This window comes from Lissotriton helveticus, chromosome 9 (assembly GCF_964261635.1).
Source record: "Lissotriton helveticus chromosome 9, aLisHel1.1, whole genome shotgun sequence".
NCBI classification, from domain to species: domain Eukaryota; kingdom Metazoa; phylum Chordata; class Amphibia; order Caudata; family Salamandridae; genus Lissotriton; species Lissotriton helveticus.
The window spans coordinates 751,635,530-751,923,887 of NC_136070.1; the positions used below are offsets into that span (position 1 = coordinate 751,635,530).

General features: G+C 48.3%; 1 protein-coding gene and 1 long non-coding RNA gene across 2 annotated transcripts; one reads left to right on the top strand and one right to left on the bottom strand.

Annotated features, from left to right (window-relative positions):
* Nucleotides 1–26,181: 26,181 nt before the first annotated feature.
* On the bottom strand, nucleotides 26,182–33,411 carry LOC144782961 (uncharacterized). Its single transcript, XR_013601338.1, has 2 exons — nucleotides 33,227–33,411; nucleotides 26,182–26,561 (listed from the first exon to the last, which is right to left on the bottom strand). It is a non-coding gene; the product is annotated as an uncharacterized LOC144782961 (long non-coding RNA).
* A 3,385-nt stretch (nucleotides 33,412–36,796) lies between these two features.
* POLR1G (RNA polymerase I subunit G) lies at nucleotides 36,797–141,760 on the top strand. The gene is made up of 3 exons (XM_078660885.1): nucleotides 36,797–36,944; nucleotides 51,586–51,727; nucleotides 140,536–141,760. The coding sequence occupies exons 1-3, from the start codon at nucleotides 36,884–36,886 to the stop codon at nucleotides 141,320–141,322; spliced, it is 990 nt and encodes a 329-aa protein (XP_078517011.1). The 5' UTR covers nucleotides 36,797–36,883; the 3' UTR covers nucleotides 141,323–141,760.
* Nucleotides 141,761–288,358: the final 146,598 nt, after the last annotated feature.

The window sequence follows — 288,358 nt, forward strand, 5'->3', positions numbered from 1 at the left end:
TATCTTGTCTTAAAATCGAATAAAGCTTTCTATTACTACTTACTACTGCAAACTACAAAATCAATGGTCTCGAGGCGCTATAAAATTATATGGATTTCACCCCAATAGTGCCTAAGTGGGCGCTGTTGAATGACTATCAAATATTATCTATTGCATAGATTTTATTGATCAACTGCATCTTTAGATGGTCTGGTTCCTGCCTTGATGCTGTCATGTTGCACCGACAGCAAGAAAAAGCCCATACTTGATTACACTATCAGCCAGGAGTCAGAAGTGGAAGAGGGGGCCCGTGGCAACGCCACCGTGAAGCGCCCGCTTATCTCCTGTTTATGTGCACAAATCCTGACATGAGCTGTAAATACCTCTCACCCCGAACGTAGAGCGCCAAAGAAAGTCCTACAAGCTAAATGCAGTGGGAAATGATACATTTCCTATTGAAATCCACACAGACCACAAGATCATGGCAATGACTACAGTTGGGGTCTTCAGATTATGACACTGTTGAGCACACTCAGATTTCCTAGCACAGATTGCCAAAATATTCTCTAACCCTAAAATCTATGTTTGAGAAATCACTCAAGGCAGGTAAATAATAACAGGCGTGTTATGCTCTGTCATATCGACGTGCTACAAACTGATTTAAGTTTGTCTTTTACTTGAAAAGTCGGAATATAGAGTGGATGCCTTCTTTATCCTTTACTATTGACCGCAGATTATTTCAGCCTGTTGTTTGAATGACATGCAACTTCTTTCTTCTTGGCCCTTTTTTGGTGCCTCGGTGTGAAAGTTGTACATCAGTTTCCCAGGTTGTAAAGCTTCTAGCTCATTGTAGTGTACAGTAATTACATTTATATAGCGCTTGCTACTCACGACCAGGCGTAGAATCTCTTTATGGACGCAGCAGTAAAACGAGCATTTGCAATGCAATAAATCTCGTATTTACGCGAGTTTAAGCTATTAATATTCCAAATGACAATGCTTTTAAATTATGCTTATAAAACCAAAACATAAATAAAAGGCATTGTCATTTATAATGCCAATAGCTCAAACTCGCGTAAATGCGAGACCTATTGCATTGCAAATGCTTGTTTCATTAAGGTTTGTTTTTAGGTCTTGCTAATGCAATGCGTAAGCATTGTTCAGCAAGATTCTAGTAAGGCTTCCGAAAAGTCTCCTCAAGCTGCGGATTAGACACAGTTCATATGAGCCAGGCGCCTGCATATCAAACACCATCGGCCTTGGCATCAGACTTCAAAGGAATGTGCTCCCCCACCCGCCTGCTTCAGACTTCAAAGGAATGCGCTCCCCCGCCACAGCAATGCCAAGAGCTTGTTGCTTTATTGCTCTCACTTGAGGCCTTGTTCTGGCAAGTTTAAAACGTCATTAAGAAAATACAATATATTTACTCGATTTGCGTCCCGTCCATGTTAAACACACAATTTTATTTTTCTAATTAAACGTTCTCCGCAGCCATATGCAAATCTGTATTGGTCCTGCTTCAGTATGAACAGCATAACATGAATGGTCAGACCATGCCCACCCTGAGCTAGAAAAGACCCATGGAAGGCTGATTTCACCCTCACTGGGCCACCTTAGTGAGGTAATGTAACATCTTAGTCACTTCTTCCTCTCTTCATGCTCTCTCATTTGTTCTCACATCCTTTCTCTCTCTCCCTCCCCTCCTCTTCCTCCCTCTCCCTCTCACCCTCACCCTCACACAACATTTCACCCACCCTCACCCTCACACCCCCTGACCCCCACACCCCCTGACCCATACACACCCTCACACCCTCACCCTCACACACCCCCTCACCCTCACACCCCCTAACCCTCACCCCCTCACACCCCCTCACCCTCACCCCCTCACCCCCACACCTACTCACCCCCTCACCTTCACCCCCCTCACCCTTACACCCACTCACTCATATGCCTCACTATCACACCCCTCACCCTCACCCTCACACCCCCTCACCCTCACACACCCTCACCCTCACACACCCTCACCCTCACACACCCTCACCTTCACACACCCTCACCCTCACTAACCCTCTCACCCTCGCACACCCTCTCAACCTCACACACCCTCTCACCCTCACACACTCTCTCACCCTCACACACCCTCTCACCCTCACACCCCCTTACCCTCACACCTCTCACCCTCACATCCCCTCACCCTCACCCTCACATCCCCTCACCCTCACATCCCCTCACACCCTCCCTAACACCCTCACCCTCATACCACCTCACCCTCACACCCACCCTCACCCTCACCCCCCTCACCCTCACACACCCCTCACCCTCACTCACCCTCTCACCCACCCTCTCACCCTCACACCCTCACACACCCCTCACCCTCACACACCCGGTCACCCTCACACAGCCTCACACACACCCTCTCACCCTCACACACCCTCTCACCCTCACAGTCCCTCACCCTCACACCCCCTCACCCTTATCCTCACACACCCTCACCCTCACACACCCTCACCCTCACTCACCCTCTCACCCTCAAACACACTCTCACCCTCACACACACTATCACCCTCACACACCCTCTCACCCTCACACGCCCTCACCCACACCCTCACACACCCTCACCCACCCTCACCCTCACACCCCCTCACACCCCTTCACCCTCACGCACCTTCACCCTCACGCACCCTCACCCTCACACGCCCTCACCCAAACACCCCTTCACCCTCACTGTTGGACTTGGCCCTTCTGGCAGGTTCACCCCTGAACTTTTTGCCTAGTATTATTAAATAATTATGGTGATTCTTGGTTTCTGCGCACTTTTACTGTGTCTCAGTGGAAAGTGCGTGCGCACTCTGAGTGCATGTGGTGAGATAGGCCTGCCCTCCCATAGGAATGCATGGGGAATGTATGTGTCCCTGGTAGTTCTTGATGCGTGGGGTGTGCAGACTCGAGTCTGGGATGTGCGGACTCGTGTGATTGAATGCTGCGAAATGATGTATGCGGCGTGTATGTGTCTAATGTGGAAGTGCCACTTCTAGACATGGCTGTGCATGTGCTGTAAAGGTGCTGACGTGTGATTGGCTGGAGTTGGCTGCGGTGCCAGGCTCCATGAGTCCTGATGGGTCTGCCCGGTGGTGAGTGTTGAGATTAGCATGTGTGATGTGAGGGAGTGGTGCACCTGGGTCCTGAATAGGGCTGGAGGACTCTTTTGGGACCCCTCTGTCTTTCCTAGGATGATTGGAGACTTTGCTTTACCCTAGAAACTTTGTCCTGTGTGTCTGGACCCTTCTTCCTATAGGGGTCATCTCTGGGGGGGCCTGTTGGTGCTATCTATGCCCCCAGCGCCTTGAGAGCGCTTTATTTTCCTTGCTGGGCAGAGCGCTGTCGTTTTCCCTAGGAGGGAAGCGCTCCTGCCCCTTTTTATGCCCCTGAGTGCACAGGTGCCCACCCTGCGTCTTTAATTGCAACTTTTTATTATACGAGAGCCCACCTCGTTTATGTGCTCCTTAGCGAGTGCCCACCTCGCTTCTATGTTTACTTTGGACTTCGAGGGTGCCCACCCCTCATTTATGCCCCGAGTTTTCACCACCGCGGCCCTCGCGCCGCAAAAACAGGAAGCCAGGCACTACGGTGCCTGATGCGGGGCGGGACTTCCGGTTTTGGAAGGAAGTCCCGCCCGCCGCTGCACCGTGATTGGCTGCCCGCTCCGCCGCTGGCAGAGAAAAATGGCCGCATGCTACCCGGGCTACCGTGAGCTGTTGGGAGCACCGGTGGACCAGCAGAAAGCCGCCCGAAAGGTTGCGGGGCTCCCAGGACCAGGAGGGAGCCCCGGAAGAAGATTGCCAGCGAGCCACGAGGGCTCCTCAATCTGAGACCCGGTCCCAGAAGAGGGAACGAGGCGAAGCATAGACACACTGCGTCCAGAGCCCCGGTGAGTAAAGGGGGGCTGCTGTCCTGAGTTGTTTAGAGGACCCATGGGGGTCCTGAGGTCTCCGTGTTGGGGGGGCCCCATTGAGGCGCATTGTCGGCACCTGGGCGGCCCCGCTGGCGAGAGGGCCGCCCCAACGTTTGGAGACATGATTCTTTTAAGAGCCAGATGGCTCAGTGTGGCATATTATCCCGTAGAGCCCGTACATGGCTCCCAGGGAGGCCCAGTTATTTTAAAAGCACAGTATCTTTGGGGCATGATGGTTTCAGGAGCCAGTGCAGTCCCCAGGGGCAGAGTGATCCATAGAGACCGAGTGGCTCCCACCTGTTTTTGGCCCCATTCTTCCTAGAGCCAGAGGGCTCCATTGTTGGGGGACATTTCTTTCTTTGAGGAGCCAGAGTGCTCCAGGGGACTCATGAATGTGTTTAGAGCCTAGAGGGCTCCAACGATGGCCAAGTGATGTTCTAGAGCCTAGAGGGCTCCGACGTATTGTGCCTTCTCTATCCCAGAGCCAGATGGCGAATTGTTCTTTGCTGCACCTCTGAATGTGTTTTGATGCGTCATGTTCCTTGTTCTTACACCGCTGAATGTATGTTTATGCATCATGTGTTTTGTTCCCATGCCTATACCCCTAAATGTATGGAGAAACTTAGGTGGTTGTTTTCTCCTAGTACAGGTGTTTCTAGTGAGGTCCTGGTTCCCTGCGTGACATTCTCCTAAGGTGGTTAGGGTTGCGTAGGTGGTACTTACCTCTTACCAGTGATTACTGGTTGTGTGCTACATGATTATTTGGTGTTTAACTATCTCCAAGGGCTTGATACTGAGCTTGCCCCCTGACCAGGGTCCCAGGCCCAGTGGACTCTATTGTGCCTTCCCTGACAAATTGCTGGGACTTGTCTGATCTCCTTGGGCCGCTGGGGCCTCGCCTGAACTGTGCCTCGCTCACTCCCCTGCAGCTCGTGCCTAGCCGCCCCCGCCAAGAGCTGCACTGCTCCTTGTGAAGCCGTGCTCTGCTCCGCCTGGGCGGCCCACATCCTGCACCTCGGCAGCCTGTGCCTGGGCCGCCCTCATGCCTCGAGCCGCGCCGCTCTCCTCTGAGCCGCGTCCGCTTCGCTGGGCCGCCAGCACCCTGCCCCTCTCCTCTGAGCCCACACCTTGGTCACCCCAACCAAACGCTCGTAGCACGCGGGTCGCCACCGCCCTCTCAGGCCTACTGAGGAGATCACTCGATTATATGTTCTATGGTCTAAAAGTGTTCTTTCTAAAAGTGCTTATTCCTGACAGTGGTCCAGGTGGCCCTGTCTTATACATATCCCCTGTAAATTCTGCCCGTACCTGTTGGCACATTGTAAAGTGTGTGTTTTTATCTAATGTGTTTTGGTGTAATACTAAGGCTATTTTTATACATAACCTTGTGTGGAGTTTCCTTTGTGGTGGGCCTTGGGTGTTGTTGCTGGGGGTGCGTGCACAAACCCTTAACTCAAATTACTGCTCGTGTTACGTTACCAAGGGGGTGAGCAGGGGTTATCTTGGCGTGTAACTCCCTTGCCCTGACGTGGAAGTGGTGTTCTCTGACTGACTTTGGCGCAAGCCCTGGCCAGCCCGGGATCCCATTTCTAACATTCACACACCCTCACCCTCACACACCCTCACCCTCACTAACCCTCCCATCCTCACACACCCTCTCAACCTCACACACCCTCTCACCCTCACACACTCTCTCACTCTCACACACCCTCTCACACTCTCACCCTCACACCCCCTTACCCTCACACCCCTCACCCTCACATCCCCTCACCCTCACATCCCCTCACACCCTCACCCTCACCCTACCTCACCCTCACACCCCCCCACCCTCACCCTCCCCCTCACCCTCACACACCCCTCCCCCTCTCACCCACCCTCTCACCCTCACACACCCTTTCACCCTCACACACTCTCTCACCCTCACCCTCACACACCCTCTCACCCACCCTCACCCACCCTCACCCTCACACCCCCTCACCCTTACACACCCCTCACCCTCACACCCCCTCTCACCCTCACACAGCCTCTCACACACCCTCTCACCCTCACACACCCTCTCACCCTCACAGTCCCTCGCCCTCACACCCCCTCACCCTCACCCTCACATACCCCCACCCCCACACACCCTAACCCTCACTCACTCTCTCACCCTCAAACACACTCTCACCCTCACACACACACTATCACCCTCACACACCCTCTCGCCCTCACCCTCACCCTCACCCACCCATACACACCCTCACCCTCATCCTCATCCACCCTCACCCTCACACCCCTTCACCCTCACAAACCCTCACCCTCACCCTCACACACCCTCACCCTCACACCCCTTCACCCTCACACACCTCACCCTCACATACCCCACCCTCACCCCCTCACCCTCACACATCCTCACCCTCACACCCCCGCACCCTCACACCCCCTCACCCTCACACACCCTCACCCTCATACACCCTCACCTTCGCACACCCTCATCCTCACTCACCCTATCCCCTCACACACCCTCTCACCCTCACCCACCCTCTCACCCTTACACACCCTCTCACCCTCACACCCCCTCTCACCCTCCCTCACCCTCACACACCCTCACCCTCACACCTTCCCCCTCACACACCCTCCCCCTCACACACCCTCACCCTCACACACCCTCTCGCCCTCTCACACCCTCCCCCTCACACCTGCTCCCCCTCACACCCCTCCCCCTCACACCCCCTCACCCTCACATCCCCTCACCCTCACACCATCACACACCCTCACCCCATCACCCTCACCATCTCTCACCCTAACACTCCCTCACCCTCACACCCTCACCCTCACACCCCCTCACCCTCACAACCCCACACCCTCACCCTCAATACCCCACACCCTCTCCCTCACACCCCCTCACCCACCCTCACAACCCTTGACCCCCACACCCTCACTCACCCTCACCCTCACACCCCCTCACACTCAACCTCATATGCCCCCTCACCCTCACACCCCCTCACCCTCACTCACCCTCACACACCCTCACTCACCCTCACACCCCCACACAGCCCTCTCACCCTCACACACCCTCACACCCTCACACTCCCTCACCCTCACACACCCTCACCCTCATACACCCTCACCTTCGCACACCCTCATCCTCACTCACCCTATCCCCTCACACACCCTCTCACCCTCACCCACCCTCTCACCCTTACACACCCTCTCACCCTCACACCCCCTCTCACCCTCCCTCACCCTCACACACCCTCACCCTCACACCTTCCCCCTCACACACCCTCCCCCTCACACACCCTCACCCTCACACACCCTCTCGCCCTCTCACACCCTCCCCCTCACACCTGCTCCCCCTCACACCCCTCCCCCTCACACCCCCTCACCCTCACATCCCCTCACCCTCACATCCCCTCACCCTCACACCATCACACACCCTCACCCCATCACCCTCACCATCTCTCACCCTAACACTCCCTCACCCTCACACCCTCACCCTCACACCCCCTCACCCTCACAACCCCACACCCTCACCCTCAATACCCCACACCCTCTCCCTCACACCCCCTCACCCTCACCCACCCTCACAACCCTTGACTCCCACACCCTCACTCACCCTCACCCTCACACCCCCTCACACTCAACCTCATATGCCCCCTCACCCTCACACCCCCTCACCCTCACTCACCCTCACACACCCTCACTCACCCTCACACCCCCACACAGCCCTCTCACCCTCACACACCCTCACACCCTCACACTCCCTCACCCCCCTCACCCTCACACACCCTCACATCCCCTCACCCTCCCCCATACCCTCTCACCCCCTCACACCCCCTCACCCTCACACCCTCTCACCCTCACCCTCACACCCCCTCACCCTCACAACCCCACACCCTCACCCTCAATACCCCACACCCTCACCCTCACACCCCCTCACCCCCACCCACCCTCACAACCCCTGACCCCCACACCCTCACTCACCCTCACACCCCCTCACGCTCACCCTCACATGCCCCCTCACCCTCACACACCCTCACTCACCCTCACACCCCCTCACAACCCTCTCACCCTCACACACCCTCACTCACACTCACACCCTCTCACCCTCACACTCCCTCACACCCCTCACCCTCTCACATCCCCTCACCCTCACACCCCCTCATACCCTCACACCCCCTCACATCCCCTCACCCCCTCACCCTCTCACCCTCACACCCCCTCACCCTCACTGTTAGAAGGGCGATCCCAGGGGGGAGGCAAGAATGTGCACCTGACCACCCTGTGACCCACCTCTCCCAGGAACACTGCCGAGCACTGGCGGGAGACCCCTCAGGGGGAGGATCTCGAATCTAGGATTGCACGCGCTGAGCTAGCACCATTCGACAAAGAGACACTACACAGTAGGGTTCAAGAGAACGTATTCTTTATCTCTTCAAGCAAAATTGGATCTTTATGATCCGCAGGGTCGTATGTACAACAATCAATCAATCAATCAATCATAACATTTGTATAGCGCACTACTCACCCGGAAGGGTCTCAAGGCGCTTGGGGGAAGGGGTCTGCTATTGTTCGAACAGCCAGGTCTTGAGTTGTCTCCTGAAGGCGAGATGGTCCTGGGTCAGCCGAAGGTGGATGGGGAGGGAGTTCCATGTCTTGGCCGCCAGGTAGGAGAAGGATCTTCCTCCGGTGGTGGCTCTTCGGATGCGTGGTACGGCGGCGAGGGCGAAGCTTGTAGAACGTAGCTGGCGGGTGGGCGTGTAGAAGGTCAGGCGGTCGTTGAGGTACTTGGGGCCCAGGTCGTGGAGAGACTTGTGTGCGTGGGTGAGGAGCCTGAACGTGATCCTCTTGCTGACAGGGAGCCAGTGCAGGTCCCTCAGGTGGCCGGAGATGTGGCTGTGTCGGGGGATGTCCAGGATGAGTTGGGCGGAGGCGTTCTGGATGCGTTGGAGTCTTTTCTGTAGCTTGGCTGTGGTTCCGGCGAGGAGGGTGTTTCCGTAGTCCAGTCGGCTGGTGACGAGTGCCTGGGTGACCGTCTTCCTGGTTTCAGTCGAGATCCATCAGAAGATCTTGCGGAGCATGTGTAGGGTGTTGAAGCATGATGAGGAGACGGCGTTGACTTGTCTGGTCATCGAGAGGGAGGAGTCCAGGATGAAGCACAGGTTGCGTGCGTGGTCTGTTGGCTTGGGAGTGGTGCCCAGGGCGGGGGGCCACCAGGAGTCGTCCCAGGCGGAGGGCGATGGTCCCAGGATGAGGACTTCCGTTTTGTCTGAGTTCAGTTTCAAGCGGCTGTTCTTCATCCACTCGGCGACGTCTTTCATCCCTTCGTGTAGGCTAGTTCTGGCGGTGGCGGGGTCTCTGGTGAGGGAGAGGATCCGTTGGGTGTCGTCGGCGTAGGAGATGATGTTGAGGTTGTGTTGGCGTGCGATGGCTGCAAGAGGTCTCATGTAGACGTTGAAGAGGGTGGGGCTGAGTGATGATCCTTGCGGTACGCCGCAGATGACTTCGGTGGCCTCGGACCGAAACGGGGGGAGGCGGACTCTCTGTGTTCTTCCGGCGAGGAACGAGATGATCCACTCCAGTGCCTTCTCTTGGATACCGATGTTGCTGAGACGTTGAACTAGGGTGCGGTGGCAGACAGTGTCGAACGCTGCAGAGAGGTCCAGGAGGATGAGGGCCGCTGTTTCCCCATTGTCGAGCAGGGTTCTGATGTCGTCGGTGGCTGCGATGAGGGCGGTCTCGGTGCTGTGGTTGGCTCGGAAACCGGACTGCGAGGGGTCGAGGGATCCATTCATCTCGAGGAAGGCGGCAAGCTGTCTGTTGACGGTCTTCTCGATGACTTTGGCAGGAAAAGGGAGGAGCGAGATGGGGCGGAAGTTCTTGAGGTCGGTGGGGTCCGCTGTTGGTTTCTTCAGTAGGGCGCTGAGCTCGGCATGCTTCCAGCTCTCCGGGAAGGTGGCGGTGTTGAAGGAGGTGTTGATGATGTTCCGGAGTTGGGGTGCGATGGTGGAGTCGGCCTTGTTGAAGACGTGGTGGGGGCAGGGGTCGGTTGGAGATCCGGAGTGGATGGTGTTCATCGTGCGGGCTGTGTCTTCGGTGGTCACCGTGGTCCAGGTGCGGAGGGTGGCGGTGGGGGGTGTTGGTTCGACGGTTGGGTGCGTGGATTGTGCGCCGAAGCTGTTGTGGATGTCGGCGATCTTGCGGTGGAAGAACGAGGCGAGGGAGTCGCAGAGATCTTGTGAAGGAGTGATGTCGTTGTTGCCGGTGCTGGGGTTGGAGAACTCCTTGACGATGCTGAAGAGTTCCTTGCTGTCGTGGGAGTTGTTGTCCAGTCGTTCCTTCAGTGATTTCTTCTTGGTGGTGCGGATAAGCTGGTGGTGCTTGTGGGTGGCTTGTTTGAGGGTGGTCATGTTGTCTGTGGTCTGGTCGAGGAGCCAGGCTTTCTCGAGGGTGCGGCAGTTCTTCTTGGAGTCCTTGAGTTCGTCGGTGAACCAGGAGGCTTTCTTGCTTCTGGGTCTGCTGGGAGGGTTCTTCAGTGGCGCGAGGTCGTCGGCGCAGGCGGTCAGCCACTGCGTGAAGTTGCGGGCTGCTTCGTTGGGGTCCGTTGTGGTGGCGGGTGGGTTCTGGCTGAGGGAGGTGGTGAGCTGCTCGGCGGTGATCTTGCTCCAGCTCCTGTGAGGAACCTGTTGCGGGTGATGGTGGGTCGTGGTTCTTCTGAAGCTAAGGTGGACACAGCTGTGGTCGGTCCAGTGAAGTCCGCTGGAGTGGCTGAAGGTGATGTGCTTGCTGGATGAGAAGACGGGATCAAGCGTGTGGCCGGCGTAGTGGGTTGGGGTGTTGACCAGTTGCTTGAGTCCGAGGTTGGCGAGGTTGTCCAGCAGGGCGGCGGTGTTGCGGTCCTTGTTGTTCTCCAGGTGGAAGTTGAGGTCCCCTAGGAGGATGTAGTCAGCGGAGGGGAGGGCGTGCGGGCTGATGAAGTCCGTGATGTCTTTGCTGAATTGTGTGCGTGGTCCCGGGGGTCTGTATACAAGGGTGCCTCTGAGGGTCGTCTTTGGGTCGGTGTGTATCTGGAAGTGGAGGTGCTCGGCGGCGGGGAAGGTGTCGTTGGAGTCGGTCGTGATACTGATGGTGTTCTTGTGTACGATGGCGATGCCTCCTCCAGTCTGGTTGACGCGGTCCCTCCGGGTGATCTTGTATCCGTCTGGGAGGGCGATGGCGATGTCGGGTGCAGAGGAGGCGTTCATCCAAGTTTCTGTGAGGAAGGGCTCAGAAAGTCTCGGTAGGGATCAGGGTAGCGGGACAGTCTCAAGGTTCAAAGTCACTGTGGGTGCGTATCCGGCGCACAGCTCTCAATCCTCACACCCCCTCACCATCACACCCTCACACACCCTCACCCCATCACCCTCCCCCACGTCACCCTCACCCTCCCTCACCCTAACACACCCTCACTCTCAAACCCTCTAACCCTCACACCTCCTCACCCTCACAACTACACACCTTCACCATCACACTCACAGCTCCACACCCTCCCCCTCACCCTCACCCAGCCTCACCCTCACACCCCCTGACCCCCACACCCTCACTCACCCTCACCCACCCTCTCACCCTCACCCACCCTCTCCCCCTCACACACCCTCTCACCCTCACACACACTCTCACCCTCACACCCCCTCACCCCCCCTCGCCCTCACACCCCCTCACCCTCACACCCCCTCACTCACCCTCACACACCCTCACCCTCACAACCCTCTCACACTCACACACCCTCACACCCTCTCACCCTCACACACCCTCACCCCCGTCACCCTCACACACCCTCACATCCCCTCACACCCTCTCATGCCCTCTCACACCCTCACACACTCACCCTCACACACCCTCACCCTCACACACCCTCACCTTCACTCACCCTCTCACCCTCACACACACTCTAACCCTCACACACCCTCTCACCCTCACACACACCCTCACCCTCACGCCCCTCACCCTCACACGCCCTCACCCTCACACTCCCTCTCACCCTCACACCCCCTCACCCTCACACCCCTCACCCTCACACCCCCAAACCCTCACACCCCCTCACCCTCACACCCCCTCACTCACCCTCACACCCCCTCACCCTCACAACCCTCTCACACCCACACACCCTCACACCCTCACACCCTCTCACCCCACTCACCCTCACACACCCTCACATCCCCTAACATCCACACCCTCTCACACCCTCACACCCCCTCACCCTCACACCCCCTCACACTCCCTCACTCACCCTCACCCCCCTCACCCTCACAACCCTCTCACACCCACACACCCTCACACCCTCTCACCCTCACACACCCTCACCCCACTTACCCTCTCACCCTCACATCCCCTAACATCCACACCCCCTCACACCCTCTCATACCCTCACACCCCCTCACCCTCACACCCCCTCACCCACACTCACACCCCCTCACATCTTCACCCAGTCACCCTCACCCTCACACCCCCTCACCCTCACACTCTCACCCTCACCCTCACAGCCACACACCCCCTCACCCTCACAACCCCTCAACCTCACAACCCCACACTCTCCCCTCACACACCCTCCCCCTCACACCTCCTCACCCTCACACCCCTCACCCTCACACCCCTCACCCTCACACCCTTACACACCCTCACCCTCACACCCCCTCACCCTCACACCCACTCATCCTCACACCCCCTCACCCTCACACCCCACCCTTACACCCCTCACCCTCATACCGCCTCACCCTCACAACCCTCTCACCCTCACACACCCTCACTCACCCTCACACCCTCTCACCCTCACACCCTCACACCCCCTCTTACCCTCTCACCCTCACACACCCTAACACCCTCACACCCCCTCACCCTCACACCCTCACCCTCACACACCCTCACTCACTCCCACCCCCCCTCACCCGCACAACCCTCACCCACCCTCACCCTCACACACCCTCACCTTCACACCCCTCACCCTCACTCACCCTCCCTCACCCTCACACATCCTCACCAGCATAGCATAACAAAACATAGCATAGCATAACAAAACACATCATAGCATTGCATAACAAAACAAGCATTGGCATAGCCAATAGGTCTCGCTTTTGGGTCCTTATAAGTATTTAGTTATGCAGCACAATATCCTTAGTGCAACAACATTAACTGTTGCATGGTTAAACACTTATAAGGCCCCAAAGGCGAGACCTATTGGCTATGCCAATGCTTTTTCTTTTCTTTTAAAAAGGTCAAGCAGTGCTATCAGGCTCCGGCTGTCACTTAGAGATAGAGAGAGAGAGAGGTGTGTAGAGAGAGAGAGAGAGAGAGAGAGAGGTGGGTAGAGAGAGGTGTGTAGAAAGAGGTGGGTAGAGAGGGGTAGAGATAGAGGGGTAGAGATAGAGAGGGGTAGAGAGAGAGGTAGAGGGGGAGAAGTAGAGAGAGAGAGAGGTAGAGTGAGGTAGAGAGGTAGAGTGAGGTAGAGAGGTAGCGAGGTAGAGGGAGAGAGAAAGAGAGAGAGAGAGAGGGAGAGCGCTGCGTAGGCGAGACCTAAAAACAGGGTGAGAGGTAATGAAGACGGAAGTGTGAATCTTTATGCTTTTTTTCCAGGGACACCATGTTGTCTCAAAACTGGCCCATCTCTCTTTACAACAGACAGAGAGACTTTCTCTTTTCTACTAGAGCTGCTTTAATTAAGAACCTTTTTCCTCCCAGGGATGCTGACCATCCCACTTATGATTTTTGCTGCTTTTTGGGACTTTAAAAATCCAGACTTCTATGTACTCTGTGTAGGAAGGTGGATATCTGACTTTGGTTACCCCCAAACTTTTTGCCTGGTGTTTAGCTGGTTTTTTACTTTAGTTGGCCTGGGATCCTGCTATTCAGGGCCCCAGGCTAATTGCTCTCTCCTTAAAATTGACTCCATGTACCTTAGGTACATACACAATTGGAATTGGTTCACCTTATTGGCCCCTGTAACAGTGTACCCAGGTACCCAGGGCATAGGTGCTTCCAAGGCCTACCAGGGCCTGCAGCACGTATTGTGCCACCCCTGGCCTGGCCTCCATATTTGACACAACTGGCTGATCACTCAGCTGGGGTAAGTCGGTGTAACCCCCCTTACTTAGGTGTAGTATGCCTATACCTAACCTAAAATGGACACATATGTTCCTATCAGCCACTCCTATTGAAGGCCTCATCAATCCTGGAGGCAGAGTGCTTAGAAATATGTGAGATGGTGCTCTGGCATGAGCTGAGCCTGTCTGCAGCTTTCGGAACCATGTCCTTTAGCTGTTTCATGATACTGCCATACCATATACTCTTAAGTGCATTATAATCCTCGCGGTTAAATGCTATCTTTGGTTTGGCTTTATCAAAACATGTCGAGTAAGGTGTCATACGAATTGGAATACTACCCCCTCGCCAGTTCTGGCGACGGGGGTAGCATTCCACCCTTCTAGAGGGACACGACATGTACCTAACCTGAACCACGGTTAAAGTTAAACTGAGCCTTTGCATCACAAAATGGATGCTGCCACCACAGACACAAGTCTGACCTCCTGCTGCTGGGAGTCCTTCCAGCGAGGGCAGCTTGGACAAAGGGTTTCCTGCCTTGGGAGGTGCTAGCACCACCCCAGACAGGATTTTGTGTATTGGGTAGGACAGGGCTGAATAGAATCAGACATGCCTGGGGCACACAAGGTGTCCCCGTGCATTTGCCAGTTCAAACCGGTGCTGGGGCCTAGCAGGTGATCCGGCCCCTAGAATTGGAATAAGAGTAGGAGCTGTGTCCTGAGACTTCAGATCATCCTGAACTCGACTTGAAATAAGAAGAAAACTGGACTTCGACATTCTGCTGCACAGAAGACTGAAGAGAATCTCCCTTGTGGCCAAGGAGTGACCACCCTGTGAATACAGGCACCAACCAGCAACTCGACGTCTGCTTTGCCACCGCCTCCCGCCGGAGCCCGAGCCCAGAGCCTGACAAGACCCAGACTCCCAGACATCTCACAGCCCGATCCACAGTCCCTGAAAAGAAGGGACCCGTGGAGGCACCGAGAGACGTGGGACCGGACCCCTTGAAAGACCCCCGAGAAGCTGACTGCGCAGCACCCGAGGCACCCTCGACGCTGTGCTTTGGGGTTTGAGAAGCCCCAACATCGAGCAGCCCTTGCACCGAAGATCAGCCCCCCAGCATCTCCACGATCTGCGTGGGGCCCTTTTGCACTGTGCCACTCGACGCGCCATCCCGGCCACTTGCCACGTGGCTAGCGGCCATCTTGGCGACGAAAACTACGACTTACACCACTGGTCCGGTTGCTCCAGACTGGCCCGTGCTCCCCTGAAAAGGAGCACCCACTCTGACCTTGCTGGTCCGAGTGAGAAGCTTGAATCGATTCCTGCGTGGCTTGCTTTAGCCAAGGCCTGTTTGCTCCAATCAAGTTGCCGACACCGCCATCAGCGAGAGCCTTCGTGGTACAGCTCGTGACCAACGCCTGGACGTCCTTGACCTCTTCGTGTCCACGTGGCTGCAGAGACAATCTTCACCTCATCGCCTGTTTGCACCCGACATTGCCTGGTTCCTTCCTGGTCCAACGGTAGTCACTGGCTAGTGACTTTGAACATTATCCCCTCTGCTTTCAGGTCTTCACCTCTTCAGATCCACCCTTGGATCCACCGGAACTCTTCTCGACGACCCGCCTGCAGCATCTTCAGCTCCAAGCACAATCGACCTGCGTGACGAAACCCGACACTACTTCGCACCTGTGCACCCGCTTCCTGTGGGTGAGGTAACTCAGCAACGCCAGTGTTCCCACACTGGTATACACCTCTAGTGCCTGTGTCTAAAGTTTTATCCTTGTAGGTCCATCGGAAGGTTCCTAAAACACTAACTTTGTAAGTTTTACGCACCATTGACATTGCATTGGTGCATGCGTGCCCTTTAAGCGCTGCACCCGAGTCCCGCGGGCCTTTCCCGACTTCATCACTGCTAGTCTTGAACAGCTCCAGCGATTCCCCAGGCCCTAAGCCTCTTCACTTTCCCCATAGTGGTTCGTATACCACTATTTTAGTATATGGTTTAGGCGGCCCCTAGGGCTCATCCAAAATTGTGCATCTTTTGTATATTTAAACTGTTTTGTTTTAACGCATTTGCTTCTGTGCTCATAAAGAGTATAGGGGATATTTGTAGAAATAAATCTATATATATTTTCAATATATATCTATGTGGTGTCCTTTCATTTGGTATTCAAGGGGATTGTGTATGGTAAAACAGCTTGCTTCACATGCCTTTACAGAGTTTAGCCTAAGACTGCTTAGTCCATGTTACCCCTAGGATAGCTTGTCTATAAGGTTGACTTTACAACCTCCACCATAAGGGTTGCTTGGCATGGTACAAGGTGATCACTAGAACTAGTGAGCATCATATACCAGGCCAACTTCTCACACTCTGTACCTGATCCATCATGGGATACATTTTGCATTTCTCTGTAATGCCTCTTTTGAGATTTGCAATAAAACCCTTTCACTTTTTTTATCTAGAACTCAGTACTGGATTGGTCCTTGTCACTATTTTAATTACTTGAGATTATGGGCCTGATGTCAATGAGAGTGGTGACTTATCACAAGAACATGGGTGCCAGAGCTGAGCTGCCAAAGTTAAATATACGGATGACCCAAATATTGGGGAGCAGTACATTATTAGGGTTCGGCTCCCTAGAGTCACAAATACATTGCATAAAATTATAGCAGACTCTGCATTGCTGGGACTTGTTAACAATACATCTGCCACACAGCATTTTCGTTCTGCTGAATAATGCTAATAAGACGTCCTTTCTGACATTGTGCTCTTCTCATTCTTTCACACATGTATTTCATGAGCAGGCTCATCAGTAAGAGGCAGAACATCAAAAGGCAGACTACGAATAAAGTGATCACAATATAAAGCATGCAGTATTCACAGGGGTTGCAAAATAATTAATTAACTGCTTTCAAACACGTGTATAGGTTTTCAGTGACGTTAAGCAATAAAGTTATAAATGTTGATTGGAAAGCATGAAGAACAATGAAAATCATTGCTAAGCAGCAAGGAAATGTTTCTTATCACACTAAGAGTGGAGTGCATTTTTTCTCAAAACATTTAAAATAGGACTATGAAAGAAGAAATTGCTTATTTACCAACATCTTTGAATGTAAGTAAAATGTTATCAAATCGAGGAAGAAACAGATTAGTTGTGGTAATTGGAAGTGCACCCATAATATAATTAAATTGACAAGCATGATTTTCAGTGGAGTTCCAGGAATACAAGAAAATATATGCAAAACTGAGCTTAGATACAAATGAGAACCAATGTGTGAGCTACTAAATCTATTTTTTAGTTTGCAATTTGTTATGTGTTTTACTTGACCTCTGAGCACAAATATATTTGTAAATTTACATTTGTAATTGAAAAGTTTGACAACGCAAGGAAAAACATAACTTGATGAGCTACTCAGAAATGTAGCAAATGCAGGATCTTTGTATTGTATATGTTGTGAAAAATATAAAGATATGTTTTTTGCTCAAAACATTTTTCCTGTTCCAAAGAAATACATGTCTAAGCCACAAATAAAACAAAAATATTAGCGAGGGGTACGTCACAAGACAACGTCAATGGTTTTAATTTGTGCTTCAGGCCACAGTGCATTAACTGCTCACTAGTGGAATAAAATATGATAGGCAAGTACCAAGTTCGAAACCTAAGCCATCCTTTAGAAGTCGGTAAACTTAGTACTATTCAAATGGGCAATAACAGCTGCTATTAATAATGTTTAGAAATGGCTGCAATGTGGTATGAAAAGCTTTAAGTCGATGTTGCCTTACGTATACGTGTTTTCTTAATAAACATATAACAGCTTTAGCTAAAACAGTATTACACCACTGTCTGCAGACAACAGTGTTCACATGACGTACCAAGCTTCACACAGGAACCCAACAAACACAAATATTATGCATCTAGAAAAATCCAGACAATGCGGGGCAAGTGGGCCAGCAGTCCAAATATAGTGGTGGTTGTCTTTTGAAGGCGAGAGTAAAAAATATTGTACTTTCCGCTGCTACGGCAGGCAGCCCGGCACACAAGCGGCTTTTCAGACCAACCCAGCAAGGAAGAGGTGAATGCATAAACGTCAAGGGGGAAGCACACATGTTCTTACGGAAGTAAAAATGATACAGACCTGTTCAAATTTAAGTGAGCCCCCCCTTGGGGAAATCTACCCGCCAGCAGCTATCCATTTCACATGGGGCACCAGGATCTTGCAGCTACTGACATCAACGGAGCCTCTCTATGGCCTCAGAGCCAATAAAAACAAGCATCGGCTGCGCGACGCGGGAAGCTTGTAGTAAAAAAACACGCTAGTGATGCGCGTGCGCGCAGCAGCATAAAAAAAGTGAGAATGATCGCGCTGGAAGGGAGGCAGATGGCGGATGCGCGCGTGCACGCTCGCGTGCACGCAACCGCTAGGCCACCAAAAGCCTGTGGCAGCACTTTGAAAACCCCGATACTAAATGTCTCGCAGAGCAGTGCATGCGCTGGCTCAGCGAGACCTAAAAACCTTTATTAAAACACAGTCACTGGCAAGGTGGTCTGCTGACCTCAGGAGGCCACCGTCCCTGTGATGGCTGTGGTTCCTAATGGGTAGCAAACTACGACCTACCTCATTAATATTAATGAGGTATGTCGATTTGGACTCACTAGTAATCGCAAGTATGAAACAAAACATTTCATACATAAGGAATATCCATACTGATGGAATCGCTATTTAGAAATCGCTATTCGCAGTTTATCTACATCCTGCCCATACTTACTTACTGCCCAAAACGACCTCAATTTCTGTCTTTCTAGGGCAGGTTTCTGTACGGTGCCCCTGCTGTGGTTTGTGTTTCCAAGTTCGCCTCCAGGTGTTCTTTGGCCTGCCTTTCTTCTGATTGCCTTCTGGGATTGGGTATAGGGCTGTTCTTGTGGTAGAGCCTTGTTCTCCTCTGATGGTGTGTACTATCCATCTCTTTCGTTTTCACATAATGCTAGTGATCATGCTGTCATGCTTTCCATCTGGTGAGCGGTTCTTGATTGGAGATGGTTCTCAGCCAGAAAATGCCCAAGATCTTTCTCAGGTTACTAGTGTGGAAGGCTGACAGTTTGGTGATGTTGCTTTTTGTCATCAACCAGTTATCTGATCCATGAAAGAGTGTGGACAGAACGCAACTATGGTAAAGGCTCAGCTTGGAGTTGGTGCAATACTGAGACAACCTCTTGAAGGCATTCATTCCTGGCCATGTTCAGACTGCTCTTTATGTCACTGCCTGCCCCTCCATCATGTCTGAATGGATAAGACAAGACAAGTGGCAAGCTATTGAAGACAGGAGCTCAGGAAAAAAAGAAACTTGCGGAGGCTAATTCTGAGAGGCTGCAGAAGTGCAAGCAATAATAAATAGAAGCAAATGGAGTGGTCAAAAGAATGACACGAGCAGACAAGTGGGTGTACATGGATATCCTTGCCAGCCAAGCAGAGGAGGCAACCAGTAGGGGAGAACAGGGGAAGGTCTTCATGATCACAAAGATAGTCAGTGGTAAATCATGTGCAACATACAACACCCCTATCAAGGATGAGCAAGACAGACTACTCACAACAGAGAAGGAGCTGGAAACACGCTGGGCCGAGCACTTAAAAAAAGTCTAGAACAAACCAGTACCAACAGGCGAAGTGGGCATCCAAGAAGCAGAAACAGATTTGGACGTGAACAACGCTCCTCCACAAAAAGAAGAAATCTTCATTACCATCCAATCTCCCACGAATGTAAAAGCTCCTCACCAAGACAACCGGAATGGGGAAATGTTCAAGACTGAACCTGAAACATTAGCCAAGATCATGTTCCCACTGTGAATACATCGACTTTAGAGGTAAAGAAAGTCCCAGATGAGTGGAACCATGGCATTATTGTCAAGATTCGTAAGAAGGGAGCATTAATTAGCTGTAACAATTAGCGTGGAATCACCCTTCTGCCAATTCCTAGTAAAATCCTAGTGAAAATCATTATACAGCGTATTTCTGACACCGTGGACAAGCAGTTAAGAACAGGCTGGGATCTTCAAGAGCATAGGGTGTGTTGATCAGATCCTTACTCTAAGCAGCATAATAGAGCAGTGCACGGAATGGCAGCAACAACTATACATCAATTTAATTGTTTTTGAGAAAGCGTTTGACATTAACCACTGCAACAGCCTCTGGCATATACTAAGATCCTGTGGTATACCATAGCAGATAGTTCACATCATCAAGAGTTTCTTCATGATAATTTTGCCTTCAAGATGGGTGATAGTGAATTTAGCTTTGAAGTCAAGACCAGTGTGAGACAGGGATGAATTATGTCAGCGTTGTTCTTAAACCTAGTCATCGACTGGGTGATGCGATGTACCACTGAAGACCAAGCCAGAAGCAAAAAGCTGGAACTTTTTCTCTACACTGGAGGGCCTTGACTATGCGGATGACATAGCCTTGCTCTCGCACACACACCAGCATATGCAGGTAGAGGCTTCTCGCCTCAATATCTATGCACAGCAAGTGGGCCTGAAGATCAGTATGAAGAAATCAGAAGACATCCACTCACCATCCCAAACACTTCAGTATTCAGGATGGATGGAGAGGACAAAGCCATGACTGAAGAGTTCACCTATCTAGGTTGTACTATCTCACATGATGGTACAGTAACATTGCCCTTTAGCGATTTATACGAACCACTGACTAGCAGGAAACAAATGCACAATGCCACTTTCTGGTGGGTTTTACAACATTCTTGTTTCTCAAAAGGCAAAAAATAACAATTCATTCATTAACTTTTATAAAAGCAATCCGAATGTTATGGCTACGTCCTTGTATAAACGTTTGTAGTCAATTGGTGGGTTGTGTGACAATGTCCCTGAAATTTTATGAAGCATCTTCCAAGATAAATCAATAAACTAAACTAGCTATAAGTTACCTTTAAACATTAAAGGTTATTGATGATCTGTGACAGCCTTCTATTAAAGCGTTCACTTGTCCATAAACAACTGTGGTTTGTTGTGTCAACGACTTGTAGCATACTTTTGTTTGCTGGTTATGTATTGCCTATATGCTATATATTTGGTTGTGATAATCTGCTTCCCGTATAGCAGAAGTCAGTGGAATCCCACAATAATCATTAAATACACCTATGTCACTACTTAGTTTCATTAATGACCAATGAAATTTCTAATGGATGGTGTTGTCAATATCCTGCCCAAATATGGCATAGCCACAAAGCAAGCAAAGAACATTCCGGCCCGATTCACAGAACTAACTTACGACAAAATCCTAAATTGACCACTCATGGTATTTACAGAATGGACTTACGACTGTCCTAAGTTTACGTCTGCACTCGGACCGGAATTTCCACTCCCGGAATAGAAGCTTCACACCTGGAGTGGAAGCTCCACACCCAGAGCGGAATTTCCACCATCGTTCCAGAATCTCCGCTTCCAGGCCGGAATACCCACAATGCATCACATGTAGTCAATTAACACCAGATTGTGGGTATTCCTGCCCGGAAGCGAATATTCCTGCCCGATGGTGGGAATTCCGCTCCGAGTGTGGAGCTACACTCTGGGTGCCGAGCTTACACTCCGGGTGCGGAAATTCCGGCACGAGTGCGGACGTAAACTTAGGACAGTCGTAAGTGCATTCTGTGAATACCATGAGTAGTAAGTTTAGGATTTTGTCATAAGTTAATTCTGTGAATCGGGCCCTCATCCTCAAATAAGAGTGCAAGAAGAGAACTGGACAGGAGCAAGGACATTTCATCAAGAAGAAATAGTGCATTAAACAAAAGGCTTCCGGATTTATTGTATTTTTTTGTAGTTTCTTCTTTAGTTATCCATATTTATTTTTATCATCTTATTGGTGTTTATCCATATTTATTTTTCGTCGCTGAAAAAGAATTGCAACTGGTATATTTACACATTAAATTGATAAATGTGAACTCACACTTCTATGTTGAAATTTAGTACGCTACTTACCATATACAATAAAAACAATATACTCACCTGCGAAGATAAGCATTTGGTATTGTCACATGTGCACACCTGCACCTATTTGATCTTCATTAGAAAACTGTGTTCCTTTTTTTTTCTTTAACTGCATGTGCTTTCAATATGCAGCAATATTTGCCTGGCTGCTGTAATTCAAAGCTGGAGAGGTATTCAAGTGATCTGATTCCTGTATGTTTCTGGTTAGAAATTAATACAGACTGTGAAACATGTTGGATTCTGTCTGTATTAGGTATTAAAATCCATAAAACTGGAACACTGGAAACTATACAGCACAATTTTCCCAAAAATCCATAAGAAACCAGAAATTTTACACGCAGTATTGAATGTCCACTAATTTGGACAACATTCTTCATCTTCACTGCTTGCTGAATTTGTGCTAGACTGTCTGTGGGTTTCTTTCTATCATGCCCTATATTTTCTTAGGTCCAGGTTTTGGCAGTGCAGCAGGGCTGGGTTTAGCGCTGGAGGCGCCCAGTGCGAAAATCATATTTGCCCCACCACCCATTACCTCATTCTCTGATTCCCTCACTACCACCAGGCAAAAGTGCCCCCTCATCTTGCCACAGCCTCACTCTCACATACATTTAATTTGTTTTGAAGCACTGGTAAAGGCTGACTTTACTAATAAGAATGTATATCTACCCAAATGAACCCTTTTTAGCAACATTAGGAATATCTAATGAAATACTGGGGAAAAAAACATAACGTCCTAATCTATTTTATGCAGTTTGCATGCAGCTCTTTGATGACAGTTCATAACATTCACTATTCTATAGTAAGGTTGTATCTTATGAACTGCGGTAACAAAAGGATCTCAGTGAGGAAAGCAGCAATCTACTCAGATATCTATATAAAATACAGATCTGTGATCTGCACGGTTCGCATTCTTAGCAACAGGCATATTAATCCTCTGAGCTACTTTATGGCGAGTCAAAACTAGGGGTGGGCAGAACTCGCAGAGTTTCACTCCACAGAATTCCACAGAGTTACACACAAACTCTGCAAAATTCTGAAGATGCCTGCCAGAGGGCAGAAAATAGGCAGCTCGCGCTGCAATGTGGCCCGGTAGCAGAAGCAGCTCTGAAAATCAGTGCAAGCTGCACCAAGCGTTGTGCAAGTGCACACAGTCATTCAAGTTGATTTTACTGCAGTTCAAGTAGAAAATCTACTCAAGTAGCAGCAAATCTACTCACACGGCAGCCCTCTGACCGCAACCACTCGCGAAGGCTGACGACCCCCCGCTTTAGAAAATCATGCTAGGGGACACTACATCTCGTTTACCCTTGCCAGCTCGCATATTCTGCAGTATCCCAGGAGAAAAATTCCGCCGTGTGGCAGTTGACGGAATTTGGCCCAAACTCGGCGGTGTGGTTAAATTCCACCAATTCGCCAGGCGGAAAAGAACATTCCACCCAGTTCCGCCTTAACAGCATGATAGGCTCCTGGGCAACGCAGTGCACTGGGCCCTGCCTACACAACCACTCACAGGAATAACAAGCATTTGCAATGCAATAGGGCTCGCATTAGTAAAGTTTGAGGGATTATTATTGTAAATGACAAATATATATATAATTTTTTAATTTTAACTTGTGGAAAATTCTAACTTTGGCATTTACAATGCTAATTGTGTTAATTAGTGGAAATGTGACACCTTCTGTTTGGACTTGAGCACACATTGCTTCCTATTAAAGATGGCAGTAAATACACTGTTTTTTATTTAGCTATCTTTGAACAGTACACCGAAGGCTGCAAAACTTGCACTTATGGTTGAGCGCTACGTTCGCCCGTTTCCTGCCTTTTCATATTTTTGAAGTGGTTTCTGTTCACTGAAACCATATCCTGTTTGCGAGTATACAGGGCAGCTTCCTTTCCCTAGTTTTTCGAATACCTTAATTTATGTTGAAGTACAGTACTTGAACGTATTGTGATATTGTTTTGTACTTTTTATCTTTAGGCTGACCACTGTGCATGTCGTTAAACTTTGATAGATAACAGGTCATTGTAATACAGCATGTACATTGTATGACTTTGATGTACACTTGTGTGCATTGTCGTCCGGTGGTGTGTATGCCTGGTGAAAGTGTGCACTGAGGGCTGTTGATGTGTGTGTGTGTGTGTGCCTGTTGAAAGCATGCAGTGATGGCTGGTGGTGTGTGTGTGCCTGGCCGGCTGGTGGTGTGTGTCCGGTGGAAGTGTGCAGTGATGTCTGGTAGTGTGTGTGTTTGGTGAAACTGTGCCTTGACAGCTGGAGTTGTGTGCCTGTTGAAAGTGTGATTTGATGGCTGTTGGTATGTGTGAATTTTGAAATTGTGCACTGTCCTTTTTGTGTTGTATGTCTGGTGGCAGCGTGCTTTGACGGCTGGTAGTGTTTGTGGGTGTTAAAAGTGTTCACTGATGGTGTCTGTGGCTGGTGAGAGTGTGCACTGATGTCCTGTGGTGTGTCTGCGTGGTGAAAGCGTTCACTGTTGGCTGGTGGTGTGTGTGTGTCTGTTGAAACTGTGCACTGACGGCTGTTGTTGTGTATGACTGGTGAATGTATGTATTGGGTGGATGGCTGAATGTAATTGTGGTTTGGCTGTATGTATGTAGTAGTGTATGGATGGATGGATGGAGTTTATGGGATGGATGGATAGTATGGATGGCTGGATGTAGTGTTACATGTTTGGAATGTAATGTATGGATGGAGTGGCTAAAGGATGTATGCTTTGGGATGTATTGTTGGATGTAGTGGGATGGATGGATGGATGGTGTGGGGTTATGAATGAATGTAGTGTGGTGATGGATATATGGATGGATTAGGGGATGGCTGGCAGAATGGAGTGGATGTTTTGTATGGATGGAATGGAGGGAGGCTGTGGATGGATGGAGTGGTGGGTGTTAGTAGGGATTTAGTGGGATGGATTGTGATGGATGGAATGTGATGGTTGGATGCAGTGGGGGGATGTATGGATGGAGTGGTGGGATGGATGGATGGAGTGGGATGGATGGATGTATGTTGTGGGGGTATGAATGAATGTAGTGGTGTGTTGGATATATGGATGGATTAGGGGAAGGCTGGCTGAATGGAGTGGATCTTTTGTATGGATGTAATGGAGGGAGGGGATGGATGGATGGAGTGGTGTCTAAGGATGGATTTAGTGTGATGTATTGTGATGGATGGAGTGTGGTGGTTGGATGGAGTGGGGGGATGTATGGATGGAGTGGTGGGATGGATGTATGGAATGGGATGTATGTATGTAGTGTGTTTTTTTTGGATGGTGTATTTGAATGCATGGATGTGTAGATGTAGTTTGATGGATGGATGTAGTGTTGGGTGGATAGATGGAGTGATGCATGAATGTATGTATTTTTTGAATGGCTGGATGGATGTAGTGGTATAAATGGCTTGATGGATGTTTTTTTATGTATTGGTTGTGAAGGATGGATATAAGGGGATGTATGGATGGATTAGTTAGAATGTTGGATGTATGGATAGAGTGTTGTGATGGATGCATTTGAGGAAAGTATGGAGGGGATGGATGTAGTGGTGGATGGATAGATGGAGTGATGAATGAAGGACGTATTGTTGGAATGGCTGGATGTATGAAGTGTTACAGATGGGTGGATGGATGAAGTGGCATTGTTTGTGGGGGATGGATGTATATAAGGGGGTGGATGCATGTATGGAGTAGTTAGAAGGCTTGGATGTATGGATAGAGTGTTGTGATGGATGCATTATGGGCATGGATGGAGTGGATATATGGATGATTGGATGGACTTGGATGTATGCTTGTATGTTTTTGTTGTTGGATGTGTGTTGTGTCTTGGATGCATGTAGTGTGTGTATGTATGTGTTGTTTATAATGTATGGATAGATGTAGTGCTTTATTTTTAAATGCCACAGTATTACTCTGTATCAGAACTGCATTTTTTGTACACCAACAGCATAATTAGGCAGCATCACTGCACTACTCATAAATTGCACAGTACCAATCAGCATAACAATAGGATGTCTCTGCATCACTACTAATTTATACAGCTTTATTAATTTAAAAACCATCCTTATTTAGCAACACCACATCACTAATGTTCTCCATTTTTTAAAACATTTTTTATGGATGTATTGTTTGTTAAATTTTTTTAACAAATAATTAAATATCCCCAAAAGTAACTGACCCTACAACTGAATTATTTATATTATATTTACTATTTTTATTGTTACAACTTTTTTTTAATTTATTACCTTTGTACATAAAAATTGTGAAAGTTTAATTAAATGTGTCATCAGAACTGATGTCTTCCTCTGTTTTCTCTTTTACAATTTTAATAATCTTTCCATTACAAAAAATGACTTCACATGTTTGTGGTAAATAATGAATTAGTGCTTCTCCAATGTCATCCACGTCTTCATCCAGCATAAACCACTGTATAAGTGTTTCATTTTTAATGTCCATAGATTGGAATATGTCAGTGTTCGTAATTTGTGTTGTAATGGTACTCCAATCTCCATTTGTGTTCTCTACTCCATGTATTTCCAAGTCAAGTATTTCCTGTGGTGCTGCTGTTACCTGTTGTAAGAAAAAGTAGACATAATTAATATATTTTTTTTGTGTGAGAGAGAGTGTGTGTGTGAGAGAGAGAGTGTGTGAGAGAGAGAGAGTGTGTGTGAGAGAGAGAGTGTGTGAGAGAGAGAGAGTGTGTGAGAGAGAGAGTGTGTGAGAGAGAGAGTGTGTGAGAGAGAGAGTGTGTGAGAGAGAGAGTGTGTGACAGAGAGAAAGTTGAGAGAGAGGGAAAGTGTTGATAGAGAGGGAGAGTGTGTGAGAAAGTGAGAGTGTGAGAGAGAGGGAGAGGGAGAGTAAGAGAGAGGGAGAGTGTGAGAGAGAGCGCTGCGTGCGTGTGAGTTGCGCTGCATGGGTGAGATTTGCGCTGCGTGTGTGAGAGTAGAGCTGCGTGCCTCAAAGTGGCGGTGCGTGAGTGAGAGTGATGCTGAGTGGGTGAGTGGAGCTGCGTGTCTGAGTGGAGCTGCGTGGGTGATATTTGCGTTGCGTGGGTGAGTGGGGTTGCGCTGCATAGGTGATAGTTGGACTGCGTGGGTGAGTTGCCCTGCGTGTTTGAGATTTGCGCTGCGTGGGTGAGAGTTGCGCTGCATGGGTGAGATTTGCGCTGCATGTATGAGAGTAGCACTGCGTAGTTGTAAGTGGCGCTGCGTGGGTGAGAGTAGCGCTGCATGGGTGAAAGGGTCAGTTCGTGAGTGAGAGTGCGCTGCGTGTGTGTGAGTTGCGCTGCGTGTGTGTGAGTTGCGCTGCATGGGTGAGATTTGCGCTGCGTTTGTGAGAGTAGAGCTGCGTGCCTCAAAGTGGCGGTGCGTGAGTGAGAGTGATGCTGAGTGGGTGAGTGGAGCTGCGTGTCGGAGTGGAGCTGCGTGGGTGATATTTGCGTTGCGTGGGTGAGATTGAAGTTGCGTGGGTGAGTGGCGTTGCATGGGTGAGTGGCGTTGCGTGGGTGATTTGCGTTAACTGGCTGGGTGTTGCGTGGGTGAGTGGTGTTGCGTGGGTGTGAGTTGCACTGCGTGGGTGTGAGTTGAGAGGCATATGTTAGAGTGGCGCTGCGTGGGTGACTGTGGGGACTTGCTGGTGTGATAAGGGCACCTACGTGTGTATGTGAGTTGTGCACGAGAGTAACGTTAGAGGGAGCAGAGCGTGATGAGAGTTGGCGTCTGTATTGAGAGATGAAAAAAATTAGAGACCGAGTTAAGGGGGGACAGAAATAATTTTAAAAATATCATTGAATCGAAGGAAAATAACATTTAAGTTGAATAATGGTCAAGGAAAGACAACCTTTTGAAAAATTACGTAAAAATCTAATAAGAAATGGGATTAAGGAAGGAAATTTTCACGGCGTGTGAATGTGAAGGGGGGATGTGTTTTAAGGTGTGGTAAGTGTCTTTGCGCGCAGTACATCAAATGTACCAAAATAATGAAACTTTCCTCTTAGATTTTGATGCAAGTACGTAAACAGCAAAGACCAAGTCGGGAAACAACATTTACAACGTTTGATGTGACTGTGGAAGTTCCGTAGTTTCTTGTCCTTGAGTTCCTATTTGCAATTCACAGGGGATGTCCGGCAAGAGATAAGAATCTTTATAGCTCAACTTAAAGCACGCCAGTATCCTGGTGTGGTTTCGTGATCGACGGCCCCATCCCTCCCTTAAAAACATGATGTCTCACCCACACATTTGCAGCTGATGTTTGCATCTCACGGGGGATGCCCGCCAACAGATAAGAATCTTAATGGCTGAACTGAAAACACTCCAGTCTCCTGCTGTGGTTTTGTCAACACACTCCCCCAGGCCTCCCTTTGAAAAAAAAAACATGATGGACCACACAATTGTAGATTTATTTTGTGTTTGTTTGTTACAAATGTTCAGTGGTTAAGAGGACATAGTGAGTAGGTCTAATTTTTTTTTTTTTTTTTTAAAGAATATTAAGAACACACTGTGAAGGTTTTGTGCATCAGAGTAGGGATGTGGCTGTGGCTGTGGGTAGTGTGTGAAACAAGACAAAGTGTGACGTCAGAGAATTCTGGGGGGAGAAAGTCTGCGAGTCAGACAGATGGCCGTGAAGTGTGACATGATACGACTGCAGCAGGGCCTGTAAAAATAGAGGATGCTTGCCAACTCTGCTATTATATTTTTAAATCCCACAAGTGGGTGGTGTAAAGCTGTACTGCATTGACATTTATGCCATTTCTGCACGTCGTGTGCTCTACTACTGTGGGCTCACTAAAGCACAACTATGTGAATTAATTTGACAAAAGGAGGAGAACACATGCAGAGAGGGAGGGCTGGGTGGCATGCTCTCACATCTTAAGTGCCAAAATTACGAGCGATAATAAAAAGTGGCATTGCGTGGGTGAGAGTGAAGCTGCATGGGTGAGTAGCGCTTCATGGGTGAGTGTGGCGCTGCGTGGCTGAGTAGAGCTGCGTGGGTGAGATTGGCGTTGCGTGGCTGAGTGGACTTGCGTGGGTGAGTGGACTTGCGTGGGTGTGATTTGCGCTGCGTAGGTGAGAATTGGGCTGCATGGGTGAGAGTTGCGCTGCATGAGTTGCATTGCGTGAGTGAGTGGCGTTTTGTGAATGAGTGGCGTTGCGTGGCTGAGTGGCGTTGCATGGGTTAGTGGCGTTGCGTGGGTGAGAGTGAGGCTGCATGGGTGAGTAGCGCTTCATGGGTGAGTGTGGCGCTGCGTGGGTGAGTAGAGCTGCATGGGTGAGATTGGCGTTGCATGGATGAGTGGCGTTGCGTGGGTAACTGGACTTGCGTGGGTGTGATTTGCGCTGCGTAGGTGAGAATTGGGCTGCGTGGGTGAGAGTTGCGCTGTATGAGTTGCGTTGCGTGAGTGAGTGGCGTTTTGTGAATGAGTGGCGTTGCGTGGGTGAGTGGCGTTGCGTGTGTGAGTGGCGTTGCGTGGGTGAGTGGGGTTGCAAATTTGCATGTGTGTGTGATTGTTAAAGAGTACACGGATATGCTGGGGTGCAGCTGGAGGGAGTACACAGACATGCTTGTGTTTAGGAGTGGCACTGCGTGGCTGAGTGGCGTTGCGTGGGTGAGTGGCGTTGCGTGGGTGAGAGTGAAGTTGCATGGGTGAGTAGCGCTTCATGGGTGAGTGTGGCGCTGCGTGGGTGAGTAGAGCTGCGTGGGTGACATTGACGTTGCGTGGCGTTGCGTGGGGGATTGGACTTACGTGGGTGTGATTTGCGCTGCGTAGGTGAGAATTGTGCTGCGTGGGTGAGAGTTGCGCTGTATGAGTTGCATTGCGTGAGTGAGTGGCGTTTTGTGAATGAGTGGCGTTGCGTGGCTGTGTGGCGTTGCGTGGGTGAGTGGGGTTGCAAATTTGCATGTGTGTGTGATTGTTAAAGAGTACATATGCTGGGGTCCAGCTGGAGGGAGTACACAGACATGCTTGTGGTTAAGAGTGGCACTGCGTGGCTGAGTGGCGCTGCGTGGGTGAGTAGAGCTGCGTGGGTGAGATTGGCGTTGTGTGGCTGAGTGGCGTTGCGTGGCTGAGTGGCATTGCGTGGGTGAGTGGACTTGCGTGGGTGTGATTTGCGCTGCGTAGGTGAGAATTGTGCTGCGTGGGTGAGAGTTGCGCTGTATGAGTTGGGTTGTGTGAGTGAGTGGCGCTTTGTGAATGAGTGGCGTTGCGTGGCTGAGTGGGGTTGCGTGGCTGAGTGGGGTTGCGTGGGTGAGAGTGAAGCTGCATGGGTGAGTAGCGCTTCAGGGGTGAGTGTGGCGCTGCGTGGGTGAGTAGAGCTGCGTGGGTGAGATTGGCGTTGCATGGCTGAGTGGCGTTTGTTCATATTAGCCGTTTTTGAACAAGAAATACTTTATTTAGGTGCTTGAAGCAAATGGAGGACAAAGAACTAACTGTGACTCTCGAGGTGCATTTCATTAGTGCGCACTGTGGTTACAGCAGAGCCGGGAAGCGAGGCAGGGCCTGCGGCCCTGAATAAGTGACGGGAGTCCAGTAGCATGTGGTTACAGCAGAGCCGGGAAGCGAGGCAATAAAAGGGTGCACGGATTAAGCGAGGAAGGGCCTGCGGCCCTGAATAAGTGACGGGCGTCCAGTAGCATGTGGTTACAGCAGAGCCGGGAAGCGAGGCAGGGCCTGCGGCCCTGAATAAGTGACGGCGGGGGGCGGGGCAGCGGAAGCCTTTGATCGTAGCTTCAATTGTGGATGTGGCAGCGAAGCCTTTGATGTGCCAAATGCTGCTGGCAGGGGGAAGGATCGTGCAAGCTCGTCCACGAAGAGCTTGTCACGTGATTCTATTTCTCGTGAACTGTTGGGAATCCGGCTTGAAGAGAGCCAATCAGCTGCCTGAATAGAGCCTTAGGGGAAAGAAGCAGATCACCGACATAAGGGCTCACCCCTGATTTCTATTTCTGCGAAATAGAAAAGGGGCGAGCCCTAAAAAAGCATAGGATAGCAAAACATAGCATAGCATAACAAAACAAAGCATAGGATAGCAAAATGAAACATAGCATAATAAAACAAAACATAGCATAGCAAAACAAAACATAGTATAACAAAACAAAGCATAACACAACAAGGCATAGCATAACATAACAAAGGATAGCAAAACAAAACATAGCATAGCATAATGTTAGAAATGGGATTTCTGGTTGGCTAAGGCTTGCGCCAAAGCCAGGCAGAAACCACCATTCCTAAGTCAGGGTAAGGAAGTCACCCGCCAAGACAACCCCTGCTCACCCTCTTGGTAGCTTGGCACGAGCAGTCAGGCTTATCTCAGAGGCGATGTGTAAAGGATTTGCGCACGCACCCTCCAGCAACAACATCCAAGGCGCCCCACAAAAGGACCTCCACACAAGGTATTTGTAAAAATAGCCGTTGTATTACAAAACACATTAGATGGAAACACACACTTTACAATGTGCCAACAGGCACGGGCAGAATTTACAGGGGATATATGTACAGGACAGGGCCACTTGGACCACTGTCAGGAATAAGCACTTTTAGAAGTAACACTTTTAGAACATAGAACATATAATAACTGGCGGCGGATACGGACCGTACCTTCCATTCTGGTTGCGCGGGATAATGCGAGTGATCTCCTCAGTAGGCCTGAGAGGGCAGGGGCGACCCGCGCGCTACAAGCGTTTTGTTGGGGCGACCAAGGTGTGGGCTCAGAGGAGAAGGGGGGCAGGGTGCGGGCGGCCCAGCGACGAGGACGCGGCTCAGAGGAGAGCGGCGCGGCTCGAGGCATGGGGGCGGCTCAGGCACAAGCTGCTGAGGTGCAGGATGCGGGCGGCCCAGGGGGAGCAGACAGAGCACGGCTTCACAAGGAGCGGTGCGGCTCTTGGAGGGGGCGGCTAGGCACGAGCTGCAGGGGAGTGAGCGAGGCACACTTCAGGCGAGGCCCCAGCGGCCCAAGGAGATCAGACAAGTCCCAGCAAGTTGTCAGGGAAGGCACAATAGAGTCCACTGGTCCTGGGACTCTGGTCACGGGGGCAAGCTCAGTATCAAGCCCTTGGAGATAGTTAAGCACCAAATAATCATGTAGCACACAACCAGTAATCACTGGTAAGAGGTAAGTACCACTTACGCAACCCTAACCACCTTAGGAGAATGTCACGCAGGAAACCAGGACCTAACTAGAAACACCTGTAATAGGAGAAAACAACCACCTAAGTATCACCATACATTTAGGGGCTATAGGCATGGGAACAAAACACATAATGCATAAACATACATTCAGCGGTGTAAGAACAAGGCACATGATGCATCAAAACACATTCAGAGGTGCAGCACAGGAGAACACATGATGCATAAACAACACATTCAGAGGTGTAAGAACAAGGCACATGACGCATCAAACCACATTCAGAGGTGCAGCACAGGAGAACACATGATGCATAAACAACACATTCCTAGGTGTGAACAAGGCACATGATGCATCAAAAACACATTCAGAGGTGCAGCAAAGAACAATTCGCAGAAATTACATTAGCACAGAACTTACATCAAAGTCCAGGTAGCGCCACAGCGCCAAAACCTAAACGTAGCAGCTGCCCACTACTTGCTGGGCAGCTGAGGACAGGGACAGAACAGGGCCTAAACGCTGCAGCTGGCACTAAGTGCTGCCCAGCTGGGGAAGGCCAAGGTTGGGATGAAGGAGTGCGACTCACTCCTAAGCCCAAAGACATAGTCCCCTAGAAAGAAAAACCTAAACGGTACAGCTGCCCACTAATTGCTGGGCAGCTGTGGACAAGACTGCGACAGGGTTCTTACTAGCCCTCCGGGACAAAACTGCGCAAGGGTTGGAGCCCTCTAGACTCTAGAAATAACTGGGCGCATTTGAGCACTCTTGCAATAAACCTTTGCCCATCGTTGGAGCCCTCTGGCTCGTAAGAACAAATGTGCCCATTGCTGGAGCCATCCAGGGCTCAGTAAGTAAATATGGTACCTCTGGGGTAGAATATGGGCACCGAGGGGAGAGGCGGGCACCGACAAGGGGCCCCGTCACCACCCCCCCTAAGCAATAAAGTGTGGGCCTCTCTGGGCTCCCTGAAGCAATGGGGCTTCTGGCGGAGCCATTCTGGCTCAGAAAGACGTTGGGGTGGCCCACTGCCAGCTGGAGCCGCCTTGAAGGCTGAATGCGCCCTGGTGCCCTCTCACGCCCGGAGTTCCCCCCCCCCCCCAGCCCTTCTAAACTCACCGGGCTGGCTGCTGGGGATCGGGCTCCTGTCTGCGGGCGGTGGTAGCGCTTGGCGGGGCTCGCTCTCCTCATGGGAGCCCCGCCTTCCTCATGCGCCTGCTTCGCCAGGTCTTCACCCGGTCCCCCATCTCGGGACCGGGACTCAGGGTGTGGGGCCTTCGTGGCTCCGGGACAGCTTTCCTTTTCTTCGGTCGGGCGCCGGCCAATCCCTGCACGGTGGCGGGCGGGACTTCCTTTGGCAACCCGAAAGTCCCGCCCACAGCCAGGCGCGATGCCGCCTGACTTCCGGTTTTGCCCGCAGCTGCGGCGGTGAATCTCGGGGGCATTAACGAGGGGAGGGCACCCTCGAAGCAGAAAATAAAAGCAGAAATGGGGTGGGCACCCGTTAAAGAGCACATAAAAAGGGGTGGCACCCTGATATAAAATATATATAACTGCGGGCATAATGCAGGGTGGCACCTGCGAGATACACAAAAGGGCAGGAGCGCTTCCCTCAGGGAAAATGCCAGCGCTCTGCCCAGGGATAGGAATAAAGCGCTTTCCATCAGCTGGCATGGCTAAAGTAAAGTAAAGCGCTAAGCCAAAAAGGTCCTGGGGCAAAGAGGGGGAGCAAAACAGCTCCCAGCAAAGGAAAAGTCCTCCAGGTCCCCCAGGCAAGGCAGAAGGGTCCAGCAACATAGTCCATCAGGCATCCAGGGCCTGGGCAGGGCCCAGGGCGGCAAGCCTTCCCCTGGGCCCCAGCAGCAGCACGCCCCTGGTAGATTCTAGTCAGGAAAAACAAGAATAGTTTGTAAGGAGACACAGCCCCTTTTTATACAGTGAATTCCTTTGTCTAAAGGTGCAGGGTGGGGGAGAAACCAGTTGCAGCTGGTTTTGGAGTACTTTGTTTTCCCCAGCCACCCTTTCCATTCACCAGGCAGGCTAGGGTCATCAGTCGCACCACAGGGGGCGGAGCCAGCATTGTGTGGGGAAAGCCCAGCCCCATTCAGGTCCCAGGTGCACCACTCCCTCACATCACACATGCTAATCTCAACAATCACCACCGGGCAGACCCATCATGACTCATGGAGCCTGGCACCCCAGCCAGCTCCAGCCAATCAAACGCCAGCACATTCACTGCACAGACAGGCACACTTCTAGAAGTGGCACTTCCATATTAGACACAAACAGGCTGTACGCATCATTGCGCAGCATTCAATCACACAAGTCCGCACATACCAGACTCGAGCCTGCACACCCCACGCATCAGGAACTACCAGGGACACATACATTCCCCATGCATTCCTATGGGAGGGCAGGCCTATCTCACCACATGCACTCAGAGTGCGCACGCACTTTCCACTGGGACACAGTGAAAGTGCGCAGAAACCAAAAATCACCATCACCAGGGCACCATTAAAAGCAAAAGTGTAGGGGTGAACCTGCCAGAAGGGCCAAGTCCAACACATAACAAAACATAGCAGAACAAAACATAGCATAACATAGCATAACAACAAAACAAAGCATAGCATAACAAAACATAGCAAAACACAACAAACCATAGCATAGCATAACAAACACAAGAAAACAGCATACATAACAAAACATAGCATAGCAAAGCATAGCAAAACAGCATAGCAAAGCATAGCAAAACATAGCATAGCATAACAAAACACAACAAAACATAGCATAGCATAACAAAACATGACATAGCATAGCATAACAAAACAAAGCTTAGCATAGCATAACAAAACAAAGCTTAGCATAGCATAACAAAGCATAGCATAGCATAACAAAACATAGCATAACAAAACATAGCATAGCAAAAGAAAGCCTAGCATAATAAAACATGACAATACATAGCATAGCATAACAAAACATAGTATAGCATAACACAACAAAACATAGCAAAACACAACAAAACATAGCATAGCACAACAAAACATAGCATAGCATAGCAAAACAAAGCATAGGATAGCAAAACTAAACATAGCATAGCATAACAAAACAAAGCATAGGATAGCAAAACAAAACATAGCATAGCATAACAAAACATAGCAAAACATTAAAAAACATAGCATAACAAAACACAACACATAGCCTAACAAAACATAGCATATCTTAATAAAACACAACAAAAGAGAGCATAGCAAAACAAAACATAGCATAACATAACAAAACATAGCATAACAAAACACAACACATAGCCTAACAAAACATAGCAAAACACAACAAAACATAGCATATCTTAACAAAACACAACAAAACAGAGCATAGCAAAACAAAACATATAATAGCATAGCAAAACATAGCATACCAAACACAACAAAACATAGCATAACAAAACATAGCATAGCAAAACAAAGCATAGCATAATAAAACACAACAAAACATAGCATAGCATAACAAAGCATAGCATAGTAAAACATAGCATAGCATAACAAAACATAGCATAGCATAGCATAACAAAACACAGCATAGCATAGCATAACAAATCAAAGCACAGGATAGCAAAACATAGCATAGCATAACAGAAGAAAACATAGGATAGCAAAACAAAACATAGCATAGCATACTGCATCATTCAGCACCACCACAGCCTCCCTCAGGGGCACCACAACATCACTATGCGCTACCACAGCATCAATTAACGCCACCGCATCACTCGTTCGCCATCACAACATCACTCAGCGCCACCACTGCATCAATCTGTGCAACCATTCAACAACACCTGGTTCAAATATGTTCTCTCAATGTTTCAAGCTTTATTACAAATGTAACACAAAGATGTTAATATTTCACTTCTGTTCTTGGATTTTCGTCACAATTAAATACACTGAACATAATCTTCACAAGCGTCATTTACAAAAGTTTAAGCTATTGCCATTATAAATTACAATAACTTTTATTTAAGTATTAATTATTGAAAAAAATTAAAAGCCATTGTTATTTGTAATATCAATGCATGTACGTCATGTAAATACAACACATATTGCATTACAAATGCTATAGGTGTGACATTTGCGAAATTTATAACAATTGGCATTGTAAATGACAAAGCTATTAATTTCGCTATTTTCAAAAACAAAACATAAATAAAAAAATTGTCATTTACAATACCAATAGTCAAACTTTCCTAATGCGAGACCTATTGCATTGCAAATGCTTGTTTTATGCTGCACTGCATCAGAAAAAAAAACGTTCTTTTGCCGTTGCTGCACATCGTCAGCTAAAGGAATTGACAAAGCCAATAGTGGAAAAGTCGAGACCTGCTGGTTTTGCCATTGCTTGTTTTTGACAAGCATTGTTTCGAATATCCATGAATATAGCACTCACAATACACACTTTACCTTATTTCATGCAGCCTCAGACAAATAAAAGAAGCAACAACCAATGCTTTTATCCTAGCAGCATGGCGCCAGCGAAGTCACTTTCTAATGTTGTTATATGGCACTCTAGTTCATTCGTACAACTTTATGCTCTCATAACTAATTAATCAGCCTCTCGTGTTCCGATTTGTGTGCTTAGCGTTTACTGGACGATAGAGAGCTGCCGGATCATTCTGGTGCGGTGATTGGTTTAGCTAAAGACGATAACTTGTAAAGCGTGATAGTATTTCTTTTGTTGTTGTTGTAGTTCTGAACGGGGTTGGTGAAACGGAAACGGCTTGGGCGAACTATGCTGCAGGGTGAGATAGGGGCCGTGCTCCCTCTCAAAGGGTCAGTCGATTCGGAACAAGGTAAGTGACGAGGGTTACCTCAAATTATATAAATCCCTGCATAAGTACTGCGGTTAGTAGTTCAAGAGGGAGGAATACTTGCAGTTACGGCTGGGTGGGAATTCGTTTCAAAGCTCGATGGACGTCATCCCATGCCGTTTAAGCTTCATCTCATACTCCAGTTTGAGATCTTCATTGAGTCGCTCGAAATTGTAGGCGCTTCTGCTCCTCGGCAAGGACTACATGCTAACATGTAAGAGCATAAAAGTTGAAGATTTTGGGAAAAGTAATCGGAGGAGTGCTTTTTTTCCCATTCACTTTATTGAACCAGAGGCAATTTCTGGCGGGAGACAGCTAAAACTCTGGTCTTTTGGCATGGATGCATTTTGTGGTTTTGCAGAGGTGGCTGTTTAGTGGAGCTAGACTGTCGCGGTTACTTAGCATAGGTGAGCTGAGCCTGTACTTGGGACCAGTATTGACAGATTCTGAGAGCCATTCGAAACCCAGAGCTGTCCAAGTGTAAGCCCAAATTCAACCCAACCCAACACAGACCAGTATCAGCCCAAAAAACGAGCCCAAAGTTGCAACTCTCATATTATGCAAACATCGCCTACAGAAATCATTTTAAGGCTAATTCTAAAGTTTTTTCAATCCAGAGTAGGAGAAGATTATTTGGACACCTGTGCGCTTCTGCAATCGTCCCTAAATTTTATACACTACTCTTTTCAAAGAACAGTTCCCACTCTGACTCAACTTGCACTTCTGTCACCAAAGATCCAAATGTGAACCTGGCATTCATGAATTAACTCCACAAGATCAGATTAAAATAAACCTAAATGAAGTCTAAGAACAGGAACCTCAATGTTATTTCAGCAACGTGGCTCCCAAATAAATATTAAATGGATCTTACAGAGTTAACACCACACAATGATAAGCATATTTAGAAATAACAATTGCTTTAAAGTAATTCCAGCACAACTTGTTAGGCAAGGTTGGCATTTTATTTGCTTGAAGATATATTTTTATTTTTTATTTTTACAATTACCATATCGGACAATAGTACAAATAAACAGTGAAGCAATTCGAAAATCAATTTTTGTGCAAAAAAGTGTACGTTAATGTGAAGTGACAGTGTGAAAACTTACAAGACTAGAAGTGTTGTGTTTGAAAGCTGCGAGGGTTGTAGAAAACCCACACCTTTTCCGTTAAAATGTACTGAAAAGGCCAGAAGAGAGAGAGTCACTTACTGTGACCTATTCCCAGACTCGTCTCCAAAGCCCATCACCATGACCACTTAATCTGGTGCTAAAAGTTATAAAGAACCTTGGTCGTTGTCCTCTTGTTGCAGTGAAGACTTGACTAAAGCTCGGGCTTTGAAGGCAGCAGAAGGGTTTCTTTGGGATCCAAATTAAATGTTGAAGCAGAAAGGAAAAAGACTCAATTTCGCTGAACTTTTGGTGACATCCTGTTAAAAAATTTGAACACTAACACTCTCAATTCTGCTGATCCTGCCATCACTCTTCTCGCCCGATCCTACGCCATTCCTCTCTTAAATAACGCAGACCCGCTATCACACCACTGCTGACCTGAGCAATCTCATGAGGCTACTCAGCTTCTTTCCTCCTATCACCCGTGTCGGGCTTTAAGTATGCATCTTAATGCTCTTAACTTTAGCTCTTAACAGTGACTTTAAAATCCCTAAGGTAATCCAAGTAATTGAATAATTCCCTATTTACATTTCACATGTTTTCATTCTTTCTGCGTTTCCTAAGAGCATTTCCTTTTCGCAGATGATGTTTCTGTAGTGTTCATGCACAATATAACTAATATAGCACAAATTGTGAACTGACCTGGCCTTATGTCTGGGCGAGGTCAGATTGCGGGTGGGTGTTTATGATGGGCACGATTAAGAATCTTGAGGGTGAAGGCAGTTTCTCACAGCGCCCGCCAGTGGATCATTAAGGTGTTCAGTATAAATGAACATTAAATCCTTGACATTTTTGGAAAGTGTGCAGAGAATACAATGGTCACAAAAATGCCAATTGTAAATTGAAGCAATTTCATCAGTGTAGAAAATGAGGGTATCCAGCTGCTCCTGTTGATCCCAGTCTGGGCTCCAGGGCAGCATCAGTGACATGTTGAATTTGTCCTGGTGTAATTTGCTGACACTAGAAATCATTTTGTAAACGCCACATATTCTCTAATTTCCTTTCAGAGCAGCAGCGTGTAGGAAAATAGGGAGGGTTCTTATTTCACATCCAGATGGGTTCAAAACAAAGGACTCACTTAAAGGTCCATTGTAGGAAAGTGCCTCTTTTTGCATGTTTACCCCCTGACGTTTTGCCAGATACTTGATGCCAACATGATTGTGTGCTGTGATCCTGCAAACCAGGTCCCAACACCTGTGTTCTTTCCCAAAACGGTACCTTTGTTTCCACAATTGACACACCTCTGGGCTGCATGTACGTCCCTTGTAAAATGTACCCCTGGTACCAAGGGCCTTGTGATCAGAGAGGGCTCCTGAGGGCTGTAGCATGTATTATGCCACCCTCAGAGACCCCTTACCTTAACCCCCTAAACTACCATTGCAGGCTTGCAATTTTTGGTGCAGACTAAAATTAAGTCAATATGGAACCTACCAACACTGCCTGTGACATGTGTAAGTCACCCCTCTAGCAGGCCTTACAGTCCTAAAGGCAGGGTGCACCATACCACAGGTGGGGGCATAGCTGCATGAGCATTATGCACCTACAGGGTCTGTGCCATTTACAGGCACTGTAAATGCACTGAGGCCATTTTGAGTACAGGGGATGGGAGTTTATCATTACGAAATCCACAGCTCCATGGTGCCTTTACTGAACACTGGGAAGTTTGATACCAAACTTCTCTGCACATTAAACCCACACTGATGCCAGTTTTCGATTCATCTAAAATGCACCGAGAAGGCATCTTGGAGATGCCCCCTGAAAAACGACCAGCCCTGGTGTTGTTCCCGAGTGGCTGCCCGCCATCTACCACCATCAGACAAGTTTCTGGATCCCTGAGTAGAGCGACTTCCGCTGTCTGGGTCCTGAAAAAATACACATCCTTGGCAGAGGTGTCAGGTCTCCTCCCCAGGATGGGAAGGGTCCACGAAGGGGAAGCTTCAATGGCCTACAGTCTTTGTTAGCTACCCCTAGCCTCCCACCTAACCACTTTGGGTGGAGAATCAGCGGGAAAATCTAGAGAGAAATTGAGGTGTGCCCTACTTTGCCAACCCTAGCTCTCGGGTGGGGGAGGCGGAGTGAGGCACACATCTCAGTCCCCTCCGTCTTGAAGATGAGGGGACTCCTCCAATCAGGATGAGGCATATGCCCCCTCCCACTGGAGTTTAGACACCCCAGGAAAGGGACCCATTGGTTCCAACCTGCACACCCCTGTAACGTTCCTCAATCTAGTATTTATGGACACCCCTGAACCTTGCTCTCTAAATCCAACAAGACAAGAAGAATGACCGAAGAGCTATGCTGCAGTGAAGAGTACGACGACAACTGCTTTGGCCCCAGCCCTACTGGCCTGTCTTATGCTTAGGAATCCCTGAAACCTTCGCGTCCTGCAGCCTGCAGTCTCCAAGTACCCTAGGCACCTGCCCTGCTTGCAAGAAAAGACTGCTCTCTTGTGGATACCTGATTTGTCTCTCAACCAACTTCAGCTATGACACCAAAACCGCATGTCTTCACCCGACGCCTACAGTGCGAGTCAGTTGCCCATCACCACAGTGAGGTCCCCTCCGGCGATCCTGACCTTGGATCCACTGTTGGATGACCGCCTCCGATCTCCACTGAGATTCCTGCAGCCTCATCCTGAAGTGTCTCCACCCCCCCCCCCCGACCCCCCCCCCCTCCCGACGGGATCCAAAGAGAAAACGGACACATAAGGACAACCTGGCATCCGCGGCCTTCTGGTGGGGCCCGACCGATGGTGTCCCCATGTCCAGCAGCATTCACAACTCCGCCTTCGAGTCACTGGATCCCTTCTCCAAGCCTCCTGTGTCGAGCAAGCCTGCAGCATTTCTTTGCAACCGACGTCCCCCATTGGTTTGCATTGGAAGCTTGATGCCTAATTTGCACACCGCACCCTGCCGCCCTACTGTCGCTGGAGGTGCTCATTTGGTGCCTACTTGAGGCCATGTTTGTGTCTACCTTTGATCCCTGGGCCCTGACCCAGAAACCACAGGTACCTACCTGGATGCTGGTGCCCCTCAGAGTATCCCCTGTCTCCATAGCACTACATTGGGGCTGACCTCTCCTTTGACCTCTGCATCTTGCTGTCCCTGTGCCGCTGAGGGTGCACTCTCCTTACCTAATTGACCCTTGCCCTGTGTAGGTGCTCTCAACCCGAGACTGAACTACAGAACCAAGTACTTATCCATAAGTCACTATCCTTGATTTTTCTCCATAGGAATACATTGTACTGTATCACTGCATTACAAATCTGTTATCACAACGTTTAAACCTGTATTTAAGTGACATTTACAAAAAGCTTTCTTACGACTGTAACGATTTTACTGCAATTACAAACCCTTACTGCATTCTTGAAGTCATGCTACTTTTACAAACTATACAACTTACCTTACTTAGTGATTCTTGGTTCTAGTAATAAAATAACAATGTAACAACTCAATGTGTACAACAAATTCTTATACCTTCTGATAAGCTTGACTGCTCAACTACACTACCACAAAAGAGTAAGGTATTATCTACTTTAGCCTCTTGTGACACATTGGGCTCAGTGCACACTATACCTCTTTTTGAGTATAATGTATACAGAGCCATTTTCCTACATCCATCAGCCCTCTTTTTGTTGGAATTTCATACTGGCTTAATGCTTTGTGGAGCCAAACTCCTCGATTTCATTGCAATCGGGAAGAACAGTCCCTCATTTTAGTATCGCATCAAAAGTGATTTGGTGCAAGGTTTTTGTCTTTAAGTTTGTGTAAGTGATGTGCAAGTACTGTAAGAATCTGAGACATGTACAGGTAATTACATTAAGGATGAAAATAGCACTTATAATTCTTTTTTTCTGTAGCTCTAGTCCTCATACTAGAGGATATCCGAGCGCTTTACACCACAAACATATTATATAGAGACTGATTCACAGAACTTTATAAATCTGTGTACAGGAAATCTTACAGAAGATAATGAGGGCTACAGAGTGTAAGCGTTCCATATCCTCCAAACTGGTAAGTGTTCTATGTTAAAATGATTAGATCTGGGTAAACACAAAGTCAGGATTTAGAACATTCTGCAGTGGTTGCCAATGCTTAAAATAATACTTTATTACTGTCCAAAGGAACCCAAGACTGTACTATATTAGGATTGTTACTAAGGGCCTGATTTAGATCTTGGTGGATGGGTTACTCCCTCATAATGGTGATGGATAAACCGTCTGCCGAAATATAAATACCATAGGATATAATTAGATTTATATTCCGGCGGGCAGGTTATCCGCCACCATTGTGATGGAGTAACCCGTCTGCCAAGATCTAAATTGGGCCCTAAGTAACAGCAGGATCTCTGTGACAAAAAATATAGAATTAAAATAGAGGAGGAAGGGCCAAAAAAATAAGTATGAGCCAAGCCAGAGCCTAGCACAGGGCCATCTCTGCCATCAAAAGCCCATCCTGGTGCCAACCAGTGAAAATATTTGGAATGCACATCATGCTACAAACATCTTGTTAGAATAAATATATATATATATATATATATATATCAACACATGTACAGGTCACCCAATTGATGATCCGCCACACGAGGTTTGAAGTAAGCACTTGGTTTAATGGAGGTTTGCTGGCAGCTAAAACAAAACAGATGATAGCTTCATTCAGAGTCCCACGCCAGACACGTTTCAAGAGCATCGTACTCTCTTCCTCAGTGGCGTATGTTGAAATGAATAACAGCGCCAGCGCTAATGCACAGTCAATATAAATCACCTGCCTCAAAGGGCGTGGCCGACACCACGGCCTTCTGGATGATGTAGTCGTTTATCAATATATTCTTTGGTGTAGTTTTTATTTCAGGAGAACTCACTTTTAGCCCGAACGGCTGAATGGTTTTCCACCAAACTTTCGGGCTAAAAGTGAGTTCGACCGCCCTATGGAAATTAACATGGGGAAAACACGTTTGGGACCCCCCTTTTATCTCGGCCCCCGCTTGACGAATCCCCCCCAAACTTTCAGGGAAGGACCGGAGCGCCGCGAGGCAAAGTTAAGGAAAAATTCAGGAAGATTCCTCAACCGGCGCCAAAGTTATTCCCAATAGAATGTTGCGATTTCCCTATGGAAAACAATCCTAACTATATATACCTACTGGCTTTCGCCAGTAGGTTATTTATATATATATATATATATATATATATATATATATATATATATATATATATATCTATCCCACAAAAGTTGTCCCAAAGAGCAAGGCCACACCACAGGAGGTAAGTTTTCTGGGCATTTATTCAAAGTAAAAGCAGCAGCTTCTGCACGCAGGGCAGAGTCTTCCCATTTTGAAAACCCGACGCGTTTCGTGCTGTTCCTCGCACTTACTCATGGGCTGGCGTGTCTCTGCATCTTAAGGCATCTGCACCTGAAGTCCCGCGGTCTGTGCTGGCGCCAAACGACGCTGGCACATTTGAGCAGGAGGGGCTAGAAGAGCAGTGAGATGCAGCCTCTACACAACTGGACATTTGCCTTCAGCCCACTGGGGTAATACAAGTGTAAAATTGTGCATCTGGTTTGGCCGCTCACTGGAGCAATACCGTTATGCACTTCAAAGACCAGAAGCCCATTCCGGCGACCACGCCCACTGAGGCGAAGCGTCACGAGGACTTCAGGTGCAGATGCCTTAAGATGCAGAGACACGCCAGCCCATGAGTAAGTGCGAGGAACAGCACGAAACGCGTCGGGTTTTCAAAATGGGAAGACTCTGCCCTGCGTGCAGAAGCTGCTGCTTTTACTTTGAATAAATGCCCAGAAAACTTACCTCCTGTGGTGTGGCCTTGCTCTTTGGGACAACTTTTGTGGGATATATATATATATATATATATATATATATATATATATATATATATATATATATATATATATATACTGCAAGGCTCGTCCTTGAAGAGACGAGGAAGACCCAGGTTCGGTGCAATTTTAAATATTTATTTTCGTGCTTGCCATATCGTCACGACGCGTTTCGGCAGATCCCTGCCTTGATCACATGACGGTACAAAAGGGGTGGTGATGGACAGAGCATCTGAACCAATCAAACACTCACACCCAGTCAAAAGATCTGGGTTAAATCCATCACCGTTCTTTAGCCCACTCTGCCACCCCAGTTCAGACATGGCTATATGCAAATCAGTCTGACCCTGTGCCTCATGGGAACAGTCCAGCCCGAACTGCCAAGCCATGCCTTCCCTGGACCGGAAACAAGCTTCCGAGGACCGGTTTCTGGCATTGCAGCAGTCTTCAGCCCGGCTTGCTTGAATCCAGTGGCAAAGTGAGCAAGGGACTCACGTCTGAGCATACCCTGCCACACTTATGGCGGCCAAAAGCGGTACAAAAGGGGGTGGTGATGGACGGAGCATCTGAAGCAATCAAACACTCACACCCAGTCAAAAGATCTCGGCCCCCGCTTGACTAATCCCCCCCCAAACTTTCAGGGAAGGACCGGAGCGCCGCGAGGCAAAGTTAAGGAAAAATTCTGGAAGATTCCTCAACCGGCGCCAAAGTTATTCCCAATAGAATGTTGCGATTTCCCTATGGAAAACAATCCTAACTATATATACCTACTGGCTATTGCCAGTAGGTTTTATATATATATATATATATGCTGCAAGGCTCGTCCTTAAAGAGACGAAAAGACGAGGAAGACCCAGGTTCGGTGCAATTTTAAATATTTATTTTTGTGCTTGCCATATCGTCACGACGCGTTTCGGCAGATCCCTGCCTTGATCACATGACAACAGTGTCGTGAGATACACCTCATTTTAAAGTGACAGTGCTGTAATAGGCATAAAGAAAATACTGTAAGTATTTCTTCACCAAACATTATTGTAAAATACCTAATCCAAAATTTCTGTTCAACAATGATTAAAAAGACATCTGTGCTTAAATGCTTTGGCCCGTAACTCATAAATATCAATTGACATTTATTATATTGTTAATGTCATATTTCAGAGTTTCTTTATTCCCTGGATTGAATCCAACATTGACACCTACCCTCTTTCGGTGTCAATCAGTCGACCTTATTTTGCATCAAATGTTTCAACTATCATTATATGTATTTAATCCAATGCCTATAAAATCATAAAGTGTATCCCTAGAACCCACCCATACCAGAATTATTTCTTAAAAATATTTTTTATATTTTTTGTTAAACAATCAAACAGTGCTCCCTAACCATGTAAAATTAAATTTGTTGCATAAAAAGTCATCAAGGCACTAATGTACAACCATTTTGCTCCTGAGATCACCATAGCTTATACTAACTTAAGTCTTATGGAAACAGGTTTTCCTTATTCAAAATGTTCGGATTCCATATCTATAATGAATGATTCCCACAATTAATCATATATACCATCAGGTTATCCATTAATTCATTCATAAATAATTAAGAAATCCTAAAATCTAAATACAATAATATTCCATAGTACCAAAAATATAAATCTCTATTTACAATAAGAACAATCATAAAAAAATCCTATTATTTCATTTGTTTCACACACAATTTGACAATGATATTGCAAAACCTGATAGCATGCTCTTCAAAAAAGATGATGAGATTGGAACATTAACGGTCACAGTACATAATCTAATCGCATGTTTCTATATGTATTTAATCCAAATATGTGTACAGATCCTCACTCATATTCAAACCATTAGGTTGCTTGGTGTCTAATAAAAGAATATAGTGAGTCTCCAACCTGCGCAACATCCCCTCTCTGTCCCCTCCTCTCCTCTGTATCGGGACAGTGTCTAACAGGAAATATCTGAGATCTTTGGGTTTACCACCGTGCATGTCATGGAAATGTCTGGCCACAGGGTAACTTTGGTCATTGTTGTTAATTGCCCTTATATGCTGTAATATCCGTCTGTGGCCTGGCAACTTGGAACTCCCTACATATTTCAAGTTGCAACTGCATTCCAAGACATAAACCACATACTCACTCTTGCAGGTAAGGTGATGTTTAATGCTTTGCGGTTTCGTACTGAAGGCCGTGATATAAGAGGTCCTATTTACTCCATATTTACATGCCTTACAGTGAGGGCATTTATAAAATCCCTTACGTGCCAGTGATAAACCTGTGTAGTCCTTCTACTCAGGGCTGCTCTTTACCAATATATCAGCCATGGAGGTGGCTTTCCTATATGTTATTGCAGGAAACTCAGGAAGATGACTACCTATTATGGGGTCATCCTTTACAACATGCCAATTGCGCTGTATGATTTTACGCAAATCCTTGTGCTGTCTATTATAGGTCAAGATCAGCCTAGGGGAGTCCTGTGTTACTTGGGCATTTTCAATCTCTAGCTGTTTATGATTGCCCGTACTTCCTATAAGCTCTTCCCTTATTTGGATTTGTCAATTGCAGCATCAATCACTTTTGCACCATAGCCCCGTTCTAAGAACCTAGCCTTGTTTTCCTGCTGATGCTTTTTAAGTTCATCTTCCTGGCTACATATTCTCCGCAGCCTTAGCATTTCCCCGTACGGGATGCTGTGTATAAGGTGTCTGGGGTGTGCGCTTGTTGCATGTAACAACGTGTTCCCTGCTGTTTCCTTTCTGAACAACGTTGTACATATCTTACTGTCTACTATATTTACTGATACATCCAGGAAAGATACATGACAATTACTTATGTTGTGCGTAAATTGTAAATTGATATCTTTCACATTGATCTCTCCAATGAAATCTATGGCTTCTTCCCAGGAACCTTTCCACACAATTATCAGGTCATCAATGTATCTTAGCCAAGAAACAATCTTGTCTGTATATATGTTGGTATATTGCCTCCTGAGGACCAGCTCTTCCCACCAGCCCATAAAGAGGCAAGCGTAGCTGGGGGAAAACTGGCCCCCATAGCTACCCCCTGTACTTGGCGATACATTTGTTTGTTAAACAAAAAATAATTGTGTTCTAAACAAAAAGTCAATAGGTCCATAAGCATTCTATGGTGTTCCGCAAACTCCATGTTCCTTTTGCCTAGGAAATGTTTCACTGCTCTTAATCCATCTTGGTTCCTAATGCAAGTGTACAGGGATGAAACATCAAGGGTAATTAGATAGTATCCATCTTGCCACTTAATCTTATTAATTTTTGATAGGAAATCTCCTGTATCTTTGATAAAAGATTCCAGCTCCACCACATGCTCCTGTAAGAAATAGTCGATATATTTAGAGAGATTTTCTAATGGGCCATCACATGCTGCAATTATAGCACGGCCAGGAGGTTTCACCCGGTCCTTATGTATCTTCGGTATAAAGTATATTAGCGGTGTTTTGGGGAATTCTTTTTTTAGAAACCTGAACTCGTCGTCGTTTAATAACCCCAAGCTCTTTCATGCCAGTCATTTGGTACATGGGTCATCCTGCATGCGCTTGTAATTGAGTGGTGTGCTGTTGACATAACATTGAGTATCCCCTAGATGTTTGTTTGCTTCAATAAGATATTCAGAGAGGGGCCACAACACAATATTCCCTCCTTTGTCCGAATTCCTTATTTTCCTTTTTCAATTTGTCAACCAATAGACCATACTTGATTTCTTCATTAGAACGATGTCTTTTTGTTGCTTGGATTCTCCTGTTCAGTTTTTTCACTTGTGCCACTACAATTTCATAAAAAACATCTATCGAATCCTTTATCATGATTGGCACAAACTTAGATTTAATCTTAAAGGGTGTTTCCGGTTTGGTATTGCCCAGGCTTCTTACCTCCTGTGTGGTCAATACTGGAAATGGTGTTAAGGAAATCTCACTGTCCTGAGATGCGGTATTGTTGGGTACCATGCTGGATGTATTGATGATGCTTTGAGCCGCAGCTAGGGTTTCAAAGTCACTTGACACTAGATTGGTGTTCTTATTTCCTGTACCCACGTAGGTTGTGTTTTTCAATTTGCCCCTCGATTGCAACTTGTGAAATTTCTGGAGCTTTAATTTGCGAATAAACAGAAAGATGTCGGCTCTAGTTCTTGTGTATTGGAAGTTGGATTCCGGGCAGAAAGACAAACCCAGTGACAATAGTTGCTTCTCCGCCACTGTGAGGGCTATTTCAGACAAATTTATGATGGTGTTTGAATTTGTTCTGACTTCCGCCATATTGTCTCCTCCGCCCCTCATTGACTCTGATTTTTGTTTTTCTTTTTCCACAAACCCCGGTTCCAACCTCCTCGTACTGTCACGTTTCCTCTGGGCGGCCCTCCTCTCCCGCCTGCTCCTCGTGCGCCGTTTTTTGCCGGTTGCACTATTGTTGCTGAGCGTAGGGTCTCCCGCCTGCTTTGCCGTATATATTCCAGCTCTTCCCCCATTGTTGGTTTTATGGCGTTGCTACTTTCCTCGCTATCCTCTGAACCACTTTCCGTGTACACACTCGACCCTGAGACTGAAGAGGTCTCGGGTACAGAGCTCGCCGACTGTTGTGCTGCCACAGTGGGTTGATTGAACACCTTTCCTGCGTTCTTCCTCACCACATCATATTTCCTTGAAGGTAAAAATCCTTCCGTTTTCGTAATCCTCTTTGTCCCGTCTAAATTTGTACGTTTTTCGCACTTTGATGTTGTCTTCCTCTTTTTGCAAGCGTTGTTCCATTTCCTCTTCATACTTATCTTTGACTCCTTGTGGATCACTTAGCGCCTCTATCTCTCTGTGCAGCATATCAATATTGGGCAAAATTTCTTCGCGGTCACTCTCCGCATGCTTCACTAAAATCTCCACCAACCTCCTGGAGTTATCTAGATTATATTCTGCCCATTCGGCCATTAGGCGGGGATTGGGTGTGTCGTAATTAGGGGCTATCATTATCCTAAGCCCCCGAGGTATGCGGTTAACATCCAAATAGCCACGTAATGATTTGGCCTCCCACCATTTAGCCGTTTCCCTGCGCATTAGTTTTTCAAGCGCTTTGTATTTCTCTTTTATTCCTGTTCCTCCGGCGATGGTATCTGTGCCGGTAACTGTCTCTTTCGCTCTTGGCTGCACTGCCTCGTCAGAGAACATTCCTGCCGCTGCATGTTCGCGGTTCTTAACTGCTGCCGCCGACATGGTAAAATTGCACTAATTATTGTTTTGCCGCTTTTCGCCACTGCTTTGCTTTGCACGCAGATATCGGACTTTTCTTTGCCCGTAGCTACTTCGGCGCACACCTCCTCACCTGCTGGTTATCTCGGACTGCCTCGCTACAGGTTCCGTTGCCGCTTGCTCCAGCTTCCAAGCTCCTGCTCCTCCATGTAAATCACAAAGATTTTGATTGCATATATGACAACACCGTTATAACATTGATATATTTCAAGGAATCGGTCATCACTTAACTCGGCCATTAACCCTTGCATTATTTCCGTTATTCTTTCTCATTTCCATGTCTGTGGTAGGTGAGGTACACAGTTCCCCTTGGTACATGTTCCATTTGCCCCATTTCTTAGGACATCCTCTGGACCTGTACACTTCTTTTTCTGCTATCCTACATTTATCTAATTCCAGTGTTTCAACGATGACTCTTCTCCCACCCTCCACTTCATTGCAATTGCTCTTTTCACTAGCGTATAACCCAGTGTGGTCATTTGTTGTTCCACCTCCGTAAGGTCTGTAGCCCCCCATATATTAAGGAGCCCTAAGTGTGGTGTTATGGCAATCTCCTTCCCTAGTGCCCTCTATATGTGGCTTTCTCCCATTGGATTTGTATACATGGACATTCCCATATAATATGGTAGAAGGTTGCCTCTTGCTGGCATCGGCAGAGACGCACTGTATCTGTCTGTTCCCTATTTTTGCTAATGTGACCCTGGTGAGATAGGTTCTATGTAGGACTTTTAACTTAATCAAATGGAGCCTCAGAGGAATAGCCCCTTCTCTTGGGGACATTAGCGCTGGCTGCCAATCATCGTCTTCAATTTGCCCGATATCCGCTTGCCACCGTTCTCGAAGAGTCTGAAACGGATCAGACATGTTACATAGTTTCTTGTATGTCAGCGATACGGCTTTACTTGACAGTGGTCCAGAGAGCAATCGAGCCTCTAGGGGAGAGGACTCCGGTATATCCGTTAGATCTGGGAGTGCTGCTTTTAGGGCATGACGGATCTATAGGTTTCGGAAAATCTCACCCTGAGCTACGTGATCGTGTTCCCCTAATTCCGCAAATGGTAATATTTTCCCCTTTCTCACTAAGTGGCTTATATTTGAGATACTTATCAGTCCCATCTATCAAAACCGTGTTGGTGACATAGGATCCTAGTTGCTGAGTGGACCATAGCGGAGTGGCTTGGGTCAGTTTATTCAACCATCCCAAGCGTCGATTAGCTTGGCGCCAGATCTCCACGGTATGGGCTGTGGGTCCCAGATAATGATCTTTCTGAACTTTAGAGTAGAGGGCTCCAAGGTAGCCAAGGTAGCCCTCTCTGCCCATTTGATACTTATACAGCAAGTACGCCTGGTCCATCGGTGAACAATATATATCCAGTGATTCACCACTATTAGTTGTGAGGCCCAATAATATAATCGCATATCGGGGAGTGCGATACCTCCATCGTACCAACCCTTAGTTCATGTATGTAAAGCTATAAGGGGCGCTCTCCCATCCCATAGCAACGTTCTGACCTCACTCTCTGTACACCCAAAATAGGAATCAGGGACCTTATGTGGAAAATTTTGAAGGATATATAAAAACCGGGGAAGCGCCAACATCTTAAAAAGGGCAGCACATCCCAGTAAGGAGCGGGGAAGCGACCTCCAATGTGCAACGTCACAACGCAGTCTCACCAGGGGGACGGCCAGGTTGTGGTTGTAAAAAGTCTGGGGATCTGGAGTTATGTAAATTGCGAGGTATCGGAATTCCACGGTCGCTATTTCCACCTCACACCGTGTGGGGAGTTGTGGAATCGTACCCTGACTCGCGAGAATGCGAGACCTATTGCATTGCAAATGCTTGTAGTGACTAGGGCATACTCTGTGAATTTACTTTCTCTTTTCAAAGGTGGAAGCCTCTATTGTGGCCAGATCTGTCATTTAGGTATGCTACTATCATCCATGCTGTGGAGACTTCTCACTTGTGGTGCAGAGCGGAGGCATGCCAGAGATTTTCAAAAAGTTGAAACTCGCAAGTTTTCTCGATAATTCACTTTAAAATAAACCACACGGATTTAGTTCTTAGAAATGCTTAACACGATGTGCTCTTTAAATGTAATCTATTCAGTTGGCCACCTATACTCCTCTTAGTTAGTACTTCCTCAGAGGATGACTTCTCACCTATGCTTAATGTGCCATAAATCAATGTAAAGCGAAATAATTGATCAGCAACCTTATTGCTACATGACTCATCACGTTTAAGTCACTTTGACATAGGAAGAAGTTGCCATGCTGGGGTGAGTTGGACCTGTTGGATGGAATGGAAGTTTGTTCCAGTTGCATTCATACTTTTTTTTTTTCTTTAAGGAAATGCAAGAATGTTTGCTTGCCCGCCGGACTTTATCCTCTGCCCCTTCACATCAGCACCATCTTTCACAAAAGACAAAGTTAATAGCTCTAATACTGAACTTTGGCTGATCAAAGCACCATTGGATTTCAAACCTGCAAGGTAAGTGACCTCTGTGACTTTTGTAGCTGACGAGGTACAACACCTGCATCATGGCTGAAATGTTAAAACCAGTGTTGTGGGAGGAATAGCTCTATATCAGAGCTTCGACCTACTTTTTAGTATGACAAACGTTTGCGACTCATCTAGCTTTAATGGACATGAGGCGGGTTATGCAACAAAAGTATCCTGTACAGACATGCAGTTTTACAGAAAAACTAGCACACAAATGATTGTGTGGGAATCGGGTTTCAGTGATTTATCGTTTGGGTTTCAACAAATAAGGTGTATTGATTTGTTTTGAGCTTATTAAAATCTTTTTCTATCACTTTTCAGAATTTAAAAAAACATGTTTTTTCTTTATAAACTGCTGAATGTGTACTGTTCATTTATAAATAATTACATGTTGTTGTGCTACAAAAGGACATCCTGCATCCTTTCCTTTCAAACTCTCTGTATCCAAGAACGATTGTCACATGATTCACTTTACTTCTCTTTCTCTGACTGCAAAGTGAAAGGAGTTTGTAAACAGCCCCCCTTATTAAAAAGAAACCAGCAGCAGTTTGTCAGGAGGCATAGTCTGACATTTAAGTGCTGCAAATGTGAGAAGGTAAACACAGTCAGTCAGTCAGAATACTTTATTTCGATAAATCGATATCATAAAAAGACAACGGTACAGTACAAAATATGTTATTTACAAAAATAGAGTACAAAGTATATAGCCATTTAAAAGTTTTCAAAAGGATTTCATAAAATTTCATAAAATCTCATGATCACATAAAATCAGCTAAAATCCCAACAACCAGTTTCGTTACCCTCACTGTCAATTTTACAGGGTAAACTAGCATCAATTAAATTTACAAGATCCAAGTTCATATAAGTACAGTTAATCCTTTTCCTGATCCGAGCAGCACCCACTAAAAAACTAGCAACATGAAAAATGATACGATGGCTATTTAATAATTGTAGATACAACAGAGCAGGCTTAACTTGCAGGAATCCTGCCTCTTTAAGTATCGGAACCAGAAATGTCATCCTTAATTCCGTGTAATGTCCACAGAACATCAAAAAGTGCATTGTGTTCTGAGTGGAAAAGTTGTCGCAGCTACAAGGCATAGCGTTTTCCGGGGTACTCCAATTTGGGAAATAGCCTAAATTCAGATGGATCAGGTTAAAACGAAAACGGGTTAAAAGGAACCTGGGATATGGACGATTCACCATGTAAAGGTAAAGTTCAGGTCCTGGTGGGTTAGCTACAATGAGGTTAGCCCTTACAGTGGGTTTTTTAAGTTCTAGGTCCTCTCTCTCCAGTGCCAACATATGCGACATAACACCCTTAATTTGTGTAATATCCTTAGGTGTTATTGACTCTGGTGCGGAGAAGAGCTCCGGTCTCCCTAGTTTATAGAAACTGTTCTTAATGTATGTCAACCACCGGATCTTACTGACATTTTCTAGTAGAAGACAATATTTCATGATGATATGGTTCAAGGAGATTTCCTGGTTCAACCAGGTCTTCATCCAGCATATTAATGGAGCCATTTTTATCATGTCAGAAATAAATCCTGCCCCCAGCTCGGAATGGATGGTATATGAGGGAGTGGACTGTGGCACTGTTAGGACAGATCTCATAAATGTATTTTCAGTCACCTGTAGACAATCTGGGGAACTGTAGCCCCATATTGAGCTACCATATGTGGCAACTGCAATGCACTTAGCTTTATAAATCTTCATTATTGCTTCTATAGGCCTTGCCCCCAGTTTTTAGGTCTCGCCTGTCGATGCGCATGCGCATCGAGCAAGGCGAGAGTATTGCGAGTTATCCACTCTTTATCCACACTGCAAGGAATCGTGGCGATTCCTTGCAGTGCCCGTGACTTTTAAGGTCAATGCGCATGCGCATTAAGCTTATGCGCATGCGCATTGACCTTAAAAGTCACGGGCGCGTGCATGTCCGTCTTTGTTTACCCGCTCCGCCCCCTCCCGCCGTGTCGCCTTGCCTACTCTCTTCCACAGCCTCCCCCAGCTCCGCCCCCTCACTACTTGATTGCACGGCCGCTAGGCCGTGCCTCCCCTACTCTCCTCCCCCCTCCTCCCCTGCCTGCCTGCCGCTAGCTGAGTCCTAGCGTTGGCTGAACATCCCGTGATTTTGGACAAATCCCTTAATCTTGCTGTGACCTTGTTTCTACTTTCAGCGCGGAGGCTTATTTCTAAACATGTTCACACTCTCGACGTCTGAAACGGGTGAAACAGGACTATGAGATTGCAAGATTTCTGCGAAAATTGGTAGTCTTAAAGAGCTCTGCCGCCCACTTTAAAACACATTCAAGACCTCACTAAGTGAGAGGAGACCCCACTGTTCCTCTACCACGAGGCATCAGACCTTTAAGACCGCAGCGTTCTTTCTGTTCGAGTGAACGCAGACCCTGTACAATACCACTCGTACGAGTCACAACCCAGCCTACTATAATCGCGCATCTTTGTGTGACACGTTCCGTGAATTCCATTCCCCGAATCTGTTGCGAAATACTACAGCCCACACTTTACCCGTGTTGTGACTGACTAGTTTTAATTTATTGCGGTGCCCATTTCATTTACACTATTTTTGTTCTGAAGTGTCTGCCATTTATTGCAGTATTGTACCTCTACCTGCACTTTGTACGCTTCTGAAACCTGCACACATATCACTTTTCCTCCTATAATGTACCGATTGCTACTTCATGTATTTTTGCTGCTCACCATTGTCACTATTCATTCACGCAACTCAACGTTGCCTTCCTTCACCTATAATTTTCTCCTCACGCATCCTTAATGCTCCCATCGAGACGCGCCCCGCCAACCCACTGCAAAGTCCGCGCTACCAAAACCAACAAACAAACTATCACCCCCGCATCGCTCTCCGTACTCTGGCCTCAGCAACCCCCTTCTCCACCCCCACCAGTCCCCTCGGCTAACTTGGTAGAGATGCGGCCCCGCCCGGGCTCCCCCCTCCCAGGACTTCCTCCTCGCATCCCTGCCCCCTCGCGCTGCTTCAACCCCTCCCCTGGCCACGGCACTTTATTAGGGGCCTAACCCGACCATTTGACTGTCATTGTAAGTCTCTTGCTGGAGCTACAGTCCCAACAAAAAATAAGCCTTTCGGCAGTCCGATGTCCCAGCTGCGTCTAGCTTGCTTTCTGTGACCAGACACACGTTTTTTGGCTTTTATTGAGTTATCCCCTCTGCTCTTGAACATTGTAAATCGCACCCTCTCTTCTATGGGTGCTAAGTGCTATATCCTGTATTTTTCTTCTTCATATATGACTTTGTTTCTATCACTGTGCTGCTCTCTGCAAATTTATAAAGCGCTCTGATACCCGTCAAGTTTGCGCTATAAAAAACGATCAAATAAATAAATACTTGCATGAAGTCCGTGTTTTAAATCTAGCGACTGAGATGTATTTTCTATTTTGTTTAGTTCATTTCGTGACAAAAACGTTACGAGTCATTGCCTGTGCGACTTCTTTTAATCTTGCAGAAGCAAGGCTGCACCACGCCACATCTTGTTCCTCTTTTACCCACTCTGACACTGTCCCGGGACCGTCAAAACCAGTTTGCCCAGTTTGGAAAGCTTCACTTCAGTGCTTCTCTCCTCTACCTGCATATCAACACGGTGGTGTGAGGGGGTGTGGTGTCGGGAGAGGTAGGCTGGGGGGAGGAGAGGTGTGTTTGTGACAACTCCCAGGGCTGTGCACAAACGCCTTTCATTTGCTCGGTTACCAACAATCTCCTAGCCAGCTACTTAAGTGTCCAGGGAAGGCAACACGCAGGGCCGAAAGCTGCCGTTATTATCCGTAACGACCTCAGAGGGGACCTCTCAACATTACTCACAGAAAACAACTCAGAAGGTGGAGTCATTATACTAAAAGGAAACCGCACAGGCTTTCTGTATACTGTGACTGTGGGAGAATTAGTTAATGTTCCTGCGTTTGAGTTAGAGCTTTTAGATTTGTTTATGGCTTTTTTTCTTTGTAATTCTTTAGCATTGCCTACAGGAAACAAAAATGCTAAAGATTTAAAAAAAAAACCCATAAACAATTCTAAAAGCACTAACTCTAATGCTGCGAGACCTATTGCATTTCCAATGCTTGTTTTGTGAAGCCCTGAAGTGCAGAGGTTGTTCTTGCGAAGGCAATATTTCTATTTTTGAGTTGCGGGCCCCAACTCCCTCTCTCATCAAAGGTAATCCCCAGGTAAGGAAATATTGACACTCTAGAAAGTTCTTCCTCACGGCAAAAAAAGGTGTTAACTAGTTTCTTCCTGGAACTCCTCACCATGATCATCACTTGTGACTTTTTCGCATTAAGTTTAAGATCCAAAGACCTCAAGAAGTTCCCAAAGGCGTCTAGCAGCCGTTGTAATCCAACTCCCGTCCGTGAAAGAAGGACAGCGTCATCCGCGTAGCGGAGAACTGGAATACCAAGTTCCCCTATACGCTGTGTGTCAAGAGTTGCCTTCTTTAACGCCGGCTCCAAGGCGTTAATATATACCGTAAAAAGAAGAGGGGCCAGGATACATCCTTGCCTGACCCCCCTCTCTGAGTTAAAATGACTAGAGCAGCGCCCCTCAGCAGTGACCCAAACCGAGGCCAATAGGCCAGAGTGTAAGTCCGCCAGAAGGTTGACCAAGGCCTGATCAAATCCCATATTAAGGAGGATTTGCCATAACTTTGTCCGATTTACAAGATCAAAAGCCGAGGAGAGGTCCATGAATCCCAGGTACATCGACCCCTCCTTAGCCTTAGTGTATTTATCGATTAATAATTGTAAATTAAGGCATTGGTCTAATGTGCTCCTTTTGGATCTAAAGCCATATTGTACATTCGACAGTACCCCTCTATCGTCTAGCCAGTCCTTTATTTTATGCAGAATAACCCGACCCAGGATTTTAACCGATGAATCTATTAGGGAGATAGGCCTGTAACAGGTGGGGTCCTGCCTATCTCCCTTTTTAAAAACTGGGATGATGATGGATTTCTTCCATGACACCGGTATATTATTTTGGTTCAGAGCATTAAAAACACTACACAAGATCTTGGCCCAAAATGTTGGTGCGCATTTGAATATATCTGCAGGAACCCCGTCAGGGCCTGGTGCCTTATTTTTTAGGGTCTGTTCAATTGCTCTTTCCACTTCTATGGTCTCAAAGATCATGAGGGAACTCTCAGTTCTGGGAGCACAGTAATCGTGTGATTCTCAGAATTTGGGGTAGAGTATATTTTCCCAAAATGCGCTATCCAGCCCTCGTCTGGGATGTTGGACTCGAGGCGAGTTCTCGTCATCCGAGAACAGCGGTTGATTTATATTTTTCCAAAACTGCCCGCTGTTTTTTAAAACCTCAGGAGCAAGTAATTGTGTCCAAGCCTCTTCTTTTAACTCTATTTTCCTGTCCTGAATAGCTTTTTTGTAAGCAGTCCTTGAGCTCGCTGTTAGTGCTCTATCTTTCGGGGTGGCCTTCAAAGCTTTAAGTAGAACTGCATGCGCCCTTGAGCATTTTTTATTAAACCATCTCTTGTCGTAGTGACTAGTCTGGCTAGTTCCTGCGAGCAAAGTATGGTTGATTTGTCTGCAGATATTATCTAAAGCAGTGACCACATGTCTACTTTGAGCTTGCTTCTCTAGGCATATGGCCACATCATCCTCAACCCTGTGCAGTACTTCCTGCAGGAAGGTTTCGGGGACTATTTTTGACCATTTTAGCCTACGACCCTTATCTTTAACAATCACATTTGAGCCCCCCTTGTGTGTCACAGTTTTGAAGGTCAACAGATCCGCAGACACCATCTCTATTAAAACTGGATTGTGGTCACTAAAAACCGAGACCTCAGTCTTATACCATAAAACCTTGGACAAAATAAAAGAAGACATGAAAATATAATCAATGATTGTACCATCGTCTGTTCCTTTAAATGTGGGGGTTCTTAAACCACATTCCCCGCAACCTGACTCATAAAGATACCATGTCGCCAAAAAATTTTCAAGGGCCTCCCCCCGTTTTGAGTGTTCAAGATGTATGGGTAAAGAATATGGGGAGCCCTCTTCTTCTGTAATGGCACACGGTTGGTTGCAGGGATGGATGTTAAAGTCCCCCATAAATATTATTTCAAAGGCATTTACGGTAGTGCTGTATACTGACAAAAATTTCTCCAGTAAATCCAGTTTAAGTTTAGTGCTCTCACCTGCACAAAAATTATAAAAATGAATTAATAAAATTTTGGAAGTGTCAGGGGGGGATAATTCAACAATTAAGCAGTTTTGACATCCTGAATTACACTGGATTAACGTACCCTTTAGATCAAGTTTAAATAAGCTAAGTAGGCCTCCCTTGGCTCTACCCTCCACACTATTAATTGCTGGAATACAGAAATGTCTATAACCATCCAAGGAGAAGCTGTTTATCGGGTCCCAAGTCTCTTGGAAGGCTATGATATCAAAAGTTTTTAATGAGTTGACCCAGGTTTTATTTCCTGATTTGGCCTTGATGCCAGCAATGTTCCAAGTCATAATCCTACAAGTATTGTGCGAAAGCTGTGCTTCAGTCCTCGAATTTTGTATTAGTCAGTCATTTTCCTCCATTGTTGATAAAGGGGTATATCGATTGGACAATGGCAAGACATGATCGGGAATTCTATTAGGCCTGGGGATCCTACATTGTGGATCCACGCTATTTAAAGTTTGAGTTCTGTTTTGCAATTGGGTAGCAAAGCCAGGCCTAGATAGAGATGAAAAAGCCGTGGACTGATTAATACAAGTGTGTGGTATATTACTAAGGTGGCTGTAGAAGAAACCAAGAGGACGTGCGCTTACAGTATTATCGGCAATTGGTAAAGAAGCCGCTCTAAGCAGAACTGTGGCAACATGCTGCGGGTGCTCAAAATTAACAATAATACAGTCCCCCCTGCTATTCTTTCTAGAGTTACCTATCCAGCTAACTCTTTGGGTAGATAATATATCATTTGAAAAGGCAACTGGGAACCCAAAATTTTTGTTCAACCATGATACTGCTTTATTTTTCAGGGAGTCATGGGTTTCTTGCCGAGACTCAGTAAGATGGGAATCCACCACAGGTACATTGGTTAGCACAACCACGTAAGGAGCGCAATCTGGGGGGAGATTAACAGGACGTCTTCTCCTTACTTCATTCCACCCCTCCTTGTTCTCCACTACTGTGGTCAGATGATTGCTTACACTCACTGGAGGTGGTTGAATAGCTGGAGCTGTTTGGATTGCCCTGATTCCCCCATTGGAAGGTACAGTTTCCTCTTTATTTCCATTAGCGCCCACTTTTATAACCTTATTTGTTTTGGCCATGGCAATGTGCGAGTTCAGGAGGCCACCCAATCTAATTACTTCCTTAGAGACCTGATCTAATTTGGCCACTAGAGGTTTAATCATAAGATCCAGTTTAGTTTCGATAATACTGGCCAGTAAGTCAAATTGATCCGGGGTCAGATTTGTCAACTCAACCCTATTTGGGATCTCCGTAACTCCCTCGGAACTTTTGGATGGTGAACCAACTATTTTAGTTTTCCTGTTGCCCCCCCCGCTTAGTCGGTAGCTTTCTACAGGCTCTTACTACTCTGCGTACCGGGGAAGATGCAGGGGAAGGGGCTGGGGAAAGTGCCGGCGAGGGTGCCAGCGAAGGTTGTTGTAGCATATCCAGAGGGTCGTCCAGCACTGCAAGGCTTCGCACTGGAGAACCAGATATTTCATTATTAATTAATGTTTGACAACCTTCAATACAGCTATGATCTAAAACAGGAGCTACTGTGGAGGCAGACGGGCTTGTGGGTGAAGCCGGAGGACTTACCCGGGTTAATGAGAGGCGCCGGTCTTTGTTAATTTTATTTACGACTTTAACCAAGTAGTTATCCATCGTTGTAGGCACTAAGGAGGTTTTAGCAGATCTAAGTTTGGACAATGTTCTAGAATAACTCACACAAATAAAGACTGCGATAACTGGAGATATAGATGTGATAATACAAAATACGTTAATACATAATGCAAATAGTCTCACAGTATTGGGGAATGTCTAGTCCGCAGAAAACCAGGGTCTGGGGCCCAGCCCAGCCTCGTCCTGCCCCGGACTGCCACAGACTGTCCCGCCCTTGTCCCGGGCTTCTCCCGGTGCTGCCCGCGCGCGTCCCGCGACGCGGAGGAAGCTGCTGGTGTTTAAGTGCCTCCGGGCGCTCTGAGGCAGGAAGTGGGCGGTGCTGGTCGCTGTGCACGCTGGGAGCTGTAGTCTCCCCCCACAGCGGCCGTACGATGATGGAAGCAACGGCGGCGGGGGAGAACACACAGCGTCAGGGACCCAGGAGCAAGACTGGCAGGTGTGGCAAGGTAGGTCTGCTTGGCCCCAAGTAGCGTTTCTGCTTTCCCCCTTTAGTTGCTCGACACTAACAACTGTAACCTACGGTTCACTGGTCAGGCGAGCAAAGAAATAGTCAACTACTTAGATCTGAAAGTTGAGGTCAGTGGAGGTAAACTAAAAACTTCACTTTACCGGAATGTAACCGCAGGAAATAGTGTCTTGCATGCGTCCAGTAGTCACCAATGTAGGTTGATTAATAGCATTCTCTATGGGGAGTTTTAGAGACTGAGTCGCAATTGTTCGCTTGACAGTGACTTTGAAAAGGCTGACAATGAAAGTGTGGGGAGATTCCTTGAAAGAGGATATAAAGATAATCTCCTGCAAGAAGCATTGAAACGAGTACGAAAACAATCCAGATGGTCGCTCTTTGTCAAGAAAAATCGATCTATTGGGATGGGGGCAAATTCAGATTAATTACCCCTTACTCCACGAACAGACTGAGGGCCATTCTAAAGAAACACTGGAATGTCTTGAAGACAGATAACCTCATTGGTCCAGATATTCCCGTCGCTCCCCTTATAACCTTTAAAAAGGCAAGATCATTACGAGACCAACTAGTCAATAGCCATCTTGACCCATTGGTGAAGAAGACTAGGACTTTTAAAGATGCAAAAGGTTTCTTCCCGTGCGGGCGGTGCAAAGCTTGTGCCTCCAGCAAACGCCCCCTAACATATGAGGTTAAAGGTTGCAGAGGAGTTAGGAGGATTAATAAGTTTATGTCCTGCCACACTAGTCATGCCGTATATTGTCTACGTTGTCCATGCAATTTGAAATATATCGTAAGCACCATTAACCCAGTCAAGCTTAGAATCCTTGAACACATGAGAGCTATTGTAAATAAAGACTTCTCCTACCCTGTCGCACGACATTTTGCTATTAAGCATAATAGTGATAGGAGCCTTCTTCAATATTTCTGCTTAGATTATGTGCCAGACAATATGAGGGGAGGTAATAAACTACAAAAACTAAGGAGACTAGAGTCGCGCTACATAGTGGACCTAGAAACAATGGCGCCAGGGGGTTTGAATATCGGAGAAGAAATGTCAGCTCATTTGGGCTGAAGATATATCAAATTTGAATAGAAATTCATCATGTAAAGACCGTAGATTTATATGAATTTTTGTTATCTGATATGTGGCTGGCTAATTGCAAATACTGTTGATCGTTCCTTGAACTTGGTATCCTATCGCCATGTATGTGATTTTCTAGGTACTGTAAAGTTGGTAATTTTGATTATTGAAATGTCAAGTAGAGAGATGGGGAGAGAGGTGGTGTTTTGATCTAATTCACCTGTATAATAGAGCCGGAAGTTGACTATTGGGATCGCTGTTTGCCTTATATGTTCACTGAAATGGAGTGAGGGTGGGGGCAGCCATATTCAGGCTGCAATAGCCGATCCACGGCTTAGATTGAAAAATGTAGTATTTGATATGTTTTCAATTACGTAAGCAGACCGAAAAATGAATTTAGATCATAATTTTGTAAACTTAACCAATAGCAGGAAACGTTTAGCCCTCATTAATGTGGACATTTGGATATGGGTAGACGAAACCGATAGCAAAATAATTTTGCGTGATGACACATTGTAAATAAGAGGGGGTGCGATCCCCGTAGGGGATTGCAAATGCCGATCCACGGCAAGATTATAATATACACATGTAAATTAAGTGTAAAACTAATGCAGTTTCGAGAATAACATGCTGGCATTGTGCGCAAAGACAGCTTCAAAGATGGCTCTCATGTTAACATATGCAGCATAGTCCCTCATTTATGTCTATCGCGCAATACAGGTTCTTAAAAATGGTGCCGCGCAGCGCGTTCTTTTAGACACCGAGGAAGGGACGCTTCCCGAAACGCGTCTGTCTTGAGATTAAAATCCGTTTATGCTGAAGATCCAGTGAGTGCTGTATTTCTTCTCATCGAAAGAACTTTGGGGGAGAATTTTGGAGCGTTGATAGAGATATATATATATATATATATATATATATATATATATATATATATATCTTGATGACTGGGAGCACCGAAGCCTAATAAATCACTTTTTTTGCACTGAACCTGGGTTTGTGTCCGTACTTAGAGCCTGGAGAAAGCCTGCGCCGTGCAGGATTATCCTTGGTATATGTATGTGTGTGTGTGTGTGTATGTATGTATGTATGTATATGTGTATGTATATGTATATATATATATATATATATTACCTACTGGCGGTCGCCAGTAGGTATATATAGTTAGGATTTTTTCTCTATGGGATTTTTGAAAATTCTATGTCTAATAACTTTGGCGTTTGTGGACGGAATTGGCTGAAATTTTCAGGAAAATGGAACATTTTGTTTCTGAGTAGCCCCTGAAAATTTGGGGGGGTTTCGTCAAGGTGGGGCCGAGAAAAAAGGGGGGTCCCAAAACGTGTTTTTAACATTGAGTTTTCCATAGGGCGGTTGGCCTCACTTTTAGCCCGAACGGCTGAATGGATTTGCACGAAACTTGGCAAAATTGTAGGGACTGGTAGCCCGATGTGCCTTTGCTAGGTCTCAATATATGTGCTCCAGTGGATTTTGAGAAATTAACGTTAAAAAAAAGATATATATCTGTAACAGCGGACCGGGCAGCGCTCCAGTTCGCGTACTTTTCGTATTATGGAGCTTTGTGAAGCGAAGCTGATTGGTTCTCCGGCATCTGTAAACATTCCAAACAGTCCGTAGCGGCCGCCATCTTGTCTCTCGGTAGGATCGAGAGACAAGAGGAGGCCAAAGCGATGGGGCAAATGACCATAAGGGGGCATAGTAGATCCTCCCTGACCCCCTAGGTTTGATGTGGAGGTTTTAAAAGGGCCCCGCGGGGCAAAAAAAAAAAATAATAATAATAATCGAACGGCTGAATGGATTTGCACGAAACTTGGCAAAATTGTAGGGACTCATAGCCCGATGTGCCTTTGCTAGGTCTCAATATATGTGCTCCAGTGGATTTTGAGAAATTAACGTTCAAAAAAAGATATATATCTGTAACAGCGGAACGGGCAGCGCTCCAGTTCGCGTACTTTTCGCGTTACGGAGCTTTGTGAAGCGAAGCTGATTGGTTCTCCGGCGTCTGTAAACATTCCAAACAGTCCGTAGCGGCCGCCATCTTGTCTCTCGGTAGGATCGAGAGACAAGAGGAGGCCAAAGCGAAGGGGCAAATGACCATAAGGGGGCATAGTAGATCCTCCCTGACCCCCTAGGTTTGATGTGGAGGTTTTAAAAGGGCCCCGCGGGGCAAAAAAAAAAAATAATAATAATAATCGAACGGCTGAATGGATTTGCACGAAACTTGGCAAAATTGTAGGGACTCATAGCCCGATGTGCCTTTGCTAGGTCTCAATATATGTGCTCCAGTGGATTTTGAGAAATTAACGTTCAAAAAAAGATATATATCTGTAACAGCGGAACGGGCAGCGCTCCAGTTCGCGTACTTTTCGCGTTACGGAGCTTTGTGAAGCGAAGCTGATTGGTTCTCCGGCGTCTGTAAACATTCCAAACAGTCCGTAGCGGCCGCCATCTTGTCTCTCGGTAGGATCGAGAGACAAGAGGAGGCCAAAGCGAAGGGGCAAATGACCATAAGGGTGCATAGTAGATACTCCCTGACCCCATAGGTTTGATGTGGAGGCTTTAAAAGGGCTACGCGGGCAAAAAAAAATCGTTTTTTTGGTGGGGTGCGCCCGGTTAGCGTAACGGGAAGCGGACTGGGGAGCGTTCTACAAGGAATGAAGAATGATTGACTTTTAACTTATTGTATGTTTATAGACTTTTTTTTAACTTTTTTTTCTGCTGAGTGACGTCTCGGCCTATCTTCACGGGATGCAGTCCCTACCATCTCGGCGTTTAAGCCCAGGGGGACCGGTAGTGTGGGAGAGATAACGGGGCATATTATCAAGGGGGTTTATCTCCGCTTTTTTGGCTTTAAAAGCCAAGAAAGCGGAGATAAAATTTATCTCCGTATTACCTAGCTGTCGCTAACACCAGTTAGCGACCGCTAGTAGGAGATAGCGACTATCTTGGGCCCCACTTTGCATGTCAGTGATATTTATCACTAATGACATGCAAAGTGGGCATGCCAAGATGTTAGCGACTGGAAACAGTCGCTAACATCGCTATCTCCTATTACCAACTTTTGGAGATATTCGCGCTAAGCGCGAATATCTCCAAAAAGTAACACCTGCCCTGAGCAGTTCTTAGCCATGTTATCCAATGGGAGGTGGATAACATGGCTAAGAGCATTAGCTCGGTAATGCATGAATATCGCTGACTTTTCAGCGATATTAATGCATTGCGGCCGTTTTTTATCGCATTTGCGATAAACCTTGATAATAGCAAGGTTTATCTGCGATAATTTCTGACGATGCTTAGCGGTAAAAAATTCGTTGCTAAGCATCGTTAGGGTAAATATCGCTTAACTTTGGTAATATGCCCCAACGTCTGTTAACGTTCGATTCGAAGGAAATCAGGAAGTGTTGAAAAACATTGTCTGCGCCATCTTGCCTTTTTTCAAATGCCACACTTTTGTCGTGCACGGCAGCCATTTTAGATGACTTGACCAGACCCACTCTCTGCACGCTGTCGATCCTTAGAATGGCTCCCCACCCTCGCAAGCATCTCCCCCAGGCACTGGTCACCCCCGCTCTGTCTTATGCATGGGCAATAAACCTCCCCCCATCTGCGCTGCTCTTCCCTGAGAATCACACCCTGTGCCCGCCCGACACCTCCCTTTCGCCCTATTCACTACCGCACCCTCTGACACTCCTCTTCCTCTGTGTCCGATTGTCCAGGCCGGTCCCAGGCTATCAGCTAGCCCTGCAGATGTAGTTTATGGCCCCAGCTGTAAAGAATTACCCCTCTTCAAAGGAGTTATAGTAGATCAAGGCCCACACCCGATGAGATCCGTCGCACCACACGCGTTCCTACTATCTGAAAACCATCCTGTATTGTGATTGGGGAGGGGACCGAGCCTGAAGCGGAAGATTCCAGGGATGACTCTTTGTACATCAAAGTTTTTACAATTATGTGTCACATTAAAAATATATAGCACTCCAACAAAGTAGTAGGATTATAAAACTTTAATAACTTATAAATATATACAACAAAACAAAAACAGTAAAAACATTTTTAGGGAAAAAGAAGGAAGTAGCGGTCGGTTAGTCCCAAGGCAGCATAACGTCCAGATTTCTGGACGGCACCCAGGTGATGTTGCCTGGGTGCCGCACTGATTTCGGTATCCGGCGTGGGGCGTCGCGGGGGGTGGGTCATCAGTAGCGGTCTGTTGTGCGAATAGTTCCAAGGCAGCAGAACGATGGCACCAAGGTGATGTCCAGTAAGTTGCCGCCCTCCGAATAACGGCGTGGGGCGCCCCGGGGGGGGCGGGGGGGGGAGGCGGCGTGAACGGGCCTCCCCAGGTGGAGCCTCGTCTGCTGTAGTGGGGCGCCCCTTTACCGTTTCAGTTGCCATTCCGTCCGCTTTTGGTCCACTGTGTCAAAATCCGCAATTCAGCTGAGTTGCGCCCACTCTTGCGGTGCAGCGATAGGCGGCTGTCACAGGACTCTCAAAATGGCGGCAGGCTCTTTCCTTTTTGGGCCTGGTCCACTGAAATGGCCCTGGGACACCTTGGAAATCGGACGCTTGTCTGCTAGGTCTTGGACCCCATTCTCGAAAGCGTCCCCTCCGCCTTGAGGATTCTACAAAAGTCTTGGGGGCCTCCGACTCCTGTAGGCTTCCGGTGGGGAGCGGCTGCCATGATTGCTCGCGGAATGACCACGACGGAGCCACGAGATGGTGGTGCTTTCATGCTGACGCCAGCTTCAGTCTGAAACATCCAGAAACAAGGTGGGGCTTTCATCGTTTGGGAAAAAAAAATAGTTTTCATCCAATGAAAAGTGTTATTTTTAGGTCATATGATCAAGCCTTCCATCATTAGGAAACCAAAAGTAAAATTAACCAATGAAAAGTTTTATAAACAAGTCACATGACCTGTTATGCGACATAGGGTATAAAAAGCGTAGAAAATCCGTTGGCACGTGAGGCGGCGTCAGTAGCGGACCGATGTGCGAATAGGCCGAAGGCAGTACAACGCGCCAAGATCCGGATGGCACCGAGGTGGTGTCCAGCAAGTTGTCGCACTGGTGTGGCCATCCTACAATGCTGAAAGTCGGCGTGGGGCGCCCCGTTGGCCTGTGAGTTCGCGTCAGTAGCGGACCGATGTGCGAATAGGCCGAAGGCAGCACAACGCGCCAAGATCCGGATGGCACCGAGGTGGTGTCCAGCAAGTTGTCCCACTGGTGTGGCCATCCTACAATGCTGAAAGTCGGCGTGGGGCGCCCCGTTGGCCTGTGAGATGGCGGCAGTAGCGGACCGATGTGCGAATGGGGCCAAAGGCAGCGCAACAATATTTTCTGAATAGAAGACACCACAAGGCGCTGAGATGCCAAGATCCGGATGGCACCGAGGTGGTGTCTAGTAAGTTGTCGCACTGGTGTGGCCATCCTACAATGCTGAAAGTCAGCGTGGGGCGCCCCGTTGGCCTGTGAGATGGCGGCAGTAGCGGACCGATGTGCGAATGGGGCCAAAGGCAGCGCAACAATATTTTTGGAATAGAAGACACCACAAGGCGCTGAGATTCGGTTAGCACCGAGGTGGTGTCTAGCAAGCTATGCAGCTGAGTTGCGTGCGCACTTGCGGCGAATAGGTCGAAGGCAGCACAACAATGTTTTCTGAATAGAAGACACCACAAGGCGCTGAGATTCGGTAGGCACCGAGGTGGTGTCTAGCAAGTTGCCGTACTGGTGTGGCCATCCTGCAATCCTGCTCCGAATAACGGCGTGGGGTGCCCGAAGGGGGGGGGGGGAGGCGGCGTGAACGGGCCTTCCTAGGTGGAGGCTCGTCTGCTGTAGTGGGGCGCCCCTTTACCGTTTCAGTTGCCATTCAGCTGAGTTTCGGCCGCTCTTGATGCTACAGCGACAGGCGGCTGCAAGAGGACTCTCAAAATGGCGGCATGTTCTTTGGATTTGGGCCTGGTCCACTAAAATGGCCCTGGGACACCTTAGAACTCGGACGCTCGAATTTTTTTTCCTTTCCTCTACATGCAAAAAAAGGTAAATGCCCGGTACGTTACACGCTTCATCTGCCACGATATACTCTCCAGAGGAACCGAAAAAATATATAGTTATGGTAACTATACCATGCATCGTCATATGGAGAGGTGGCACCAATTAATTATAGTGCTGCATAAAAGAGAGATTTGGAGGAGAACCCCCGACCTGCCAGTACATTCATCAAAGAAGTGGCACTGACAGCATCAGAGGCAAGGGAAACGGTCCCAAATATTTAGAAGAACTTTGGAAAGATTAAAATGACATGTTTAGATTGTGGCAAATTAATTTCATGTGGACAGATGAGTGTTACTCTAATAAATACAGCATATGAACATCATCATAGTCGATGGTTGGTAGAGACATTTTGACTATATCCTGGACCTGCCCGTCCTCGCCCAAAATGGCGCCGGAATAAATGGGACTCGTAACTCCTTGTTGTGTACTGGTTGCACAACCTTGATATCACGAGATACGTATGCAGTTTTGAAGCACATGGCGGGCGGGGACGAGAATAGATTGAATATTTCGATATCCCTATTGATATTAAGTTCTGATGTGTTATTGATTACTGTACTGTTGAAAGTTCGAATTAACGTCACCCATGGTACTTGCCCGCAAATGTATATCTAGATAATTTTATTGTAACTGGCCCTGTCGTATTTTAATTATAAAATGTACGTCCACCGATTCCGCAACTGTTAGACACTTTAGTTCTTGCAACCTAATGGCCCGCCCGTTACGTTCCTCTACAGTGTAAATGTCTACTCATCATATACGATTACAGTTTGCTCCGTGGCCGGCCCACGTGGTTATAGGCCCGTATTTGTATAATGACATTTTCACAATAAAGGTTTTTAAAAGAAAACATGGTAGTAGTATATACATTGGTAAAGTTTTTAATAGTCACTGTTTTCGAATCAGTAAAAGGCAAGTGAAATAAAGCAGTCCAATTACATGAAGGGTAAAAGGTATAATACGCAGTAAAGATAAATGGTCAAGGGCTGTTGTGTTTTCTACTCCTGCAACATAAAGTGATCGATAAGAATCTGATATTCAGGCGTATCGGCGACTAAGACAGCAGGCCGACCCTCTTTTGCTCAACGGCTCCGTCATGGGACGAAGAAACGCCCTTTTTCTCGAAAAAGGAATATATTTTACTTGCAGGACAGTTGTAAATTTTCCGGGAAAGTACATTAGCCTGGAACATTATAACATATATTTAAGAAAAAATAATGTTCGAAAGCATCATTAGAATAAGAAAAGTAAAATGAACCAATGAAAAGTTTTATTAACAAGTCATATGACCTGTTATGCTTACGTTACGCGCTGCGCGTCGCGCCCCGGATCACTTCCGGATGCGCTAACGCGGCGCGTCATATGACGCATTACGCGACAACGCAGGTCTAGAATATAGTCAAAATGTCTCCACCAACCAGCGGTCGGAACACAACCCCTTTCAGCAGGCTAAATAGTTCTGTTAAATGACAACAGAAGGGACAGGCAACAAGAACCATCAGTCAAAGAGGGGAGGGCTAGTTCTTCTTTACCGGGTCACGTTGGGGCGCTACCGGAACTGATCGAATTGGTAGTCTACAGTGTTTCTGGATGTTTCAGACTGAAGCTGGCGTTAGCATGAGAGCACCACCATTTCGTAGCTCCGTCGTGGCCATTCGACGAGCAATAATGCTAGCCGCTCTCCACCAGAAGCCTGCGGGAGTCGGGGGCCCCCAAGACTTTTGTAAAATCTTCAAGGCTGAGGGGACGCTTTCGAGAATGGAGCCCAATCTCTAGCAGACAAGCGTCCGAGTTCCAAGGTGTCGCAGGGCAATTTTAGTGGACCACGCCCAAATCTGAAGAGCTGGCCGCCATTTTGAGAGTACTGTGGCAGCCGGCTATCGCTGCACCGCAAGAGCGGGAGGAACTCAACTACATGGTGAGCGAGACGCTGTAGTCGAAAGAGCGGGCGGTAAACAGCTGAATAGGGGAAGAGGCACAGTGTAGCAAAAGCGGGCGGAATGGCAACTGAAATGGTAAAGGGGCGCCCCACTACAGCGTGTCTTTAGGTGAAACGGATTGTGGGACAAGGTCAAGAATGGAAGAGTTACCAAAAGGCAAAAAGTTCCGCTTGATCCCGGGAGCCGGCCACCTATGTCGGGGGCGATCTCAGGCTACACCAGGAGAACACGACTTGGGGAGGGAGCCGGAGCCAAGCGCCCCCTCCGAGTCCGCGCCATCACACCGTCCCTCGGGGGCCTCCGTCAAGTGGTTCAGGGTGGCACCGCATTACATTGTTCACAAATGCAGTCACGTCCTCAAACAGTCCCCACTTTACTTTGAGAATAGTGAAGCTGAAGCAAGTGCAAATAGGCTTCAGACAGTGTTACAAGCACTCCTCAAAACTTTGAACCATCAGAGTGCATGAGTTTCATGCTCGATCGATTGAGCTAGCCGGATCGGGCAACAAAAAGTATAAAATAGTTATGTAAATAGTTGTTTAATAAAATGTTTTACCCTGTTACTTTGCTGGTGTGTTGTATATATTTGTAATATTTGCATAGAGTTTATCGTTATTTTGGGCGGGGTGGGTGGCGGAGCCGAGCTGTATTGCAGCCATCATGGTGTGGAGTTCAGTTCATCTCAATAGTTTCGTGTTTGTCATGAGGGGTTGTTCCTAATGTTTCTATTTTAGCGAGGTCAAAAAGAGATCCCATTAGTGGCCTACTGATTTTGCTCGATTCCTTTTGTTTTTTTACACGATTTTTCGCTATCTGCAAAGACTAAACAGAGTATTGCGACTCTGTGCTTGTTTGTAAATAGAGAATGAACCAAAGAGAACCAATTCTAAAACAGTAAATGCTTGGATAACAATCAATCAAATGGAGAGAGAAGCAGGCACGACGGATTACAACGGGGGCAAAGGCCTGCGTTAACTACCCTTCACTATCTGCAAAGAGAGAGTACTCCTAATAGAAATGAGGGGGAGGGGGGGCAGCATTCAAAGCAGATCAGTGTGCATAAACACGAAAATGTTTTTACTTACCACGTACTTGACATTCGACAGCTTATGATATTTGCTATTAAAAAACCATTGAAATTCACTGAAAAAACCATAGGTTAGAGACCATATATAGTTAGGAATTAGCATTTAAAAACACCTTGAAAATTCACTGAAAAAACCATAGGTTATAGACCATATATAGTTGGGGCTTAGCATTTAAAAAACCTTATTTTACTCGCACAAAACCATTGAAATTCCATATATAGTTAGTTGCACTAACTATATATCGCGCACCCGCAATCCACTGCTGCTGATGTCACATATTACATCATTCATGACATGGTCAGTGACATCACTGATGACATCACTGATGACATCACTGATGACATCATGACACACCAATACCAGTTACTACATACGCACTCACTGATTCCTACGTCTACACACACATTCACTCATTCACCCATACAATCACTCATACATACAGTCACTCATTATTACAACACTATCATATGCACTCATACACCTATGCAGACACTCACACACTGCCACTCATCCATGGAGTTACTCACACACCTAGTCAGTCCTGTAAAGAATCAATCACACTTCCATTTCCTCATCTATACAGTTAAACACAGAACACCATACTTTTTCACACATATACTAACACATACTTGCTCTCTTATACAATCACTGATACAAGTACACATTGATATGCACAGTCACACACCTCCCAGCCAGCCACACACACACACTCGGTCTTCCATACATCCACTCATTCTTCAATATGTAAAACATATTTAAACTTTACAAAAACACAGACACTATATGATGTCATCAGTGATGTCATCAGTGATGTCATCAGTGATGTCATTTGAGATGTCATCAGTGATGTCACTGACCATGTCATGAATGATGTAATATGTGACATCATCAGCAGTGGATTGCGGGTGCGCGATATATAGTTAGTGCAACTAACTATATATGGAATTTCAATGGTTTTGTGTGAGTAAAATAAGGTTTTTTAAATGCTAAGCCCTAACTATATATGGTCTATAACCTATGGTTTTTTCAGTGAAAATATATATATATATATATATATATATATATATATATATATATCCATATCCATATCCTACTGGCAATAGCCAGTAGGTATATATAGTTAGGATTGGCTACCATAGGAAATCCGCAACATTCTATTGGGAATAACTATGGGGCCGGTTGAGGAATCTGCATGTAATTTTCCAAAATTTTGGCCAACTCCGCTGCGCACCTTCCCTGAAAGTTTCGGGGGGATTTGTGAAGTGGGGGCTGAGAAAAAAGGGGGTCCCAAACGTGTTTTCCCCATTTTAATTTCCATAGGACGGTCTGACAAGTCTACAGCCCAAACCGCTGAACGGAATTACACCAAACTTGGCAAAATTGTAGGGACTGGTACGCAGATGTGCCTTTGCTATGTTTGGTGAAAATTGCTCCAGTGGTTTTTAAGGAAATTAACTTCAAAAACACATATATATCTATAGCAGCTCACCCTAAGCTTACTCGTAAGCTTACCCGTACGCATACGTATGCGTACCCCTACTTGCACGAGCTGCATGCTGATTGGCTGCCACTGTCTGTCAACACTCTAAAACAGAAAGTGTGGGCAGCCATCTTGTGCCTCGGTAGAGTGGGGTACAGGAAAGCAAAAAAACAAATGTGTAGAACTCAAAAAGGGGGCAGGGTAGAAGCACCCTGACCCCTAGGCCTGCTCAGGGGGGTCCCACAAGGACCCCCAAGGCAAAGAAAAAGAAAATTGAAAAAAGTTGCGGGCTCCGCGTAACGTGATTAGATGTGTGTATACATCTAGGAATCACTGAGTGGGTTTTTAGATACTTGTATTGCTGTGTCAATGGATTCAAATATGATACTCTGTATTTTACAGAGAGTGATGAAATATTTTACTAGTGTATGAAAAGGTGTATGTGTTTGTCACGTGGATGATGTCATCAGTGATGTCATTTGAGATGTCATCAGTGATGTCACTGACCATGTCATGAATGATATAATATGTGACATCATCAGCAGTGGATTGCGGATGCGCGAAATATAGTTAGTCCAGCTAACTATATAGGAGCAATTTCAATGGTTTTGTATGAGTGAAATGTCCAGCAAACTAGAACACCCCTAAAACTTAGTTTATTGGGTGAATTTCAAAGTTTTTTTTAATGCTAAATCCTAACTATATAAGGCCTTAAACCTATGGTTTTTTCATTGAATATATATATATATATTACCTACTGGCAGTCGCCAGTAGGTATATATAGTTAGGATTTTTTCTCTATGGGATTTTTGAAAATTCTATGTCTAATAACTTTGGCGTTTGTGGACGGAATTGGCTGAAATTTTCAGGAAAATGGCACATTTTGTTTCTGAGCAGCCCTTGAAAATTTGGGGGGGGGGGTTTGTCAAGGGGGGGCCGAGAAAAAAGGGGGGTCCCAAAACATGTTTTTAACATTGAGTTTTCCATAGGGCGGTTGGCCTCACTTTTAGCCCGAACGGCTGAATGGATTTGCACGAAACTTGGCAAAATTGTAGGGACTGGTAGCCCGATGTGCCTTTTGTAGGTCTCAATATATGTGCTCCAGTGGATTTTGAGAAATTAACGTTTAAAAAAAGATATATATCTGTAACCGCGGACCTGGCAGCGTCCCAGGACGCGTACTTTTCGCGCAACGGAGCTTTGTGAAGCGAAGCTGATTGGTTCTCCGGCGTCTGTCAACATTCCAAAAAGTCCGTAGCGGCCGCCATCTTGTCTCTCGGTAGGATCGAGAGACAAGAGGAGGTCAAAACAAAGGGGGAAATAACTATAAGGGGGCATAGTAGATCCTCGCTGACCCCTAGGTTTGATGTGGAGGTTTTAAAAGGGCCCCGCGGGGCAAAAAAAAATAATAATAATAATAATCGAACGGCTGAATGGATTTGCACGAAACTTGGCAAAATATTAGGGACTGGTAGCCCGATGTGCCTTTGCTAGGTCTCAATATATGTGCTCCAGTGGATTTTGAGAAATTAACGTTCAAAAAAAGATATATATCTGTAACAGCGCTCCGCTTCGCGTAACGGAGGTTTGCGAAGCTGATTGGTCATTCTGTCACTGGGCTATAGTTGGGCTACATCTGGCTGATATTTGGGCTACATTTGTTTTTTTGTGTGTCTGGCGGCCATCTTTGGGCTACATTGGGCTACATTGGGCTTCATTGGGCTACATTGGGCTACATTTGGGCTCCAACATATATATAGGCCAATGTAGCCCAATATATATTTTTCAAAGTTAATTTTCGTAAAAACCACTGGAGCATATATCTTGAGACATAGCAAAGGCACATCGGGCTACCAGTCCCTACAATTTTGCCAAGTTTCGTGGAAATCCATTCAGCCGTTCGAGCTAAAAGTGAGTCCAACCGCCCTATGGAAATGAAGGAAATGAATGGGTAATTTGTAATTAGCAAATAGCTAATCGCAAACTAGGAATGGTAAAGAATCGCTATTTATTCCTTAAAGTTCGCTATTTAGGAAATGCAAAAAACTTTGATGATACATATGGCGGTTCATCTCTAACAAGATAAGAAGCATAGGGATACATTTATGATGACTGGCGCATCACCAGGGATGTGTTAGTCATTCTGTGCCGCTGTTCCGTCACCTATGGTGTGCTGCATTTACAATGCGGCGCATCATGGGGCAAAAACAGCACAGATGCGTGATGTATCTGTGCCGTAAAGGTGGCGCATTGCTGGAGTTGTATCGCAAGTGTGATGAAGCTCCAGCAAGGGTCGGGGGTGCCCCTGTCGCAGGGTTTCTGTTCTCACACAGAACTGTGGACAGAGGATTGGAACCTCGGCGAATTAGGGTGTCCCAAAACTCACGTTAGTAATCAAAAACTCCTTAGTAAGCTAGGTACAGTGTCACATTGGATATAACAAACTCTCAATGTTTAGACAATCCAGAATATGAACTTATAGTACCTCAGGATACGTGGAACTCATGAACAGTCGGTCGTTATATATTTCTTAGAAACCAGAACATGGAGTTAAGAAGAACACATGTGTATTTGAAATGTTTATTTACTAATGCCGTCTTCTCAGGCGTAGTATCTTAGATAATACAAGTACACATATTATCAGTAGCAAAATTACCAGCATAGTTACTAGTACATAAAAAGCGAATGGTGATAGTATGTTAACATGCTGTAAATGAATAAGAGTTAGCAACACTTATAAGCAGCCGCGGGCCGTGGAGGGAGTTACGGTGGGGCAGGGAGGCGGGGAGGGGGAGGGGCAAGGTAGAGGGGGCTCCACCCTGCTTCTCCCCCTCCCCGCCTCACCGTAACTCCCTCCACGGCCCGCGGCTGCTTATATCTCACCCTCCCTAATACACATATTATATTATTTGCTAAGAAGGTCTCTTTGTGTTGGTTTAGGGCGTGCCCATACTTTAGTGTCTTAGATTTGAAGGAATCACATCAGCATACACCAGCTCTCTCTTCATGTGAACCGCATCAACTGTTGTGTATGTGTGTTCGGCAAAGCAATATAAAACCCGCCTCATGCCCAGAATTGGCAGAAGTTGCACTTATGTTGTGAGTATGAAGTCGTGGAGATCAGACCTCATAACAATTCTGTATCGTGTTGTTCTTGAAACTTTAGCACTCGCTGTACAGATAGTTTAACAAGCAAAGCAGATAGTAGAGCAATAACATATTATTCTCATGTAAACCACGATGAACTACTAGGTGGAAAGCTAAAGCAACAACTAAGTGTCGTGTGCAGAAGTTGCAAAAAAGGAAAAATGGCGTTTAAACCGGTAATGAGCCCATGCTAACTTAACACGGTGTAAAGATATCCAGGACCTAGATGACACCTCCCCATGATCCGGAAACGAACTGAATAAGATAATAGAAGTGCCATCTCATGAGAGCAGATTGCAAGTTTATATGTGGACGGTCCGCAAGGTAAAGCATTAAAAACTAGGAAAATTTAATGCTAAAGAAAAATAAAACAGCCAACTACTTTATCGAGGCTTAAGCCAATAGGCAAGCTAAATAATAAAAACTTGACAAATAAGTCAATGAATTGTCAATGAAATGCTAGTACTCAGCATATCAAACATGAAAAAGGTCTATGACATAACTGTGTATGCAAAATAAGCTGCAACAGCCTCCAATAGGAAGTCACCGTCTTCATCCGAAAACAGTTCAGCCATCCAATTTAAAAGCGGAAAAGAACATACGTGCTCTCCCAGCACCGGATCCTCTATCACCATCAGAGGACAGCTCGGTGGGTTTTCAAGAAAGCTCTGTTCCAAGAAAGACTGTGCTGCCGCCAGTAAATTCCAGGGACCAAGTAGTCCATGCATCAATGCCACAGCCATAATCCTTTCGCCAGGACAAACCAACTTGTGAGTAATGATAGGAGTCATCAGCTGATTAAAGTCGACGTCAGGAGAAACCGGTCCGCAGAGACACAAATCAATGGCCCAATCGAAATCACAGGTCAGGCAGTGAAATACAGGCTGGACTCAGGTGAAGTAGGAGAATCGAAAAGATAATCCATATGCTGTGCTTAATATCGCCAACGGCATTGTGCCATAATATTCTAGCATGCGATTGCGGAACAGTGTCAGCAGCTGCAGGGTGGGAGGTTGCATAGGAGGGACATCATATTTAAAAATGTAAAAAAGCACAAGAGCGTCCGCTGGTAATGCAAGTAAAAATGCCAATCCACGAACCAGAGTGGAGAAAATAGAATGAAAGGAAGCAGGGATGAATCCAAAGATTTTCTCAAATGAAGTCACGAGACCACTGGTAACAACTTTAAAAAAGTGCGCCAGGGCCTTTGTGGAGGATGCGTTAAAGATAGTCGGAACCATCTTGCTGAAATTGAAAGGCAAATCTGAATTGAAAAGGGTCTGCACCTCTGTACGGGTGTTCGCTATGTGAAGCACGAAAGTTTCACGGGCCGAACTCAAGGCCACCTCTCTCTGAGACAAAAGAGCTCTTATTCTTGCCATGCCGTTGAAATCTGTCCCAAGGTTGGTATTTGTGGCCAGATTGAAAATTCCCTATGTTCATGTGTGGGAGGAAATAGAACATTTCTGCAGCAAATAACCCGTTCACTTACTGTTACGATAAAAGGAATACTTTTAATTAACTCAGAACAATCTTCATTATTGAGCATCAAATAACTACCATTTTCCAACAACTTGAACGTGGGGATGATAGCAGGAACTGGCGTGCCTTGCAACACGCAAGCCATATTTGGTCGGTGTTTGTTGCATGAACCGTGTAACTGTATGTGCCTACACATTAGTGAATGATCTGGCGTCTCAGTGCATTCCTCTCCATTCAGATAAACTTCTTGATCATCTTTGAAACATCTGTATGTGTATGGAAGCGACCAGACCTCATGAAGAAAAGCACTACCTAAAGGTTCATAACGACCTATTGGTATATATTTCATACAATTTGAAAACTTATATAAAGCAAAAGGCAGCGTTATTAAACCGTGGATAAGGCACGTTGCCAAAAAACCCGCAATCCTCTGCTGATGATGTCACTGAGCATGTCATGAATGATGTAATATGTGACATCATCAGCAGTGGATTACGGGTAATAGTATCTCTAGTTTACTCCCCTATAGCTGTCTTTCTTTTAACATAACTGTCTGTTTCCTTCCCTTATACTTACTGTTTTTGGTTCGCTTCCGGTTCGCGTACCGGCGAGCGAACTGGGAAGCGAACTAAGAGAAATAGAGGTTGGCACAGTTCCAAATATTGTACCAATTTTTTAATAACGGGGAGGTAGTTCTGAAAAGAACTTTTTTTTTTTTATTGTTTTTGTTGTTTTATATTTTTTTTATTTTTCGGAACATTTTTTTACTTTTTTTGAATTTTTCTGAACAGTTTTATATTTTTTTGGGTTTTTCTTGGAGGGGGCAATGAAAACGATTCATTGTAAAGGGCTCAACAGGAGCAACAAAACAAAAAAAGAAGTATTTATTATTTTGGGCGTTTCGTACAAACTTGCATATGATAGTCAATAGCTCTGTTGATCAGAGTGATGCTTCTTTCTCCGTAGGAAATGAATCCATCGCAAAATACGCAGATGTGTTTTACTTCACCAAATTTCATTTGTATATTTGGCACCATCTCCCTGCCCTCTGGTCCCGTTACTTCCGGTACAACAGATCTTCTGGCCATAATAGGGAGATTATCTAGGTCGTTCCGAAACTGTGCAGCACTGTAGTTGTTAGGATGCCACCTAGTCATATGGCGATGCATTGTGTAGTTTCCGAAACTGTATTTTTTCTCGGTTCCTCTGGACAGTCTATCTTGACATATAAGGCAAGTTACGTATCTTGCATTTACTTTTTTCTGACCTTTGGGAATTTTAAAAAATTGCCAAATGAAGTTTTCTTTCCGGTGAGACGTCCTGGGCTGCTCAGGCAAAAACTGCCTCTCTTCGTGCTCGTCGTCCTGTTCCTCTTCTTGTTGAATTATAACTTGAGCAGGTGGTCCACTCTTCCTTGGATGTGGTGGAGGTGGTGGGGAAGCACCAGCTGAAGCTACTAAAGAAGCCATTGCTCAGTGATCACAAAGGGTCTTTCTCTCACAATGATGAAAGTCAGAGTGAGGAAAGTGTGGTAAATAAATAAATAATACCCTATTTTTGAATGCATAAATGAATAACAGATAGCTCAATAAATAAGAGTCAAGATTCGAGGTAGTAGGAGTTTGCAGGTTTATTACAGCATAAAGGAATAGGATGGCAAGGCCCAGCAGCGCTGCCGGGGTCAGGATCGGGACAAGGGGAACAACTTTTTAATAACAGTGCGTGAGCATATATACATAACGCAAACACATAGCATTACATTGCAATAGGCGTAGCAGTGGGTGGAGCAAAAGGCGTGACGCGTAGCAGTCGCGAAAGATAAGGGTGAAAAGAGGTGTAACAGGGCGTATACATAGACATGTGATGCAAACGTAACAGAATATGTCATGAATGGGGCGGAAACCATGGAGGGGGCTACCTGAGGAGCCGGGACCTCTAACCTGATGGTGCGCGCAAACTAGCAATGACGTGTTACTAGGAGAAGCTGGGGGCTATGAACTCTGTGCTAGGAGCAGAGACTGAAGTCTGGAGAGTCAGGGCGACATGTACCTAAACAGTATCTAGTATCTGATGTTTAGAGAACATGTTGATATAAACTAGAAGTCAGGAGGGGAAAGGCTAACTTGATTCTAAGACTGGACCATGCATTATTCTACATGTAGTGCGTGATGAAGAATATTAAATGACCATTAAATGCAGTATTTCTCTAACGTGGAGACGTGAAGGCTAGACAATGACGGAAACTATCGATGCGATTCAGTAGCTTTAGGAATGCAGAGAAGGAGGACTGAACTGATAACTGGAATCATAACATATTCTTGGCAGACTCAGAGGCAGAGCCAGGGTGAGCCTGGCACTGCGAGGCAGGAAGTAAGTGAAGGGTCGAGGATACAGGTGGGGGCTGTATCGCTCCTCAGCGAGGCTTCAGGAGACAGGAGCTGAATCTGGTGTCCAGGCCCTTTTGAGGCCTAGAAACGGGGACTTTTCAATAGAATAACGTGCACACTGAGAAACGTGGCAACGTAACTTTACATAGGCCTGATATTCGTAGTATTCACGAGAACTGGAAACTGGCATACTAGAGGTGGACACAACTGTAATTGCGTCATTAATCGAACATAGGGAATGCATATGCATATTTAATCATGCACACATAACATATGATGGATGACACGTAGGGACACAGAACATGGCAAAATTTACTTTTCCACATTCCCTCCTTGTCACTACGTTTCCATCAGGAAACATCAATATTCATGATACCATCTATCATTTCATACAGTATCATTTGCTCGTCTCGAATTATCCTGGAACGGGATTTAGAACGGGGCTTGGGACTAGGAATACAAGAGGTAGCACAAATGCCGCAAATCGCAGGGCCACATTGTATACAGAGGCAGCAGCTGAATATGATCGCTACTGCAATACCTAGAAAGGACAAGACTTTCCATCCCCAGGCGGAAATTATATTCCAGAACCAACCGGACCATGTCCAGGTGCCTGGATCTTGGTGTAACAGATGGGCAATTTTATGGAGTCTGGTTATAGCTGAATAAACAGACGGCGCGTTATTTGGAATGAAAATGCAGCAACTAGATCCGATGACTCTACAGGCCCCGCCCCTATCGGCCAGTATGACGTCAAGGACGAGACGATTCTGTAAAACGACAAATCTCATAGCAGATTGCTCTTCAGTTAAGTTACCTAGAGCAGAGGCAGTCTCATTTACTACAGCTTCGAGGGTTCTGGTTAACCTACGGATTAGCTTACTATTCTGGATAGGTCCTATAAAGAAAAAGAAACCTCTGTTGAAATCTGTATACTGTTCTAGAGCAGTTTCAGTATAATCGACAATTTGGGACTCCCTTCTATGTCTAATGTGTACTAGATGTGTGTTTCTATGATAATCAGGTGGGGCTAGGAAAACTGGTGGCAGTAGGAAGGCAATGTAACAGGTTCCCTCCCAATCGAGGGGCAGACGAACATATGCAGTTTGACCACAAATAAAATAAGAATGACGTGAAGCTTTGAAAATGGATTTCCCACTGTCACTATACTTGACAATAGTAATACAATCACTATGTCCTACATGTACGGAACCATTATTTCGGACACATAATTCGCCTTTAACTGGTAGTACTGAAATAGCAGGTAAGTCTGGAGTAGTATCAGACTGAACATTCAGGACCATGAAATTCGAAGAATAGTTACCTAAATTATACACTTCATTTTCTAGATCTAACCCGGTTCTGTGGGCGAGACCTTGCTTGTCTGGGAAACATGTACTGTTAAGAAAAGACATATCTGTTGAGGATGACGTTAACGTGGACCATGCTCCACACGAACCATTATGTGAAAAAGGATAAGGAAAAAGTGGCAGAACTCCCTTCGGTATCTGGAAAGGGGGGAGTCGACCACACACCCAGCAATTAGTGGCATTGCTGGTCTGATGTGAGTAATGTAACATGCGGATGAAAGAATTATTTTTCATAGCGAGGCGGTAAGAGAGTTCATGAGGAGGCAGATCACTAAACGTGTGTTCTACTGTAGCATTAGCAGACTTATTTACATGAAGAACTGGGAAATACAAGAAAAATGCATAACTGGTGCAGGAAATCATAATGCTGAGAAACAATATGAAACATAGAAAAACGATACATCGAATTGAGTTTTGACTAACTCTCTCACTATGGGGGTCTATTTTATACATGTCAGAAACAGTTTAACCGTTTCACCTAGGGGAGGACTTAGACAATCAAACTGGCTGACTTATTTTACTAGACCGGAGTTTCAACTTATACTCCTGTTGCGGAGTTTTCTCTAACAGGGGAGGGTTTGTAGCAATGTCTTTTGCGGGACAGTCCTTGAGAGCAATATTTTGGCAATCCTTCAAATCCTGGGAAATGTTCTTTGAGACGGGTTTCAGTCCATAAAACTTTTTTATATGTGAAAGGTGCACCCAGCCTTTGCGACCTTCCAACTTCACGGCCGTACGGGTGGCGAGGAGGACCTGTCGGGGCTCCTTCCAGCGTGGCTCCAGCGGACTTGAGCGGTCAATTGCGGACAAGAACCATGGATCCTGGAACGATTTCATGCGGTGCCACCTCGGTATTGTCTGGAAATGCGGCGGCAACCTGTGAACGACAAGAGTTGAGGGCAGACATCAAGGAAGCTAGGTAATCTGTCAGCATATTACTTGAAACATCGGTAATACTTCGGGGTCTAGGAGTACCCCACATGTTAGGGGGGCGGCCGAAAACGACCTCATACGGGGACAGACCTGATCTGGAATGTGCGACCATGCGCATATAAAATAAAGCGACTGGCAGAGCTACTAGCCAGTCCACACCTTTCTCTTTACACACTTTTGCAATACGGATTTTCAGAGTCTGGTTATGTCTCTCTACGAGACCGGCTGCTTCAGGATGGCGTACACAATGAAACTTCCACTGGTACCCCAACAAAAGGGAAACATGCTTCATCAACTCAGATGAGAATGGCTGGCCGTTGTCAGAATATACGACTCTAGGGAGTCCATAACGGGGGAAGAACTCACGAACCAACTGCTTGGCAGTGGTCGCGGCGGTGTAATCTGGAACTGGATATGCTTCTGTCCACCTGGACAAAGCGCATACAACTACAAGGACATACTTGAAACCTCGACATCGCTCCATCTGAATATAATCCATCTGGAGGACTTCAAAAGGGTGGTCAGGGGGCTGGAATCCACCTTGTTCCACCGGGACACTTTTACCTGGATTAAACTGACAACATATCATACAGGTACGTACTTTCTGTTTGGCTGCAGCTCGTAAATGCTTGTTGAACCAGATGTTCTGGATACTGTCTAACATAGCTTTTTCTCCTAAATGTGCTGGACTATGTGCGGTATTAATAATGACTTGAACCATAGAGTCGGGGAGAAACCATGTGGCTCTACCCTTCGTTAACCATCCTTGATCTGTCTGGACCCCTCCTTGTTCGGACCATTTCTTGATTTCTTCGGGAGTAGCATGTAACTGGATATCTATGACATCTTGTGTAGGGTCCTTAACTGTCATGCATGTAATCGGATCTGGAGTGTGTGTCATGTTAACTGGAATGTCTAGAGTCTGTGCTGTAAGCTTGGCTGTGCGATCTGCTAAATCGTTACCTTGAGAAATAATGTCAGTAACTTTCGTATGTGCTTTGCACTTCATGATAGCGATAGATGTCGGTAAATGTATGGCATCTAACAGAGCTTGAATAAGGAGACCATGCTGAATCTTGGTTCCATGAGAAGTCATGAAACCTCTCTCCTGCCAGAGCACTCCGAAGTCGTGTACAACTCCAAATGCGTAGCGTGAATCTGTGTAAACATTAACTTTCAAGTTCTTGGCGTGTATGCAGGCTTGTGTCAGAGCAACTAGCTCTGCTGCTTGAGCGGACAGGGTGTCAATACGGTGTGTTTCAATAACTTCAGTGTCAGTAGTCACTGCATACGCGGCGACTAGTTCTCCTGTACTTGTTCTCATACATGAACCATCCACATAAAGTGTCAGGTCGGGGTCTGGTAACGGAATATCTGTCAGATCTTGTCTTGGCTTTGTCGTAATGTTAACTACTTCCACGCAGTCATGTGTGGCAGAATTCGGAGTAACTGATGGTAATAGTGTAGCAGGGTTCAGGATGTTGCAGCGTCTGATTTCTATATGTGGCTGGAACAGTGTCAATTCATAACCTGTTAAACGTGCAATTGTCAAGTGCTGAGTTTGTGTTCGGTTTAAAAGAACTTCCACGGAATGTGGAACTTGTACTGTCAAGGTATGTCCTAAGACTATGGAATCACTTTGTCTGATAGCTAGGGCTGCGGCTGCAACTGACTTGAGGCACGCAGGCAGAGCCTGGGCTACAGCATCTAATGTGCTCGAAAAATAAGCACAGGGCTTGTATTGTCCTGCTTGATCTTGTGTGAGAACAGATAATGCTGTACCTTCTCGTTCAGTGACGAAAAGTGTAAAAGGCTTACTGTAGTTCGGTGTCGCTAGAACTGGAGCTTGGCATAGGGCTTTCTTTAACTCATTGAAGCTAAGTGTATGTTCAGATGTCCAAGGGAGGACAGTCGATACGGCTGCCTCCTGTGTCGTTAACTGTATCAGTGGCTTGGCTAGAAATGCATACTGAGGAATCCATTGTCTGCAGTAAGAAGTAAGGCCGATAAAAGCACGTACCTTCTTCTGGGTCTTGGGCTGAGGAAGACTCGCTATTAACTGGATACGGTCTGGTGTCAACTGCCTACCCCTCTTGGACAGTAAGTGTCCTAAGTAGACCACTTGCTGGACACAGAATTGAAGCTTAGAAGGGGACACCTTGTGCCCCATCTCGGCTAGGAAATACAAGACTGTTAGGGATGCTCGCTCGCAAGCACGTTCAGAACGGGCTGTGATCAGGAGATCATCGACATACTGGAGCAGGGCAGTGTCAGTTGGCATGTGAATGTTGTCTAGTTGTCTCTTAAGTGCTTAACTGTAAATGCTAGGGCTTTCTGTGAAACCTTGAGGAGCGCGTGTGAACATATAGCTCCTTCCATTTAAACAAAATCCGAAAAGGAACTGGCTGTCTGGATGAATAGGGACACTGAAAAACGCGTTCTTGAGGTCGATTACAGTAAAGAACGTGGCTTCGGAATCTATGGCTGTCAATAGGGAAGAGATATCTGGAACGACTGGGTACTGAGGAATAATACACTTATTAAGCTCTCGTAGGTCAATCACTAATCGATATACTGGGGGTGCATTTGGATCAGTACGTTTCATGACTGGAATGATCGGAGAATTGCATACATTGGAGTCAGTTTCTACAACCACTCCTTGAGCCATGAGCTCGTCAATAATTTTGGATAAGGCTGCTACAGCCTCAGGTGGCAATCTGTACTGTCTGATTCGTGGTAACACCACACCTGGCTTGAGAGTCACACGATAGGGTGTGATTTGCATATAACCAACATCAGTTGGACCTTGCGCCCATAGATGCTGCGGAACATTAGACAATCTGGGATCAAAATCTCGTAATACATAGTGACCCTTAAAGTCACGTAGGAACAATCGTATTCCCTCTGGGGAACAGCATATAACTGCACCTAACTCTTTCAGTGTTTTAATGCCTAATAGGTTTTCTGGACATGACTTAGTAAGTAACAGATCAGTAGTGCGGGACAATGGACCTACTTCTAGAGTAACTGGCTTTGATATTTCATTTACAATGGGTTTTCCTGAAAATCCAAGGGAAACATTTCTTGAGCCTGAGAGCGGAGCCCCTGGAACTTCGGCGTGACTAATTGTGGTCCTACTTGCCCCTGTATCAATCAAAAACTTTCTGTCTTTCCCTAATACTTGACTGTGAACATAGGGACCTTCTTGATCTACAGGTATCTCGATGAGAGGCAAGCCTACCTCCCTCTCTAGGCTGTTTCATGAATACTGTTGGTACTCTGGATACTCAGACTGTGCATACTGGTACATCTGCTGTGTAACGTGCTGTGTTGCAGCAATAGGCTGCGGTGCGGTAACTGTCTGTGGTACATTCTGTGGCTGAGGAGTCTGTGAAACTTGTTCTTGTCTAGGCGGACGTGGTCTTTCTTTAGTCTTACCAGTAGCTATGTTGTGTTTCAGAACTGCACACTCGTTTATAAAATGACCTGGCTGTTTACAATAATTGCAGTTCCCTTTAACGGGAGCTGCAGGATGACTGGCTTGATTCGGACCCCTCTTCTGACTGTCTTGAGGAACAGATTGTGCAACTAGTACTTTCATTTTCGTGTCTTTCATACGTTTTCTCTCGTGTTCTTGTTCTTCCCTGATCCTATTCTGGTGGTATTGGAGCATCTGCAACATCTGGGACGGGGTATTAGCTTGCCAGGTACTTTCGACTTTCAAAACTCGATTTTTAATTTGTGGACTTGAATTCTCGACTAATTTAGTAACAAAAAGGTGAGGGTATGACTCACTACTTGTCTTGAGGCCACTGTTGATGCTAAAACATTTCTCAAATCTGGAATAAAAATCACTAATATCTTCGTCTTGTTTCTGTTTACAGGCTGAGATTGCATCCCAGTCTTCTTTTCTAGTTGTCAATAATCTAGGTAAAACTTGTATTAATAATTCTGGTAATTCTTTACATTTCGCTCCAAGACCGGTACCTGGTACTCGTGCCTTGTCTTCAGCTTCTAGAACTGCCCAATTGATCTTTTTCTCTCCCACCTCCCATTCTTTTTCCTTGAGCTTTTCATACACCCCTGCGAGCAGCAGAACCTTTAACATTTTAATTATATCTGGATACGTGTATTCTCCCATACGGAGCATGTCTTTTAATTCTCTATGGAACCCTGCTGGATCTTTATCATGACAGGGAATTAATTTCTTCATCTCTAGGAGTTCCATCTTTGTAATCGGAGTGTAAACAAACACTCGTTCTAGTTCGCCACCCGTTCCTCTAACTGGGTGGACTTCTCGTAACGGATTCTGTCTCTCTATGTAAAAGGGTTTACTTTCTGGGGGTGAGACATGAACAAAACGCGGATTCAAAAACGTTCTATATTTGTGACGCTGTTCTAGAATGACACTAATTAAGTCGGTACCTAAACCTTTCCATCTATACTGGAGTAACTCGTTCAGGATATCGTGTAACGGGCCTGGATCAGAGTGCTGACCCTCATACAATGTAATGAGGTGCTGAATCATATACATACCCGCCATTCGTTGCTCGGCTGGGGGCATTTTCAGAAACATTTGTGCCACTATTTCGTCTGGAAAAGTGGTAGAATCAGTAATCCATCGGACTGCTGATCGGGCTAGTTCTTGTTCATGCATGGTACTTAACTCACTGTAACCGATTCGTGATTTCAGAATGTGATCGGTAGCTTGAAACACTTGTTCTAGAGAACCTTGTTCTGGTGCTGGATGATGGAAAATAGACTTGTGTTCTAGGCGTAAATGGCGATCTGGAAATCTAGATTTTCCTACATACGCTATTCTGTCAGGATTCTCGTCGTCTAACTCTTCAGGATCAGAGTTACTTTCTTTCTCGCTTACTTGTGCTGCTTTACGTTGTTCGTGTATTCTTATTATTTCTTTACGAATTTTCTTGTACATACTCTCCATAGCACCGACGGTCTTGTGCTTACCCTCGGCTATATTATCACTCCACCTTGTCAGGGTTTTCATTTCAGCCGGATCTTTAGACGGGTAATCTTGTTCTCTTATTAGACAATTGATCAGAAACTTTAATATCATGAGCTGGGTCTCAGCTTTCCTTTGAGACATGGCCTCGCCAATGCTTTCTGGATCATCCCCTGTACGGATGAAGCGATATATTCTGTCTAGATCTTCTTTCATATTCGGTAAGGTGACTAGATACTCGGCCACCTTTCTTACGCGGAATGAATATAAAACCAGATTATCCTCGCCTGGGACTGGATCATAGCCGCATTCGGCAAGGGATTTTCTTATTTCTGCTACAGTCTGATGTCTGGGCGTACGCTGTGATGCTTGTATATGTAATTCGGCTGTCGTTAAACGCTTGTGTGGCGGCGGGGTTTGAGGAGTACCTCCCCCTGCGGCCCCTAAACTAGAGTCGTCTACTGAGGCTCTTCGTCCTGGCAGAGTGGGAAATGGAAATGTAGGCTGGACTTGTATGGCGGGCTGGACCGGGGGTACCGTAACAGGTACTCCGGTGTCTGGAGGAGCGGGAAGTGCCTGATTTACAGGGACTGGTGGAGCGCGAACAGGATTTGCATATTCTGGGACTATGTCGTCCAAATAGGACGAAATAAAAATATCAGCTGCGGTCGGTTTGTGACGCAGCTTGGTCGGAACTAATGGTGGCGGGAAATTACTGGATGCCTCTGGGGTCACTTTTGGCAAGCCCTCGGCAAGGAGAGGATACATACCCCTAATAAGGGCATGCCTCTGTCTGTCTGACTGTTCGGCTTTGACTTGTTCACCTATCTCGATTAGTTCTTTTTCATGGGCTCGTTCCAAGGATTCTCTACTTAATTCTGACTTTCTGATTTCTTTTTCAGTTCTTTTATGAGCTTCTTTGCGCCATAACTCGATGGCATCTTTCTGTGACTGTCTGGCTTTCTTTTTCCATAATGCCTCTTCTACTCGCATGATGCATTCGGCATCCCATGTACCCGATACGGGCCATCGGTACTTCTCTTCTAACTGTTTGGTATACTCTACCCATAAATCTAGATACAGTATGGCGCTTATGCCATGCTTCTGATACATAAAATGACCTGGACTGTCCCTAGGCGGGACAGGAACTGCTGCTTCCAGCAGACCCTTTCTAGTTTTTAACTGGCGTAACTTAGAAAACAAGGGCATGACTGGACTGTAATCTAGACACAATACAATACACAATGAACACGATACTTATTCCCCATTCATACCACGACATTAAAATACATGAAGAACATTTAAAAATAACAGTTCGAACAGAATACTACCTGGAATACGGAACACAGAATACATGAATTTTCTCGAACAGAACTGACTAGAACAGGAACTAGATGCACTGCTAAAACAGTACGAAACTTACCGGTCTCATAAAGAGACACGTCAGGACCCGCATCCACCGAAGTGGACACTTCGTTTGTGGGTCTGTGTACCACCAACCCACGGACCAGAGTCAATTAAATTGACCCTGTCTAGATACTACCCCAGTAATGGTACTCACCGGGCAGCAAGAACGGAAGGCCTCAGACTGGACTGGACTGCTTCGACGCCGGACGGACGAACTTCGGACTTCTGTTACAGGTGGGCCTCCGGATACCTCGGACCTTGGACTCTCGGCTTGGGCTCTGGTCGGGACTCGCCGCGTTCCTCCACCGTCTCGTCTGGATGCTGGACCGCCTCCTCCGTCTCCTCCGTGGGCCTGAGGGATACTTGAAGCAGAAATATCTGCCGGTGCGCAGAAGAGTTCCGTCACGACTGTAGAGGGTCAGGGGGTCGGCGTGGCTTCACCGACGCGTGGGGAAAGGGCAAGTCCCTATTCGGGCGCCATTATGTGGTAAATAAATAAATAATACCCAATTTTTGAATGCATAAATGAATAACAGATAGCTCAATAAATAAGAGTCAAGATTCGAGGTAGTAGGAGTTTGCAGGTTTATTACAGCATAAAGGAATAGGATGGCAAGGCCCAGCAGCGCTGCCGGGGTCAGGATCGGGACAAGGGGAACAACTTTTTAATAACAGTGCGTGAGCATATATACATAACGCAAACACATAGCATTACATTGCAATAGGCGTAGCAGTGGGTGGAGCAAAAGGCGTGACGCGTAGCAGTCGCGAAAGATAAGGGTGAAAAGAGGTGTAACAGGGCGTATACATAGAAATGTGATGCAAACGTAACAGAATATGTCATGAATGGGGCGGAAACCATGGAGGGGGCTACCTGAGGAGCCGGGACCTCTAACCTGATGGTGCGCGCAAACTAGCAATGACGTGTTACTAGGAGAAGCTGGGGGCTATGAACTCTGTGCTAGGAGCAGAGACTGAAGTCTGGAGAGTCAGGGCGACATGTACCTAAACAGTATCTAGTATCTGATGTTTAGAGAACATGTTGATATAAACTAGAAGTCAGGAGGGGAAAGGCTAACTTGATTCTAAGACTGGACCATGCATTATTCTACATGTAGTGCGTGATGAAGAATATTAAATGACCATTAAATGCAGTATTTCTCTAACGTGGAGACGTGAAGGCTAGACAATGACGGAAACTATCGATGCGATTCAGTAGCTTTAGGAATGCAGAGAAGGAGGACTGAACTGATAACTGGAATCATAACATATTTTTGGCAGACTCAGAGGCAGAGCCAGGGTGAGCCGGGCACTGCGAGGCAGGAAGTAAGTGAAGGGTCGAGGATACAGGTGGGGGCTGTATCGCTCCTCAGCGAGGCTTCAGGAGACAGGAGCTGAATCTGGTGTCCAGGCCCTTTTGAGGCCTAGAAACGGGGACTTTTCAATAGAATAACGTGCACACTGAGAAACGTGGCAACGTAACTTTACATAGGCCTGATATTCGTAGTATTCACGAGAACTGGAAACTGGCATACTAGAGGTGGACACAACTGTAATTGCGTCATTAATCGAACATAGGGAATGCATATGCATATTTAATCATGCACACATAACATATGATGGATGACACGTAGGGACACAGAACATGGCAAAATTTACTTTTCCACAAAAGGAGGGATTTTCATCATTTGGGAAAAACAAGAGTTCTCAACCAATCAAAAGTGTTCATTTTAGATTATATGACCTAGTCTTACATCATTAGGAAACCAAAAGTGAAATGAACCAATGAAAAGTGTTATTACCAAGTCACATGACTTGCTGTGTTTACGTTAAGTGCTTTGCAGGGCCTCCCGGTTTGCTTCCAGAAACCTGCGCTTTGCGACTCGCTTCGCGTACCAGTTCGCTAACGTAGCACGTCATATGACGTATCACGCGACAACGTGAAACGTCATGCGGACGGGAGGCGTCACGATGTTGTTTTCTAACGCGGCACTTGCGGTAAAGAAACGTTTACCGGCTCGCGGTCTATTTCGCGGCATCAAGGTCAGCTAACGGGAAGCTTCCCGATTCGCGAAGCGGGAACGAAGAAAAAAAAATATTAAAAAAAAAAATTATTCATAAACCTATAAAATATATTTTTGGATTTAAAGAAGAATACATTTTACAGCTACAGATATTAGCTGTTAAAAAACCAATGAAATTCACAGAAAAAACCATAGGTTATAGACCATATATAGTTAGGAATTAGCATTTACAAAACCTTGAAAAAACCATAGGTTATAGACCATATATAGTTAGGAATTAGCATTTAGAAAACCTTATTTTACTCACACAAAACCATTGAAATTCCATATATAGTTAGTTGCACTAACTATATATCGCGCACCCGCAATCCACTGCTGATGATGTCACATATTACATCATTCATGACATGGTCAGTGACATCACTGATGACATCACTGATGACATCTCAAATGACATCACTGATGACATCATCTAGTGTCTGTGTGTTTTTGTAAAGTTTAAATACGTTTTACATATTGAAGAATGAGTGGATGTATGGAAGACTGAGTGTGTGTGTGGCTGGCTGGGAGGTGTGTGACTCTGTGCATATCAATGTGTACTTGTATCAGTGATTGTATAAGAGAGTAAGTATGTGTTAGTATATGTGTGAAAAGTATGGTGTTCTGTGTTTAACTATAGATGAGGAAATCGAAGTGTGATTGATTCTTCACAGGACTGACTAGGTGTATGAGTGCATATGATAGTGTTCTAATAATAACTGACTGTATGTATGAGTAATTGTATGGGTGAATGTGTGTGTAGACGTACGAATCAGTGAGTGCGTATGTAGTAACTGGTATTGGTGTGTCATGATGTCATCAGTGATGTCATTTGAGATGTCATCAGTGATGTCATTTCAGATGTCATTAGTGATGTCATCAGTGATGTCACTGAAGTATGGTGTTCTGTGTTTAACTGTATAGATGAAGAAATGGAAGTGTGATTGATTCTTTACAGGACTGACTTGGTGTGTGAGTAACTCCATGGATGAGTGGCAGTGTGTGACTGTCTGCATAGGTGTATGAGTGCATATGATAGTGTTGTAATAATGAGTGACTGTATGTATGAGTGATTGTATGGGTGAATGAGTGAATGTGTGTGTAGACGTAGGAATCAGTGAGTGCGTATGTAGTAACTGGTATTGGTGTGTCATCAGTGATGTCATCAGTGATGTCACTGACCATGTCATGAATGATGTAATATGTGACATCATCAGCAGTGGATTGCGGGTGCGCGATATATAGTTAGTGCAACTAACTATATATGGAATTTCAATGGTTTTGTGTGAGTAAAATAAGGTTTTCAAAATGCTAATTCCTAACTATATATGGTCTATAACCTATGTTTTTTTCAGTGAATATATATATATATACTTAAAACCCACAGTTTGGAACTCCCTGCTTTAAATAGAAAATAGCACCATAGACTTCACACACGTTTGTGTTTCTAAGAATAGTTTGCCTTAGGGTGGATTTTTATCCTTGTGTTTTTAGGCATCCGTCTTTGTGTACATGTTGCTCTTGGATCTCATGATAAACCAGCATTGAGAAAGCTATCCAGCCAACGAATGGGCAGTGGGTAGTCTGGGATGGGCCGCAGGGGGCACAGTGGCTGGGGAAACGAGTGGCACAGAAGGCAGAAGGGCACAAAAAACGAGGGGAAAACTAAGTGGGACAGAGGGCAGAAGGGCACAAAAGACGAGGGAAAAACGAGTGGAACAGAGGGCAGAAAGGCACAAAAGACGAGGGGAAAATGAGTGGAATAAAGTGCAGAAAGGCACAAAAAACAAGTGGAACAGAGGGCAGAAAGATGCAAAACCAGTGGAACAGAGGGCAGAAGGGCACAAAAAAAGAGTGCAACAGAAGGCAGAAGGGCACAAAAAGCGAGGGAACAACGAGTGGAACAGAAGGCAACAGGGGTACAAACGTGGGAAAAACGAGTGGCACAGAGGGCAGACGGGCACAAAAAACGAATGGCACAGAGGCAAAATACAGAATGCAGAAATATAGGGGCAGCTAAGAACAGAAGGCAGAACGGGCAGAGGCACGGGGGCAGCGAGGGGAATAGAGGGAAGAAAAAATGGGCACGGACCACGTACAGGCAGCGGGGGAAGACAGACAACGACAGTCACAGACAAAACAATGAAAATACAGGCAATACAATAAAAGCAATAAAACGTTGAAAGGCACATGTGTATAGGTTACCATTACTTGGCAGGCAGGTAAAAATAGATGCAGCCAGGATCAGCAGTAGGATTTCGTGCTGCTGTCTGATTGCTCACTTTCCACAAGCCCTTGGGTACCACTAAATAATACACTGCTGTATGCATACATGTCCATGCCAATAGACCCAATTCAGGCTGTCTCCCTCTCGAAATTGCCTCTGCTTCAAAAGGCGTTTTTAAAAAGAAATTGAAATTGTACAAATTGCTTGGAGGTCCCCAGCTTCCAGTAGTGATTCAGTGGGGGTCCTCAGGAGTCAAAAGTTTGGGAACCACTGGTCTACACTACTCCACTTCACACTGCACCCTTCTCTGCACCACTCCATGCCTCTTTCCATTAAGCCATGCCACTCCGCGCCATGCCACTCCACTCCACACCACTAAATGCCACTCCACGCCAATGCACTTAACCCCACACTACTCTACTAGGCACTACTGCAGTCTACACCACTCCGTGCCATTTCACTCTATGCCACTCTACTCTTCAACACTGCACTCTAAGCCAATGCACTCCACACTCCTTCAATCTGAAAAACAGTTAGTTATAGATTCCTTACCTTAGAATTGCCCCCAGGTGTCAGACTGGATCCGGCGAATTTTTTTGTCCGCAGTACCCCTGCGTGTCAAAAGGTGGGGTCGGTCGGCTACTCGTTAGCCGCTGGAGTCGTGGTCACTGGGATAACGTTGCAGTAGCTACTTAGAAGCCGACCTCGCGCACTGAGATCTGTACTTTCTTTTTCTGCACCAGCCAGCGCAGCTCTGGAGAGAGCGGTACCGTCCGTCACTTTTTGGCTGACTTTTTGGCAACTTTTGTCGACATTATTTTTGAGTCTTCGACTCCAGGTGCACGAAGAAAGCCCGGTTTAAAGGCCTGCGGTTCCTGTAACCGACTGATGTTGGTGATGGATCCGCACCGCGTGTGCCGGTTCTTCATGGAGCGCGACCACGACCCCAAGTCATGCTCCAACTGCCGGACCATGAATCCGAAGTCTTTGCGGGACCGGTCCCCCGATCTAGCCCAGTCACCAGGGAGTGTAACTTGGTAGGGGATCCTCCCACCCCATCGGCATCCCCACTCCTCCATCTATCCCGACCCAACTCCATCACATCATTCCAGTCCCCCCCCCCCCCCACAACAGAAAGTGTATCTGGCATACCCCCATAGAGTCAGAAGTCGTTCCACTAAGGACCACTGTAACGGCGGTGGAGCATACACGCTGCCCAGCGTCAATGTATTCTCCCCAATTCTACCCTGTACGAAGACATATCTTCTCTGCGTATCTGACCAAATTCTCTCATGTGCATAGGGGACCCTGTGATGGATTAATATCGCCACACCCCATGAGCCCCGTGTGAAGCCTGAATGAAATACATGGTGATATCCATACCGCTGTAGACGTAGGACTTTAGTACCCAGCAAGTGTGTTTCCTGTGGCAGGAGCACGTCGGCAGTAGCTCGTTTGGCATAGTGAAGAATGGCCCCTCGCTTTACCTTGTCCAGTGCCCCACCAACATTCCAGCTAACAATGCACAGGGAACCAAGGACTATCTGCCTACCCTTCTGCGTGCCAGACATTACAAATGACTTGTATCCTTGTGGCCTGCGTATGTGTTTTCCGGTGTGTGCGATGAGTCGCAAGCTACCAACATGGACGCGCAATCAAACAAATGGAACAACCCCCCCCCACCCCATACCTCACGAACATGGAAGTATCTGTCGCGGCCGGATAGGAACCAAGTCCCCAACCGGGGGATATGAGCCATACCTCCCAATGGATCCCCAACTGGCCACCCATAGCCCTCGGGCCTTACCCTGTCCCACCCATCACTGCGTGACCATGTGCCCAGCCCATAACATTGTGCCTGTTTGAACATCATGCCACAGTCTCCAGATTCTCAGCCCCTGCCAGTTCCACGGATCAGTCCGCCGGGGCCTGTCTCTCTGTGTCAAATCCACCTGCCGGAGGGCGGTGCTGGACAGCGAACGACGCCTGGACCTCGATCTCCTGTTACCCCTCCGTTGGCCTCGGAGGCCCCCCCGGGCCACCTCGCTCGACGATGAGTCCGATTCCTTGCCTGGTGGCGTGTGAACTTGCAATTTCACAGTCTCGTCAGTGCATTTAAAGACTTCCTTCGGAGAGTCAAAGAAATGCGTGCAAGATTGGTAAACTACTCAGGCGGGCCGGAAACAGCCATGCGTATTGGAGCTTAAGGTCCCGGAGGCGAGCTTTGGACGCCAGAAAGGATTGTCGCTGCTGCTGCACCATGATTCAGAAAAGGGGGTGGTGATGAACAGAGTGCCTGAATTAAGCAGACCACTCTTACCCAGTCCAAAGATCAGGGCTTGATCCATCACCGTTTTTTAGCTCACTGCACCATCCCAGCTCAGAACTTGGCTATATGCAAATTAGTCTGTTCCTGTCCCAGTGCATGATGGGAACAGGGCAAACCAAACTACCAAGCCAATTCTTGTACTCCATCAGGATTCAAGCAAGCCGGGCCGAAGAGGCTGAAATGCCAGAAACCGGTCCCCGGTAGCTTGTCTCCTTTCTGGTGAAGAATTGGCTTGGTAGTTTGGTCTGCCCTGTTCCCATGATGCACTGGGCCAGGGACAGACTAATTTGCATATAGCCAGGTTCTGAGCTGGGATGGGGCAGTGAGATAAATAACGGTGATGGATCAAGCCCTGATCTTTGGACTGGGTAAGAGTGGTCTGCTTAATTCAGACACTCTGTTCATCACCACCCCCTTTTCTGTATCGTTTTTGGCCACTATAGGTGTGGCAGGGTATACTCAGACATGAGTCCCTTTCTCACTGCTCCATCAGGATTCAAGCAAGCCGGGCCGAAGAGGCTGAAATGCCAGAAACCGGTCCCCGGTAGCTTGTCTCCTTTCTGGTGAAGAATTGGCTTGGTAGTTTGGTCTGCCCTGTTCCCATGATGCACTGGGCCAGGGACAGACTAATTTGCATATAGCCAGGTTCTGAGCTGGGATGGGGCAGTGAGATAAATAACGGTGATGGATCAAGCCCTGATCTTTGGACTGGGTAAGAGTGGTCTGCTTAATTCAGACACTCTGTTCATCACCACCCCCTTTTCTGTATCGTTTTTGGCCACTATAGGTGTGGCAGGGTATACTCAGACATGAGTCCCTTTCTCACTGCTCCATCAGGATTCAAGCAAGCCGGGCCGAAGAGGCTGAAATGCCAGAAACCGGTCCCCGGTAGCTTGTCTCCTTTCTGGTGAAGAATTGGCTTGGTAGTTTGGTCTGCCCTGTTCCCATGATGCACTGGGCCAGGGACAGACTAATTTGCATATAGCCAGGTTCTGAGCTGGGATGGGGCAGTGAGATAAATAACGGTGATGGATCAAGCCCTGATCTTTGGACTGGGTAAGAGTGGTCTGCTTAATTCAGACACTCTGTTCATCACCACCCCCTTTTCTGTATCGTTTTTGGCCACTATAGGTGTGGCAGGGTATACTCAGACATGAGTCCCTTTCTCACTGCTCCATCAGGATTCAAGCAAGCCGGGCCGAAGAGGCTGAAATGCCAGAAACCGGTCCCCGGTAGCTTGTCTCCTTTCTGGTGAAGAATTGGCTTGGTAGTTTGGTCTGCCCTGTTCCCATGATGCACTGGGCCAGGGACAGACTAATTTGCATATAGCCAGGTTCTGAGCTGGGATGGGGCAGTGAGATAAATAACGGTGATGGATCAAGCCCTGATCTTTGGACTGGGTAAGAGTGGTCTGCTTAATTCAGACACTCTGTTCATCACCACCCCCTTTTCTGTATCGTTTTTGGCCACTATAGGTGTGGCAGGGTATACTCAGACATGAGTCCCTTTCTCACTGCTCCATCAGGATTCAAGCAAGCCGGGCCGAAGAGGCTGAAATGCCAGAAACCGGTCCCCGGTAGCTTGTCTCCTTTCTGGTGAAGAATTGGCTTGGTAGTTTGGTCTGCCCTGTTCCCATGATGCACTGGGCCAGGGACAGACTAATTTGCATATAGCCAGGTTCTGAGCTGGGATGGGGCAGTGAGATAAATAACGGTGATGGATCAAGCCCTGATCTTTGGACTGGGTAAGAGTGGTCTGCTTAATTCAGACACTCTGTTCATCACCACCCCCTTTTCTGTATCGTTTTTGGCCACTATAGGTGTGGCAGGGTATACTCAGACATGAGTCCCTTTCTCACTGCTCCATCAGGATTCAAGCAAGCCGGGCCGAAGAGGCTGAAATGCCAGAAACCGGTCCCCGGTAGCTTGTCTCCTTTCTGGTGAAGAATTGGCTTGGTAGTTTGGTCTGCCCTGTTCCCATGATGCACTGGGCCAGGGACAGACTAATTTGCATATAGCCAGGTTCTGAGCTGGGATGGGGCAGTGAGATAAATAACGGTGATGGATCAAGCCCTGATCTTTGGACTGGGTAAGAGTGGTCTGCTTAATTCAGACACTCTGTTCATCACCACCCCCTTTTCTGTATCGTTTTTGGCCACTATAGGTGTGGCAGGGTATACTCAGACATGAGTCCCTTTCTCACTGCTCCATCAGGATTCAAGCAAGCCGGGCCGAAGAGGCTGAAATGCCAGAAACCGGTCCCCGGTAGCTTGTCTCCTTTCTGGTGAAGAATTGGCTTGGTAGTTTGGTCTGCCCTGTTCCCATGATGCACTGGGCCAGGGACAGACTAATTTGCATATAGCCAGGTTCTGAGCTGGGATGGGGCAGTGAGATAAATAACGGTGATGGATCAAGCCCTGATCTTTGGACTGGGTAAGAGTGGTCTGCTTAATTCAGACACTCTGTTCATCACCACCCCCTTTTCTGTATCGTTTTTGGCCACTATAGGTGTGGCAGGGTATACTCAGACATGAGTCCCTTTCTCACTGCTCCATCAGGATTCAAGCAAGCCGGGCCGAAGAGGCTGAAATGCCAGAAACCGGTCCCCGGTAGCTTGTCTCCTTTCTGGTGAAGAATTGGCTTGGTAGTTTGGTCTGCCCTGTTCCCATGATGCACTGGGCCAGGGACAGACTAATTTGCATATAGCCAGGTTCTGAGCTGGGATGGGGCAGTGAGATAAATAACGGTGATGGATCAAGCCCTGATCTTTGGACTGGGTAAGAGTGGTCTGCTTAATTCAGACACTCTGTTCATCACCACCCCCTTTTCTGTATCGTTTTTGGCCACTATAGGTGTGGCAGGGTATACTCAGACATGAGTCCCTTTCTCACTGCTCCATCAGGATTCAAGCAAGCCGGGCCGAAGAGGCTGAAATGCCAGAAACCGGTCCCCGGTAGCTTGTCTCCTTTCTGGTGAAGAATTGGCTTGGTAGTTTGGTCTGCCCTGTTCCCATGATGCACTGGGCCAGGGACAGACTAATTTGCATATAGCCAGGTTCTGAGCTGGGGTGGGGCAGTGAGATAAATAACGGTGATGGATCAAGCCCTGATCTTTGGACTGGGTAAGAGTGGTCTGCTTAATTCAGACACTCTGTTCATCACCACCCCCTTTTCTGTATCGTTTTTGGCCACTATAGGTGTGGCAGGGTATACTCAGACATGAGTCCCTTTCTCACTGCTCCATCAGGATTCAAGCAAGCCGGGCCGAAGAGGCTGAAATGCCAGAAACCGGTCCCCGGTAGCTTGTCTCCTTTCTGGTGAAGAATTGGCTTGGTAGTTTGGTCTGCCCTGTTCCCATGATGCACTGGGCCAGGGACAGACTAATTTGCATATAGCCAGGTTCTGAGCTGGGATGGGGCAGTGAGATAAATAACGGTGATGGATCAAGCCCTGATCTTTGGACTGGGTAAGAGTGGTCTGCTTAATTCAGACACTCTGTTCATCACCACCCCCTTTTCTGTATCGTTTTTGGCCACTATAGGTGTGGCAGGGTATACTCAGACATGAGTCCCTTTCTCACTGCTCCATCAGGATTCAAGCAAGCCGGGCCGAAGAGGCTGAAATGCCAGAAACCGGTCCCCGGTAGCTTGTCTCCTTTCTGGTGAAGAATTGGCTTGGTAGTTTGGTCTGCCCTGTTCCCATGATGCACTGGGCCAGGGACAGACTAATTTGCATATAGCCAGGTTCTGAGCTGGGATGGGGCAGTGAGATAAATAACGGTGATGGATCAAGCCCTGATCTTTGGACTGGGTAAGAGTGGTCTGCTTAATTCAGACACTCTGTTCATCACCACCCCCTTTTCTGTATCGTTTTTGGCCACTATAGGTGTGGCAGGGTATACTCAGACATGAGTCCCTTTCTCACTGCTCCATCAGGATTCAAGCAAGCCGGGCCGAAGAGGCTGAAATGCCAGAAACCGGTCCCCGGTAGCTTGTCTCCTTTCTGGTGAAGAATTGGCTTGGTAGTTTGGTCTGCCCTGTTCCCATGATGCACTGGGCCAGGGACAGACTAATTTGCATATAGCCAGGTTCTGAGCTGGGATGGGGCAGTGAGATAAATAACGGTGATGGATCAAGCCCTGATCTTTGGACTGGGTAAGAGTGGTCTGCTTAATTCAGACACTCTGTTCATCACCACCCCCTTTTCTGTATCGTTTTTGGCCACTATAGGTGTGGCAGGGTATACTCAGACATGAGTCCCTTTCTCACTGCTCCATCAGGATTCAAGCAAGCCGGGCCGAAGAGGCTGAAATGCCAGAAACCGGTCCCCGGTAGCTTGTCTCCTTTCTGGTGAAGAATTGGCTTGGTAGTTTGGTCTGCCCTGTTCCCATGATGCACTGGGCCAGGGACAGACTAATTTGCATATAGCCAGGTTCTGAGCTGGGATGGGGCAGTGAGATAAATAACGGTGATGGATCAAGCCCTGATCTTTGGACTGGGTAAGAGTGGTCTGCTTAATTCAGACACTCTGTTCATCACCACCCCCTTTTCTGTATCGTTTTTGGCCACTATAGGTGTGGCAGGGTATACTCAGACATGAGTCCCTTTCTCACTGCTCCATCAGGATTCAAGCAAGCCGGGCCGAAGAGGCTGAAATGCCAGAAACCGGTCCCCGGTAGCTTGTCTCCTTTCTGGTGAAGAATTGGCTTGGTAGTTTGGTCTGCCCTGTTCCCATGATGCACTGGGCCAGGGACAGACTAATTTGCATATAGCCAGGTACTGAGCTGGGATGGGGCAGTGAGATAAATAACGGTGATGGATCAAGCCCTGATCTTTGGACTGGGTAAGAGTGGTCTGCTTAATTCAGACACTCTGTTCATCACCACCCCCTTTTCTGTATCGTTTTTGGCCACTATAGGTGTGGCAGGGTATACTCAGACATGAGTCCCTTTCTCACTGCTCCATCAGGATTCAAGCAAGCCGGGCCGAAGAGGCTGAAATGCCAGAAACCGGTCCCCGGTAGCTTGTCTCCTTTCTGGTGAAGAATTGGCTTGGTAGTTTGGTCTGCCCTGTTCCCATGATGCACTGGGCCAGGGACAGACTAATTTGCATATAGCCAGGTTCTGAGCTGGGATGGGGCAGTGAGATAAATAACGGTGATGGATCAAGCCCTGATCTTTGGACTGGGTAAGAGTGGTCTGCTTAATTCAGACACTCTGTTCATCACCACCCCCTTTTCTGTATCGTTTTTGGCCACTATAGGTGTGGCAGGGTATACTCAGACATGAGTCCCTTTCTCACTGCTCCATCAGGATTCAAGCAAGCCGGGCCGAAGAGGCTGAAATGCCAGAAACCGGTCCCCGGTAGCTTGTCTCCTTTCTGGTGAAGAATTGGCTTGGTAGTTTGGTCTGCCCTGTTCCCATGATGCACTGGGCCAGGGACAGACTAATTTGCATATAGCCAGGTTCTGAGCTGGGATGGGGCAGTGAGATAAATAACGGTGATGGATCAAGCCCTGATCTTTGGACTGGGTAAGAGTGGTCTGCTTAATTCAGACACTCTGTTCATCACCACCCCCTTTTCTGTATTGCTGCTGCACCAGACGCGTGTAGTCTGGGAATATGAGGATACGTGCGTTATCACAGGTGAGGGATTGCTTAGCTCTGGCCTGCTTCAGGATAGCGTCGCGGTCCATATAATTTAGGAACTTGGCAATGATTGGCCGTGGGCGGGCCTCCTGCGGGGGCTTCTGCATTAGGGCCCTATGAGCCCGCTCCACCACGAAGCAGCGAGAGTGGGCATCTGGGGGGAGCTAGCCCTCCAGCCACCGCGTCAGGAAACGCTCCACGCTGTCTCCCTCGCAGCCCTCTGGAAATCCCACGAAGCGAAGGTTGTTTCTCCAGGCCCGCCCATCAGCATCCTCAGCCCGCAGCGCCAGACCTTTCTGAATCTTCTCCATGGCGCCACTTTTTTCTTTAAGGTCGTGACGTCATCCACCACCTCCGATATGTGGGTCTCGGTTGCCGTAATACGTTCCACTGCATTCCGCAAGTCCTGCCTCAACAGCATGACATCAGAGCCCACGGCCCCAATCTTAGCGTCTAGCATATCTCTGGACTGGTAATGGCCGCCAGGAGTGCCGCATTGTCTGGTACCTCCCCTGAGTCCCCGCAGTCCCTGCAGCAGCACCCGCCCCTGTGAATTTGTCAATGGTGCCCTGCTTGGTGTGGCCCCTTCCGCCCTAATCGTGTGTCATGGTTGTAGAGTAGGTGCTTCTCCCAATCAATCAAGAGCGGCCACTCGGGGGGCAGATAGTTGGAACAGTCCGAAATCCTGGAATCGTGACCCCAAAACAGTCGTCACCTCCTCCAGGCCACTTAGCAGATTGTGACCGCCACGATGCCGCATAAGATGGCCGTTGGTTCACCCTCGCCCCACCACGTAGGGCCTCACCGCTAGGGCCCGATCCGACCGCTGCCACAGACCCTGGTAATGCCCGAAGGGCCACCAAAGCCACTGTCCAAGCTATATCCAAGCGGACCCCCACCTGGGTTCCGCGCCGTTCTCCACTACCTCAAATGCTCCACTGGGCAGCTCGTCCAGGGGCAGCACGCACCTTTATCTCCAGGCGGTCCTGGGACTCCCGGTATCCCAGAGCAGGCGTCAGATCAAACGAGGGCCTTGGTGCGGCGCCCCTCCTCCACCACCACCACCACCACCACCGGCACGGCGCGGCTGCTGAGTATAGGATGTCTGCAGGGGCAGGCAAGAATAATGTGAGGAGGGTTATGCAGGTGCCGCCGCCAAAGCTCCCGGGTCCGCCAGGTTGCCGGCCCCGAGCTTCACAATATGGCCGCCGTCTCTCCTCTGCCTCTTACACCCGGGGACTCCGCCGCCACAGTCCGGATCCGCCACCGGTGCCCACCTCCTCTCCCTGCTGGCCGCCATGTCCCAGCGTCCCCCAGCGCTGCAATCCCAGGAGGGGGGGTCCAACGTCGGAGCAGGAATCCGGGCCCGACCCTCCTGCGGCAATCTCACCAGCCGCGCCGTCCTCCAGTCCCCTTATTGGGGCGGGCTGAGCACGGGAGCCCCCGGCTCCACCTTGGTCGTCACGCCGCTAGGCCGCTGCCGCGCGCAGCCCTCCGGTCGCCACCTCCGCCCCTCCTGCAGCTCCCCCCACACACGTCGGAGAACTGCTTGGACGCTCTAGGGTTCTTCGGCGCAGGGCACATCAAGGCTGGTGTCCATAGCCAGGATCTTTGTACAGGATATTATCGGGCTGATCGGAGCGCGATTAAGCCGCGACCGCCATCTTCCCCTGCGACGCCACGCCCATCATTCTGAAGTTTGAGTTGCTTGCACCACATCTATGACTAACCTTAGAAAAGTCCTCTTCTGATTCAAAGACCGTTCCGAATTCTCTTTGTTGATTACACATCCCAAGTTGTATACAGAGAAAATTGATGTCTGAAGATGCTGTTCGAGACATTGTGGCTATTGGTCAGGATGTATTTGAGGTAGACTATTAGTCTCTCAAATCTCACACTGATGTGAACCATGACTTTTCTGTGGTGCTTGGGTGTCCGCAAGACTCTAAAGAGCAATGATCTGATCTTGTTCCACTTGATGTTAACGTTGCAGTAGTAGAAACCTATAGATCGGAGGGAAAATGAGATTCAACAGGTAAGCTTCTTTCAAATCCAGGTCTTCCATCCAGTTCCTGACCTTAAGGATGTCTGAGCAAATAGACTCCTTCCATTTTGAAATGGTAGTACACTAACCATTTTTAAACCTTCTTGAGATTGATGACCAGGTGCTGTCCTTTGAATTTCTTTTCCTCTAGGGAGATATTGCTCTGGTGTGCTGTGTTTGAGCAGTGGTACCTTTTCTTACCAAAGTTGGGATCTTCCGATCTAGGAATTCTGAATCCTTGTCTGAGAAGGCAATCAACCTTGTTCTCTGACATTGCCTATGTGAGCTGTAAAACTATCTGGAGTACCTGGACATTTGTAGAATCCAGGCATTGTTTGTCAGTTCCTGATGTTTGTAGGAAAACAAAGGCAATCTCCCACCTACATTTATGTGGGAAGAAACGTTCGGACTTCCTAGAATATCTGCCTTATGGATAGCTAGTTCCTCTGAAGGAGCCACTGGATCCACGAGTGTGGTTAATCAGACGGAAAGAAACTCAATGATTTTGATCCTGCCAATTTCCGCACTGTTATGCTGCCCCCTTTTAGAGCCTTGATTGGGGAAATAGCCAGCAGAGTGTCTCTTTTCCTATTCCTGCTCCTTTGAAAAACTTCTGGCTGAAATAATTTTTGATGGATGATTGAGCTTAATCCAAAGAGGCCAAGGTGGAGATGTAATTCCCAAGTTCCTTAAGGGAAGGTTCCCCAAATATACTCCTCTGGGTTTTAGAATCTGCCTCGGAAGTGGCTAGGTCCCCCAGCTTCAGGTCAGCTATGATCAAATGTGTCTTGCACTTCTCAATGGAAATGTGTCAGTTGTCATTGCAGAGGAATATCGCTGCTCTCTGAGCCCAGCCTAACAAGTTCTCTACTGAGATAGGGTAACAAAGCCTTGGCCGTCTTGAGGATAATTGAGAGGTCCTTCAACTTGGGGGGGCTTGTCCTAAGGTGACGTGCCAATGCACTTTTGTTAGGTCCTTGACACACTTGGTTAGAAATGTGGCCATCTGTCCATCAATCTCTGGGGGTCGTAACTACTTTGCCCTCCACCATGTATTCTTCCCTTAGGCATACTCCAATCTTTTCCAAAGGCTTCCTGAAGCTCAAGGCAATATACTGGGATAGTACAGTGTCTCTTGCGGGTCTAGCATATCTGCGGGTGTTTGGGTATGATGATTCTGGTCATCAACCCACCGGTGCTTGAGCTCTGATTTGGGCATCAGGACCTGCTTTCATCGCACCCATTTGAGTTTCCTCAAGAATCCTTGGCTTAATGGCAATCACCATCCATGGGTTCTGGCCCTAGGCCCTTCTCGTAATCTGGAGCAACATCGTCACAGGAGATATTATGTGGGTGGGTTGCACGAACCTCTGAGCACTCAGAGTAAAATTGGTCTGTGCTGAGTCCCTGAGTACTAGTCCTCAAGACATTGCGTCTCTAGAATACAGATACTAATCCGGACGTGTGCTTCGGGCCAGCATGGTAAACACATCCAAAATACAAACAATCCAAGTATATGGGCCAAAATCACTGTTCTGTGTATTCTCCTCACATCATCTTTCAAAATAATTGCTGCTCTGTCTGCTTCAAGGACTGTTGGAGGGCGGCAATCGAGACAGGACCTTTCTTAGTTCATCTAGAGCAGTGGTCTTCCAACTTTATAATGCCATGTGTATACCACCCCCCTGAATTTTTCACAATGTTTTTATTACATTGGCAATGTTTAAAATGTCTTGACCTATTTAAACGTTGCAGTTAATTTCTGTTATCCTTTTTAAAAATGCAATGAAATACATGATTGCCAAACATACTATTCTGGTTAGCCAAGCCTTACGAAATTGTAAAAGTATCCTCCGTGAGATTATCAGGAATCGCGGGGGTAGATTGGTGAGGAATATTTGTAGTCTTTTCCCATTTGACACCTACTCCTAACCAGATCTAAATGTCAAAAGATATTGGAAAGAAACAGTTAAAGATTATTTACCTTAGAATTACCCCGAGGTGTCAGACTGGATCCGGAAAGTTTTTCGTCCGCAGTACCCCTGTGCGTCGGAAGGTGGTGTCGGTCGACTCCGCGTTCATGGTCCGCGTCATGGTCGCCGGGATGACGTCGCTGTAGCTACATAGATGCCGCCCTCGCGCGCTGTCGGTTCTTTCTTTTTCCGCGCCAGCAAGCGCAGATCCGGAGAGAGCGGTAATCCCAGTAATTTTTTGACTTAACCATTTTCTTAATTTTTGTCTACTTCATAGTTTTTTGAGTCCATCTACTCCTGGTGCACGAGAGATGCCCGGCTTTAAGGCCTACGGTTCCTGTAACTGAATGATGTCAGTGACGGATCCACACCATGTGTACCTCTACTGCCTGGAGCGCGACCACGACCCCAAGTCGTGCTCCACCTGCCGGACCATGGCCCCGAAGTCTGTGCGAGAGAGGTCCCAAAAGTTACTCGAGGACCAGTCGGCTCTGCGTCGCTCGAGGAGCCAACGCCATTCTTCCTCTAAGTCTTCAGACTCTGGGTCAGGTAAGTCACTGCACAAAAAGAAGTCTAAGAAGCATCGCCGCTCTTCGACTTCTCCCCGTCCATCGGCTGGTGAGGGATGCGTGTGGTGCCACTCCGCATGCGGAGCCCGTAGGGTCGGCTCCAGGTTTCTCCCCTCCCCGTGAGTGACCCCTGCCCTGCTTTGTCACTTCTACGAAGCAATGCATGCCAATTTTTGGGCAGCCCGACTCCGCCTTCGGGCCCTGCGGACTCGGCTGGGGGCCCTGGGCCTTCGGCTATTTGGATCCAGGCCTGGATTCAGATCGGCGCCAGTCGACCTAGTTACACCTCCCCTGGCGCCTAGTCTACCGGCACCACATCCGCCACCTGAGTTAGCTGTGTCCCCAGCCGACGTCAACCCCGGCCTCCACCTCTAGGTAGACACTAAGTCGGACCAGCGTCTACCGACACCAGATCTGATGCCGGCGGGTGCTTTTGTGCCCCTGTTCTTCCCTGGCTCTTTGAGATCAGATTGGCTGCCAGAGGAGGGTGAGGAGGACTGGCAGGAGTCTGGAGACCCTTTAACTGACCAGTTGGCGTATGAACAGGACTGGCGAGAGGAACTTGGAGAAGCCAGTGGTCTGGATACCTCACCATACCATGGCATGTTGTCTCCTGCCACCGTGGCTATGCAGGAGGGAGCTTCATACTCAGTGGTGTTGCGTAGGGCGGACTAGGTACTCCACCTCAAGCTACCTACGGTGGCTGTCGGGACTAACCCCCTGACAGAGGTCCTTCAACCGGCAGCGAGCTCTTCTGAGCCCCTGCTGCTGTTTAATGAAGCCCTCGCGGACATCCTTTTGGGCACATGGTCCAGACCCAACACAGGGGCTCCTGTGGACGGGATGATTGCCCAACGCCATCGCCAGGCCCCGGGCAATCCCGATTTCCTCTCCCAACACCCCACCCCTGAGAGGTTGGTGGTCCAAGCCTCCACTTCTAAAGGCGCCTTCCCTACGGCACCACCGGCTAGGGAGGCCAAACATGTGGACAACCTTGGGTAGAAAATGTTTTCTTCCACCAATTTGGGACTGCGGTCAGTAAACACTGCATGTCTGTTGGACCGTTACACCCACTCTGTGGGGGATACCGTGGCGCAGGTGCTGCCTCCGTGCCCGAAGGAGGCCCGGGCCGTACTCTACCGCACAGTTGCAGAGGGGACAGACGCAGAAAAGTTTACCATCTGCTTTGGGCTGGATACCGCTGACGCACTTGGCAGGTCGATTTCCATATCAGTAGCCCTTCAACGCTACGCCTGGTTGCGTTCGACTGGTTTTTCCGGGGATGTCCAATCCACCCTTATGGACATGCCCTTTGATGGCCGTCGCCTTTTCGGTTAGAGTGCTCTAAGGACTCTCAGGCTACGGCCAGGTCCTTGGGCCTCTCCATTACCCGCCCTGCGCAGTCTGCCGTTCGCCTCTTTCGTGGCTACGGATCCGCCATCACCTCCCCCACTGGCGCACATTCACGTCGGACAGGTGGGTTTTGCAAATAGTCCGAAGCGGCTACTTCCTCCTCTTCGAGACTTACCCTCCCTCCCTGCCTCTGCATGTCAGAGGATCACCTGGCCCTTCTCCAACAGGAAGTTTTGGCACTCTTGGCCAAGGGTGCCATCGAGAGTTTTCCTGCACCAGAAGTAGTTTGTGGTTGCTATTCCCACTACATTCTGGTACCCAAGAAAGACAAAGGCCTGCGTCCTATCTTAGATCTCAGGAACGTCCACCTCTTCCTCTGTAAGGAGAAGTTCAAAATGTTGACACTCGCTCAGGTCTTGTCTGCCCTCGACCCTGAAGACTGGATGATGGCGTTGGACTTGCTGGACGCTTACTTTCACATCCCCGTCCTGCCGGCTCACCGGCATTACCTGCGGTTCACGGTAGGCCACGAGCACTTTCAGTTTACCGTGCTCCCCTTTGGCCTTACCAGCGCCCCTCGGGTGTTCACTAAAGTGATGCTGGTGGTCGCAGATCTGCGCAGATCTGGGGTTTCAGTCTTCTCTTATCTCGACGACTGGTACAGCATGGGGGGCAAGTACCAACACAGACTACCCTCATGCAAAGAACTCCTAAATTCACTTCAAGAAACCACAAGGCAGTGTCACTAAGGTACAAAGGGGATGTACAGCAAAAAGAAATTACAAGTGGTTTGTTTCAAACAGAATCAACAGACATTACAAACTAACAGCACTTGGTAACACAAAAAACACAGCAAGAGACATCGGTCCTGGTATTTCATCCAATATACATCTCCAGGGGCCCCCAGGATATACTAAATCGTCGCAACATTCTAAGATTGATGAATGCCATTCCAAACCTTGCAGACATAAGATCAACGGAACTCCTATCTATAGAGTTAAAACGCACTAACAATCCCCAAAGCCCAGAGGCCACAAAAACAACATGGAGCTCCAGTAAAATCTCAAAACAATCCTGGCAGAACTGAGCATTTTTAAAAAATAGGGTATTGAAATATCCCCACTCAAAAACTCAGCTTACCCAGCTCCACTATTAACTAATGAAAATATCGGACAACAAGTGCGCCAAACACCTTCAAATTGTGTTCTTTAAAGGAGCCCGCTGGAGATCTCGCCATAGGAGTCTTGACAACTACTGGGAACAAGAAGAACCAGCAGCACGGCCACCTGCCACAACAAATCTGGGATGTAACAAGGAAGCAATATCACACACCATAACCAGATGTATAGAGCAGGACTGACCCGATCCACAAGATGGAACCGAAGGAAGACCAAAAAAGAGTTTGGTCATGGAATATAAACGGTCTAGCAGCTAAAATAGACGACCCAGACTCCCTAAATTACATCACGACCTATGATATAATCCTGTTTCAGGAAACCTGGCTCACGGCTCAAATTGAGGGATACATGTGCTTCGCCGCATCGGCTACAAGGATCGGCAGATTTGGTCATCGTTCTGGGGGGTTGGCTACCTATGTTTCAACCACAAGCATACCGGCAGCAACCTTGATGGGCCCAAAATCAAATGTAACAATAGCAGTCAAAATTTCCATTTTTATTGAGGATGAAGAGACGGAGGTGTCCCTATTTAATTCGTACATCCATCCCAAACGAAAAATAAGACGAAACACAGTTGGTCAACCAAATGTTAAACACTGCTACGGAGTTGGAAAACCCGCTGATAATTCTGACAGGGGACTTAAATCAATACGTCATAGGCTCGGCCCAACGAGAAGAGGCAGCGGCACAAACTGGAATCTACAACATTCCTACACAGCATGCCCCACAGCATAGGAAGAAGAAATGCCGCAACAATCAACTAGTAGAAGATCTGGAATATTTAAATCTCCGAGCACTAAACGGAAGATTCCCGGACGATATTCCACCAGTTGATTCGTACTACTCTGCAACAGCTAGCTCCATTTTGGACTATACGTTTGCAAGTCTCTGCCTCGTTCAACATATTGGCGAATATAGAATGGGGGACAAAGGAGACAGCGCTCACCGGCCCCAAGAATTCTACATAACAGCCAAGAGAGCAAGAACGATCAGGCCTGACGTAACACTTGGGACTATTTACACCTCAAATCTCAGGGGAATCAAATGTACAACAAACAATTCAACTACTAAGGCCGAAGCCGCAATCCAACTTTTCAATCAGCTAGCTGACAGCCTAGAAAATAAAATTGCAACCTGAGAAAAATTCACTGATGCACTAATAAAGCAATACGCAGACACCACTGGCAATAAACAGAATGTACATAAAACATGGAAAAAGAATAGCATCTCGAAAGAACATCGAGCACAGATTAAGATTCTCAAAAAAAACAATAAATACAGCTCTCCGTAACCTGAGAAGATGCCTTGGGAATGCCACCGTGCGAGCAACCTTGAAGGAGCAAAGGGCTGAACTAAAAAGATTGAAATGGCACATCACCAGAGAATCGGCGAATGATCACTGGGCAAAATTGCTAAGCGATATAAAAAGCAATAACAGCAGTCGCTTCTGGAAAACAGTCCATGGGATCATCCGCCCATATCACATGGGAATTGGGTCACATATTCCGGAATCAACCTGGGTGAAATACCTTTCAAATCATTTTAACAACTACACCGAATGCCACGGACAACAGGCCAGTAGACAAACGCCAGAAGTACAAGCTAGACAAAGCTCAATTGAGAAGAGTGAACAGGAACTTTCATCCAAAGAAAACGGACCACTGGGCGTCGTCAGTCACCCTCTGCCTACAATTATCAAAAAACAGATCTCAAAAGGGAGGAAAGCAGGGGCCCCGGGACCAAATGGAATCCCACCTGTGCTATTTAAGGCAAAGAGTGAAGACTAGGCGGGAATTCTGCATCCCCTATTTATGGATGTCCGGCGGTTGAATATAATACCAGAAACCTGGAAAGGATCAATAATGGCACCAATCCACAAAAAAGGGGAGAAAGCAGAGCATAAACTACCGCCTAATAGCACTGATAGATAACGAGGCAAAATACTTTGCAGGCACTATACTTAAAGATCTTATAACCTGGGCCGAGGCGAGTTCCATTATACCATGGAATCAGACTGGGTTTCGCAAATCGACCAGCACAACTACCAACATCCTCACAATCTCCCTAATAATCGATGCAGCCAAAGTCTCCAAGCTACCTCTACATCTATGCTATATTGACTTTAGTGCTGCTTTCGATAACGTGGAGAGAGGCTGACTGGGGCAAACTGGCACAATGGGGCATACCACAACTCACCCTAAACATGTTGAAGCTCCTACATACAAATACCTGGATGCAGGTGAAACTAGGAGGTGGTACCCATGTTTCCACGAAAATTCATACAACAAAAGGCCTGAAACCAGGTTGTGTGCTTGCACCAACCCTGTTTAACCTGTACATGACCGATCTGCCAAAGGCACTTGACACCTGCAACTCCCACTCACCGAGGGTAGGTGGGAAAACACTGACCAATCTTATGTACGCCGACAACGTAGTTCTGCTTGGTCATTCTCATGTCGGCCTACAGCATCTATTGACGGCAATTCAGAACTACGCCACAGAAAACAATTTAAGAATAAACCTGCAAAAGACACGGACGATGTCAATATATAACAACGAAAAGAAACACCAGAGAAACTGGTTTCTCGGTGATACAAAAATTGAGTCAGCTAACGAATACAAGTACCTAGGAGTCATATTTGACAATGAAGGGTTGTTTAACCCCTTCGACACGCGTGACAAGGTCAGCTCGTCATGGGCGTTACCTGCGCTGCGCGTGTGACGAGCTGACCTTGTCACGTTACGAGGGTTTTTGCATATCGCAGCGGGAAAACCGCTAGCGCGCATGCGGTTAAGTCCCAGAAGGAGGAAGCAAGAAGAAAGTGTCTGTTAACGGCTCTAACAATGAAAAACCTTGCTAACAAACTGACGGGCCGATCTTGACACCATTATTAAAGGTAGCCCAGGCCAAACTACTCCACTCAACTGCATATGGCAGCGAAGCAATGCGGGGCAGAGACTCAAAGGAACTGGGCAATATACAGGTCAAAGCCTACAGACAAATGTTCTGCCTTCCGAACCACACTTCTCCAGCACAAATAAGGCTGGAGTTTGGGCTCCTACGTCAAGATCTTGCAAGGCATGGGGTTTATATCATCTGCTGGTTTAAGATTAGAAGCGCCCCCATTCACACGCTTAACAATATGCTGTGGTACAATTTACAGCACAGGGAGCACTCCCAAGCCATAGACTATCTCCAGTTAGCCTTGGAATACACTGAACTCAAGGGGCTATGGGATGCCCAAATCGGCTACCACAACTTCAAAAAACTGGTCTGGAAGGCTATTAAACAAATTTCACTGGTGGAAGTTAAGGCAACCTTTTCAAAGAGAGCACATGCATGGATGACCCTTAACACATATAAAGCACTTGCTTTCCAAACATACTTTAACCAGGGGTACCCTAAGGCAACACAAATTAGCTTTATGAGGCATAGACTGGGAATTCTCCTTGCGCTCAGCATCTTCCACCATGGCAAAGGCCACCAGCACAAGACACATGCAGACTGTGCAACGCAAAGCAAGGCGATATATTACATCTAATCTGCCTATGTAAAGAAATGCTCCAAGCACGGTGGAAACTCCTAATAAAACCGTTTAATCTGAAGGGCATTCGCACTAGGAGGCAAGCTGTGTTAGCCTGTCTAAACCCAGAAAACACCCAGCTAAACAGCCGACTAGTAAAATTCCTAACGATAGCCAAACAAATATTGCTCAAAAACGCGAAATACAAACAAGGATCTGCTAATGTATGCCATCTATCTGATGGGAACACGTTACAGTAATGACCACTCTATGGACTCCACCCCTAACCGCACTGGAACAATGCTTGCAGCATGCAAATATTTTTTGAACTACACCCCTACTAAGAACTGGGCAGTGACCGATCTGCTATAGCACTAAGCCACTGAGGGCTACCTCGAAGAACATATATAACCTTGAGTTTTACTGTACAGAATCTTTTGCATAAGGGCTCTTAATGTCTATCAACCAAAAGGTTGTTTAAAAAAAAAACATTTTATGGTTACCATTGCAATGATTTTAATTAACTATGCTAAATAAACTTATTCTTATCTCGACGACTGGCTGTTGAAAGCGGGCTCGCCCCAGGCAGTCATCTCCCACCTCCAAACTTTGGGCTTATGAGCGCACCTCGGGTGTTCACAAAAGTGATGGCGGTGGTCGCAGCTCATCTGCGCAGATCAGGGGTTCCAGTCTTCCCCTATCTCGACGACTGGCTGTTAAAGGCAGGCTCGCCGCAGGCTGTAGTTTCCCGCCTCCAGACTACGGCTGACCTCCTGCATTCGCTGGTGTTCTCAGTCAGTGTGCTGAAGTAACACCTGACCCCCTCTCAGAAGCTCCTCTTTATCGGAGCGGTTCTGGACACGACACAGTTTCGGGTTTATCCTCCCGAACAGCGAGTCTGGGATATTCGGGCTATGAGTTCGATCTTTCAGCCTCTATCGTGGGTTTCGATCAGGGTGGTACTGAGACTGTTGTGTCTGATGGCCTCCTGCATCCTGCTGGTGGACCATGCCAGATGGCATATGCGGGCTTTGCAGTGGGACCTGAAGTTCTAGTGAAAACAACAAAAGGGGAATCTGTCTGATTGCGTCCAGATCTCGGAGGGCACTGCACACCAATTGCAGTTGTGGCTCACAAACAAGGATTGGGTCGGCGGCTGATCCCTCTCTCTTCCCCAACCAAAGTTCACAGTCGTGACCAATGCATCACTTCTAGGATGGGGTGGCCACATGGGGGCTCGCTCCTGAGGCGGAAGCCGGGAGTTAGGATACCTTATCTCTAATTTGTGCTTAATTGATTTTAATATTGCCGCTTTTTAAAAATCACTGTTCTGTCCATCTCAGCACAACTGCCCCTTCTTACCTGCCACATTATTTCCGGTTTGCCTGCTTTCCCCCCGTGGAACCTATATAGTTTTCTCTGAGCCGATTTAGGGCTTGGTTGATTCACGATCCTCTCACCCTCAGGCACAGACAGCGGCCGCCATCTTGGGTGAGGAGGAGGACGATTTGGGGCCTTGCACTATGAAAAAATGAATGGCATTCCCCGTCCGCGCAGCGGGCGGGCGCGTCGGAGGCACGCCAGAGGCGTGCCTGTCTGTGCCCGTCCGTGCCTCGGGCCAGAACCAATGTCCGGCTTTCCTGACAGCCATATTCGTTACACACGAAGGACCTTCTTCTACTGAGACCTCCTAAAAACACGCGCTGCCACTATGTGCATAAGCAGGAAAACACCTACAATCATTGTAGTCTCTGTAGCTCCTATTTGCGGGGATTTAATCCTGACTCTCCAGCCTCGGAGGTACACATGGCCTTTTGAATTGTAGGTCCCTCTCTAAGCACTCTCTGGAGATTAATTTTATGCTACAGGACCACAAATTAGATATATTATTCCTTACGGAAACATATTATTCCTTACGGAAACATGGCTAACCGCTAACTCGGAGGCTGACATTGTTCGGGCTCTCCCCCCGGGGTTTCTAATTTACTCTCAGACTAGGCCTGCTGGTAGAGGGGGTGGACTGGCCATACTCTACAAAGATCACCTTGTCTGTAGAGCGAAGGATGGCGGCATTTCGGAGTCTGAAAGCTGCCATTTTTCTTTCCAACTATCTCCTACCATCTCTTTTACAGGCCTGTTAGTGTACCGCCCCCCTGGGAATTCTAGCCATTTTGTTAACTCCCTCTTAGTAACAGTCTTGGCGCCTTCCTCCACCAATTTCACCATCCTTGGGGACCTCAACCTTCATTTTGATGACCCCCTTGATGCAGTGGCGGAGGACCTTCAACTCGAGCTTAGATCACCCGAGATGTTACTAGTTAATACGGGCGCTACACATAATAAAGGCCATCTTCTTGACCAGGTTTTCACCAATATTCGGTCACTTCAGGCTAGCTCCCCCCTCCCCCTTCCCTGGTCTGACCATTTTTTTGGTCCCTTTTTCCTGGCAGGGTGAGTTCCAAATACATACACAACAAACAAACTTAGGGGTTTAAACTAGAAACCCAGTTGGGATCTCTTTTAAGCTACCTTAATGTCTGATTAAGTCCATTAAGATAAGGAAGTGACTACCATATGTGACTTAACAGACCAAATCACCAAAACATGGGCCACCTGTGATTGTCGATCAACCTCATTGAGGATTCCCATCAATGACTTGTATAGATCAATATTCTCATCTGGTAATCCTGCCAGGGTATTGTGTCTCTTGATTATTGAGACATCCGGCATACCCCCATGATCGGCTTGGGGTAACGACCCACAATCACTTTACTGAACCATATGATGTTGATCTGATGGGAGAGTGCAGTGCAAAGAAATCATAAATGTGGTGATTAAAATAGGATAGGGAACTTATCAAGAAACTGTTTATTAAGCAAAAGCCCCTTCCTGTTTAAAAGCAAGAACAGTGCAAAAAGGTTATCGCAGTTTAAACAAATAGCTGCGAGAGTGCCAACATGTTTCAGCGAGAGTGCCAACATGTTTCAGCCTATCATGGAAAAGGACCATAGGCTTTCGTCAGGGCCTCTGTTCTATAGATGCTACTGCCTAGTTCTGATTAAACGTGTGAAGAAAAAAAAATATATATATAATTAGAATTATAAAAAACACACAAGTGAATTAACAACAGTAAAGGATATAGTTCTCCTTCATCTGTCTGAATTCCTCCTTGGCACCTGGTGTATTATCAACATCTGTTGAAAACAAACACAAAAGTGGACCCAAATAAGCTAACAAGGTCTGTTAGATATTTAAATCTTTACAATCTTCTAGAATGTTAAGTACTCACCCAGTGTGCCCGGGGAAAGGACCTCACCTCTTCCTGGACCTGGCTCAGGAACTGTGAGACCCCGCTCTGCAAGAACAAAACAACCCCGCACTTATCAAGGGCAGAGAGAGCTTACTATGACCTGCTCTGTCCTATGGTTGTGCCTAGGGTTCAACGATAATTTGCACGCAGAGCAGAACTTACTAGTATTAACCTATCCCAAAGTAAGGACTCCACCTCACATCCACACCCAGTGCTACTGCTTGCAACAGTAAGATTTGTTCCATCTATTGAGTCTTAGGTGGTACAGCATAGACTTATTCCACACTTGTAACTAATCCAGTTAGTTCTCACGGTGTGCATTGAAATTATGAGTCATTGTCTTTCTCTCCTCAAAGTTGTTGTTAAAAACGGGATCAGAGAAGGAAAAGAAAAGTAAGGTATAGCCCTGGTGGACTCTGTGCCTACCTGTCCGTCGTTGTCTCGGTCTGTGACTGAGTCAGGGGGAGGCACTGGGCTGTTGTGAGCACTTCAATTTCACTGGTTGTGTCAATTCAACAGTAGCCAATCAGTATTCAATGCCGTCAGAACAGCAGCCTCCGGATAGATAATCGAGGCATACTTATGTTCCTAACCTTGCCACACTAGGTTGTTGTATTTTATTATTATGTTTGTGCCCAGACAGACAAAGCGACAAACTTTAGCTGAGGTTGACTTTCCCGAAACGCTACTTGACTCGCGTAATCTCGCGAGAGGGAGAAATAAACTACAGTATGATGTCATTTGCCCGGTGTATGTAGTTTAGTGAACGTTTCACGCAACATTGCTACACGATAGTTATATATTTTATATTAAAACCCAGGCAGACAAAACATCAATCTTTATTTAACCAAAGTGCAGCCAGCCGGGATAGCATTCCCGAAACACCGCTTGACTCGCGTAGGTTTGCGAGCATGGAAAGTAAACTACAATATGGTGTCACTCGTCCGATGGATCTTGCAAATGGGCTGCAGTCATCTGGGGTAACTTTGTTTTAACACCACCTAACTCCCATAATCTCTCGTTTAAATCAATTTAATATAGAATACGCATTCATATCACCGCCCCAGAGAAAATAGTTACGTGACGGTCTTGCTCCTGTAATATCGCGAGAAAAGAAGTGGAGAACTACTAAATGATGTCATGATCTCCAGATTGGTAGTTCAATAACAGAATGACAGGATACATGTCAAAAGGCTTATATTCTGAGAAAGTAGGGTCCCCATTGGCATATTCAGCATATGATGCCAAACCCATCATTCAGTCTTGTTCTAAGCCCAATACCCATACAGAAATGGTCAAGTAAGGCATACAGTGAAGGCAGGAGAACCTACTTCCTCCATTATTGCATCAACATACTAACAAGGGTAGTGTGCAAAATCTCCAGAACTTCAAAGGTCTACAAGTGATGTAATCATTGTAAATTGAACCACGGGATGTCGTCATTAAGCCCAAGTCTGTCTGTGCGCAATTTGAAAACCCATTTCTGTTCTTTTAAAAACAGAAATTTTGATATATCACTTATGTGTGAGGGAATGAACGGTTTCTCAAGAACAGTCCACGTGAAATCTGTTTCGCTGTGGTTGTATTGTATGAAATGTTTAGTCAGTTTTGAAACATCTTTTTTGCACCAGAACGTGCTCTTGTGTTCTTGCATCCTCACTCGCACCTTCCTGGTGGTCATGCCGATGTAACGTTCATTACATGGGCATGTCAATTGGTATATCAAGTTGGTGCTATTGCAGTTGGTAAAATGCCTTCGCTCCCACGGGCGATTGGTGCCTATGTCTATGCTCGTTGCCTTAGAGGTTTGAGGACAAACCGAGCATACACCACATGGATAGTGGCCCGTCACGGGGGGTAGGTCCCACAGGGTACCCACCTCCCTTTTAGGTGTCTCCTTCGGGCGGGTATGTATTAAACGATCCCTTAGATTGCTGGAGCGCTTAAAGGCAAATAATGGAAACTCTATCCTGTCGTTACTGCTATTTAGTATGCGCCAGTGTCGCCTGATGATTTTCTGGATGCAGTTTGATTTTGTATTATAAGTACTAACCAGTGTAAGGCGATCCAAAGGGGCCTTCTCTACTCGTGGCTCAAGAAGTGCCTCACGATGGTTGTTGGCAGCACGTTTCCAGGAGCGCTTAAGTCTCCTAGGGTAATGTCTGTTGGCTAACTGTTTGGACAAATCCTCTGCGTGATGCGCAAAAGTTTCTGGAGTGGAGCAATTCCGTCGAACTCGAAGGAACTGCCCAAAAGGTAGATTGTCACGCAGGGATTTGGGGTATTGACTCTCATACAGAAGTAGCGAATTTCTTGCCATCGGCTTTCGGTATAGTTCACTTTCAAGACCCGTCTCCGTGGTGTAAATGGAGAGGTCCAGAAAGGAAACCCTTTCTTTGCTGGTTTCTATGGTGAAACGCAAGAAGATATTTTGATTGTTTAGCCATTGGTGGAAGAGGAGAACAGAATCATTGTCGCCTGTCCACACCAATAAAGTTGGATTCAACACTGTTGTCTGTTCGAACATATGAACATCTAGGTTAGCTAGGGAAGGGGCAAAAATACTGCCCATACTAGTCCCAGAGACGTGATGGTATACCGTATCTTCATAAATAAAAAAGTTTTCCTTCATGGCTATAGTAGCTAAAGCCATAATGAAGGGTACAGGAGAGATGGAATCAAGTTCCGTTTCCCCCAGGATGGATCTGATGGTATCTAGAGTCTCATCCTGGGGGATAGAGGTGTACAGTGACTCTACATCTAAGGAGACTAAATAGTCCGTCTCCCGATTGAAAGCGATATCCGGAATCACCCTCAGGACATCAGTGGTGTCCTTCAGGTAAGTTGGCATAGTGTGCACCAAGGGTTTCAGAAAGTGGTCTACGAAAGCCGAAAGGGGCTCTAAAACTGAGCCCTGGCCAGATATAATTGGCCTCCCCGGTGGTGGTCTCTGGGGCTTGTGCACCTTAGGTAGGGTGTAAAAATAGGGCATAATGGGATGCTGTGCCTGCAGGAATTGTGACTCCAAAGGAGTTATCCAACCCTCTGCTAGGGCCTCTTCAACCAAGGCCTTGATCTGGTTCATCAATCTTGGGGTGGGATCTGTAGTTAGTGGCCGATATGCACTAGTGTTGTTTAACTGGCGGAGACATTCAGTCCTGTAAGTCTCCACATCTTGCATTACAATAGAACCCCCTTTATCAGCAGGCTTAATGACTACTGAGGCATCTTGAGTCAGTGTTTTCAGTGCTTGCCTCTCAGCTCCTGACAAGTTATTATAGCCAGTTTTGGGAGAGGTCCAAATTTTTTCAATATCGTCTTTGACCGCCTGCTCAAAAGTGGGTACTTGGGGTGGTATAGCATGTGTGGGAGGTAGAAAAGTGGATTTTGTCCTTAGACCAGTGTTAACATCTTTCTCTTTATCAGACTCCTCATTGCTTCTATTCTTAAAGACGTAATGTAACCTCAGTTTTCGAAAAAACTGGGCTAATTCTATTTGGAGTAAAAATGGATCACCGTTATCTGTCGTCACAAAACCCAAACCCTTGTAAAGACCCACTTCTTCAATGGTTGATAACGTTCTTTTGCTCAAATTAACCACCAAACTTGCCTCAGGTGTCAAGCTTACTCTTGAGCATTCCGTCTCGTGTGGCTCCGGGTTCCCGCATGAGGGCCTGCGGTATCTTCCCACTGGACTTGTGGCTGTCCTTGCGTTGGTCTTCTTTTGCCCCGAGTTCGTCGGGGGCCAAACGATAAAAAAGGCTGGTTATTATATTGTGGGTAACCAGGAAACGGACCCATAGGTGGCTGAAAATTACCTGGATAACCCCAGGGTGCTGGAGGCCACCATGGTTGCCCTGATGTATTGTATTGTCCTCTATAGTTCTGGTATCTGCCGGCTCTCCCTCGGCTTCCTCGTGCATTTGGAGGTGGATTAGTGGCTTCTGGATCAGAGCCTGAATCAGAGCTGGATCCCAAATAATTGGATCCATACCTCCTCCCATTTCTACTGAAGTCTGGAGCTTTGTAGGTGTCACTAGTATATGGATATACACACTCTAATTTGAACTTAGCTAGGTCTTTTTTGAATTTTTATACCTTTGTCTGGAGTATGGAATCAAAAAAGTCCTTATTGGTTTTGTCAGACTCATCTTTCTGTTTTTTAAAGACAGTATGGGTAATCGTTGCCTTAATCTGTCCTTCAAGGACTTGTATCTCTACCAAAATACCGTCTGCCACCCGCTTGGCTGTGCCGATAATTAGTATCAGCCAATCGCGGGTGCAGCGCCACGCAATCATTGACCAGTCTTTGAGAAAAGATTTATCATTAAGAAAAAGTCGAGGGGCATTTGTCACTATAAGTCCCGGAGGGGCACAGCTTGCCCTCACGTATTCTGCCATGGTGATCCCATGTGTCTGTGTGCGAGAGTGGGCTTTTTTAAGTGTCAGGACTTTAGTCCAATCATCAGTCGCGTTTATTGTGGGTGCTGGGAGTATTTCAAGAATACTTGGCATGTTATCTAGAATGGATCGATACATTGAGTCGTCATAGGCTAAGCCACTGCGTTCGGCCATGTTTACAAGCTAATAGGGGGTGTGAAAGGGGTAAAGTCAAAACAGGGACCAGTGTGATACACGCAAGTAAAAAACCACTTCTAACCAGTAAATGGCAAAAGACCACTTATTCAAATGTGGTCACAGGATGATAAAGCCCGCAGCTGGAGGCTGCTCAAATACACGAATAACAAAACGATGATGGAGGACTAGAGGGATATTTTAGAGACCAGCCTAAGTTATATCCCCCGAAAGAACAACATATACAACAAACAAACTTAGGGGTCTAAACTAGAAACCCAGTTGGGATCTCCCTTAATGTCTGATTAAGTCCATTAAGATAAGGAAGTGACTACCATATGTGACTAACAGACCAAAACATGGGCCACCTGTGATTGTCGATCAACCTCATTGAGGATTCCCATCAGTGACTTGTATAGATCAATATTTTCATCTGGTAATCCTGCCAGGGTATTGTCTCTTGATCATTGAGACATCCGGCATACCCCCATGATCGGCTTGGGGTAACGACCCACAATCACTTTACTGAACCATATGATGTTGATCTGATGGGAGAGTGCAGTGCAAAGAAATCATAAATGTGGTGATTAAAATAGGATAGGGAACTTATCAAGAAACTGTTTATTAAGCAAAAGCCCCTTCCTGTTTAAAAGCAAGAACAGTGCAAATACCACAAACCCCTAGGATTTATACTGTGGAAAGGGCTTGGTCTAAGCTCTCCGTTGAGGACTGGACTCACTTACTTGAACACTCCATCCCTCCCCATGATCCGGACCCCGTGATTGCTGATACTAACTTAAATAATTGGCTCACGAGCTCATTAGACCGTATCCTACTGTGGTAAATTAAATTTACTTATTACCTCATTTCTGAATTTCTATGCTTAATAAATCATAATTTCTTGTCAATGCAAAGCGAGGAGTCCGTGGTGCTCAAATGAAGGAGGAGGAGACCAGTAACTCGAGTTAAGGGGAGCGCTTCCAGCACCAAGCGGGCACAGGAGCAATCTCTCAAGTCCCTCTCTTGAAGTGGGGTGTCTTTATTTTCAACAGCAGGACATTTATACAGTCTTGGTCATGAGGCAAAATAGAGGAACAAACAGGTCATGGCAGATAGAGGAACAAAAATCAGCAAGAGGAGCAGATTGTGAAGAAATGGGGGCGTGTCTTAGGCTTCGTGAGGGGACTTGCGATGTGAAATAGTCTGACAGTTGGAAGGGGAGGCTTCCTCATTTGGGGTTTGTGCTCGTGCTTCATGTCAAAAACAGGAACCATCTTGTGTAAAACAGGAGCTATCTTGCTGGTTCTGGGAATTGGCTGAAGCACAGGAAGGGGTGGTCAATGAACTAAGATGCCAGGTGCAGGGTGTCTTACAGTTAAGAACAGGAACTATCTGCTGCTGGTTCCCAGAATTGGCAGAACCACAGAAATGTGTGTTCACAGTGTACAACCTTGTGCTTCCTCTTTCAGTTGGGGGTGGTCACAGGGCAGTTGGTGTGACAGGCTGAGTTACCAACAATGGACAGGATGTGGCTGAGTCTCTGGCACAACTGGGGGAAGGCACACAGGCAGGCTTCTTGGAATTGGCTCGACCACAAGGAGCAGGGGGTTGTGCAAGATTCAATGGGGATGTGAACGACAGTTTTCAGACAAGTTGCTGAGAGCATGTCACACACAAAATGGGTGTTTGTCTGAGAAAAATGGCTGTCAGGCAGAAACAGGGAAATGATGGGGCACAATTGTCAATTTTATTTCCACATTCCCTCCTTGCCCCAGAGCGTACCTACATTATATCTCAATTTGCATGAGATCATCTATACATTCTTGTAGCATAATTCTTTCCCTTTCTCTCTGCTGGACCAGTGGTTTAGGAATGCAGTTTGTAGCGCATAGACCGCACAGGGCAGGACCACATTGGATGCAAAGGCAGCATCCAGTTATTATCAGGAATATTATACCTGCTGCTGACAGCAGTTGCCATCCCCAGGACGATATTATCTTCCAGAACCAATCAGACCACGTCCAAGTGCCAAGTACTTGATGTAAACTTACGGCTATCTTGTGTAATTTTGTTATGGCCGTGTATACAGATGGGGAATTATCAGGAATAAATATACAGCAGCTAGAGCCTATAATTTTACAGGCTCCGCCTCTGTCAGCCAGGATGATGTCAAGGACAAGGCGATTTTGGAGAGTAACCAATCGTATGGCGGACTGCTCCTGGGTTAAGCTCCCCAGGGCAGACGCCGTCTGGTTTACAACAGCCTCTAAGGTCCTTGTCAACCTGCGTATAAGCTTGCTGTTCTGTACAGGGCCAACAAAGAAGAAGAATCCTTTGTTAAAATCTGTATACTGTTCCCATGAGGTTTCTGTTTGGTCAACCAAGGAGGTATCGATCGTTCTTTTATGTCTGACATGGGGCACTAGGAGGTCTCGGTGGTAAGTGGATGGGGCCACAAAGACCGGAGGTAACGAATGCTATATAGCAAGTTCATCCCCAGTTCAAGGGCAGCTGCACATAGGCCGTTTGGCCACAGACGAAATAAGTATGGCGAGATGCTAGAAATGAGGACTTTCCTCTGTCTTCAAAACTTATAGTGGTATGACAGTCACTGTGTCCTAATGGAACAGAGCCATTTTCTGGATGCACAGGTGTCCTTTTACTGGTGAGACCGAGATGGAAGGGGGACCAGCATTCTTTTTAGGTTTGGTATTTAACATCTTGTAGGACATGGTCATGTTCCCTTGCTTGTATTCTTCACTTTCTAGGACTGTACCTGTCGCCTGAGGATCTCCCTCCTTATTAGGGTAACAGGCAGTATTGAGTACCTTGTTTAAATCCCCCCCAAGGCCACCCATTCTTGCATGAATTATTTCCGTCAGGGCAGGAGGTGGGGGTAGTATCGTCAGCTGTTATTAGGGCGAACCAGGCTTCACAAGTTCCATTATAAGAGAATGGGAAAGGAAAAAGAGGCATCCCTCCCTTTTTCTGATGAGGTGGGATGCGGCCACATATCCAACAATTGGTGCTATTACTGGCCTGCTGAGTGTGGTGTAGCATCTGTATGAAGGTATTGTTTCGCAAGGCTAGTCTATGGGCTTGTTCATGAGGGGGTAGGTCGTGATAGGTGTGTTCCTGAGTGCTGTTGGGTGTATGAGAGGTGTGTTGTGTTGGAGGAAAAACAGTGTGGAGAATCCAACCAAGACACGTCATAACTGCCATGAGGAAAAATAATACTGTCAAACATATAATAGGACCATTATGTCTTTTTCTAGAGTTTATTTTTTCTTTCTCCCACATAGTCAAGGTGTTAAAATCCATTCCCATGCTCCAACCGCTTCACCACTGGACTGACGCCCAATGAACTTAATTAGCCAGAGTCCGAATGGCAGACCTTAACTTTGATTTGTAATCCTGTTGTGGGGTTAGTTCCAAAGGCAATAAAGATTGTTCAGTCACAATGTCAGTGGGATTGGCAGGGCCATCAGCAACAGTGTCTTTTTGTCCAAAATGTTTCCGGCAGTGGCTTGCGTGGAGCCAGCCCTTCCTGCCCTCGACCTTCACTGCTGTCCGTGTTGTTAGTAGTACGAGTCTTGGCTTCTTCCACCTGGGCTGGAGGGGGCTGGTCTGGTCGAAGTTCCTCACGAGGACCCAGTCCCCGGGTCGGATGGCGTGTTCTTCCGGGTTGGTTTTGTCAGGGAAGGTGGCAGCAACCTGAGAACGACAAGATTGGAGTGCAGACATCAAGGAAGCCAGGTAGTCAGTCAGCATAGTACTGTCAACATCAGTTATTCTTTTAGGCCTTGGCGTACCCCACATATTTGGTGGTCTGCCAAAGACCACTTCATATGGAGATAAGCCAGTTCTGGAATGGGCTACCATACGCATGTAGAAGAGGGCAACGGGTAAGGCTACCATCCAGTCCACGCCTTTGTCAGTGCATATCTTGGCCAATTTTGTCTTCAAAGTTTGGTTGTGTCTTTCTACTAGACCTGCTGCCTGAGGATGTCTTACACAGTGAAATTTCCAAGTGTACCCTAACAGAAGAGACACTTGCTTCATGAGTTCAGAGCAAAAAGGTTGGCCGTTATCTGAGTAGATGACACGGGGCAACCCATACCTCGGGAAAAACTCTCTAACTAATTGTTTAGCAGTTGTCGTTGCAGTGTAATCTGGGACGGGATAGGCTTCTGTCCATCTGGTCAGAGCACACACTACAACTAGCACATACTTGTGACCTCTACATCTCTCCATCTGGATATAGTCCACCTGGAGAACTTCAAATGGATGGTCAGGGGGTTGGAATCCTCCCTGTTCCACCTTTGTGCCTTTTCCTGGGTTGAACTGATTACGAATCATGCACGTTTTAACTTTTTGTTTGGCTGCAGTTCTCAAATGTTTGTTGTACCATATATTCTGTATGCTGTCTAACATTGCTTTTTCTCCCAGATGCGCTGGTCCATGTATGGTGTTTACCATAACCTGTACCATGGCATCCGGTAGAAACCATACTGCTCTTTCAGGTGTCATCCAGCCTTGATCTGTAAGGACTCCTCCTTTTTAGGTCTTGTGGCGTAACAGCGCGTAAGCGCTGTGTCCGCCAGGAGATCTTTTGTCGCTGGGTCTGCTTCCCAGGAGACAGCACCTGGCTGCGCGCAAAGGCGATCGGCGCAGGCCACACGCACTCTAACGCGCTCAGCTGCTGTCTCCTGGGAAGCTCAACACCCGCATGCGCATACAGAGACACACACACACACGAGCGCCCATGCACGCACGCACCCACACATAGAGAACCCACCCCCGCTGTCGCATACACACACGCCACACACACACACACAAGTGCACCAAGCGCCCCCCCGCCCACTTACCGCCACTCCGGTCTTCAGCCGCCACCGCGGGGCTCTCTCTAGGGCATGGGAGCCCCGCGTCACCAGCACTGCTTCTCTCCGTAGGCGTGGCTTCTCTCCGTGGGCGCGTGCGTGGGCTTTCGAAGCCGGAAGTCCCGCCCTCTAGGGGACAAGAGGCAGCAGAGGGGCTCGTGAGAGTCTGCTCCGCTGCTGGTATTGCGTATGCCCCAAAAAATGACTTGACACCTTCGGGTAATGTTAGCGCAATATCAAATCGCATTAAATAAAATAAAATAAACACCGCGGCTCCTTCCGCTTTTATCCCATTCAAGATTGACCGGGGCCCGTGGCTCCTTCCCGCCTCGGCCACCATGACAGAAATGGTCAGTTACGCAAATCCACCGCCGCCACCTGTGGCGGGGCCTCCGTCGGTGAATTTGCGGAGGGATCAAAGATAAACCAGCAGGACATGGGGTAAAGGGAGAGGGGCGCGTGCCGCTGCTTGTTAATGTAATTGCAAGTATATAGCGCTTACTAGGATACATCAATGGTTTCTAACAGGGGCCCACGAGCTCTCAAAAGCAAATAAACAATGTCAAAATCTAGGGTTTACTTTGTTGGTCAAATAAAAATTGCCACGAACAATGCATACACGTTTTATTGGACTAGCAGCACGCCGACACCCTGCAGTGAACTCACAGGAGTAGATAAGGTTGTACCCGGGCAGTAAGTCCAAACACAAGTTTGGTAAAGATGCTGGCTTCGGACCTCCCGCTGCCACAAGCAGTCCGTGCACACTGTAGGTAAAACGAGAACTTTTGTGCAAGACGTCCGGGTCCGCCTGGCCAGCCAGGAACGGTGCCTTGAACGAGCAAACAAATAGATCCCACTCCAATTCAGCACGTCCATTCTCACTGGCGCTCACAAAGCGCCAGGACGCTGCAGCCTGGCACCTAGGCGCTGCTCTCTGCTCTTCGCGCTGCGGACACGGGCTCGCTGCTCGGGGGGAGGCGGCGGACAGCAGGCTGCCGAGGTCCAGGCTGTGTGTGGTGTGAGCAGGGGTCCACTCCGGGGCATGCCCGGCCGTCCGCAGCCAAACTGACCACAACAGGTGCCGGGCGCGTAACCAAAGCCGGCGCGGACGGGGCTTCCAGGAGCTGCGAGCGCGGCCCCTGCAGCTAAAATAACCCCAATACACGGAAGTGTGGGAGGTGATGTGCATTGAGAGGGCTCAAGGCATGCATCTTTACAAACCTACTTTCTGAGCTTCCGCTTCTGATTTTTTACATTATCATAACACTTGGAGAACATGATTAAATATGTGTTTTGCCAGTAGGGGGTGGGAATAGCAATTGTCACGAGTAGGGCTTTCACTCCAGAGCCATTGATGGCTCAACGCTGAGTCAGCACCCGTGGGATTGGACTTGGAGATCAGAAAGCACATGAACCCACCGAGCTTACCGCCTCAGTTCTCTTCTCATTCTGGCCTGGCAGTCACGACTCTGCACAGGCTCCTCTTTCCACACCGGTCAGTGGAATTCATGTCTTTGTCAGATGGCATTTTTCAATCTCTTGTTATGAACATCCACTATCCCAGTGGTTCACTCAATCACCCCACCATATAAATGATACCCAGCCCTGGCCTCCAGTGCTAGCCATAAACAAACACATACCATCAATAGGAAAACATGTGAGCTGACATAGAACTGTCCTCACGTCAACGGCGGCCTGCCACCGGAAGACGCTCTAACTGTGACACCCCTAGGGCTGAAGAGGGTTTCTACGCAGCAAAAAAGTTTAATTGGGTGAATTTTCAGCTTCAAATAAAGGAAAGGTTACAATAATGGTTTCACAATGAGAAAGTAAACTCCTTCAATCTACTCGCGGTAGAAATGAAGGAATGTGATACATTTATGTACTCCCTGAGAAATAAAAGTACTCGCATCTTCCATTAGGAGGGAGGGACATGGTCCCTCTTCTAAACCTGATCTGGACCCCTAGCTCAACACACCACTGTGTAGGCATGCACAAGCAGTCAAAAGGCAGAACATGTTGTATAATGCATATATTGTGAAGCTCCCAAATCAATACATGTAAGTCACGTAAATGCAACACATATTGCATTACAAATGCTGTAGGTGTCACATTTGCGAGAGTTATAACTATTGGCATTGTAAATGACAAAGCTATTAATTTCGCTATTTTCAAAAACAAAACCTAAATAAAAAATGTGTCATTTACAATACCAATAGCTCTAACTTTCCTAATACAAGACCTATTGCATTGCAAATGCTTGTTCCTTCCATTCTAGCTGTTCCTGTGGTGTGGCGTGACTTTGGACATCCTGGATGTCAGAAAAGGGGTCTCGTATTGTATATTGGCGGTGTGGTATACTTAATTCTGTGTTTGCTGCTAACTTGGCTGCACTGTCTGCAGAATCATTTCCTTTTGATATTTCATCTGTTCCTTTTGTGTGCGCTTTACATTTTAGCACTGCGATTTTCTCTGGTAACTGACTGGCCTCTAAGAGGGCAGTGATGAGTGTAGCATGCTGTATTCTGGACCCATGTGATGTGAGAAATCCTCTCTCTCTCCACAATGTACCGAAGTTGTGTACAACTCCAAAGGCATATTGTGAATATGTGTAGATGTTAACTGACTTTCCTTTTGCTAAGTGACATGCTCGTGTTAGGGCTATGAGTTCTGCTGCCTGTGCCGACAGTATCTCTATCTTGTGTGCTTCTAAAGTGTCTGTACCATTTGTGACGGCATAGGCTGCTGCTAATTCTCCTGTGGGGAGTCTCATACATGAACCATCAACAAAGAGTGTCATTTCTGCCTTAGCAAGGGGAGTATCTTGTAAATCTGGTCTTGGTTTGGTCACTAAATCTATTATGTCCATACAATCGTGAATTTCTTCAGTAGGAGAGGTCAGTGGCAACAGTGTTGCTGGGTTTAAAATGTTGCAGCGTCTAATCTCAATGTGTGGCTGAAAAAGTGTCATCTCATATCCGGGGAGTCTGGCTATTGTCAGATGCTGTGTTTGTGTTCTGTTTAACAGAAGTTCTACAGCGTGTGGGACCTGAACTATCAGATGATGTCCCAATACAATAGAATCGCTTTGTCTAATAGCTTGTGCAGTAGCTGCTACTGATTTTAGACATGCAGGCAATGCTTGTGCTACTGGATCTAATGTGCTTGAAAAATAACCACATGTTTTATGTTTGTCTGCTCGAAGTTGGGTCAGAACTGATAGTGCTGTACCTGAGTTTTCTGTTACAAATAATGTAAAATCTTTGGTGTAATTAGGTGTTGCCAGCACTGGGGCTTGACACATAGCTTTTTTAAGAGACTGAAAGGCTTGAGTGTGTTCATCTGTCCAGGGTAATTGTGGAGTAGCGCCAGCTTCGAGTGTTGTCAGCTGCACTAATGGTTTAGAAATGAGTGCAAATTGTGGGATCCACTGTCTACAATATGAGGTGAGACCAACAAAGGCTCAAACTTGTTTCTGTGTTGTTGGTTGTGGAATTTGTAGTATGAGCTGGATGCGTTCCTGTGTAAGCTGCCTACCCTCCTTTGACAGCAAGTGCCCTAAGAATGCCACTTGCTGTGAACAAAATTGGAGCTTACCAGGGGAAACTTTATGGCCATTTGCAGCTAGGAATTCTAGTACTAGTAGTGATGCTTCAGCACATGCTGAGTCAGATCTGGCCGTAATGAGGATATCCTCAACATATTGTAGTATGGCTGTATCCGTGGGCATTTGAACAGTATCTAGTTGTCTTTTTAATGCTTGGCTATATACGCTTGGACTCTCTGTGAAACCTTGAGGAGCTCTTGTGAATTGGAAACTTCGTCCTTGTAAGGAGAAGCCAAAAAGGTATTGACTGTCTGGGTGAATAGGTACGCTAAAGAATGTGTTTTTCAAGTCAATGACTGAAAAATGCGTTGCTTCTGCATCTATGGCTGTGAGTAGGGTGGAGATGTCTGGAACAACAGGGTGTTGTGGAATGACACATTTATTTAGCTCTCTCAAATCCACCACTAGTCTGTAGACAGGTGGTGTTCCTGGTTCCACTTTTTTATGGACTGGTAAAACAGGGGAATTGCAAATGTTAGAAGTTGTTTCCTTAATCACACCTGACTGTATTAGGTCCTGAATAATTAACATTAATGCTTGTTCAGCCTGAGGTGGAATTTTGTTTTGCCTTATGCGTGGTAGTTGGGCTCCCTCTTTCAGTGTAACCTTGTGAGGTGTTATTTCCATACATCCTACTGTGGTGAAATCAGTGACCCACAGGGTGTGTGGCAAATCTTTCAAACGCTCATCTAATTCTCTACCTGTGTAGTGGCCCTTGAAATCTCGCAGAAATAGTCTGACATCTGTAGGTGAGCAAACAATGACAGCTCCTAATTCTTTCAATGTTTTTATACCAAGAAAGTTTTCTGGACATGATTTTGTCAATATAAGATCTGTAGTTGTCGTGAGGGGACCAACCTGCAAGGGCAGTGGTTTTGACGTGGCGTTTGTCACAGGTTGTCCGGAGAAACCCAGAGAAATACTTTTTGAACCCGAGAGAGGAGCCTCTGGGACCTCTTGATGGCTTATTGTTGTTTTACTGGCCCCAGTGTCTAGTAGAAATTTCCTATCCTCCCCAAGAAGTCGGACCTCTATAAATGGACCTGTCTGATCTACTGGAATGGGGATTAGGGGCAGTTTGTCATCTTCTCTCTCTGGGCAACATCATGAGAAATCTGGGTAATATTCAGTGTAGGCGCTGTCTATAATATTCATTTGGGCCATTTGTGTTGTCAGTGGAACTGAAGGTGTTGAACTGTCTAGGGAACCATTCTGTTTTGGCTGATATGGGCGTGGCTGGGTCTTACCAGTAGCCAAATTGTGCTTTAAGACTGGGCAATCTTTAACGAAGTGTCCCATCTTCTTGCAATAATTACAAGTGCTTTTTATATTTGTCTGGCTACTTGGTGTCTGTTGACGCTGGGGTGCAGTTTGGGCTACTAATGCTTTCATCTTTGTGTCTTTCATGCGGTTATCATTTTCTTCTTCATCCCTAATGCGATTCTGGTGATATTGTAGCATTTGTAACAGGTGGAGGTGTATGTGCTTGCCAGGTACTTTCTACTTTTAGTACTCTGTCCTTAATGGCTGGCAAGGCGTTATCTACTAATTTGGAAACAAACAGATGCGGGTAAGCTTCACTTGTCGGCGTAAGGCCGCTATTTACCGCAAAACACTTTTCAAGTCTAGTGTAATAATCTCCTATGTCTTCACCATGTTTCTGTTTGCAGGAGGAAATGGCATCCCAGTCCTACTTTTTCACTGTTAGTAACTGTGGTAGCACCTTTAAAATAGTGCCAGGAATTGCTTTTAGTCTGTCTCCTATACCTTGACCTGCTACTCTAGTATTTTCGTCATTCTGAAGTTCAGTCCATCTAATGTGTTCACTTGCTACTTCTCAATCTTTTTCTCTTAGTTTGTCATATAAACCTGATGGCAACAATAATTTCAGAATTGCTGTGATATCAGAAAGAGTATATGTTCCCATCATTAATACATCTCCTAATTCCTTAAAGAATCCAGCAGGATCCTTTGAGTGGGAGGGAACCATCTCTTTCATCCTTAGTAACTCAAGTTTTGTCAAGGGTACATAAATGAAGACTCGTTGTAGCGCTCCATTTGCGTCAGCTCTGGGGTGGACCTCTCTCATGGGGAACTGGCGTGTTTGAGGAAGTCTATTAATTGGTCCACAAGTATTATTGAAAGATTTATATTCAGTCTTTTTCTGGTATTTCTGTCTAAAATCTATAAATGTGTTGAGAAAAACTGAACTATTGTGGAGGAACATGTTATCAGCGCAGTCAGACAGAAAATCTTCGAGTCTTGGATCATGTTTAAAATGAGTGCCACTGAGTGTGATGAGATGTTGTACCACGTAGAGACTTGCTAATCTTTGATGTGAGCGTGGTAATGCTAGAAAAAGCTGGGCTATGAGATCATTGTCATATATCTTATATTAAGAGACCCATAGGGTCGCAGTTCTGGCTATTTCCTCCTCCTCCTCCGGTGTAAGCGGAGGTTCCTGGTCTAACCAGTAGTCTAATGCATTGGATGTATTTTCAAATAACTCATCTGGAGATGACCGTTCAGAGTGACCTTGGAGGAATGTAGGCGGGGGTGTTCGTGAATTAAGGGCGGAAGAACGAACGGGTAGGACTTTTTCAGTAGGTTCAGTAATTTCCTCCTCAAGTTTCTTATTCTCTTCATTTGTTTGCAAGTTTTGCAGAATATGGGTCACGTTACGGGTGAACCTGTCTAGTGCATCATTTATAAGTTCTAGACTAGTGTGGTCGGATGCGGAATCTAATAAGTCAAAAAGTGAAACTGGTACATTTCTTTCCTCTGCTTGTATGTGTTTTATGAAACAGCAAAGGAGGAACCTATACATGTGCATTTTTACAGGGTGTGATCTTCTTGTAGTCATAGCGTTAATGGCTCGTGAGTTCTCTCCAGTACGAAGAAACTCAGAGGCCGCTTGAAGAAACTTGTCAATTGCTGGTAGATGTCTTATTTCTTCCCAGGAGTCATGAAGTATTTTACTTATTCGGCCCGCCTCCCCTGTGTTGCTCGGAGTCTGGTCATAGGGGCAGTCGGGAATTGTTTTACCTGGGTCTGGACCTACGGCACCCCCTTCTGGAATGAGAGGTGGTGCGTTATGTTGTAAAAGGGGTGGCGGAGGCAGAGGGTGTTGAATTACTGGAACCTCATATGGAGGTGGAGTATCTAAGAGGAAATTGGTGAAAGTATCCTCTGGTAGTGGGGCCTGTAGGCTGTGCTGATGCATTGTTAAGGTTTTCAGGTGCAGATGGCAATACAGGATAAAAACCAGTAGAAATGGCTGATTGTTCCCTTTTATTCCTTTCACTAACTACTTCTTTCCATATTTCTTGTAACTGTTCTTTCTTGACCTGCTCTGACATTCTCTTACCCTTTTCAACTTTATGCAATTCCTTCTGTTGCCTCCTATGGGCTTCTTTTCTCCATAATTCTACCGAGTCACTCTGTGACTGGCGGACTCTCTTTTTCTTCCATAACTGTTCCTCTAATTTCATAATACATTCCGTGTCAAAAGTACCATTTTCAGGCCATCTATATCTGTGTTCTAGGTCTTTAGTATAATCCACCCATAAATCACAATAAATAATTGCACCGACACCATGTTTTGCATACATGAAGTGTCCTGGAGTATCCCGAGGAGGAAGGGGAATTTCCTTCTCAAGAATACTCCTTTTGGTTGCCATCTTGCGTATTTTCGAGAAAATAGGCATGATGGCAAGACTTTCAAAGATTTTAGAAGTGAGAAAAACACAAACAGAACAAATATCTTTACCGTACCCACGAAAGAGGTGAGTCCGTCTTTTATACTAGTTTTAGTAGTCCTCACCAAAGATAGGTGAGAAACCAACAAAACGCGTATCTTTACCGCCCCCACAAAAGCTGTGGGTTTGTCTTTATACTTTTCAGCAGTACTCACCGAAAATAACTGGAAGGCCTCTTGAAGATTTTGGAAAAACGCGGCGCGCAGTTTCAAGGTGGGATTTGTAGAACCTCGGACTCGTCTGCTTCGCAGGTTGTGCTTTGGTTCAGGACGTTCCGCTATTTCCTCACCGCCTCGTGTGGATGCTGGGCCGCAGTCGGTCCCCCTCTTCGCCTCGAGGGAGTTAGCGGGAATTCCCCGCCTTGTGCACTTTTGAAGTCCGTCAACGGTCAGGAGGGGACAGTACCGGGTCCAATATCGCCGGCGAGTGGGGGGAAAGGGAATGTCCCTGTTCCGGGCGCCAATTAATGTGGTAAATTAAATTTACTTATTACCTCATTTCTGAATTTCTATGCTTAATAAATCATAATTTCTTGTCAATGCAAAGCGAGGAGTCCGTGGTGCTCAAATGAAGGAGGAGGAGACCAGTAACTCGAGTTAAGGGGAGCGCTTCCAGCACCAAGCGGGCACAGGAGCAATCTCTCAAGTCCCTCTCTTGAAGTGGGGTGTCTTTATTTTCAACAGCAGGACATTTATACAGTCTTGGTCATGAGGCAAAATAGAGGAACAAACAGGTCATGGCAGATAGAGGAACAAAAATCAGCAAGAGGAGCAGATTGTGAAGAAATGGGGGCATGTCTTAGGCTTCCTGAGGGGACTTGCGATGTGAAATAGTCTGACAGTTGGAAGGGGAGGCTTCCTCATTTGGGGTTTGTGCTCGTGCTTCATGTCAAAAACAGGAACCATCTTGTGTAAAACAGGAGCTATCTTGCTGGTTATGGGAATTGGCTGAACCACAAGAGTCAAAAAGAGGAACTATCTTGTGTAAAACAGAGACCATCTGCTCTCTGGCTTGCAGTAACTATTTCTTAAAACAGGAACTATCTGCTGGTTCTGGGAATTGGCTGAAGCACAGGAAGGGGTGGTCAATGAACTAAGATGCCAGGTGCAGGGTGTCTTACAGTTAAGAACAGGAACTATCTGCTGCTGGTTCCCAGAATTGGCAGAACCACAGAAATGTGTGTGTTCACAGTGTACAACCTTGTGCTTCCTCTTTCAGTTGGGGGTGGTCACAGGGCAGTTGGTGTGACAGGCTGAGTTACCAACAATGGACAGGATGTGGCTGAGTCTCTGGCACAACTGGGGGAAGGCACACAGGCAGGCTTCTTGGAATTGGCTCGATCACAAGGAGCAGGGGGTTGTGCAAGATTCAATGGGGATGTGAAGGACAGTTTTCAGACAAGTTGCTGAGAGCATGTCACACACAAAATGGGTGTTTGTCTGAGAAAAATGGCTGTCAGGCAGAAACCGGGAAATGATGGGGCACAATTGTCAATTTTATTTCCACACTAACAAAAAAGAGTAGGGAAAAAGACTGGGAGAGTAGGCTCTGCCTCCTGGTATACTCCTGAGCTCAGAATCATAAGAAAAGATTGTAAGAAGCTCAAGCGTACTTGGAGGAAAAATTGGAGCAATACAAACAGAGATATATATCATGCTGCTATTAGATCATACAAAATTGCCCTTAGAGAGGCCAAGACCATATTCTTCGACGAAAGAATCAAAAATTCCTCTAATTCCACCAGAGAATCCTATCAGATTATTAAAGAACTACTGAAAGTCTCTGAACCCCCTATGTCTCAAGAGTCGTCAGGAGCTAAGTGTGATGAATTTGCAAACTATTTTGACCTACAAATCAAAAATATATTAACTACCCTGCCTCAACTGGTCACCCACACTAATATCGACAGCCTGCTCCCGGCCGTTGGCCCTCAGCTTAACGCTTTTAATCCAGTCTCAGGTGAGGAATTCCTCACAGTTCTAGCAGCCATGAAAAGCGGCTCCCCAAGTGACCCGGTCCCTATGCGGTTTCTTAAACAGATTGCTACTACCATTGCTATTCCAGCAACTGAGCTCATTAACACCTCACTTTCCCAGGGCATTGTTCCGCCCAGTTGGAAAGGGGCCATTGTAAAGGCCCTCTTAAAGAAACCACACCTTGACCCATTGGAGATGGCAAACTTTAGACCCATCTCACTACTCCCAGGACTCAGTAAGATCACAGAAAAACTGGTGAATTTCCAACTTTCCCACTTTCTGGAGTCAAACAAACTTCTGCAGAGCTCTCAAACTGGATTTCGCCCAGGCCAGGGCACTGATACGGCCCTCCTCTCCGTCATCGAGGAGGCAAGGTGCATCTTGGACTCAGGGGGATCAGTGGCAGTGATCCTCCTGGATCTTAGTGCAGCCTTTGACACGGTTAACCACCGTGTCCTGATCCAGCGCCTGGCTGAGGTGGGTGTAAGGGGTTCCGCCCTGGCTTGGTTAACATCTTACCTGAACAACCGCACTTTTCAGGTCTGGGAAGGCAACTCACGATCTGCTTCAATCCCCCTCCAATGTGGTGTGCCTCAGGGCTCTTCTCTAAGCCCCACATTGTTTAATGTGTACATGGCCCCCCTGCAGGATGTGGTTGTCCTGTATGGGTTTAAAATTGTTAGCTACGGAGGAGCTACGCCTGCAACCAAGATGGCCACATAGGCTCCCGGCTCCGCTGACCTCCGTCCCCCGCCGGATAATCCTGTTACAAATCCTGACTTTCCACCCTGCCTCCGGGTGTGTGAACCACTAGGTTCCATTTTGGTGCAATCCCGGGATTTTTTCCAGCTTTCTAGACGAAGTTACGTCGAGTTTTAATTTTGGGCCTACACCAGCTTTTGAGCCGGGGACTCTAGTACTGGCCCAGCCGGGTTCCAGTTGAATAACAACGGCTGTGGGTGATCGTCAGGGTCCGGTCCTTGGATGTGGAAAAATTTTCGAGCCCGATTTTGACGGCGGTTGTTTCTCTAGCATACAACCGACGGAGGGTTGACGAGGCACAACAGTGCGCTGAGGGTGTGGGTCCCTCGCCCGGAGACCCGGTCTGACCCCCGCCGGTGTTTTCCGGGACGGGATCTACGCTTGCCAACGAAACCTTGACCGCGACCTTGGTAAGCCCTCGGCCTCCCTCTGCGACAGTCAGTCCCAGGATTAATTTATTCCCCCCGGGTTGGCCGGGCCTCGGGGGGACGCGAACCTGGATATCTCGGAACAGGAGTCTGTGGGACGGACTGAGTCTGAACCGTCGATACGATCTGTATTGGCAGCGCTCTGGGCCTTCCATTCCCAGGTGGAGTCCATGTTCTGGAAATCGATTGCAACTGCACACGGTCTCGGACAAGTGGGACCGGACCCTATACAGTCTCAATATCCTGATCACTCTATATCGCCCACGGCAGTCCCCATAGCAGCGATGGGCCCCGTGCCACGAGAGGTGTCGGAGCTTCATTCTAACGTGATGGCCGATGATCGTGTACTCGACGTGCCCTATGAATCGACAAGCCCATCAGCATCGCCCTCCTAGCTTGTTCTCATTGTTGCTCCCCTTCCAGATGCTCGTGCTTGGAACTTTCTGTGGAATGGTTCGGTGTCTTCTCACTCTTCGAAATTTTCAATATCCTTACAGGGACAAAGATGCAGAGTGCCTATGTCGCTGAGGGTCACCGTTGCTACCGATGGAACTTCCAGAGACCTCATAACTTTGCCTCGACCCACATGGAACTCTTCTGAACTATTTTCACATTTTGACTATCCTGTGGAGGAAACACTCTGTCTGGAAGGGGCCCGTATGATTGACCGGAAGGGTCAAGGATGAGACTGATTGTTGGGGTTTGGCACCATATATTTTTGAACTGGGTTCCGTCGCCATTGTGTTGACGTGAGGCATGGTGGTGTTTACTGTTCCCCCTATTTCGTTTTTAACTTTGCTTTTCTACAGATTTCGGTGCTTAATACGGGGATGCTTGGTTCTCGCGGGGGGGAGGGGGTACCGGGGGCCCGTATTGAGATGTCCTCCTCCAAGTTTTACTACTTTTAGTACTTAGATGGGGCGACAGGCACGCAGCTAGTTGGGGATAGGGCGCAAGCCACATGCTGGGGTGCAGGGTGGGGGAGGGGTGTTTTTGTTTAGATTTGTATTTGTAGTTTTTCTTTCGTTATCCTTTATAATCCTGATCTAGTTGGTGTTATTGCATTGCGCGTTTGTATTTTGGATGGATGGGTTCTGGGTATTACTGGCATAATTAACCTAATCGTTGCGTGGTCCCTTGATGTGTCCGAGATGCGGCTGCTGTATCGTAATGTTTATCGCTCCACCCTTTCCCCTCCCTTCTACTTTGAATTGCTGCTCGATATTTATCCTGTTTCCAGGGGGGTTAGGATTGAAGGTTGGCAATTAACTGAATATCCTGAATTTCATGTGGCCGATTACCTGCAATGGCTTATGAGAATGCTTGGTGATAGTTCCCATCCACTATATTCTGTATGTAAATTGGTCATCCTTTCATATCGCAATGTAAGTCACTGCTATTGTATTCCATTGTTTTGTTTATTCAATAAAAAGAAATTTAAAAAAAAAAGTGTTAGCTCTGCCGACGACACTCAATTGGTCGTCTCACTCTCCCAACTTCATCAATGTCCGGACAACTTTCATTCTTGCCTGACGAATACATGCCTGGATGTGTGACTCCTCTCTCAAACTGAATGGGTCAAAAACCGAAATCATGGTACTGGGTCACAAGGGCACCATTCCTCTTACTACCATCTGGCCTGCTTGTCTAGGGGATCCCCCCCCCAGCCCAAAAAAGTAATTAAAAGCTTAGGGGTCTGGTTGGAACAGGATCTTTCACTTAAAACACAAGCAAAAAAAACAACAGGAATCTGCTTTGGCCTTCTACGGTCTGCCCGTAAAGTTCTTCCCCAACACTCTAGGAAACTGTTAGTGCAGGGACTAGTTTTGTCCAGACTGGACTACAGTAATGCCATCTTTTTGGGGGCCCCGGAAGCCACCATTAATAAACTTCAGCAGACACAAAATGCCGCAGCTAGGCTTTTAACGGGTACTTCAGTTAGGATGTCAGCAAAACCCGCACTTAAATCGCTGCATTGGCTCCCCATCCGTGAAAGGATTAAGTTTAAATCCTTATGTATCGTCCATAAACTTCTTCACGGTAAGGGACCTGCCATCATGAAGAGTCTAGTTACACCCTACAAGGCTAACAGGCCTCTGCTCTCTGACAACGAGTGCCTTGCGAGAGTGCCAAGATTCAAGAAGACTCGCACAGGAGGCCGCCTTTTTTCGGTTAATGCGGCTTCACTGTGGAACTCCCTTCCTTTTAAATTGCGCATGGAACCCTGTCATCTGCATTTCCGGAAGCTCCTGAAAACCTACCTCTTCCCCAAGTGACCTTTTGTCTTCCATTCTCCCTCTTGAGCCGGACTCTAGTGCAGCGCTGGGATGCCTCCGGGTAACCATGCGCTTTATAAAACTGATTCCATTCCATTCCATTCCATTCCATGGGGTGGCCACATGGGGGAGGTGGAGTTTAGAGGCCTCTGGTCTCTGCCGGACTCTGGGCTCTACATCAACCTCTGGAGCTTCGGCTGATTCATCTTGCACTCAAAGCATTCCTTCCCTCTGTCCGGGGAAGAGTAGTGCAGGTGTTCACGGACAACACCACCGCCATGTGGTACTGCAACAAACTAGGTGGTGTGGGATCGTGGACCCTATGTCAGGAGGCCCTCTGCCTCTGGACATGGCTGGAAGATCCGGGCATATCCCTGATGGTTTAACACCTGGCAGGTTCCATGAACACCAGGGTGGACAAACTCTGCCGCAGGTGCATGATTGATCACAAATGGCGTTTTCACTCTGAGGTGGTGCAAGGTCTCTTTCAGCAGTGGGTAGAGCCTTGGTTAGATCTATTCGCCACTTAAGAGAACGCACAATGTTCGCAGTTCTGCGCTTTGAAATTTCCATGGCGGTACTTGCTAGGCGACACTTTTTGTTGCGAGTCGAGTTGCGGTCTTCCATACACATTTCCGCCTATACCACTTATGCCCAGAGTGCTGAAGAAGATCAAGCTCAACTGGGCCCAAGTCATTCTTGTGGTTTCGGATTGGGCACAAAGAGTCTGGTATCCCAAGATGCTGAACATGGCCATCCATCCTCCGATCCAACTACCTCTTCAAGAGGTTCTTCTGTCGCAGCAGCAGGGGACGGTCCTCCACCCAAACCTGTCCAGCCTCCACCACCTTGCGTGGAGATTGAGTGGCGGCAGTTAACGTTGTTTGACCTGCCTCCCGGGGTCTGCGATTTTATCTTGGTAGCCAGGCGTCTCTCCACTTAGACGGTATACGCCTGCCGATGGAACAAATTTGTGGCATGGTGCACAGCAAAGGCTGTGGATCCTCTTTCCGCCCCTCTTTCTGAGGTCCTCTTGTTCCTCCTTTCTCTGGCCCAGCAGGGCTCTGCTCTGGGTACTCTCAAAGGCTACCTCTCGGTCATTTCAGCCTTTATTAGGCTTCTGATCAGCCTTCTCTTATCAAGTCCACTGACTCACTGCCCTCCACTATTCGCAGGGAATCCAATCTACAGATCTTTCGTCGACTTCTCAAAACTCATCTCTTCACGAACCCCCACTAACCGGACATGCCTTGCCCCCGCTCTGTCCAAACCTAGCGCTACGAGGCCTCAGGGTAGTAACGCGCTTTATAAAACCCCTTTCATTCATTCATCCATTCATTCATACTTATCTTTTTCCTCCTATTCCCTTTGTAGTGCCCCAGTGGGATTTGAACTTGGTTCTTACCTATGCCACTTTGAAAACTGCCTTTCTGGTGGCCATCACCTCTGCTCACAGGGTGAGTGAGCTCCAAGCACTTTCTTCCAAGCCTCCTTTTCTGGTTGTTCATTCGGACAAGATTGTCCTAAGAAATGGGCCATCTCCTCTTCCCAAGGTGGTTACTTCTCTCCACATTGGCCAAATCATCACTTTGCCCACCTTCTTTCCGCCTCCTTCAATAGAGGCAGTGAGGCCCCACCACCTGGATCCAAAACATGTGCTTTCCTTTCAATTGGATCGCACAAAACAATTCCGGGTGGACGACCAGCTCTTTGTTGGTTATGTGGGCGCTAAGAAAGATCGGGCTGTGCACAAACAGACTATCTCCCGGCGGGTTGTTCTGTGCTTTAAAGCCTGCTATTTGGCAAAGAAGGAACCTCCAGTGGGTCTGCACGCCCATTCCACCAGGGTGATAGCTGCTTTGGGATGAGGAGTCTTCCTAAATGACATCTGTCAGGCAGCTACGTGGGCATCGTAGCACACATTTACCAAACACTACTGCCTGGAAAGCCAAGTCCGGAGAGACCGCTTTTTGGGCCGTTCTATTCTCCAGGATCTTCTGGTGTGAACTTAGTTGTAGACCCACCTCTGGGGTAAGTATTGCTGGGGTATCTGGTTTAAGGTAAGGAATACATAACTGTTTCTTTCAGATGAACAAGTTACTTACCTTCGGTAACGATATATCTGTGGGAAACATAAATTGTTTATAGATTCCTTACCGCCCCACCCATCCTCCCCGTTCTGCGAACTGACTTCAAGGGTTAAGGACATCCTTTCAGGGCCCTAGTTTTGTGCACCAGTGGTCCGTGTCTTGCATGGCTCTGCGCTTTTTGTGTGGAAAGTCGTGTACAGAACTGACGTCGGCGCGTAAAGGCGGTGTCTATGTAGCTACCGCTACGTCATCCTGGCGACCACTACGCCAACGGCAAACGTGAATTTGACCACCAGCTTCTGACTGGGTACTGCTGACCAAAAATTTTCTGGATCCAGTCTGACATCTGGGGGTAATTCTAAGGTAAGGAATCTTTAGCTAACCAATGTTTCTTACAGATATATCGTTATTGAAGGTAAGTAACTTGTTCATTAGTGACTTTCCATTACAGTGTGGCCTCCAGTTTGAAGACCCTGCAATAATCATCTGACTGCACTGTATTGAGCCCGCTTTTTTTTAGTCTGCTGCTGTTCTATCCTGTCAGAAAAGGTAATTAAACGCACAGTGCCACCTTGCGCTGCAAATTACAGATAACTAATGTAAATAGAATGTGCAACTCACTCAGTTAATCTTTATACAACAGAAAACCAGAAGAAAAAGAATCCTAGAGGTGAGGCTTATTTATCTGCAGCAGTAAAGAAAAAATGTAGAGAGGCTGAAGATTTTGGGCTACACCCCCCACACCCCCACATGTAGTGTTATTTTTAATGTTGGGTGCTTATGTGTATGATTGATGACAAAAGAACAGAAATTGATGGATGTGTCTATTTTCATTGATCCGGTTTTGCGTTACAGTGGTATGCCACTTCTCACTAACTTAAGTAGTCTCTGTGACTTTATGGAGTTAAACACATTCACATACCAGACTAGGGTAAACAAAAAAAAACATAGTGCAGTTTGAAGTGCAGTACCCTCTCGTGTGTGGAGGTATCTGTTTCTGGTTATGTGCAAAAAAACGTTTGCGTTTGGTTAGGTGTTTAGTGGCAGTTTCTTAAACTGTTGGTACATTTCCCTAACCCCTGTTTGTGTTGAGGACATTTTAGAAAGAAGATAATTTACTTGTATATAAACAGACTTCTTTTATGTTTCACTTTATTGGATGATTTGATACTTACTAAGCCACTACACGTTAGATTTAAACTGGGATGGGGTATTATTAGAATGGACCCTTCTTCCCTGCACCAGAAGGATCTGCACATGGTATGGTAGACTTTAAATTGGAGTCTCTGTCTCAGTGGGGACGAGTGTGTTGTCATTATAGGAGACTCCATGGACTGTGCAATCAAAAGTACCCCAGAAGAGCAACATGTCTGCGCCCGCTTTATATGTCCATGGGGCTCTTTGGTATTATAGAAGGGGCTACATATAGACTCTTCCACAGCCTCTTGTGTTTCACAGATGGCGCTCTCCCTCTGTGTGTTGGAGAGCTTCCTCATTTGCGTAGGGGTATGGGACTCTTCAAATTAGGAAATGGACACTGCACCCGTATTGCATTACTGATGTTTGCACAGAAGCAAAGGAACTACCAGGTTCAGCACAGTCCGTTCGCACCTTGAAAGGAAAGAAAGGGGGTCCCCATGGACCCTCAGATCTCTCCCTGCATGTGGCCGCAGTCCATCATTGTACGGGTCTTTCAGGGATTTCTGCCCATTTCATGTCGAAGATGGGCTGCCTGAGCAGTAAAAAGGCAGACCAGTCTGCCTTTCACTAATACACTGCCCCCCCCCCGCTTATTCAGTGTAGTAGGGTGAACTGACCTGGGCTGTGCTTGGTGTACCCAGTTAACATTGTACCACAGTGTAGACCAGGGCAGTGCGCCCAATCTGTAAGATGGGCCCTTGTGTTCCCAATTAATAATGTACATATTTTTGCCAATGACCTGTTCTTCTGTTTTGTAGTCTGTTCAAAATCTTCCTCTGGCTACATCTTCACAACCTCTCTCTACATGAGCTATGTGCTTTTGTTGCAATGTTTGAATATAGGCTTTCAGAACAGTCTTTCCCAAATAGAGGCCAGAAGCCTTAGAATGTGAAGCTTTTTTGTTTAGATTTTTAAACAAGTTGCATTTTGGATAGGAAACACGTTAAGCGAAGAGCCATGAGCTGTGATCTGACACCTGACGTGTATAAACATTAAAAACTTATTTTGCTTCTGCATTGGAAAGTAGATATGGGTTATCTACATTATTTCTTATTCATCAGTGTTTGAACACATATTTCAAAATGAGGAATTAAAGAAAGGAAAGATGCTTAGTGAGAATCTTTTAGTTTATCTCAAAAGAAAAATCTGTTCAAAGCATTTTTTTTTTTAATACTGACTATGCAAAAGAAAAACCCTTCAACGTTTTTGTTTCAAAACGATAATACTGTCTGTTCTAATAAGGAAATGGCAAGGTTCCATACCCAAACATCATTTTTAACATGTTGTTTTCTTTCATCCTTAGTTTTATCAGGAAGAATATCCCCCTGATTGGATTCAAATCTGTGAAGATCAAGAACGATGGAAAGAAACGACTTTACAATATCTTCAGCTCCCCTCAAGAGATGTGTTCCTCCCATGTTCTTGTACCTTCAGAGGACCACAACCAACTGCTCTCTGGTCCCTCCTTCCGTGGCTACATAAACATATGCAACAGTTTTGGCGACCCCAGTAGTGGTCTGCATCCTGTTCCTGGCACTCCCATTCTTAAAATCCCTGAAGGCCTCAAGCAGAGATTTATGCCTTTTGGGGCAACCACTGCAACCAGGACTGGTAGGTTAAGGGAGGATGATGCACAAGTGACCCATTGTGAACCCATGTGGATGGATGGTGTGAAGAGAAAGAAAAAGAAAAAAATGCTTGGGAAGGTGGAGGCGGTTCTAGATCAGTTGCTGTGTGTAAGGCAGGAGGAAATGGACAGAGAAGGTGCCTGCGGTAACTCTCCTGAGATGGATCAGGACTCTCGAGGCTCCTGTCTCGCCGCCAAGGGCCTGTCCATCACCGATAATACAATAAAAAAGAGAAAGAAAAAGAAGCGAGACAAGGAGCATGCAGACGTCTCTGTGACAGCCCTAGAAGTGAAAGACACCCTGAGAGACGAAGGCTTTTTATCTGTGATCAAGGAAGAGGCAATTACAGAGCCATCGGATGGCATCTCAGATGAGACTTTTAGGATTCAACACAGTAAAAAGAAAAAGAAGCACCAATCTCAGGAAATTCTGGAAGAGAGATCCCCCCCCCACAGCTGCTGAACTGGGCTCTGTGTTTAAGAAGAAAAGCGTGAAGTGGTATGCAGCCACCGACTACTCAACTAAACAAGAAGAAATTAGGAGCTTCCCAATCCACCTCCAAGTGGACAAACTGCTTACAAATAATCAAGCTCATCTCTGCCAAGGTATCTCCGGTCTCATCTGCAGGTATCCACCTTTAAAGTAAGAGTGGAACTGTGTGGCTTATTTGAGGACTTCCCACTGGGGGTTGATGTGGTATAACCATCTGTGAAGTTTGATGGGACTGTGTTAGAACTGTTCCTGATACTTTTATCCATTTAAGAACCTATATGGAGGTGGTTTCTCCTTCTCTGTGACTGCCTGTACTGTTCCTGACTCTTGAACTCCTTTTTGCTGTGTTACTGCATTCCGTTAAGGAGTACTTTTTCTTCATTTATAATAAACAAGTCATATGCTTGACTGGCGATGAGTTTTTGTGCTCAGTTGACAGATCATTTTTCGTGATCTCTTTATGTAAAAGTTTTGATGACACCACAAGCTGAGTGTTTTTAAGTGTAAAAAAATGCTTTATTAACCCCTTCAGTGCTAATGACAAGGGTAACTCGTCATGGAGTTTCCATTGATTTCAATGGAAAGTCAATGGAAGTGCATCATGTGCCTTAGCAGCCAAGTGGTTAAAGAGTAGACAACAGAAAGCATTTACAACTAATGAAAATAAACATCCTTAAGTCAATCGAAACAAATATTGAAAAATAAAGAAATATGAAAAAATACACCAATCTCTCAAATTGAAGAAAGAAAAAACATACATCAACCATTTAACATAAGCATAGCATATAATAGTAAACAAATCTAAGAACTTGAATTGAAATATATAAGCAAAATGCTAAACAAGTGCATTTTAATCATTTTTATAAGGAGACAAATAAAGGAAAAAGTAAGAAAAGAAAGGAAAGAAGGGGAAGAGAAAAAAGAGAAATATAATACTATATTAAATCCTGTAGCAAACGGTTAACAACTATGCAATATTAGAATAAATATATAATAAACATTTTAATCTTTAAGGGGGATCATAGTTAGTAGCCTGACACAATGATTGAGCTGATTGCCTGGATAGGAATGAGGTAAGGGGTAATTGTAATACATCTTTTTTTTACCCTTAAAGGGAGAGAAGTAGCATAAGTTTGATCTAACTTCTGGTGATGACATAACACATTCCACCAACACATTCTACCATCTAATATAAGTAATCTTAGTGGTATCCTTCCAATTTGTTGTGATTTATTTTTAAGGCCAGAGGAAACAACAAGTCAATACATTTCCCGACCATATGTTATACACTCTAAAGCGGAGAGGAGCCCCACCCCCCTAAAAACTTGAAGGATATCAAAAGGGACGTTTGTAGACAAAATTTCGTTAAGCTTAGCCCATATGCGTAGCCAGAACATATTGACTCAAGGGCATTTGAAAAACATATGGTGGAGATCACTAGTGTCATGAGCGCACAACCAACATTTAGAAGTGGTAGAAAGATTGAATTTATATATACTCATTGGGGTAAAATATAGTCTGTTGTAAAAGTAATATAGTGTTTGTGTTGTACTTGCTGAACGAGGAGAGGTATGGATCTTGGCCCATATAGATTTACAAACCTCAGCCGAAAACCCATGTTGAAGATCTGTTTCCCACATCAGCTCTGTTTATGATTTTGCATTAGACTGAGAGGAGCCAATCAATAACTTATATATGCCAGAAGCCTTCATTTCTGATGAAAAATCTAACGTAGGGGAAAGAGGCTGTGTGTTTGAATCAATATCAGATTGTTGTGAAATATAAAGGAGAAGAAGAAATAAAAGGCGCTGGTAATGGGAGGCAAAATAAGTAGATCTTTTGTATCTCTTCTGGATATCCGAGAAGTCTAACCGAGAACCATAATTATAATTCCTTTATCAATCCACTCCTTCCACAGAAGAACTCCATTGTATAATGTTATGTGTTTCTTGTACCAAATAGGAGTTTGTAAAATATTTTCGAAACTGGAAATGGAGGGGTTACTCCGGGGTTTAACATTGGCATTAGAAAGAGTAATTACTGGAGAAAGAGACACCTTAGGGAGTTGAGTGATACAAACTGTTTCCTTGAAAGCTAAAGGTGTAAATTGTGCATGTTCAAGCTGTCCCCAAACTGTTGATGAGTCTGCATGGGTTTCGGAAAGGGAAGTCCAGATATGTTTTAATGTGAAAACTGAATGATATAATTTAAAATTCGGAAAGTTAACTCCACCGTATCCCTGAGTTGTTGGAGGCCAGCTAAGGAGATTAAGGTTTGCGTTTATTCCATAGAAATTAAGTCAAAGAGTGATTCATAGGTTTGAAAAAGGTATTTGGAAGAGAAACTGTAAGCATTGATAAATACAAATTTACGATTGATAGCAATATAATTTTAATTGTAGCAAACCTACCCCACCAAGACAGAAATAAAGGGGACCAACCTTCTATAAGTGAAGTGATTTTTGTCATAATCTCGTTAAAGTTAATTTTAATTATTTCTTCAATATTATCGGAGTATAGGATGCCTAGACATTCATGTGTTTTGAATTCCACGTGAACCCAGAGTCTGTAAACATATTAGGGGGGCAATATTTATTTAGGGGCAGGACTTCTGATTTATCTATATTAAGTTTGTATCTCGAAACTGCAGGGGTATGTATTTAATAGTGGAAAAATTCTGGTAAAGATGTATCCGGTTTGGATAAATATAGCAAAATATCATCTGCATATGCTGTATATTTAATATCCAAGCTTTTGAATTGAAAGCCCGGAAAGGCTGGAGATCGGCGAATCGTTTCTAAAAGGGATCTAATTATAAAATTAATAAAAGTGGGGATACGGTCAACCCTGTCTAGTCCCTCTATAAAGAGGAAAATAATGGGATTGGCTGCTGTTGATCCAAATAGAGGTAGATGGTTTAGAATACAATAACTGAATATATTTGAGAAAATGAGGACTAATACCATGCCGCTTCAATGCGCCAAACATAAATTCCCAATTCACCCAGTCAAAAGCCTTCTCAGAATCCATAGTTATAGCGGCTAGGGGAGAATTAAGTTTTGAGGCTAGGTGAATTATGTTAAGGAAGGTTCTAGAATTGTCTGAAATGGATTGTCCCTTCACAAATTCCGATTGACTGATATCTACTAAATCAGGAATAATGGAATTAATACGGAGTGCCAACAATTTAGCAACACTCTTACAATCCGAAATGATCAATGAAATAGGCCTATAATTGCTACATTGAGAGAGATCTTTATCTTTCTTGAGTAGTAAGCAAAGCATAGCTTGAGAGAGAGAACCTTGTGTCCGTCCTGTGGTCAAGAAATGATTCATAAGAAGTAATAACTTAGGAATTAAAAGATGTCTGAAATGAAAATGAAAATGTACAGTAAAACCGTCAGGCCTGGGAGTTTTATCTTCTGGAAAATGATTGATGGCATTTAAAATTTCCTGCTCTGACAGTGGAATGTCAAGGGAAGATAAATCTATACTACTAGCAGGAGTTTTAGGGATTGATTGAAAAAAGGCATCTAATTTTTCAGTTGAAGTAGATGATTCTGGGGTATATAGTTTTATGTAGTATTCAGAGAAGTACTTGGGTCAGCGGACTCGATAATTCTCGCTTCGGTGCTTACTCTAATCAGGGGTTCCACTCGGCAACTCTGGGCATTAGCTTGCCTAATCTCCACAACTGCCCCATCAACTCCGGGGATGCCTGGCTCCACCTTGGGTACACCCGGCAGGGACCATCCCACAGGGAAAAGCCAGGACGGGTTCCTCAGAGTTATACAGCGCCAGGAAACCTATGGACGGGTAGCAGTGCGCTTTACAAGCTCAAATATGTTTACATTTACATTTAAATTACATTTAATATTTCTTCATTTTCTGCTTTTTTATTTTAAAGTAATCAGCCAAAGATTTGCCTGCCTTATTAAGACCACCATACATGTTTGCATTAAAGCAAAGTAGACTACCACAGGCATTGTTCCAGGATTGTTTATTGTATTGCAGTTTGGCCTTAATAAGATTAGATAATGTATCATTACGGTTAGAGGAGAAATATTTGTGTTCTAAAACTTTAATTTGATCTAGAAGTTGCCTGGAGTCCCTAAGAGCTGCCATTTTTTGCTACAAAATCTATTATAAAGCACCTTGCGTTTGGTTTAAAGGCATCCCAAATAAAGTTGAGTTGTGTGTCTGAGGTAAGATTATTCACAAAAAATTCTTGTAGCAATATTGTGAACTGTTCTGTAAATTGTTGGTCTATTAAGTATTGTTAAATCTCCACCTGCGAGTGGGAGGAACGGATTTGGGATAATCCAAGTTTACAATGATGGGAGCATGGTGCAAGATAAGAATGGAATCTATCTCAGCATTTGTTCGAAATTGAAGGGTATGTTGGGTAAAAAAGATATAATATATTCTAGAGGGCGAATTATGAACAGGTGAAAAATAAGTAAATTCTAGAACATCGGGGTGTGTTGCCCTCCTTACATCAACTAACCCTCTAGAGCAGAGGTCTTCAAACTTTTGGATGCCGAGACCCCTCCCTGTCAACATTTTGAGGCGTAAGGACCCCCTCCTGACAAAACTTTCTAAACCTGTAGACAGGGCTACTGGAACTATGAGGCGGTGAGGACCAAATTACACCACAGGCTTGACTAAATTGCGTGGGAAGAAAATGTAAATGATGTTATGTGATGCCGCGTATTTTAGGATAGCATTGCTTCATTATTTTGACATTTTTTACACACAATAACACTGAGGAAAGATTTTACCCCATGAGTACCCGTTTATAACCAAAATACATCAATTAACATCACAAAGATTTCCAGTCAACCCTTGTGAAGGGCCTTCCACTCCGCAGGAATACGTGCTGCCAAATTAGAAGCTCCCCTGGCCGGGAGAAGCAGGGGTCCCTTAAAACCCTGGTGGTTTTGTGCAGAGTTAAGCAGTTTACCCATGCCACTCTCCTCACCCCGGATCCATCTCTCACTTTACAGGCCATTTTCTTCCACCCCTTTTTACAACTTCTAAACTCTCCCCATTCAACCTCTCACTTCACCTTTAATCACCTATTGCCATTCTGTCTTTTCACTGCCCTCATCTCAAACAGTCTCTCGCATTTATCTTAAGGCCTCTCAGGCCCAGTCGGCAAAAAATGTGAGGCATATCTTTACGCTAAGATCTTTGTGTAGTCAACTACAGGAGTAGTAGCAGTAATAGTATGAATGTGGAATCAAGTCTAATCATTACGTAAAAGATTTGGTGTAGCCCATGGTGCTGCTCATCAGAACTTGTTTATAGCTCAATGTCTTGGAAAAGCTGTGTATAATGCTCTATCTGTGGAGGAATGAAAATGATTACTGTTTGTAAGATTTCTGATGTCACAGGCTGTGTGCAAAGTTGATACGGCAAGTAGCCCACATATGCGGTCTATGTACTAAAACTGACCCCTCCAGAAATACTAAAGTTTACGTTTACTTTTCTTAGTAAATCACTTGTGGCTCAATTGTTTCTATTTTCTACTGAGAGGGATGATTTGGAAATTAACAGATTACACATCATTCTATGGATAATATTCTGTAAACCTATTTTATGGTGGAACAAAGTTTGTGTTGTGTTCTGTTGAAGCTAGACCACACTGCATTCACTTCCTCCATTTAATCTTGAGTCAAGCATGTTTGGGTTTAACAGATGAGCTTTTAGTTTTGCCCTGAATTCCAGGAGGTTGGGACCGCTACCAATGTTGGTGGAGAGACAATTCCATACCCACCCACTCTTGATTTGATTTATATTTGGTGCTGGGAAAAAAAATCTGGCACAACAGTGGGCTGTCAAATTGGCAGTGGGTGTTTTTTCCCGGCAGGTATGGCATTATAGGCTTTTGTAGGTTCTGTAAAGTATTTTGAATTTAATCAAAACCTCTATGAGCGTTCAGCGTATTGTTCCAAGTTGTAAGGAAGTGGAATGTTTATTTAGGTTCCAAAAAGTGTGGTGTACTGCTGCATTTAGGGTTTTTGTGTTGCCTTTATGTTGCTTGCAGCTAGACAACGCTAAAGGGCAATGCCATAACTTAGGCTGGGTTTGAATAGAGGGGAGGGTGCTTGTTTAGAGGACAAGCAGAGTTCTTTTGAGGAGTTTCAGTTGGTGCAAGGTGGACTTCGTTGTTTCCCCTTAGTGTATTACGTGTCAAACAACATCTCATATTACCACCAAATACATGACTTAAATGTAATGGTAACTGCAATACCAAACAAAACGGGGGTGCATCTGAAGCGCTGAGCTGTCTGAGGAGGTGGGGTTGGCCTAGGCCTCGTAGCTCAGTTGTTAATTTATTGGGCTTTAAACCATCCTGACCTAAAGCCCTTGTGACTTAATTTTATTTTTGGGGAGTTTTATATAGCACAAACTGTTGAAGTGAGGCTAAGGATATGATTCTATTTACGGGCAAACCACTTAATCACCCAGTGCCTTAAAACAACCTGCTTTTCACATTTAAAAACTTTTTTTTGCAGTTTTATATAGTGCTAACACCACCAAAGGGATCAGAGCGCTTTACATGAGCACCCCCGTGTGTTACAGGCGGACACATTCATTTTTTGTTAGGCACAGGGAGATAAGGTGATTTGCACAGAATGTTGAGTATCCCTGCCGAGACTCGTACCCAGTTCTCCAGCTTCGAGGTCAGCTGCTAGGCCGCATTAAACTAGTCTTCACATAACCACAATAGGCATATTCATGAATGTAAAAATAGGTTATTGTACTGTTTGCTTAGGGGCTTCATGCCAATCACAGCTAGTCTCTTGGCACAATCACAAAATAAATAACTGTAGTTTGTACGCAGCTTCAAGGCATAATATTTTAGACTCACTGTGGCTTGATCTAATTTCTATAAAATTGATCGGGTTGGCTTTTTTTATGAATAGTTCTAAATTGAGCTCTACACCAACTGCTTTCAATCAAGTGTACTTGTATAAAAACAAAATCACAAACAAAATAATGTACTGTTTAATATACAGTAAGCAAAACGTTACTATCGGTTTGTAGCTCTGCATAGTCGCATGCTTTGTACAAATGTAAGGAATAGGCAGAGTGGGGACACAGGAGGTACTGGAACCAGGAATAAAACTAAGCCTCTGTAACCAGTTTACAAAGGCATGTAATTATGCAAATCGTCTTTAAACACCTGTGGAAAAACTTGGGTGCTGGAGATAAGACTCCAGACACAGCCCAGCAGAGCCCCCAGCAGCTTGAGTTTCACTGCAGCAGCCTGGGCTGAGACACACGACGGGGGAAGATGGGGGGTTGAAGCCCTTGGGCAGAAGTGTGACTGGGAAGGCGCGACCCCCTTTCCATCGCTCCACGGCCCCCCTGGGGGTCGCGCCCTACAGATTGAAGACCCCTGCTCTAGAGGATATGGTTACCTGAAAGATTCTGGGAATTTTGGTAGGAAAATTTCCACAATGAAGAAGTGACTATAGGCGCAAATCACAAAAGGAAGAGGGCTAGTGTTTGCAAACAGAAATCAGAAAATTAGAACAGTGTGTGATTTAGTGAAAGGAAAAAAAAGAAAAAACCTTTTTAGTTTTTAAAAGAACCCTCACTCACCAACCTGGTTGGTGACATGCTTCATCATAGGGTTCCCACCGGGAAGACCGAATGTCTCCCCGGTGTGCTACGACACCTGTATTTACAGTGGAGCTGTTTTTTTTCGGTTGTGAAGTGAAATAGTGATTGTGAGTGGTTGATTAGTCTCCCCCCACTACGAGATTCTCTGATACATGGCAAGATGATAGAAAGGATAATAAATCTACTCCTTTTGGACCATAGACATTACAAATCAAAAACGGTATCATTTATCTTATTATCTAACTACCATCTTCCAGCATCATCTTTAAATTCTTTCAACAGTTGAATACTTAACGATTTGTGAAACAGTATAAGAACACTGTCACAGGGGCTCTGCCGAGGATGGGCGGGGTGAGGACTGTAATGGGTGTTCGTTTCCACCCCATCCACAGGACACGTATGGCCAATTTAATGCGGCTTGGGCTTCCCCTGAGGCGGAGACCTCAGTCCTGACGTCATCCTCAGTGAGCCTGTCAGTCCCGGAAGAGGCAGATAAAGCTGTGCCAGCGGAATGCAGAAACGCGAAAGCCGCATGACGAGTTGGCGTTGGGAAGCAGGAGCTGGAGGAGAATACTAGCGAGAAGGGAAGGAGAACGGACGAAACCGGAGACCTCGGAGCCAGAAGTACCGAAGAGCCAGGAGGCCAACGATACCGTGACTCGCCCCGCCACACTTCTGGAGAAGTGTGGCTGGACAAGGTACGAAAGCGTATACTGCGCTTTGCATTTTCACGGGGAGGGACAGGGTAGAAGACGTCTCGGGAGGTCGCGGGGCTATGTTCTTTTCTTTTGCACACCCTTCTTATTCGTGATATTTTTGGGGGGATAAGATTTTGGTGGTAGCCCCTGGTGAACCCTCACCCCCTTCTTACAACTCGTGACCCGTGGGCCCAAGCTTTAAAATCTGTGGTCTTTTCTTTCTCTCACCGGAGACAAGACGAAGACCCCTTTCCTAAAGCGCCGAAGCCTCGTCAAGTGCCAAGACCCAGCAATCATCTTTCCCCCGCCAAACCCTAAAGCAAGCCGGATATCGCCCTAACAAACATCGGATGGATGTTACTTTACTTTGAGTTGTTCAATAAATACCATAATGACTACAGTGGTCAGTCAATCATTCCTTAGCCACCTCGACCCCTCCCCCTATATCTCGCCGACAAGTGGCGAGCCAAATAGGAGTCTGAAGAACCACCATCTGATACTAGATGGAGAACCTTATACATCAAATGAAGGAAGGTCAGGCGAAGCTTGAATGGGCCATAGAACAAACGTCCAGCCAAGCAGAGGCGGACAGCGTAACATTCACTACGGCTATCCAGAACCAGGCCGAGAATCTACTGAAACTGGCGGAAGGACAGACCCAGCTCATGGATGTCCTGGGACAGGGAAGAACTGCTGCCCCCCCTCCCGGGACGGTCGTTCCTCTACAGAAGTACACCCCGGGGGATGATCCCTTGGCGTTCTTCTTGAACTTTGAGAGGGCTGCTAGGGCCAGCGCTTGGCCCGGGGATAGGTGGCCATTTTACCTCGTCCCCTTTCTAACGGGAGAGTCTTAGGCGGCTTATCAGATGGTGAATAAGGACGGTACAACCACCTATGCACTGGTAAAGAAATACATTCTAGACCGTCTGGGAGTGGACGAGGAAACCCACAGGCTGCGGTTCCGCCAAGAACACGGGACCCCAGGTGATCTCCCAAAAACCTTGTTTTATAAACTTAAAGGAGCAGCAGATCTATGGCTCAAGCCACAGGAGTCCACCATGGAGGAGGTCATGAATAAAATCTACCTTGAACAATTCTTCGAGGCACTTCCCTATGGTACACAGCATTGGTTGAAACATGCTGGGCTGACTCTAGAACATTTGTACCTGTCAGTCGGGTGACGCCGAGGTGCTCAGAAATCGCGCTGGAATCAGACATGCACAGAAAAATGCACACAACAACCAGATAAATCAAAAGATGCATTGACTATCAACAATTGCTGGTTTGATTCCTATCAGACCACCCAGATGGCGGAGCCTCATCATGTAGGACACTCGGGCCATGGTTAGTCTGCAAACGCCCAGGTGTAAATTGGTAATGCATGACTGAGTCATGGTCCGAACACCGCAAAAGTTAATACAAAAGGTGGTACTGATAAGTGCAGTGCAAAAAAATATGAATATAGTGCAGTGGCTAAAATGGCTATCAAGGCAAGCAAAGACCTTTTATTAGTGCTTGCCTGGACGTCAGATTAAAAATAGTGTAATGACAGCGTAAAATAATCACTGTCCAGCTTGCTTGGTGGAAAACAAAAATCAGGCCAACATGTTTCTGCCGTACTGTGTAAGTTCACTGGCATTCATCAGGGCCAAGCTCTCATATGCTACTGCAGATTACACTACCAGATGTGTAGAAATAAGGTAAAAAATAAGATCAAATAACCAAATTATAAGTAAACTAAGAGTGGTCGAACACAACCATCCTACCGCATCTTCTCGAGTTGCTCAGTGGATGCGAATGGTCTTCCCTGTAGTAGAAAGGTCAAAAGAAAACCATATATAAATTGTGTAACCACGTGGTGCCTATTGAAACATAGACAATCTAGGTTATTTGTAAATGCCCAAAGTACCACGTATTATTACTGTGCATACCCAGCAATCATTCCAACAACCTCAGACTGATCAATCACTAATTTATGATGATCCTGTTCATGGCGCGAGAATACCGTCACCAACAGAGCTCCTGTATAGAGTTTCAAGAACACAAAAATTTCTTTAACACTTACCCATCAATCTGTGGGAAGTAAGCCTCACCTCGCCCGGCAACTGCTCGGAAAGATAAGGCCCCGCTCTAGACGTGTGAATAAAGACAGTTACTTGGTCAGATCACTGTCAATATTGAAGTACACTGTACTGTCTACTCAACCCAATAATTTTCTGAATTGCCCACAAATTGGTCCTCACCATTAAAAACCTGATGACCACATTTAGACGAATCGTTTGTGAAGTAACCTCAATGCATATTGCCAAATATCTATTGGCTACAGACAAGCTGCTAAGTTCTATACCTCCACCAAGAGAGTGTGCAGAATCTGTAACTACACTCAACCGTTTTACTGTAATCAAAAACGAAAAAGAGAGGGGAAAATAAGGGGCAAGGGGGGCACTCCTCATCCCAACAAGCATATCTAAGGTCACGAGTTAACAGCGCATTACATGGCCAGACTCAAAGTGCAAGCTAGAGAAACACAAGAGCTCTCATGCAATCCCAACTCACCTGTCCGTCGGTACCTCACGGCGGGTTCACGAGCCGAAGGGGAGGCACCGACGGACTGGTCAGGGCCAGTTATATAGTAGCGCTAATGGCAAGATGAATTGCAGCTGGTCCGCGTCTCGCTGCAACCACGCCTGTGCGATATTGAGACACTATCCCGCGCATGCGTATCCAAAGGCAAAAGGCAAAGGGCGCATGCGTGAAACTCAATGTCCCCACCACAGATGAGAACGCTACCCCACACGCATCGTGTCTGAGGTAGGCGCATGCGCATACCGGGTGAACTCGTCGGGCTCTCCTGCGTCACCCATTCAAGCTATGCCTGCCGCATCTACTGTCAACACCTAGTATCGGCTAGGCGCATGCGCGTCCTGGAGGCACTAACACAACCTCTCAAGCGCGACCTCACTCTGCTAAACGACTTGACAAACCCTTTGAACCTGTAACTCGTCAGCAGTCAATACACCCTAATACACTCAACAGGCCAGCAAGGTCATGCCGGATCAGGGGGTATCGATCACTAGAAGCAATCTCCATTAAGAGGCCCATGCATCCTAAGTAAGTCGCCTGTGATTGTAGGGCGATGCATCCTAAGTAAATCGCCTGTGATTGTAGGGCGCTACTATGTGACAGCACTTGTAATGTACGCCCTTATCAATGTAAGTTGCTTAATGTACCCTGTCTATCTTTTTGGCAAATAAATATACCTTATTGCCGATAAATGCCCCCCGCGGGGGTAAGTGTAACAAGGACCTATCACAGGCAAACCAATACAGACATACAACCTCCCCAGAGGGTCAAAGATGTACATCCTTGGAGGCTGCAGACTGCTTTGCAGAAGCCTACCTGGGAAAATTTACATGGCCACTTGAGTCAGAAAGTGCCCGGTATCAAATTAGAGTCTGTACAAGCCTGGAAGATGAAAGTAATTATACATCTCCCCCAGGCGGTAAACCCTCATCTATAGGTGCACCCTGCTAGTGGGGAAGGCTGCATATGGCAACTGCCACTTTGCAGGACTACCATAGCCTCCTAAATCCCCGCACCTGGAGGTACCCGCTCAGTCCCCAGCAAGGTGATGGAGGAGTATCGCAATGGCAAATGGTGCACACACCGGTTGAAGAGCACGGAGAGTGCTTTCAGATAGAGAGCCACGGAATGTTGTCATTCAATCCAATCACATCAGTTTTCAATTTGAAAATCCAACGCTGCTCTTTAACGAATAAAAAGTGCGAGACATCAGCGATGTGTGGTGGAATGTAAGGCTGTTCGAGAACCACCCAAGTCAAATCCTCTGCTTTGTGTTTTGCCTCTAGGAAATGGTTGGTGAGGCCCGTGGATTGTTTCTTGCAGCGGATCGTACTTTTGTGTTCGCTGATTCGAGCCTTGATGGCTCTTGTTGTGTGACCCACATATTGCTTCTTACATGGACATGTGATCAAGTAGATGAGTTTGTCTGAATTACAGTTCGTGTGTTTTGTGAGCCTCCAGGGTCTCGTAGTCCCGATGTCAACTGTTAAGGTCTTACGTGTCTGCGGACAGGCCGCACAGTTGCCACATGGATGATGTCCTTGTACTGGGACGGTATTCCAGAGGGTGTGGGTTCCTTGTTTCAGTTCCCTCCGTGGTCTAGTATGGACCAACCTATCCCGGATTGAGGGTCCTCTCTTAAATGCAAACAGCGGTCGGGGTATAGTACCAGCCCCTGTGTTCAGAATCTTCCAGTGTCTGAGTATCGTTTTCTTAACCGTATTGGAGGATGTGGTAAAAGTTTGTACCATGCTCATTCGGTCTTTGGTACCCTCAGACCTCCTATGTTGTAGAAGAGCCTCACGGTTATTGTTGAAAGCTCTCTTGTGAGCTCTACGAACAAGATGATTCGGGTAGTGCCGATCTCTCAGATTAGATGCTAATTCCGCAGCATGGTGTTCATATAGAGAGTTCGAAGAACAATTCCTTCTGACCCTGAGGAATTGGCCGACAGGCAGATTCTCACGCAATGATTGCGGATGGAAACTCTGGAATGACAATAACGAGTTCCGTGCCATAGGTTTCTTGAAGAGTTCACTTCGTAGGCCTCCCTCTGCTGGAAAAATATGGAGGTCAAGGTAAGCCAGTCTGTCTTTGCTGCTCTCCATAGTGAACTTAAGGAACTGATTCCTTGTGTTTAACCAGGCGTGGAAAGATGACACCTCAGCGGCCGACCCCTCCAAATCACGAGGATGTCGTCAATATAACGTTTCCACAGTACCACCTGGTGGAGAAAGCGGTTACTGTGGTTCAACACGTGATCTTGCTCGAATTGGTGCATATATAGATTTGCCAGACTGGGTGCGTAGACACTCCCCATTGAGGTCCCTGACACCTGGAGATAGAGCTCATTCTGGTATTGGAAGAAGTTCTCCATCATGGCGATCCTGGCACATTCCATTATGAAGGAAACAGGTGTTATTGTATCTAATTGTTTGGCCTCCAAGATGGTTCTGATGCAGTCAAGAGTTTCCTGTTGAGGAATCGACGTATACAGAGACTCGACGTCGAAGCTGACCAAAAGGTCAGTCTCCGCGTCGAACTCCGCAGCTGCAAGTAGTCTCAGCACGTCCCCAGTGTCCTGTAGGTAGGTTGGTGTCTCTTTCACTATCGGCTTGAGAAAGAAATCTACGAAGGTAGATAAAGGCTCGAGTAGTGAGCCTATCCCCGAGATAATAGGTCGTCCAGGCGGTGGTCTCTGGGCCTTATGTATCTTGGGGAGACAGTAGAAGTAAGGAGTTACCGGATGTGCTGTTACTAGATATCTCGCCTCCTGGGGAGTGATCCACCCCTCTGATAATCCTTCTTCCACAAGACTCTTGATATCATTCGAGACTCTCTGAGTAGGGTCTAAATGAAGACGTCGATACGCCCTGGTGTCGTTCAGTTGTCTTTCGCATTCTGCCTGATAGATGTTGGTGTCTTGCAGCACGATCGCACCTCCCTTGTCCGCGGGCTTGATGGTAAGAGAACTATCGTTAGCGAGCGTGGACAATGCTTGTTTCTCCAAGGAAGACAGATTGACAAAGTTCTTCCGTTGCTGGTTATTGTTCATGACATCATGTGTCACTGCTTGCTCGAAGGCTAGGACATTGGCTGGCACTTGCTGGTTCAAGGGTGTGAAGGTCGACTTAGGTTTGAGGCCAGTGTTCTGTTCACCAGGTTCAGATGAGTCGCCCGCTCCCGTGGTTGGATCAGATTTCTTGAAGAAGAAGTGCAACCGGATCTTTCTGAAGAAACATTCCAGTTCGCACCTCGTGTTAAACCGGTCACCAGCATAGGTGGGGACAAAACTCAGTCCTTTATTCAGTACAGCATTCTCAATCGGAGTGATGGCCCTGGAACTCGGGTTTACTACGAGGTCGCAGCTCCTGATGTTGGTCCGGTCGTGCTGCTGGTCTGTGGAGCCCAATTGACATTTTGTTGGCCTCTTCTTTTGCCGCGATTTCTGCCCCGGCCCTGCCATAAAAAAGACTGGTCATAATAAAATGACGGATTAGGAGGGTACATGGGCATAGGATGACCCATTGGTGGGGGACCCATAGGTCCTTGATGGTAATTCCATGGGCCTGGAGGCCACCATTGTCCTTGATTCGGATACTGTTGAGCCCCACGGCCTCTGTTGGCTCGACGTTGGAAACCTCTGCCACGGGTGCCGAAGTTGGGGCCTGCCCTCTACTTCCAACCCCACGACTGAAGATGACTGGGTTAAACTGTTGAATCTCAAGAAAAATCACTCACGGATTTCTTTACACGGGGTGATTATGAATGAGTATCTGCATGGCAAATGTGCACCGTCGGGTTTGATTGTTACCACGGCGCCACGACTATTTCTCACTGATAAAGAGTTCGTGAAGAATTGGGCTTTAATTGCCTGGCGGTGTACCCGTGACTGGTTGATATTAATAATAAAAACAGCCAAAAAACCGGCCGATGCACTCCTGATAGAGATCCAGGTTCTGGAGGGCCAAATCAACGCAGCTATCAGACCTGTGATCTACAAAAAAACTTGGACGAGGCCAACAAGACTAACAAGGACTACCGTGACAACATCCTACTTAACAAAGTAGAGAAGTTTAAAAAAGATTTGGCACGTTTTTCAATGGAGTCGGCCTATCCCTATCTGAGTGACACTTATGTAGCTCCATCTACTACCTCTAAAGGGAGAAGATACGGGTCAAACTACTCGTCCTCGGGCTCAGATTCAGGCTCCAGCGATCAAGGAAATCCCAATGCAGGCCCCAACTTCGGCACCCGTGGCAGAGGTTTCCAACGTCGAGCCAACAGAGGCCGTGGGGCTCAACAGTACCCGAATCAAGGACAATGGTGGCCTCCAGGCCCATGGAATTACCATCAAGGACCTATGGGTCCCCCACCAATGGGTCATCCTATGCCCATGTACCCTCCTAATCCGTCATTTTATTATGACCAGTCTTTTTTATGGCAGGGCCGGGAGAGAAATCACGGCAAAAGAAGAGGCCAACAAAATGTCAATTGGGCTCCACAGACCAGCAGCACGACCGGACCAACATCAGGAGCTGCGATCTCGTAGTAAACCTGAGTTCCAGGGCCATCACTCCGATTGAGAATGCTGTACTGAATAAAGGACTGAGTTTTGTCCCCACCTATGCTGGTGACCGGTTTAACACGAGGTGCGAACTGGAATGTTTCTTCAGAAAGATCCGGTTGCACTTCTTCTTCAAGAAATCTGATCCAACCGCGGGAGCGGGCGACTCATCTGAACCTGGTGAACAGAACACTGGCCTCAAACCTAAGTCGACCTTCACACCCTTGAACCAGCAAGTGCCAGCCAATGTCCTAGCCTTCGAGCAAGCAGTGACACATGATGTCATGAACAATAACCAGCAACTGAAGAACTTTGTCAATCTGTCTTCCTTGGAGAAACAAGCATTGTCCACGCTCGCTAACGATAGTTCTCTTACCATCAATTCCGCGGACAAGGGAGGTGCGATCGTGCTGCAAGACACCAACATCTATCAGGCAGAATGCGAAAGACAACTGAACGACACCAGGGCGTATCGACGTCTTCATTTAGACCCTACTCAGAGAGTCTCGGATGATATCAAGAGTCTTGTGGAAGAAGGATTATCAGAGGGGTGGATCACTCCCCAGGAGGCGAGATATCTAGTAACAGCACATCCGGTAACTCCTTACTTCTACTGTCTCCCCAAGATACATAAGGCCCAGAGACCACCGCCTGGACGACCTATTATCTCGGGGATAGGCTCACTACTCGAGCCTTTATCTACCTTCGTAGATTTCTTTCTCAAGCCGATAGTGAAAGAGACACCAACCTACCTACGGGACACTGGGGACGTGCTGAGACTACTTGCAGCTGCGGAGTTCGACGCGGAGACTGACCTTTTGGTCAGCTTCGACGTCGAGTCTCTGTATACGTCGATTCCTCAACAGGAAACTCTTGACTGCATCAGAACCATCTTGGAGGCCAAACAATTAGATACAATAACACCTGTTTCCTTCATAATGGAATGTGCCAGGATCGCCATGATGGAGAACTTCTTCCAATACCAGAATGAGCTCTATCTCCAGGTGTCAGGGACCTCAATGGGGAGTGTCTACGCACCCAGTCTGGCAAATCTATATATGCACCAATTCGAGCAAGATCACGTGTTGAACCACAGTAACCCCTTTCTCCACCAGGTGGTACTGTGGAAACGTTATATTGACGACATCCTCGTGATTTGGAGGGGTCGGCCGCTGAGGTGTCATCTTTCCACGCCTGGTTAAACACAAGGAATCAGTTCCTTAAGTTCACTATGGAGAGCAGCAAAGACAGACTGGCTTACCTTGACCTCCATATTTTTCCAGCAGAGGGAGGCCTACGAAGTGAACTCTTCAAGAAACCTATGGCACGGAACTCGTTATTGTCATTCCAGAGTTTTCATCCGCAATCATTGCGTGAGAATCTGCCTGTCGGCCAATTCCTCAGGGTCAGCAGGAATTGTTCTTCGAACTCTCTATATGAACACCATGCTGCGGAATTAGCATCTAATCTGAGAGATCGGCACTACCCGAATCATCTTGTTCGTAGAGCTCACAAGAGAGCTTTCAACAATAACCGTGAGGCTCTTCTACAACATAGGAGGTCTGAGGGTACCAAAGACCGAATGACCATGGTACAAACTTTTACCACATCCTCCAATACGGTTAAGAAAACGATACTCAGACACTGGAAGATTCTGAACACAGGGGCTGGTACTATACCCCGACCGCTGTTTACATTTAAGAGAGGACCCTCAATCCGGGATAGGTTGGTCCATACTAGACCACGGAGGGAACTGAAACAAGGAACCCACACCCTCTGGAATACCGTCCCAGTACAAGGACATCATCCATGTGGCAACTGTGCGGCCTGTCCGCAGACACGTAAGACCTTAACAGTTGACATCGGGACTACGAGACCCTGGAGGCTCACAAAACACACGAACTGTAATTCAGACAAACTCATCTACTTGATCACATGTCCATGTAAGAAGCAATATGTGGGTCACACAACAAGAGCCATCAAGGCTCGAATCAGCGAACACAAAAGTACGATCCGCTGCAAGAAACAATCCACGGGCCTCACCAACCATTTCCTAGAGGCAAAACACAAAGCAGAGGATTTGACTTGGGTGGTTCTCGAACAGCCTTACATTCCACCGCACATCGCTGATGTCTCGCACTTTTTATTCGTTAAAGAGCAGCGTTGGATTTTCAAATTGAAAACTGATGTGATTGGATTGAATGACAACATTCCGTGGCTCTCTATCTGAAAGCACTCTCCGTGCTCTTCAACCGGTGTGTGCACCATTTGCCATTGCGATACTCCTCCATCACCTTGCTGGGGACTGAGCGGGTACCTCCAGGTGCGGGGATTTAGGAGGCTATGGTAGTCCTGCAAAGTGGCAGTTGCCATATGCAGCCTTCCCCACTAGCAGGGTGCACCTATAGATGAGGGTTTACCGCTTGGGGGAGATGTATAATTACTTTCATCTTCCAGGCTTGTACAGACTCTAATTTGATACCGGGCACTTTCTGACTCAAGTGGCCATGTAAATTTTCCCAGGTAGGCTTCTGCAAAGCAGTCTGCAGCCTCCAAGGATGTACATCTTTGACCCTCTGGGGAGGTTGTATGTCTGTATTGGTTTGCCTGTGATAGGTCCTTGTTACACTTACCCCCGCGGGGGCATTTATCGGCAATAAGGTATATTTATTTGCCAAAAAGATAGACAGGGTACATTAAGCAACTTACATTGATAAGGGCGTACCATACAAGTGCTGTCACATAGTAGCGCCCTACAATCACAGGCGATTTACTTAGGATGCATCGCCCTACAATCACAGGCGACTTACTTAGGATGCATGGGCCTCTTAATGGAGATTGCTTCTAGTGATCGATACCCCCTGATCCGGCATGACCTTGCTGGCCTGTTGAGTGTATTAGGGTGTATTGACTGCTGACGAGTTACAGGTTCAAAGGGTTTGTCAAGTCGTTTAGCAGAGTGAGGTCGCGCTTGAGAGGTTGTGTTAGTGCCTCCAGGACGCGCATGCGCCTAGCCGATACTAGGTGTTGACAGTAGATGCGGCAGGCATAGCTTGAATGGGTGACGCGGGAGAGCCCGACAAGTTCACCCGGTATGCGCATGCGCCTACCTCAGACACGATGCGTGTGGGGTAGCGTTCTCATCTGTGGTGGGGACATTGAGTTTCACGCATGCGCCCTTTGCCTTTTGCCTTTGGATACGCATGCGCGGGATAGTGTCTCAATATCGCACAGGCGTGGTTGCAGCGAGACGCGGACCAGCTGCAATTCATCTTGCCATTAGCGCTACTATATAACTGGCCCTGACCAGTCCGTCGGTGCCTCCCCTTCGGCTCGTGAACCCGCCGTGAGGTACCGACGGACAGGTGAGTTGGGATTGCATGAGAGCTCTTGTGTTTCTCTAGCTTGCACTTTGAGTCTGGCCATGTAATGCGCTGTTAACTCGTGACCTTAGATATGCTTGTTGGGATGAGGAGTGCCCCCCTTGCCCCTTATTTTCCCCTCTCTTTTTCGTTTTTGATTACAGTAAAACGGTTGAGTGTAGTTACAGATTCTGCACACTCTCTTGGTGGAGGTATAGAACTTAGCAGCTTGTCTGTAGCCAATAGATATTTGGCAATATGCATTGAGGTTACTTCACAAACGATTCGTCTAAATGTGGTCATCAGGTTTTTAATGGTGAGGACCAATTTGTGGGCAATTCAGAAAATTATTGGGTTGAGTAGACAGTACAGTGTACTTCAGTATTGACAGTGATCTGACCAAGTAACTGTCTTTATTCACACGTCTAGAGCGGGGCCTTATCTTTCCGAGCAGTTGCCGGGCGAGGTGAGGCTTACTTCCCACAGATTGATGGGTAAGTGTTAAAGAAATTTTTGTGTTCTTGAAACTCTATACAGGAGCTCTGTTGGTGACGGTATTCTCGCGCCATGAACAGGATCATCATAAATTAGTGATTGATCAGTCTGAGGTTGTTGGAATGATTGCTGGGTATGCACAGTAATAATACGTGGTACTTTGGGCATTTACAAATAACCTAGATTGTCTATGTTTCAATAGGCACCACGTGGTTACACAATTTATATATGGTTTTCTTTTGACCTTTCTACTACAGGGAAGACCATTCGCATCCACTGAGCAACTCGAGAAGATGCGGTAGGATGGTCGTGTTCGACCACTCTTAGTTTACTTATAATTTGGTTATTTGATCTTATTTTTTACCTTATTTCTACACATCTGGTAGTGTAATCTCCAGTAGCATATGAGAGCTTGGCCCTGATGAATGCCAGTGAACTTACACAGTACGGCAGAAACATGTTGGCCTGATTTTTGTTTTCCACCAAGCAAGCTGGACAGTGATTATTTTACGCTGTCATTACACTATTTTTAATCTGACGTCCAGGCAAGCACTAATAAAGGTCTTTGCTTGCCTTGATAGCCATTTTAGCCACTGCACTATATTCATATTTTTTTGCACTGCACTTATCAGTACCACCTTTTGTATTAACTTTTGCGGTGTTCGGACCATGACTCAGTCATGCATTGCCAATTTACACCTGGGCGTTTGCAGACTAACCATGGCCTGAGTGTCCTACATGATGAGGCTCCGCCATCTGGGTGGTCTGATAGGACTCAAACCAGCAATTGTTGATAGTCAATGCATCTTTTGATTTATCTGGTTGTTGTGTGTATTTTTCTGTGCATGTCTGATTCCAGCGCGATTTCTGAGCACCTCGGCGTCACCCGACTGACAGGTACATTTGTTCTTTAGGTTGTCACACGGGGGTATTTACCTGTGAGGTCGTTAAACTTTCCCTCGGACCCTCCTTCACGAATTTGTTGTACTGACTCTAGAACATGCCATAGAGATGGCTACCTCTTATGCCCGGACCCAAGGCCGGACACCCCTAAGGAGCCCGGGAAAAACACCAAACATGCAACATCGGGGAAGTTGCCATTGGGAGTCGGAGTTCCACAGGGTTCTGTGTTGAGCCCGACTCTTTTTAACATCTTTATGACCCCTTTGGCGGCACTGGTGGAGTCCTTTGGGGCCCAGATCGTCTCCTACGCTGATGATACCCAGCTTCTTTCCACGTGTAGGAAAGATCAGGACTTTGACGGAGAGAGCATTCGGGACTGCCTCGGGCGGTTTTCAATTGGTTTCTGCAGAGCGGCCTCAAATGCAACTCCAACAAATCGGAGGTGCTGTTTTTTGGCTGCTCCTCAGATCCTGATTGGCAGGCATGGTGGCCGGCGGATATGTTCCCCCCTGCACAGGCGTCCCAGTTGGCAAAAAATCTGGGAGTCAAGATCGACAAGGGTCTGACGCTGAGATTGCAGATCCTCGGTCTGACGGGCACATGCTTTGGCATTCTTAAGATGCTCCGGAAGTTCCTGCCTCTGCTCACAGAAGAGCATAGGAAGATTACGGTCCAAGCCTTAATTGGCTCGAGATTGGACTATGCCAACGTCCTTTATCTGGGTCTTCCGGAATATCTTTTACAGCGGCTGCAGGTGGTGCAGAACTCTGCAGCACGCGCGATCTTTGGCCTTCACAGGCGAGCCAGAGTGTCTGGCCTGGTGCAGTCGCTCCATTGGCTGCCGATCCGTAAGCGGATTATTTTCAAGGCGCTGACCCTGGCTCATAAGGCGCTTTTTGGTACTGGAGCTAAATATCTGCAGTGCAGGCTTGTCTTCCATCGCCCGGCCCGATCTTTGCGCTCGGAATCTTTATTCCTGGCGACGGTTCCTCGAGTAAAGAGGGCCCGTATCGGGGGGCGTTCCTTCAGACTGAGGGCATCACAGCTCTGGAACACTCTGCCTTTGGCCTTACGCGGTACCTCCAATCTTCTGTCTTTCAGGAGGGGCCTTAAAACCTGGCTTTTTACCCTTTAGTGTGCTTCTTGTCTGCTGCCCCTTTTCTGTTGTCTTGAATGTTTTTTATGGTGTTAAGTTTTCTTTCTGAGCTCCCTAACAAAGCGCCGGGACACTCCACTCGAGTAGCCGTGCGCTATAAAAAATAAATTTAACATAACAAGTTAGACAACCGATTTGTAAAAGGGACAGCTGAACTTCCGCAACCCCGGTTCTCACGACCAGACATCCTCCCTGCCTCAGTACCCCAGGGTTAAGACTGCGGAGAGTGGGGGCACATAGCACAGTACTGCCGCAAGAAAAGGGGAAAAAGACGAAGAACCCATGGACATGAGCTATGCGCCCTGCTCTATCCTATACGCCCAAGAAACCGGGCCAGTGTTTTATGTGAGTGTGACTATAAATGGAAAGATTGTAAGGGCTTTACTGGACTCTGACTGTAAACACTCAGTGGTGAGGCAGGAATTAGTCACCCCTTCTTGTCTTTTGCCAGGGCGGACTGTTCATATTAGGTGTGTACACTGTGATATCAAGGAGTACCCCGTGGCTAAGATACCCCACCATAGCGCCTCAGGGTTGGAGACAGAGGTGGTGGTTGAGGTATTGGCGACTCTCCCCGAACAGGTCATCCTAGGGATCGACAATCCAGGCTTTAGCTCCCTTATATATGACGCCCTATAAGAACCAGAAAACTGTATGACACCCTTCTTACCTCCGAGCACTGGGCTAGGGATACCCATTTCAGGACGGCCCAACTAAACAACGCTAGCCTCGCCAACGCCTGGCAAAAGGCTTGTGACGGACAGGACACCTTAGCTAGAACTTACCCCACCTTTATTGAACAGAATGGACTGCTTTATAGACTAGCCATACCAGATGGGGGTCCCTCAGCTGTTGGTTCCTGCCGGGTTTAGGAAGCAGATCCTTTTTTTTCCGCTCATGCGCATCTACTGGCAGGTCACTCCGGGGACGAAAAGACAGTGCAGGCCCTACAACACTTCTTCTGGCCAGGAGTATACGCCCAAATCCAAAAGTACTGCCAGGAATGCCAGATCTACCAGCGACGAAATCCTTGCGTCCCTCCTGCAGTGCCCCTTAATCCCTTGCCCAACATAGGTAGGCCGTTGGACCGCTTGGGAATAGATCTTATCGGACCCTTGCCTAAGTCAGGTCGGGGACACCAATACGCCCTAGTGTTGGTTGATTACACCACTCGTTACCCAGATGCTTTTCCCTTCCGGGCAGCCACCTCCTCTGTTATAGCCCAAAGATTAATAGAGGTGTTTTCACGCATGGGGTTCCCCAGGGAGATCATTACTGACCAAGGCACGCCTTTCATGTCTTGTTTGATTTGGCAAGTGTGTAAGCAACTGCGTATCAAACATATAAAAACCTCTCTTTCCCTTCCCCAGACAGATGGTCTGGTTGAGCGATACAATGGTAGCCTAAAGCTCACCTTAAAAAAAGCTTCTGTCTGAGGATGGTAAAAACTGGGACCAGCTATTGCCAGCTTAGGAACCTCACCTTTTGAGTTGCTGTTTGTTTGGAGCCCTAGGACCTTGCTAGAGATCACAAAGGACAGTTGGGAAAAAGAGGGGGCGCAGGAAGCCGAGGCTTTATTAGACTATAGCCGTCAGCTACAAACAAGGCTCCATAAACTTAGAGCCATGGCCCATGACCATCTGGCCATAGCACAGGTAAAACAGAAGGCGTTCTACGATAGAGGAAAGAAGTGGAGGGAGTTAAACATCGGTGACTGGGCCTTGGTCTTGTTGCCCACCTCCACCCACAAATAAAAAAAAGAGTGGCAAAGTCAGTTTAAAATCATCCGAAAGATAGGCCGAACCACTTACCTGCTGCAGAACCAAGACCCAAATGTACCATATTAATCTTTTTAAAAAGTGGCTGGGTACCCTCCCCCCCCCCCTCAAGCAGTTCACACAGTATCTACCGCCTCACCATCTCCTCATACCGTCAATGATACCCCCATCAACCCAGACATCTCTGTCTCACAAAAAGAAGAAATCCTTTCTCTCCTCCGTTATTCGGACGTGTTATCAGATCAGCCAGGAAGAACCCAACTCGCAGTACACTCCATCCCTACACCGCCGGGTATTGTGGGTAAGCTGAAACCCTACCGCATACCCGAAGCCCGGCGACTTGCCTTTCAGGGCGCGGTAAACCAAATGCTGCAATCAGGAGTGATTGTCCCGTCACACAGCAATTGGTGTTCGCCGGTGATCCTTGTGCCAAAACCGGATGGCAGCATCCAGTTTTGCATTGACTTCAGGGCCGTAAATAGAGTTTCCAAGCAAGACGCCTATCCTCTCCCTCGAGTGGATGAATTGCTAGAACGCCTTGGTGAGGCTAAATACATCACTACAATTGACCTCACCAAGGGATACTGGTAGATTCCTCTAGCCCCTGCCGACCAAGAGAAGACCGCGTTTTCCACTCCTTCCGGCCACTTCCACTTCACCGTACTCCCTTTTGGGTTGCACGGGGCGCCTGCAACTTTTCAAAGGGCCATGGATACCTTGCTATCTCCTCACCGGAACTACTCCTCAGCTTACTTGGACGACATTGTCGTCTTCAGTAAGACATGGGAGAACCACACTGAACATCTGAATAGTATCCTCTCTAGTCTTAGAGCAGCAGGGTTCCATATTAACGCGAAAAAAAATCCAGAGTTGCCTTCAGAAAGGTGAAATACCTAGGCTACTTCTTGGGGGACGGGCTTGTGGAACCCCAAACAGAAAAGATTGAGGCCATTCAGGCTGTTCCGTACCCCAAAACCAAAAGAGATCTGCGGGTGTTTCTGGGCATAGTGGGGTATTATCGCAGATTCATAGCCCCATTTGCTGATCTAGCAGGACCCCCTCATTGATCTTTTGCGTAAAACCCACACCTCTCCCCGGTTGCCAACCCCCCTCTGACAGAGAAGGCAATGCATTCCAAGCATTAAAAACACCCTTACATCCTCCCCTGTACTGGTGTCCCCAGACTTCTACAGACCCTTCATCCTCCAGACGGACGCCTCTGGGGTCGGGCGGTTCTATCACAGCAGAATGAGGGGGTCTCGAAAGACCCATTCTGTACATCAGCAGAAAATTGTTTCCTAGAGAACAAGCCTACTCAAAGATAGAAAAGGAGTGCCGTGCGGTGCGATGGGGGGGTGGACAAACTCCGTTACTATCTGGAAGGCAGGCCATTCATACTGTATACAGACCATGCCCCGCTGACCTGGCTCCAGCAAAACCGTGGTCACAATGAACGCATCCTGCGGTGGTTTTTGGCCCTACCAAATAGAAGTTTGTCATCGGAAAGGCGTGGATCAGGGGAATGCTGACTTTCTTTCTCGCTTTCCCCCGATCGGGGAAATCCCGGGGGAGGGATGTGTCACGGGGGCTCTGCCGAGGACAGGCGGAGTGAGGACTTTAATGGGTGTTTGTTCCCACCCCGTCCACAAGATACGTATGGCCCCTTTAATGCGGCTTGGGCTTCCCCAGAGGCGGAGACCTCAGTCCTGACGTCATCCTCAGTGAACCTGTCCGACCCGGAAGAGGCGGATAAAGCTGTGCCAGCGTAATGCGGAGGACGAGTTGGCATTGGGAAGCAGGAGCTGGAGGAGAATACTAGCGAGATGGGAAGGAGAATGGATGAAACCGGAGACCTCTGAGCCAGAAGTACCGAAGAGCCAGGAGGCCAACGATACCGTGACTCGCCCCGCCCCACTTCTGGAGAAGTGTGGCTGGACAAGGTACGAAAGCGTATACTGAGCTTTGCATTTTCACGGGGAGGGACAGGGTAGAAGACGTCTGGGGAGGTCACGGGGCTATGTTCTTTTCTTTTGCACACCCTTCTTATTCGTGATATTTTTTGGGGGGATATGACTTTGGTGGTAGCCCCTGGTGAACCCTTATCCCCACCCCCTTCTTACAACTCGTGACCCGTAGGCCCAAGCCTTAAAATCTGTGGTCTCTTTTCTTTCTTTCACCGGAGACAAGACGAAGACCCCTTTCCTGAAGCGCCGCAGCCTAGTCAAGAGCCAAGACCCAGGAATCATTTTTCTCCCGCAAAACCCCGAAGCAAGCCGGATATCGCCATAACAAACATCGGATGGATGCTACTTTACTTTGAGTTGTTCAATATATACCATAAAGACTACAGTGGTCAGTCAATCATTCCTTCGCCACCTCGACCCCTCCCCCTATATCTCTGCGACAAACACCATGTTTGTTATTTACAGCAGTAGAACCAAAAACATTCCCCACCGATTGTCTTCGTAGGGAAGCTATGTCTTGTTTTTTATGATGAGTCTTTTGTAATAAAGCAATTTGGCTGTTTAGTTTTGATAAATGAGACCATACCCTTTGCTTTTCAACCGGGTTACAAAGACCTTTGACATTCCATAACACAATACGTGAATTACTCATGAAGAGGAACCCAAGGAATAATTGGAGAGCATACAGTAGAAAGACTCACAGTAAAGTTGAAATTTATCCAGCCAATAAAAGTCTGCTGGAAAATGTTGAAGGACCACAAGAAAAAAATGACAACTGAAAAAGTGTGCTACATAAAAGAAAAAGGTAAAAGGAGAAAGTTAAAGTGATAAACAGAAAAAAGGGAGATAAAGGGACTATGGGAAGAACAAGGTCTCCCCTGATTTAAATAAAAAGGAGAGATGACATGAAGCCAAAGGACTTCAGTCATAAGAATGAAGAACAAAAAACAATGTTGAGGGGGGAATGAGAAGAGAAAGCAGACCCCGCTCAGATGGTCAAAACAGAGAATAAATTAGCAAAGTAACAAGTGAGGAGGGAAAACTGTAAAACCTAAAGAGCATAACAATCGCGTTACAAATGAAACTTACCAAACCGCAAAGAACAGCTTAGCTGAGCAAGATGAAGACACTAGGACTGTGAGACGCCACAGAACGAAGACACCAACATCAAAACAAGGAGGAGCCAGAGACCTGCAAGAAAAACAAAACTGGAAATAAGATTAAATGGCAACATTTTAGGAGTTTGAGAGTTTCATGACTTCTCCCCTGTGCATATGTTTGAATCTCTAGAGCTCTACGGAGTCTGTAAAAGTGACAGTCCTATCCTTGTAAGTGACCATAAAGGAACAAGGATGTATAAGTCCATAATGAGCGTTCATGGATCGCAGCACATGTCTGAGGTCTACAAATTCCTTCCGGCGGTGAGCTGTATCTCTGGAAACATCTTGACAGAAGATGATCTTCTGGCAGGACCATATCATTTGTTTGCGTTGTTTAGCTGCTGTAAGTATCGTCATTAGATCCGAGGATTGGAGAAAATAGGCAATGATCTCTCGTGGTTTCTGTGAGGTTGGCGCATCAGTGAAGCCAATCCTGTGTGCTTTTTGGGTATTAAGATCTGTGAGAGTCCTCAGACCAAATATTTTTGGTATGTGGATCTTCAAGAAGTTGATCATAGCAGAGCCTCCAGAACCTTCCGTTATGCCATGTATGCGTGATTAATACGCCTGTTTCAGTTCTCCAGATCCTCTGTTAGTTTCTTAAGCGGAGACACTTCTTTGGACAGATTATCAACCTTACTGGTCACAACTTGAGCATCACTAACCCTCTGTTTGACCTGTGCAAGTCTAGATTCTAGCTGAGACAATCTCACTTCAGTGCTTTGAAGCGCCGCTTTGGTATCAACCATAAAAGGTTGAATGTTTTTAGCTCCTCCATATGTATTCCAGAGTCAAAGGCAGAGGTGATTTATTCGGGGAAGAGAGATCGTTTTTTGCCCTTTTGTTAGTGTTACTTCCAGGGTCTTTGCGTGTAGTTGCAGTGGGGTTGCTGGTATTCTGAGATTTAGTTGGCTGTATCGATTCCCTATTTATATTGATAATGAGCTGAAGGAAGCAGGTAAGATGTTGAATATAGTCCTTTATTAGCACAAAGACAAGTTAGAGGCTACAGAACCTCAATGAAGAGGACCCGTGATAAAGGTCAGTTAAATAGTTAACACAAAGAATATAACAAATGCTTCTGTCAATTAAAACACTTCAAGCCCAAAAATATGCCTCTGTCTGAATTATATGAACTTATAACAACCACGCTGCCCCTGTAGCCTTACCGTAAAATATTAAAAACAAAAAGTGTAGATTATCTATTTATGTTTTTTTTCTGGAAACGTTGCTATAAGAATGAATAAAAGCCATGAGTGCAGAAATATCTGAGGTGATGTGTGCTGAAAAGCCAGCAAAATGGCGGCCGCTCAACGGAGCACGCCAGGAGGGAAAAGCTCATAAAAAGCTAAATAAACCAATAAACATACCTGCCGCTCCCGGTAGCATCCAAAGCCATCTGCTGGAACAACACACCTATACTGCACCATTGAACCACCCTCCAATGAAGAAAGGATCCTTGGTGTGACGGAGGAAAGTTATCAAGCGGCCATTTTGGATCGTTGATGCCGCGCGCTTCCACCTATCGGTTATTAGTTTTAAATATCACTAATTTACAATGTGCACACACTGGAATATAGCTCAGTTTTTCATTATAATAATCAAACGGGGTATCGTCGTCTGCTGTTCCACAGGGCTCGCTATATTTCAGAACAACTCTTGAATCCGGTTTCAAAATGATCTACAAAATGCCTTGCTCATAAACACCATTAGAAAAAGGCCCGTCATCACAGGCATTCCCTTTTACATGTTTCTAGTTTAAGGTGAATAATGAAGATAAGGTGGATGTATCTGCATTACCTGAATGCCTTTACAGTCTTACTTTACTCCCTTGGAACTTTTAGAAGGCAGTTACTGTAGGAGATCACTTTGATGAAGCAACAACTCCATAACTGGGAGTACGGGATGAAGAAGTGCTGTTTCCTCTGCCCTAGATGTGATTAACCACAAGCAACTGTCCTGAGCATGGGTGTAGCTTAAATAGGTTGTAATGCCCAAGCTGGCTGTTAAGCTTGTGAGAACAGGAGATCCCACGAGAGTTGTGGCTTTTCTCTTGAAACCAGCAATATAGACATCCTATGGTAGCACATTGTTTGGACAAGAGGTGGCAGTGCACTTTGCCATGAAAACGAAGAACAGCTGTGGGCGCAAAAAATCCTGTGGTGATGCGAGCTGAAAAGCCCACAAAATTGTGGCCGCTGAATGGAGCGCGCCGGGAGCGGGATGGAAAAAGCTAATAAATGCAAAATAGACCAATTCATGGTCTATAAATGTACCCCTCTGCTCCCGGCGGCATCCGACTCCATCCGCTGAAACACACCCACCCTGCACCAGTGAACCGCCCTCCGATAAAGAAAGGATCCTTGGTGTGATGGATTAAAGTTATTGAGTGGCCATCTTGGATCTTTGCTGCTGCACACCTTCCAGCTGCCTGTTTTTGGCATCTGAAGGAATGGCCTGGTTAGAAGGTATTCTCCAGAACAATAACTTGTTTTTCATATAGTGCTGAGAAGTGTCAAAGTATCGGTATTAAGTGATGTAAATAAAATATTAATATTATCAATTTTATTAGCGCCCAGTTCAGAGAACCGTGACTTAAACTGCTAAATTGGCCATGCTGAAGCTCAGACATGGAAGTCACCTATGAGAACTTGAAGCACCAAACCATTTTGCTACCTTAACTATTCTTCCTACGTGGTATTTTGGGTTACGCAATCACACCTTAATCTATGTTTTAGAGTAGAGGAGACTATTCTGTGGTAAGGTCACCATTTCAGTGATTCATAGCAGTTTCTGAGTGATCAAATGAAACGCTATTCTAAAATAAAATAAAACTGCAGTTTAATGGGCTTTTTATGATGCTGGCAACCTTGTAGAACCATCCTCACCAGCATGGAACAGTTACTTATAGGTAACACCCTTCCCTTGAAATTAGGCTGCGAGACTTAGTCATTTAGTTTCTTAAACGTTATTCGTTAAAGATCGAAATAAACCATAAAGGTATCACATCAATACATTCAATTTTAAAATGTGAATAATAAAAATATACAGTAAAAATTTCATGTGCTGGGTTGATAGTTTGGTTCTATCACCGTAGGGGCATTTTCGGGTCAAAGGGCCTCACCCTTCCTTCTTTGAAAATGAATACATGCGATGAATAATGAGGAAACGAAAACTGGTTAATAAATATCTGTGGTAGATATTAGGGGTTCGATTAATGTATGATTTACATCCAGACTGGTCATTCAATGCCGAGCCTCTTCTCACAGATACCTTATGATGATCAGACATGATCCTTTTTTCTTTGCAAGCTTTAAGTATATACTCCTTAAGGTCCCTTTTGGAGTGACCAATTATGTTCTTTGGATATACCCAGGGATCCCCCTCTGTCTTTCCAAGCCTCCTTGGAGTGTTCTTGATATGCCTTAGCCAAGGGATGTTACATGCCTTGTCAAGTCATAGACAGTCTTTTATAATTAATTCAGTAAAACGTCATGGTCATAGTATACGGTTTAGAGTAATTAATTTTTAGGCCCAGATTTTCCATAAAATCTGCATAATATAAATTGCGAGCAATTAGCTGTACAGGAGATGAGAACGGAACCATCTGAGTACAGCAAGACGGGGACCATTCTATGTCCCAGCTTTGGGACATTTTTACAATGTTCCCTTAAAAACTGACCTAATTGAGAGAGATATATATATATATATATGATAAAAAGCATAGGTGCTAAAATACAACCCTGCCGGACCTCCTACCCTAACTGAAAGTGCACAGTGCATTCCCCCGATGGGCCGTATCTTACCGAGGTTTTGAGCCAAGTGTGCAAATCATCCAAAAACGCCACTAAAGACTCATCCATCCCCATGTCCCTCCGCACAGACCACAATTTAGATCTGTAGATTCAACTGCAATGGATCGCACACCGCTAGCCCCTCCTCCGGATCGCCCCTAAGCACTCTGGTACATGAAGTGCGTGTAGTTCGAAGAAATGATGTAAAGTTCGTGAGTGGTTCACCTAAGTAGGTGCAAGTAAGTACTTGTTGTTCCCAAGATCTCTAGACCCGAGACATGGCCCGGGTTTTGGGATATCTTCCCTCATCAGTAGAGAATGTAGTTGGGGTGGAAGAGAAGGCCGCCAAGCAATTTAGATCTGGCCACAGTGTCAATGATGTGCTTAGGTCATGAAGGCTAAATGTATACTTTCCCTTTTAACCACAGTGTATTTATTGACTAAAAGGTATAAATTCGAATTCTGTTCAATAGTGCCTCGACCTGGCCTGAACCCTTATTGAATTTCTGACAAGATATTCTTATTATTAGCCCAATCTGTTAATCGCTTCAGCAAGACCCTACCCAGCACTTTTGCTTCTGCATCTATCAAAGAGATTAGACGGTAGCTCTCTGGATCTGCTTGATTCCCTTTTTGCATCATTTTTTAAATTTTTTGTAAGTATATATCATACGCCTGCATCCAGTTACTGGTGAAGAAGCAAAAAAAGGGGAGGGGAGTAACAGGAATATCTCAAAAAGAGGGTCAATGAACGAAACATACCATGCTTGCACATAATAATGCCATGTAAATTTCTGCTTCCACCCCCACCATGTGACAAATTGTGTCAACCTGAATGCCTGATGTAAGGCGCAGAACCCGTAGGTATAGTGGGCAGGAGAATTCATGAAAAGTAGTATGTTAGAAATGGTATTCCTGGCTGACTGAGGCTTGCGCCAAAGCCAGACAAAAACCACCACTCTAGTTAGGGCAAGGGAGTTACACTCCAAAGATAACCCCTGCTCACCCCCTTGGTAACGTGACATGAGCAGTAAGGCTGGTCCCGGAGGCGTTGTGAGTTGAGCATTTGCACACGCACCCATCAACAACAACATCCCAGGCTCCCCACAAAAAGAACTCCACACAAGGTTATAGCACGAATGGCCTTTGTATTCTCAAAACACCTTAGAGTGGTAACCACCTTATGTACACTGTGCCATCTGGCATGGGGCCATATTTACAAGGGGATATTTACATAGGACAGGGCCACATGGACCACTATCCGGAATAAGCTCTTGGTCGAACTAGCATTCTGTAGAATTAGCACTTGGTAGAATTAGCACTTTGTAGAATTAACAATTCATAGACTTAGCACTTAGAACCTGGAATAATTGTAGCACCAAATAGCAAATGTAACACACACCCAGTAACCACGGGTAGACGGTAAGTACATCCTACGCAATCCTAACCACCGTAGGCCTATATCCCGCAGGGAAGCATGAACTCACTAGCATAACTATACTAAGCAAAACCACCTCCTAAGCATAAACACGTGTAGAGGCATCGGAACACAGGGTGCGCAAAACATACTACACACAGTACATTTCCTACCACCCCAAAGCCTTAGTACCTAACTCACATTAGCACCTAAATCACGTTAGGCACCTAAATCACGTTAGGCACCTAAATCACAATAGGCACCTAAATCACATTAGGCCCATAAGTCACATTAGGCCCATAAGTCACATTAGGCCCATAAGTCACCTTAGGGTCCATAAGTCACATTAGGGTCCATGTTGCGCCACTGCGCCAGAACCTAAACGTAGCAGCTGCCCACTACTTGCTGGGCAGCTGAGGACAAGCACAGGGCCTGAACGCTGCAGCGGGCACTAAGTGCTGCGCAGCTGTGGAAGGCCAAGGTAGGGCAAAGGGTAAAGGAGTGTATTTCACTCCTAGAGTCAAAGTACATGTCCCCCTAAAAGAAAAAAAAACTAAACGGCGCAGCTGCCCACTAATTGCTGGGCAGTTCTGAAGCAAACTGCGACCTGGGCCCTCGCTGGCCCTCTGGAGCGAGAACTGCGCCATGGGCTCTCACTGGCCCTTTAAACAAATTGCGCCAAACTGAGCCCTCTAGGCTCTGAAGACAACTGTGGTCCCCTAATAAAGCGGGTGCCTCTCTGGGCCTGGGCAAAGACTGGCCGCCAAAGGTGGGGAGCCATCTAGGCCCTGAAAAAAAGGGGGGCCTTTGTTGGAGCCACAGGGCTCGGCAGGACAAAATGGCGTGGGAGCCACAGGGCTCGGGAGGACAAAATGGCGTTGGAGCCTCTCGGGCTCGACATACAACTGCCCCCAAATCAGGTGGGGCCTCGTGGCTTGGAAGAAATGGGGTCGGAGTGGCCCACTGAGCACCTGGGATGATAGGCAACTGTTGGAGCCATCGAGGCTCGGAGAAGACAAGCTGGGGGACACCATGGGCCCCTCGGCATGGGGACCGCTCAGGGCCCCCCCTGGTACAAGCACGCACCCACCGGGTGCTCCGGGGGCCCCCACAACAAAGAAGGAAGCCCTCACTCACCGGGCTCTGGAGACTCCCTGGACTCCTCGTGTGCTCCTGTCTCAGGCGCTCAGTCTGGCGGCGGGGCAGGCATCCGCCATGGGCCTCGAGCCCCTGCCACCTGCACGTTGTACCTGAGGGTGCCTGCGGGGCTCTCCGTCACTCGGGGGAGCCCCGCACAGGCCGACCCGTCTCCTCGTTCGCCGGGCGGCTACTTCTCGAAGCTGCAGGGCTCCCTCCGCTCATGGGAGCCCTGCTGGTCCGCCATGCTCCTTTTTCTCTACTTCTCTGCCCCCTTCTCCCTTGGCAGCGAGGCGGAAGCGGAAAAAGAATCATGCCAGGCCCCGCCCATGTCCCGGGCGGGAGGCGCCTGACTTCCGCCGCTGCAGTGAATTCAGCTGAAGAGAGGGGTAGGCTCCCTCGAGCAAATTATAAATAACAGGGTGGGCACATGCAACAACTAAATAAGTTCCACAGAAATCAAATGAGAGGTTGGCTCGCGCGCAAGGACCAGAAATCGCTCCAATGATGCAACACCAAAAGGCAAAAAGGTCAGGGGGGAACCTGCCAGAAAGGCCAAGTCCAACATAGTGGATAGATATTTTATACAGTGTACCCACGTTTTCTCAAATTTAGGTAGGGTGTGATTTATGACTGCTGTTAATGTTTCCATTTCTTACAAGTCCCAATCGTGTGTGTGGGTATAGTGCCTGTCCCCCATTTTGATAACAATGCCTATTTCACTGCGCATAGGGCCAGGGTGATAGCCCTCCCCCTAGGGGAGCATAGTGGATACGTTAAGGCATTAGGCAACCCCACAAGGATATAACTAGGAAAGCTGTATTTCAGTGTCAAACATTTGGTCAATATCCGCAAGTACTTCCGCCCAATAACGATGCAGCTTGGGGCAGTGCCACAACAAATGGAAGAGTGGTCACAGTGGCGCCAACATTTATTATCCCTTCCCTTCTGGCACTTTGCCAGCCAAGCAGGCGTGTAGTACCAGCAATGAACGGTTTTTAGCAGTGTTCCCCTCCTCGAGGTGCTGCTAGCAGATTTGCAGGCGCAGTGTAGAATGTCGGACCATTTTTTGTCCGTAAATTGGTGTTTGCATTCTCTTCCACCTTGTCCTAGCTGGTGAGCTCAAGGGATTGGCCGAAGTGTTTAGAAAGGTGTAGATGTTTGACAGTAAGCCACGGTCATCCCATCTAGACAGGAGCCAGCATTCGAATGGGGTTAGTGGTCTGCTTGCATGGGGTCATATCGACGGGTCACCCCGTAGCGTACTGCAACATAATGTCAGCGTTCAGAGTCGAAGTCCGAAATCCTGCTGGACCCTTAGAAAGTAGAAACCTATGGGCTTACAGTTGGCTTCCTGCCATCGTGAGTACTTTGGACCATGCAATGCTGTTGGGAAGTCCAAATTTCCCATGATCGGGGTATGGGGGAAACTGGAGTATAGAAAGGTTTGGGATGCAAATTTTGTCTCAGACCCCTATTGTGGCCCTAACTATCGGGTAGATATGAACTCCCAGTGGGCGGCTCCTGCATGGGAGCCACGGTATCTTCCATATGTGGATTCCGGCCACCACCTGATCCAGAAAGCACCAGTGCTTTTTCGTAAGTGGGCGTTGCCACTCCACTATGAATTGCAGTTGGGCGGCCTGGTAGTAGCGCACTTGGTGTGGTATACCCAAGCCATCCTTTACCCACGGGAGATATGCTCAGTCTTTGGCCATTCTGGCTCGTTTACCGACCCAGATGAAAGCCTCTATAGCGGACTGAATTTTCTTCATCGTGGATGTGGGCGGCTGCAGCAGCATCACCTGCATAAAGGTATAAGACTTTGGACTGAAGGGACATTTTCACAGCTGCTGTTCGTCCCAGACAGGAGATGGGCCCCTTATGCCTGGACTGAATGAGGGATCCCACTGTATTTAGCAGTTCGGAATAGTTGAGCGACGCGGATTTTCTATTGTGGGGAATATGTGAACCTCCAGGTAGGAAATTCTCTGTGTGGCCCATGTAAAAGGGAACTCCATTGCGAGGTGAGACTCATTCCTTGAGATAGTAAGATTGAGTGCCTGGGATTGGGTATTTACCTTGAAACCGGATTAATTACCAAATGCTGCGAGTTTCTCTAACAGAGAGAATAGTGACTGTCGAGGTTTGGTAATAGTTAGCAGTACATCGTCCGCGTAAAGGGCGATCTTATGGAATGCCCACCCATTCCAGATTCCTTCAATGAGAGGATGCCCTCAAATGTGTTCCACCAATGGCTCCATATCTAATACAAACAAGATTTGGGAAAGTGAGCTCCCCTGCTGCATTCCCCTAAATATAGAGAATGAGGGGCATAGTTAGTTGCAGACGTGAACGAGCACTAACGGATCTGCATAGCTGGCCCAGATCCACTGCCGAAAGTGAGGGCCTAGGCCGATGGCCTTCAATACCAATTGCAAGAATGGTCAGTGTACCCAGTCAAATGCCTTTTTGGCGTCTATTGATAGGAACAGTGTGGGTGTCCGGGACCGGTTAGGTTTATCCAGCAAGTAGAAGAGGCGCTCAGTGATGCTGAGACTAAGAAATAGTTGATTCTGGCATAAGACTGGTGCGCGACTGGGAAGGAGTAAGTGTGTGGAAGGGTGTAGTGACCTCCAAGCAACAACAAATCCTTTGTCTGCTAGCCATCAGATTCCCTGTTGGGTGAAAGCTCCAATAGGCACCGCTCTTTGGAGGGTCTGATCCATAGAGTGATTGGGTACCAGATTAAAGTCTCTCCCCTATCAAAACTTTAATATGCGGTGTAGAGAGAATGGTACCAACTGTCTGGTGGATAAAGGGCACCTGATGTTCATTGGGTGCATAAAGGCATGCAACATTGAAAGTGCAGTGATGGAGGGAGATCTGCACAGACAGCATGCATCCCGTGATTTCAGAGTGTGTCTGGAGGACATGTCCCTGAAAGTGAGTGGATACTAAAATTGCTACCCTTGCATTTTTCCCTGGCCTTGCAGACCAAAACTGGCAGTCAAACCATTTCAACCGCATTCGGCACCAGTCTTTTTTCAAGAGGTGGGTCTCTCGTAAGAGACATATGTCACATTGGGCAGCCCTCAGCTGGGCTAATAGTACTATTCTCTTTGTTGTGCTCTTGCCCTCACCACCAGTAGGCCGACTAGTTTCCCCACCTGTGCTTCGAGTGGGTTTGTGCAGCAAGAGACGGTCGCAGGTCCAGAGGCTGCCCACGTAGTCCCAATCTACGGGGAACCTCCTCCTAGCCCCTAGTCCAGGGTCTTTAATGAGCAGGTGGGGATTGGAATGGAGAAGCGAACTTGCTCAACAAGTTCCTTAAAGTTCCCAAAGCTAACCTTTGTTTGTGCATGCCCCTGAAAGTCCCGGCACTCTCCCCTTCCCCATTTGTGGTGGTGGGCAACTTCCATGTTTCTTCTATATTCGGGCCCTGAATGACAAAGGCAGTCCCATGCTCGATCGCACTGCCGAGGGGTCCTTACCATGGTGGCGCTCTATTGTGTATGGAGCCTCCCACTCCATCTGGTGTCCCTGTAGGCTAGGCCTACAAACCCCACTGGGGATGGTGGGCACCACCGAACCATCACATAGGTTGTGGCCATCTGTTGGCACTCTTCTCCTGTGCCTCTGGCTCTCCACTCTCGGGGCTTCTGTCTGGCAGTCGGGCCTTCCGCCTCCCCTTCTCAGCCCGGGGGGCAGAACAGCAGATCAAGTTCCCCCTGAGGCCTCAGTAAGCCACCTCTGCAAGGGAGAGTGAAGGGACGACCCGGCCACCAGCCACTCTAGGGCCCCAGCGCCAATGCTCTCACCGCTCCTCAGCTGCCTGTAGCCCGCTGGTCTCTGCTGCAAACCCTGGCTGCCTTCTGGTGTGCAAATGTTGCCCCGAGCCTCAGGATCTTTACTCGCTGTTCCGCTCATCTCCAGGTCGTGTGGCCGCCATCTTGTGATCAGGACTCAGGTGCTTCGAGTCATGTGTGCCTCTCTGGCGCTCCTCACTCTGACCGTGCCGGACCCCATCTAGCACCTACGATCGCACCGGCATCCCAGAGCAGGCTAGCCCCCCAGGATCTGCCAGTTTAAAACTCAACGAGGTGAAGATCCACGAGATTGCTCCTACATGGGCACCATCTTGGACATGCCACCTCTAGTCCCTTTTTTGAAAATAGGTACTATAACTGATTGTTTCCATGAAGAGGGAATGTGGTCTCGTGCTGCCACATTCAGATATTTGGTCATTAATGGGGCCCACAGATCTGCACATGATTTAAAAAGGTCACCAGTAACCCCAGCTGGGCCCGGAGCCTTCTCCGGTGACAATTTCATTATGCTTTCACTCACTTCTTCCAATTCAAAATAGACATTGGTTCTTTAGGTCGGACGTGCAATATGATTAAAATCACTGTCACCGGGATATATACGACTAAAATGATCTACCTACTTTTGCGCAGGTATAGTTACACTCGGATCCGGTGCTGTTCCCTCATTAAATAATGGCTGGTTAACAACTGTCCAGATGGCTTCACTATGTTTTGTATTACAAGCCTCAAGTTTATATCAAGCTTCTTTCTTCAGGGCGCTTAATCTATTTCTGCGAGGTAATGCTGTGTCCTCCTAGCCACTGTAACAGCGCATGTCTGCCTTCGTTTTGATTTGAGGGCTGTAGATCTTCATAGGCCCTTGGACAATTCTTATTGGACCATTTAGGACCTGGGCTAATTGTCTTGGTGTTATGTCTAGTCAGGGCTCCCCGTACCTCAGTACAAATAATAGAAAATAAGGCTGCAATGGTGCGATTGTGCACATCAATATTCAAACACACCTCAAATTCCCAGATACACTTCTGGATCTCACTCCTCAGAAAGTCCTCGGGGATAATCTTCCCCAACTAATACGCCTCCCTTGAGTTTTAAGTTTAATCGGTCTTTATACATGATGGAAGTCTTGGACGCAAAGTCACACCAGCCAAATTCTGCTGTGATTGGATTGTGGTTTACTAAAGATACTCCATAATATTTTAAAATCCACCAGAAACTGAATCAAGCGTGCAGATACAAAAATATAATCAATAATTGCATTGTTACTTCTACCCTTGAAAGTCCGAACAGCCGTGGGGGGGTCATACTCTTCTTTAGATAAGATTATTAAGGATTAACTCTGAGACCATATGGTTAAGATTATCACCCTGACCTGAGTGCCTAAAATAAATCCGCTCTGCACCCTCCATATGTTCCTGATCTCTCTTTTTCTCAACGCATGTCTTGTAAGGATGTAAGTTAAAATCCCCAACCAGCAGGACTATTGGTGAGAAGGACCACGCTAGCAGTGTTTTTCACAGAATCTTCTAAACTCTACGTTCAGCGCTATCTCTGTAGATGGTGAATTATATATATTGATTATCAGCACTCTACTATTATGAGGAAAAGATAGTAGTAATCCCAAGATAATTCCCGAATAAAATGTTATTAGTTCTCAAGTGCAATCTAATCTTAAACAGGCCCTTTTTTGCTCTACCATACAAAAACAAAAAATTTCTGTACGTCCCAAGTTTCTTGATAACACACTATCCCATATGTTTTGCATAGGTCCATCCCCCGTTTATCCACTAATAGTGAACTTAACCCTGCAATGTTCCAACTCAGAATGGACAAATTGCTTTTTGTAATGTTCAAGAGTATTTCTTCCCCAGTAGTGCTCCCTGTTATTTCATTAACACACAGTCATCTCCTCTCTGGGATCATGCTGAGGGAGACCATTCCCTTTTCTGGAAAGTCAATCTACATTTGCAATGGCATTGAAACGGTTGTAGGTATACCAGAAAAGCCTGGCATGCTCACTGGGCCCCCTACATTTACTGTTGAAGCTACAAGTGTGGCCTCCCTAGGTTCGTTAGACGCCCAGCTCAATTGATTATTTGGTTTATAAAAATAACCCAAAGGCAATAAAACAATGTTACTGAATTCTACCTGGGTACTCAAATTCCCAAATAACAATCTATTAGCCAAATAAGGAGTATTAAATATAATAGTGCAATCTCCTTTTATATACACCCTCCTAGGTCCGATCCATCCCACACGCCTTACCATCAAGATGTTATTGGACAATCTAGACCGAAAACTACTGTAGCGGCCCAACCAGTTTACAGTCTTCTCAGAATAACTGCTTATATGACTCCTTTTGACCGCTCCTTAGGCCAGGAACGCCAGCAAGGCTGATCACAGATGGGCAAGAGGCTGGGGGCAATCCTATCACCGTTTGTACTTCCACTCAAAATTCTCCCCTCTCTTCATTCTCTTCTCTTCCTTGACCCTTTAGTACTATGGCAACTGGCAAGTGGTTCCTCCAATCGGGTTTAGTTCTCAGGAGCTATGGTGGCCCTCTGAGTATGTGGATTTGGGAGAGCGTTAGGACAATTCTTGCCTTTTTTAGGGGCTCCAAGAATTAAATTTGGGATATCGGCTGGGAGACAAGGTTGCGAGATCCCATGGGGATGAGTCTCAAGCCTACCTAATGGAGCTTTGGTACATGGCCTTCCTTTATCTGATTTACTACTAAAGGAACATGCTTGCTCCCAGTTGCGCACCGACTTCTTAATACCCAGTATGGCATTATTTAAAACATCCAGTTTGGGAAATATTGTTAGTAGTTCAGCCAGTAGAAGCGATGTAATTTTCCCCATTTACCGTCATAGCATGCTGTAGCATTCTATCCAATGAGGTGGGCATGGAGGGTGTTTGTACTGTGTTCAGCCCCCCTTCCTAATTTCCTTTTACCTATCCTGGTGCTTCTTGGGTCATAGGATTTGTGTGTCTCCCGCCGATGTAAGTAGTCCAAACGACAGGATTAAGGGGGGTGGCCCGGCCTGGTCTCTTCTGGGCTCTGACAGGCCCCGTGAAAGGCTTTCACCTGTAAAACGCTGTACTCTGGATTGGTGTCCACCCGGTGGCAGGGCCATGGGGCCAAGTAGGGCACATTGGTGAATGTCACTCGAGCCCTGGAGTTTTTTTTACTGGGCCGGCAGAAGAACCACGTCCTTTGTTTGCTCTTTTTTCCCAAAGCATTATTCTTGTAACTTTGTGCAAGGTTCCTTTGTGGATGCTGTACAACGATGTTGAAAATCTAATTATGATGAACATGATTCGTTAACAATCTGTTATTGTTAAAAATGTAACAAAAGGTTTTTGGCACTGGCTTAAAAAGGAGGCCACGAGTCCAGGAAATTGGCTGCTTTGACAGGTGTCTGGAAACTTAAAATACAGCAATTACAGGGTGCAATGTGCTGGGCCCTGGTGGAACTGCGCCTACTTCACTGTTCTAGCTGCGCCCCATACCACGTGATGAATATGATGCTTGTATTTATTTATTTATTTTTGTAACTATAGTTTATGACCAGGAATTATTCTGTAGCACGGGCGCGGTAAAAGAAGCCCAGTGAAATTTCTTCAACCCTTCTCCGAGTGGCGGTCGTAAAACATAGTCGCTCGCGCCCAAGGGTATACCCTGTACTATGTGTCTTATGTCTTTTTATTGGATCCTGTGGCTAGCCTTGCGTCAGAAGCCGAAAGCAATAGTTCGGTCGAGCCTAGCAAGCACATGCGCTGTTCTGCGAGCCATGCTGTATTGGAGTATAGATTTAAAGCTCCACCCACTCTCTGCCCATATTTGTCATTAGCTTGTGTCATTGTCTTACGTAAATGCTGGCTTCTGATTCGTTAATAGGCTTGTTAGTCCCACCTTAGCACTGCCTTGTCTTCATTTGTACCTTCCATGAGAACTTTCCTTTTTACTTTGGTTGTTACATGGTACATTTTATTTACTATGTAAGCACTATATTATTTCTCCTATTGCAGGCAATACATTCTTCTTTGTAACATTTAGCGCACCATGCGCGCGTTTACAGGGCGCTATTACAAAAATAAAAGCATTTGTTTGTAAACTTGACAGACAAATGCTTTTTTTGGCAAAAGCACTCCATATCGCGCTTTCACTTTAATAGCGGCTGGGTAACTTTCTTTAGCCACAGCTCATCTAAAGAAAGGGGCGTGGCCTGTTGTGAAAGTGCAGCTTGGGGCACCTGTAAACAACACGCATTTGCAATGCAAAAGGTCTTGCATTTTAGAAACTTTTACCTATTCGTATTGTGAATGGCAATGCCTTTTATTAACTCCTTCGATGCTGATGACGGAACCGCTCCGTCATCAGCTGCGGTGGCGATGTGCTGATGACAGAGCGGTTCGGTCATGGCCCGCTCGCCGCGCCTGCGCGGCGCGGATTCCGCGCCTACGCTGGGCGTTCCATAGAGCGGGAGGGGCCATGACGGAACCGCTCCGTCATGAGCACAGCTCAACCGAGGCTGGTGACGGAGCTGTTCCGTCACCAGCATGGGCGCGCCGCTGGCCGCCCCGCCCCCTTAGCGCTGCGGCGGAATAGCCGCTGCAGCGAAGGTGTTAATGCAGGGTGTAGGAGGGTGGATACCTGACTATGGTTACCCCAGATTTTTTGCCTAGTGTTTAGCTGGTTTTCGACTTAGTTGGCCTGGGATCCTGCTAATCAGGGTCCTAGGCTGTCTGCTCTCTCTTTAAATGGACTCCATGTACCCTAGGTATATCACCAATTTGGTACTGGACACCTTGTCAGCCCCTGTACAGTGCACTATAGGTGCCCAGGGCATAGGTGCATCCAAGGCCTACCAGGGGCTGCAGCATATCTTTTGCCACCCCTGGCTGGTACTTAAATCGACACAACTGGCTGATCACTCAGCTGGGGCAAGATGGTGTAATCACCCCTTGCTTAGATATAGTATACCTATATCTAAACCTATATCTGGACACATATATACCTATAAGTCACTCCTATGGCAGGCCTTAACAATCCTGAAGGCAGAGTGTTTGCTTTTATGTGAGATGGTGCTCTAGCATGAGCTGAGCCTGTCTGCAGCTTTCGGAACCATTCCCTTATAGCTGTTCTAGTGATACTGCCATACCATATACTCTTAAGTGCATTATAATCCTCGCGGTTAATGCTAACTTTGGTTTGGCTTTATCAAAACATGTTGTGTTTGGTGTCATACACTTTGGAATACTACCCCCTCGCCAGTTCTGGCAACGGGGGTAGCATTCCACCCTTCTAGAGGGAGAAGACATGTTACTTTACTTAAAATGCGGTTAATCCTAACCAGAGCCCCAGCATCACAAAATGGATGCTGCTGCCACAGACACATGTCTGGCCTCCTGCTGCTGACCGAAACTTGGCAGGGGAGGCCTGGACAAAGGGTTTCCTTTCACAGGGAGGTGTCACACCACCCCAGACAGGAGATAGTGGATTGTAGCAGGGAGGGTTGAAAGAAACTAGACACTGCCTGGGGCGCACAAGGTGTCCGCAGGCAAAAGCCAGTCAAACCGGTTCTGGGGCACTCCAGCCCCAGTCCTGGTGTGAAACTGGACAAAGGAAAAGGGGTGTAACCACCCCCTTCCTGGGTCCCACCCATAGAGGGACCTAGCAGGTAATCCAGCCCCTTGATTTGGATTAAAGGTAGGAGCTGTGCAGATGCACATCAGATTATTCTGACTGAAACTTATGAAACGAAACTCTGGACCCTTCGACATCCCACTCGACGTGGAAGACTGAAGAATCTCCCTTGTGGTCAAGGAGTGACCACCCTGTGCAAACAGGCACCATCCAGCACCTCGACGTTTGCTTTGTTGCAGTTCACGCCAGAACTCGAGCGACAGAGATCCACAAAAGCCAGCGTTCCTGCCTTCCAACAGCCCAATCGACAGTCTATGCAGAGCTGAGACCCGTGGAGGCGACCTGAAGCGTGGGGCCGGCCATCTTGGAAAAACACGAAGCGCTGACCGTGCAGCATCCGAGGCTCCCTCGAAGCTGTGCATTGGAGTTTGAGAAGCTCCAGCCTGAGCAGCTTTTGCACCGAAGCTCACCCCTCCACACTCCTCGAGTGCTGCGTGGGGCCCTTTTGCATTTTCCTGCTCGACGCGTTGATCCGGTCGCTTGCCCGTTGGCTAGCGGCCCCAGTACCGACGAACCTTTGAATTTGTTCTGCTAGTCTGGTTGCTCCAGACTGGCCCTCGCTCCCCTGAAAAGGAGCACCCGATCTGACCTTCCTGGTCCGGTCAAGAAGCGATCTTCGAATCCTGCGTGGGTTGCCTTTGCCAAGGCTTGTTGACTCCGATCCGGAAGCCGACACCGCCGACAGCGAGAGCCTGCGTGGGACAGCTTGTGATCCACTCCTGGACATCCTCGGTGCCCCAGAGTCCACGTGGCAGCGGAGACAAGCTTCACGACAACGACCTGATTGCGCCCGACATTGCCTGGTTCCTTCCTGGTCCCTTCCTGGTCACTGGCTAGTGACCCAGACTCTGTCCCCTCTGCTTTCAGGTACTCTACATCTTCGATCCACCCTTGTATCACACCGGACACTTCTCTTCTGGACGCCTGCAGCATCTTCTTCTCCGGGCACCATAGAACTGCGTGACGAAACCCGACACATCTTTGCACCTGTGCACCCGCTTCCTGTGGGTGAGGTAACTCTTGAACGCCGGTGCTCCTGTAGTGGTTTGCACCTCTAGTGTCTAAGTCTAAAGTTTGGTCCTTCTAGTCCAGTCGGAAGACTCTTAAAACTCTAACTCGATAACTTTTACGCACCATTGACTTTGCATTGGTGCATTTTTGTGCTTTAGGCACTGCACCAGAATCCCGCGGGCTACTTCCGTCCTAACCATTGTTAGTCCATTGTAGTCCAAGTGATTCCCAAGGCCCTAGGCCTTACCACTGATCGAATAGTGATTGTTATACCACTTTTTTGATATATGGTTTGAGTGGCCACCGGCCTCATTCATAATTGTGCAACTTTCATATGTCATATTGTGCTTTTGTTTAAATGCTTGTGCTTCATTGCTCATAAAGAGTAGTGGGGATTATTCTAAGAATAAATACATATATTTTTATAATATATAACTTGTGTGGTGTCCTTTCATTTGGTATTACAGGATTGCATATGGTAAAACAGCTGGCTTCACATGCCCTCTTGAGTTAAGCCTTTAAGGCTGCTTAGTCCATGCTACCCCTAGGATAGCTTGTCTATAAGGTTGACTTACAACCACCACCATAAGGGATTGTTTGGACTGATACAAGGTGCCCACAGAACTGTGGACATCATATACCAGGCCAACTTCTCACATTGGTGTGCAGCGGTGCGATTTGAGCTTGCTGTTGTTTTACCATTGCAATCTTTTTTTATCAAATTGAAAGATCACATTAAGTACCTTAGGTACATATAAACAAAGCTTAGCATATTTAAGTTCTACTGAACTTAGTAGTTGTAGATAAAAGGGCTTAGCACACACTGACTACAACTCACTAGCAAGGTACAGTAGGAAAACACTTAGTGTAGGTAAGTGCATCACTTACAACTCACTAGAGTCATGTCTGGCACAGGTGAAGCTCCAAGCTCTCTACCTGTGGTGGTTGACCCTCCACAGGCAACCTCCAGCCATGACAAATTCAGCCACAAGGACTTGGGTGCCTTATGCACTGCAAGGGGGCTGAGAAAGGGTCACAACCCTACCATTCCCATCCTGATAGCCATCCCGCAGAAGGATGATCTTGAGAAAGCTAAAGTAGTTCTCTCAGGGTCAGGAGAAGGAGTGAACCCCCCAGATACTGAGAACACCACCCCAGAAGAAGAAGAAGAGGAGGAGGTGAACCCAGAGTCAAATGATAATGATTCAGATCAGGATCAAGGCTTAGCCAGCACAACGTGGCCCTACATGGAAATGGAGAGAGCCAGCCCCTTCCCAGAGTACATAACGGAGTTCTCCCAGGCAATAGAAGGGAGAGATCTTTTTCAAGAGATTCTCACATTTCTAGTGCCTCAAGAGAATCTCAGAGGGAAATGACTTCTTCCCAGAAAAAAGAGCATGAGGCCAGGATAAGAGCTGTTAGACTCCAAATAGAGAGGGAGGAAGTAGCCCTGGCCCAAGCTAGACTTGCTTTAGCAAGAGAACAGAAGTTGAGTGGGGAGACACCCACTGGTGGCAGCAATATCCCTAAGGATAAAGACAGGTCCTATGAACATAGAAACCTGAGTAATATTGTGCCCCCCTACAGAGATGGGGATGACATCCACAAATGGATAACTACTCTGGAGAGGGCCTGCATGGTACAGCAGGTCCCTCAAGATCAGTGGGCAGCAATCTTGTGGCTCTCCTTTTCTGAGAAAGGGAGAGATAAGTTCCTCACTGTTAGAGCTGAGGATGCTAAAAATTATACTGTCCTGAAGAGTGCTCTTATTGATGGGTTTGGCTTAACCACTGAACAATACTACTTACCTGCCGCCACCGCCGAGAGTCATATCCTGGGTCCTCCAGCTTGCCGCCACCGCCGAGAGTCATTCCGGGCTGCAATTAGGCTCAACAACAGAGGCCAGAGCTGACGCTGAAGCCGCCATTGCCGCCACCGCCGAGAGTCACACTTTGGGCATAGAAACCGCGCCGCCGCTCCGGGAGGGACTACAACTCCCGGCAGGCACTGCGGCGGCGCGCGGAAGTGACGGGAAACGCGCCAGCAGCGCGCACAGAGGGAAATAAAGGGAGGAAGAGACCCGCGTCGCGGGACGCGAGCGGGACGCCCGGGGCGAAGCCCGGGCAAAGGGCGGGCCCTCTACGGCCCTCATCGGCACGAGGAGGCAGGGCAGGGCCAGAAACCCTGCGCGAGGTTTGCGAGGCATTCTACTGCTCAAGTAAGACTGTTCTATTGTAATATATATTTTGTTGTTGCCTGAGGGGTACTGGTTCCCTGTTAGCTACTAGCAGTATGCCCAAAAAGGGTCCAGCACCACTCCCACAGCCTGCTAACACAATGGAAAATTATTTGGTGCAAACAGTGAAAAAAATTAACTTACAGAGGAGAGAATCGCTGGGTCTGAGTCTCTCACCTGACTTACACCGTTTGTCGCCATCTTCATCCCCCTTACCTGAAGATGCAGTGTCCCTTCAGACTTTCTTTGAGGCCTCTTCAAATTGCCCGGTTACACAGGAACCTGGCCCTCCAAATGATAATATGCTGTCTGGTCCCGAGGTCTTTATCGTGGAGCATGGAAATAACTCTGACAGTGATATGGAACATGATAATCGTGTTGACCTCACAGATGAAGACATTTCCACCACTGAACAAACTTCACGATAAGCCGTTGTAAAAAATAAAAATCCACCTAGACGGGGGGGATTAAGATCTGGGGCTAGGAGGAAGAGGGTAAACATTCCTAAGGCAAATTCAAAGGAAGCCGAAGGGGGAAGTGCGGAGATTAATGTTTGTTATGATGAAGATTTGTTTGTAAGATTTGCTGACCTAATAGATAGCAAAATCAAATCCATCGTTAAACCGTTACTCTCTAAAATCGATAAATTACAATCTGAAGTCAAAAAGCTGGGAGGGCAGTTGAACAAATTAACAGAGGGAGTTGTTAATGTTACGACGTTGGTAGCAAACCTGGATGAAAATAGCAGAGGAAATGATGATCAGGAGAGGCAGAATACGGATGATGTAACAAATAACCTACCATCTCAGCCACCTGATCCAAAACCTGTTGCTCCCAATACTAATAGAGGGGATGGTCCGCTAACGGTTGAGATACCCCCTGTACATGCTCAGTTAACTGACCCTCTTCAATTTATAGTTGAAGCGTCCCCTGTCGTTTTGGTATTGGCGAACGTTCCACCCTTAGAAGCCGGCACTGAAGAATCCCCTTCCTCTTTGTCTAACAAAGCCTTACAGTGGCTCACTACTAACATCAGGTTAGCTCCAGGGGGGGGCAATTGCTGGCTCAAGAGATCAAAACTGTTAAAAGGGTGTCATGGCTAGGTAATCGCCCTAAAAAATTTAAGGGGGATTGCGTGGCAGTAAGTTTTTTGCATCCAGGCGTGTTGCCTAACATTCTTATTAACCTACTCCCACCCCAACGTAGGCAGGGTTCTGTTGTACCATTAACATTGAAGTTCTTTTATGGGGAACAGCAGAATGTCACCTACCCTAAAACACCAGCCTTCGGGTGGGATATTAATTCTGACCCAAACTATAGAAGGGGCTGGGAACAACAGCGGAATACTGTAAACCAATCCGCCCCCAGAGTATGTCAGAATCCTTTTGCCCAACCCCTGTTATTGTCTAATCGATTTGCACCCTTATCCTTTCTGGATCATAATGACTGACTCTTGTTAGATCACTCTAGCCAGATAGAGAATAGTGTGTCAGATCATTCTAGCCAGATAGAGAATAGCGTGTCAGCCTTCAGTATACTTACTTGGAATATAGCTGGCATAAAGTCCAAAGTAGGTAATGCACCTTGGTTGGCATTTATAACTAGGTTTGACATCATTGCTTTGCAGGAAACCTGGGACACAAATTCTTGTTTTTCTCCTGATGGTTACAGCTATTTTTGTATCCCTGCCGTGACTAGCACGGCAGGAATAGCGAGGGGAGGACTGTTAAGCCTCTTCAAATTAGATATCAAAGGTAGCCTTAAGAAAAGGGACTCAGGATCTGAGCAATGTCTTATTGTTGAATTGTCTCGCGTGGAATCTCCTAATATTTTGTTTATTCATTTTTATAACTCCAATGCTGCCGACTGTAGAACATATAGCCTTGGTAGATTGGACCATTTTCTGTCAGTCTATAGTGAGGATGTTACAGCATTTGAAATCATTTTTTTGGGGGATTTTAATATACACCCCTGCTCACTCATGTGTGTTTGCGATGACTCAGAATCCCCTCCATATGGCGTATTGGTCCATCTCGAACATAACAGACAGGGGGGCTGTTTAGAAAACTTTCTCGCTAGATGGAACCTTTATGAATCAAGCTGTGGGGAGGGGGGGAATAGGGCCCCTACCTTTAAGGGCTCAGACAATGACTCTGTTATTGATTATATTTTTATTTCTGCATGTTTTTTATCTAAGGTTTTAATGTATAGAACTGTGATTTCTATTTTTAGCGACCATAACCCAGTCTCCTTGGACCTCGTAGTGTCTGATCTTTTGGGGCGCAACCATGGTTCTTGCTATGGGATAAAAAAGCTTAAAGTTAAGGATCAGGGAAGGAAATTGAAATGGGATAGTATAATCCCAGAACCCTTCATTCAAGAAATTCTTTTAGAAGCTGAGGAGGAGGTAGGAGTGTGTCTATCTAGCGACTCTAACGATGGGGAAGTGATCTTTGCATTTAGTAGCATATGTAATAAGATAAATGGCAGGCTTTCTGTGACTAGCAATCCCAAGCCGAAACCTCCTAAAAGATGGTTTGACCATAGTTGCTCGAAAGCACATTCTGCATTGCTTAATGCACTGAAAACCGTTCCAAAAGATCGTGACCTCATTAGCAACAGTAGAGCACTTTATAAAAAGGCCATTGCATTAAGGAAAAAACAGCTTAAAGATGAAGCTTGGACTCAACTCACTGACCAAGCCATTTTAAAAAATAGTGGAGAATTCTGGAGGATTGTCAACCAACCTTTATTCACAGGGGAGGATAACTCCCCCTTAGAAACCAATATTCCTGATGAGGGTTGGATTAAGCATTTTAGAGACATCTATTCAGCTCATAATATCGCTGTTACTAGGGAACAGGAAGATAATACTATTTCACTAGGGAACTATTTGCACTTCGAAGTCTGTGAAGTATTATCTGCAATAGAACGTACCTTAAAGAAAAAGGCACCAGGACCAGATGGCGTTCCTGCTGATGCCTTTAAATGCTTCCCTAACTTCTGGTCAAGATTGCTCTGCAGGGTCTTTAATGCCTTAAACCGTGATAATATTCCCAAGTCATGGAAAACATCAATAATTATTCCTGTTTTTAAAAAAGGAAACAGGCAGGATCCTGCATGTTACAGACCGATTTCGCTGATTGATTCTTCAGTTAAAATTCTTGGGAGAGTCATATTGGTGAAATTGAATGAATGGGCTACTGAGAATGACATCTTGAGCAACGTGCAATATGGGTTCAGATCTAAAAGAAGTACCCTGGATCAGTGTCTTAATCTTCACCTTTTGATCGAGAAATACACCAGGGCCATGGACGGGTCCATGTACCTTGGGTTCATGGACCTTTCCTCGGCGTTCGATATGGTCAATAGATCCAAGCTCTGGTTGAAGTTACTCGATATGGGTCTGGATAGATCCATAGTTAATTTACTAGCTGATTTACACACTGGCCTTACTGCTAAAGTTAGAGTCACAATGAACGGAAGGTGTACAGACGTCTTTGCGTCTGAAAAAGGAGTAAGACAGGGATGTATCCTGGCACCACTGTTATTTTCGCTTTACGTGAACTCGCTGGAGCCAGCCCTTAGGGGCGTCACTAACGACATCCCACGAGCAGGAGAGCAGGGGATACCAGTCCTCCTTTATGCGGATGACGCCGTTCTTCTTGCTCGTACTGGGGTGGGGCTTCAACGACTCCTGGATGCCTTTGAATCTTTTATGGCCTCACTTGACCTGAAAATAAACGCAAAAAAATCACAGGTTATGCTTATGGGGAGGGCCTCTAGGAGACCCTTCCATAAAATTTTCCTTTGTGGGCAGGAAAAGCTAGCACGTGTTTCCTCCTTTCCCTACCTGGGTCTCACCTTTGATGACAATGGTAGCTGGGGCCCTCAAGTTATAAATAGAGCATCAATGTTGGCTAGGACATCTGCTGCCCTCCAGGGGTTTTCTAAAAAACTGGGGGGTAGGCCATTTGCAGCTATCAGCAAAATATATAAAGCTAAATGCATTTCAGTTGCATCATATGGTGGCTCAGTGTGGGGGTATAGGGGTACGGAACCCATACAGACAATGGAAAATAAATTTTTCCGATCTGTTTTGGGCGTCCCCCAGTCAACCCCGACCTATTCAGTTCACATGGAATTGGGGGAAGGCTACATTTCAGATCTCATTAGAACAGCTCCTTTAGTTGCTTGGATGAGGTTGTGGCTGAACCCAGAAATTCCTCTTAATCATACCATACTGAGGGACTGTATGAAACTAGATAACGCACATAGGATTAGGTGGTTGATGTACATCAAGGAAAACTTTTTGAAGCTAGGGAGGCCTGAATTTTATACTGCCACTGATTCTCTAACGCTAAAAGATATAGTCTACATTAAAACTGGAATGAAGGAGCTCCTATCCTTGGAGAGGGAAGAAATTGAGTTGAAGAAACCCTGTGTCAGGGCCAGTATATTGTTGGCTATACCCAATGGTCCTGACAATTATCTTAATGTGGTGACCCATCCTTACCACAGGTTTATCTTAACTCGTTTTCGATTTAATTTGATTCATTTTAGCTTGGGGTTTTATCCTGTTTGGAGCAGCCCTGAAAAGGCACCACCATGTTCTTGTGATCATTTTTCCGAGCAAAGTACCATGCATTTTATAATGTTTTGTAGCCACTATAATGAAGCTCGGAAAATGTTTCTTGTACCTATACTCAAGGAGGCAGGATTTATTTTGGTTAGACCTGCTCTTATTTACTTACAAATGCTACAAACTCCCAGGATCATGTTTTATGTGGCTAGTTTCCTGGTGAGAGCTATTAGAAGCAGGAATATTAGACTTAAAAATGTGCCTACTTGCCCTTGTAGTACAGATTAACATTTTAGCTAGTATGTTGACCTTTTGGGTCAGCATTCTTAGAACCGAAGTAACATGGTTAGTAGTTGCCTGTTTTAACTATTTTTCATGGGACACCCTTAGCATATTTTCTAATATTTCTTAGTATTTTTGCACTTTTGCACTTTAGCACTATGCACTTTCTACCAGCGAGGCTGATCTTAATATGTAATATTGTGTATGTTGGTCTCATTAATTCGTTGCTGGTTCTTTTTAAACTTGTCATTTTTAAACTGCTTCTTAAATGTTTTTAATGTATGTGTTATTGTTTTATACATTTGTCATTGTCTTTGTATGATATTAAGTTATCGCAATAAAGTATTTGACTGACTGACTGACTGACACTGAACAATACAGGTTGTTGTTCAGAGACTCCCAAAAAGCTCAGACTCAGGACTGGACTGATTTTGTAGATTGTGCTACTAAGGCTCTGGAAGGTTGGCTACATGGCAGCAAAGTACATGACTATACATGATTGTATAATTTGATTATGAGGGAGCAGATCCTAAGTAATTGTCAGAACCAGCTTTTGCACCAGCATCTGGTGGACTCAGATCTGACCTCTCCACAAGACTTGGGTAAGAGGGCAGACAAATGGGTCAGAACCAGGATTAGGCCTAAGAATCAGGGTAATGACCAAAAGAAGGATACTTCCAAGGCTCAAGAGAAGGGTGGGGATAAATCTAAAGACAAGTCTCCCACAGGGCCCCAAAACTCCAAGGATGGGGGTGGGTCCCAAAACAACTCCTCTACCCAGAAGAAACCTTACTGCCATGACTGTAAACAGCCTGGCCTCTGGAAAACAGACAGCTGTTGTCCAAAGAATAGCAATAAAGAAAATATACCTCCAAGTAAGGCTCCAACACCTCCTGTTACTGTCAGCAGTAATCCCCCAGGTGGTGGGAGCACCCCCAAGAATTTGGGTGGGTTTACTTTTGGAACTCAGGTGGACTCTGGCCTAACCAGGTCCCCTAAGTCAGATACTCTTGTCTCTGAAAATGGCATGGGGTTTGCCAACTTCACTGATTGCCCAAATACTGAAGTACTGGGTTTTTCGGAACCCAGCGGTGCCAGGGTACACCCTTAGACTTCGGGTCCTTCCTGTTTCAGACTACAGAAACTCAGAGTCCTCTAGGTGAAGTCAAAGATCGAATTTATTGGCTGCAACCAGTAACAGGCGTCCTAGAAGTACAACACGGTGTATATTCTCAGGAGACTGCTCAATCTTCCAAAGCCAGCCTTCTCTTTTTATACAAAATATTATGCTTCAGGCAAACATTCTTTACTTTACAGTTGACCATTCACATATGTTCACTACAAAGAAAAAGCAGAATCATGATGACAAGCTTATTTTCAGTTTGTCCAGCCCACAATAAATTACCCGGCAAGGCCCAACATTTTCCATCAGATATCGGCGGACCCCCAATAAAAACGGGCACCTCCTCCTCGTAAAGCAGGTCATAAAGTAGGAAACAGGGACAGGTGTGTGTCAGATTAGGCGTGGTTTGTGTGTGATGAAAGGTTTATGGTATGTTGTGCCTTGATACTATCTCGTTCGGCCACTGGGAGAGAAACTGACCGAACAGGTTTGGCCTTGGGCAGTGGAGTCAGCTTGCCCAGGTCGTAGAGAAGTCAGCAAAGGTGTACGTGTCCTTCAGAATCGTTTTTGGCCTTAGTCACCGGCCTATGTGAGGGCAATCACAAAATGGCTGCCGTTCACAAAATGGAACCCGAGGGTTCAGGACGAAAACTACGGTTTCAGGGTGAAATCGTCACTCGAATATGACGAAAATGCTTGTGCATAGTATACTAGCCATTCTCGGTCTGCTGATATCAAAATCGTCATGATACGACTATGTTTATAACACGGGTCCAGAATTTTAAGTACTACAGACCCTCCTTTTGCCCTTACATAGGCAATAACCTATACTCACGCTAATCTGAGTCCAGGTCTATATTCATAAAGTCATTGAGATGTTGCTGTAGCATCATTCTATTGCTTAGCTCGTCCCTCGATACAGGTTTCCTTACACATGATGTAGCACAGAGGCCACATATTGCAGGAGCACACTGTACGCACAGACAGAACAGGAAAAGAATTGCTAAGATCATCCCAATGACCATCAGAATTTTCCATCCCCAGGTGGATATCAGTTCCCAGAACCATCCCATCAACGACCAATCTCCTTTATCCACATGAATAGATTCAGAGATCTTATGTAGTTTGGAGATGGCCTGGTACACTGTTGGAGCGTTATCTGGAATGAAAACACAGCAACTTGATTGGACCACTTTACATACCCCACCTCGGTCTGCAAGTATGACGTCTAACGCGACCCTGTTCTGAAGGGTCATAAGACGATCCGACTGGAGCTCAGCAGTCAAGTTACTAAGGGCACCGGCAGTTTCAACTACGGTGGATTCAACCACTCTTGTCAATTGCCTTATGTTCCTGCTGTTAACCATGGGTCCCCAGAACGGCAGAAAACCCTTTACGAAGTCTCCAAATTCTTGTCCTGCAGTGTCTTCTTTACTGAAGACACTTCTAACTATCCTTGTCTTATGGTAATCTGCCGCAGCTGTGTAGGTGGGAGGCAACAGGAACGAAACGAAGCATGTGCCAGAGAAGTCAGGGGGCAACCATGTATAGGCTCTATCATGGCAGATGAAATAGGTACCCTTAGCTGCTAAGAACGAAGGGGAAGTCTGGGACGCAAAAACATATGTCTCAGTGCAGACGCTCTTCCCTAACTGAGCTCTGGGACTCTTGCCAGTACCTTGCAGACATAGGTGACCCTGATGGGGTACAATCCAAATCGGGGAAGATCTCTTAGCTTGCTGTTTCTCACTCAGAGTAACTCCATATCCGGTCACGTTCCATCCAATATACACTAGTGTCTCATCTCTCGGGATAGTCTCATAGGAAATATCTTCCATAATCATATCTACTATACCCTTAACTAGAGCACTATTCTTAGGATTATCTTTCACAGAACGTAGGGGGTAGACTTCATGTGCGTAGATGAACATTGTTCTGTATGCCCACACAGAACCATTATGGCTGAAAGGCAGGACCAGATAAGGGATACCTTTATCCGTTGTGTGAGGCATAAGACCGCACACCCAGCAGTTAGTCATGTTCATTACTAGTTGGTGTTGGTGCAAAAGCTGAACGAAGGAGTTATTAATAAACTCTTATCTCCTAGCGGATTCATGTTCAGGAAGAGGTTGAAAAGAATGTGAGGAAACAGTAGAAGGAGGAGGTATGGGCGATGTAGTGGGTGCAAATGTCACTCGAAAAGAGAATAAAACATATCCTATTAAAAACATCATTACACTGAACAACATAAAAATGCATAATATCAAAAAGCGTTTCTTGGTCATCATTCTACATATTCTGGCTTTAAAGTTCATTGTTTTGGCAGGTCTCTCCATCTCGAAAAACTCCATCCTCTCTAAATGCTGCTCGCGATGGTAGGGTGTTCTGTGCTAAGGAATGCTTCTGTCAGTCCAAGGCAACTCCCTTTGACCAACCAGAACTGTCGACCTAACGTCTTCAGCTGCACCCCAAAGACTTGGGCAACCGCGACCCTACAGCTGAACCCGGATGGTGGTTCGAAAAACAAAAATAAAAAAGTTTCTCAGATGAGAGAGCTGCACTTTCAAAACTTAGCAAAGAAAAGGAAAATGTTATTAGTCCATAGTTCTCGGCCTCAGATTATAGCGTTTCTTCCCAGGTACTGTCTGGTCCTGAAACAGGAGTTCAGGCTCTGTAGTGTCCAATCGAATTGACAGTGGCACAGCTTCTTGCAAAAGATTGTCACTTTCTCGTTCAGAAATTGTTCCTTTTACACGTGCATCACTGAAAGGCAGAAAGCGAGGCACGATCTCAGTCTCTGAGTCAGCGACACCCTCCTTGACCCACTGGTCGTACGGCAGAGGCAAAGGGACCCTCTTGCAGTGTGCGCCGTGGATCCAGTGCTTCTTTCCTTCCACTCGAACGGCTAATCTCGTTGAGAGAAGATCTAGATGGGGGCCGGTCCACCGGGGCTGGTCATTCTTTGTCTGCTGAAAATTCTTGACCAGCACCCAGGATCCAGGATCGATCGGATGTCCTGGAGATTCAGAGACCTGAGGCAGAGTATCGTGAACCTGTTGGTGTAAAACACGCAATTTAGCCGTCAATTCGTACAAATAATCAAGCAGTACAGGGTGTTCGATCTCACTGAAATTTGTCGGCCTTGGCACTCCCCATATGTTGGCCGGACGGCCGAAAACAATTTCATAGGGACTAAGTCCCACTCGCGAATGCACAGTTATTCTGGTTGATACGAGTGCTAAAGGCAGAGCGTCAGGCCATTTAAGACCAGAGCTCGCTTGAATTTTGGCCAGTTTTAGTTTTAGCATGCCATTATAGAATTCTACTAGTCCAGCTGATTGGGGGTGATTTGCAGCGTGGAATTTTTGCTGGATACCTAGCCCTTCGCATACTTTCTTCATCACTCGACCCACAAATTCACTCCCATTGTCACTCCAGACCATTCTCGGCATTCCAAATCTAGGGAAAAATTCTTTGACAAGGGCTTTAGCTGTTGATAAGGCAGTGTTGTCTTTCAGCGGATATGCTTCTACCCATCTCGAAAAGGCGCAAACAACAACGAGTACGTATTTCAGATTGTTGCACCTTTCCATGTGGATGAAATCTAGCTGCAAAACCTCGAACGGATACGTTGGAGGCGCAAAATGACCAGCTGGAGTTGGGTTCCCCTACCAGGATTGTATTTCAGACACACCATCCAATTCTTGACCACATTCTCTGCACACTTAGGAATTCCAGCATTTTGCCATACTGGAGCCAACAACTTACAAATCCCTTTCACACTGATATGAGCCATTCCATGGGCCATTGTAACCACTGCAAACACATACGCATCGGGTAATAACCATCTCTGATGCTCTGATAATTCAACCCAACAACCAATGGCATCCATTTTACCCGTACTTTCTCTCCACACACTCAATTCTTTCTCTGTAGGTTCAGCTTGAATAGACTTCACACTCTCTATCGTGTCTTCGCACATTCCAACGTCACCAATCCATCTTGCTGGGCCTGCAACATACATTCGACTCATCACATTCCTTGCTGTTTCTTTTGCGATTTCATCAGCAAATGCATTGCCACGACCAACATCATCAGTAACCTTTTTGTGCGCACTACATTTCACAATCGCAACTTGCAACGGCAAAGTCAGTGACTCAAGAAGCTCATTCACCAACTGACCATGCTGAATCTTAGCTCCATGCGAAGTCAGAAATCCACGTTCTTTCAACAATCGTCCAAAACTGTGAGCCACACCAAATGCATACTGGCTGTCGGTATATATAGTCACTTTCATTACTTTCGACAACACACATGCTCGTGTAAGTGCAATCAACTCTGCTGCTTGAGCTGAATTATGTGGGATACGTGCAGCTTCAACAATCGTATGTAAAGTCGTGACAGCATATGCTGCAGTCGTATCACCATTCGGAAGCTTGAAGCATGAACCATCCACCCATAAGGTACCATCACACTTCACAAGAGGAGTGTCCTGAAGATCTATTCTCCCTTTCGTTTCTTCTTCTGTTCTGAGAAAACAATCATGCTGTTCAGAAGCATCTGTCTCTGCTACAATCAGCAACAACGTAGCTGGATTCAGCGTGTTGCATCTTTTTATGTGCACATGACTCGCTAACAGTGTCAACTCATAACCTGACAATCGAGCACTAGTTAAGTGCTGTGTCTTGGTCCTGTTTAGCAACGTGTCCACTGCATGTGGAACCATCACAATCAATGTATTATTCATCACTAAACCAGCAGACTGTCGAATAGAAACAGCTGCTGCTGCTGTAGCTCTCAAGCAACTCGGCAATGCTTTAGCTACCGGGTCCAGAGTCGACGAAAAATACGCGCATGGACGCTGCTTGTTCCCGAACAACTGTGTCAACACTGACAATGCACAACCTTTTTTCTCATGGACATACAATGTAAAGGGCTTACTGTAGTCGGGGGTACCCAACACAGGAGCCGAACATAATGCATTGCGCAATTCGGAAAAACTTTTCTGACACTCTTCAGACCATGGAAGGGGATTCGGTGTATCTTTACAAGTTAATGCCACCAAAGGTTTGGCCACCAAAGAAAAATTTGGAATCTATTGTCTGCAGTACGATGTAATACCCAAGAAAGCACGCACTTCTCCCTGTGTTCTTGGCACACTCAATTTCGCAATTGCCTGAATTCTTTCTGGGGTCAGTTTCCTTCCCTCCTTCGATAAGAGATGACCTAAGTAGGTCACTTCTTGTCGACAATATTGCAATTTTGAAAGAGACACTTTGTGGTGCAATTCAGACAAATGACGCAACAACGACAACGTGGCTTCTTTACAGATTTCCTCAGTATCTGCAGCAACAAGCAGATCATCAACGTACTGAATAAGGGTAGCGCCATCAGGTAAAACGATCGTATCAAGCTGTGTTTTTAAAGCTTGACTATATATCGATGGACTTTCACAGTAGCCCTGGGGAGCTCGTTCGAAGCGGAAGCTTTGGCCTCCTAAACTGAAGCCAAAAATATCCCTACTCTCCTCGGCAATCGGGATGCTGAAGAAAGCATTCTTCAAGTCAATCACGGAGAACCAAGTCGCGGAAGCTGGAATCATAGTTAATAGGGCAGTGATATCAGGAACAACTGGAAATTGTGGCACAACTATTTTATTGACCTCTCTAAGATCAATCACGAACCTGTAAACAGGCGGCTGAGAAGGGTCAGTACGCTTCAAAACAGGCAGAACAGGACTATTGCAAACGTTGCCTCTTGTCTCTTCAATGACAACTTTTTCAATCAAATCGTAAATGATCGCTAGCAACGCTTTTTCACCTTCACTAGAGATCTTGTATTGGGGAATGCGTGGCATTTTAACATTGGCTTTCAATGTCACAACATATGGCGGTATTTCCAAAAGACCCACATCATTAGGACCCGTAGCCCAAAGAATATCAGGAAGAAACGACAATTCTGTCGGAAGTTTATCCTTCGACAAATACATTGGAGAAACCACTTTCTTACCCAGTGTAAGTTGTACTCCCGAAGGAGAACAGTACAACGTCGCATACAATCTTTTCCACAAATCCAATACTAACAAGTTTTCACCACAACCTGTTGTTAGAATAAGGGGTGCTTCGAATTCACAAGGTCCAACAGAAAGGGACATAGGACTAGAAATCGGGTTCCTAACCGGGGCGCCAGAAAAACCTACTGAAACATTCATTTCGCCAGACAAAGGTGCGCCAGGGAGTTTAGAGTTCATGATAGAACTCTTTGTAGCACCAGTATCCAACAGAAAAGGCTCTGACACACCTGATGTAATCCCCTCAACGTAAGGTCCACTCTGATCTACTGGAACAGAAACAACTCCCTCTCTTTGTCTATGGCTGTCCACGGGACAGCGTGTGCACGGGGTTGCTGCGTGGGCTGCCGAAAATAGTCGTAGGTCCAGATACCTCTTAAGGCGCGCAGGTGCGTTATCTCGAGGTCGTCACCTCCACCGGCTCAAGGGAGCCTGTATAAATAGTATTTCCGAATGAGGTCGCACACTGCTCGTCCCATCAGCGTGTTACCCCGGAGCATGATGGTCGATGTAGTAGGTATCAGCGGGTGCACTTCTACCCGAGTCTAGAGTCTTGAGGGTGTTCACTGGTGTGCTTGCCATCCCTGGACACGTGTTTCGCGTTCATTAACGCTCGTCAACAGGGATTAGGCGTGTGCACGGAGTTGCTGTGTGGGCTGATACCTACTACATCGACCATCATGCTCCGGGCTAACACGCTGATGGGACGAGCAGTGTGCGACCTCATTCGGAAATACTATTTATACAGGCTCCCTTGAGCCGGTGGAGGTGACAACCTCGAGATAACGCACCTGCGCGCCTTAAGAGGTATCTGGACCTATGACTATTTTCGGCAGCCCACGCAGCAACCCCGTGCACACGCCTAATCCCTGCTGACGAGCGTTAATGAACGTGAAACATGTGTCCAGGGATGGCAAGCACACCAGTGAACACCCTCAAGACTCAAGATTTGGGTAGAAGCGCACCCGCTGATACCTACTACATCGACCATCATGCTCCGAGGTCACACGCTGATGGGACGAGCAGTGTGCGCCCTCATTCGGAAATACTATTTATACAGGCTTCCCTGAGCTGGTGGAGGTGACGACCTCGAGATAACGCACCTGCGCGCCTTAAGAGGTATCTGGACCTACGAATATTTTCGGCAGCCCACGCAGCAACCCCGTGCACACGCCTAATCCCTGCTGACGAGCATTAATGAACGCGAAACACGTGTCCAGGGATGGCAAGCACACCAGTGAAAACCCTCAAGACTTGGGTAGAAGCGCACCCGCTGATACCTACTACATCGACAATCATGCTCCGGGGTAACACGCTGATGGGACGAGCAGTGTGCGACCTCATTCATAAATACTATTTATACAGGCTCCCTTGAGCCGGTGGAGGTGACGACCTCGAGATAACGCACCTGCGCTCCTTAAGAGGTATCTGGACCTACGAATATTTTCGGCAGCCCACGCAGCAACCCCGTGCACACGCCTAATCCCTGCTGACGAGCGTTAATGAACGCGAAACACGTGTCCAGGGATGGCAAGCACATCAGTGAACACCCTCAAGACTCAAGACTCGGGTAGAAGCGCACCCGCTGATACCTACTACATCGACCATCATGCTCCGGGGTCACACGCTGATGGGACGAGCAGTGTGCGACCTCATTCGGAAATACTATTTATACAGGCTCCCTTGAGCCGGTGGAGGTAACGACCTCGAGATAACGCACCTGCGCGCCTTAAGAGGTATCTGGACCTACGAATATTTTCGGCAGCCCACACAGCAACCCCCTGCACACGCCTAATCCCTGCTGATGAGCGGTAATGAACGCGAAACACGTGTCCAGGGATGGCAAGCACACCAGTGAACACCCTCAAGACTCAAGACTCAGGTAGAAGCGCACCCGCTGATACCTACTACATCAACCATCATGCTCCGGGGTGTAGGAAGGTGGATACCTGACTATGGTTATCCCAGATTTTTTTCCTAGTGTTTAGCTGGTTTTTTACTTAGTTGGCCTGGGATCCTGCTAATCAGGGCCCCAGGCTATCTGCTCTCTCTTAAAATGGACTCCATGTACCCTAGGTGCATAACTAAATTGGAACTGGACACCTTATCAGACCCTGTACAGTGCACTATAGGTGCCCAGGGCATAGGTGCATCCAAGGCCTACCAGTCAATCAATCAATCAATTAAAGCATTTATATAGTGCACTACTCACCCAGAGGGTCTCAAGGCGCTAGGGGAGGGGGGTTCGCTACTGCCAGGGGCTGCAGCATATCTTTTGCCACCCCTGGCTGGTACTTAAATCGACACAACTGGCTGATCACTCAGCTGGGGCAAGGTGGTTTAATCACCCCTTGCTTAGATATAGTATACCTATGTCTAAACCTATATCTGGACACATATATACCTATAAGTCACTCCTATGGCAGGCCTTAACAATCCTGGAGGCAGAGTGCTTGGTTTTATGTGAGATGGTGCTCTAGCATGAGCTGAGCCTGTCTGCAGCTTTCGGAACCATTTCCTTATAGCTGTTCCAGTGATACTGCCATACCATATACTCTTAAGTGCATTATAATCCTCGCGGTTATTGCTAACTTTGGTTTGGCTTTATCAAAACATGTCGTGTTTGGTGTCATACACTTTGGAATACTACCCCCTCGCCAGTTCTGGCGACGGGGGTAGCATTCCACCCTTCTAGAGGGAGAAGACATGTTACTTTACTGAAAACGCGGTTAATCCTAACCAGAGCCCCACCATCACAAAATGGACGCTGCTGCCACAGACACATGTCTGACCTCCTGCTGCTGACCGAAACTTGGCAGGGGAGGCCTGGACAAAGGGTTTCCTGTCACAGGGAGGTGTCACACCACCCCAGACAGGAGATAGTGGATTGTAGCAGGGAGGGTTGAAAGAAACTAGACACTGCCTGGGGCGCACAAGGTGTCCCCAGGCAAAAGCCAGTCAAAACGGTTTTAGAGCACTCCAGCCCCAGTCCTGGCGCAAAACTGGACAAAGGAAAAGGGGTGTAACTACCCCCTTCCTGTGTCCCACCCATAGGATGGACCTAGCAGGTAATCCAGCCCCTTGATTGGAATAAATGTAGGAGCTGTGTAGATGCACATCAGATTATCCAGACTGAAACTTATGAAACGAAACTCTGGACCCTTCGACATCCCACTCGATGTGGAAGACTGAAGAATCTCCCTTGTGGTCAAGGAGTGAACACCCTGTGCAAACAGGTGGAGGCGACCTGAAGCGTGGGGCCGGCCATCTTGGAAAAACTATGAAGCGCTGACCGTGCAGCATCCGAGGCTCCCTCGAAGCTGTGCATTAGAGTTTAAGAAGCTCCAGCCCCGAGCAGCTTTTGCACTGAAGCTTACCCCTCCACACTCCTCGAGTGCTGCGTGGGGTCCTTTTGCATTTTCCTGCTTGACGCGTTGGTCCGGTCGCTTGCCTGTTGGCTAGCGGTGTAGGAGAGTAGGGTCTGCTATCCTATGGTCACCCCAAATTTTTGCTTTTTGCTTCACTGGTTTATGACTTAATGTGGCTGTGGGCCTGCTAATCAGACCCACAGCCTGCTGTTCTCTCTCTAAATTGTTACCCATGTACTTTAGGTGCATAACGACATTGGAACTGGTTCACCTTATTGGCCCCTGTAACAGTGTACCCAGGTACCCAGGGCATAGGTGCTTCCAAGGCCTACCAGGGGCTGCAGCATGTATTATGCCACCCCTGGCCTGGCCTCCATATTTGACACAACTGGCTGATCACTCAGCTGGGGTAAGTCGGTGTAACCACCCCCTACTTAGGTGTAGTATGCCTATACCTAACCTAAAATGGACACATATGTTCCCATCAGTCACTCCTATGGAAGGCCTCATCAATCCTGGAGGCAGAGTGCTTGGAAATATGTGAGATGGTGCTCTGGCATGAGCTGAGCCTGTCTGCAGCTTTCGGAACCATGTCCTTTAGCTGTTTCATGATATTGCCATACCATATACTCTTAAGTGCATTATGAACCTCGCGGTTAAATGCTATCTTGGGTTTGGCTTTATCAAAACATGTCGAGTAAGGTGTCATACGAATTGGAATACTACCCCCTCGCCAGTTCTGGCGACGGGGGTAGCATTCCACCCTTCTAGAGGGACACGACATGTACCTAGCCTGTACCCCGGTTAAAGTTAAACAGAGCCTCAGCATCACAAAATGGATGCTGCCACCGCAGACACAAGTCTGACCTCCTGCTGCTGGGAGTCCTTCCAGCGAGGGCAGCTTGGACAAAGGGTTTCCTGCCTTGGGAGGTGCTAGCACCACCCCAGACAGGATTTTGTGTATTGGGTAGGACAGGGCTGAATAGAATCAGACATGCCTGGGGCACACAAGGTGTCCCTGTGCATAGGCCAGTTCAAACCGGTGCTGGGGCTTTCCTGCCCCAGTCCTGGCGCGAAACTGGACAAAGGAAAGGAGGTGTAACCACCCCCCCTTCCTGGTTCCACCCAGAGGAGGGACCTAGTAGGTGATCCGGCCCCCCAGATTCGAATAAGAGTGGGAGCTGTGTCCTAAGACTTCAGATCATCCTGAATCAACTTGAAATACAGAAGAAGACTGGATTTCGACATTCTGCTGCACAGAAGACGGAAGAGAATCTCCCTTGTGGCCAAGGAGTGACCACCCTGTGAACACAGGCACCAACCAGCAACTCGACGTCTGCTTTGCCGCCGCCTCCCGCTGGAGCACGAGCCCAGAGCCTGACAAGACCCAGACTCCCAGACTTCTCACCGCCCGATCCACAGTCCCTGCAAAGAAGGGACCCGTGGAGGCACCGAGAGACGTGGGACCGGACCTCTTGGAAGACCCCCGAAACGCTGACTGCGCAGCATCAGAGGCACCCTCGACGCTGTGCTTTGGGGTTTGAGAAGCCCCAACCTCGAGCAGCCTTTGCACCGAAGATCAGCCCCCCAGCATCGCCACGATCTGCGTGGGGCCCTTTTGCATCGTGCCACTCAACGCGCCATCCCGTCCACTTGCCACGTGGCTAGCGGCCATCTTGGCGACGAAACCGTCAACTTACACGCGGGTCTGGTTGCTCCAGACATGCCCTCGCTCCTGTAAAAAGGAGCACCTGCTCTGACCTTGCTGGTCCGAGTAACAAGCCTTTTTTGATTCCTGCGTGGCTTGCTTTAGCCAAGGCCTGTTTGCTTCAATCAAGTTGCCGACACCGCCAACAGTGAGAAGCCTGCGTGGGACAGCTCGTGACCGACTCCTGGACGTCCTCGACCCCTCGTGTCCACGTGGCTGCAGAGAGAAGCTACACCTCGACGTCTGTTTGCACCCGACATCGCCTGGTTCCACTCTGGTTCCACGGTAGTCACTGGCTAGTGACTTTGAACATTGTCCCCTCTGCTTTCAGGTCTTCACCTCTTCAGATCCACCCTTGGATCCACCGGAACTCTTCACATCGAGTCGCCTGCAGCATCTTCAGCTCCAAGCACCATCGACCTGCGTGACGAAACCCGACACTACTTCGACCCTATGCACCCGCTTCCTGTGGGTGAGGTAACTCAGCTCCGCCGGTGTTCCCACACTGGTACACACCTCTAGTGTCTGTGTCTAAAGTTTCATCCTTCTAGGTCACTCGGAAGGTTCCTTTTTAACTAACTTTGTAACTTTTACGCACCATTGACATTGCATTGGTATTGCGTGCACTTTCCGCACTGCACCCGAGTCCCGCGGGCCTTTCCCGACTTCTTCACTGCTAGTCCCGATCAGCTCCAGCGATTCCCCAGGCCCTAGGCCTCTTCACTTTCCCCATAGTGGTTCTTATACCACTATTTTAGTATATGGTTTAGGTGGCCCCTAGGGCTCATCCATAATTGTGCAACTTTTGTGTAATTAAACTGTGTTTTGTTTTAACGCATTTGCTTCTGTGCTCATAAAGAGTATCAGGGTTATTTGTAGAAATAAATCTATATATATTTTCAATATATATCTGTGTGGTGTCCTTTCATTTGGTATTCAAGGGATTGTGTATGGTAAAACAGCTTGCTTCACATGCCTTTACAGAGTTTAGCCTAAGACTGCTTAGTCCATGCTACCCCTAGGATAGCTTGTCTATAAGGTTGACTTTACAACCTGCACCATAAGGGTTGCTTGGCATGGTACAAGGTGATCACTAGAACTAGTTAGCATCATATACCAGGCCAACTTCTCACAAGCGGCCCCAGTACTGACGAACCTTTGAATTTGCTCTGCTAGTCTGGTTGCTCCACACTGGCCCTCACTCCCCTGAAAAGGAGCACCCGATCTGACCTTCCTGGTCCGATCAAGAAGCGATCTTTGAATCCTGCGTGGGCTGCCTTTGCCAAGGCTTGTTGACTCCGATCCGGAAGTCGACACCGCTGACAGCGAGAGCCTTTGTGGGACAGCTCGTGATCCACTCCTGGACATCCTCAGTGCCCCAGAGTCCACGTGGCAGCGGAGACAAGCTTCACAACAACGACCTGATTGCGCCCGACATTGCCTGGTTCCTTTCTGGTTCCTTCCTGGTCACTGGCTAGTGACCCAGACTCTGTCCCCTCTGCTTTCAGGTACTCTACAACTTCGATCCACCCTTGGATCGCACCGGACACTTCTCTTCTGGACGCCTGCAGCATCTTCATCTCCAGGCACCCTAGAACTGCGTGACGATACCCGACACATCTTTGCACCTGTGCACCCGCTTCCTGTGGGTGAGGTAACTCTTGAACGCAGGTGCTCCTGTAGTGGTTTACACCTCTAGTGTCTAAGTCTAAAGTTTTGTCCTTCTAGTCCAGTCGAAGACTCTTAAAACTGTAACTCGATACCTTTTACGCACCATTGACTTTGCATTGGTGCATGCTTGCGCTTTAGGCACTGCACCCGAATCCCGCGGGCTACTCCCGTCCAAACTATTGTTAGACCCTCGTAGTCCAAGCGATTCCCAAGGCCCCAGGCCTTACCACTGATCGAATAGTGATTGTTATACCACTTTTTTTGATATATGGTTTGAGTGGCCACCGGCCTCATCCATAATTGTGCAACTTTCAGATGTTATATTGTGCTTTTGTTTAAACTCTTGTGCTTCATTGCTCATAAAGAGTAGTGGGGATTATTCTAAGAATAAATACATATATATATATAATATATAACTTGTGTGGTGTCCTTTCATTTGATATTACAGGATTGCATATGGTAAAACAGCTGGCTTCACATGCCCTCTTGAGTTAAGCCTTTAAGGCTGCTTAGTCCATGCTACCCCGAGGATAGCTTGTCTATAAGGTTGACTTACAACCATCACTGTTGGAAATGGGATCCCCGGCTGGCCAGGGCTTTCGCCAAAGTCAGTCAGAGACCACCACACCCAAGTCAGGGCAAGGGAGTTACACGCCAAGATAACCCCTACTCACCCTCTAGGTAACGTGGCGCGAGCAGCAAGGCTAAACTTGGAGGCGATGTAAGTTAAGTATTTGCGCACGCACCCCAGCAACAACAACCAAAGGCCCACCACAAAGGAAACTCCACACAAGGTTATATAAAAATAGCCCTTGTATTACACCAAAACACAGTAGATAAAACACACACTTTACAATGTGCCAGAGGCACGGGCAGAATTTACAGGGGATATTGTACAAGACAGGGCCACCTGGACCACTGTCAGGAATCAGAAGTAGCACTTTCAGAAATAGCACTTAGTACATAGAATATAGCACAAAATAGCACACAACCAGTAACTACTGGTAACAGGATCTCACTAGCACCACCTGTACTAGGGAGAAAACCACCACCTATGTATCACAATACCTGTAGGGGTGTAAGAACACAACACATGATGCAATGCATAACATTCATTCAGAGGTGTAAGGGAGGGAAACACATGATGCATCACAATACATTCAGAGGTGCAGAAAGTACAATTGCGCCAAACTCACGTAAGTCACCACCTGTGACTGTCCCTAGGCCCTCTGGCCTTGTTGGGGCTAGGACGCCCTGTGTCCAGTGTCCTAAACGGAGCAGTTGCCCACAAAGTGCTGGGCAACCGGATAGCACAATGATGGGGCCAATGTAGATGGAGGAGCCTCGCTGGGCTCTCAAAGGATTGACCGGGCCCTCAGGAGCTTCTCGTAAATAAATGGCCCCTGAGCCTCTCACAGGGCTCTCAACAGAACACTGTGGGCTGCCACTGAGCCTCGGGGCTCTGCACGACGAAATGCCCCCACGAGCCTCTCTGGGCTCGCAACACAAGGTGGGCACTTGGAGCCTCTCAGGGCTCAAATACTAAATTATGCCCCCGGAGCCTCGCAGGCTCCAACAAACAAATTGAAGGGAGAAGGGGGCCCAGGTCACGGGGGCGGCACCGAAAGCGTGCCCGACACACCCCCCAACCGCCTCACTCAAAGCCCCACTCACCGGTCTGGCAGGCGGCTGCTTCAAGAGAGCTCCCGCCTCTCGGGGCTCTCTGCAGACTTCTGTCCTCCCTCTCCTGGGCTCTCCCTCGCTTTGGGAGCCCGGGGGGGGACAAGGGAAGACGCCGGCTTCTCTCTCCTGCTCACCGGATCCCGGGGTCGGCTCCCGGCAGCTTCTGGCTTCCTCCTTCCTGTCCCGGGCCGGCAGCCAATCAGAGCGCGGCCCGGGGAATGACGAGTGTCCCGCAGTACCGCCCCCGGCCTGCCTGACTTCCTGGTCGCGGCCGGGCGGCCACGGGGACAATCTCCGCGGTAATGCCGGGTGGGCACCGGCCTTAGAGATAAATGAAGCGCTCCCACAGCGCTAGTGGCAGAGTACAGCGCAAGATCCTTGGCAGGGTGGGCACCTGCCAGGGGACTGCAAACTCGCCGTGGGCAGCCGCAAAAAGGAAAAGTAAAGCGCTCTCAGCGCTGGGGTGAAGGCACAGCGCTCCCAAGCGCTACAAGCCAAATAAAGCGCTTTTAAGCGCTATAAGTAAAATAAAGCGCTCCCAGGTGCCCTCAGCAAGCAGGGCAGAGTCCCAGCAGTCCTTGGGCAGGCAGGGGGGGGCAAGGCTGGGCCCAGAGCCAGCTCACTGGGTCTCCAGGCAGGGAGACACCCCAAGTGGCGGTCCTCTGGCCCAGCAGCAGCAACAGCAGCCCCCTCAGGATCCTGGAAGAGAACCACATTTGTGGGGACACAGCCCCATTTTTATACAGTGCATTCCTTTGTTCAAGGGTGCAGAGTGGGGGCGGAACCAGTCGCAGCTGGTTCTTGAGTACTCTGTTTACCTCAACCACCCTCTCTATTCACTGGCAGGGCTTGGGTCATTAGACACACCACAGGGAGGCGGAGCCAGCATTGTGTGGGGAAAACCCAGCCCATCCAGGACACAGGTACACTCCTCCCACACATCACTCATGCTAAACTCCCACTCACCACCGGGCAGACCCATCCAGACTTTCTGGAGCCTGGCATGCCAGCCAGCTCCAGCCAATCACACGCCAGCACCCTCACAGCACACGTACAGCCATGTCTAGAAATGATACTTCCCCACTAGACACATACAAGCCGCACATACCGTTGCGCAGCATTCATTCTCACGAGTTCACACATACCAGACTCAAGCCTGTACACCCCACGCATCAGGAACTACCAGGGACACATACATTCCCCATGCATTCCTATGGGCGGGCAGGCCTAGCTCAGCACATGCACTCAGAGTGCGCACGCACTTTCCACTGGGACACAGTGAAAGTGCGCAGAATCCCTAAAAACACCATTGCCAGGTCACCATTTCACGCAAAAAGTCTAGGGGTGAACCTGCCCTAAGGGCCAAAGTCCAACATAACCCCCTTCCAGCCAAAACGCAGGGGAGACCAATCACCACCGTGATGGACTTCCCTGCTTGGGGCGATAGAACACGGACGCGGGCCCACAACTGCAGGGACACCCTCCTGTTCTACGCCACGGTGAACCCATGGGATTCCATCTCAAACCACTGTCTGGACCAACTGGGCTACCCCACTGGTACTCCCAAGCTGTCCGCGGCCAGGACCAGGCCCTGGGCCACCCAGGTGCCACTGGTCCATGCCAATTCGCAGAGCGGGGGGTAGTAACCCCTGGCACATAGGAGCCATTTTCCACTCTTCCTGTCTGCAAGACAGGACTAGACTGCCACTGGTTCTCCAGCCTAGGGTCTACAACCTCAGGCGGACCAGGAGTCTCAGGGAAGGCTCTCCTCCCCTTACCTCTTCTTCTAGGGTTCCTCCTCCCTCTGCGAGGGGTACCCCTAGAACGCCATTCCAACCCAGGACTTATCCACTCAGGTTGCACCGGGGTCAGAGGTGGGCTCTCCCACCCTCTGCACCCCCTTCCAGAGGTCTGCCCTCTCCCACCTGGAGAAGTTCCTCTGGAAGAAGAACCGGTCAGGACACTGGTTACAGTCGTCCTACCCTTCAGGTCAGGCTGACCCTGAACCTGGCCTTCCAACCTCTGGTCTAAAACCTTCGGTGGAACAATTGCCTGGCACTCCAGGACTTCTGGGGACTTACACTCCATCCCCCTGAGGCTAACAAATGACACATCTGTTGTGTGATTGTCTGTCTGGCGCAGATCTCCCGCCCTCTGTCCACCTGACAGTGCGTGACGATCCCCCAGACCAGAAGTGGCGCCACCCGGGTCACTACACGGGAACCTAGCCCAACTGGGTAGTCCCTGACCCACTGGTCCTTCCACTGGGGAACTCCCCCAATCACTCCTCACTCTGGACTCCTGTACCCTCCCTACCGGAGCGGTACTGCCAGACTCTAGAACCACAGGAGCTCTGGTTACAGACGCTCCAGGTCCTCTACTCACTAGGAGATCCTCCTCAACTGGGTTAACAGGACAGCCTAGGTCCCCAACCTGGTGTTCCCTCAAGAAACCACCCAGGTTCTGAGACAGGGCTTCGGGCCTCCGGGGGCTCTCAGCCACCCACTGACTCCTGCTCCACTGAGCCAGGCAGTCAGCCCCTACACCCTTCTCACTAACCAGGGACCTAGCTGGGCTACACTGAGCCTCTTCCACCACGCTGGGCTGGAAGATCCCTGACCCACTACTTTTGGAGTCACTCCCTAATGACTCTACAGAACCCCTGGTACCTTCCCAGCGGTCTGCTTCCTCTGCAAGGTCCCAAGGACAAAAACATTTCAACTTCAGCAGGTGCTGGCGCAACTCTGGACACACAACACTGAGCAACTGCTCTTTGAGGAACATATTCACTACTCCGTCCCTCTCATCGTCCGGGTTAGCCACCAGCCAATCCTCCATTGCATCAGAACAGTCATCCACAAAATACCCCCACTTCTGGTGAGGCGGTTTCCTATGGTTCCTGAACTTCAACCTGTTCTCCTCCTCTTGGGAAACAGGTTCCAGACTGGGGGAACTGGGACTGGGATTTCCTACACTGAAATCTAAATAGCTGCCACCACTGGACTCAACCCTCCCTGGGGATCCAGAAACTCAACACTGCGCGCAGGGGATAGTCTACCCTCCAGAGCTACTTTGCCTCTGGTGGCGGCCCTCTCAGCCTCCTCTATCCTTTCCTGCGCTAAGACCCTCTCGGTCTCTAGCTGTTGCTTCTTAACCTCCAGCTGTTGCTTTCTAACGCCCAGCTGTGCCATAGCCTGGGCATGCTCCAACCTGAGCTTTTCTAAAGCCAGCTGGTGCTCCCTTTCTCTCCTCCTATCTTCCAGCTCCTCTGGGGACAGGGAAAGGGATGAGGCGCTGCCTCCTACGCTGGACCCAGCAAGGGACTCCCTACCTATGGGGTCCTCACTATCTGCTGGCGTCCCTGTGCTATCATCTTCTTCCTCCTCCTCAGACTCTTCAGGGCTCCCCTCTGACCCACCACCCTCATGGTGTGAGACCCGGGCCCTCTCCGCACTGTGCTCACGCTCCAAGTCATCCTTCTGCCATTGGATCAGGTTACCCCTAAGTTGGGACTGGGTGTCTGACTCATTCACTGCAATGTCTCTCTCTTCGCAAAACTCTCTCAGTTCATGCAAAAACATACCCCAGACATTAAAAGCAGACTCCATCTTGGCAAGATGCTCACAGACACGTGCAACACAGGGGACTTAACAATCTGAAGTAAGAGTACACAATTCCAAAACTTCAACAATCTCCTTATCAAAGAGAACTCATACTCATGCGTCCAGGAAAACACACCATTCATCCACACACACCCTCCCCTCGGATCGGTAAGGCAGTTTCTACCACCCCTGATTCCTCAACCTGACCAAAAGCGACACAGGTACCAAACTCTGGAAGCAGGGCGGGGGACAAATGTACTGAACACAATTATCAAATGACACTCTTCAGGAGAAGAAACAATGGAATTTCACCAAAAACAATAATCCCCAAAAATGTGGTCATCTAAAATGCAGAGTTTTGTGGTGCAGCCAGCTGCTACTAAGGTACAAGGCAAACACAAATCCTTATCCTCACCGCTTGCCGCCAATGTTGGAAATGGGATCCCCGGCTGGCCAGGGCTTTCGCCAAAGTCAGTCAGAGACCACCACACCCAAGTCAGGGCAAGGGAGTTACACGCCAAGATAACCCCTACTCACCCTCTAGGTAATGTGGCGCGAGCAGCAAGGCTAAACTTGGAGGCGATGTAAGTTAAGTATTTGCGCACGCACCCCAGCAACAACAACCAAAGGCCCACCACAAAGGAAACTCCACACAAGGTTATATAAAAATAGCCTTTGTATTACACCAAAACACAGTAGATAAAACACACACTTTACAATGTGCCAGAGGCACGGGCAGAATTTACAGGGGATATTGTACAAGACAGGGCCACCTGGACCACTGTCAGGAATCAGAAGTAGCACTTTCAGAAATAGCACTTAGTACATAGAATATAGCACAAAATAGCACACAACCAGTAACTACTGGTAACAGGATCTCACTAGCACCACCTGTACTAGGGAGAAAACCACCACCTATGTATCACAATACCTGTAGGGGTGTAAGAACACAACACATAACATTCATTCAGAGGTGTAAGGGAGGAAAACACATGATGCATCACAATACATTCAGAGGTGCAGAAAGTACAATTGCGCCAAACTCACGTAAGTCACCACCTGTGACTGTCCCTAGGCCCTCTGGCCTTGTTGGGGCTAGGACGCCCTGTGTCCAGTGTCCAGGGTCCTAAACGGAGCAGTTGCCCACAAAGTGCTGGGCAACTGGATAGCACAATGATGGGGCCAATGTAGATGGAGGAGCCTCGCTGGGCTCTCAAAGGATTGACCGGGCCCTCAGGAGCTTCTCGTAAATAAATGGCCCCTGAGCCTCTCTGGGCTCGCAACACAAGGTGGGCACTTGGAGCCTCTCAGGGCTCAAATACTAAATTATGCCCCCGGAGCCTCGCAGGCTCCAACAAACAAATTGAAGGGAGAAGGGGGCCCAGGTCACGGGGGCGGCACCGAAAGCGTGCCCGACACACCCCCCAACCGCCTCACTCAAAGCCCCACTCACCGGTCTGGCAGGCGGCTGCTTCAAGAGAGCTCCCGCCTCTCGGGGCTCTCTGCAGACTTCTGTCCTCCCTCTCCTGGGCTCTCCCTAGCTTTGGGAGCCCGGGGGGGGACAAGGGAAGACGCCGGCTTCTCTCTCTCCTGCTCACCGGATCCCGGGGTCGGCTCCCGGCAGCTTCTGGCTACCTCCTTCCTGTCCCGGGCCGGCAGCCAATCAGAGCGCGGCCCGGGGAATGACGAGTGTCCCGCAGTACCGCCCCCGGCCTGCCTGACTTCCTGGTTGCGGCCGGGCGGCCACGGGGACAATCTCCGCGGTAATGCCGGGTGGGCACCGGCCTTAGAGATAAATGAAGCGCTCCCACAGCGCTAGTGGCAGAGTACAGCGCAAGATCCTTGGCAGGGTGGGCACCTGCCAGGGGACTGCAAACTCGGCGTGGGCAGCCGCAAAAAGGAAAAGTAAAGCGCTCTCAGCGCTGGGGTGAAGGCACAGCGCTCCCAAGCGCTACAAGCCAAATAAAGCGCTTTTAAGCGCTATAAGTAAAATAAAGCGCTCCCAGGTGCCCTCAGCAAGCAGGGCAGAGTCCCAGCAGTCCTTGGGCAGGCAGGGGGGGCAAGGCTGGGCCCAGAGCCAGCTCACTGGGTCTCCAGGCAGGGAGACACCCCAAGTGGCGGTCCTCTGGCCCAGCAGCAGCAACAGCAGCCCCCTCAGGATCCTGGAAGAGAACCACATTTGTGGGGACACAGCCCCATTTTTATACAGTGCATTCCTTTGTTCAAGGGTGCAGAGTGGGGGCGGAACCAGTCGCAGCTGGTTCTTGAGTACTCTGTTTACCTCAACCACCCTCTCTATTCACTGGCAGGGCTTGGGTCATTAGACACACCACAGGGGGGCGGAGCCAGCATTGTGTGGGGAAAACCCAGCCCATCCAGGACACAGGTACACTCCTCCCACACATCACTCATGCTAAACTCCCACTCACCACCGGGCAGACCCATCCAGACTTTCTGGAGCCTGGCATGCCAGCCAGCTCCAGCCAATCACACGCCAGCACCCTCACAGCACACGTACAGCCATGTCTAGAAATGATACTTCCCCACTAGACACATACAAGCCGCACATACCGTTGCGCAGCATTCATTCTCACGAGTTCACACATACCAGACTCAAGCCTGTACACCCCACGCATCAGGAACTACCAGGGACACATACATCCCCCATGCATTCCTATGGGCGGGCAGGCCTAGCTCAGCACATGCACTCAGAGTGCGCACGCACTTTCCACTGGGACACAGTGAAAGTGCGCAGAATCCCTAAAATCACCATTGCCAGGTCACCATTTCACGCAAAAAGTCTAGGGGTGAACCTGCCCTAAGGGCCAAAGTCCAACAATCACCATAAGGGATTGTTTGGACTGATACAAGGTGCCCACAGTACTGTGGACATCATATACCAGGCCAACTTCTCACATTGGTGAGCAGCGGTGCGGATTTGAACTTGCTGTTGTTTTACCACTGCAATCTTTTTATCAAATTGAAAGATCACATTAAGTACCTTAGGTACATATAAACAAAGCTTAGCATATTTAAGTTCTACTGAACTTAGTAGTTGTAGATAAAAGGGCTTAGCACACCCTGACTACAACTCACTAGCAAGGTACAGTAGGAAAACACTTAGTGTAGGTAAGTGCATCACTTACACCTCACTAGAGTCATGTGTGGCACAGGTGAAGCTATAAGCTCTCTACCTGTGGTGGTTTACCCTCCACAGGCAACCTCCAGCTATGACAAATTCAGCCACAAGGACTTGGGTGCCTTATGCACTGCAAGGGGGCTGAGAAAGAGTCACAACCCTACCATTCCCATCCTGATAGCCATCCTTCAGAAGGATGATCTTGAGAGAGCTAAAGTAGTTCCCTCAGGGTCAGGAGAAGGAGTGAACCCCCAGATACTTAGAACACCACCCCAGAAGTAGAAGATGAGGAGGTGAACCCAGATTCAAATGATAATGATTCAGATCAGGATCAAGGGGTTAGCCAGGTACCAGTTGGGAGGCTTAGCCAGGCCAACTTGGACCTACATGGAAATGGAGAGGGCCAGCCCCTTCCCAGAGTACATAACAGAGTTCTCCCAGGCAATAGAAGGGAGAGATCTCTTTCAAGGGATTCTCACATTTCTAATGCCTCAAGAGAATTTCAGAGGGGAATAACTTCTTCCCAGAAAAAAGAGCATGAGGCCAGGATGAGAGCTGTTAGACTCCAAATAGAGAGGGAGGAAGTAGCCCTGGCCCAAGCTAGACTTGCTTTGGCAAGAGAAAAGAATTTGTGTGGGGAGACACCCACTGGTGGCAGCATTATCCCTAAGGATAAAGACAGGTCCTATGACCATAGAACCTGAGTAAGATTGTGCCCCCCTACAGAGATGGGGATGACATCCACAAATAGATAACTGCTCTGGAGAGGGCCTGCATGGTACAGCAGGTCCCTCAAGATCAGTGGGCAGCAATCTTGTGCCTCTCCTTTTCTGAGAAAGGGAGAGATAAGCTCCTCACTGTTAGAGCTGAGGATGCTCAAAATTACACTGTCCTGAAGAGTGCTCTTATTGATGGGTTTGGCCTAACCACTGAGCAATACAGGATGTTGTTCAGAGATACCCTTGTGCTACTAAGGCTCTGGAAGGTTAGCTACATGGCAGCAAAGTACATGACTGTGACGGGGTGCTGGGGGAACCCCGATTCGACCCGGAGTGGTGGTCCGCCGCTACACTCTCACCCTGCCACTTGTCCCCACAGCTGCCAGAGAACGAGTGGCGCGAGACCCGGGATGACTGCTGGACCCCACCGGAATTAGGTACTGGCGCCTTTAACTGGAACAGCGAGGACGACGCGGCTCCGCCCCCTTTTTACGGAGCAACGTCAAAAGGCGGAAGTATCCCTGCTTCGACGGACGGCGTTTCCCTGGAGGTGGACGGTGCGGAGAGAAGTCGGAGTAACGCGAGGGTGTATTCGGAGGAGGACGAAGAGCAGAAGAGACCAGCTGAGAGCGTCAAGCCGGGAGGCCAACGTTTCAATGCATCGCCCCGCCACGGTCCCGAGGGAGGAACGTGGCTTAACAAGGTACGGGGCAGAGTTGCGGAGTGGGTGGGACGGAGTAGCCCTACCGAGTAGAAACCGCAGCCGACTGTACATAGCATCCCCTGTGACCCTCCCTTCACGAGCACTGAGAGCACTACGTGACGTGTGTACCGCACTTTCACTTGGTTTCCTTCACTCCCCTAACCCTCATTGATTGTATTGGACGTCCCAGTAACCCGTGGTTCTCTCCTTTTGCTTTCTGGGTCCTTTGCTGTGACGAGGGAGGAAGACCCCAGCTACGGCAGAACAGCCAAGACCGGACTCCTTCCCCAGAGGCAGCAGAGACCCCGGACTCTTCCCACGAAAGCACCCTGACCTCCCCCTTATCGGAACATTGTTTTCTTCCCTTGTAAAGAGACTACTACCCCCCCCCCCCTTGTTGGACTCTCTGTCTGTTATGCAGAGGAAGACCTACATACCAATAAAACCCTCGTTGAAAGCATTTATTAGAGATCCCACCTTTGTGTTCACTCCAAGTTCGGTATCTTCTGAAAGGCAGGTAACTCCTGAGGAACCCCCCCTGGGACAACTGGTGTCAGAAGTAGGATCCGAGACACCATCCATCTGCCCTACCGAGATGGAAGCCCTCATAGACCACATCATTAAAGGCCAGGAGAAGTTGGAATGGGCAGTACAGCAACAAATACAGTCAGCCCAAGCTGACAGGGACTTGATTAAATCCACCGTTACTGCTCAACTTGAAGGCCTTAGGAATGTGTCGCCTCCACCACTAGTCCACATGGGCGAAGTGTGCCAAGTCTCCCCACATCACGCAGGTGTGGCTCTACAAAAATACATAACAGGAGAAGATCCCGACGCCTTCCTCCTCAATTTTGAGAGGGCCGCACGGGCTATGGGATGGCCCGAAGAAAAGTGCCCATTTTTCTTGGCTCCTCTCCTCACCGGTGAGGCCCAGTCTGCCTATCAGGCTGCGAACCCCTTAGGGAACACCGCCTACAAAACAATCAAAGAAGTCGTCCTTGACCATTTAGGCCTGGATCAGGAGGCCTATCGGGTGAAATTCAGAAAAGAACGAGGAGCTCCGGGAGAGAACCCGAAGACCCTTTTCTTTAGACTAAGAATGGCTGCCGACAAGTGGCTAAGACCCGATGTGTGTACGAAGGAAGAAATACTAAACAAAGTATACTTAGAGCAGTTTATGGAGGCCCTGCCTTATACCACCCAGCGTTGGTTACGACAACATGCCAGTCTGGACGTTAACCAAGCCATTGAGATGGCGTCGCAATTCGCCAGAGCCCAGCCCCGGACGATAGTATGGGATGCCGACAAAACAGAGAAATCCCAGAAACCGACCCTCCCGGGGAAGCTGAAGAAGAAACCCAAAATAGGGACAGAAGCTATACGTCCCCGTCCATCTGGGATGACCTCCCCCATGACCAGGGGCCCCCAATGTTTCGAATGTGGGGAGTGGGGCCACATCGCCCGGTTGTGCCATCGGAAAAAACCCCCCGAAGAGCCCATGGAAGTAGGCTACCTCCCCAGGACTGTGTTATATTCGGCGGAACTGGGCAGCACGTTTTATGTGAGTATGAAGCTCAACGGACATAAGGTAAAAGCACTACTAGATTCCGGGTGCCGACAGTCGGTGGTCCAGGAACGTTTCGTTGAACCTGAACAGCTGTCCTCCCCTGGCCTAGTTTACATACGATGCGTACATGGAGATGTAAAGCCCTATCCTGTGGCAGAACTAACTCTATACCTGCCCCTGAGAGAACCGTGCCAGGTCAGGGTGGGGGTAGTGGACTCCCTACCGGAGGACCTGATCCTGGGGACCGACAACCCTGAATTCCTCTCCCTCTTTAGGGAAACCCTGACCCCGTCTCCCTCTAACAAACCCCTCATACCATCCACCTGCCTTTCCCCCGAGCCTTGGGTTATCGACAAGAGTTTCCGTTTTGCGCAGACCGAGGACAGGACCTTATACAACGCTTGGGAAGACGCCCATTCTAGCGTAGAAACCCGTGCCCCGACATATCCCAGGTTCTTGATCAAGAGGGACTTGCTGTACCGACAAGCCCAGTGCGACGGGGTTCTTCAATTGTTAGTCCCAAAGTCCTTTAGGGAGCAAGTGTTATTCTTTGCTCATGCCCATCTAACGGCCGGTCATACAGGCAGGGAGAAAACCACGGATGTCGTTCTGCGTAATTTCTATTGGCCCGGTATCTATAAGGATGTCCAGGACTATTGCGCCAGATGCGAGATATGCCAAAAGAGAAACACTCAAAGACCAAGTGCCGCCCCTCTACAGCGGATGCCGATAATAGGAACACCTTTTGAACGGGTCGGCATGGACCTCATAGGGCCTCTACCGAAGACCCCCCGAGGACACTTGTACGCCTTGGTTATTGTCGATTACGCCACCCGGTTTGTGGAAGCTTTCCCCTTGCGTACCACCACGACGGCAGCGATCTCAGAGAAATTTGTAGAATTATTCTCCAGGGTCGGTTTTCCGAAAGAAGTCCTTACCGACCAGGGAACCCCCTTCACCTCAAAACTAATGAAGGAAGTATGCAAACTCCTAAACATCAAACATCTGAAGACATCCGTGTACCACCCTCAGACGGATGGCCTCGTCGAGAGGTACAACCAAACCCTAAAATTGACCTTGAAAAAGATGTTAAGCGCAGAAGGACCTTCCTGGGACAGGTTGCTACCCCTGGCCCTTTTTGTAATCCGTTCACAAAAGCAGAGCAGCCTAGGCTGTTCTTCCTTTGAATTAGTGTATGGACGTCTACCCAGATCACTGTTAGACATGACCAAGGAAATGTGGGAAACAGAGGAAGAACAAGACAAGAGGGGAATGATGGAATACACGACCCAACTAAGAAATAAACTAGGAAAACTCCGGGAGTTGGCTCACACCTCATTGGACTATCAGCAAGAGAGAAACAAAAGAAACTATGACAAGCGGAAAAGGTTACGCACGATCGCTGTAGGAAAGTGGGCCCTGGTTCTTCTACCCTCCCTCAGCAGCAGTTCCAAGAGTGAATGCCAAGGCCCTTATCAAGTTCTGGAAGCCATAGGGCAAACCAGCTACCGGTTAAGGATAAATGCAAGGAAAACACAAACTTACCACATTAACATCCTGAAGGAGTGGTTGGGGCCCCCTCCTAAAGACAACCAGCTGGCCGTACCGACTGCGACGACACAGTCATCCTTACGGCAGCTTGTGGTGAACGAGGAGTAAACCAACGAACAGAAACAAGAGTTGCAGGACGTACTCGCCCCCTTTTCTGATGTGTTTTCTGACACTCCCGGGAGGACCAATATGGTAGAACACAGGATTGAAACTTTACCGGGGAAGATCGTGAAACAACGGCCCTACAGAATACCGGCAGCCCGCCGGGAAGCCGTACGGAAAGAAGTCCTCGAGATGCTCCAATTGGGGGTAATACGTCCGTCCCAGAGTCCCTGGTCATCCCCGATTGTTATGATCCCCAAACCCGATGGATCGAAGAGATTCTGCATGGATTTCAGAGCATTAAACGCAGTGTCCCACTTCGATACCTATCCAATTCCCCGGGTAGACGAGCTGGTGGAGAAGATTGGAGACGCCCGTTACATCACCACCATTGACCTCACGAAGGGGTATTGGCAGGTGCCTCTTCGTGAGGAAGACAAGAAGAAGACCGCTTTTGTCACTGACGAAGGCTCGTATGAATTCACAGTTCTCCCGTTTGGCCTTCATGGGGCTCCAGCAACTTTTCAGCGTCTCATGAACCAGGTATTGCGCCCGTACACCACCTTCAGCTCAGCGTACCTGGATGACATCGTTATCTACAGCCCCAATTGGAGTGACCACTTGAGACACTTGTAGATCATCCTCTCAGCCTTGCGGAAAGCGGGTCTACATATTAATGCGAAAAAGTCGAGAGCAGCCTTCACCAAAGTCAACTACCTGGGATATGTATTGGGCGAGGGGGCCATTGCTCCCCAAAACGAAAAAATCAGAGCAATAGAGAAGGTGCCCTTCCCCGCCACCAAACGTGACATGAGGGCATTTCTAGGGTTGGTGGGCTACTACCGCAGGTTCATTCCTAATTTTGCGGAGACAGCTGCCCCCCTAACAGACCTCCTACGAAAAGAAATCCCGACCAAACGGTTCACATATCCATCCCCGGAGTCAGTAGAAGCTTTTCTGTCATTGAAAAAGTCCCTGACCACAGCCCCGGTTCTCTTATCTCCGGATTACACCAAATCCTTTATACTGGCTACTGACGCCTCTAACGTGGGAATAGGAGCAGTGTTATCCCAGACAGGGGAGGATGGGACTGAACACCCGGTACTGTATGTTAGCCGGAAGTTGTTTCCCCGCGAGTGCCACTATTCTACCATCGAGAAAGAGGCCCTGGCCATCAAGTGGGCCATCGATAAGTTAAAGTACTATTTAGAAGGCACTCAGTTTGTCCTCCTTACGGACCATGCCCTCTTGAGATGGATCCACCAGAACAGTAGCCAAAACACTAGAGTCCTTCGGTGGTTCCTGTCGCTGCAACCCTATACTTTCACTGTACGGCATCGCAAGGGCAAGGACAATGGTAACGCAGACTTTCTGTCCCGGGTCTTTCCTCTCCCCGATCGGGAGAATCCAGGGGGGGAGGTATGTGACGGGGTGCTGGGGGAACCCCGATTCGACCCGGAGTGGTGGTCCGCCGCTACACTCTCACCCTGCCACTTGTCCCCACAGCTGCCAGAGAACGAGTGGCGCGAGACCCGGGATGACTGCTGGACCCCACCGGAATTAGGTACTGGCGCCTTTAACTGGAACAGCGAGGACGACGCGGCTCCGCCCCCTTTTTACGGAGCAACGTCAAAAGGCGGAAGTATCCCTGCTTCGACGGACGGCGTTTCCCTGGAGGTGGACGGTGCGGAGAGAAGTCGGAGTAACGCGAGGGTGTATTCGGAGGAGGATGAAGAGCAGAAGAGACCAGCTGAGAGCGTCAAGCCGGGAGGCCAACGTTTCGGTGCATCGCCCCGCCACGGTCCCGAGTGAGGAACGTGGCTTAACAAGGTACGGGGCAGAGTTGCGGAGTGGGTGGGACGGAGTAGCCCTACCGAGTAGAAACCGCAGCCGACTGTACATAGCATCCCCTGTGACCCTCCCTTCACGAGCACTGAGAGCACTACGTGACGTGTGTACCGCACTTTCACTTGGTTTCCATCACTCCCCTAACCCTCATTGATTGTATTGGACGTCCCAGTAACCCGTGGTTCTCTCCTTTTGCTTTCTGGGTCCTTTGCTGTGACGAGGGAGGAAGACCCCAGCTATGGCAGAACAGCCAAGACCGGACTCCTTCCCCAGAGGCAGCAGAGACCCCGGACTCTTCCCACGAAAGCACCCTGACCTCCCCCTTATCGGAACATTGTTTTCTTCCCTTGTAAAGAGACTACTACCCCCCCCTTGTTGGACTCTCTGTCTGTTATGCAGAGGAAGACCTACATACCAATAAAACCCTCATTGAAAGCATTTATTAGAGATCCCACCTTTGTGTTCACTCCAAGTTCGGTATCTTCTGAAAGGCAGGTAACTCCTGAGGAACCCCCCCTGGGACAATGACTATACAGGATTGTAGAATTTGATTATGAGGGAGCAGATCCTAAGTAATTGTCAGAACCAGCTTTTGCACCAGCACCTGGTGGACTCAGATCTGACCTCTCCACAAGAATTGGGTAAGAGGGCAGACAAATGGGTCAGAACCAGGATTATGCCTAAGAATCAGGTTAATGACCAAAAGAAGGATACTTCCAAGGCTCAAGAGAAGGGTGGGGATAAATCTAAAGACAAGTCTCCCCCAGGGCCCCAAAACTCCAAGGAGGGGGGTGGGTCCCAAAACAACTCCTATACCCAGGAGAAACCTTACTGCCATGACTGTAAACAGCCTGGCCACTGGAAAACAGACAGCTGTTGTCCAAAGAATAGCAATAAAGAAAATATACCTCCAAGTAAAGCTCCAACACCTCCTGTTACAGTCAGCAGTAATCCCCGAGGTGGTGGGAGCACCCCCAAGAATTTGGGTGGGTTTACTTTTGGAACTCAGGTGGACTCTGGCCTAACCAGGTCCCCTAATTCAGATACTCTTGTCTATGAAAATGGCATGGGTTTTGCCAACTTCACTGATTGCCCAAACACTTTGAGCAAGTACAGGCAAGATCCCCACATCAATGGTCAAAAAATGTGAGGCCTATAGAGACACAGGGGCTAGTATCACTATGGTGACTGAGAATCTAGTCCCCTCAAGGCAACTTTTACCTGGTGCCACATACCAGGTGACAAACATTGATGGAGTGCAGAAAAATCATCCCATGGCAGTGGTAAATCTCAGCTGGGGAGGTGTCACTGGCCCCAAGAGAGTGGCAGTGTCCCCAAACTTGCCTGTAGATTGTCTACTTGGGAATGATTTAGAAATCTCAGCCTGGGCTGAGGTTGAACAAGAAACCCATTCAAAAATGGTAAATCTCCATGGAAAGGTTAGTGGGGCTGTGATGGCCACAGCCCCAATCCAAGATGTCCTTCCTGAAAAGGTTGGTAGGGCTGTGCAAGACTCAGCCCCATCTTCAGCAGAATCCCTTCCTAGACAGATTAGCAGGGCTGTTATGGTAACAGCCCATACCCAAACTGAGTCCCTTCCTAAAAACGTTGGTGGGGCTGTGATGGCCACAGCCCAAACTCAAACTGATCCATGTGTTGTGAAGCCTGAAACTATGGATCACTCCACACAATCAGAGAGCATTGAGGAGGAAGAGAAATCTCCCTCCCACCAGACACTATGAAAGGATCAGACTCCTCAGGGAACTGATCTTACCCCTTGTGAACAAACTGCCCCAGAGGTAGTCAGGCCTAGCCTGGCAGAGCCCCTGTGGTTAGTGGACCCTTCCAAGGTGGGACCCAGTCTGGAGCAGGTAACCTGCCCCTCTCTACCCTGCCTCAGTCAGCCCAGGGCTACAGAGGTCAAGGAGGTCAGTGAGCCCCAAAGGGCCCCCTGTCAAATTAAACACCCCCATCAGCAGATTAGGGGCACCAAAGCTAGAAGCCCTAGCAAGGTAAAAACTTTAAAGATTCCTGAGGGATCCTCCTTACAACTAGTTAGGGACCTCCCCCAGATGGACACTGTTGGACACAGCCAAACCTGGGACCTCAAGACCCCAAACCTGACCTGTCCCTCCAGTAAGCCAACCAAAGGGACCCAGCCTCCATCTGTAGGCAGCCAGAGGTTGACCCTGAGAGCACAGTGCAACCCAGTCATGGAAAGAAAGACATCCATGGTGGACAGGGATTGGAGGAAGTTGAGCCCTACATTAGTGGAGCCTCACTTCAGTACTCCATCTCAACACTAGCCTTTTGCTTTGCCAAAACACACTACAGGTAGTGATTCCCTATGGTGGAGACCCTCTGATACCCCTAGGGTGAGGGATTGCTTAGTGGACCATGAGACAGGGGGTAACCATGCTAGTGCAGGTACTTCCTTATGTGGCCACTTAGGCAATATAGGCTTACCTGGTCAAGGATAGCCTTATCTCCTTTCGTTTGGGGGGGGGGGGGGTTATGTAGGAAGGTGGATACCTGACTATGGTTACCCCAGATTTTTTGCCTAGTGTTTAGCTGGTTTTTGACTTAGTTGGCCTGGGATCCTGCTAATCAGGGCCCAGGCTATCTGCTTTCTCTTAAAATGGACTCATTACAAAAAATGGACTCAAAGTCAAAAATGCTTTATTCGGTTTGTAAAATAACACAACCATATAGCAACAGACATAAAATTTTACACATATTGAAACAGCTATAGAGAAGAGAAATAACAAATACGGGATTGCGCTTAAAATAAAAACATTTAGCAACTATAATAGTACAAAATCATAAGGTCATCTAGAAAAATACATTTGACTGTAGTATTGATAATATACGACCATTGATAATGTGCAAATAAGCAGTTAAAGTGCTAAGTATCATCTCTGTATTAATACAGATTGATAATTTCTAAAAGGAATTCTGCAGCATACTTCCTAAAGTGCAATATGCATATAACAGCGTCTAATCAGGCTATTCACAAGGAATAACTATGACAAACTATGACAAAAGTGCAAGTGCTGAATCATTCCAATAGTGGATATTGTACCATAGCAGCAAGTACTCAAACATATGTGTGCATATTAGCATGATAATACATGATAACAACAACATCCTGTTATAAAGTGCATAATACATTTAGCAGCTTACAAGATTCATATAATAATTGATTTTCTAGCAGAGATACATTTTAAAATATAACTAGCCACATAAAAACATACATCTGGGGACTCTAGATTAAACACTCATTTCATTGCTGTTTGTAAATGATGCGTATCATATTTTAAAAAGATGGGTTTCAAATAATATTTCCTAAAAGACGTATAAAAAGTGCAAAATAGCATAAAGTGACATACGCTCTGTTTTGATTTGCCATCGCATGGGCACGGGCACGTTCCAGGTTGTTTAGGCACAGGGAAGGCCACAAGATGATGCACAATTCCTAAACGGAGACGGGTTAGCACAAATCGATGGGAGGGAATACTAACTATTACAAGATAAAATTGGAAACCTACGTTAATGTTATATTGTTGGTAGAGATTGAATGTACTTTGTTTCTTATATTTTTCCACTCTAATCTCTGCTGAATATTTCAAAAAAGAGGCCTTCAGCCCCGTTTTGATAAAATAGGATCCATTTTAAAATCTTTAAAAATGTCCAAGCCATACAATGTTTTATACCAATAATGTATATGGTTCAGCCACGGAATTTTTGATCGATGGTCAAGATTAATACAATCAGTTATTACATCCTGTGTAAACTTTGTCTCCTCCTTTGCCCATATTGAACGCCATAAGGACAGAGGACGGAGCGCAATTAGATCTTTGACATAATACAGGTCTAATTCCTTGTGTAATAACTCCGTTGAAGCCGTAGCTGGGGCACTGATTAGTCTTTTTAAAAACACATTTTCCTTCCCCTGAACAGTTTTGGCACTCTGTGCATCATACCCCCAAACTCCAGCCCCATATATGGCTGACGAAATGCATCTGGCGTTAAAAAGGGTCAACATGTCAGGAATTCTGCGATCCCCTAGTTTTGCAGCAAATCTGAAGATACAGTTAGTATTCCTGGCCATTTTAAAAAGAACACTTTTTTGTTCATTAATCCATTTCCCGTCTCCTGAGAAGGTAATACCTAGATAACAAAAACTATTAACACTTTCTAATTTCCCCCCTTCTAAGAAAAAAGACTTGTGTTTTCTTTGTTTCTTACCACACACCATGGTAACTGTCTTCCCTTTATTAATTTTCAATCCCCTGTTTTCTATAAATACGTGGAATTGATTAATTAGGTGTTGCAGTCCATTATGAGTTCTAGAGAGGAGGACCGCGTCATCCGCGTATAAAAGGATTGGGATAGGGTTACCTTTTATAGTTGGTGCGTCTGCATTGGTCATTCTTAAAGTTGTATCAACATAGTTAATAAATAAGGAAAATAATAGGGGGGCGAGTACGCATCCTTGACGGATGCCTCTCTTGACATCAAAAAAAGCGGTGCATTCACCATCTGTTCCAAACCTTACTTTGCTTGATAGATTATTGTACAAACGGGCGAGCAGATGGATAATTTCAGTAGGGGCGCCCATTGCCAGTAATGTGGGCCAGAGCAACGCGTGTTCCACCAGATCGAACGCGGAACTCAAGTCGGCAAAGCATAGGTAAAGATTACCAGGTTTAGCTTTGGTATACTTGCCGACTATGAGTTCCAGGTTCACGCATTGCTCCATTGTTCCTATTCCCCTACGAAACCCATACTGCACAGGGGACAAGATGTTATTCTCTTCGGTCCAGGCTTCCAGTCTCACTAATAGGACTCGACTAAGGATTTTAACTGTCGAGTCCAGAAGCGAGATTGGCCGATAATTCCTAGCCTCTGATCTGGAACCTTTTTTGTAAAGGGGTATAATGATTGATTGGCCCCATGTCGCTGGTAAATTACCTTCCACCGCTGCATTAAAATAGCGAGTCAGGATTGGGGCCCATAATGATATCTCATATTTGTAGAAGTCCATGGGTACCCCGTCGGGCCCAGGTGCTTTTCCCCCTTTACTGTTTTTAATTGCATCAGTCACTTCATTTAATGTTAAAAACAACTGCATTTTCTTCCATTTAAAACATAAAATAGACCCATCTGAATTAAAATCAGATTTAAAAATCTCAGAAAAGTGTGCAATCCATGCTAAACAACTAACGTGGGATCTGACCGCTGGAATATTTTCATTCTTTAGAAATGGGCCATTTATAGTATCCCAGAACAATTTATGATTTTTAGTTGTAACAGCCATATCAAGTTTGTTCCAGGCATCGTTCTGTAACTCCCTTTTCCTAGTTGACAAGGCCATTTTGTAATTAATACGTTCTTCTCTAACTATTTCTTTATCTCTGGGTTTAACATCAAGTACACTTTTCAACCTTTTCAAAGTCTCAGCACAATGTTTGTCAAACCAGACAGTTTTTTTTCTTTTAATCCTACTATTTCTTCTTAACAAAGTATTTTCAACTGTGCATGTAATTTTCATAAAATTAGAGAGAACGGCTGTTGCTATCACATTAGGTGCAAGACAATATTCAACCTCTCTAGTGCATTTACAAATAACATCCTTCATTAACTTGTCAGGGTCAATTTGAGCCCATTTGATTCTCGTACCATTTGGTCTCACAGCGGAAATCCCATGGACAGATCTACCGTGCACAACAGTTTTTGGGCCCCAGCCCATTAGCTCCACTGAGATGCTGTTGTGATCACTCACAGACTGCTCTGTTACCCAAACATTGGAAAAAATCGAACCACTAGACAATAAAATATGATCGATATTAGAATGGGCATCTCTCCCCCTAAATGTTGGGCACATTTCATTATTTTTGTTTTTTGTACATCCAAGTAGTTCCAGATTGAATTTGGCTATTGAGTTGTTCAATACGCTGCCATAATTACTATGCGGGAAGTGATTAACGTGAACGCTATCACCCCCTGCATAATCCTCGTGGTGACCACAAATTCCCTTCCGGGCATGTCTACAGGCTTGAATGTTAAAATCGCCTGTCCACAGTATTACAAAGTTATTCTTGGTAAGGGTAATTGCAGCTTCGATAGCACATTCCACCTCGGGGACGATCTTATCTCGTTTAGAGCCCACAATATTATTATAAAAATTTACAATAATTAAGTCCCTACCATGACTATGTATTAATCGCAATACTGATGCATGCTGGCAAACTACAGTGTGCCCCCCAGCAATAAATTCCGTTAGTTTAGTTGAAACCAAAGTCAGTAGACCACCCTTAGCTCTACCAGCCTTGGAAGCTACTGCTGCCACACTATGGGAGATATAGCCTTCAACTTCTATTAGTTCTGTATGCCATGTCTCTTGTAAACAAATAATGTCATAGCCACATGTAATGAAGTTATCCCAGAACGGGGTACATAATTTGGAAGCGATTCCCGCTATATTCCAGGTGACAATTATAAGGGAGTCAGCACAACTCGTACCTAAACGTTCGGGATTATTAGACAGAAGTGATGTTTCCTGCCTTACAATCAAACTATCATTATCATTAACAATTGTTGCGGTTATATTGTCATTTATAACATTATCTGTAACATTGCCTATACATAGCACATTTTCTGGCAATAATAAATGTGGCTCAGTTATAATTTGCAAACAAATTTCATTACCCGACTCCTTTTCCAATATTAGTATGTCACCCATTTCAATGCTACCAGAGTGTTGGGTCAAAGATAAATCAGCCAGTCAGTCGTTCTCCTCAAGTGAGTTCAACAACTGAAATCTATTAGAAGTTGAGACCAGGAAGTTGTCATATAGATTGGGGAGTAAGGGAGGACAGATGGGTACAACATTAGGATACTTTATAGTAGCCGCTCTTGGATGTTGGAAGTTATGTGTAATAATTTGTCTTCCTGCCAGGTTCCTATAGAAATAGTCTAAAGGGAACAGCGTGATGTTAAATTTGTGGCTTGATGGCGTAGGTGCGTGTAAGATCGAATCTCTAGCCCATTCTGTAGTCCTAAAATTTATGATTATACAATCCCCATCTATCTCCTTTTTATTTGGACCCACCCAACCTACCCTCTGTGTGGTTATAATCTCATCAGCACCTCGTGTTGGGAAACCACAGTTTTTCACTAACCAATACAAGGTTTTATTTTTTAGGGTTTCTTGATTTTCAAATTGGTTGGGCAACAGCTTCGGGACATTCGCAAGTATAGCTACAAATGGTCTATAATCAGGTGGCAAATTAATAGTGGCTGGAATAACATTATTAATATGACGCCTCGGTACAGGTAGGCTCTGTTTATTATATGCCGGGTCATTGATGTTTCTTTGACCCCCAACTACATTTTGCCCACTCATTGTCTTAGGGGTGGTGAGTGTTGGCCTCTGCCTACCACGTGTAGAAAGCACCGGATTTGCAGCCACAATGGGCATTTTTGAGGTATAATTTACTGAGTTTAATTTGTTTTTGCTCGGATTCCCAGATTCTACATTAGTTATGTGGGGTCCGGCTTGCGTGCCCAGATGTTCTAGGATATCCAGGTTGGCTATGCCCAATTTTTCCAGATTCTCTATTTTTTTACTTAGAGTTTCTAGAGTTACCATCACAGGTGCAATATAAGTTTTTATCACTTCCTCGAAGCATGCTGTGAGTGCCTTAACATTTGTTGGAGATAGAGTTTCCAACTGTGTATCACCCTCTCTTTCGTTGGTTTCTAGGGTTTGTAGAACCCTCTTTTTTCTTCTTCCATATATTTTTGGCTGTTTGTTGATTATTATCCTTTTGCGACCTTGGGTAAACTTCCTTTTGGGGGGTACAGAGTCACAGTCAGTTTCACTATTTAATAGACTGGTATCACTAATTTGTACAATTGGAATGGCAGTGTTAGTATCACGACCATCCAAATCTGTGACGTTTACCGGCATATCACTATGAGTTTGGGGCTGTGGCAATATACTAGCTGATAATTCAGGTGTTGTTGACAATCTACACTCCCTGGTACAAGAGACAGTAGGTGTTAAAGGTGGCAATATACTAGCTGATAAGTCAGGTGTTATTGACAATCTACACTCCCTGGTACAAGAGACAGTAGGTGTTAAAGGTGGCAATATACTAGCTGATTATGTAGGAAGGTGGATACCTGACTATGGTTACCCCAGATTTTTTGCCTAGTGTTTAGCTGGTTTTTGACTTAGTTGGCCTGGGATCCTGCTAATCAGGGCCCAGGCTATCTGCTTTCTCTTAAAATGGACTCCATGTACCCTATGTGCATAACTAAATTGGAACTGGACACCTTATCAGACCCTGTACAGTGCACTATAGGTGCCCAGGGCATAGGTGCATCCAAGGCCTACCAGGGGCTGCAGCATATATTTTGCCACCCCTGGCTGGTACTTAAATCGACACAACTGGCTGATCACTCAGCTGGGGCAAGGTGGTGTAATCACCCCTTGCTTAGATATAGTATACCTATGTCTAAATCTATATCTGGACACATATATACCTATAAGTCACTCCTATGGCTGGCCTTAACAATCCTGGAGGCAGAGTGCTTGGTTTTATGTGAGATGGTGCTCTAGCATGAGCTGAGCCTGTCTGCAGCTTTCGGAACCATTTCCTTATAGCTGTTCCAGTGATACTGCCATACCATATACTCTTAAGTGCATTATAATCCTCGCGGTTATTGCTAACTTTGGTTTGGCTTTATCAAAACATGTCGTGTTTGGTGTCATACACTTTGGAATACTACTCCCTCGCCCGTTCTGGTGACGGGGGTAGCATTCCACCCTTCTAGAGGGAGAAGAAATGTTACTTTACTGAAAACGCGGTTAATCCTAACCAGAGCCCCAGCATCACAAAATGGACGCTGCTGCCACAGACACATGTCTGACCTCCTGCTGCTGACCGAAATTTGGCAGGGGAGGCCTGGACAAAGGGTTTCCTGTCAAAGGGAGGTGTCACACCACCCCAGACAGGAGATAGTGGATTGTAGCCGGGAGGGGCGAAAGAAACTAGACACTGCCTGGGGCGCACAAGGTGTCCCCAGGCAAAAGCCTGTCAAACTGGTTCTGGGGCACTCCAGCCCCAGTCCTGGTGTGAAACTGGACAAAGGAAAAGGGGTGTAACCACCCCCTTCCTGGGTCCCACCCATAGGAGGGACCTAGCAGGTAATCCAGCCCCTTGATTGGAATAAAAGTAGGAGCTGTGCAGATGCACATCAGATTATCCTGACTGAAACTTATGAAACAAAACTCTGGACCCTTCGACATCCCACTCGACGTGGAAGACTGAAGAATCTCCCTTGTGGTCAAGAAGTGACCACCCTGTGCAAACAGGCACCATCCAGCACCTCGACATTTGCTTTGTTGCAGTTCCCACCAGAACTCGAGCAACAGAGATCAACAAGAGCCAGTGTTCCTGCCTTCCAACAGCCCGATCCATAGTCTATGCAGAGCTGAGACCCGTGGAAGTGACCTGAAGCGTGGGGCCGGCCATCTTGGAAAAACTACGAAGCGCTGACCGTGTAGCATCCGAGGATCCCTTGAAGCTGTGCATTGGAGTTTGAGAAGCTCCAGCCCCGAGCAGCTTTTGCACTGAAGCTCACCCCTCCACACTCCTGGAGTGCTGCGTGGGGCCCTTTTGCATTTTCCTGCCCGACGCATTGGTCCGGTCGCTTGCCCGTTGGCTAGCGGCCCCAGTACTAACGAACCTTTGAATTTGCTCTGCTAGTCCGGTTGCTCCAGACTGGCCCTCGCACCCCTGAAAAGGAGCACCCGATCTGACCTTTGTGGTCCGATCAAGAAGCGATCTTTGAATCCTGCGTGGGTTGCCTTTGCCAAGGCTTGTTGACTCCGATCCGGAAGCCAACACCGCCGACAGCGAGAACCTTCGTGGGACAGCTCGTGATCCACTCCTGGACATCCTCGGTGCCCAGAGTCACGTGGCAGCGGAGACAAGCTTCATGACAACGACCTGATTGCGCCCGACATTGCCTGGTTCCTTCCTGGTCACTGGCTAGTAACCCAGACTCTGTCCCCTCTGCTTTCAGGTAGTCTACAACTTCGATCCACCCTTGGATCGCACCGGACGCTTCTCTTCTGGACGCCTGCAGCATCTTCATCTCCAGGCACCCTAGAACTGCGTAACGAAACCCGACACATCTTTGCACCTGTGCATCCGCTTCCTGTGGGTGAGGTAACTCTTGAACGCCGGTGCTCCTGTAGTGGTTTACACCTCTAGTGTCTAAGTCTAAAGTTTTGTCCTTCTAGTCCAGTCGGAAGACTCTTAAAACTGTAACTCGATAACGTTTACGCACCATTGACTTTGCATTGGTGCATGCTTGTGCTTTAGGCACTGCACCCGAATCCCACGGGCTACTCCCGTCCTAACTATTGTTAGACCCTCGTAGTCCAAGCGATTCCCAAGGCCCTAGGCCTTACCACTGATTGAATAGTGATTGGTATACCACTTTTTTTGATATATGGTTTGAGTGGCCACCGGCCTCATCCATAATTGTGCAACTTTCATATGTTATATTGTGCATTTGTTTAAACGATTGTGCTTCATTGCTCATAAAGAGTAGTGGGGATTATTCTAAGAATAAATACATATATTTTTATAATATATAACTTGTGTGGTGTCCTTTCATTTGATATTACAGGATTGCATATGGTAAAACAGCTGGCTTCACATGCCCTCTTGAGTTAAGCCTTTAAGGCTGCTTAGTCCATGCTACCCCTAGGATAGCTTGTCTATAAGGTTGACTTACAACCATCACCATAATGGATTGTTTGGACTGATACAAGGTGCCCACAGAACTGTGGACATCATATACCAGGCCAACTTCTCACACGGGGTCACACGCTGATGGGACGAGCAGTGTGCGACCTCCTTCGGAAATACTATTTATACAAGCTCCCTTGAGCCGGTGGAGTTGACGACCTTGAGATAACGCACCTGCGCGCCTTAAGAGGTATCTGGACCTACGAATATTTTCGGCAGCCCACGCAGCAACCCCGTGCACACGCCTAATCCCTGCTGACGAGCATTAATGAACGTGAAACAATTGTCCAGGGATGGCAAGCACACCAGTGAACACCCTCAAGACTCAAGACTTGGGTAGAAGCGCACCCGCTGATACCTACTACATCGACCATCATGCTCCGGGGTCACACGCTGATGGGACGAGCAGTGTGCAACCTCATTCAGAAATACTATTTATACAGGATCCCTTTGTAGGAGAGTTGGGTCTGCAATCCTATAGTCACCCCAGATTTTTGCTTTTTGCTTCACTGGTTTACGACTTTCCCTGGCTGTGGGCCTGCTAATCAGACCCACAGCCTAGCTGTTCTCTCTCTAAATTGACAACCATGTACCTTAGGTACATTTACCAATTGGTACTGGGCCACCTTATCAGCCCCTGTACAGTATACCTTAGGTATCCAGGGCATAGGTGTACCCAGGGCCTACCAGGGGCTGAAGCATGTATTATGCCACCCCTGGCTGGCCATCTAAACAGACACAACTGGCTGCACGACAGCTGGGGCAAGGTGGTGTAATCACCCTTTGCTTTAGATATAGTTCCCTATATCTAAACCTAAAATGGACACATATATTCCTATCAGTCACTCCTATGGAAGGCCTTATCATTCCTGAAGGCAGAGTGCTTGGAATTATGTGAGATGGTGCTCTGGCATGAGCTGAGCCCGTTTGCAGATTGCGGAACCAAGTCCTAATAGCTGTTCCATGATAACGCTATACCATATCCTCTTAAGTGCATTATAATCCTCGCGGTTAAATGGCAACTCTGGTATAACATTATCAAAACATGTCGAGTAAGGTGTCATACGATTTGGAATACTACCCCCTCGCCAATTCTGGCGACGGGGGTAGCATTCCACCCTTCTAGAGGGACACGACATGTATGTAACTGAGAACCCCGGTTAAAGTTAACTCGAGCCTTGGCATCACAAAATGGATGCTGCCACCACAGACACAAGTCTGACCTCCTGCTGCTGGGAGTCCTTCCAGCGAGGGCGGCTTGGACAAAGGGTTTCCCGCCTAGGGTAGGCTTGAAAGGAATGAGACATGCCCGGGGCACACAAGGTGTCCTGTGCATACACCGGTTCCAACCAGTTGCTGGGGCATCCCTGCCCCAGCTCTGGCGGGAAACCGGACAAAGGATTGGGGGTGTAGCCACCCCCCTTCCTGGTCCCACCCAGGGGACAGACCTAGTCAGTAGTGCAGCCCCCTTTAGCAGGATAAAGGTAGGAGCTGGTCCCATTCCAAATCAGATTATCCTGAACATATTCTACAAGAAAAAACTCTGGACTTCGACGTTCTGCTCCACAGAAGACTGAAGAATCTCCCTTGTGGGCAAGGAGTGTCCACCCTGTACAAGCAGGCACCATCAAGCATCCAGCGGCTTCCCTTTGTCGTCTTCCTTCCAGGATCCAGACTTCAGAGCCCGACAAGACCCGGATTCCCAGACCTCTCCGACCTCACCCCACATCTGCAGCAAAGCTGAGACCCGTGGGTGCGACGAGACACGTGGGACCGGCCATCTTGGAAGAAACTGCACTTCGCTTCCAGCACAACTCCCGAGGTAAACTCGACCAAGTGCTTTGGGGACTGAGAAGCCCCATCCCCGAGCAGCTCCTGCACCGAAGATCAGCCCTCCAGCATCCACGAGATCTGTGTGGGGCCCTTCTGCTTTGGTGCTGCTCGACGCGTTGTCTGGTCACTTGCCGGCTGGCTAGTGGCCTCCCAGACGATGAACCTTTGAATCTTTGCTGCTGGTCTGGTTGCTCCAGACTGGCCCTTGCTCCCTTCCAAAAGAGGGGCACCCCGGACTCTCCTAGTCCGCACCAGACGCTTTCTCCACTCACCGCGTGGGTTGCCTTTGCCAAGGCCTGTTGACGCTAATTCCGGATCCAACACCGCCGACAGCGAGAGCCTGCGTGGGACAGCTCGTGCCTCCATCCTGGTCATCGAAGACACCTCCTGGTCCACGTGGCTGCAGAGTCAAGCGTCCACTCTTCACCTGATTGCGACGACGACATCTGGTTCCTTCCTGGTTCCACTCCAGTCACTGGCTAGTGACTGTGAACATTGTCCCCTCTGCTTTCAGGTTTCCTTCTTCACCAATCCACCCTTGGATTGCACCGGACATCTTCCTCCTGGTCGCCTGCAGCATCTTTTCTTTCAGGCTCCATAGACTTCAACGCGAGAACCCGACACGACTTCGCACCTATGCACCCGCAGCCCGTGGATGAGGTAGCGAGAGCATTTCGGTGCTCAAGGGTAGTTTAACTGTCCAAGTGTCCAGTTCCACAGTCGTTTTAGTCCTACCTAGTCAGGATTGTCCGTACTCACCTTTAACTTGAACTGTACTGTCCATAGACGTTGTTACGCATCTCGCGTGTGAGTTCACACTCTGCACACGCGTTCCGTGGGCCTCCTATTACTTACCTAGTGTTAGTATAGCGTGGTCCCAACGATCCTACAGCCTCTGGACAGCTCCATTCCTTCTATTGACTTTCACATTCCACTTACTTAGTATATGGTTTGTCGTGCCCCTAGGGCACCATTGTAATTTTGTGCAACTTATCGTATTTTTCAGAAGAGATTGTCATGTGCTTAGCCCTCTGACCTCATAAAGAGTTCAGAGGTGGTGTTATTAATAAATATACTGTTTATTTTCATAACAACCTGTGTGGTGTCCTTTCATCTGGTATTCAAGGGGTTATATTGTGGTAAAACAGCTGACTTCACATGCCAAAAGAGTTTAGCCTAAGACTGCTTTGTCCATGCTACCATTAGGATAGCTGGTCTATAAGGTTGACTTACAACCAATTACCATAAGGGTTGTTTGGACTGATACAAGGTGATCACCAGAACTAGTGAGCATCATATATCAGGCCAACTTCTCACATTGGTGTGCAGCGGTTGGGATTTGAGCTTGCTGTTGTTTTTACCACGTATAATCTTGAAATATCATTTGAAAGATCACATAAGGTACTCTAGGTACATATAACAAGATTAGAAATACTCTGAGTTCTACTGAACCAGCTGTTGTAGTAGAAAGGGCCTAGCACACCCTGACTACAACTCTTAGCAAGGGATCAGTAGGAAAACCCATAGAGTAGGTAGGTGCATCACTTACACCTCACTAGAAGCATGTCTACCCATGGAGAGTCTTCAGAGACTCGCCTAGTGGTTAGTGACCCTCCACAGGTCCTTTCCAGATATGCAGCTCTCAGTTTCCAGAAGATGAGACAATTGTGTACCTCCAGGAAATTGAAACAGGGTTCTAACCCTACCACTCCTTTTCTGTTAGGTCTCTTAGAGACATATGATGCCAGAAAGGCTTCTAACACAGATGGGAGCATGCCAGCCTTAGAAGGTACCCTTGGTGATCCAGACCTCCCTGAAACAGAGAATGTAGAAGAGGAGGAGGAGGAAGAAGAGGATCCCTCTGGGGATGAGGCAGACAAAGGTCCTGAGCTAGTCAGCAGACTTACTAGGGCCAACTTAGACCTACATAGGGAAGGATCTGGGGGACCCCCAGTACTGACCCTAAGCAGGCCTAACTTTGGAGTCAGGAGAGATAGATCTCATTCTAGGGACTCCAATAGATCTGTGCAGTCTCATGCCTCTGCTCAGAGGAGAATGACTTCTCCCCAGAGGAAAATGACTTCCCATCAGAGGAGAGAACATGAAGCAAGGATGAAACAGGCTAATCTGAGGATCGAGAGGGAAGAACTTGCCCTTGCCAAGGAGAAGCTTGCCTTTGCTAGAGAGCAACAGTTAAGTGAGGTAGTCCCCACTGGTGGCAGCAATATCCCCAAGGATAAAGACAGGAGTTTTGATAATAGACACCTGAGTAAAATAGTGCCCCCCTATAAGACAGGGGATGACATCCACAAGTGGATGACTGCTTTGGAGAGAGCCTGCAAAGTACAGCAGATACCCCAGAGTCAGTGGGCAGCTATATTGTGGCTCTCCTTTGAAGGTAAAGGTAGAGACAAGCTCCTCACTGTTAGAGATGAGGATGCTAATGATTACCAAGTCTTGAAAACTGCACTGATTGATGGGTTTGGCTTAACCACTGAACAATACCGGTTAATGTTCAGGGATACCCTGAAAACTCAGGCTCAAGATTGGACTGACTTTGTTGATTGTGCCACTAAGGCTCTGGAGGGCTGGTTACTGGGAAGTAAAGTTACTGATTACACAGGATTGTATAATCTAATTATGAGAGAGCAAATCTTAAATAATTGTCAGAACCAGTTGTTGCATCAGCACTTGATTGACTCAGATCTGACCTCTCCCCAAGATTTGGGAAAGAAGGCAGAAAGGTGGGTCAGGACAAGGGTCAAGCAGCAGAACCAGAACCAGGGTGGTGGCCAGAAGAAAGCAGACCAGAAGGGTAATTAGAATAAGCAAAATGACCAGAAGTCTTCAACAGGGCCCCAACAACCTAAGGAGGGTGGGTCCCAAACTTCCCAAAAGAAGAAGAATGATGGTCCTAAGAAACCATGGTGCCAATACTGTAAAAGTAATACTCACTCGTTTAGTGAGTGCACCAAGAAAGGCCAAACTCCTACCACTACTGTCCCTAAGACACCTGCACCCCCTAGTACAGTTAGTAGTGGTAGTGTACCTCCCAAGGCTATAGCTGGGTTAACCCTGGGAACTGAGGTGGGTTCTGACTTAGTTAGAATACCAACTCAGGCAGTTCTTGTTTGTACTGGGGACATGGACATGACCCCTACTGTAAGTCCTAGTACTCCAGGGAAATACAGACAAACGCCTTTAATCAAAGGAAAGATGGCTCAGGCCTACAGGGACACATGTGCCAGTGTCACTATGGTGACACCAACATTTGTAGACCCTGACCAGATCATGCTAGGTTCAGACTACCTAGTGACCAATGCTAGCAATGTCACTACCAATCACAGTATGGCAGTTGTTAATTTCTCCTGGGGAGGGGTAACTGGCCTCAAAAGGGTTGTAGTTAGTTCAGACCTCCCAGTAGATTGTCTTTTGGGCAATGATTTGGCATCCTCACTGTGGTCAGATGTGGAGTACAGGACTCATGTAGAAATGCTAGGTCTCTCCTCACATGTCCTTGCTGTGACCAGGTCACAGGCCAAGAAATGCCCAGCTGAACAAGTGCTGGATCCTGGAAAAATGGACCAGACACTATCCAAGAGAAAGAGCAGTAGGGGTAAGGCTGAGCCTTCCCCCCTGCCTCAGATTGAGGATCAGCCCTCTCAGGAGGCTGACCCCAAGACCCCAGAAGGAACTGTCCTAGAAGAGCTTGAACCTGAACAGGTTGAGTTTCTTGGGACAGGGGGACCTTTCAGGGCAGACTTGAGGCAGGCCCAGTTAGACTGTTCCTCCCTTGAACCCCTCAGACAGCAGGCTGCTGCTGAGGCTGCAGGGAATGCTACAGGTGCCCATAAGGTATATTGGGATGATGGACTCCTATACTCCGAGGCAAGAGACCACAAACCTGGTGCTACCAGGAGGCTGGTCATCCCCTTGTCTCTTAGAGGTTTCCTTCTCACCTTAGCCCATGAAATTCCCCTTGCAGGTCACTTAGGCCAGAACAAGACTTGGGACAGGCTTGCCCCACACTTTCACTGGCCTCATATGCCTGAGGACACTAAAGAGTTTTGTCGCTCATGTGTCACCTGCCAAGCCAGTGGCAAATCAGGGGGCACCACAAAGGCCCCCCTTATACCACTACCTGTGGTGGGGGTTCCCTTTGAAAGAGTGGGGATTGACATTGTTGGACCAATGGACCCCCCAACAGCATCTGGGCACAGATTTATACTGGTGGTAGTGGATCATGCCACCAGGTATCCAGAAGCTATTCCCCTTAGGATTACCACAGCTCCTGTTGTGGCCAGGGCCCTACTTGGAGTTTTCTCCAGAGTGGGGTTTCCTAAGGAGGTTGTCTCTGACAGAGGTGCAAACTTCATGTCAGGATACTTGACTGCAATGTGGAAGGAGTGTGGTGTAAATTACAAATTTACCACACCCTATCACCCACAGTGCAATGGGCTTGTTGAGAGATTCAACAAGACCCTCAAAGGGATGATAAAAGGGTTACCTGAAAAGCTTAGGCGAAGATGGGACATCCTTTTACCCTGCCTTCTGTTTGCTTACAGAGAGGTCCCACAGAAGGGGGTTTGTTACAGCCCTTTTGAGCTTTTGTTTGGACATCCTGTAAGAGGACCCCTATGTCTTGTGAAGGAAGGATGGGAGTTACCTCTCAAAAAGCCTAAACTTGACATAGTGGACTATGTACTTGGTCTCCGCTCCAGGATGGCAAAGTACATGGAGAAGGCATCTAAAAACCTTGAGGCCAGCCAAGAACTTCAAAAAGCTTGGCATGACCAAAAGGCTGTCCTAACTGTTTATCATGCAGGGCAGAAGGTGTGGGTGTTGGATCCAGTGGCCCCAGCAGCTCTCCAGGACAAATGGTCTGGACCCCATACCATCATTGAACAAAAGGGAGAAGTCACCTACTTGGTGGACATGGGAACTCCCAGGAGCCCTCACAGAGTACTTCATGTGAATAGGCTCAAAGCATTTGTTGACAGGGAGGACATGGACTTGCTCATGGCCACAGATGAGGGGCAGGAAGAAGAGAGTGACCCTATCCCAGACCTGCTCACTCAGAACCCTGATGATGGGTCAGTAGATGGTGTAGTCTTTTCTGACAGCCTCTCTGAGCATCAACAAAAGGATTGTAAGCAGGTCCTTCAATCCTTTAGACAAATGTTTTCTCTGACCCCCAGTCAGACAAACTGGTGCACACATGAGGTGGACACTGGAGACAGTCTGCCTATAAAGAGTAAAATCTACAGGCAACCTGACCACGTCAGGGACTGCATAAAGAAAGAAGTACAAAAGATGTTGGAATTGGGAGTCATTGAACCCTCAGAGAGCCCTTGGGCTAGTCCTGTAGTTCTAGTACCAAAGCCTCACACATAGGATGGTAAGAGAGAGATGAGGTTTTGTGTAGACTACAGGGGTCTCAATGCTGTCACTAAGACAGATGCCCATCCAATACCTAGGGCAGATGAACTGATAGATAAGTTGGCTTCTGCAACTTTCTTAAGTACATTTGACCTAACAGCTGGTTATTGGCAAATCAGGTTAGCTGAGGATGCCAAGGCCAAGACAGCATTTTCTACCCCAGGAGGTCATTATCAATTTGTGGTGATGCCCTTTGGTTTGAAAAATGCACCTGCCACTTTTCAAAGGTTGGTGAACCAAGTTCTCACTGGGTTGGATGACTTTTGTGCAGCATATCTAGATGATATTGCTGTCTTTAGCTCCACCTGGGAGGATCACCTGATCCACCTGAGGAAAGTTTTGGAGGCCCTGCAAAAGGCAGGCCTCACTATCAAGGCTACTAAGTGCCAGATAGGGCAGAGTCAGGTTGTGTACCTGGGCCACCTTGTGGGTGGAGGCCAGGTTCAACCATTGGAGAGCAAGATACAGGCCATAATGGACTGGGCTCCTCCAACCACCCAGACACAGGTCAGAGCTTTCTTGGGCCTGTCTGGTTACTATAGGAAGTTTGTCAAGAATTATGGGTCCATTGTGACACCACTTAATGACCTGACAAGCAAGAAAATGCCAAAGAAAGTTCAGTGGACAGTTAGCTGTCAAAAGGCATTTGATGACCTAAAGCAGGCCATGTGTACTGCACCTATTCTCAAGAGTCCTGACTACTCCAAAACCTTCATTGTCCAAACAGATGCATCTGAGTTGGGTGTGGGAGCTGTTCTTTCTCAACTGAATATTGATGGTCATGACCAGCCCATTGCTTTTATAAGCAGAAGGCTGACCCCTAGAGAGAAACGTTGGTCAGCTATAGAGAGGGAGGCCTTTGCTGTGGTTTGGGCCCTGAAGAAGTTGAGGCCCTACTTGTTTGGAACTCACTTCAAGATTCAGACCGACCATAAGCCCCTCTTATCCCCCGCACAGACCAGATTTCCGCTCACCTGAAAGACCTCCACTGGCTCCCCATCAACAAGAGGATAACGTTCCGTCTTCTTACCCACGCACACAAAGCCCTATACGAACTTGGACCTGATTGCCTCAACACGCGCCTTTCCTTTTACACCCCCACCCGCCAGCTGCGTTCGTCCAACCAAGCCCTCGCCGCTGTGCCGCGCTTCCACAAAGCCACCATGGGGGGAAGATCCTTCTCCTACTTAGCGGCCAAGACCTGGAACTCCCTTCCCACCCACCTACGCCTTACTCAAAACCACCTAGCCTTCAGAAAACAGCTTAAAACCTGGATATTCGATAAATAAACCTACCCCCTTCCTCAAGCGCCTTGAGACCCTCTGGGTATGTAGTGCGCTATATAAATTCCGACTTGACTTGACTCTTATGGCTAAATCAGATGAAGGGTGAAAACCCCAAACTTCTTAGGTGGTCCATTTCCCTACAGGGGATGGACTTTACAGTGGAGCACAGACCAGGGACTGACCATGGCAATGCAGATGGTCTCTCCAGGTATTTCCACTTAGAACAGGAAGACTCACCTGGTCAAGGTTAGTTTAATGTCCCTAAGTTTGGGGGGGGGGTTATGTAGGAGAGTGGGGTCTGCAATCCTATGGTCACCCCAGATTTTTGCTTTTTGCTTCACTGGTTTACGACTTTCCCTGGCTGTGGGCCTGCTAATCAGACCCACAGCCTAGCTGTTCTCTCTCTAAATTGACAACCATGTACCTTAGGTGCATTTACCAATTGGTACTGGGCCACCTTATCAGCCCAAATACAGTATACCTTAGGTATCCAGGGCATAGGTGTACCCAGGGCCTACCAGGGGCTGAAGCATGTATTATGCCACCCCTGGCTGGCCATCTAAACAGACACAACTGGCTGCACGACAGCTGGGGCAAGGTGGTGTAATCGCCCTTTGCTTTAGATATAGTTCCCTATATCTAAACCTAAAATGGACACATATATTCCTATCAGTCACTCCTATGGAAGGCCTTATCAATCCTGAAGGCAGAGTGCTTGGAATTATGTGAGATGGTGCTCTGGCATGAGCTGAGCCCGTTTGCAGCTTGCGGAACCAAGTCCTAATAGCTGTTCCATGATAACGCTATACCATATACTCTTAAGTGCATTATAATCCTCGCGGTTAAATGCCAACTCTGGTATAACATTATCAAAACATGTCGAGTAAGGTGTCATACGATTTGGAATACTACCCCCTCGCCAATTCTGGAGACGGGGTAGCATTCCACCCTTCTAGAGGGACACGACATGTATGTAACTGAGAACCCCGGTTAAAGTTAACTCGAGCCTTGGCATCACAAAATGGATGCTGCCACCACAGACACAAGTCTGACCTCCTGCTGCTGGGAGTCCTTCCAGCGAGGGCGGCTTGGACAAAGGGTTTCCTGCCTTGGGAGGTGCTAGCACCACCCCAGACAGAAGTTTGTGTATTGGGTAGGGTAGGCTTGAAAGGAATGAGACATGCCCGGGGCACACAAGGTGTCCTGTGCATACACCGGTTCCAACCAGTTGCTGGGGCATCCCTGCCCCAGCTCTGGCGGGAAACCGGACAAAGGATTGGGGGTGTAGCCACCCCCCTTCCTGGTTCCACCCAGGGGAGGGACCTAGTCAGTAGTGCAGCCCCCTTTAGCAGGATAAAGGTAGGAGCTGGTCCCATTCCAAATCAGATTATCCTGAACATATTCTACAAGAAGAAACTCTGGACTTCGACGTTCTGCTCCATAGAAGACTGAATAATCTCCCTTGTGAGCAAGGAGTGTCCACCCTGCAAAAGCAGGCACCATCAAGCGTCCAGCGGCTTCCCTTTGTCGTCTTCCTTCCAGGATCCAGACTTCAGAGCCCGACGAGACCCAGATTCCCAGACCTCTCCGACCTCAACCCACATCTGCAGCAAAGCTGAGATCCGTGGGTGCGACGAGACACGTGGGACCGGCCATCTTGAAAGAAACTGCACTTCGCTTCCAGCACGACTCCCGAGGTAAACTCGACCAAGTGCTTTGGGGACTGAGAAGCCCCATCCCCGAGCAGCTCCTGCCCCGAAGATCAGCCCTCCAGCATCCACGAGATCTGCGTGGGGCCCTTCTGCTTTGTTGCTGCTCGATGCGTTGTCTGGTCACTTGCCGGCTGGCTAGTGGCCTCCCAGGCGACGAACCTTTGAATCTTTGCTGCTGGTCTGGTTGCTCCAGACTGGCCCTTGCTCCCTTCCAAAAGAGGGGCACCCCGGACTCTCCTAGTCCGCACCAGCCGCTTTCTCCACTCACCGCGTGGGTTGCCTTTGCCAAGGCCTGTTGACGCCAATTCCGGATCCAACACCGCCGACAGCGAGAGCCTGCATGGGACAGCTCGTGCCTCCATCCTGGTCATCGAAGACACCTCCTGGTCCACGTGGCTGCAGAGTCAAGCGTCCACTCTTCACCTGATCGCGACAACGACATCTGGTTCCTTCCTGGTTCCACTCCAGTCACTGGCTAGTGACTGTGAACATTGTCCCCTCTGCTTTCAGGTCTCCTTCTTCACCAATCCACCCTTGGATTGCACCGGACATCTTCCTCCTGGTCGCCTGCAGCATCTTTTCTTTCAGGCTCCATAGACTTCAACGCGAGAACCCGACACGACTTCGCACCTATGCACCCACAGCCCGTGGGTGAGGTAACGAGAGCATTTTGGTGCTCAAGGGTAGTTTAACTGTCCAAGTGTCCAGTTCCACAGTCGTTTTAGTCCTACCTAGTCAGGATTGTCCGTACTCACCTTTAACTTGAACTGTACTGTCCATAGACGTTGTTACGCATCTCGTGTGTGAGTTCACACTCTGCACACGCGTTCCGTGGGCCTCCTATTACTTACCTAGTGTTAGTATAGTGTGGTCCCAACGATCCTACAGCCTCTGGACAGCTCCATTCCTTCTATTGACTTTCACATTCCACTTACTTAGTATATGGTTTGTCGTGCCCCTAGGGCACCATTGTAATTTTGTGCAACTTATCGTATTTTTCAGAAGAGATTGTCATGTGCTTAGCCCTCTGACCTCATAAAGAGTTCAGAAGAGGTGTTATTGATAAATATACTGTTTATTTTCATAACAACCTGTGTAGTGTCCTTTCATCTGGTATTCAAGGGGTTATATTGTGGTAAAACAGCTGGCTTCACATGCCAAAAGAGTTTAGCCTAAGACTGCTTTGTCCATGCTACCATTAGGATAGCTGGTCTATAAGGTTGACTTACAACCAATCACCATAAGGGTTGTTTGGACTGATACAAGGTGATCACTAGAACTAGTGAGCATCATATATCAGGCCAACTTCTCACACCCTTGAGCCGGTGGAGGTGACGACCTAGAGATAACGCACCTGCGCGCCTTAAGAGGTATCTGGACCTACAAATATTTTTGGCAGCCCACGCAGCAACCCCGTACACACACCTAATCCCTGCTGACGAGCGTTAATGAACGCAAAACACGTGTCCAGGGATGGCAAGCACACCAGTGAACACCCTCAAGACTCAAGACTTGGGTAGAAGCGCACCCACTGATACCTACTACATCGACCATCATGCTCCGGGGTCACACGCTGATGGGACGAGCAGTGTGCGACCTCATTCGGAAATACTATTTATACAGGATCCCTTGAGCCGTTGGAGATGACGACCTCGAGATAACGCACCTGCGCGCCTTAAGAGGTATCTGGACCTACGAATATTTTCGGCAGCCCACGCAGCAACCCCGTGCAGACGCATAATCCCTGCTGACGAGCGTTAATGAATGCGAAACACGTGTCCAGGGATGGCAAGCACACCAGTGAACACCCTCAAGACTCAAGACTCGGGTAGAAGCGCACCCGCTGATACCTACTACATCGACCATCATGCTCCGGGGTCACACGCTGATGGGACGAGCAGTGTGCGACCTCATTCGGAAATACTATTTATACAGGCTCCCTTGAGCCGGTGGAGGTGACGACCTCGAGATAACGCACCTGCGCGCCTTAAGAGGTATCTGGACCTACGAATATTTTTGGCAGCCCACGCAGCAACCCCGTGCACACGCCTAATCCCTGCTGACGAGCGTTAATGAACGCAAAACAAGTGTCCAGGGATGGCAAGCACACCAGTGAACACCCTCAAGACTCAAGACTCGGGTAGAAGCGCACCCGCTAATACCTACTACATCGACCATCATGCTCCGGGGTCACACGCTGATGGGACGAGCAGTGTGCGACCTCATTCGGAAATACTATTTATACAGGCTCCCTTGAGCCGGTGGAGGTGACGACCTCGAGATAACGTACCTGCGCGCCTTAAGAGGTATCTGGACGTACGAATATTTTCGGCAGCCCACGCAGCAACCCAGTGCACACGCCTAATCCCTGCTGACGAGCATTAATGAACGCGAAACACGTGTCCAGTGATGGCAAGCACACCAGTGAACACCCTCAAGACTCAAGACTCGGGTAGAAGCGCACCCACTGATACCTACTACATCGACCATCATGCTCCGGGGTCACACGCTGATGGGACGAGCAGTGTGCAACCTCATTCAGAAATACTATTTCTACAGGCTCCCTTGAGCCGGTGGAGGTGATGACCTCGAGATAACGCACCTGCGTGCCTTAAGAGGTATCTGGACCTATGAATATTTTTGGCAGCCCGCGCAGCAACCCCGTGCATACGCCTAATCCCGGCTGACGAGCATTAATGAACGCGAAACACGTGTCCAGGGATGGCAAGCACACCAGTGAACACCCTCAAGACTCAAGACTCGGGTAGAAGCACACCCGCTGATACCTACTACTTCGACCATCATGCTCCGGGGTCACACGCTGATGGGACGAGCAGTGTGCGACCTCATTCGGAAATACTATTTATACAGGCTCCCTTGAGCCGGTGGAGGTGACGACCTCGAGATAACGCACCTGCGCGCCTTAAGAGGTATCTGGACCTACAAATATTTTCGGCAGCCCACGCAGCAACCCCGTGCACACACCTAATCCCTGCTGATGAGCGTTAATGAACGCAAAACACGTGTCCAGGGATGGCAAGCACACCAGTGAACACCCTCAAGACTCAAGACTCGGGTAGAAGCGCACCCGCTGATACCTACTACATCGACCATCATGCTCCGGGGTCACACGCTGATGGGACGAGCAGTGTGCGACCTCATTCGGAAATACTATTTATACAGGCACCCTTGAGCCGGTGGAGGTGACGACCTTGAGATAACGCACCTGCGTGCCTTAAGAGGTATCTGGACCTATGAATATTTTTGGCAGCCCACGCAGCAACCCCGTGCACACGCCTAATCCCGGCTGACGAGCATTAATGAACGCGAAACACGTGTCCGGGGATGGCAAGCACACCAGTGAACACCCTCAAGACTCAAGACTCGGGTAGAAGCACACCCGCTGACACCTACTACATCGACCATCATGCTCCGGGGTCACACGCTGATGGGACGAGCAGTGTGCGACCTCATTCGGAAATACTATTTATACAGGCTCCCTTGAGCCGGTGGAGGTGACGACCTCGAGATAACGCACCTGCGCGCCTTAAGAGGTATCTGGACCTACAAATATTTTTGGCAGCCCACGCAGCAACGCCGTGCACACACCGAATCCCTGCTGACGAGCGTTAATGAACGCAAAACACGTGTCCAGGGATGGCAAGCACACCAGTGAACACCCTCAAGACTCAAGACTCGGGTAGAAGCGCACCCGCTGATACCTTCTACATCGACCATCATGCTCCGGGGTCACACGCTGATGGGACGAGCAGTGTGCGACCTCATGCGAAAATACTATTTATACAGGCTCCCTTGAGCCGGTGGAGGTGACGACCTTGAGATAACGCACCTGCGCGCCTTAAGAGGTATCTGGACCTACGAATATTTTCGGCAGCCCACGCAGCAACCCAGTGCACACGCCTAATCCCTGCTGACGAGCGTTAATGAACGCAAAACACGTGTCCAGGGATGGCAAGCACACCAGTGAACACCCTCAAGACTTGGGTAGAAGCGCACCCACTGATACCTACTACATCGACCATCATGCTCCGGGGTCACACGCTGATGGGACGAGCAGTGTGCGACCTCATTCGGAAGTACTATTTATACAGGATCCCTTGAGCCGTTGGAATTGACGACCTCGAGATAACGCACCTGCGCGCCTTAAGAGGTATCTGGACCTACGAATATTTTCGGCAGCCCACGCAGCAACCCCGTGCAGACGCCTAATCCCTGCTGACGAGCGTTAATGAATGCGAAACACGTGTCCAGGGATGGCAAGCACACCAGTGAACACCCTCAAGACTCAAGACTCGGGTAGAAGCGCACCCGCTGATACCTACTACATCGACCATCATGCTCCGGGGTCACACGCTGATGGGACGAGCAGTGTGCGACCTCATTCGGAAATACTATTTATACAGGCTCCCTTGAGCCGGTGGAGGTGACGACCTCGAGATAACGCACCTGCGCGCCTTAAGAGGTATCTGGACCTACGAATATTTTTGGCAGCCCACGCAGCAACCCCGTGCACACGCCTAATCCCTGCTGACGAGTGTTAATGAACGCGAAACAAGTGTCCAGGGATGGCAAGCACACCAGTGAACACCCTCAAGACTCAAGACTCGGGTAGAAGCGCACCCGCTAATACCTACTACATCGACCATCATGCTCCGGGGTCACACGCTGATGGGAGGAGCAGTGTGCGACCTCATTCGGAAATACTATTTATACAGGCTCCCTTGAGCCGGTGAAGGTGACGACCTCGAGATAACGCACCTGCGTGCCTTAAGAGGTATCTGGACCTACGAATATTTTCGGCAGCCCACGCAGCAACCCAGTGCACACGCCTAATCCCTGCTGACGAGCGTTAATGAACGCGAAACACGTGTCCAGGGATGGCAAGCACACCAGTGAACACCCTCAAGACTCAAGACTCGGGTAGAAGCGCACCCGCTGATACCTACTACATAGACCATCATGCTCCGGGGTCAAATGCTGATGGGACGAGCAGTGTGCGACCTCATTCGGAAATACTATTTATACAGGCTCCCTTGAGCCGGTGGAGGTGACGACCTCGAGATAACGCACCTGCGCGCCTTAAGAGGTATCTGGACCTACGAATATTTTTGGCAGCCCACGCAGCAACCCCGTACACACGCCTAATCCCTGCTGACGAGCGTTAATGAACGTGAAACACGTGTCCAGGGATGGCAAGCACACCAGGGAACACCCTCAAGACTCAAGACTCGGGTAGAAGCGCACCCGCTGATACCTACTACATCGACCATCATGCTCCGGGGTCACACGCTGATGGGACAAGCAGTGTGCGACCTCATTCGGAAATACTATTTATACAGGCTCCCTTGAGCCGGTGGAGGTGACAACCTCGAGATAACGCACCTGCGTGCCCTAAGAGGTATCTGGACCTATGATATTTTCGGCAGCCCACGCAGCAACCCCATGCACACGCCTAATCCCTGCTGACGAGCGTTAATGAACGCGAAACACGTGTCCAGGGATGGCAAGCACACCAGTGAACACCCTCAAGACTCAAGACTCGGGTAGAAGCGCACCCGCTGATACTTACTACATCGACCATCATGCTCCAGGGTCAAACGCTGATGGGACGAGCAGTGTGCGACCTCATTCGGAAATACTATTTATACAGGCTCCCTTGAGCCGGTGGAGGTGACGACCTCGAGATAACGCACCTGCGAGCCTTAAAAGGTATCTGGACCTACGAATATTTTTGGCAGCCCACGCAGCAACCCCTTGCATACGCCTAATCCCTGCTGACGAGCGTTCATGAACGTGAAACACGTGTCCAGGGATGGCAAGCACACCAGGGAACACCTCAAGACTCAAGACTCGGGTAGAAGCGCACCCGCTGATACCTACTACATCGACCATCATGCTCCGGGGTCACACGCTGATGGGACGAGCAGTGTGCGACCTCATTCGGAAATACTATTTATACAGGCTCCCTTGAGCCGGTGGAGGTGACAACCTCGAGATAACGCACCTGCGTGCCTTAAGAGGTATCTGGACCTATGAATATTTTCAGCAGCCCAAGCAGCAACCCCATGCACACGCCTAATCCCTGCTGACGAGCGTTAATGAACGCGAAACACGTGTCCAGGGATGGCAAGCACACCAGTGAACACCCTCAAGACTCAAGACTCGGGTAGAAGCGCACCCGCTGATACCTACTACATCGACCATCATGCTCCAGGGTCACACGCTGATGGGACGAGCAGTGTGCGACCTCATTCGGAAATACTATTTATACAGGCTCCCTTGAGCCGGTGGAGGTGACGACCTCGAGATAACGCACCTGCGAGCCTTAAAAGGTATCTGGACCTACGAATATTTTTGGCAGCCCACGCAGCAACCCCTTGCACAAGCCTAATCCCTGCTGACGAGCGTTAATGAACGCAAAAACACGTGTCCAGGGATGGCAAGCACACCAGTGAACACCCTCAAGAATCAAGACTTGGGTAGAAGCGCACCCGCTGATACCTACTACATCGACCATCATGCTCCGGGGTCACACGCTGATGGGACGAGCAGTGTGCGACCTCATTCGGAAATACTATTTATACAGGCTCCCTTGAGCCGGTGGAGGTGACGACCTCGAGATAACGCACCTGCGTGCCTTAAGAGGTATCTGGACCTATGAATATTTTTGGCAGCCCACGCTGCAACCCCGTGCACACGCCTAATCCCTGCTGACGAGCGTTAATGAACGTGAAACACGTGTCCATGGATGGCAAGCACACCAGTGAACACCCTCAAGACTCAAGACTTGGGTAGAAGCGCACCCGCTGATACCTACTACATCGACCATCATGCTCCAGGGTCACACGCTGATGGGACGAGCAGTGTGCGACCTCATTCGGAAATACTATTTATACAGGCTCCCTTGAGCCGGTGGAGGTGACGACCTCGAGATAACGCACCTGCGTGCCTTAAGAGGTATCTGGACCTATGAATATTTTTGGCAGCCCACGCAGCAACCCCGTACACACGCCTAATCTCTGCTGACGAGCGTTAATGAACGCAAAACACGTGTCCATGGATGGCAAGCACACCAGTGAACACCCTCAAGACTCAAGACTCGGGTAGAAGCGCACCCGCTGATACCTACTACATCGACCATCATGCTCCAGGGTCACACGCTGATGGGATGAGCAGTGTGCGACCTCATTCGGAAATACTATTTATACAGGCTCCCTTGAGCCGGTGGAGGTGACGACCTCGAGATAACGCACCTGCGCGCCTTAAGAGGTATCTGGACCTACGAATATTTTCGGCAGCCCACGCAGCAACCCCGTGCACACGCCTAATCCTTGCTGACGAGCGTTAATGAATGCGAAACACGTGTCCAGGGATGGCAAGCACTCCAGTGCACACCCTCAATACTCAAGAGTCGGGTAGAAGCGCACCCGCTGATACCTACTACATCGACCATCATGCTCCAGGGTCACACGCTGATGGGACGAGCAGTGTGCGACCTCATTCTGAAATACTATTTATACAGGCTCCCTTGAGCCGGTGGAGGTGACAACCTCGAGATAACGCACCTGCGTGCCTTAAGAGGTATCTGGACCTATGAATATTTTCGTCAGCCCACGCAGCAACCCCATGCACACGCCTAATCCCTGCTGACGAGCGTTAATGAACACGAAACACGTGTCCAGGGATGGCAAGCACACCAGTGAACACCCTCAAGACTCAAGACTCGGGTAGAAGCGCACCCGCTGATACTTACTACATCGACCATCATGCTCCAGGGTCAAACGCTGATGGGACGAGCAGTGTGCGACCTCATTCGGAAATACTATTTATACAGGCTCCCTTGAGCCGGTGGAGGTGACGACCTCGAGATAACGCACCTGCGAGCCTTAAAAGGTATCTGGACCTACGAATATTTTTGGCAGCCCACGCAGCAACCCCTTGCACAAGCCTAATCCCTGCTGACGAGCGTTAATGAACGCAAAAACACGTGTCCAGGGATGGCAAGCACACCAGTGAACACCCTCAAGAATCAAGACTTGGGTAGAAGCGCACCCGCTGATACCTACTACATCGACCATCATGCTCCGGGGTCACACGCTGATGGGACGAGCAGTGTGCGACCTCATTCGGAAATACTATTTATACAGGCTCCCTTGAGCCGGTGGAGGTGACGACCTCGAGATAACGCACCTGCGTGCCTTAAGAGGTATCTGGACCTATGAATATTTTTGGCAGCCCACGCTGCAACCCCGTGCACACGCCTAATCCCTGCTGACGAGCGTTAATGAACGTGAAACACGTGTCCATGGATGGCAAGCACACCAGTGAACACCCTCAAGACTCAAGACTTGGGTAGAAGCGCACCCGCTGATACCTACTACATCGACCATCATGCTCCAGGGTCACACGCTGATGGGACGAGCAGTGTGCGACCTCATTCGGAAATACTATTTATACAGGCTCCCTTGAGCCGGTGGAGGTGACGACCTCGAGATAACGCACCTGCGTGCCTTAAGAGGTATCTGGACCTATGAATATTTTTGGCAGCCCACGCAGCAGCCCGTGCACACGCCTAATCTCTGCTGACGAGCGTTAATGAACGCAAAACACGTGTCCATGGATGGCAAGCACACCAGTGAACACCCTCAAAACTCAAGACTCGGGTAGAAGCGCACCCGCTGATACCTACTACATCGACCATCATGCTCCAGGGTCACACGCTGATGGGATGAGCAGTGTGCGACCTCATTCGGAAATACTATTTATACAGGCTCCCTTGAGCCGGTGGAGGTGACGACCTCGAGATAACGCACCTGCGCGCCTTAAGAGGTATCTGGACCTACGAATATTTTCGGCAGCCCACGCAGCAACCCCGTGCACACGCCTAATCCTTGCTGACGAGCGTTAATGAATGCGAAACACGTGTCCAGGGATGGCAAGCACACCAGTGCACACCCTCAATACTCAAGAGTCGGGTAGAAGCGCACCCGCTGATACCTACTACATCGACCATCATGCTCCAGGGTCACACGCTGATGGGACGAGCAGTGTGCGACCTCATTCTGAAATACTATTTATACAGGCTCCCTTGAGCCAGTGGAGGTGACGACATTGAGATAACACACCTGCGCGCCTTAAGAGGTATCTGGACCAACAAATATTTTCGTCAGCCCACGCAGCAACCCCGTGCACACGCCTAATCCCTGCTGACGAGCATTAATGAACGCGAAACACGTGTCCAAGGATGGCAAGCACACCAGTGAACACCCTCAAGACTCAAGACTCGGGTAGAAGCGCACCCGCTGATACCTACTACATAGACCATCTATGTAGGAAGGTAGATCCCTGACTATGGTTGCCCCCAACTTTTTGCCTGGTGTTTTGCTGGTTTTCTGACTTAGTTGACCTGGGGCCCTGCTATTCAGGACCCCAGGCCTACTGCTCTCTCTGTAAAATGGATTCCATGTACCTTAGGTACATATCTAAATTGGATACTGAGTCACCTTATCAGTCCCTGTACAGTGTACCTTAGGTACCCAGGGCATAGGTGTACCCAGGGCCTACCAGGGGCTGCAGCATGTATTATGCCACCCCTGGCTGGCCATCCAAATCTGACACAACTGGCTGCTTGACAGCTGGGGCAAGGTGGTGTAATCACCCTTTGCTTTAGATATAGTATACCTATATCTAACCCCAAAATGGACACACAGATCTCCTATCAGTCACTCCTATGGCAGGCCTTAACAATCCTGAAGGCAGAGTGCTTGGAATCGTGTGAGATGGTGCTCTGGCATGAGCTGAGCCTGTCTGCGGCTTTCGGGATCCATCCCTTAGCCGTTTCCATGATATCGCATACCATATACTCTTAAGTGCATTATAATCCTCGCGGTTATATGCCAACTCTGGTATCGCTTTATCAAAACATGTCGAGTAAGGTGTCATACGAATTGGAATACTAACCCCTCGCCAATTCTGGCGACGGGGTTAGCATTCCACCCTTCTAGAGGGACACGACATGTATGTAACCCCTAACCCCGGTTAAAGTCCAACAGAGCCTCAGCTCCACAAAATGGATGCTGCCACCGAGACACAAGTCTGCCCTCCTGCTGCTGGGAGTCCTCCCAGAGCAGGAGATAAGGACAAAGGGTTTCCTGCCAGGGGCGGTGCCAGCACCGTCCCAGACAGGGTTTTGTGTATTGTAGGTAGGCAGGGCTTTAGAGGAAGGTGACTGCACGTGGCACCCCGGTGCTCACTGTGCATAGGCTGGCTGGAACCAGTTCCAGGGTCACTCCAGACCCTGTGCTGGGGAAAAGCCCGCCAAGGAAGTGGGTGTAACCACCCCCCTCCTAGTCCCACCCCTAGGGCAGGACTTAGTCGCGTGCCAGCCCCTTTTTACAGGATAAAGGTAGGAACTGGCCCCCTTCCAAAACAGATCATCTTTGAATCCTGAAACTACTTTCCACGAAAGGAACTCAAGACTTCTTCCTAAGATTTCTCCCTTGTGACTAAGGAGTAGTCACCCTGCATCCGCAGGCACCATCTTAAGAACACTGCGGTCTGCTGCAAGTCTCTCCTCCGGATCAAGACTGCCCAGCTCGACGAGAACCGGCTTCCCTGGCACCTCTGACCTCTACCTGCATCATCAGTCACGCTGAGATTCGTGGGTGTGACGAGACCTCGAGGGACCGGCCATCTTCAAGACTGCACGACTTCTTTCCAGCAAGCCCGCCGAGTAATTTCCTGGTGAGTGCTTTGGGGTCCGAGAAGCCCCGACCCTGAGCAGCTCCAGCACCGAAGTGCAGCCTCCCAGCATCTCCACGATCTGCGTGGGGCCCTTCTGCTTTTTGCTGCTCACCGCGTTGTTTGGCTACTAGCCCGCTGGCTTGTGGCCTTCTGAACGACGCCCGACGACATTTCTGCTGCTGGTCTGGTTGCTCCAGGCTGGCCCTTGCTCCCTTCCAAAAGAGGAGCACCCCGGACCCTCCTGGTCCACTCAAGACGCCATTTTGAGTCCACCGCGTGGGCTTGAATTAGCCAAGGCTTGTTGCCCAATCCTGGGTAACTTCGACGCCGACAGCTTCATCCATCGTGGGACAGCTCGCCTCTCCATCCTGGTCGCCGACAACCCCTCCTGGTCCGTGAGATCTGCAGAGCCAGCGTCGCCCACTCACCTAGTCGAGGTGACTTCGCCCGGTGCCATCCTGGTGCCCACTTAATCACTGGCTAGTGATTCAAGAACTTGGTCCCCTCTGCTTGCAGGTTTCTTCTTCCTCGATCCAGGCTTGGATCCAACGAACTTTCCTTCACTGGTCGCCTGCCAGCAACTTCCTTCTTCCAGGCTCCTGGTCCGGCAACGAGATCCCCGACGTCTTTTCAGACCTATGCAGCTGCAGCCCCTGGGCTAGGTAACTTCGGCACTTCGGTGTCCCAGCATAGCCTCACTATCCTAGGGTCAGGATCCACTGTCGTTTTCTTCCTACCAGGTCGGGTTCGCCCGTGAACACTAACTTTGCCTTTACTAGCTCCCATAGACTTTGTCCCGCATCCCGCGTGAGAGTGCACACTCTGCACCCGAGTCCCCTAGGCCTCCTAGAAGTAATCTAACGATTCTATAGTCAAGTCCTAGCGAGACCAAAGCCTATTAGTACTGTACTTACCTGCTAGTAATTTCGCATTCCACTTTTAAAGTATATGGTTTTTCGTGCCCCTCGGGCATTTGTGTATAACGTGCTAACTTAAGTATTTTCATAAGAGTTTTGTTGTGTGCTTAGCACCCTGTCCTCATAAAGAGTACAGGGTTGTTGTGATTCTAATAAATACACTGTTTATTTTCATAACACTTGTGTGGTGTCCTTTCACTGGGTGTTCAAGGGGTAATGCGATGGTAAAACAGCTGGCTTAACACGCCCTCTAGAGTCTTAGCCTTAGACTGCTCGTATCCACGCTACTAGGATAGCTGGTCTATAAGGTTGACTTACAACCAATCATCAATAAGGGTTGTTTGGACTGATATATAGTGATCACTAGAATAGTGAACACTGCACATCAGGCCAACTTCTCACAATCATGCTCCAGGGTCACACGCTGACGGGATGAGCAGTGTGCGACCTCATTCGGAAATACTATTTATACAGGCTCCCTTGAGCCGGTGGAGGTGACGACCTCGAGATAACGCACCTGCGCGCCGTAAGAGGTATCTGGACCTACGAATATTTTCGGCAGCCCACGCAGCAACCCCGTGCACACGCCTAATCCTTGCTGACGAGCGTTAATGAATGCGAAACACGTGTCCAGGGATGGCAAGCACACCAGTGAACACCCTCAAGACTCAAGACTCGGGTAGAAGCGCACCCGCTGATACCTACTACATCGACCATCATGCTCCAGGGTCACACGCTGATGGGACGAGCAGTGTGCGACCTCATTCGGAAATACTATTTATACAGGCTCCCTTGAGCCGGTGGAGGTGACGACCTCGAGATAACGCACCTGCGCTCCTTAAGAGGTATCTAGACCTACGAATATTTTCGGCAGCGCACGCAGCAACCCCGTGCACACGCCTAATCCCTGCTGACGAGCGTTAATGAATGCGAAACACGTGTCCAGGGATGGCAAGCACACCAGTGAACACCCTCAAGACTCAAGACTCAGGTAGAAGCGCACCCGCTGATACCTACTACATCGACCATCATGCTCCAGGGTCACACGCTGATGGGACGAGCAGTGTGCGACCTCATTTGGAAATACTATTTATACAGGCTCCCTTGAGCCAGTGGAGGTGACGACATCGAGATAACGCACCTGCGCGCCTTAAGAGGTATCTGGACCTACGAATATTTTCGGCAGCCCACGCAGCAACCCCGTGCACACGCCTAATGCCTGCTGACGAGCGTTAATGAACGTGAAACACGTGTCCAGGGATGGCAAGCACACCAGTGAACACCCTCAAGACTCAAGACTCGGGTAAAAACGCACCCGCTGATACCTACTACATCGACCACCATGCTCCGGGGTCACACACTGATGGGACGAGCAGTGTGCGACCTCATTCGGAAATACTATTTATACAGGCTCCCTTGAGCCGGTGGAGGTGACGACCTCGAGATAACGCACCTGCGCTCCTTAAGAGGTATCTAGACCTACGAATATTTTCGGCAGCCCACGCAGCAACCCCGTGCACACGCCTAATCCCTGCTGACGAGCGTTAATGAATGCGAAACACATGTCCAGGGATGGCAAGCACACCAGTGAACACCCTCAAGACTCAAGACTCGGGTAGAAGCGCACCCGCTGATACCTACTACATCGACCATCATGCTCCAGGGTCACACGCTGATGGGACGAGCAGTGTGCGACCTCATTCGGAAATACTATTTATACAGGCTCCCTTGAGCCGGTGGAGGTGACGACCTCGAGATAACGCACCTGCGTGCCTTAAGAGGTATCTGGACCTATGAATATTTTTGGCAGCCCACGCTGCAACCCCGTGCACACGCCTAATCCCTGCTGACGAGCGTTAATGAACGTGAAACACGTGTCCATGGATGGCAAGCACACCAGTGAACACCCTCAAGACTCAAGACTCGGGTAGAAGCGCACCCGCTGATACCTACTACATCGACCATCATGCTCCAGGGTCACACGCTGATGGGACGAGCAGTGTGCGACCTCATTCGGAAATACTATTTATACAGGCTCCCTTGAGCCGGTGGAGGTGACGACCTCGAGATAACGCACCTGCGTGCCTTAAGAGGTATCTGGACCTATGAATATTTTTGGCAGCCCACGCAGCAACCCCGTGCACACGCCTAATCCTTGCTGACGAGCGTTAATGAATGCGAAACACGTGTCCAGGGATGGCAAGCACACCAGTGCACACCCTCAATACTCAAGAGTCGGGTAGAAGCGCACCCGCTGATACCTACTACATCGACCATCATGCTCCAGGGTCACACGCTGATGGGACGAGCAGTGTGCGACCTCATTCTGAAATACTATTTATACAGGCTCCCTTGAGCCAGTGGAGGTGACGACATTGAGATAACACACCTGCGCGCCTTAAGAGGTATCTGGACCAACAAATATTTTCGTCAGCCCACGCAGCAACCCCGTGCACACGCCTAATCCCTGCTGACGAGCATTAATGAACGCGAAACACGTGTCCAAGGATGGCAAGCACACCAGTGAACACCCTCAAGACTCAAGACTCGGGTAGAAGCGCACCCGCTGATACCTACTACATAGACCATCATGCTCCAGGGTCACACGCTGACGGGATGAGCAGTGTGCGACCTCATTCGGAAATACTATTTATACAGGCTCCCTTGAGCCGGTGGAGGTGACAACCTCGAGATAACGCACCTGCGCGCCTTAAGAGGTATCTGGACCTACGAATATTTTCGGCAGCCCACGCAGCAACCCCGTGCACACGCCTAATCCTTGCTGACGAGCGTTAATAAATGCGAAACACGTGTCCAGGGATGGCAAGCACACCAGTGAACACCTTCAAGACTCAAGACTCGGGTAGAAGCGCACCCGCTGATACCTACTACATCGACCATCATGCTCCAGGGTCACACGCTGATGGGACGAGCAGTGTGCGACCTCATTCGGAAATACTATTTATACAGGCTCCCTTGAGCCGGTGGAGGTGACGACCTCGAGATAACGCACCTGCGCTCCTTAAGAGGTATCTAGACCTACGAATATTTTCGGCAGCCCACGCAGCAACCCCGTGCACACGCCTAATCCCTGCTGACGAGCGTTAATGAATGCGAAACACGTGTCCAGGGATGGCAAGCACACCAGTGAACACCCTCAAGACTCAAGACTCGGGTAGAAGCGCACCCGCTGATACCTACTACATCGACCATCATGCTCCAGCGTCACACGCTGATGGGACGAGCAGTGTGCGACCTCATTCGGAAATACTATTTATACAGGCTCCCTTGAGCCGGTGGAGGTGACGACCTCGAGATAACGCACCTGCGCTCCTTAAGAGGTATCTAGACCTACGAATATTTTCGGCAGCCCACGCAGCAACCCCGTGCACACGCCTAATCCCTGCTGACGAGCGTTAATGAACGTGAAACACGTGTCCAGGGATGGCAAGCACACCAGTGAACACCTTCAAGACTTAAGACTCGGGTAGAAGCGCACCCGCTGATACCTACTACATTGACCATCATGCTCCGGGGTCACACGCTGATGGGACGAGCAGTGTGCGACCTCATTCGGAAATACAATTTATACAGGCTCCCTTGAGCCGGTGGAGGTGACGACTTGAGATAAAAGCACCTGCGAGCCTTAAGAGGTATCTGGACCTACGAATATTTTCGGCAGCCCACGCAGCAACCCCGTGCACACGCCTAATCCCTGCTGACGAGCGTTAATGAACGCGAAACACGTGTCCAGGGATGGCAAGCACACCATTGAACACCCTCAAGACTCAAGACTCGGGTAGAAGCGCACCCGCTGATACCTACTACATCGACCATCATGCTCCGGGGTTCACACGCTGATGGGACGTGCAGTGTGCGACCTCATTCGGAAATACTATTTATACAGGCTCCCTTGAGCCGGTGGAGGTGACGACCTCGAGATAACGCACCAGCGCGCCTTAAGAGGTATCTGGACCTACTAATATTTTTGGCAGCCCACGCAGCAACCCCGTGCACACACCTAATCCATGCTGACGAGCGTTAATGAACGCAAAACACGTGTCCAGGGATGGCAAGCACACCAGTGAACACCCTCAAGACTCAAGACTCGGGTAGAAGCGCACCCGCTGATACCTACTACATCGACCATCATGCTCCGGGGTCACACGCTGATGAGACGAACAGTGTGCGACCTCATTCGAAAATACTATTTATACAGGCTCCCTTGAGCCGGTGGAGGTGACGACCTTGAGATAACGCACCTGCGCGCCTTAAGAGGTATCTGGACCTACGAATATTTTCGGCAGCCCACGCAGCAGCCCGTGCACACGCCTAATCTCTGCTGACGAGCGTTAATGAACGCAAAACACGTGTCCATGGATGGCAAGCACACCAGTGAACACCCTCAAAACTCAAGACTCGGGTAGAAGCGCACCCGCTGATACCTACTACATCGACCATCATGCTCCAGGGTCACACGCTGATGGGATGAGCAGTGTGCGACCTCATTCGGAAATACTATTTATACAGGCTCCCTTGAGCCGGTGGAGGTGACGACCTCGAGATAACGCACCTGCGCGCCTTAAGAGGTATCTGGACCTACGAATATTTTCGGCAGCCCACGCAGCAACCCCGTGCACACGCCTAATCCTTGCTGACGAGCGTTAATGAATGCGAAACACGTGTCCAGGGATGGCAAGCACACCAGTGCACACCCTCAATACTCAAGAGTCGGGTAGAAGCGCACCCGCTGATACCTACTACATCGACCATCATGCTCCAGGGTCACACGCTGATGGGACGAGCAGTGTGCGACCTCATTCTGAAATACTATTTATACAGGCTCCCTTGAGCCAGTGGAGGTGACGACATTGAGATAACACACCTGCGCGCCTTAAGAGGTATCTGGACCAACAAATATTTTCGTCAGCCCACGCAGCAACCCCGTGCACACGCCTAATCCCTGCTGACGAGCATTAATGAACGCGAAACACGTGTCCAAGGATGGCAAGCACACCAGTGAACACCCTCAAGACTCAAGACTCGGGTAGAAGCGCACCCGCTGATACCTACTACATAGACCATCATGCTCCAGGGTCACACGCTGACGGGATGAGCAGTGTGCGACCTCATTCGGAAATACTATTTATACAGGCTCCCTTGAGCCGGTGGAGGTGACGACCTCGAGATAACGCACCTGCGCGCCGTAAGAGGTATCTGGACCTACGAATATTTTCGGCAGCCCACGCAGCAACCCCGTGCACACGCCTAATCCTTGCTGACGAGCATTAATGAATGCGAAACACGTGTCCAGGGATGGCAAGCACACCAGTGAACACCCTCAAGACTCAAGACTCGGGTAGAAGCGCACCCGCTGATACCTACTACATCGACCATCATGCTCCAGGGTCACACGCTGATGGGACGAGCAGTGTGCGACCTCATTCGGAAATACTATTTATACAGGCTCCCTTGAGCCGGTGGAGGTGACGACCTCGAAATAACGCACCTGCGCTCCTTAAGAGGTATCTAGACCTACGAATATTTTCGGCAGCGCACGCAGCAACCCCGTGCACACGCCTAATCCCTGCTGACGAGCGTTAATGAATGCGAAACACGTGTCCAGGGATGGCAAGCACACCAGTGAACACCCTCAAGACTCAAGACTCGGGTAGAAGCGCACCCGCTGATACCTACTACATCGACCATCATGCTCCAGGGTCACACGCTGATGGGACGAGCAGTGTGCGACCTCATTCGGAAATACTATTTATACAGGCTCCCTTGAGCCAGTGGAGGTGACGACATCGAGATAACGCACCTGCGCGCCTTAAGAGGTATCTGGACCTACGAATATTTTCGGCAGCCCACGCAGCAACCCCGTGCACACGCCTAATGCCTGCTGACGAGCGTTAATGAACGTGAAACACGTGTCCAGGGATGGCAAGCACACCAGTGAACACCCTCAAGACTCAAGACTCGGGTAAAAACGCACCCGCTGATACCTACTACATCGACCACCATGCTCCGGGGTCACACACTGATGGGACGAGCAGTGTGCGACCTCATTCGGAAATACTATTTATACAGGCTCCCTTGAGCCGGTGGAGGTGACGACCTCGAGATAACGCACCTGCGCTCCTTAAGAGGTATCTAGACCTACGAATATTTTCGGCAGCCCACGCAGCAACCCCGTGCACACGCCTAATCCCTGCTGACGAGCGTTAATGAATGCGAAACACGTGTCCAGGGATGGCAAGCACACCAGTGAACACCCTCAAGACTCAAGACTCGGGTAGAAGCGCACCCGCTGATACCTACTACATCGACCATCATGCTCCAGGGTCACACGCTGATGGGACGAGCAGTGTGCGACCTCATTCGGAAATACTATTTATACAGGCTCCCTTGAGACGGTGGAGGTGACGACCTCGAGATAACGCACCTGCGTGCCTTAAGAGGTATCTGGACCTACGAATATTTTTGGCAGCCCACGCTGCAACCCCGTGCACACGCCTAATCCCTGCTGACGAGCGTTAATGAACGTGAAACACGTGTCCATGGATGGCAAGCACACCAGTGAACACCCTCAAGACTCAAGACTCGGGTAGAAGCGCACCCGCTGATACCTACTACATCGACCATCATGCTCCAGGGTCACACGCTGATGGGACGAGCAGTGTGCGACCTCATTCGGAAATACTATTTATACAGGCTCCCTTGAGCCGGTGGAGGTGACGACCTCGAGATAACGCACCTGCGTGCCTTAAGAGGTATCTGGACCTATGAATATTTTTGGCAGCCCACGCAGCAACCCCGTGCACACGCCTAATCCTTGCTGACGAGCGTTAATGAATGCGAAACACGTGTCCAGGGATGGCAAGCACACCAGTGCACACCCTCAATACTCAAGAGTCGGGTAGAAGCGCACCCGCTGATACCTACTACATCGACCATCATGCTCCAGGGTCACACGCTGATGGGACGAGCAGTGTGCGACCTCATTCTGAAATACTATTTATACAGGCTCCCTTGAGCCAGTGGAGGTGACGACATTGAGATAACACACCTGCGCGCCTTAAGAGGTATCTGGACCAACAAATATTTTCGTCAGCCCACGCAGCAACCCCGTGCACACGCCTAATCCCTGCTGACGAGCATTAATGAACGCGAAACACGTGTCCAAGGATGGCAAGCACACCAGTGAACACCCTCAAGACTCAAGACTCGGGTAGAAGCGCACCCGCTGATACCTACTACATAGACCATCATGCTCCAGGGTCACACGCTGACGGGATGAGCAGTGTGCGACCTCATTCGGAAATACTATTTATACAGGCTCCCTTGAGCCGGTGGAGGTGACGACCTCGAGATAACGCACCTGCGCGCCTTAAGAGGTATCTGGACCTACGAATATTTTCGGCAGCCCACGCAGCAACCCCGTGCACACGCCTAATCCTTGCTGACGAGCGTTAATGAATGCGAAACACGTGTCCAGGGATGGCAAGCACACCAGTGAACACCTTCAAGACTCAAGACTCGGGTAGAAGCGCACCCGCTGATACCTACTACATCGACCATCATGCTCCAGGGTCACACGCTGATGGGACGAGCAGTGTGCGACCTCATTCGGAAATACTATTTATACAGGCTCCCTTGAGCCGGTGGAGGTGACGACCTCGAGATAACGCACCTGCGCTCCTTAAGAGGTATCTAGACCTACGAATATTTTCGGCAGCCCACGCAGCAACCCCGTGCACACGCCTAATCCCTGCTGACGAGCGTTAATGAATGCGAAACACGTGTCCAGGGATGGCAAGCACACCAGTGAACACCCTCAAGACTCAAGACTCGGGTAGAAGCGCACCCGCTGATACCTACTACATCGACCATCATGCTCCAGGGTCACACGCTGATGGGACGAGCAGTGTGCGACCTCATTCGGAAATACTATTTATACAGGCTCCCTTGAGCCAGTGGAGGTGACGACATCGAGATAACGCACCTGCGCGCCTTAAGAGGTATCTGGACCTACGAATATTTTCGGCAGCCCACGCAGCAACCCCGTGCACACGCCTAATGCCTGCTGACGAGCGTTAATGAAAGTGAAACACGTGTCCAGGGATGGCAAGCACACCAGTGAACACCTTCAAGACTTAAGACTCGGGTAGAAGCGCACCCGCTGATACCTACTACATTGACCATCATGCTCCGGGGTCACACGCTGATGGGACGAGCAGTGTGCGACCTCATTCGGAAATACAATTTATACAGGCTCCCTTGAGCCGGTGGAGGTGACGACTTGAGATAAAAGCACCTGCGAGCCTTAAGAGGTATCTGGACCTACGAATATTTTCGGCAGCCCACGCAGCAACCCCGTGCACACGCCTAATCCCTGCTGACGAGCGTTAATGAACGCGAAACACGTGTCCAGGGATGGCAAGCACACCATTGAACACCCTCAAGACTCAAGACTCGGGTAGAAGCGCACCCGCTGATACCTACTACATCGACCATCATGCTCCGGGGTTCACACGCTGATGGGACGTGCAGTGTGCGACCTCATTCGGAAATACTATTTATACAGGCTCCCTTGAGCCGGTGGAGGTGACGACCTCGAGATAACGCACCTGCGCGCCTTAAGAGGTATCTGGACCTACAAATATTTTTGGCAGCCCACGCAGCAACCCCGTGCACACACCTAATCCCTGCTGACGAGCGTTAATGAACGCAAAACACGTGTCCAGGGATGGCAAGCACACCAGTGAACACCCTCAAGACTCAAGACTCGGGTAGAAGCGCACCCGCTGATACCTACTACATCGACCATCATGCTCCGGGGTCACACGCTGATGAGACGAACAGTGTGCGACCTCATTCGAAAATACTATTTATACAGGCTCCCTTGAGCCGGTGGAGGTGACGACCTTGAGATAACGCACCTGCGCGCCTTAAGAGGTATCTGGACCTACGAATATTTTCGGCAGCCCACGCAGCAACCCGGTGCACACGCCTAATCCCTGCTGACGAGCGTTAATGAACACAAAACACGTGTCCAGGGATGGCAAGCACACCAGTGAACACCCTCAAGACTCAAGACTTGGGTAGAAGCGCACCCACTGATACCTACTACATCGACCATCATGCTCCGGGGTCACACGCTGATGGGACGAGCAGTGTGCGACCTCATTCGGAAATACTATTTATATAGGATCCCTTGAGCCGTTGGAATTGACGACCTCGAGATAACGCACCTGCGCGCCTTAAGAGGTATCTGGACCTACGAATATTTTCGGCAGCCCACGCAGCAACCCAGTGCAGACGCCTAATCCCTGCTGACGAGCGTTAATGAATGCGAAACACGTGTCCAGGGATGGCAAGCACACCAGTGAACACCCTCAAGACTCAAGACTCGGGTAGAAGCGCACCCGCTGATACCTACTACATCGACCATCATGCTCCGGGGTCACACGCTGATGGGACGAGCAGTGTGCGACCTCATTTGGAAATACTATTTATACAGGCTCCCTTGAGCCGGTGGAGGTGACGACCTCGAGATAACGCACCTGCGCGCCTTAAGAGGTATCTGGACCTACGAATATTTTTGGCAGCCCACGCAGCAACCCCGTGCACACGCCTAATCCCTGCTGACGAGCGTTAATGAACGCGAAACACGTGTCCAGGGATGGCAAGCACACCAGTGAACACCCTCAAGACTCAAGACTCGGGTAGAAGCGCACCCGCTGATACCTACTACATAGACCATCATGCTCCGGGGTCAAATGCTGATGGGACGAGCAGTGTGCGACCTCATTCGGAAATACTATTTATACAGGCTCCCTTGAGCCGGTGGAGGTGACTACCTCGAGATAACGCACCTGCGCGCCTTAAGAGGTATCTGGACCTACGAATATTTTCGGCAGCCCACGCAGCAACCCCGTACACACGCCTAATCCCTGCTGACGAGCGTTAATGAACGTGAAACACGTGTCCAGAGATGGCAAGCACACCAGTGAACACCCTCAAGACTCAAGACTCGGGTAGAAGCGCACCCGCTGATACTTACTACATCGACCATCATGCTCCAGGGTCAAACGCTGATGGGACGAGCAGTGTGCGACCTCATTCGGAAATACTATTTATACAGGCTCCCTTGAGCCGGTGGAGGTGACGACCTCGAGATAACGCACCTGCGAGCCTTAAAAGGTATCTGGACCTACGAATATTTTTGGCAGCCCACGCAGCAACCCCTTGCACACGCCTAATCCCTGCTGACGAGCGTTAATGAACGCAAAAACACGTGTCCAGGGATGGCAAGCACACCAGTGAACACCCTCAAGAATCAAGACTTGGGTAGAAGCGCACCCGCTGATACCTACTACATTGACCACCATGCTCCGCGGGTCACACGCTGATGGGACGAGCAGTGTGCGACCTCATTCAGAAATGCAATTCATACCGGCTCCCTTGAGCCGGTGGAGGTGACGACCTCGAGATAACGCACCTGCGTGCCTTAAGAGGTATCTGGACCTATGAATATTTTCGGAAGCCCACGCAGCAACCCCGTGCACACGCCTAATCCCTGCTGACGAGCGTTAATGAACGTGAAACACGTGTCCAGGGATGGCAAGCACACCAGGGAACACCCTCAAGACTCAAGACTCGGGTAGAAGCGCACCCGCTGATACCTACTACATCGACCATCATGCTCCGGGGTCACACGCTGATGGGACGAGCAGTGTGCGACCTCATTCGGAAATACTATTTATACAGGCTCCCTTGAGCCGGTGGAGGTGACAACTTCGAGATAACGCACCTGCATGCCTTAAGAGGTATCTGGACCCATGAATATTTTCGGCAGCCCACGCAGCAACCCCATGCACACGCCTAATCCCTGCTGACGAGCGTTAATGAACGCGAAACACGTGTCCAGGGATGGCAAGCACACCAGTGAACACCCTCAAGACTCAAGACTCGGGTAGAAGCGCACCTGCTGATACTTACTACATCGACCATCATGCTCCAGGGTCAAACGCTGATGGGACGAGCAGTGTGCGACCTCATTCGGAAATACTATTTATACAGGCTCCCTTGAGCCGGTGGAGGTGACGACCTCGAGATAACGCACCTGCGAGCCTTAAAAGGTATCTGGACCTACGAATATTTTTGGGAGCCCACGCAGCAACCCCTTGCACAAGCCTAATCCCTGCTGACGAGCGTTAATGAACGCAAAAACACGTGTCCAGGGATGGCAAGCACACCAGTGAACACCCTCAAGAATCAAGACTTGGGAAGAAGCGCACCCGCTGATACCTACTACATCGACCATCATGCTCCGGGGTCACACGCTGATGGGACGAGCAGTGTGCGACCTCATTCGGAAATACTATTTATACAGGCTCCCTTGAGCCGGTGGAGGTGACGACCTCGAGATAACGCACCTGCGTGCCTTAAGAGGTATCTGGACCTATGAATATTTTTGGCAGCCCACGCTGCAACCCCGTGCACACGCCTAATCCCTGCTGACGAGCGTTAATGAACGTGAAACACGTGTCCATGGATGGCAAGCACACCAGTGAACACCCTCAAGACTCAAGACTCGGGTAGAAGCGCACCCGCTGATACCTACTACATCGACCATCATGCTCCAGGGTCACACGCTGATGGGACGAGCAGTGTGCGACCTCATTCGGAAATACTATTTATACAGGCTCCCTTGAGCCGGTGGAGGTGACGACCTCGAGATAACGCACCTGCGTGCCTTAAGAGGTATCTGGACCTATGAATATTTTTGGCAGCCCAACAGCAACCCCGTGCACATGCCTAATCCCTGCTGACGAGCGTTAATGAACGCAAAACACGTGTCCATGGATGGCAAGCACACCAGTGAACACCCTCAAGACTCAAGACTCGGGTAGAAGCGCACCCGCTGATACCTACTACATCGACCATCATGCTCCAGGGTCACACGCTGATGGGATGAGCAGTGTGCGACCTCATTCGGAAATACTATTTATACAGGCTCCCTTGAGCCGGTGGAGGTGACGACCTCGAGATAACGCACCTGCGCGCCTTAAGAGGTATCTGGACCTACGAATATTTTCAGCAGCCCACGCAGCAACTCCGTGCACACGCCTAATCCTTGCTGACGAGCGTTAATGAATGCGAAACACGTGTCCAGGGATGGCAAGCACACCAGTGCACACCCTCAATACTCAAGACTCGGGTAGAAGCGCACCCGCTGATACCTACTACATCGACCATCATGCTCCAGGGTCACACGCTGATGGGACGAGCAGTGTGCGACCTCATTCTGAAATACTATTTATACAGGCTCCCTTGAGCCAGTGGAGGTGACGACATTGAGATAACACACCTGCGCGCCTTAAGAGGTATCTGGACCAACGAATATTTTCGTCAGCCCACGCAGCAACCTCGTGCACACGCCTAATCCCTGCTGACGAGCATTAATGAACGCGAAACACGTGTCCAAGGATGGCAAGCACACCAGTGAACACCCTCAAGACTCAAGACTCGGGTAGAAGCGCACCCGCTGATACCTACTACATAGACCATCATGCTCCAGGGTCACACGCTGACGGGATGAGCAGTGTGCGACCTCATTCGGAAATACTATTTATACAGGCTCCCTTGAGCCGGTGGAGGTGACGACCTCGAGATAACGCACCTGCGCGCCTTAAGAGGTATCTGGACCTACGAATATTTTCGGCAGCCCACGCAGCAACCCCGTGCACACGCCTAATCCTTGCTGACAAGCGTTAATGAATGCGAAACACGTGTCCAGGGATGGCAAGCACACCAGTGAACACCCTCAAGACTCAAGACTCGGGTAGAAGCGCACCCGCTGATACCTACTACATCGACCATCATGCTCCAGGGTCACACGCTGATGGGACGAGCAGTGTGCGACCTCATTCGGAAATACTATTTATACAGGCTCCCTTGAGCCGGTGGAGGTGACGACCTCGAGATAACGCACCTGCGCTCCTTAAGAGGTATCTAGACCTACGAATATTTTCGGCAGCCCACGCAGCAACCCCATGCACACGCCTAATCCCTGCTGACGAGCGTTAATGAATGCGAAACACGTGTCCAGGGATGGCAAGCACACCAGTGAACACCCTCAAGACTCAAGACTCGGGTAGAAGCGCACCCGCTGATACCTACTACATCGACCATCATGCTCCAGGGTCACACGCTGATGGGACGAGCAGTGTGCGACCTCATTCGGAAATACTATTTATACAGGCTCCCTTGAGCCAGTGGAGGTGACGACATCGAGATAACGCACCTGCGCGCCTTAAGAGGTATCTGTACCTACGAATATTTTCGGCAGCCCACGCAGCAACCCCGTGCACACGCCTAATGCCTGCTGACGAGCGTTAATGAACGTGAAACACGTGTCCAGGGATGGCAAGCACACCAGTGAACACCCTCAAGACTCAAGACTCGGGTAAAAGCGCACCCGCTGATACCTACTACATCGACCACCATGCTCCGGGGTCACACGCTGATGGGACGAGCAGTGTGCGACCTCATTCGGAAATACTATTTATAAAGGCTGCCTTGAGCCGGTGGAGGTGACGACCTCGAGATAACTCACCTGAGTGCCTTAAGAGGTATATGGACCTATGAATATTTTCAGCAGCCCACACAGCAACCCCGTGCACACGCCTAATCCCTGCTGACGAGCGTTAATGAACGCGAAACACGTGTCCAGGGATAGCAAGCACACCAGTGAACACCCTCAAGACTTAAGACTCGGGTAGAAGCGCACCCGCTGATACCTACTACATCGACCATCATGCTCCGGGGTCACACGCTGATGGGACGAGCAGTGTGCGACCTCATTCGGAAATACAATTTATACAGGCTCCCTTGAGCCGGTGGAGGTGACGACTTGAGATAAAAGCACCTGCGAGCCTTAAGAGGTATCTGGACCTACGAATATTTTCGGCAGCCCACGCAGCAACCCCGTGCACACGCCTAATCCCTGCTGACGAGCGTTAATGAACGCGAAACACGTGTCCAGGGATGGCAAGCACACCATTGAACACCCTCAAGACTCAAGACTCGGGTAGAAGCGCACCCGCTGATACCTACTACATCGACCATCATGCTCCGGGGTTCACACGCTGATGGGACGTGCAGTGTGCGACCTCATTCGGAAATACTATTTATACAGGCTCCCTTGAGCCGGTGGAGGTGACGACCTCGAGATAACGCACCTGCGCGCCTTAAGAGGTATCTGGACCTACGAATATTTTCGGCAGCCCACGCAGCAACCACGTGCACACGCCTAATCCCTGCTGACGAGCGTTAATGAACGCAAAACACGTGTCCAGGGATGGCAAGCACACCAGTGAACACCCTCAAGACTCAAGACTCGGGTAGAGGCGCACCCGCTGACACCTACTACATCGACCATCATGCTCCAGGGTCACACGCTGATGGGACGAGCAGTGTGCGACCTCATTCGGAAATACTATTTATACAGGCTCCCTTGAGCCGGTGGAGGTGACGACCTCAAGATAACGCACCTGCGCGCCTTAAGAGGTATCTGGACCTACGAATATTTTCGGCAGCCCACGCAGCAACCCCGTGCACACGCCTAATCCTGGCTGACGAGCATTAATGAACGCGAAACACGTGTCCAGGGATGGCAAGCACACCAGTGAACACCCTCAAGACTCAAGACTCGAGTAGAAGCGCACCCGCTGATACCTACTACATCGACCATCATGCTCCGGGGTCACACGCTGATGGGACGAGCAGTGTGCGACCTCATTCGAAAATACTATTTATACAGGCTCCCTTGAGCCAGTGGAGGTGACGACATCGAGATAACGCACCTGCACGCCTTAAGAGGTATCTGGACCTACGAATATTTTCGGCAGCCCACGCAGCAACCCCGTGCACACGCCTAATGCCTGCTGACGAGCGTTAATGAACGTGAAACACATGTCCAGGGATGGCAAGCACACCAGTGAACACCCTCAAGACTCAAGACTCGGGTAGAAGCGCACCCGCTGATACCTACTACATCGACCATGATGCTCCGGGGTCACACGCTGATGGGACGAGCAGTGTGCGACCTCATTCGGAAATACAATTTATACAGGCTCCCTTGAGCCGGTGGAGGTGACGACTTGAGATAAACGCACCTGCGAGCATTAAGAGGTATCTGGACCTACGAATATTTTCGGCAGCCCACGCAGCAACCCCGTGCACACGCCTAATCCCTGCTGACGAGCGTTATTGACCGCGAAACACGTGTCCAGGGATGGCAAGCACACCATTGAACACCCTCAAGACTCAAGACTCGGGTAGAAGCGCACCCGCTGATACCTACTACATCGACCATCATGCTCCGGGGTCACACGCTGATGGGACGAGCAGTGTGCGACCTCATTCGGAAATACTATTTATACAGGCTCCCTTGAGCCAATGGAGGTGACGACATCGAGATAACGCACCTGCGCGCCTTAAGAGGTATCTGGACCTACGAATATTTTCGGCAGCCCACGCAGCAACCCTGTGCACACGCCTAATCCCTGCTGACGAGCGTTAATGAACGCGAAACACGTGTCCAGGGATGGCAAGCACACCAGTGAACACCCTCAAGACTTAAGACTCGGGTAGAAGCGCACCCGCTGATACCTACTACATCGACCATCATGCTCTGGGGTCACACGCTGATGGGACGAGCAGTGTGCGACCTCATTCGGAAATACTATTTATACAGGCTCCCTTGAGCCGGTGGAGGTGACGACCTCAAGATAACGCACCTGCGCGCCTTAAGAGGTATCTGGACCTACGAATATTTTCGGCAGCCCACGCAGCAACCCCGTGCACACGCCTAATCCCTGCTGACGGTCGTTAATGAATGCGAAACACGGGTCCAGGGATGGCAAGCACACCAGTGAACACCCTCAAGACTCAGGACTCGGGTAGAAGCGCACCCGCTGATACCTACTACATCGACCATCATGCTCCGGGGTCACACGCTGATGGGACGAGCAGTGTGCGACCTCATTCAGAAATACTATTTATACAGGCTCCCTTGAGCCGGTGGAGGTGACGACCTCGAGATAACGCACCTGCACGGCTTAAGAGGTATCTGGACCTACGAATATTTTCGGCAGCCCACGCAGCAACCCCGTGCACACGCCTAATCCCTGCTGACGAGCGTTAATGAATGCGAAACACGTGTCCAGGGATGGCAAGCACACCAGTGAACACCCTCAAGACTCAAGATTCGGGGAGAAGCGCACCCGCTGATACCTACTACATCGACCATCATGCTCCAGGGTCACACGCTGATGGGACGAGCAGTGTGCGACCTCATTCGGAAATACTATTTATACAGGCTCCCTTGAGCCAGTGGAGGTGACGACATCGAGATAACACACCTGCGCGCCTTAAGAGGTATCTGGACCTACGAATATTTTCGGCAGCCCACGCAGCAACCCCGTGCACACGCCTAATGCCTGCTGACGAGCGTTAATGAACGTGAAACACGTGTCCAGGGATGGCAAGCACACCAGTGAACACCCTCAAGACTCAAGACTCGTGTAGAAGCGCACCCGCTGATACCTACTACATCGACCATCATGCTCCGGGGTCACACGCTGATGGGACGAGCAGTGTGCGACCTCATTCGGAAATACTATTTATACAGGCTCCCTTGAGCCGGTGGAGGTGACGACCTCGAGATAACGCACCTGCACGGCTTAAGAGGTATCTGGACCTACGAATATTTTCGGCAGCCCACGCAGCAACCCCGTGCACACGCCTAATCCCTGCTGACGAGCGTTAATGAATGCGAAACACGTGTCCAGGGATGGCAAGCACACCAGTGAACACCCTCAAGACTCAAGATTCGGGGAGAAGCGCACCCGCTGATACCTACTACATCGACCATCATGCTCCAGGGTCACACGCTGATGGGACGAGCAGTGTGCGACCTCATTCGTAAATACTATTTATACAGGCTCCCTTGAGCCAGTGGAGGTGACGACATCGAGATAACACACCTGCGCGCCTTAAGAGGTATCTGGACCTACGAATATTTTCGGCAGCCCACGCAGCAACCCCGTGCACACGCCTAATGCCTGCTGACGAGCGTTAATGAACGTGAAACACGTGTCCAGGGATGGCAAGCCCACCAGTGAACACCCTCAAGACTCAAGACTCGGGTAGAAGCGCACCCGCTGATACCTACTACATCGACCATCATGCTCCGGGGTCACACGCTGATGGGACGAGCAGTGTGCGACCTCATTCGGAAATACTATTTATACAGGCTCCCTTGAGCCGGTGGAGGTGACGACCTTGAGATAACGCACCTGCGCGCCTTAAAAGGTATCTGGACCTACGAATATTTTCGGCAGCCCACGCAGCAACCCAGTGCACACGCCTAATCCCTGCTGACGAGCGTTAATGAACGCAAAACACGTGTCCAGGGATGGCAAGCACACCAGTGAACACCCTCAAGACTCAAGACTTGGGTAGAAGCGCACCCACTGATACCTACTACATCGACCATCATGCTCCGGGGTCACACGCTGATGGGACGAGCAGTGTGCGACCTCATTCTGAAATACTATTTATACAGGCTCCCTTGAGCCAGTGGAGGTGACGACATTGAGATAACACACCTGCGCGCCTTAAGAGGTATCTGGACCTACGAATATTTTCGGCAGCCCACGCAGCAACCCCGTGCACACGCCTAATCCCTGCTGACGAGCGTTAATGAATGCGAAACACGTGTCCAGGGGTGGCAAGCACACCAGTGAACACCCTCAAGACTCGGGTAGAAGCGCATCCGCTGATACCTACCATATCGACCATCATGCTCCAGGGTCACACGCTGATGGGACGAGCAGTGTGCGACCTCATTCTGAAATACTATTTATACAGGCTCCCTTGAGCCAGTGGAGGTGACGACATTGAGATAACACACCTGCGCTCCTTAAGAGGTATCTGGACCAACGAATATTTTCGGCAGCCCACGCAGCTACCCTGTGCACACGCCTAATCCCTGCTGACGAGCATTAATGAACGCGAAACACGTGTCCAAGGATGGCAAGCACACCAGTGAACACCCTCAAGACTCGGGTAGAAGCGCACCCGCTGATACCTACTACATCGACCATCATGCTCCAGGGTCACACGCTGATGGGACGAGCAGTGTGCGACCTCATTTGGAAATACTATTTATACAGGCTCCCTTGAGCCGGTGGAGTTGACGACCTCGAGATAACGCACCTGCGCGCCTTAAGAGGTATCTGGACCTACAAATATTTTCGGCAGCCCACGCAGCAACCCCGTGCACACACCTATTCCCTGCTGATGAGCGTTAATGAATGCGAAACACGTGTCCAGGGATGACAAGCACACCAGTGAACACCCTCAAGACTCAAGACTCGGGTAGAAGCGCACCCGCTGATACCTACTACATCAACCATCATGCTCCAGGGTCACACGTTGATGGGACGAGCAGTATGCGACCTCATTCGGAAATACTATTTATACAGGCTCCCTTGAGCCAGTGGAGGTGACGACATCGAGATAACGCACCTGCGCGCCTTAAGAGGTATCTGGACCTACGAATATTTTCGGCAGCCCACGCAGCAACCCTGTGCACACGCCTAATCCCTGCTGACGAGCGTTAATGAACGCGAAACACGTGTCCAGGGATGGCAAGCACACCAGTGATCACCCTCAAGACCTAAGACTCGGGTAGAAGCGCACCCGCTGATACCTACTACATCGACCATCATGCTTTGGGGTCACACGCTGATGGGACGAGCAGTGTGCGACCTCATTCGGAAATACTATTTATACAGGCTCCCTTGAGCCGGTGGAGGTGACGACCTCAATATAACGCACCTGCGCGCCTTAAGAGGTATCTGGACCTACGAATATTTTCGGCAGCCCACGCAGCAACCCCGTGCACACGCCTAATCCCTGCTGACGGTCGTTAATGAATGCGAAACACGGGTCCAGGGATGGCAAGCACACCAGTGAACACACTCAAGACTCAAGACTCGGGTAGAAGCGCACCCGCTGATACCTACTACATCGACCATCATGCTCCGGGGTCACACGCTGATGGGACGAGCAGTGTGCGACCTCATTCGGAAATACTATTTATACAGGCTCCCTTGAGCCGGTGGAGGTGACAACCTCGAGATAACGCACCTGCGTGCCTTAAGAGGTATCTGGACCTATGAATATTTTCGGCAGCCCACGCAGCAACCCCGTGCACACGCCTAATCCCGGCTGACGAGCATTAATGAACGCGAAACACGTGTCCAGGGATGGCAAGCACACCAGTGAACACCCTCAAGACTCAGGACTCGGGTAGAAGCGCACCCGCTGATACCTACTACATCGACCATCATGCTCCGGGGTCACACGCTGATGGGACGAGCCGTGTGCGACCTCATTCGGAAATACTATTTATACAGGCTCCCTTGAGCCGGTGGAGGTGATGACCTCGAGATAACGCACCTGCACGACTTAAGAGGTATCTGGACCTACAAATATTTTCGGCAGACCAAGCAGCAACCCCGTACACACGCCTAATCCCTGCTGACGAGCGTTAATGAATGCAAAACATGTGTCCAGGGATGGCAAGCACACCAGTGAACACCCTCAAGACTCAAGATTCGGGGAGAAGCGCACCCGCTGATACCTACTACATCGACCATCATGCTCCAGGGTCACACGCTGATGGGACGAGCAGTGTGCGACCTCATTCGGAAATACTATTTATACAGGCTCCCTTGAGCCAGTGGAGGTGACGACATCGAGATAACACACCTGCGCGCCTTAAGAGGTATCTGGACCTACGAATATTTTCGGCAGCCCACGCAGCAACCCCGTGCACACGCCTAATGCCTGCTGAAGAGCGTTAATGAACAAGAAACACGTGTCCAGGGATGGCAAGCACACCAGTGAACACCCTCAAGACTCAAGACTCGGGTAGAAGCGCACCCGCTGATACCTACTACATCGACCATCATGCTCCGGGGTCACACGCTGATGGGACGAGCAGTGTGCGACCTCATTCGGAAATACTATTTATACAGGCTCCCTTGAGCCGGTGGAGGTGACCACCTCGAGATAACGCACCTGTGAGCCTTAAGAGGTATCTGGATCTACGAATATTTTCGGCAGCCCATGCAGCAACCCCGTGCAAACGCCTAATCCCTGCTGACGAGCGTTAATGAAAGCGAAACACGTGTCCAGGGATGGCAAGCACACCAGTGAACACCCTCAAGACTCAAGACTCGGGTAGAAGTGCACCCGCTAAAACCTACTACATCGACCATCATGCTCCAGGGTTCACACGCTGATGGGACGTGCAGTGTGCGACCTCATTCGGAAATACTATTTATACAGGCTCCCTTGAGCCGGTGGAGGTGACGACCTCGAGATAACGCACCTGCGCGCCTTAAGAGGTATCTGGACCTACGAATATTTTCGGCAGCCCACGCAGCAACCACGTGCACACGCCTAATCCCTGCTGACGAGCGTTAATGAACGCAAAACACGTGTCCAGGGATGGCAATCACACCAGTGAACACCCTCAAGACTCAAGACTCGGGTAGAAGCGCACCCGCTGATACCTACTACATCGACCATCATGCTCCGGGGTCACACGCTGATGGGACGAGCAGTGTGCGACCTCATTCGGAAATACAATTTATACAGGCTCCCTTGAGCCGGTGGAGGTGACGACTTGAGATAAACGCACCTGCGAGCCTTAAGAGGTATCTGGACCTACGAATATTTTCGGCAGCCCATGCAGCAACCCCTCGCACACGCCTAATCCCTGCTGACGAGCGTTAATGACCGCGAAACACGTGTCCAGGGATGGCAATCACACCAGTGAACACCCTCAAGACTCAAGACTCGGGTAGAAGCGCACCCGCTGATACCTACTACATCGACCATCATGCTCCGGGGTCACACGCTGATGGGACGAGCAGTGTGCGACCTCATTCGGAAATACAATTTATACAGGCTCCCTTGAGCCGGTGGAGGTGACGACTTGAGATAAACGCACCTGCGAGCCTTAAGAGGTATCTGGACCTACGAATATTTTCGGCAGCCCATGCAGCAACCCCTCGCACACGCCTAATCCCTGCTGACGAGCGTTAATGACCGCGAAACACGTGTCCAGGGATGGCAAGCACACCATTGAACACCCTCAAGACTCAAGACTCGGGTAGAAGCGCACCCGCTGATACCTACTACATCGACCATCATGCTCTGGGGCCACACGCTGATGGGACGAGCAGTGTGCGACCTCATTCGGAAATACTATTTATACAGGCTCCCTTGAGCCGGTGGAGGTGACGACCTCAATATAACGCACCTGCGCGCCTTAAGAGGTATCTGGACCTACGAATATTTTCGGCAGCCCACGCAGCAACCCCGTGCACACGCCTAATCCCTGCTGACGGTCGTTAATGAATGCGAAACACGGGTCCAGGGATGGCAAGCACACCAGTGAACACACTCAAGACTCAAGACTCGGGTAGAAGCGCACCCGCTGATACCTACTACATCGACCATCATGCTCCGGGGTCACACGCTGATGGGACGAGCAGTGTGCGACCTCATTCGGAAATACTATTTATACAGGCTCCCTTGAGCCGGTGGAGGTGACAACCTCGAGATAACGCACCTGCGTGCCTTAAGAGGTATCTGGACCTATGAATATTTTCGGCAGCCCACGCAGCAACCCCGTGCACACGCCTAATCCCGGCTGACGAGCATTAATGAACGCGAAACACGTGTCCAGGGATGGCAAGCACACCAGTGAACACCCTCAAGACTCAGGACTCGGGTAGAAGCGCACCCGCTGATACCTACTACATCGACCATCATGCTCCGGGGTCACACGCTGATGGGACGAGCAGTGTGCGACCTCATTCGGAAATACTATTTATACAGGCTCCCTTGAGCCGGTGGAGGTGATGACCTCGAGATAACGCACCTGCACGACTTAAGAGGTATCTGGACCTACAAATATTTTCGGCAGCCCAAGCAGCAACCCCGTACACACGCCTAATCCCTGCTGACGAGCGTTAATGAATGCAAAACATGTGTCCAGGGATGGCAAGCACACCAGTGAACACCCTCAAGACTCAAGATTCGGGGAGAAGCGCACCCGCTGATACCTACTACATCGACCATCATGCTCCAGGGTCACACGCTGATGGGACGAGCAGTGTGCGACCTCATTCGGAAATACTATTTATACAGGCTCCCTTGAGCCAGTGGAGGTGACGACATCGAGATAACACACCTGCGCGCCTTAAGAGGTATCTGGACCTACGAATATTTTCGGCAGCCCACGCAGCAACCCCGTGCACACGCCTAATGCCTGCTGAAGAGCGTTAATGAACAAGAAATACGTGTCCAGGGATGGCAAGCACACCAGTGAACACCCTCAAGACTCAAGACTCGGGTAGAAGCGCACCCGCTGATACCTACTACATCGACCATCATGCTCCGGGGTCACACGCTGATGGGACGAGCAGTGTGCGACCTCATTCGGAAATACTATTTATACAGGCTCCCTTGAGCCGGTGGAGGTGACCACCTCGAGATAACGCACCTGTGAGCCTTAAGAGGTATCTGGATCTACGAATATTTTCGGCAGCCCATGCAGCAACCCCGTGCACACGCCTAATCCCTGCTGACGAGCGTTAATGAAAGCGAAACACGTGTCCAGGGATGGCAAGCACACCAGTGAACACCCTCAAGACTCAAGACTCGGGTAGAAGTGCACCCGCTAAAACCTACTACATCGACCATCATGCTCCAGGGTTCACACGCTGATGGGACGTGCAGTGTGCGACCTCATTCGGAAATACTATTTATACAGGCTCCCTTGAGCCGGTGGAGGTGACGACCTCGAGATAACGCACCTGCGCGCCTTAAGAGGTATCTGGACCTACGAATATTTTCGGCAGCCCACGCAGCAACCACGTGCACACGCCTAATCCCTGCTGACGAGCGTTAATGAACGCAAAACACGTGTCCAGGGATGGCAATCACACCAGTGAACACCCTCAAGACTCAAGACTCGGGTAGAAGCGCACCCGCTGATACCTACTACATCGACCATCATGCTCCGGGGTCACACGCTGATGGGACGAGCAGTGTGCGACCTCATTCGGAAATACAATTTATACAGGCTCCCTTGAGCCGGTGGAGGTGACGACTTGAGATAAACGCACCTGCGAGCCTTAAGAGGTATCTGGACCTACGAATATTTTCGGCAGCCCATGCAGCAACCCCTCGCACACGCCTAATCCCTGCTGACGAGCGTTAATGACCGCGAAACACGTGTCCAGGGATGGCAATCACACCAGTGAACACCCTCAAGACTCAAGACTCGGGTAGAAGCGCACCCGCTGATACCTACTACATCGACCATCATGCTCCGGGGTCACACGCTGATGGGACGAGCAGTGTGCGACCTCATTCGGAAATACAATTTATACAGGCTCCCTTGAGCCGGTGGAGGTGACGACTTGAGATAAACGCACCTGCGAGCCTTAAGAGGTATCTGGACCTACGAATATTTTCGGCAGCCCATGCAGCAACCCCTCGCACACGCCTAATCCCTGCTGACGAGCGTTAATGACCGCGAAACACGTGTCCAGGGATGGCAAGCACACCATTGAACACCCTCAAGACTCAAGACTCGGGTAGAAGCGCACCCGCTGATACCTACTACATCGACCATCATGCTCCGGGGTCACACGCTGATGGGACGAGCAGTGTGCGACCTCATTCGGAAATACTATTTATACAGGCTCCCTTGAGCCGGTGGAGGTGATGACCTCGAGATAACGCACCTCCGTGCCTTAAGAGGTATCTGGACCTATGAATATTTTCGGCAGCCCACGCAGCAACCCCGTGCACACGCTTTATCCCGGCTGACGAGCATTAATGAACGCGAAACACGTGTCTAGGGATGGCAAGCACACCAGTGAACACCCTCAAGACTCAAGTAGAAGCGCACCCGCTGATACCTACTATGTCGACCATCATGCTCCGGGGTCACACGCTGATGGGACGAGCAGTGTGCGACCTCATTCGGAAATACTATTTATACAGGCTCCCTTGAGCCGGTGGAGGTGACGACCTCGAGATAACGCACCTGCGCACCTTAAGAGGTATCTGGACCTACGAATATTTTCGGCAGCCCACGCAGCAACCCCGTGCACACGCCTTATCCCTGCTGACGAGCGTTAATGAACGCGAAACACGTGTCCATGGATGGCAAGCACACCAGTGAACACCCTCAAGACTCAAGACTCGGGTAGAAGCGCACCCGCTGATACCTACTACATCGACCAACATGCTCCAGGGTCACACGCTGATGGGACGAGCAGTGTGCGACCTCATTCGGAAATACTATTTATACAGGCTCCCTTGAGCCGGTGGAGGTGACGACCTCGAGATAACGCACCTGCGCGCCTTAAGAGGTATCTGGACCTACGAATATTTTCGGCAGCCCACGCAGCAACCCCGTGCACACGCCTAATCCCTGCTGACAAGCGTTAATGAATGCGAAACACGTGTCCAGGGATGGCAAGCACACCAGTGAACACCCTCAAGACTCAAGACTCGGGTAGAAGCGCACCCGCTGATACCTACTACATCGACCATCATGCTCCAGGGTCACACGCTGATGGGACGAGCAGTGTGCGACCTCATTCTGAAATACTATTTATACAGGCTCCCTTGAGCCAGTGGAGGTGACGACATTGCGATAACACACCTGCGCTCCTTAAGAGGTATCTGGACCAACGAATATTTTCGGCAGCCCACGCAGCAACCCCGTGCACACGCCTAATCCCTGCTGACGAGCATTAATGAACGCGAAACACGTGTCCAAGGATGGCAAGCACACCAGTGAACACCCTCAAGACTCAAGACTCGGGTAGAAGCGCACCCGCTGATACCTACTACATCGACCATCATGCTCCAGGGTCACACGCTGATGGGACGAGCAGTGTGCGACCTCATTCGGAATTACTATTTATACAGGCTCCCTTGAGCCGGTGGAGGTGACGACCTCGAGATAACGCATCTGCGCGCCTTAAGAGGTATCTGGACCAACGAATATTTTCGGCAGCCCACGCAGCAACCCCGTGCACACGCCTAATCCCTGCTGACGAGCATTAATGAACGCGAAACACGTGTCCAAGGATGGCAAGCACACCAGTGAACACCCTCAAGACTCGGGTAGAAGCGCACCCGCTGATACCTACTACATCGACCATCATGCTCCAGGGTCACACGCTGATGGGACGAGCAGTGTGCGACCTCATTTGGAAATACTATTTATACAGGCTCCCTTGAGCCGGTGGAGTTGACGACCTCGAGATAACGCACCTGCGCGCCTTAAGAGGTATCTGGACCTACGAATATTTTCGGCAGCCCACGCAGCAACCCCGTGCACGCGCCTATTCCCGGCTGACGAGCGCTAATGAATGCGAAACACGTGTCCAGGGATGACAAGCACACCAGTGAACACCCTCAAGACTCAAGACTCGGGTAGAAGCGCACCCGCTGATACCTACTACATCGACCATCATGCTCCAGGGTCACACGCTGATGGGACGAGCAGTATGCGACCTCATTCGTAAATACTATTTATACAGGCTCCCTTGAGCCAGTGGAGGTGACGACATCGAGATAACGCACCTGCGCGCCTTAAGAGGTATCTGGACCTACGAATATTTTCGGCAGCCCACGCAGCAACCCTGTGCACACTCCTAATCCCTGCTGACGAGCGTTAATGAATGCGAAACACGTGTCCAGGGATGGCAAGCACACCAGTGAACACCCTCAAGACTTAAGACTCGGGTAGAAGCGCACCCGCTGATACCTACTACATCGACCATCATGCTCTGGGGTCACACGCTGATGGGACGAGCAGTGTGCGACCTCATTCGGAAATACTATTTATACAGGCTCCCTTGAGCCGGTGGAGGTGACGACCTCAAGATAACGCACCTGCGCGCCTTAAGAGGTATCTGGACCTACGAATATTTTCGGCAGCCCACGCAGCAACCCCATGCACACGCCTAATCCCGGCTGACGAGCATTAATGAACGCGAAACACGTGTCCAGGGATGGCAAGCACACCAGTGAACACCCTCAAGACTCAGGACTCGGGTAGAAGCGCACCCGCTGATACCTACTACATCGACCATCATGCTCCGGGGTCACACGCTGATGGGACGAGCAGTGTGCGACCTCATTCGGAAATACTATTTATAGAGGCTCCCTTGAGCCGGTGGAGGTGACGACCTCGAGATAACGCACCTGCACGGCTTAAGAGGTATCTGGACCTACGAATATTTTCGGCAGCCCACGCAGCAACCCCGTGCACACGCCTAATCCCTGCTGACGAGCGTTAATGAATGCGAAACACGTGTCCAGGGATGGCAAGCACACCAGTGAACACCCTCAAGACTCAAGATTCGGGGAGAAGCGCACCCGCTGATACCTACTACATCGACCATCATGCTCCAGGGTCACACGCTGATGGGACGAGCAGTGTGCGACCTCATTCGGAAATACTATTTATACAGGCTCCCTTGAGCCGGTGGAGGTGATGACCTCGAGATAACGCACCTCCGTGCCTTAAGAGGTATCTGGACCTATGAATATTTTCGGCAGCCCACGCAGCAACCCCGTGCACACGCTTTATCCCGGCTGACGAGCATTAATGAACGCGAAACACGTGTCAAGGGATGGCAAGCACACCAGTGAACACCCTCAAGACTCAAGTAGAAGCGCACCCGCTGATACCTACTATGTCGACCATCATGCTCCGGGGTCACACGCTGATGGGACGAGCAGTGTGCGACCTCATTCGGAAATACTATTTATACAGGCTCCCTTGAGCCGGTGGAGGTGACGACCTCGAGATAACGCACCTGCGCACCTTAAGAGGTATCTGGACCTACGAATATTTTCGGCAGCCCACGCAGCAACCCCGTGCACACGCCTTATCCCTGCTGACGAGCGTTAATGAACGCGAAACACGTGTCCATGGATGGCAAGCACACCAGTGAACACCCTCAAGACTCAAGACTCGGGTAGAAGCGCACCCGCTGATACCTACTACATCGACCAACATGCTCCAGGGTCACACGCTGATGGGACGAGCAGTGTGCGACCTCATTCGGAAAAACTATTTATACAGGCTCCCTTGAGCCGGTGGAGGTGACGACCTCGAGATAACGCACCTGCGCGCCTTAAGAGGTATCTGGACCTACGAATATTTTCGGCAGCCCACGCAGCAACCCCGTGCACACGCCTAAACCCTGCTGACAAGCGTTAATGAATGCGAAACACGTGTCCAGGGATAGCAAGCACACCAGTGAACACCCTCAAGACTCAAGACTCGGGTAGAAGCGCACCCGCTGATACCTACCACATCGACCATCATGCTCCAGGGTCACACGCTGATGGGACGAGCAGTGTGCGACCTCATTCTGAAATACTATTTATACAGGCTCCCTTGAGCCAGTGGAGGTGACGACATTGCGATAACACACCTGCGCTCCTTAAGAGGTATCTGGACCAACGAATATTTTCGGCAGCCCACGCAGCAACCCCGTGCACACGCCTAATCCCTGCTGACGAGCATTAATGAACGCGAAACACGTGTCCAAGGATGACAAGCACACCAGTGAACACCCTCAAGACTCAAGACTCGGGTAGAAGCGCACCCGCTGATACCTACCACATCGACCATCATGCTCCAGGGTCACACGCTGATGGGACGAGCAGTGTGCGACCTCATTCGGAATTACTATTTATACAGGCTCCCTTGAGCCGGTGGAGGTGACGACCTCGAGATAACGCATCTGCGCGCCTTAAGAGGTATCTGGACCAACGAATATTTTCGGCAGCCCACGCAGCAACCCCGTGCACACGCCTAATCCCTGCTGACGAGCATTAATGAACGCGAAACACGTGTCCAAGGATGGCAAGCACACCAGTGAACACCCTCTAGACTCGGGTAGAAGCGCACCCGCTGATACCTACTACATCGACCATCATGCTCCAGGGTCACACGCTGATGGGACGAGCAGTGTGCGACCTCATTTGGAAATACTATTTATACAGGCTCCCTTGAGCCGGTGGAGTTGACGACCTCGAGATAACGCACCTGCGCGCCTTAAGAGGTATCTGGACCTACGAATATTTTCGGCAGCCCACGCAGCAACCCCGTGCACACGCCTATTCCCGGCTGACGAGCGCTAATGAATGCGAAACACGTGTCATGGGATGACAAGCACACCAGTGAACACCCTCAAGACTCAAGACTCGGGTAGAAGCGCACCCGCTGATACCTACTACATCGACCATCATGCTCCAGGGTCACACGCTGATGGGACGAGCAGTATGCGACCTCATTCGTAAATACTATTTATACAGGCTCCCTTGAGCCAGTGGAGGTGACGACATCGAGATAACGCACCTGCGCGCCTTAAGAGGTATCTGGACCTACGAATATTTTCGGCAGCCCACGCAGTAACCCTGTGCACACTCCTAATCCCTGCTGACGAGCGTTAATGAACGCGAAACACGTGTCCAGGGATGGCAAGCACACCAGTGAACACCCTCAAGACTTAAGACTCGGGTAGAAGCGCACCCGCTGATACCTACTACATCGACCATCATGCTCTGGGGTCACACGCTGATGGGACGAGCAGTGTGCGACCTCATTCGGAAATACTATTTATACAGGCTCCCTTGAGCCGGTGGAGGTGACGACCTCAAGATAACGCACCTGCGCGCCTTAGGAGGTATCTGGACCTACGAATATTTTCGGCAGCCCACGCAGCAACCCCATGCACACGCCTAATCCCGGCTGACGAGCATTAATGAACGCGAAACACGTGTCCAGGGATGGCAAGCACACCAGTGAACACCCTCAAGACTCAGAACTCGGGTAGAAGCGCACCCGCTGATACCTACTACATCGACCATCATGCTCCGGGGTCACACGCTGATGGGACGAGCAGTGTGCGACCTTATTCGGAAATACTATTTATACAGGCTCCCTTGAGCCGGTGGAGGTGACGACCTCGAGATAACGCACCTGCACGGCTTAAGAGGTATCTGGACCTACGAATATTTTCGGCAGCCCACGCAGCAACCCCGTGCACACGCCTAATCCCTGCTGACGAGCGTTAATGAATGCGAAACACGTGTCCAGGGATGGCAAGCACACCAGTGACCACCCTCAATACTCAAGATTCGGGGAGAAGCGCACCCGCTGATCCCTACTACATCGACCATCATGCTCCAGGGTCACACGCTGATGGGACGAGCAGTGTGCGACCTCATTCGGAAATACTATTTATACAGGCTCCCTTGAGCCAGTGGAGGTGACGACATCGAGATAACACACCTGCGCGCCTTAAGAGGTATCTGGACCTACGAATATTTTCGGCAGCCCACGCAGCAACCCCGTGCACACGCCTAATGCCTGCTGACGAGCGTTAATGAACGTGAAACACGTGTCCAGGGATGGCAAGCACACCAGTGAACACCCTCAAGACTCAAGACTCGGGTAGAAGCGCACCCGCTGATACCTACTACATCGACCATCATGCTCCGGGGTCACACGCTGATTGGACGAGCAGTGTGCGACCTCATTCGGAAATACTATTTATACAGGCTCCCTTGAGCCGGTGGAGGTGACGACCTTGAGATAACGCACCTGCGCGCCTTAAGAGGTATCTGGACCTACGAATATTTTCGGCAGCCCACGCAGCAACCCAGTGCACACGCCTAATCCCTGCTGACGAGCGTTAATGAACGCAAAACACGTGTCCAGGGATGGCAAGCACACCAGTGAACACCCTCAAGACTCAAGACTTGGGTAGAAGCGCACCCACTGATACCTACTACATCGACCATCATGCTCCGGGGTCACACGCTGATGGGATGAGCAGTGTGCGACCTCATTCTGAAATACTATTTATACAGGCTCCCTTGAGCCAGTGGAGGTGACGACATTGAGATAACACACCTGCGCTCCTTAAGAGGTATCTGGACCAACGAATATTTTCGGCAGCCCACGCAGCAACCCCGTGCACACGCCTAATCCCTGCTGACGAGCGTTAATGAACGCGAAACATGTGTCCATGGATGGCAAGCACACCAGCGAACACCCTCAAGACTCAAGACTCGGGTAGAAGCGCACCCGCTGATACCTACTGTAGGAAGGTAGATCCCTGACTATGGTTGCCCCCAACTTTTTGCCTGGTGTTTTGCTGGTTTTCTGACTTAGTTGACCTGGGGCCCTGCTTTTCAGGACCCCAGGCCTACTGCTCTCTCTGTAAAATGGATTCCATGTACCTTAGGTACATATCTAATTGGATACTGAGTCACCTTATCAGTCCCTGTACAGTGTACCTTAGGTACCCAGGGCATAGGTGTACCCAGGGCCTACCAGGGGCTGCAGCATGTATTATGCCACCCCTGGCTGGCCATCCAAATCTGACACAACTGGCTGCTTGACAGCTGGGGCAAGGTGGTGTAATCACCCTTTGCTTTAGATATAGTATACCTATGTCTAACCCTAAAAATGGACACACAGATCTCCTATCAGTCACTCCTATGGCAGGCCTTAACAATCCTGAAGGCAGAGTGCTTGGAATCGTGTGAGATAGTGCTCTGGCATGAGCTGAGCCTGTCTGCGGCTTTCGGGATCCATCCCTTAGCCGTTTCCATGATATCGCATACCATATACTCTTAAGTGCATTATAATCCTCGCGGTTATATGCCAACTCTGGTATCGCTTTATCAAAACATGTCGAGTAAGGTGTCATACGAATTGGAATACTAACCCCTCGCCAATTCTGGCGACGGGGTTAGCATTCCACCCTTCTAGAGGGACACGACATGTATGTAACCTGTAACCCCGGTTAAAGTCAGACATAGCCTCAGCTCCACAAGATGGATGCTGCCACCGAGACACAAGTCTGCCCTCCTGCTGCTGGGAGTCCTCCCAGAGCAGGAGGCAAGGACAAAGGGTTTCCTGCCAGGGGCGGTGCCAGCACCGTCCCAGACAGGATTTTGTGTATTCTAGGTAGGCAGGGCTACAGAGGAAGGTGACTGCAAGTGGCACCCCGGTGCTCACTGTGCATAGGCCGGCTTGAACCAGTTCCAGGGGCACACCAGCCCCTGAGCTGGGGAAAGCCCGCCAAAGGAGAGGGGTGTAACCACCCCCCTCCTGGTCCCACCCATAGGGCAGGACTTAGTCGCGTGCCAGCCCCCTTTTCCAAGATAAAGGTAGGAGCAGGCCCCCTTCCAAATTAGATCATCTTTGGAATCAAGACACGACTTTCTACGAAAGGACATCAAGATTTCTTCTTCAAGATTCTCCCTTGTGACTAAGGAGTAGTCACCCTGCATCCGCAGGCACCATCTTAAGAACACTGCGGTCTGCTGCAAGTCCTTCCTCCGGAATCTGACTGCCCAGCTCGACGAGAACCGGCTTCCCTGGCACCTCTGACCTCTACCCACCTCTACAGCTAAGCTGAGAACCGTGGGTGCGACGAGACCTCGAGGGACCGGCCATCTTCAAGACTACACGACTTCTTTCCAGCACGACCGCCGAGGGATCCTCTGGTGAGTGCTTTGGGGTCCGAGAAGCCCCGACCCTGAGCAGCCCCTGCACCGAAGTTCAGCCTCCCAGCATCTCCACGATCTGCGTGGGGCCCTTCTGCTTTTTGCTGCTCACCGCGTTGTTTGGCTACTAGCCCGCTGGCTTGTGGCCTTCTTAACGACGCCCGACGACATCACTGTTGCTGGTCTGGTTGCTCCAGACTGGCCCTTGCTCCCTTCAAAGAGAGGAGCACCCCGGACCCTCCTGGTCCACTCCAGACGCCATTTTAGGTCCACCGCGTGGGCTTGAATTTGCCAAGACTTGTTGCCCCAATTCTGGGTCCAGCGACGTCGAGAGCATCATCCATCGTGGGACAGCTCGTACCTCCATCCTGGTCGCCGACAACGCCTCCTGGTCCGTGAGACTACAGAGCCCAGCGTCGCCCACTCACCTAGTCGAGGTGACTACCATCCGGTGCCCTCCTGGTGCCACCTGACTACTGGCTAGTAGTCACGAACTTGGTCCCCTCTGCTTTCAGGTGTCATCTATCTTCGATCCAGGCTTGGATCACCCGAACAATCTTCACTGGTCGCCTGCCAGCAACTCCTTTCCTTCAGGCTCCTGGTTCGTCAACGGAGAATCCCGACGTCTTTTCAGACCTATGCAGCTGCAGCCCCTGGACTAGGTAACTTCGGCATTTCGGTGCCTCAGCATAGCCTCACTATCCAAGGGTCCAGATCCACTTTCGTTTTTGACCTACCTAGTCGGGTTCGCCCGAAAACACTAACTTTGCATTTACTAGGATCCATAGACTTTGTTCCGCATTCCGCGTGAGAGTTCCCACTCTGCACACGACGTCCCTAGGTCTCCTGCTAGCAATCTAAAGGTTCAGTAGTCCAGTCCTAGCGATCCCAAAGCCTATGAGAGTAGTACTTACCTGCTAGTAATTTCGCATTCCACTTTTGTAGTATATGGTTTTTCGTGCCCCTCGGGCATTTGTGTAAATTGTGCGACTTAAAGTATTTTCTTAAGAGTTTTGTTGTGTGCTTAGCTCCCTGACTCATAAAGAGTTCAGGGTAGACTTGTTATAAATAAATATCTGTTTATTTTCATAACAACTTGTGTGGTGTCCTTTCACTTGGTGTTCAAGGGGTAATGTGATGGTAAAACAGCTGGCTTAACACGCCCTCTAGAGTCTTAGCCTTAGACTGCTCGTATCCATGCTACTAGGATAGCTGGTCTATAAGGTTGACTTACAACCAATCATCAATAAGGGTTGTTTGGACTGATACAAAGTGCTCACTAGAATAGTGAACATTATATATCAGGCCAACTTCTCACACCTACTACATCGACCAACATGCTCCAGGGTCACACGCTGATGGGACGAGCAGTGTGCGACCTCATTCGGAAATACTATTTATACAGGCTCCCTTGAGCCGGTGGAGGTGACGACCTCGAGATAACGCACCTGCGCGCCTTAAGAGGTATCTGGACCTACGAATATTTTCGGCAGCCCACGCAGCAACCCCGTGCACACGCCTAATCCCTGCTGACGAGCGTTAATGAATGCGAAACACGTGTCCAGGGATGGCAAGCACACCAGTGAACACCCTCAAGACTCAAGACTCGGGTAGAAGCGCACCCGCTGATACCTACTACATCGACCATCATGCTCCAGGGTCACACGCTGATGGGACGAGCAGTGTGCGACCTCATTCGGAATTACTATTTATACAGGCTCCCTTGAGCCAGTGGAGGTGACGTCCTCGAGATAACGCACCTGCGCGCCTTAAGAGGTATCTGGACCTACGAATATTTTCGGCAGCCCACGCAGCAACCCCGTGCACACGCCTAATCCCTGCTGACGAGCGTTAATGAATGCGAAACACGTGTCCAGGGATGGCAAGCACACCAGTGAACACCCTCAAGACTCAAGACTCGGGTAGAAGCGCACCCGCTGATACCTACTACATCGACCATCATGCTCCAGGGTCACACGCTGATGGGACGAGCAGTGTGCGACCTCATTCTGAAATACTATTTATACAGGCTCCCTTGAGCCAGTGGAGGTGACGACATTGAGATAAAACACCTGCGCTCCTTAAGAGGTATCTGGACCAACAAATATTTTCGGCAGCCCACGCAGCAACCCCGTGCACACGCCTAATCCCTGCTGACGAGCATTAATGAACGCGAAACACGTGTCCAAGGATGACAAGCACACCAGTGAACACCCTCAAGACTCAAGACTCGGGTAGAAGCGCACCCGCTGATACCTACTACATCGACCATCATGCTCCAGGGTCACACGCTGATGGGACGAGCAGTGTGCGACCTCATTCGGAATTACTATTTATACAGGCTCCCTTGAGCCAGTGGAGGTGACGACCTCGAGATAACGCACCTGCGCGCCTTAAGAGGTATCTGGACCAACGAATATTTTCGGCAGCCCACGCAGCAACCCCGTGCACACGCCTAATCCCTGCTGACGAGCATTAATGAACGCGAAACACGTGTCCAAGGATGGCAAGCACACCAGTGAACACCCTCAAGACTCGGGTAGAAGCGCACCCGCTGATACCTACTACATCGACCATCATGCTCCATGGTCACACGCTGATGGGACGTGCAGTGTGCGACCTCATTTGGAAATACTATTTATACAGGCTCCCTTGAGCCGGTGGAGTTGACGACCTCGAGATAACGCACCTGCGCGCCTTAAGAGGTATCTGGACCTACGAATATTTTCGGCAGCCCACGCAGCAACCCCGTGCACACGCCTAATCCCTGCTGACGAGCGTTAATGAATGCGAAACACGTGTCCAGGGATGGCAAGCACACCAGTGAACACCCTCAAGACTCAAGACTCGGGTAGAAGCGCACCCGCTGATACCTACTACATCGACCATCATGCTCCAGGGTCACACGCTGATGGGACGAGCAGTATGCGACCTCATTCGGAAATACTATTTATACAGGCTCCCTTGAGCCAGTGGAGGTGACGACATCGAGATAACGCACCTGCGCGCCTTAAGAGGTATCTGGACCTACGAATATTTTCGGCAGCCCACGCAGCAACCCTGTGCACACGCCTAATCCCTGCTGACGAGCGTTAATGAACGCGAAACACGTGTCCAGGGATGGCAAGCACACCAGTGAACACCCTCAAGACTTAAGACTCGGGTAGAAGTGCACCCGCTGATACCTACTACATCGACCATCATGCTCTGGGGTCACACGCTGATGGGACGAGCAGTGTGCGACCTCATTCGGAAATACTATTTATACAGGCTCCCTTGTGCCGGTGGAGGTGACGACCTCAAGATAACGCACCTGCGCGCCTTAAGAGGTATCTGGACCTACGAATA

Excerpts from the sequence above, each read along its gene's own strand:
- POLR1G (XM_078660885.1), top strand. The coding sequence starts at position 36,884 with ATGCTGCAGGGTGAGATAGGGGCCGTGCTCCCTCTCAAAGGGTCAGTC. Across the intron at positions 36,945-51,585 it reads GTCAGTCGATTCGGAACAAG|GAAATGCAAGAATGTTTGCT; the intron begins GTAAGTGACGAG and ends TTTTTCTTTAAG. Across the intron at positions 51,728-140,535 it reads TTGGATTTCAAACCTGCAAG|TTTTATCAGGAAGAATATCC; the intron begins GTAAGTGACCTC and ends TTTCATCCTTAG.